Consider the following 288,358-nt stretch of genomic DNA (forward strand, 5'->3'; position numbering starts at 1 on the left):
GTGCAATCTTGGCTCACTGCAACCTCTGTGAATGGGGAGAAACATAATCTGGTTCTAAGAAAGTAAGAATCATAGGACCAAAAAACCTGCAAATGTACCATATTTAATTTCATATTTTAAAACTATTTCCAAAGCACAATCCTAGTGTTTACATCAGAGCATTCATTACAATGAAAATAAAACCAGAAAGCATTAAAATACGAGAAGACAGATTCGTCTCTGAGGATTATCAGGAATTAATTTATAGTAGAAAATGACAAAGCTATTTCTTACAATGCTCAATAAAGAGCAAAAAAGGCATTTAAACAAGAAGTTGAATTCATTTGTGTTTTAAACCCTTGGTTTCATATGCTATAAATATTGACAAAATTTTTCATTATACTTTATCATTAAGTAAAAATCTAATTTAATAAAATGTTCATACATAGTAAATGCTTAAGTAAAATAAATAAGAATGGCTGATAATTTCTCTTGAGAAATTGATAGGAATTTCTGTTTTAGTTTTTAAAATTTCTTTAATTTTGATAAGTAACCTAAGAATATCTAAGCTATTATATAATTTTAAAATAGACTGAAACTTATTTCGTATGTATTCATTTCTTACAGCCAAAAAATATAAATAAGAGTAAAGAAGTAAAGGCTTGCAAAATAATAGTTTTGATAATATTTTAAGCGCCAGTCACTGGAAACAAATTTTAATTAATAAGTTGTTGACAAAAACTCAATCCGTCTTTCTTAAATCCAGGGAATATTAAATTCCTTTGTAATAAAATAATCTACTTTATACTCATAGATATATCCAATGTGCTGATAAAAAGCAAAACTTAGCACATCTATCTATTTTTTCTAGTGGACCAAGACTGTTGGGAGATTTAATAAATAGTCCCTAACACAACCTAAGAGAATTGTTAAGAGTATGCCCAGTTAAGTTACTAAGCGTGTAAGAGGACTTCAAAATTAAGCAAATGATTAAATATCCTTGTAACAACTCCACTCAACTTATAAATTTGTAGTTTTGCCTTATCTCAGTTAAATTTTTAAGACATTTTTACTGTTTTTGTTTTTGAAATTGCTAAAATAATGTCTGATTGTCAGAGCGTTGGAATTTACTGGAAGATTTTGCCTACCTCCCATTTATTGAGTGTGCATTATGTGCCTGGCTCTGTAGTAAGAGCTTTTAATTCATTTCATTTGTTCTTAAGAACAACCACATAAGGTTAAAAAGCTCACAAAAGTTAGAGTTTACTTAAGTATTTAAATCTGGGTCTTTCTGTCTTCAAAATGCTATGCCACACTTCCTTTCAGCTCTGTAAACTGCATAGGCTCACTTATTTTCTCAAATCTGTAAAAGTCTGTAAAATCTGTCTGATGTCTGTAAAACATCATCAACTTTAAATATGTTTTTTTATAGGGAAAAAGAAAAACCAAATAATGTATACTTTCATTTTAAGACACACTGCAATTTTAGAAAAGTTAAACGTGAAAAAGAAAACAACCTCATGGATCTTAAAAGCATCTGTGATTTATTATCTCCATTAGCAGTGAGCAGTATTCACGGTCTTCCAAAAATATAGAAATATAGTATTGGGCATTTAATAACTGAAAATTATTCTATTTAAAATAGCAACATAACAATGAGATGCTTAAAAATTAACATAAAAGGTTTAAAACCTATAACTGAAAACTTTAAAATATTAATAAAGATAATGAAATATGATTTGAATAAATGAAATGATTACCACATTCTTGAGTGGAAACAGTAACCCAAGAATGTTAATTTTTCTGCAAATTAATATATAAACCTGAATTGAATTCCAATGTAATTCATTTTATAATTACATGAAATGATCTATAAATTTATATGAAAGAATAAAACTAAAAAATAGCCAAGGGGTATATTAAAGAGAAAAATAGTGAAATAGGGAATTCCTTTACCAGATACTAAAAATTTTAAGACATCATTATAATCAATAGGTGTGTATTGCTTTAAGAAAAGGCAAAAAAATTAGTCGAAGAGAAGACAGTTTAGAAATAAATTTCCCATAAATGAGAATGTAATATATGACAAGGGTGGTATTTCAACTTGTTGAGAAAAATATTTTAAAAATAATTGATGTTGACACAACTGATTCTCCATCTAGAAGAAAATTAAATTGAACCTATACCTCATATCATATATATATAAAATTACAGATAGAGGCCGGGCGCAGTGGCTCACGCTTGTAATCCCAGCACTTTGGGAGGCTGAGGCGGGCGGATCACGAGGTCAGGAGATCGAGACCACGGTGAAACCCCGTCTCTACTAAAAATACAAAAAATTAGCCGGGCGTGGTGGGGGGCGCCTGTAGTCCCAGCTACTCGGAGAGGCTGAGGCAGGAGAATGGCGTGAACCCGGGAGGCGGAGCTTGCAGTGAGCCGAGATCGCGCCACTGCACTCCAGCCTGGGCGACAGAGCGAGGCTCCGTCTCAAAAAAAAAAAAAAAAAAAAATTACAGATAGATTAAAACTTAAATGTACAAGGCAAAATGCTTAGGAGAATATTTAGAAGACCTAAGGGTTTTTAATCAAGATAAGAAACCCGGACTAGAAAACATAGACATATTTGATTAGAGAAAAATTAAAGTGTTTTAATTGGTAAAGCATCCTGTGATTGAAAGAAATAGAAAACAATTTGCAAAAAATATTTGTACCAAAGAGGATGGATGAAAGGTTAATATCTTTAATAACATTTATAATGCACAAAGCACTCTTACAAATAAGAAAAATAAGAAAATGGGCAATAAATATAGATAATTCAAAGAACAAATCCAAATGGCTAGCAATATATTTTTTAAATACTCAAATTCATTAGTAATCAGAAACTTCAAAACAAAATAACAAGGAACTAATAATTGGTAAAATAAAAAAGAACATAGTACTTGTTGCTAACTGGCAGGGGCAATAGGGAATGAGGTTATGGAAATGGTACTCATGAATGGCTGGTAGAATTATGAATTGTTACAGCCTTTTGCAAAATAATGAGGCAATACTTAGTAAAGAGTACATATCTTTTTCTGACCTGGAGATTTCATTCATTAGAATCTAACACTTCTAAATGAAAACGTAAGTAGGTAAGAATATGTGTACAGTTACTGGCCTTCTTATAAAGAATATATGTACAAAGTCATTTTCTATGGGTACAGACACACAGGAGGAAGGCAGACATATAAATCTTCGCATAACCTCTCTGGCAAGGTGGCCTCTGGGTTTAGAGTAGCTCTCCTGAGAAGAGGTAGCTGTAAGCCATTAGCAGCCAATGCTCACAGGATTTGGGGATGGGTACATTAGGCCAATTCAAATGGGACCTGGGTGGGACACCAACATCTTCCACTACAATCTCTACAGGCAGAGTATGTGACTGTTAAAGAAAGGAATTAGCTTTTTCAGTTGACTTAGAGACTTTTCTGAAAAAAGCAGATCAAAGTTATATAAAATGATCTTTCTTTTTTTTTTTACAAAAGCATGTACACAATTTTTCTTCATATGTCTTTATGTAAATTATCTGAGCATAGAGAAAATATGGTTCAACGCTCAATAGGTCATTTTTTTTCGTTTTTGTTTGTTTTTTATACAGTCTCACTCTGTTGCCCAGGCTGGAGTGCAGTGGCACAATATCAGCTCACTGCAACCTCCACCTGTCGGGTTCAGGCTATCCTCATGTCTCAGTCTCCTGAGTAGCTGGGATTACAGGTGAACACCACCATGCCCATCTAATTTTTGTATTTTTCATAGAAACAGGTTTTTGGTATGTTGGCCAGACTGGTCTTGAACTCCTGACCTCAAGTGATCTGCCTGCTTCAGCCTCCCAAAGTGCTGGGATTATGGGCATGAGCCACTGTGCCCAGCCCCAGTAGCTAGTTTATATGTAAAACCTAGTGCAGGAGAGTAAGAATGAAGGTGATGCAGGTAGAAAAGGGGAGTAGGGAAGAATGTCAGGTCTAGGGCAATTTAAGGAAAAAAAGAAATTGCACCCTACCAAAAAAGACGATTATAATCAAAGAACGACAATAAATGGAGAAATTATTGTATAAGCTTGGTGGTAAAACCTGACATTGGCACCTTCTGTCCACATTGGGCACATAGTTGGCCTTCCATATGAAAGGTTCCACATCTGTGGATTCAACCAACTGTGGATGGGAAATATTTGAAAAAACAAAAATAAAAAATACAATGTAACAATTATTTACATAGCATTTACACTGTCTTAGGTATTATAAGTAATCTTGAGATAATTTAAAGTATACAGGAGGATGTGTGTAGGTTACATGCAAATACTGTGCCATTTTACCTAAGGAACTTGGTATCCAAGGAAGTCCAGGAACTAATGCCCCAAGAATTCCCAGGGATGACTGTATTTTGCTTTCTGTGCATCTGTAGCCCTGAAGAAGGATTTACATCTTGGCAGTTTTTTACCATCTGTGGTGAGATGAATGATGTCCCCCAAAAGATATGTCCAAAGGCCTAACTAAGTCCTACTACCTGTGAATGTGACCTTATTTGGAAACAGGGTCTTTGCAAATGCAATTAAGGATCTTGAGATGACATCATCCTGGATTTAGGGTGGGCCCTAAATCCAATCACTGGTGTCCTTGTAAGAGACAAGAGAGGGATACTTGACACACAGAGAGGGCGGGGGAAGGCCACGTGAATATAAGGGCAGATTATAGTGGTGACAGCTACTACAGGCTGGAGAAGGTAAGGAATGATTAACCCTAGAGCCTCCGTAGGGAGCATAGCCCTGCCAACACTTTGATGACAAACTTCTAGCGTCTAAAACAGAGAGAATAAGTTTCTGTTGTTTTAAGCCACTACTTTTGTGGCAATTGTTATGGCAGCCCTAAAAAACTAATATACCACCCCATTTCATAGACGCCATAGGAGTTGAAGGTAGTAAAAACCTAAGGGCAATAGTTTATTGTTTGAATTCATCATACCACATAGGTGTTTTGCTGCTGCTTGTGAGTGACAAGTCAACAGATGGGTACAAAACTGTATCATTAAGAAGGCATCATGTCTAGCTTGGGGATGTGCAGCTGAACGTTCAGCCCATGAAGAGAGGCTATGCATTTGCTCTAAAGATTACCTGAATATGTATATATCTTTAATGATGCATATGAGAAAATAAACACAAAAATAAAAATGCATATGAGAAAGATAAACTTACTGATGGAAAATGTGGAAGGCATTTCAGAAGCATTTGACTAGTGTACTAGAAATGGAAGGCAATCTATTATATAATCGTCCTCCAGATGTCACATCAATATACTCCAACTACAGTGTGAAAGTGTTCTTTTTCCTAAACTTTTGCCAACAATAGTTATTATCTTTGCCAATTTAGTAACTGAAAATGGACTCTCCTTTTAAAACTAATATTTAAAAAAATCACTGGGGGTAGATAATATGTAGTCTTTCCATTTCCAGTACACTTGGACCCAGAAATCTGAATTATATTTATTTATCCTGAAGATATAATCAGGGATATGGGAAAACAATATATACAATATGTTCACTGCATTGTTGCATATAGTAACACAAAAATTTTGAAAACAACCCAAAGGTTTACTAATACCAATTTATTAACTAAATTATGGCATAATCTTTATAAGTAAAATTTCTTCAGGCATTAAAAATGATATAATATACTCCATTTACCCTGATGTGATTATCACACATTGTATACCTGCATCAAAATATCTTATATACCCAATAAATATATACACCTACTAGGTACCCATAAAAGTTAAAAGAAAAATGATGTAATAACAGAATGTGTAGAATTCTATATGTGTATGATGTTCATGAGATATTAAGTAAAAGGAACAGATTCCAAAACAGAACATACTGTATGATCATCTTTTTGGGAAAATCCATGCAGAAAACAAACTGAAAAGATACATAGAAAATGTAAACAGTGATTATCTCTGAAGATAGCAGGAATACACTTGACTTCAGTGTGTGTGTGTGTGTGTGTGTGTGTGTGTGTGTGTGTGATTCATATTTTCCCAGTTTTCTATTACAATATGTTTAACTTATAAAATTAATAATTAAAAAAAAATCTCGGCCAGGCGTGGTGGCTCACACCTATAATCCCAGCACTTTGGGAGGCTGAGGCAGGCGGATCACCTGAGGTCAGGAGTTCAAGATCAGCCTGACTAACATGGAGAAACTCCGTCTCTACTAAAAATACAAAATTAGCCGGGCATGGTGGCACATACCTGTAATCCCAGCTACTCGGGAGGCGGAGGCAGGAGAATCCTTGAACCCGGGAGGCAGAGGTTGAAGTGAGCTGAGATCGCACCATTGCACTCCAGCCTGTGCAACAAGAGTGAAACTCCATCTCGAAAAAAAAAAAAAAAATTTTCCCTGGCTAGATGATCAACTCGTTGAGGCCAGAGACTGTGAACAAATTTCTGTGTTGTTTTTTTCTCTTCTCACTGCCAAATAGGCTTGATTATCCTATCTGCAAACAGAAAGGGCTCAATTAATACTTCCCAAAATGAAACCACAATACTAGAAACAAAATCAAGATGGCTAAAATAAGATGTTTATTATAAGTATTTTCTCAAAGAGAATTTTTAATAGGAGACTGTCAAGCTGTTTTATTTCCCTCTAAATTCACACTTTATTACAGGTAATATAGTATTCTATGGCTTTTAGTGTGCCAAGACTAATCGTCTCTCCAACAAACGGCTTCACTTACATTTAGGAATAGTTTTCAGGGATTACATTCTCTTTCATGAGTATTACTATATTCTTAGTAAAGCAGCATATAAATCTACTTATAATCCAAAAGTAGGCTAACATTGGGTTTAGGTGCATCTAAATTCAAATTCTGTAGATGATTGGCAAAAATTTCCATTACGGGATACCATAGTTACTAAATGGAAGCACTTAGCTACATGCAAAAAATTATAAAGATATCAGATATTCAAAATTGATTTTTCCTTCAGATTAAGAGATAGCTTTATTTAGACAGCTGAAACGGGGCCTTGTAGGAGATGTTTAGTCTCTTTGACTATTCCCCAAAGATTATCAGGAAGGAATAACCCAACTAATTGTATGTTTTGTCAAGGCCTGCATTGATTTTTGTACATGATAATTTTAAATAACCTGCATAATGTATGTGACTGTAAACAACACTATTTTATTTTAAAGTTATCCAAAGAACTGCTCAACAATATGAACAACAATATGAAAATACATAGTACAATGGCTGACTTATGGTTACTTAAAATTTCTCGTCTACCATGTAAATGCCTAAATAGCTTTGATAATACAAACCAAGTGAGTTCAAGGATACCTATAATAAAAGATATTAATGTGATATAGTTTAAGTATCTTGTGTAAAATACTTCACTTATATAAAGTGCTTCAGTCTAACAGTTGATTTACAATGTCTAACATGTAAAGACTCTCTAATATGGTACAAATGGAAGAATTAAAGGGTAGGATATCTGTAAGACCAAATAAGTATTTGATTAAAAGTTTCCTTTATTTGCTTTAGCTCTCCACTTTTTTCCTTGCTGCTAAAATGCTGTCTTTTGATTAATAAGATGATAATCCTGTTGGACTCCTATGGTTCAATAATGTTTAATGTTACATGTCCTGAGAGTCCCACAAAACTATTGAGCAGCTGTCACTGACTTCATTTTCTTCTGCACACTCTCCCTTTCCTTTTCCACAGCTATCAGGGTTTCCCATTCTCTCTCCTGAGGTACTTCATAATGCAATATTCAGACCTCAATCTTACTTTAAGTCACAAAACACTGCCTGAGGCTTACCTTAGTTGCTATTTTTACTTATCATTTATTTCTGCCAAAAGGAACTCCTCTAAAATTATTTTCATCAAGAATTTTCATTTCATGTTTTATCATCTAAGTTTGAATGCTAATTTTCTTGAACTATAGAGGAAGGTTTTTTTTTCTTTTTTTCTATTTCCAGTGTTTTCTGCTAGGGATTATTATAACTTTAGGAAACACAGAGGCATTTATAAATATATTTTAACGAATTTGTGATATATTCAAAATAAGAGCATTGATGTTTCACAAAGGAATGTAATCAAATTGTATGGCAAAGCTAAAAATGATAGAATTTTAAAAGTGGCTATCATGTAAAGTAGAAACCCCTAATCTATAATATCAATTGGAGAGGTTTGCTGTGTCACCCCTTCTTGGAGGAACTTGAAAAAATGCAGGATAAGGCCAAGGAGAACCAGGACAATACCCAACTCCTATGTGACACACCTTCTTCAGTGACCATTGTAAACACATGTGATAAAGAACCCTTCTTTTAGGTTGGGGTGATGATAAAAATGCCAAGGCATGGCACCAAGAATGCTTTTTTCCATTTATGTGACCAAGTTTTCAGTAAATAATTTATTACAAATAAGCTTTTCCTCCTGCCTTTATTAGATAGCTATTGCTGTATGAGAAAGTACATCCCAAATTTGACTTAAAACAACATTTATTATCTCACAGATTTTGTGGGTCAGGAACCAAGCTGGGAGTAGCTTAGCTGGCTTTTTTGCTTCAGGGTCTCTCGTGTGGCTCCAGTGGCAGGGCTATACTCATCTCAGGGTTCCACTGGGGAAAACCTGCTTCCAAATTCACTCTTGTGGTTGTTGGTACGATTCAGTTCCTTTTGAGCCGTTGGCTAGAGGCCTCCCTCAACCCTTGCCATGTGGGCCTCTCCAGGGGGCAGTTCCCAACCTGACAGCTGGCTTCCATTGAGAGAGAAGGCATCAAGAGATAAACTCATCTTTTTACCACCAAACATCAGAAGTGACATCCCGTCCCTTCTGCTGTATTCTATTCATTAGAAGCTAGTCACTAGGTCCCACCTACACCCAGAGAGTGAACTGCCAGGAAGTGAGATTATTGGGAACCATCTTAGAGGCTGCCTACCACATGCAAAATATGTCCCTCCTACTCCTCAGATCCTCAAAAGTTTCACTTTTGCATTACAACATCAGCTCAAAGTTCAGAATCTCATAATTGGAATCAAGTCAGGGTGATATCATAATTGGAATCACCCCAGGCCTCCTCGGGGGGTAGTTCTTTAAGTACAGTTCCTGGAACACAGTTGCTTTCCATCTGTAGACCCATGAAACTAGAGAAAAGTTATCTGCCTTCTACTCACAGCATAAAATCATGGATAAGGCATAACCATAACCATCACCATAACATTCTGTCCACAAAGCTGGGAAATGGGAGACATAAAGGAGTCACTAAGTCTAGCCCATGCTCAAGGGGAGGAAATTATGCAAGGTCTGAAACTAGGAGGTGGGGATCACTGGGGGCCACCTTAGAGGCTGCCTACCACACTGCCCTTCTCCTATTTGATTCTAATAATAAGAGAAGTAAAACTTTTGATAAATATTTTATGAGACTTCAGGTGGGGCTGATATCTAACATACATGGATGGCATTGCTGCTTGTATTGCTAGTTTTTTCCTTTGACTCAGTAAAAATTCTTTTTGATTACAAGAATATTAGAGGAAATTGTTTAACAATTCTATTTCTCTTTATCGTGGCTATAGATCTGATCATTGATTATTAGGTTGGTTCGTTTCCCAAAAATTTCCAAAATATTTTCCTCAAGTTTAATATAACATTTGTTATAGCTCCATGCTTATTCATGTGGCTGCCTTCTGTATTTCTTCTTCAATTTATCAATACATCTTATATCTGCGTAAAATTCAAACTACATCCCTTGGTGAAACATAATGTCTCTACTTTGAACATGGGAGCTTTTCTACTTTCTTTTTCATACTATTGACTAGAGAAGTAACTTCCCCTTCCTTCATGCTGCTTTCTGAAGTCCTGGTAGAATACTCCTTATTGTCCTTCCTTTTTCTATCAGTCTGTGGTTCTCAAACAACAATTTTGCTCTTCGGGGGACATTTGGCAATGTCTGGAAACATTTTTGGTTGTCACAACAGGAGAGTGCTACTGGCATCTAGTGTGCAGAGGCCAGGGATGCTGCCAAATAAGCTGTAATGCACAGGGCAGCCTCCGTACAACAAAGAATTATGGGGTCCAGAATGTCAATAATGCCAAGGTTGAGAAACCCCAGTGTAAAACAAACCAGTTCTTCCTCCCACTTTAAAAATGAAGACATTACAATGTTGCTTTAGCCTTGGTTACTATATAAATCTACTTTTTTTCCTCCAAAAGCAAACATTTCCCCAAAATAACAAAAATGTGGAGTTGTGATATAAACTAGAAATTGCAGGCAAACCAGGTTCTACTCAATTACCTAACCACTGAAGAATATAGCTTGAGATAAAGGGCATGGAGAAAAGTGAAATTTTACTAAATGTGCAGTTTGAATACTTCTTTTGATTGAGCAATATATAGTGAATGTTTTGTGACACTTTGAGATCTAGTTTTATACTTTAAGCATATGTAATTACTATTAACTAGAAAATATCTAAAATATGTATATCCAAACTAGAGCATGGATTAGGAGTCTTTTTTATTTGTTTGTTCTCAAAATGATGCCAACATAACAAAAATTTAGAACAATGTACAGCAGCCGCTATAGAATCCCTAAGATAACTATAATATTTTAAAATAATGCTTCATATTTTTATTATTTCATGGCATTTCTATTCACGAATCACCTTTTTCCCTAAATAAGTGTATCTATAATTTTATGAGTCGTTTGTCCAAATATGTAGAACAGGCCTTTGGGAGAGAACAAATACACTCACAATTTTTCTTAATTGCCAACAGACTAGTTTATTTGTTTCTTTTGTAATACAAACATGCTATTCTCTTAGTTTTTATCTTCAATAACATATGAAAGATCCAAAATCAAATTGGCTGTCTCTACAGCCACCTGTAGGCCACTAAGCTTTGCAGTCAAACAGTCCAAGGTTAGGTTGCTGGCTGAGCCCATAGCTTCACGTGGAAGGCAGCTTTGTGGCACAAACGGACGACGTGTGCTTCTTAAGAAACACCAGTTGAGGTCTTCCTGGCTATTGTACAATCCACAGCCACACTGTGAAAGCAAATCTGGCCAGTTAGCAACACAGGGAGAATCTGCCTGAACTGACCAAAGGTGTCCATACTTCACGTCAGTGAGAATTTCACCTCCATCATGTTCTAAAGAGCCAACAACAGATTCTAGGGCACTGCAAAATGCTTCAGCAATTAATTGAAGTTCCGTTTGAGTACATTCATCATCTTTGAGAATGCTTTCTGGGTAGTTGTGAGTCTAAAGAGTAATAAAAACATTGAAAACACATACAAAGCAATTAATATAAAATGTTTCAGAAAAATAAGATACTGAATCAAAATCTTCTTCCTAAAGTTACTACTTACTTTCATTTAATTTGGGGTTTGGCACAATACTAATGGGCTTGTATGGGTCAGCCGGCCAGCCTGCAAACACTTAACTAGGTTGGTTATAGTAAAAATGTATTAAAAATGTATATACTACCAGTCATGTTACCAGAATGAGTGAATCAGAATAACCCCACCATCAGCTTATTCTGAATGAGGCTTAGTAGTGCCTCCTTAATACATGAAGGACTAGGCATAATGTATGTATTACAGGTTTTTCTGCACACAGGAGGAAGTTCTTGAAGACTGATGTCCCAAATGGAGTACTTATTTATCTCTGCAAAATGTTTGAGATTTGTTTAAAATGAGAATGCACATATTTTTATTTGGAAATCATGACGTAAATTTTCATATCAATGTTTTAAAAATGAATATTATTCTCTTTAAATTAATGAAAAGGTAATAAGACCTTAAACAGTCTTCTGGTTCCACTATTTAAAAATGTTTATCCTAGAAATTCCATGATAAAAAGAAAAATTAACATATAGCCATGCACCACATACACCAACGCTTCAGTCAATGACAGACCGCATACACAACAGTGGTCCCATAAGATTATAAGGCCATATTTTTACTAACCTTTTCTATGTTTTGATATGTTTAGATACACAAATACCATTGTGTTACAATTACCTACAGTATTCAGTACAGTAATATGCTGTAAGGGTTTGTAGCCTAGGAGCAATAGGCTATACCACATAGCTTAGGAGTGTGGTAGGCTCTACTATGTAGGTTTGTGCAAGTACACCGTATACTGTTTACACAACAATATTGCCTAATGATGCATTTCTCAGAATACATCTTTGTTGTTAAGCAACATGTCTGTATTAGCAAACTAATCACTGAATGATGGGTTAAAAAGTCCATATCTTAACTGCTTAAAAACAGTGACTACTTTCCTACTCTAGACACCTCCTTCCTCCAAAAAACTTTCTCTAGTTTACTCAATTCCATTTCAGAATACATTATTGTCCATTCAGCACCAATAGATTGGCACAAATTTTGTTTTCCATAATGTATATTCTGATAACTTTTCATGAATGTGCTTTATCTTCAAAGAGATTCTAAGTTATTTGGGGAAGGACAGGGCATGTTTACCCAATGAATCAATTGCTAATATCTGGAAAACACCTATACCTTTTCCTATCCATTTTCAAATAAAGTAGGCCAGTACTTATGAAATAATCAGAACAACAGTGCACTAAACTTATCTGAGAGCTGTCAGGAAATGGAGTTTCCTAGACTAATCAAACAATTCTATTTAGTAGAATTAATAAATAACATACATAAATACCAATTTTAAAATTATAATAGAATCTAATATGTGAACTGCTTAAATAAATGAAACTGTTCTCTTGATGCTCTAGAAGATACTGAAGTATTCTGCAGAAACTTGGCCCTTTTGTTTGTGAACATCAATTATTACTGTATTGCAGCAGTTAAGACCTCTAAGAGAACTGCCAATAACAGAATGCTGGCTTCAACATGCAGAACATGTAGACAATACTCGAAGAACGTGATCATTTGCTAAAATATGATTTTTATAATAATCATTGTAATAAGGATATTACCTTGTATTTACCTTGTTATTTCCCTCAAGTGTTTTTGATTATGTATTTTATTTAGACTACTGAAAAATTCAGTGTTAAAGGTTACAAGTTTACCTATATAACAAACCTATACATGCACCCCTGAACCTAAAAGTTAAAACAAACAAACAAACAAACAAAAAGACTATAGGATATTATGATTTTGGCTTATTATCTCAGAAAACAAAAGTTGCTGAGAATTCAGGTAATCCGAAGAGGATTATCTTATGTACCTTGTGTCTGATATATGCAGCCAAATGAGTTTCAGTACAGCCACCTCCCAACAAAGCCCATGGTTCCTTGAGTGTTAACTGCAGGACATGCAGTGCCGTCTGACATGTGAGCTAAGAAAAAACCCAAATCATCAGAATCAGACGTTCACATCATAAACACACACAAAAAATCATACTCTCAAAGCATCACAGTGAATACAAAGAGTGTGATTTTAATTACAAAAGAACAAAACTTGTATTGTGCCAAGGTTGTCATGTGATTAATACATTCTGAATAGTAAGGTTTAGAGATTAAAGGAAGATACTTTAGTCAGAAGTTTGTTTTCATGGAGCCAGATTAGTATTTTCTTTCATATACCCTTAGTTCTTCAAATTGAGACTGACAAATATATGGCCTCAAAATACCTGGGTCAACAAGGTTTGCTGGCACTTCCACTAAAAAAATTATTTCAGTCTAAATAATAAATTTATTTTGAATTGTTTTGGAAATAATACAGTTACATCCCAGCAATAATAAATTAAAAATCACGCAGACCTTTAACATTTACTAAGGATATATCCTTGAGCATACATGAATCTTTAAAACTTGTGACCAATCTGATAGATTATCATTTCCCTTGTATAAAAGTTGCATGTATTATTGCTGGCAGAGAACAGGAAACTCTGCTAAGAAGTGGATGATGGGTATTGACTGGGGAACTCATTTTCCAAGTGAATTATTTATACACATTAGCATCAAAGACTACACAATTCAAGTTAATTTCTTAGAAAAGTTCACGTCAAGGGCCTTTTAGGTTTCTAGTAAATAGTAGAAATAATAAATGGCAACACACGCCAAATTTATTATAATGCCACAGGCATTTACATCAGCTTGTGACTTTGCATCAATCATTTTAATTTTTGCTTTCTATACTACCTAGGGAAGCTACGAAAAAAAAAATCATAATAACTATTGAGTGACTAATTCCTCCCTCAGCCCCTGCATATGGAATTCAAAGTTCATTATCTACCTTCAGCTCATCCCAGGCAGTGTCATTTCTGTTGCAGAGAAGCAAGCTGCAGATTGTTGCTTCATTAGGAATAAGATGAAAAAAATGTTTGGAGCCAAATTTTGCAGTGCACACATCTTTCACACTTCCATAACTATTAGGAGATATTGAGCCTAGGGATCCAATAGGCTGTGTTCCTATTTTTCAAAGATGAGAAAATACAAGATGTATAAGCAAAAGTGGAGCAAACAACCATTTAAAAGTATATTTATTCCTAGCCAACATAAAAGCCCCACAAGCATATAATTTAAAATATAAAATATAGGATAAATAAGATGAATCTTCCTAAATTGCTAGGTTATATTCTGCTATTAAAATGATATACAAATAAAGTAAAGTAGAAGTTATTTTGGTTTACAGATCTCTTTGAAAATCTTTTAGAAGTCATTTTGTACTCTCTTCCCAGAAAAGGGCACATACAATTTTGCATACATTTTCAAGGAATTCAGAAAACCCTCAAAGCCCATTCAGGGTTTAGAGACCCCAAATTAAGAACTTCACTAATTTGGATTAAGGGTGATGTGACAGGCTGTTTTTTTAAAAGGCATTATTATTTTCAATTTAAAATAAATGCTGCTATCCAAATAGCTGCGTAGTTGAATTCCTCCGGGACTCTACATAGTGAATATGTTAAGAATTATTTTTTTGTCTAGCAACTATTTATAAAATAGCTAACGGAATTATGCCAAAATAAAGTGACATGCTTATTTCACTTTGTTATTATTTGATATAGTAAGTATTTTGTCCTCCTACCTGCACATGTAAAATAGTGAAGTTTTATAAACCACAAGTAAAAACATGAATAAAGAAGTTAGGGTGACTTGAATTTTCCAAATCTCCAAATGTAATGGAAGTTATATAAGAAAAGAAACCTACACCAAACTCCTACAAGAAACAATACTAAAGTCTAAAGCTGTAATTCTGAGCCATTCACCCCTTTGAACTAGTTTCCTTTTCTTTCAGACTCACCTTTAAAAGATGGTTTCTTTCAAACTAATGGGGTTTAGTTTGAAAGTCTAAAATGTCGGCCGGGTGTAGTGGCTCATGCCTGTAATCCCAGCACTTTAGGAGGCTGAGGCAGGCATCGCCTGAGGTCAGGAGTTTGAGACCAGCCCGGCCAATGTGGTGAAACCCCGTCTCTACTAAAAATACAAAAACTAGCAGGGCATGGTGGCAGGTGCTTGTAATCGCAGCTGCTTGGGAGGCTGAGGCAGGAGAATCACTTGAATCCGGGGGGCAGAGGTTGCAGTGAGCAGTGAGCTGAGATTGCACCACTGCACTCTAGCCTGGGCAACAGAGCAAGACTCTGTCTCAAAAAAAAAAAAAAAAAAAAAGAATATGAAATGTCTAAAAACATTTCCATCTCAAAAAATTTATAGAATATAATCACTAAACAATTTCACTTATTTGAATATTGTTTACTTCTGAAGTCTTCAAGAATAATGAATACTTTAAAAAAGTGATCTAAGTAAAAAAGCCAAAATCTTATAGTATAATTTCTTTCACATGGTGGGAACAACAGATTCTGCATGAGAAGACCAGCTCTACTGCTAATCAGCCACTGGATGCTGTCACTCATGTCATTTAACTTTTCTGCCTCCCTCACATCAGAGGCAAGTGGGGATAATAATGCATACTTCACAAATAAATCAAACCAAGTCAAATGTTAAAAATACTCCAGTCCAGGCACGGTGGCTCATGCCTGTAATCCCAGTACTTTGGGAGGCTGAGATGGGTGGATCACCTGAGGTCAGGAGTTCAGGACCAGCCTGACCAATATGGTGAAACCCTGTCTCTACTAAAAATACAAAAAATTAGCCAGGCGTGGTGGCGTGTGCCTGTAGTCCCAGCTACTAGGGAGGCTGAGACAGAATTGCTTGAACCCAAGAGGCAGAGGTTGCAGTGAGCCGAGAATGCACCACTGCACTCCAGCCTGGGCGACAGACTGAGACTCCATCTTAAAAAAAACAAAACAAAACAAAAAAGCAACAAACCCCCGTAAGCTGCAATATGCTTCACATGTGGCACGAATCCACAGTAACACCCACTACACAACCTATATCATTAATAAACAGGAATTTTGTTTGAAGGCCTGAAATGAGGTAATGTTAACTTAGATTACCAGGGGAGATAGGTAAGGCCAAAAACATACTTCATCTACCTAAAAGTTTACCTGCGCTATGTACCTGGTACAGTTCTCCCCCTCTTCTCTTTTTTTCTCAAAAGCTCTCTGCTCCCAAGATCCAGGACTAAAGCTATGGCTATTAATATCATGTTTAGGTATATATTATGGGCTAGTGTGGAAACCCAGCCCCCAGTTACAATATGGTTTCTATGGGAAAATGTTTTTTTTTTTTCTTTTTTTGATAGGGAATCTTGCTGTCACCAGGCTGGAGTGCAGTGGCGCAATCTCGGCTCACTGCAACCTCCACCTCCCGGGTTCAAGCAATTCTCCTGCCTCAGCCTCCCAAGTAGCTGGGATTACAAGCGCTGCCACCACGCCCAGCTAATTTTCTTGTATTTTTAGTAGAGATGGGGTTTCACCATGTTGGCCAGGATGGTCTCAATCTCCTGACCTTGTGATCCGCTCACCTCGGCCTCCCAAAGTGCTGGGATTACAGGCGTGAGCCACCGCCCAGCCCTTTTTGTTTTTTTAGATGTGGTCCTGCTTTGTTGCCCAGGCTGGACTTGAACTCCTCGGCTCAAGTAATCCTCCTGCCTCAACTTCCCAAGTAGCTGAGACTACAGGCATGTACCACACCTGGCTAAATTGTCCCATATTTTAAAAATGAATCTGGAAGACCCAGTATTTACAAGCTGGAAATTACCACATTCACGCAAATCTAGTAGATATTTAAGGGTATCAGTCTGACTTACTATACCAACGATGAGTTCCAAGGAATTATTTCCATTATTAAGAAACTCTACTTTGACTGTCATTTGAGTCTTACAAAGGTAGGGCAATAACTCAGAGATGTTATGTATTCAACACTTGGCATACATACGGCTCCTTGTTGATAATTTATACTAAGACTTTCATTAAATGAACTTTAACAATGGTTTAAGTCTAATAACTTAAAAATTGGAAACAATGCAGACTAAATGATCATCTTTCTGATAGACTGTCAAAGCAGTTAAAGGAATACTGAAAGGTGGCTCAAATCAGGAACTCTTCAGCTTGTCATTTTTCTTTGGCTTTAACACGTCTTATATCTGCTTTTCATTTGCTGAGTTTGTAAAATACAGTGAATTTTTTGCCTATTTTAGTTCTGTATATTACCAAATATATTTCAGTCAATTCAACAAACACTTTAGAACACCTACTGTGGGCCAGGCCTGTAATAGGTGCTGAAAGTAAAAGATGATCTTGGTTCTCAAGGTCAGGTGGAAACAGTTTTGATATAGGTAAAACATAGGTGCATGTACATCCCCCTCCCATGAGAAACAACTACTTAAGGAGAAGTACAGAAGTTTGTTGGAATTATGATAAAGTGAAGAAAAAGGGTCATTCTAGTTGCAAAATTACTTTCTAAATATAACATGATTTAAATTTTGTCAATTGAGGCTGGAGAATTTTGTGTAAAGTATGAAAGACCTTAGGATTATGGGGATGTTAGACTTCTCAACAACCTGCAAAATATTTGGGGGTTAGATTATGATACAGTACATTAGGGGGCTGAAAATACATAGAAAATGGCTACAATCACTGCATTTTTAGTATGTGAACAATACAGGATCTTTTCCAGAAACCTTTGCTGCCAGAAATGATACTGACACATGCTGGGTCAATTTTTCAAGATGTTAACAGTGACACAAACCAAAAATATCTCTGCTCAAAAAAGTGTGATTTATTAACTGTAAGGGGCAAAAGCCAAGAGTGATTTTTACCTGTCATTTTAGTCAGGGGTTCCATCAGAGTCACTCCAATTCTGTCGATGGCAATAATACGATGCATATTGAGAAACTGCTTCAAAGATGGATGTATAACTTTTTGGCACAGGACAAGATCTACGTGGTCACTGATTAGCTGCCTTCCTAGGTTAAGCAGCTGGTCCAAGACTGCATTTTCAAGAGAAACCCCATAACTGACCACCACAGTTCCTTCTCCAGTGTCAGAAATGTCTCCGGATAAAGTTGTACAAAAGAGTGCCACCTTGAGGGCAGTTGATTTTTTGATAGGTAATAGCCTCATTAATTGAACTTCTGACATTTCAATGAGTATCCCAGGTAATACAGTGGAATCTGTAACTCTTTGACCTTTTAAAGGTACAATTAAACTCTTTCCTAAAATGATGTGGCCTTCAGCATTTTCTGGAATTGTAAGCAAAAAGGCTCTCAGGATCAAAGCACTGACATGCTCTGTTTCCTTTCTGGTGAGCATACAGGCAGGTTTACTTGTTAATATACTGCGCACCAAACAAAGGAGGATCTGAGTACTACTAAAGTCGACTGGGATTCGACAACCACAGGTCTCAGACTTGAGATAACTAATGCAAAGACTCAAAAGATGTTTATTTAATCTAATGACAGTGGTGGGTGTCAAGCCTAATCTCTGAACATTTTCAATCAGGTTGCAGCAAAGAATGGCTGTGAATAAGCCACAATCACTGAAGCTTGACACATGATTCTGTATGGAGGTGGTCAGGATCTTTAAAACGGGATGTGTGACCAAAAGGTGACTGAGCAGCGCGGAGGACTGTGAGGTTGTGCACACGTAACCTCCGAAGCCATTGTGCAGCTGCTTCAGCCTACCCGAAGGGCCATAGCACGATGTTACAATTCTTTTCCAGACAGAAAGTGTGCTCCGGACTCTCTCAGTTGTCAGTGGTTCACTCTTACACAATGATGGCTTCTTAGCTTCCAAACGAGACATCTTACTTCAGGTGGTAACTAGTGAAGACCGTTTTTATTTTGTAAACCACATTTTTCTATTTATTGCATTATCATGTTTTAACATTAAAAATTATTCTTTAGGAATTAAAGTATGAATATGCAGCATTGTGGCTATAAAATCAAAAAGTTCAAAGTTTATGAAGCTAATCAGCATAGAATGATTTAATGACAAATTAGTAATCCCAAATGTTTATTTTACTTCACTCTTCAATACTCTTTTGTTTGCTTTGAGACTGAAATTTTACAGACTGCTTTGCAGACCTCTGTAAAAAGTATGTTCCAAGATGGACACCTATGAAAGATAGTCCAGCTACAAGAAGCCAGTTCTTTCTAATCCAACTGGTATTTTTCATCTCTTCTTTCGATATGAAGCTCAGATTCAAAGCTGCTTCTTTATCTAATAAATAAAAAAAAAACATTTTAGAGAAATACTTCCCAAGCATTTTGTAGACTGCAGTTTACTAATTTATTCTAATGCTCTGCTGCCTTTTTAGAAAAAGGAACTACTAACTGGCACAAACCTCCAGAAAACGAGAAAGGTAAACCAACTTTGACTTAAAATTCCTTTATTCTTCAATAAATCCCCTCTACAAGAAAAAGTGCTTGTATTTCAGTGATTCTGTAAGGCACAACAACATGGCTAGAAAGCTTACAGCACAGTTATTTGAATATGGCATGCTTCTAGGAGAGAAATGCTACAATATAAAACACAGAATTAGGTCTCTGAGTCTGTTTTTTTTTTTGAGATGGAGTTTCGCTCTTGTTGCCCAGGCTGGAGTGCAATGGCGTGATCTTGGCTCACCACAACCTCAGCCTCCTGGGTTCAAGCAATTCTCCCGCCTCACCCTCCTCAGTGGCAGGGATTACAGGCATGCGCCACCATGCCCAGCTAATTTTGTACTTTTAGTAGAGATGGGGTTTCTCCATGTTTGTCAGGTTGGTCTCGAACTCCTGACCTCAGGTGATCCGCCCACCTCTGCCTCCCAAAGTGCTGGGATTACAGGTGTGAGCCACTGTGCCCGGCAAGTCTCTGAGTCTTAAAAGAAGTCCCAAATATTTTTATTCTCCAACATGAAGATTTAATATTATGTTTTTATCTATAATTGTGGTTTGCTTGGAAACTTTAGGTTTGAACAGAAGCGCATTTACATCAAGTCATGTTTGTAAATAATTATAAAAACAAGATAGCTGTTGGCATGTCTACTGCAGAAACTTACTAATGTATAGTCTATATCTAGCTGAATAAATCTGCACAACACATTGTACCAAAAAACAAACCACGTTTTAAACACCTGGCTAAAGTCAGAGCTAATTTTCTATCATTTTACTTTATCAATCAATGATTTTCAGTTTTGGAAGTCCTAGTCAACTAATCCTCCCCAAAGCACTGGTTAATGACAGTACATGCAAAAACCAAGGGATATGCTGGCTAACAACAATAAAAATAGGATCTGAGTTGCAATTCAATTTCAAAGTCTAAATACTATAAAATGTTATCTATCAAAAGGACGTGTAGAAATACAATTCTAGTTTCCTTAACAAGGTAGTGTCCTTGTTAAAAAAAAAAAAGTGTGCCTTGAGGCATAAATTCCTGACACATTAATAATAATGTGTGAAAAAAATAAAAATGTTAGATCATAGATCTTATCTGTTGAGGCCTGGTGTTTTAAAGGTATATTATTAGTTAGTATGTCCAGGAATATGCTGAGTATGGTAGTGTCCAGGAGAGCATTTAGCATAAATGAAACAAATCTATTTAGCCTAAAGTACTTCCTAAAAGTAGGCTACAGCATAGTATGGTGATCAGACCAAAATCTTGATTTGAAGATGTGCAAAAAGGTGGGCAGAACAAGGGAATGTTATGCAAATGTTATTTTGGTTACTGTTCCCAATTTAGCTAAAGGGCTGTAACCATGGCAACTGGGCCCAAATAAAGTAAGGGCAATGATGGTCAGCTTTCTTCCTGTGGTGATAAAGCCATTGTCAACTTTTGTATGGCATGAGGAGGGAAAGAAAAATCGGTTTATTGATGCCAGAAACAGCCAAGGTACTTAAATATTTCAATGGCTACTTCAGATTCAGCAAAATCTGAGAAATACATTTAAATGAAACCTCATAAACTGACTTCTATATGTTAATTTGCACGTTAAAACTTACACACACACACACACCCCCCCACGATAAAAACTATGATTAAGAAAATCGTTTTTCTAGTTAGAACATTTTCAATACTTAATAGTGACATGTAACTTTTCAAAAACAGAATGCCATGTTGGCACCTCTGTCAGTCTTACAGTAACGAGACCAGTACACACGTCTTTTGGCTAGTATTTCATTAAAATGACAAAGAAATCACTGAAAGTATTAGCGACTCCCAAATCATTTTAAAGATGCCAAAACTTATTGACCTGTGGTCACAGGTCCAGACCTGAACAAAAGAAGGTACAAGAAAGAGAAAAAAAAACCAAACCCCTGGGGCTGGTTTATAGAACATGTTTGGAAGTATCAGTTCAACTCTATTAAAACTCTTTCTTCCTAAACAAGGTGCTCCATAATTCCAAGAGTTACCATCAGATGAATGGTCCTGACTATTCTTAGATGCACATGCTTGGCAGATGGGTTTTTGCTGTTGTTGTTGCAGTGATGGATAACTTAATTAAAATAACAGTAAAACTTGCATGACTTCTTCTAAATTAAGAGGTGCACTATAAGATATGATTTAAAGAAAATATAAACAGGTAAAAGTTTTTCCCAAAAGCAAATGGAGTTCTTTGGCAAAAAGAATGATTATAGGTATGAGGTAGGAAATACACAAGGTAAGCTGGGGTCCTTTTCTGCCAAAAAGTAAGGATTTCATTAAAGACTACCTGGGTCATATCACAAGGACAAAGGAAAAACAACAGGAGTCAACTTGGAGAGGATCCAAAATGGGACAACTTTAGCATTAAAAAAAAATGATGACTGCAACAGATTAAGATAACTGAAATATATGCAAACCCACAGGTTCATACTAACACCGAAAACAAAAACCCTAAGCGGCTTGAGCACTCATTATTATAAAAACCAATAAAGGGAATTACAGAGATAAAACATTTATCTTGCTTTCCTTGTATAAATGCATGTTGGGGTAACTGAATAGTTGACGATGGAAAGTTGTTCCAGCTAATAAATGGAGAAGGAATGATAGAATTTGAGCAGCATCATTTGGCAACCCCTAATGAAATAGTGCATTAGACCCATATACGGTGGTTGGTAAATTAAGCCTATGGACCATATCCAGACTGCTGCCTGTTTTCGTAAATTAAGTTTTATTGGAAAGCAGCCACGCTCATTAATTTGTGTACTATGTATGAGTGCTTTTACACTACAATAGAAAGCTGAAGGGTTGGTATAGACACTATATGATCTACAAAGCCTAAAATATTTACTATTTGATCTTTTATAGAAAAAAAGTTTGCCAATTTCTAGGTTATAGCAATGATAATGAATAGTTGCTAATAATTATTAAGTAAAAGATCACCTGGCCACCATGGTGAAACCCTGTCTCTACTAAAAAAATATAAAAAACTAGCCAGGTGTGGTGGTGGGTGCCTGTAATCCCAGTTACTCGGGAGGTTGAAGCAGGAGAATCACTTCAACCCAGGAGGCAGAGGTTGCAGTGAGCTGACATCACCCAACTGCAGCCTGGGTGACAGAGTGAGACTCCATCTTAAACAAACAAAAAAAAAATCAAAGGGGAACTTTATAATGGAAAGCAACACTGCTAACTTGCCTGTTAGTTTTAGCAACACTGGCTAGACGCAGTGGCTCTTGCCAGTAATCCCATCACTTTGGGAGGCCAAGGCAGGAGGACTGCTTGAGGCCAGAAATTTGAGACCAGCCTGGGCAACACAGCAAGACCCTGGTTCTAAAAATATTTTAGAACTTAGCCAGGTGTGGTGGCGGATGCCTGTAGTCCCAGCTACTTGGGATGCTGAGGCTGGAGGATGGCCTATGCCCAAGAGTTTGAGGCTGCAGTGCACTATGATATGCTACTGCACTGTAGCCTGGGTGACAAATCAAGACCCTTCTCTCTAAAAAAAAAAATCAACAACACCATCAAAAGTGGATCAGACATTATATGTGAAACAACATGATTACCTAGGATCTATTCTACAGTACCATCCATGAAGTTTCTTGTTCAAAAAGTAAATTAAAAAAACAAATGAAAGTAGCCTCTTGATATAATTACGAGATTACAGGAAATAGGGGAGAGAAAGAGGAAACTGTTAAATGACAAGATGAGGAAGCAATCAACCAAACTGAGAATGTGGGAGTTTTTTTAAAAGGCAGATTTAGGAGGGGAATTGAAAAGAGAGATTATCTATCAAATGCAATATGTAGACCTTGTTTGGATCCTGAGTCCAACAAACCACCTGAAAAGATTTCTTTAAGACAAATTCAGAAATATAAACATGGCCTTGGGTATCAAATTGTAGGTAAAGAGTCACTGTTAAGTTTTTCTGGGTGATAATGCAAATGTGTTTGTGTATGTGTGTTTATTCTTACTGTTAAAGACACATACTAAAGAACTACATAGTGGAGCTTAAGATTTGATGTAAAATATTCTAGCAGTTCAAAAAACAGAGGAAAAGATGGATAAAAGAAGACTGGCAAAATGCTGTTAACTATTAAAGCTGGTTGTGGCAAAATGCCCTTAACTATTAAAGCTGGTTGTGGCAAAATGCCATTAGCTATTAAAGCCAGTTGATGGATACTTGAGGGCTCAATATATTATCCTCTCTCTATTTTGAGGCATGTATGTAATTTTCCATAATGAAAATAAGAATAGAAAATAAGAGACAAATAAATGCATTCTTTTGATGTACTTCAACTATTCGGAATTTGTGTTTAACTTACTCTAAATCCGGCTCTAACTTTTGCTTACTAAAAGCCTGTTTAAATATCTGCTTCTGCTTGCTTGACTGGAAACGTTAGCCTCTAAAACTTTTAACTATTGCTGCACTGGCATCTAAAATCTCTTACTACATTCACCTAACATTTTAGAGGAGATTCTTTTCTCAGCTCTATTTTTCCTCCAAGAGTATTTCTTTTTGCATGAGAAGAAACTACTTAATTTTCTTCCTCCAAAGTTTGGCCATACCTGGCCTCCAAACTATTATGACATCTTTTTGTTCTTTACTTCTTGTCATAAGTACAATATGCATATATAATATAATGGTCTTACTACAGTATGGAAGACTATATATATATAAAAATCCAGCACCTAATACATTCTCTAACTCCCTGCTTATATATATTAAAACTCTTCCTATGAATACAAATTTTATATAGAATGTCCTAAAGTTACTCTTTTAAGTTGTTAAGCTTCTATGTTACTACCTGGCTTTTTATATTTAATAATTGTCTAATATATTAAGCTATGCTCTTCCACTTCTGCTTATGAACATTTAAAAGTAAAATCTTGATTTAAAATATTGTTGAAACCAGTAATTATACCATAAGTCAAAATCTCAGACCAAGGCTTATAAATAAGGAAAACCTTATTGAGGTTCTTCTTCCATAAAGAGCAGAACGTTACACTCATCTATCTTATAACAAAAGTTAGAGCATATTATTCACCTCAAGGTTAGAAAGTAAATTACAATAGAAAATGCTTTACAATTACAGGGTCACAGTTCTTTATCTGAAACTCCTTGGGCCAGATGAGTTTCATAATTCAGAATTTCTTAGATTTTATAAATACAATATAGTGTATGTAACATCCATAATCAATATAATCATAATATAGTATAATGCTATATTATAGTAAATCAAATGTGACAAATGCCAATAAAATTTCTGCAGTGAAACTCAATTTTCATATTAAGTGGAATAACAACAGTAACCTCCCCCATTTATCTATGAGGGATATGTTCCAAGACCACCCAGTGGATGCCTGAAAGTACATATAGCACTAAACTCTAGATATACTATGTTTTCTTCTTGTACACACATACCTATGATAAAGTTCAATTTATAAATTAGGCACAATACTCTTGTGCTTTGGGTCCATTGTGAAGTAAAGTAACGGTTACCTGAAGATATGTGCGGAGATACCACCACAGTTGATCTAACCCAGAGTGCTACTAAGTCACTAACGAGCAGGTAGACAGACAAGGGAATGACTCACGTCCTGGGTGGATGAAGTAGATTTCATCATGCTACTCAGAAATGTGCATAATTTAAAATTTATGAATTGTTTATTTCTGGAATTTTCTATTTAATATTTTCAGACTAGGGTTGACTGCAGGTAACTGAAACTGCAGAAAGCCAAACTGCGGATAAAGGGAGACAACTGCACTGCAAATTGCCTCATGTCAGTTAAGATCAAGTTTTGCTGCCAAAGGAGTGAGGATAAAATGTTTTGGTTTTGAGAACTTTTTGAATTTTGGAATTATGGATAAGGGACTATAGACCTAAATTATAAAACTTCATCCACTTTATTTCAGTGACTCCCAAAAGTAACAAATTATGGTCAAGCTAAAATAGTTGATGTTAAGAAATGAATACAATTAGTTTTGTATTGTTAAAGAAAAAAAAGAACACTAATAGAAGAAAATAATCTTGTATAAATTTGGACTTTTGTGATATATAATGGTAAGGAGTCAGGGGCTCCTTTGCACACATTCATGATCCTGGTGATGCTGCTAGCAAAACTGCCCTTTCCCTTTGCATTCAATTGACTGCCAGGCAAGTGTCAAATGTCTCTGCACAACAAACTTTCTAGAAACAACTGCAGAATAGTATTTTGCCAGTGGGTCATAATAAAAACAACAGGTAACTTGCCAATTTAGGCTTTTCCTTGCCAGAGATCTAAAAGATTGAGTTTCCCATTGTTGGAATGTGCCATATGATTAACCAACCAGATTAAATGGAACTTACCTGAAGATCGCAAGCCTGCTACTTCCCCTGGATTTGGCTCTTCTGAAGATTTGAAAGTCCCAGACTATCTTGCTCAGGAATGTCGTCGTTTCTAGGTATTTGGAAAACAGGGCTGCTCTTGATTCTGTACCACCCCAAATGTATGAGCCCAACTAAAGGGACCATAACAACTAAAACTTTGTAGTCTTTCCACAAGTTCCGAAGGCTCATAGTACTTCAGTATCAGTGTACCTAAGAAAAGGTTACAGTTAGAGGAAAAAAAAACTAAAACCCATAACCTCCTTTTAATTACATTTCTAAATCACTACAAGTAGCATGCTGTACTCTAACAAACGCTGACTGTTAAACATTTTAAATTATAATACATTGCAATGTTAATAAACAAAAAGAGACATGTCATTGACCCAAAGGGAGCAGGCAGTCAGCCTTGGGAAACTTACAGAGCAATACTGACTTTTTGGCAACGATTGTAAAGGAGCAACATTATCTGCTGGAAAAGCTATATGAATCTTTGAAAACACACATGCATGGAGTGTTCTTTAAATATATTAATGTTCTCTGAGCCACAATAGAGTAAGAGCCTTTTTTTAAGTTCTATTTTTTAAAAATTATAATTACAGGCTGAGTGTGGTGGCTCACGCCTATAATCCCAGCACTTTGGGAGGCTGAGGCGGGCAGATCACCTGAGGTCAGGAGTTCCAGACCAGCCTAGCCAACACAGTGAAACTTCTACTAAAAGTACAAGTATTAGTCGGATATGGTGGCGCATGCCTGTAATCCTAGCTACTCAGGAGGCTGAGTCAGGAGACTCGCTTGAACCTGGGAGGTGGAGGTTGCAGTGAGCCAAGATCATGCCACTGCACTAGGCAATAGAATGAGACTCCATCTCAAAAAAAAAAAATTACAATTACATTCAGTCACAATTTTAACAGAAGAATCAAATGGTAATCCACAAATATGCAGTAAGAATTTAGGTTCTATATTCTGACAGGATGTAGTGATAGTGTTTCAACTGCGATTACAACAGCTGAACATGGATTCCAATTGCAGTAAAAGACTTCTGGCTTGGACGCTGAGAATCAGAATGAATTTAATGCCATTTCCACATTTATGTGCAAAACTACTGCATTTTAGAGTGTTTGCCCTGAATCACTAGAAAACCCTACCTTAGAGGGTTATTATCAACCTAGTTTAGACAAAGAAACTGGGGCTAGACAGTTGCCTGGAGTTACAAAGCTAGTTAGATTTTAAAATAGTTTTTTTTTTTGTTTTGTTTTGTTTTTTATTTGGAAAGGATGGAAGTAGGGCCCAGAAAGGCGCTATGTTTGATGATCTGTTGGGTTTGGGAACTCGAATCTGGACAACCTCTAAAGACTCCTTATACTCTTCCTTATACTCTTAATAAGGACTGCTCCACCATCTATGAAACATGCTATGAACTTGGCTCAGTTGTATCTCTGAGTTTTAGTACCATGAAATCTCCTAAATTATTTTTGTCTACATGCCATTAGAAAAAGGTCTGAAAATAATTTCTTATTCCCCCTTTTAAGACTAAAACACAATAGTACTGGGTTAAATAGTCTGAGCCGTCTGTGTTCTGTGTATACATATTAAAAATAATAAAAGATGTTATAGCTATGAACATGTTATTCTTAGCATTATAAATCATTTCTCCCTTTTATAAGGACTTTGTTGCAAAATTTTAATTACTAGATAGAGAAAACATGACCTGCTTTGTAAATGAAAGTATTTTATGGCCTTTTCCTTTTCTAACGTACTCTGGTATACTATATACTTTTTGCAAACTTTAGAGAATACACCTTTTATTGACATGCTTATGTTCCATTTTTAGAGGAAATCAATTATAAATAACTGTGTCATAATTAAATTTCATTGTGAAGTCTGAAGGCAAAAGCCTTTGGGGATTTGAGGGTACAATAAAATAACTGGGGGAGGAATTTAGAGTAATGAGGGAAGAATTCTAGTAAGGGCTACTTACTTATAGGAGGGACAGAGGCTGCACCAAAGGTCAGCTGGCCTGTGTTGATTGATATATGGCATTCTTGTTTGCAAACACCTTAACTAAAGGCCTAGAAGATATTGTTATTCATATCCAGTCTCAATACTTAAGGTGACTTTGCCACCTCTGTTACTCTCAACATGAGGTTATCAAGTTACATTACCCTTTTTTTTTTTTTCTGAGACAGTCTCGCTCTGTCGCCCAAGCTGGAGTGCAGTGGCACGATCTCAGCTCACTGCAAGCTCCACCTCCCGGGTTCACGCCATTCTCCTGCCTCGGCCTCCCCAGTAGCTGGGACTACAGGTGCCCGCCACCACGCCCGGCTAATTTTTTGTATTTTTAGTAGAGACTGGGTTTCACCATGTTAGCCAGGATGGTATCGATCTCCTGACCCTGTGATCCGCCCACCTTGCCCTCCCAAAGTGCTGGGATTACAGGTGTGAGCCACTGCGCTCGGCCCTTCAAGTCACATTACTTTTAAGAGCCATCTCTGCCATTCACCATTTACTTCTCCATGATCATTAACATAACTCAACATTTGTCAGCTTTTTTCTGAACTATAAACTCAAGGAAAAAAAAAACCCTAGCTTATAAAAAGAGATTAGGGCCAGATGCAGTGGCTCATATATGTAATCCTAATACTTTGGGAGCCTGAGGTGGGCAGATCACTTGAGCCTAGGCAACGTGACAAAACCTGTTTCTACAAAAAATACAAAAATTAGCTGGGCATGGTGGCGCATGCCTGTAGTTCCAGCTGCGTGGGGTGGGAGGATCCCTTGGACCTTGGGAGGTTAAGGCTGCAGTGAGCTGAGATAACGCCATTGCACTCCAGCACAGGTGACGAAATGCGACCGTTTCAAAAAAACAAACCAAAAGCAAAAAAGAGACTGGATAGGATAAAAGGATGTAATAATAAAATTGAGATTTGTAAGTCAAGAACTAAAATTAGGAACAAATTAAATGACAATCTGTAACACTAATGTTTGGGAAAGTGTTGTACTACTCTCTCCAGCACAGTGGTTAACAGCACGTAATGACATAGTATGAACCCTCCTTGAGAAGAGTGAAAATTATATACGGTTAGCTCCCTGTAATACTTAGCGAATCTTTGGGTCATCTCCCAGTTAAAGATAAAAGAAATGCTTAATGTTATGTATATTGTGCTTAACAGTCTATTATTCTTTCCATTAGGATAACTTAAGGATCGATGAATCTTTTTCTAGATTTAGGTTTAGTTAAACCTGGAAATTAGTATCTATTTTAACTGAAAACTCTATTTGCTAAACATCACTGAGACTCAGTACAGTATTTCCTGGTTAGTAAATGATGTAGACTGATTTAATGATTAATTGCTTTAATGTTTACTGAACATCTACATGTCCCCACTTCCTCAAATTCTCCATATCTCATATATTGATTTGGCTAATGGGGGTGAGAGAGCAAGTAACTATTTTCTGACAGATAATTCTGTTGTCCTTTGAGAGGCTTGGGAAATGATTAGGATCAGTATGAAAGGGCTTTTCACTTTACAAACTATTTTTACAGTTTTCATTTAATTCACATAAAAACAATAATTGACATAAAAACTAAGTATCACACTGTACATTTTCACTGAGCAAGATGGAATTAGCACTTTAAAATGACATTGGCATATCGTGAGACCTCATCTCTATTTTAAAAGAAAAATATATATATTAAATAAAAAGAAAAAAAAAGGCCAGGCATATTGGCTCACACCTGTTACCCCAGCACTCTAGGAGGCTCAGGCAGGGGGACTGCTTGAGCCCATGAGTTCGAGACTGCCTGGGCAATATAGTGAGACTTCATCTCTATTTTAAAAGAAAAAACATTTAAAAACATTTTTAAAAAGTGACAACTGGCATATAATTTAAACTACTTCATTTCTTTCACTTAATAGTGAAAAATTTCCAGTACACTGGATGTATTCTATTGCCTGCATAACCTCTTCTCAGGGCAAGACACATTAGACCTTACTAGACCTTACTAGCAAAGCTCATTGCTAGTTTTACAAAAAAAAAATTACAGTTTTCAAATTTTATATTTGATATGGTAGTTAGCGAGGTAATGTGTTATTTATTTTGTTTATAAACTCTTGCAGAGCTTTTACTTACAATCAAACATATTTTGGGGATACAATTTTAATTTAGCACTTTTTTTCTTCTTAGTTCCTCTGCAGTTTTTTATAAAATGAAAATTAGGGCTGGGCACGGTGGCTCATGCCTGTAATCTCAGCACTTTGGGAGGCCGAGGCAGGTGGATCACCTGAGGTCAGGAGTTCGAGACCAGTCTGGCCAACATGGTGAAACCCTGTCTCTACTAAAAATACAAAAAATCAGACTGGTGTGGTGTCAGGTGCCTGTAATCCCAGCTACTTGGGAGGCTGAGGCAGAAGAATCACTTGAACCTGGGAGGCGGAGGTTGCAGTGAACTGAAATCACGCCACTGCACTCCCACCTAGGCAACAAGAGCTAAACTCCTTCTCAAAAAAAAAAAAAAAAAAAAAAAAAAATTAGCATTACTGTCCTTTTCTAATAAATATAGCATAGTATAATCTTACTTTTTAAAGTTAGCAAATATAGAAACAAGGAAAGAGAGCTAAAATCTTTTGCGTGTAACAAAAATGTGATCATGATACACATGCTGTTTTGTAATCTCTCTTCCAAAGAATATAAATCTCCATTATCATTTTTAAGAGCTATACAGCATTTGATTGTAATGGAGATATCCTAATTTGACCAATCTGTGATTGAAAGAAATTTGAGATTTTTCAATGCTTTATTGAAAAATATGCTATGGCAATAAATATTTGTGTAAATACTCCAGAGTCCATGCTCAAAGCCTCTATGTGCCACTTTTCAGAATTAACAAATTTCTTGAAAATTAACTCATTTTTCAAATGAACTTGACAAGAAAGTTTTTAAAATCTTGATTTTTAGAAAGGTTCATGATACTGAGAAGCAGACAGACTGGGAGATCCAGTTTGTGAAATAAACTTAAGCTATTTACAGTTTGCCTTGAGATGGTCCTTCCCTCAAAACACTTGGCAAGTCATTCCAAGAGGCATGGACTGTCTTGTGGATACCAGAGATTCTGAGTCTAAAACAAAGATTTCTCAAGAATAAGCTCAAAATGATCAGATGTGATGAGGAGTAACTGGCTAATCCCTAAAATAAGTTAGTGTTTGATGTTTATTTATTGAACTTTTCAAGTTTGGAGCAAAGCAACAAGAGAAATGACAAAGATTTTTGCCACTGCCCTTTCTTATCTTTCTTGCCTGAATCTTCTTTAAACATATTTCTAAAAAAAGACTCCTGTAGAAGGATAGAGAAATCGAGAGACATGAAATGAGATTAGTAAATTTTAGATCAAGTAAAATAGAGTTGATATTTATAGTTTCATTCACTAAAATGTCTTTTGTTAAGTTTAGAAAAAGTTTAGAGACAATCAACATGGTTTATGCTTTTTCATATTCTTCTCTCAAAAATATGGTCTGAAATTATTCAAAAGTTTCATATTTTTCGTTTTGTTTTGCTTTCATAGCAACTTTATGAGATCATTTTATAAATGAGGAAACATTAAATGATTGATTCTAAGATTATTGTCAGTTAACCGTGGCAGTCAATTTAGATTGACTAGTCTTGGCTAGTATTCTACTAAGCAATTTTTCAAGTCAAGAATTAGTGCCCCAGCTTGGGCAGTACCGTCAATCAGAATTTCCAGTGTGTGACCACGGATGAGGGGAACATTTGGAGGGCGTGATGCATACTCTTGAGGATCACTGAGGTCAACTAGCTTGGGGCACCATGCCTGGCATGTTCTTTTTTTTTTCTTTTTTTGGGACAGAGTCTCACTCTGTTGCCCAAGCGGGAATGTAGTGGTGCGATCTCAGCTCACCTCCGCATGCGAGATTTAAGGGATTCTCATACCTCAGCCTCCCAAGTAGCTGAGATTACAGGTGCACGCCACCATGCCCGACTAATTTTTGTATTTTTAGTAGAGACGAGGTTTCACCATGTTGCCCAGGCTGGTCTCAACTCCTAGCCTCAAGTGATATGCCCGCCTCAGCCTCCCAAAGTGCTGGGATTACAGGCATGAGCCATGGGCGCCCCGTGACATGTCCTTGTCGGATTTTCATGTCAGGTATATAAAAGGTTAACAGCTGGCATTTCACTTGTCCAAAATTAGAGGGCATCTTACAGTTCTGGAGGTAAGAAAAAGAAAAAAATTAGAGGGCAAAAGAGTCTATATCCTCCAAAAACACATCCGTGACCTACTAACGGTTGAGATTGGCTGGGTTAGTTCAGTTTTCTTTAATTTAGTTCTCAGTATAGAACGACAGCAAGAGATTAATGAACAGAAGAGGGAGAAGCTTGCTATACTTCTACCTCATTATAAATACTGTAAACTTTTAGAGTAGCTTAAAGGCCAAGAAAACACTGACACACACACACACACACACACACACACACACACACACACACACACCACAAGCAAGGTTAAGGGCAAAAAGGCAATCAAGCTTCCTAGAACTTCCCAAACAGCTGATCTAGCCATCAGATTATTCTATCTAGCATAGTATTAGTTAAAGCCATCAAGTTTTTTTAATTGCTTCCTGCAAAATTAGGCCTAAAACAACTTGGATGCAGGGAATGTTACATCAGAGGTTCTCATTTTGCCTATTGGACTTGCTGGGCGCCATCTGCTGGTCTTTTGGACACAGTGTAAAATGGATTCTTTTTGGTCTTAATTGCTGTTCTGATTTGAAAAAATTGTAATTTTTAAAAACTTCCACTGAATGTAATTTAATCACGAGGAGAACATTAGACAGAATATTAAAAACCAATTAACCCAGCTCTTATGATGATGAAACCTTCTGAAGTTTACTGGAATTGTACTATGCCTTTTCTTTCACAATGACAATGTTGGCTTCAGGTATTTGTGAACTCTTCATTTCTGAATTCTCACCATCAACATTAAAAAGTTATTTTTACCCTCAATTTTTAATACAGCAGTTTGAATTGTGGCATTTTTTTCTGTGTACACAATAGAAAAGGCTGCACGTGGTCTTCAACTGTGCCTATGCAATGAACTGACATGGTAAACAGAACAATCGTTTTCCTTTTTCTTTTCCAACTATATCACCTAAAATAACATTCATTTTGCTGGACTTCTCCAGTCTTGTAAAAACACACACCCCCAAAACAATACTGTAACTCTTAATGAACCCATGGATCATAATTGAGTTCTAAAGTTTCCACTCTGCAAATCCTACCGCCTTCCCCACCAAACCATTCCAGATCAGCTTGACCTATACCCAAGAGCTGGGCTGCTAACAGCATAACTGAGTCGGGAGTGGATCTGCAGTCAGAAGGCCGAAACAGGTATGTGTAAGTATCTTATGTCTTTTGCTATTCCTCCCTGCTCATTGCTGTGAATTTAATGTATTTGTAAAAGAAAAAAAAATATACTGAAAGCATCATAAGTCTTATATGGGGGTTTCACTAATTGTAGGCAGTCTCAAGTACTAAGCAAGTGATTAACAACTAATGAGAAGTGAAAACTAGCTTACTAGCAAGCTATGGTTTATCAGAATGGTTGTAGTGGTTTATGGAGTTGTCTGAGAATCCTATCCCTTCACTGTTTTTACACCCTGGCTGCCATTTGATGCTGGTGATTGGTGGAGGAGAAGGGAGTAGGTATCATGCAGATAGCCAGATTGTTCCAGATCAGATACCTAGATGAATGGGCCTTTAGTGCTACAGCAAACACTTTATGTGTTCCTGGTGTGTTCTGAATCCCTGAAGAGCCCATTTCTACCCTTCATCATTTTCAAGATTTTAATTGTATGCTCCACCTTCATTTCTGCAGATAATCTATTGGCCAGAGGACATTATGGCTATTTAGGTATGAACACCTCTAACTTGCTGTCCCCTTATATAAAAACCTATGCACCTTAGCTCTCAACTAAATCTTCTTCCAGCTGGGCACGGTGGCTCATGCCTGTAATTCCAGCACTCAGGGAGGCTGAGGAAGGTGGGTCACTTGAGGTCAGGATTTTGAGACCAGTTTGGCCAAGATGGTGAAACCCCATTTCTACTAAGAATATGAAAAATTAGCTGGATGTGTGGCGTGCATCTGTAATCCCAGTTACTTGGGAAGCTGAGACAGGAGAATCGCTTGAACCCAGGAGGCAGAGGTTACAGTGAGTCGAGATCGCGCCATTGCATTCCAGCCTAGGTGACACAGCAAGACTCCATCTCAATAAATAAATAAATAAATAAATAAATCTCCTTGCCTGCTGTCAGAAGAACTGGTATTCCTACTACCTATGTTTCAGTCCCACTTTCTACTGCGTCTTTGGGGTTCTAACTTCATTATCCCCTCTCTACCTCCAACCTTCCACTCTTAAGGGCCTTTCTCCTTTGCACAACTACGACTATTTTTCTCCACTGAAAAGAGTCAAAAACAAATTCCCTTAGGCAACTGCCCTTTACCAGTCTTCCTTCCCAGTACTACACAATCTCTTTCCTTTCAAATAATGCATCTTTTCCTAGAGTCACTTCCCATTCCACCTTCAAACCCAAGCAATCTGCTTTTGTTTCATTCTCCATGGAAAGTGTTCTGACCATAAAGATCACCAATCCTTCCCCTTACATAATCTCTCTGTAGCCTTTTGATGTGTTCTTGAGACTCTTAAGCACTCAGGACTCTATACTGTTCCTTCTTAGTCTCCTTTAATAGCCTGCTGGTTTCCATCCGCCTATTCATCCTTATCAAAGATCTGTCTTTGGTAGTCTTTGTTTCCTGGGCGGTCTCATTCAATCCCCAAACTTCTATGATCATGCATCCACTCTGGCTCTCACACGTTCATCTCCAGCTTAGACCCACATAATAAACTGCTACTGTTCACCTTTGAACTAACCGTCCCCACAAATAGTCTCATTTCATGTCATATAAAAATAAGTCCTCTTTCCCTCCCAAACTGCTGTTCCACCTGGATTTCCTGTTTCGTTAACAACAAGCATTATCTACTAAGCCATTCAATTCAGAAATCTGGATATACTGGACTCTGCCCTTTTCCTCATGCTCCTCCTCAACTCACTCAGCACACCCTGCCATTTGACATAAGTGTTTCTTTACATAATCCCTCCTCCCTAGGGTCACAGTCCAGACCCTTGTGCCCTCACATGACCTCGTTGCTTGATTCCAGTAGTTCTCAAAGTGTGGTCCTCTCAACAGTGCCATTAGCAACACCTGGGAATTTATTAGAAATGCAAATTATCAAGTTGCCCCTCCTGACCTACTGAGCCAGAAACTCTAGGGTGGGGTCCAGTAATCTGTTTTAATTAATTCTTAGGTAATTCTGAAGCTAAAGTTTGAGACCCACTGTTCCAATCTACCTCCACTAATACATTCTCTACACTTTTAATATAGCCATCTTGCAAAAAAAAAAACAAAAAAAAATCTGGTTGTATTCCTGCTTTGCTCAGAAGTCTTTAGTGACATTTTTGACTAGAGTGAAATCTAAATTTCTTAGTACAGCAGAAAGAAAAATCCAATAGGATCTAGATCCTGCCTACCAGTTTTCAGAAAGTCAAGCACTTTAAATCATTTTTGTAAGAAATGTAGTGATTTTTGTCATGTAGTGATTAAGGGATGAGCTGTGGACTCATACTACCTGGCTTTGAATCTTCACTTACCACTTTACAACTGGCTGTGTGGCCTTGGATGAGTCACTTAATCTCACTGTGCTTCAGTTCCATCGTGTGTACAATGTGAGTAATAACATCCATATCACAAGCTTGTTGTGCAGTTATCACAATACTTGGCACTTAGTCTGGGCTCAGTAATTGTTAGCTATTATTATTTTGATTATGTCAAAAAGAAAAAAGCATTACTGGAATTAACCTGTAGTATAGCAAGAACTGGAGAGGATTAGAATTAATGCCCAAACTAAGGGAAGTGGTCCCCATAAAGGAAGGCCCACTTCTCTGGGCAGTTTCAGTTACTTAGCTAAGAATAAAAATACCCAGTCTCAACAGAGAGGTTCAGAGGTCTTTGGGGTTTGACTAGGGTAGTGAATCTGGTAATTAGATTCTAGGATATTATAGGACAGATAACTGTCAAGCTTCTAAAGTGAGAGCCACGAAAGCTGTGAAGGAAGTCAGAAAACTGATACAGAGCAAAGCAGCAAAGACAGGGTGAATAATTTCATGTTTGTTTCTCTAATAACAGTTACTAGAGCAGCCAAGTGATCAAATGTGAGAATCCTACAATGACTGAAACTTGGTCTACGTTTTCAGACACGTTGTTCGTCACTTAAGAGCAAATGCATTGAGTAATGGTGAGAATCAAATTCTAACCTCCATCACAAATGAGTTATGGTCTTGGACAAATTCTCTCCTGCCTCAATATCATGATCTGAAATAGGGGGCCACATTATGAAGAGAACTATATATATTCATAGCTTCGTACAGTGCCTAGCATGTGGGAAGTGCTCAATACACAGCAGCCATTACTTTTATTGGGAGTATATTATCTTATACAAATCATATATAAAAATAGGCACCCCTGGAGGTTCCTGCTTGATCAAAGCAATTATATATTATCATCGAATATTTTGACTAAAATTAGGTTCTAACTCATAAGGCGAGGAAATATTGTAAAGACAAATCCAAACACGGTCATGTATCCCACGTTCACAACATTTACGGATTAGCAATTTTCACTTCAAATATGTAGGAGATTAATTCTATCCAAATGCTCGCTTAGTGTCTATTAGGTGCTAGCAAGACTATTAGGCTCGGGGGGAACTACCAAGAAGAGTAAGGCATGATTCTTGTCCTCAAGGAGAATACAGGTTTGAGAAGATAGTGGGACAATCTTAATAAAACATAACTCAGTGCTGTATAGGGTCAAAAAACCAATCCAAACCAAACCCCCACAAAAAACTGCATAAAGTCTTTACCAAGTTGACTCATTTTTCAAAATAATAGTTCTCATTTTTTCCTCTATCCTCCTCTGAATTAGTCTCAATCCATTTTTACTTATTCCATCTTTAGTTACAGCAGGGAGTCAAGATCTAGAAAAACTAGTCACTGCCACCCACTATAACAGAAGGTAGCAGCCACTTGTCTTCTCTGCTATATTCCTAGTGCACAGCAGAAAAGTAGAGAATCTTGCTCCCTTTGGTCCACAGAGGATGGCTTATTCTTCTGCTTCAGCTCTTAGTTCAGATGTCACCTACTCAGAGAGCCTTTCTCTGGGCACTCAACCTAAAGTGTTTTCCCTCTCCCTCCCCATTATTCTCTAGCACGTGTTTCCTTCAAAGCCCTACCTTTGTGGTAAATGCTGTGATGTGCCACCCTGATCCCCTCTAAGGAATGAAAGGCTTATTTCCCCAGCTCCTGGAAGTGCTGAGACAGACCTCAGCTGCCAGCCTCCGTCCATGATTGACTTGGCTGAAAAGAGTTGAAGTTAGGCCTTTTCCAGGGAAATAGACATCCAACCTTCAACTTTGAAGGGCCAGCCCAGCACTAGAGTTCCTGTGGGATTGGTGGAGAACATCCTTGAGACTTCACTGCAGCTTAACTTTTTATATTACCCAATCCTGCTTCCTTTCTTCCTTGGTAATCATCCAAAAAGTCTTCTCTAGTAAATGTCCTGCCTCTAAATCTCCTCAGAGTCTGATTCTCAGGAAACCCAACCTAGGACTATCTGGAAACATCTTGTTCAGTATCAATGTACAATCACCCCTCAGAATCTGGGGGATTGGATCCAGGAACCATGATGGATACCCAAATCCAGATGCTCAAGTCCCTGATTTAAAAATTGTGTAGTAGGCCGGACGCCGTGGGTCATGCCTGTAATCCCAGCACTTTGGGAGGCCGAGGCGGGTGGATAACCTGAGGTCAGGAGTTCGAGACCAGCCTGGCCAACATGGCGAAACACCATCTCTACTAAAAAATACAAAAATTAGCCAGGTGCTGTGGCGGGTGCCTGTAATCCCAAACTACTCAGGAGGCTGAGGCAGGGAGAATTGCTTGAACCCGGGAGGCGGAGGTTGCAGAGTGAGCGGAGATCCAGCTTCAGCCTGGGCGACAGAGCGAGACTCTTTGTCAAAAAAAAAAAAAAAAAAAAAAAAAAGTGTAGTTTTGTACACAACTTGCCACCTCCTTCCATGTACCTTAAATAATCTCTAGACTACTTATAATACCTAATACAACATTAAATGCTATGTAAGTAGTTGTTACACTGCAGTGTTTAGGGAATGACAAGAAAAAAGGTCTGCACGTGTTCAGTACAGATGCAACCATATTTTTTCCCCCAGAATGTTTTTATTTATTTTCTTAAATAGAGTCTCTGTCGCCGAACCTAGAGTGCAGTGGTGTGATCTTCGCTCACCGCAACCTCCGCCTCCAGGGCTCAAGCGATTCTCCTGCCTCAGCCTCCCAAGTAGCTGGGATTACAGGCGCGCTGCACCCGGCTCATTTTTTTGTACTTTTAGTAGAGAGCGGGTTTCGCCATGTTGGCCTGGCTGGCCTCAAACTCCTGACTCAAGTGATCCGCCCGCCTCGGGCTCCTAAAGTGCTGGCATTACAGGCGTGAGCCACCAACCCCCACCGCCCCAGAATATTTTCTATCCGCAGTTGGTTGAATTCACACATGCGGAACTCACGGATAGGGAGAGTATTGTTTCTCCCCCATCACTAGAACATGGAGCCAGGACCGTGCAAGTCCATTTTGGTCATTGCTGTATCTACTAACTCGGCAGTGCTGTAGACACGTGTATATCTGTTCATGGATAAGCTGAAGATGTTAATGAATGAATGAAACCGTCATATTGAGAGTCTCTGAAACGGCAACAGGATTTGGGTATGGTCTTATCTGGGAGGAAGATGAGCATGACCTTAGAGGGTCATCCCTACAAGGTCCACATCCCTGCAAGCCCCGCGGCTGTTTTCACGCAGCTGGCAGGGCCATGCTGCACAACGGCTCTAACGCCGTCGGAGGGCGGCCCCCACCTCCCGACAGCCTGGGGTACACCGTGCACCCTCCAGACAGTCAGGGGCACACGGGGCCCCTCCCAGCGAGGGAGGGGACGGGGAGTCACGGGTTCGGCGTAGAAAGCGGCAGCGCAGGCGGGAGCGTGGGGAGGCGCCACTCCTCCAGCTCTCCCCACCGGCGGGAAGACTTCCTCGCCGCCCGCATCCGTGCCGACCGCAACATTTACCATCGGCAGCTATTTCAGAGGTCGGTCTTTCGCCTCCTACAGAGAACCAGCCTCCTCCTTGTCCCCGCCCTCAAATATCCTTCAGGGAGGACACCGGTGACCTTTGGGAGTGGAGAGGGAGGCGCCTACAAGCCCCTTCCCCTCTCTTCGGCCAGAAAGAAAGCGGGCTTTTCCACCTAAAGTCCCAGCGCTCTCACCTGCCCACCAGCCGCCGCGCCGCCCCAGGCCGCCACCGCCAGAGGCCCCAGAGACAGATCTCAAACAGCCGCTGCTGCCGCGGATCCCGGCAACCTTCGCGTCGCGCGGGGGCACGGAGCACGCGCACCTCCGCGGTCGGCGCCGGGCCGCCCCCACTCCGCTTCTCCGGGTTTTCCGTGAAGCTCCAGCCAACTGCGGCCGTCACCGGAAAAAACGGGGAGCGAAGCTTATTCAGCGTATATTCCAGCAAATTGTTGAAACTGAAAATTTAAAGGAACACATAAAATTTAAATAACATATCAAAATGGCACAGCTTCTGCTTTTTGGTGAGCGCTTAACAATGATTTACTGAATGAAATAGGCCACTGCGCTCTGCTCTCTGTCCCGACATGACCAATCACAAAGCGCTTGGATTTGTCGCTCAGCGCCAGTATCCCGCCTCTCTGTGCGGTTGTCTCGAAAATCAGGATTTTTACCCTCCAGTAACTCCCGGGAATCGGGTTTGGAAAACGGACATGCGCCGTGAGAGCTAGTTGCCTTCTACTAAACGAAAGCATCCGCCCTCAGTCCTTCCTGAGGGCTTACAGGGAAGCGCGGGCTTTCACAGCTCGGTACTCTTCACAGATTAGATAATTCATCCGGTATTTCCCCATCCTGCTTCTGGGTTCCAGGACAAACCTTTCACTCTCTTTTAACATTAAAAAAAATAGCGGAAGTTATGTTCAAACATGGCTATTTTCATTAAAATTTATCCGGCACTGTGAAAGCTACCTTTCCGTTTCCATAATCTTTCGCACCGAATATATGTTCCATTCTTGAGCTAGTCATTTTCCAATGTTAAGAAAACATACCACAGAAAAGCGGGTTTTTTTCTCTCGATCAGTTCAACCGCCTAGCACCGTGAGTTACCGTGATTCGTTACTTGCCAATCAGTCATTTGGTTCCCAGCCTTTTAAATAGCCTGCGTCCGGCGCCATTTTTGTTTTGGGCCCAGTTTGAAAGCCGCGATAGTCTGAACAGAGGCCATTTTTCTTTTGGGCAGATTCCACGGGCCATCGAAGTGTTTCGCTGCCATCTTAAATCCTGGCTGTGGCCTCAATCCAGCAGCGAAGCTGCCCGGATCATTTCGTGTTTGGGCGGCGGCTAAGTTCCCAAACGCGCGAGGAGACCCTGGGAAGGAGGAAGTAAGCGCGAAAGTGCTTCCCTTAAGCTTCTGAAGGTTGGCTGCAGTTCCGGCTACCTGTGTAGTCCGAGTTTCCACAGCCAGGTACTACTCCACCAGTGACCCTGGACAGTAACAAAACATATAAAAGCCCGAGCCCAAACCCCGCCACCATCATAGGTAAGCACATGGACCTCTGACAACCTCAGATGTTCCTTCAAGTGAACTGAACTGTTTGCCCATCTCCTCCCTCCTGGTTTTTTGCTTTGATTTTTTGAGACTTTTCCGAATCCTTCTCCCTGTACTTCCACCTTTCTTCATTGTTTTCAAAAAGCCAAAAAGTTGCTAACCATCAGGATGCCATGAGCATGGGCATTACGGTGGAAATATTATTCAGGAAAGTTAACTGTCTTTGGACAAAGGGAATGCAGTAGATGGGCCAGGTATTTGTATCAAATCATGGCTTCCTGCATACAGAAGTACAAATACCTTCCCCTTTCCAGACATTTTTGGAGATGTGACGTAAATACAGATTGCGTTTGTATATACTTCCCATTCATTCATTTATTCAGTGCATTTCTTGAGTACCTAATTTGTGCTAGGCCATAAGGATTCAGGAGTTAGCTTAAAAAATCCATTAACTCATAGAGCCTACATTTTATCACCTTGACATCTACTAGGTTGAGACAAATAACAGTATTTTATGGTTCTTAGCACTGCTAGACTGTATAAACAAGTATTTGCTTTCTCCCTCTGAGCCCTTTTTTTTATTTTTAGTTTTTAATTTTTTTGGCCGGGTGTAGGAATTAATGGTATTGACACTTACTTCTTGGATCCTAGACATAATGATATTTGTACGCCAGTTGGCTAGCGTTACAACTAATATTCCAGTTACTTAGGGCCGTGTTGCTCCAAGTTTGTTCCACCTGCCGGCAGCATCAGCATCCCCTGGGAGCTTGTTAGAATTACACTTAATGCCTCTCACCCCAGAGCTGCTGAATCAGAATCTTCCTCAAGAAGTGCACCGTAAAGTTCAAGGAACATTGATTCAGGGCATGGGCTAAAGATACAGCTCTTTCTTCCTTTCCCCTCCTCTCCCCTCCCTTTCCTTTCCTTTCCTTTCCTTTTTTTTTACAATACCCATTCTCACATTGCTTTGTTCTTCTCTAGCTTATTTTAATTAAAAACGTTTTTTTCTGTTTTCATTTTTTTGAGACTGGGTCCCACTCTCAGGCTGGAGTGCAGTGGTATGATCTCAGCTCGCTGCAGCCTCCACCTGCTGGGTTCAGGTGATTCTCGTGCCTCAGCCTCCTGAGTAGCTGGGACTACAGGTGCGCACCACTGTGCCTGGCTAATTTTTTGTATCTTTAGTAGAGTTGGGTTTTTACCATGTTACCCAGACCTGTCTCAAACTCCTGGACTCAGGCAGTCCTCCCACCTTGGCCTCTCAAAGTGCTGGGATTATAAGTGTGAGCCACAGGGGCTGGCCTAACAATTTTTTTAGAAGTTTAATTATTTGGTAATGAAGCTTTCTGTATACAGTGAAACCAAGAGGTGATAGTCATAAAGCATGTTTGTATTAAAACTTCACCTTTGCTGTTATGTAGTTTATGAATTAATGTTTTGTGAAAGAAACATGGCTTTTTAAAAATGCAAAATGTGTGCATTGACTTTGAAGTGGATTGTTAGTTCTTGACATGTACATGTCTAATCATTTTAAGTTGTATTAAACCTCAAGTCTACTTTTTAGAGATTGAGGACAATAATTCAGGCACATGAAGAAACCTATTTATTAGGTAGCAAAGTAGAGATCTATACCAACCCTATAATGTCATAAAACTCTTTGTCAGGGAGATGGGGAGTACCACTTATATTTTGAGTTGATGTAAGTATGTTTCTAAAGTCTTTTTGTTTCTATTATGTAAAAGCGGTTACTTGTGTTTATTTTAGTATTGACGTTTTGTGCTTGAATAAATCAGAGGTGATTTAAAATTGGATTTGACTGATGTTAATTATAGGATAATATATAGAATATGGCTATTACAATATCGTGGACATAGAAATTCATTTGTGTCACTTTTGATTTATCTTCTAGTTAGAAAAGATTGGACTTTTTTTTTTTTTCTGCATTTAAAAATTATTCTGGACCCAGTACGGTGGCTCACGCCTGTTATTCCAACACTTTGGAAGGCCAAGGCCGGTGGATCACTTGAGATCAGGAGTTTGAGACCAGCCTGGCCAACATGGTGAAACCCTGTCTCTACTAAAAATACAAAAATTAGCTGGGCATGGTGGCGCACACCTGTAATCCCAGCTACTTGGGAGGCTGAGGTGGGAGAGTCGCTTGAACCCACAAGGCAGAGGTTGCAGTGAGCCAAGATAGTGCAATTGCACTTCAGCCTGGGCGACACAGCGAAACTCTGTCTCAAAAAAAACCTAGAAACTAAAAAATAAATAAATAAAAATTATTTTTAATTTATGTAAAATAAAATTATTCTTGGGTATGTAGTTTGCAGAGTTTTAATCAGTGCATTGAGTTTCGTAACTACTATCGAAATCAGCACATGGAACAGTTCCATCAGCTTCTTCCTCTCCAACTTCCCTTCTGCCACCCCTTTGTAGTGCCCCTTACCCCTTCACCTTTGGCAACCAGTGATCTGTTCTCCATCATAACAGTTTTTGCTTTGAAATGATTAGATTTTAAAACTATTTTATTAATGATTATCAGAACTTTTTTTTCTATGTAAAGGTGACTGGAAAACATTAGTTATCAGAGTTCTTGGGTTACAAAGTGGATTGATCGTGTGCTGTTTGCTTGTGCTCTCGTTGTTGTAATGATTCCGCTTAAGAGACTGAGCACCCACTGTGTATCAGGCACTAGGCCGCATAATTACGTATCTGATCTCACGTTATCCTTACAGGAGCCATGAAATAGAAACTGTTGTTATTATCCCATTTCAGAGGTAAGAAAACCAGAGACTTAAAGGAGTTGAGTAGCCTGTCTCAGGTCATACGAAGAGTCAGAATTTGAAGGGATGTGTTTTACAAGAACCTAAGGACACGCACCAGGTGTGGGTGCCTATGTCTGTTTCTGACTAGGTATTAAATAAAAACTAGATTCAGGCCGGACATGGTGGGGTCACACCTGTAATCCCAGCACTTTGAGAGTCTGAGGCTAGTGGAGTGCTTGAGCTCAGGACTTAGAAAACAGCCTGGGCAATACGGCGAAACCTCATCTCTACAAAAAATACAAAAATTAGCTAGGCATGATGGCTTACACCTGTAGTCCCAGCTACTCGGGAGGCTGAGGCAGGAGGATCACTTGAACCTGGGGGAGTTGAGGTTTCAGTGAGCCATGATCACGCCACTGCACTTCAGCCCGGGCAACAGACTGAGACTCTGTCTCTAAACACCAACAACAAGGAAAACCTACTAGATTTTGCCTGTTAGTAAAGCATCTCATGCAGTGGCTGGTGGGGATTTTCTGTGGGCACAGCAGAAATGGGAGGCTCAGATCATGGGTCAACTGACTAGGTTAAGAGTATAGAGTAACTAAAAGGTAGGACTGTTCCATGGAATTATTCTTGGTAGAGTATCAATGTTTGACTTACATTTAGTGACAAAGGATTTTTTTAAAGTTCTAATTTTTTTGTTACTTGCATTATCCTCTTTCCATTGTTGAATCTGACGTGTTTTTTTTTTTTTATAAGTAAACTTTGGCATTCAGAATTACCATCTGAATAATAGCAAAAACTAATTGTTTACACTGAAGTTGCCTTTCAGACTTTATCTGAGTGGTCACCAGTGAGGCCTTCGCTCATTTGTCAGTTTTCCTTGGTCTTTTGTTAAGTTTGTGATTCATTCCTTGATATTGGTTGTTTTGGTGATAAGATTGGTGCATGTGTTGGGAGAGGACAATGGTGAAATGATTTATCATTCTTGAATTATAGCTGTAACTTCAGAAGTTCTAGGGCTTTGCCTTTGCTGTTTTCTGTTTCTGTTCCCATAACTAATGAAAGTTTTTTAAGATGATAGAAGCATAATAATTTCCTAGATAAAATTTGAAATCTGGAGATTAGAAGCCTAAAGTTAATTTCTGGTCTATTTAATGAGAGCATTTGCTTGTGACACAGGCCAGCAACACTAGAAAGAAGACAAATGTGAATTTCAGAGTGCCTTAGATTTTCCCACAGAATAATCTAGAGGGTCATTGACTTTCTTTATTAGAGTTTATCTCTGCTTTGTATTTAAATGACAGGACAACCATGTGATATTGTTTAATCTACTTCCATTCCCTCCCCAAATTAATTTTTTAAGGCTCTTAGGATCTTTCTCACTCCACTAAAAACACACATGTAATCATATTTTTGGTGGGTCATACCCTATCAAAGTCCCCTCTTTGTAAAAGAATGCTTGTTTTCAGGCCTGAGAGGGTGGACTCAAGAATGCACAATAGAAGATGAGGCATCATTTGTAAGTTATAATATACTCTAACTTCTCAGCATACTTACAAAATTATATACTTTCAGATATTTGGAAAATTTATCTTTTTGGGTTGTCCTACACTTCTTAAAAACAGGCAACAAAATAAAAATTCCACTGAATTTAGACTTGAATTGCTGGCTCTGGTAGCAAAGGCTTTTTAACATTTATTCTGTAAACCTGGCCACTGAGCTTGCTGCATCCTCCTGAAAGCAACTTTGAGAGCCTAGGAAAATAATCATTTAAGATGCATTGTTGCTTTTTGTGTGTGTGTGTGCACATTTGCTTTTTAATGATCAGTAAAAAAAATTTAGAAAAGCCTCAGGATGTTCCTTGATTTAAAACTTAATTAAGATAGAAGCTAATAATATCTTTTCCATTTAAATGAATGTTAAAATGCCAGTATTTTAAAGACAAAGAAATTTATGCACCAAAAACATCATCTTTGTGGTATAAACTTCAACCATACCTCTAATCTGTTGCCCATTATTTTCAATATGAAACACTAGGATCTTCTGGGTATGTGTTTATATGAATTACAACTCTCAGCTTTGGCTGTATGATTATATATAACTGAAGTGTTATTTATTTGGTGAAATAGGTCCAGAGTGCTTGACCTCTTTTTTGGAAGGCTTACTATGGAATTTGGAATTTAGGGACAGTAAAGATACGTTGGATAAATAGGTATAAATCTAAAAAAAAAAAAACAAAAACAAAAAACCACAGTCTGATTTAGTAACATCAATGGACCCAAGTCAGCAAACTTTTAATGCATAACTGTGCCACACCCCAAATACTAAAGAGGAGATGAATGGACCCTGTCCCTGGGAATCTTATAGTCAGGGAGAGGACCAGAGTTAGTTATAATTCAGTGGGCTAAGCGTGAGAGTAGAGGTGGTTCAGATGTGTCCCAGAGAAGGAGCAATTCACTTGGTTCATAGAAGGCTCCAAGGAACAGGTGGCATCTGAGTTGGGTCTCAGAGGATAACTCAACTCGATTTAGGAGAGGACATTCCACAGTGCAGCATGCATGGGTGAAGGCAGGGAGAGCTGGAGCTGCATGTTCAAGGACATGTGCCAGGAGTTGGTTATGTGGTGGCATTGATGTGCCACCACAACTTCACAGGCATGAAGTTGCCTGTGCCATAAGATGGAGGTTTGGGCAGGGGCACTGATATTGTTTGGATTTGTGTTCCTGAGCAAATCTCATGTTGAATTGTAACCCCCAGTGTTGGAGGAGGGGCCCGGTTGAAGGTGATTGTATCATGGGGGCAGATTTCCCACTTGCTGTTCTCACGATAGTGAGTTCTCTCGAGCTCTGGTTGTTTAAAAGTGTGTAGTACCTTTCTCTTCGCTCTCTTCCTCCTGCTCCAGTCATGTAGGACGTGCCTGCCTCCTTTTGCCTTCTACCATGATTTAAGTCTCCTGAGGCCTCCCCAGCCGTGCTTCCTGTAGAGCCTGGAGAACTGTGAGCCAATTAAACCTCTTTCCTTTATAAATTACCCAGGTAGTTCTTTATAGCATTGCAAGAACAGACTAATACAAGCACCGACAAAAGGGCTTGTGATGCTGTGGGAAATCCCAGTGAAGAGTTTTGAATAGGGGACTCATGCTCAGACACCTCTAATGTTGGGTTTGGGGATGGGAAAGTGTAAGGATAGAGATTAGAGGTACCTTAAGAGGCTGTAGTTGTGGGAGTGTCCTCAGGATAACCCTTTCTTTGGGGTCTGGACCTCCTGGCATCACCATGTGTTTTAGTCTGCCTGTGCTGCCATAACAAAATACCTTAGACTGAGTAATTTATAAACAATAGGAATTTATTGCTCACAGTTCTGGAGAATGGGACGTTTAAGATCAAGGCACCAGCAGATTCACTGTCTGGTGAAGGCTTTCTTCTTTCTTTCCTTTTTTTTTTTTTTTTTTTTGAGATGGAGTCTCGCTCTTTCACCCAGGCTGGATTGCACTGGCATGATCTTGGCTCACTGCAACCTCCGCCTCCCAGGTTCAAGCAATTCTCCTACCTCAGCCTTCTGAGTAGCTGGGATTACAGGTACACGCCACCACACCCAGCTAATTTTTGTATTTTTAGTAGAGATGGGGTTTCACCATGTTGGTCAGGCTGGTCTCAAACTCCTGACCTCGTGATCCACCCGCCTCGGCCTCCCAAAGTGCTGGGATTACAGACGTGAGCCACTGCGCCCAGCCTGGGCTTGCTTTCTGCTTCAAAGATGATATCTTCTTGCTGTACCCTCACATAAGGTAGGGAGGCTGGGGAGCTTGTTTGAGCCTTTTTTAAAATAAGGGCACTGGTCCCATTCGTGAGGATGGAGCCCTCATTACTTATCACTTTTCAAAGTCCCCACCGTTAATACTATTACATTGGGCATTAGGTTCCAACGTATGAATTTGGGGGGATACTAACATATAGACCATAGCACCAAGTCGTGATTTTTCCTTCTCATGGGAGGCGGATGGGCCCATCCATGACTGTCATCTGTTCCATCCCAGATAACAGGCTGTGTGCATGTAGTAAGGGAAGAGAACATGTGTTTCCCACAGATTCTCTGGCAGTTGGTTCTTCTGTGTTTAGATATCACAACTAATTGGGTTTTGTAAAAGAATAGTGAGGGACATGCCCCTCAGCTCCCAGAGGATATAAAAGTCTCATGGTTGGATGTTGCACAGTGGTTGGCAAGGCCTAAATAACAGAAGGGATAAGAAGACTCTCCTGCCACCCCCTACTGCCTTGCCAGACCTGCAGAGACTTTGTTGGGAGGCAGGGGCACCTTACTCTGGGGACCACCTCTGCCCATTTTTCTGTTGGATTGCTTTTTCTTTTATTTATTTATTTATTTTTTTTTGAGATGGAGTTTTGCTCTTGTTGCCCAGGCTGGAGTGCAATGGTGCGATCTCCGCTCACCTCAACCTCCGCCTTCTGGGTTCAAGCAATTCTCCTGTCTCAGCCTCCCAAGTAGCTGGGATTACAGGCATGTGCCACCACGCCCGGCTAACTTTTTTGTATTTTTAGTAGAGACGGGGTTTCTCCATGTTGGTCCAGCTGGTCTCGAATTCCTGACCTCAGGTGATCCGCCTGCCTCGGCCTCCCAAAGTGTTGGAATTACAGGCATGAGCCACTGTGCCTGGCCTGGATTGCTTTTTCTTGGATACTTACGTTTTGCTGGTTATATGTCTTACAAATGTTTTCTCCCAGTTTATGATGCCTCTCCCCCCATTTCTTTATGGTGTGTTTTAATGAAGAGAAGTTTTAGTTTTTTTTTAAGCTTTTATTTTGAAATAATTATAGATTCACAGGCAGTTATAAAAAAATGTACAGGGAGGTCCTGTAAACGCTTCATTCAGTTTCCCCCAGTGGGAACATATTGGGTAACTGTAGTACAAATATGAAAACTAGAAAATTGACACTGGTTTAATCCCTAGAATTTATTAGAGTTAAGCAGTTATACATGCATTTCTTTGGTTTTGTACAATTTTATTACATGTGTATGTTCATGTAACCAACTTCACGATCAAGATAGAGAAATGTTCCATGGTTCCATTGCCACAGTTTCCCTTCTGCTACCTCTTTGTAGCTACACACTCCTCTCCCATCCATAATCCTCTGGCAACCACTCATCTCTTCCTCACTTCTACGATTTTATTTCAAAAGTATTGTATAAATGGAATCATACAATATACAACCTTTTGAGATTGCTTTTTTTTTTTTTTTCAAGACAGAGTCTTGCTCTGTTGCCCAGGCTAGAGTGCAATGGCACGATCTTGGCTCACTGCAAACTCCGCCTCCTGGGTTCAAGCAGTTCTCCTGCCTCAGCCTCCCCAGTAGCTGGGATTACAGGTGTGCACCAAGATGCCTGGCTAATTTTTTTTATTTTTAGTAGAGATGGGGTTTCACCATGTTGGCCATGCTGGTCTTGAACTCCTGACCTTGTGATCCACCCTCCTCAGGCCTCCCAAAGTGCTGGGATTACAGGTGTGAGCCACCATGCCCAGCCGATGAGATTGCCCTTTTTTTTTCTTTTTTTTTTTTTTTTAAGACTGAGTCTCACTCTGTCACTCAGGCTGGAGTGCAGTGGCATGATCTTGGCTCACTGCAACCTCTGCCTCCCGAGTTCAAGCGATTCTCCCGCCTCAGCCTCCTGAGTAGCTGGGACTACAGGCACATGCCACTAAGCCTGGCTAATTTTTTGAATTTTTAGTAGAAACAGGGTTTCACCATGTTAGCCAGGCTGGTCTTGAACTCCAGACCTCAAATGATCTGCCCGCCTCGGCCTCTGAAAGTGCTGGGATTATAGGCGTGAGCCACTGTGCCTGGTTGAGATTGCTTTTTTTTTTTTTTAAACTCAGCCTATTTCCTTAAAATCCATCCAAGTTGCATGTATCAATAGTTTATTCCCTCTGCCTGAGTAATATGCCAGGGCATAAATGTACTGCAGTTTGTTGAACCATTCACACATTGAAGGATGTCAGGGTTGTTTCCAGTTTGTGGCTGTTAAGAATAAAGTTACTATGATGGCGAGACGCGGTGGCTCATGCCTGTAATCCCAGCACTTTGGGAGGCTGAGGTGGGTGGATCACAAGGTCAGGAGTTCAAGCCCAGCCTGGCCATGATGGTGAAACCCCATTTCTATTAAAAACACAAAAATTAGCCAGGCGTGGTGGCAGGCACCTGTAATCCCAGCTACTCGGGAGGCTGAGGCAAGAGAATCGCTTGAACTCGGAGGGCAAAGGTTGCAGTGAGCCGAGATCGGGCCACTGCACTCCAGCCTGGGCAACAGAGTGCGACTCTGTCTCAAAAAAAAAAAAAAAAAAAAAAGAATAAAGTTACTATGAACATTTTTGAACAAGTTTTTAAGTGAGCCTAAGTTCTCATTTCTCTGGGATAAATTCTGAGGAGTTCAATTTTTGGATTGTAGGTAAGTTCATGTTTAGATGGATAGAAACTTGCAGTCACTTTTCCTGAGTGGCTGTACCACTTTTACAGTCCCACCAGTGGTATATGAGAGATCTATTTTCTCTGCACGCTCACCATCATTTGGTGTTATTATTTTTTATTTGTCTTTCTGGTAGATATGTAGTGATATCTCGTTGTGGTTTTATTTTGCATTTTCCCCTGGCTAATGATGTCGAATATCTTTTCATATGCTTTTTTACCATCTGTATATCCTTCTTGGTGAGATATCTGTTTTTCATTTGCCCATTTTCTGATTGGACTGTTGCTTTTTACTATTGAATTTTGAGACTTCTTTACATATTCTAGATAGAAATCCTTTGTTGGATATAGATTGCAAATATTTTCTCCCAGTTTTAGAAAAGTTTTAATTTCAATATGGTCAAAGCTGTCATTCTTTTTCTTTATGGTTTACATTTTCTCTGTCTAGTTAAAAAACTCCTTTATGATTTTGAGTTCATAAAAATATCTTCTGAGAGGTTTTAGTTTCGCACATTTGAGTTTTTAACCCATCTGTAATTGATTTTTGAGTCCTGTATGAGATAGAGTCCAATTTAATTTTTTCTCAAATAGATATGAGCAGTTGTTTGACCACAGTTTATTGAATGAGTCATCTCTTCATTTCCCACTAATTTCACAGTGCTGCTCCCAGCATGCTTCAGTTTCATAAATGCATGCATTGGTTTCTGGTGTGTGGAGTCTGCCCCTTCTGCCTGTTTGTCTGCCCGTTTGCCAGTACATTAGTTTTTTTACCTTCCATTGTAGTAGTTTTGCTAAGACAAACCCCCTCTTTTTTTTTTGTTTTTATTCCTTTTCTGGAAGTGTCTTGATCTTTTTTTAGTCTTTCTCAGTTTCCCTGCTCAAGTTTGTGGTTGGTGTTGCATTAAATTAGTAGGTCAGTCAGAGGATATCTTGTATATATTTTTTTCATTTTATTCCTAGGTACTTTTTATTTGTGGGATGCTAGTTTAAATGATATTTTAAGTTCTACATTTTCTACTTGTTGCAAAGAAGTTGTTTCTACTGGTTCATCATTAAGCATTTTGTTACATTTTTGTAGATGCTTTTTTTTAGATTAAGAAATTCCTTTGTATTCATAGATTTCTAATGTTATATTTTTATTTTTTTTCTGCTTCTACTGAAATGATTATGTGCCTTTTTTCTTCTTCAGTTTTTGTTTTTGTTTTTTGAGACAGGGTCTCTCTCTGTCACCCAGGCTGGAGTGCAGTGGCATAAACATGGCTCACTGCAGCCTTGAACTCCTGGGCTCAACTGATCCTCCTGCCTCAGTTTCCCATGTAGCTGGGACCAAAGGTGCGGGGCTCCACACCTGGCTGAATTTTTTTTTTTAGAGACAGGGTCTCACTTTGTTGCCTAGGCTGGTCTTGAACTCCTGGGCTCAAGCAGTCCTCCTGCCTCAGCCTCCCAAAGTCCTGGGATTACAGGTGTGAGCCACTGAACCCGGCCTCTACTTCAGTTTTTTAATGTGATGATTTCTCTAGTGTTTAGCCAACCTTGCACTCCTCAGATACCTCACTTGGTTCTGATGTTTGTTTGTTTTTAAGTAGGTTTGCTAGATTAAAATTGCTTCTAGATTATTGCTTCTGTGTTCACTCACAGAATTGACTGATTTTTCATTCTTTTATTGCCTTTGGTTTTGCTATCAGTGCTCCATAAAATGAGTGGTGGGATGATTTCCTTCTTACTCTTTTCTCTGGAAGAATTTGTACACTGGCATTATTTGAACCCTGAACTACTTGTTGATTTCTGGATTCTAGAGGTTTAAAAATGGAATAGACTATAGAGGTCAACCTTTCCAACTCCACTGTTTTTTTGAGGTGGGAAGAATTAAATGCTGAGGCTTAAATCCAAGGGACACTTTGCACTGTACCATGACCCAGTGATTTCATCATTATAGAAACCCTAATCCTGAAGTAGAGGTAATAGTCATTTTATTATGTAAAACAGATGGCTCAAAGCCTTCGCACCCGCAGTCCATGCAGATCCATGTAAGAGTGGCTTGGAAAACATCACATTAGCCTTAGTCTGTTAGTTTTCTAGGCCCATCTGATTAAGATTAAGAATGGAGTTAAGAAAGGGACCCAGGCACTCTGACAGCTCTGGGATCACCTGCGAGAGCAGGCCGACGACTCCGCTGGCCTACTGTTGAGCAGCTTTGTGTAGGAGCTAGCAGCTCACAGGGGCAGTGATATGTTTATTGCCCAGTGTGATGATAATTTTAATTGGGAATATCAAATAAATATTCAATATATGGTATTTCTATGAACATTAATAAAGATTCAGTATATTTTTGGAAAATTTCCCTAAAAACAGAAAAAAAATAAAAAGGTTATATGCATAAGTGACTCAGCTCCAATTATCTGGAACATTTTTTTCACCCAGCAGGCTTTTCTTGAGTACCCTCTAGTGTTAGGCATTGCTCTGAGGGCTGCTCACATATGAGTGTGTACTTCTTCCACCATGGATAAGTATGATTTTACCATATTTGGAACTTAGCAGATTGGCTCAGTTCATTTCAGATTTCAATTCACCATTTAATTCATCCCCAGCACATGCCTAGTGCTGTCATAAACCAAAGAAAAGATGGTTTCTTTATCTGAAATGACTTTAGCAAATATGCAAGCTCAAGGTCTATGCAACTGACTACCCACCCAGATGTGTTATGGGCTTTATCTTGGTAGAATTCATTTGTTTATATTTTGTCTATGAAGGATGCCATATTATGTAGCATAGTGATAAATTAATTCAAACTACATTTTCATTAACTATAGAGTTTCTTTCTTTCTTTGATTAACAGGAGAGGGCCACTACACATGTAGCTTTATTTGAGGTCATACTGTGTTGGGAACTTGGACCTTGGTGTGAGGCAGAGGGAGGAAGGTCACACCTACCCTGACAGCCCAATTAGTCACTGACCTTGGCAATTAATTCTACAGGTGACAGATGTTGCTAGTTTGCCCTCAGTGGACCTGAGGGGACTCTATCTAGCGCTTGGTTAGGCCATCAGCTGTGAGATCCTGGTCTGGTCCCATAAGTTCTCATTAGGGGAATAGATGGCAAGGCTGGGAGTAGAGGGTCTGTAAGATCTATTTTAGCCCTAAAATTCTGACTTTTTGAATTTCCAAACATTGTGGAAACAAGTGAAAAAGTTACATAACTTGAGGCAGAGTGTGTTATGATATTAAAAACACACTAAAATATTCAGAATATAGATTTCATACTTCCCAGGTAGCCTATTTTACATTGTCAGACCATATTATTTTATATAAAAAAATACGTGCTTTTCAGTTCCAGATCCCTAGAGATCATTTTTTTGCTATTGGACTTTGAGGATATTCTGTGAAAAATTCAGAATCTACATCGTATATGTAGCTGTTCTTGTTTTATTGATAAAAGTAAAAAAAAAACCCACAAAAATAAAACCTTATTGTGAGTTGAAAATGTGAAAATGTAACTGTATTAGTAATATTAGCCATCACAGTAACCTCACTGTAATATGACTCATTCATGATCTATCCAAGGCAGATATGATGTGAAAGGCTTGCCTTGGCCTTCCACGTGATCTATCTGTCCTTCAGGAAAAGAAGTACATATGGGAAAACCCGTGTGTAATTAAAAAATAATTGGATCACACATTTTTTTACTTGTGGTGGTTACTTATTGACAAAACTGTCCCCTTTTTCCTGGTTCCATGTCTAGCTGATCCACTTGAGTATTCTTTTTAAGTACCCTCATCTAGGGACTTCCTTAATTCTTAGCAAGATTATTCAAGCCTGATTTAAGGTATTTAAGGTGACTGATTTTATGTTTATTAGGCAAAAATAATGTAATTTTTAAAAATCCATATAAAGTTTTCAGGACAACCTTTATATACATTGTTTTTAAACATGTGCCTGATTTCCCAGGAACTTACTTTTTTTCCACTTACATTTCTGTCTAAATGGGCTTCCTAAGATAAACATCATTAAATATTTTTCTAAGTCATGTGCATTATGTTATTTAGAGAATGGAAATGAATACTTAACATGACTTAGGGTTTGGATAAAGATATTTTTGTCCATTTAAAAAATTAGGATCTCATCACATAGGCAAAAATTAAAAAATTAAAAATTAAAATCAAAGGGTACCAAATTTCTAAAAAAATCACCATTGACTAAGTAATAATAATTATCAATACCCATCGAAGGCCTAGTGGTTTTTTGTTTTGTTTTGTTTTGAGACAGAGTCTCGCTCTGTCGCCCAGGCTGGAGGGCAATGGCGTGATCTCGGCTCACTGCAAGCTCCACCTCCCGGGTTCACGCCATTCTCCTGCCTCAGCCTCCCGAGTAGCTGGGACTGCAGGCGCCCGCCACTACGCCTGGCTAATTTTTTGGGATTTTTAGTAGAGACGGGGTTTCACCGTGTTAGCCAGGATGGTCTCGATCTCCTGACCTCTTGATCCGCCCGCCTCGGCCTCCCAAAGTGCTGGGATTACAGGCGTGAGCCACCGCGCCCGGCCGGCCTAGTGTTTTTATATGTCATTTTATTTAGTCCTTTCAATAATTTTGAGTTAGGTATTATTATTCTTATTTTGGAAATAAAATATTCAGGATACAGAAATAAGTGCCCTTCTTATTTATTTATTTTTTTGAGACAGAGTATCACTCTGTCACCCAGGCTGGAGTGCAGTGGCATAATCTCGGCTCACTGCAACTTCTGCCTCCCGGGTTCAAGCGATTCTCCTGCCTCAGCCTTGCGAGTAGCAGGGATTACAGGCGCCCACCACCGTGCCTGCCTAACTTTTGTACTTTTAGTAGAGACGGGGTTTCACCATGTTGGCCAGGCTGGTCTCAAACTTTGACCCCAAGTGATCCACCTGCGTTGGCCTCCCAAAGTGTTGGGATTACAGGTGTGAATGACCGTGCCTGGCCGTGTTTTTCTTGTTTAAAAAAAGGCTCTCAAACTGCGCTGTCCATAATGGTGGCTACCTACAAGTGTCTATTGAGCACCTGACACATCACCAGTCCAAATTGAGATGTCCTAGAAATATAACCAATTTCAAAGTCTTGGTTAAAACAACAAGCATGTAAACATTTTTATATAGCTCACATGTTGAAATGCTAACATGTTGGCTATATCAGGTTAAATAAAATAGATTGGCCAGGCGCTGTGACTCACAACTGTAATCCCAGCACTTTGGGAGGCCGAGGCGGGTGAATCATGAGGTCAGGAGTTCGAGACCAGCCTGGCCAATATGGTGAAACCCCGTCTCTACTAAAAATACAAAAAATTAGTTGGGCATAGTGATGGGCGCCTGTAATCCCAGCCACTCGGGAGGCTGAGTTAGGGGAATCGCTTGAATCCAGGAGGTGGAAGTTGCAGTGAGCCAACATCGTGCCACTACACTCCAGCCTTGGTGACAGAGTGAGACTCCGTCTCAAAAACATAAAATAAAATAAAATCGGTTATTCAAATTAACTTTATCTGTTTCTGTTTACTTTTTTAAAAATGCAACTACTAGAAAACTTAAAATTACATTTGTGGCTTGCATTATATTTCTATTGGAAGAGCTGCTCTAACAGTTTCAACGGGCAAATAGTTCCATGCTCAAGGCTTGTGAATGATGGTGTCCTCTTCAACCCCTTTCCTCCATCCTTGTGAGCTCTCTTCACCTTGTTCTTCAGTTTGGGGCAGAGTTTAGTACTTAAGAATTGGATCCAGGTAGGGCATGGTGGCTCCCATGTATAATCCCAGCACTTTGGGAGGCTGAGGCTGGTGGATTACTTGAGCTCAGGAGATGAAGACCAGCGTGGGCAAGATGGTGAAGCCCCATCTCTATAAAAAATATAAAAATAGGCTGGGCACAGTAGCTCATGCCTGTAATCCCAGCACTTTGGGAGGCCGAGGTGGGTGGATCACCTGAGGTCAGGAATTCAAGACCAGCCTGACCGATATGATGAAACTCTGTCTCATACATAAATTAGCTGGGTGTGGTGGCATGCACCTGTAATCCCAGCTACTCGGGAAGCTGAGACAGGAGAATCGCTTGAACCCAGGAGACAGAGGTTGCAGTGAGCTGAGATCACGCTATTGTACTCCAGCCTGGGCAACAAGAGCGAAACTGTCTCAAAAAAAAAAATATGTATATATATATATATATGTAAATTAGCTGGGCTTGGTGGCATGAACCTGTCTGTAATCCCAGCTACTCAGGAGGCTGAGGCAGGAGGATCGCTTGAGTCCAGGAAGTGGAGGTTGCTGTGAGCCTAGATTGAGCCACTGCACTTCAGTCTGGTTGACAAAGTGAGACTCTATCTCAGAAAATAAATAAATAAATAAATAAATAAATAAATAACGTAAAAAAATTTTATTAAAAAAAAGAATTGGCTCCAGATCACTAAATTGCTGTCTGTATTTTTGCTTTATTATAGCTGTTGTGGTTGTTATTATTTTTACTGGTCTGCTTTGTTTCTGAAACATTCCATCACCATTAGAGATCTTTTGCTCTGTTTAACCTCTGTGCCCTCACCATATTTATACACACACATTCACTATTTTTCTAATATCATCATAAGCATAATATTGCTTAGGTCAGGATTCAATGTTTGCTATTATAACTACAAATGCTAGTCATAACTGAGCTATGTATTAAGCACTCTTTTTATTTACTGCAGTTTTTGTTTATCATGGAATCAGTCATTGCCTTGTTATTCTTCTGCTGTTTAGCTTTCCATGTACCTGTCCTAATTCAATCTCATATTCTCCACGAGTTGTCTAAAACTCATCCGTGTGTGTGTGTGTGTGTGTGTGTGTGTGTGTAGATCTTCCTAGATGTGCCTCCCCCCTGCGGCCTGCCCTACTCTGCACCTGCGCTTCCCCTGTGGTCTACCCACAGCTCTCATGGAGGCCTCCTTTCACCAGATCCTCAGCTTTCCTCTGCCTTTCTCCTGTCTCACCCTTCCTGTTTCCTCTTTCTTGCTTAATTTCCTCATTTTGGTGAAGCACATCTTTAGTAGCTTCCTGAGAAAAAATACATGAAACAGTTTTATAAGAACTTGCATGTCTAAGAATTTTTTTTCTCCCCTGAAGTTTAAATCCAATTTGAGGTTGGAAACAATTTTCTTCAGAATTTTGAAGATATTTCTCCATTTCTTTGGGCAGTTTGGAACCAATTCTGACTCCTGATCCTTTGTGTTCTCCACCTCCTACTACCCCCCACACACTTAAAAAAATTTTTTTTTTATCCCCAATGCCTAAAATTTCACTGGGATAGATGCTCTAATGTGGGTCAGTCTCCATACTAATTTTCATGTGTTTGACCTCCTATATTGGTCTTTTAATTTTAATTTATTGTCTCTCTTCATTTTTTAAATTTTTGCTGAAGTTTCTGAGAGATTTCATCAGCTTTATCTTTCAACCATTCTATTAAGTTTGTAAAATTCAACTATCGTTGTTTTAGTTTGTTGTCTTCTGATAGTTCTCTTTTTTTGTTGCCGTCATTTTTTGCTTTATGGCTGCAGTATCTGCAGTCTCCCTAATGATAATTTTTAAAAAATGTTTTCTTCTGCCTCCATACTTTGTTTCAGCCAAGTAGGTTTTTTTCTCTGTTTGGTTTTCTTTCGTAATTTAATCTTGCCTTAGGTGGTAGGTGATTCCTGCTTGTTTACTTGTATTTGAGAGTGGGACATTAAAAGATGACTAGAATTTCTGCATATGGGTGTGGGGCTTATGGATGTGGACTTCACTTAAGAGCCATCTGTTTAGGCTGTTTCCTTGGGGAACCCCTATGTCAGTATTTTTAGACACTGTCTTTTAGATTAGTCCAATTCTCTGAATAGGGAGATTTCAGTCTGCAGTCTGGAGAGTGTGGGCAGGGTAGAGAGGCATGCAGGCAGAGGAAGGTCTCTGTTTGTATTCCCTAATTTCTCTTTGTTCAGAAGATTTCACCTTCTACTGTGCCTGGTGTTTTCCAGACTAGAGATCCTCTATCTCACCCTCTTCAGAAAATACTCCAGGTTTCTGCCAGGGTGAGAAAAAGCAGTTGCCTGGCTGAGCACAGTAAAGGGGAATATTTACCTTTTTATTGCCAAATAATATTCTATTGTATGATATATCACATTTTATTTATCTGTTCATTAGTTGATGAACATTTGGGTTGTTTCCATTTTTTGACTATTATTAGTAGTGCTTCTGTGAGCATTCCTGTATAATTTTTTTGTATGGAGTTATTTTTTTTTTCTTGGATATATCCTTAGTAATGGAAATGCTGGGTCATGTGGCAACTCTTTAAATTTTGAAACGCTATCAAACTATTGTGCAAAGTGGCTACATTTTACATTCCTACCATCAATGTATGAGAGTTCCAGTTTATTCACATCCTTGCCAACATCTGTTATTATTTGTCATTTTGATTTTAGCTATTTATCTTAATGGGTATAAAGTAATATCTCACTGTGGTTTTGATTTGCATTTATTTGATGGCTAATGATGTTAAGCATCTTTTCATGTGCTTATTGGTCATTTGTATATCTTCTTTGAAGGAATGTCTATTCAAATTCTTTGCTTATTTTTAAATTGAGTTATTTGTCCTCTTATTGAGTTGAGTTCTTTATATATTCTGGACATGAGTCCTTCATCAGATGTATGATTTGCAGATTTTTTTTCTATTCTGTGTATTATCTTTTTACTTTCTTGGTTTGAAGTATAAAAGTTTTTAATTTTGATAAAATCTAATTTACTAATTGCTTTTGTCACTTCTGTTTTGGTATCATATCTAAGAAACTGTTGCCTAATGAAAGGTCACAAAAATTTATGCCTATGTTTTTTCCTAAGGTTTTTTATAGTTTTAGCTCTTATATTTAGGTCTTTGATCCATTCTGATTTAACTTTTTGTACATGGTGTGATGTAGCAGTCCAACTTTATTATTCGGCGTATGGATACCCAGTTGTCCTAGAACCATTTGTTGAAAAAGCTGTTTTCCCATCAAGTTATCTTAGTACCTTTGTTGAAAATCAATTGAACATAAATTTAAGGATCTATTTCTATCAATTTTATTCCAATTGACCTATATGTCTTTATTTATTTATTTTTTTGAGACAGAGTCTCACTCTCCCCCAGGCTAGAGTGCAGTGGCGCAATCTTGCCACACTGCAGCCTCTGCCTCCTGGTTTCAAATGATTCTCGTGCTTCAGCCTTCCCAGTAGTTGGGATTACAGGTGTGCACCACCACGCCTGGCTAATTTTTTGTATTTTTAGTAGAGACAGGGTTTCACCATGTTGACCAGGTTGTCTCGAACTCCTGGCCTCAAGTGATTTGCTAGCCTTGGCCTCCCAAAGTGCTAGGATTACAGGTGTGAGCCACTGCAGCTGGCCTATATGTCTGTTCTTATGCTAGTGTAGGTTGAACATCCCTCATATGAAAATCCAAAATATGAAATCCTCCAAAGTCTGAAACTTTCTGAATGCCAACATGATGCCACAAGTACAAAATTCCACACCTGACTTCACATGACAGTCTGTAGTCAAAATGCAGTCAAAACTTTGTTTCATGCACAAAATCATAAAAATATATAAAATTCAGGCTATCTGTATAAGGTATATATGAAACATAAGTGAATTTTGTGTTTAGATTTGGATCTCATCCCCAGGATATCTCATCATGTATATGTAAATATTCCAAAATCTGCAAAAATCCTACATCTGAAACACTTCTGGTCTTAAGCATTTCTGATAAGGGATACTCAGCCTGTACCATACTGTTTTGATTGTTGTGATGTAGTAAGCTTTTATTTATTTATTTATTTATTTATTTACTTATTTATTTTTTCAGATGGAGTCTTGCTCTGTCACCCAGGCTGGAGTGCAGTAGCATGATTTTGGCTCACTGCAACCTCTGCCTCTCAGGTTCAAGCGATTCTCCTGCCTCAGCCTCCTGAGCAGCTGGGATTACAGGCACATGCCACCATGCCCAGCTCATTTTTGTATTTTTAGTAGAGACGGGGTTTCACCATGTTGGCTAGGCTGGTCTCGAACTCCTGACCTCGTGATCTGCCTGCCGTGGCCTCCCATAGTGTTGGGATCAACAGGCATGAGCCACTGCGTCCAGCTGTAGTAAGCTTTTAAATTTAGAAGCCTGAGTTCTCCGATTTCATTCTTCTTTTTCAGTATTGTTTTTGTTACTCCAGATCTCTTGCATTTTCACATACATTTTAGGATAAACTTGGTAATTTCTATAAAGAAGTCAGCTGGGATTTTGACAGGGCTTGCGATGAATCTGAGAACAATTTGGGACTATTGCTATATTAACAGCATGAAGTCTTACAATCCGTGAACATGGGTTATCTTTCCACTTAAGTCTTTAATTTCTTTCAATTATATTTTATGACTTTTCGTGTACAAATCTTGTACTTTTGTTATACTTATTCCTAAGTATTCTTTTTCATGTTATTATGAATGGAATTTTTCTTTAAATTTTATTTTAGGACTATTCATTGTTGGTATGTAGAAATACAGTAGATTTAAAAATATTTATCATATATCCTACAACCTTGCTGAACTTATTAATTCTAGTAGTTTTTTGATGATTTGTTAGGGTTTTCTATATATGAGAACATGTTGTTTATGAATAGACAGTTTATCTCTTTCTTCCTAATCTGGATGATTTTTATTTCTTTTTCTTGCCTAATTGCCTTAGTTAGAACCTTTAGTACAATGATGAAAGGAAGTGGCAAGAGCAGATGTTTCTTGTAAAGACATGTCTCTCATCTTAAGGGAGAAAACATTTAGTCTTCATCATTAAGTATGATTTTAGCACTTGGTTTTTCCTAAATGTCTTTTATCAGGTTGAGATAGTCCTTTCTGTTCCTATTGTGTTGGCTTTTTTTTTTTAATTTAAAAAAACATTTTGGGTTTTTTTTTTAATTTGGGGTGATTATGTGCATTTCTTCTGTTATTCTATTAATAGAGTGTATTATATTGATTAATTTTCAGATCTTAAACTATCCTTGCATTCTTGGGATACATCCAACTTGATCATGGTGTATAATCTTTTTTACATGTTGCTATGTTTGATTTTCTAATATTTTATTGAGAATTTTTGTGTCTCTTCATAAGGGACATTGATGTGTGGTTTTCTTGTGATATCTCTCTCTGGTATTGGTATCAGGATGATACTAGCTTCAGAATTATTTGAGAAATTTTTCTTATGCTTCTGTCTTTTTAAAGAGTTTATGAGGGATTGGTTTAAATTATTCTTTACACATTTGGTAGAATATAGCAGAGAAGCTCTCTGAGCCTATGCTTTTCTCTCTCTTTTTTTTTTTTTTCTTTTTGTAGAGATGAGGTCTTGCTGTGTTGCCTAGTTTGGTCTCGAACTCCTGAGCTCAAGTGATCCTCCCACTTTGGCCTCCCAAAGTGCTGGGATTATAGGTGTGAGCCACCATTCCTGGCCAAGGCCTGTCCTTTTCTTTGCAAGCAGTGCTTAAATTACTAATTTAATATAGTATTTTGGTTAAGGGCAATTATAAGTGAACATTCATCTTGTAAATACCCATTGATATTTTGCTATTCAGCCAATCTTTTTCCTGTATAATTTCCAAATAAAAAGAAATTTTAATATACCTAATTATAACTTTTTTTTTTCTTAAAGGTCAGTAGTTACTGTGGAATCAGTAAGCCATGGCATCTAAGAAATTTGCTGTTAAAGTAAGTAATGTTTAATAGCTTTTTTAAAAGTGGCTAATCACTTTCTGATATTACCGAGTTCTGTGTTAATTGAAAATTGAAGTTCCTAACTTTCTACTTTTTAAACTTGGGACTCTGCAAAAATTGTTTTTTCTTCAACTTTTAAGTTCTGGGGCACATGTGCAGGATGTGCAGGTTTGTTACATAGGTAAACATATGCCACAGTGGTTTGTTGCACAGATCATCCCATGACTTAAGTATTAAGCCCAGTGTCCATTAGCTATTCTTCCTGATGTTCTCCCTCCCCCTGCCCCTCCAACAGGTCCCAGTGTGTGCTATTTCCCCCCATGTGTCTATGTGTACCAATTCAGCTCCCACTTATAAGTGAGACTGTGTGGTATTTGGTTTTCTGTTCTTGCATTAGTTTGTTGAGGATAATGCCTTCCAACTCCATCCACGTCCCTGCAAAGGACATGATTTTGTTCCTTTTTATGTCTGCATAGTATTCCATGGTGTATATGTACCACATTTTCTTTATCTGTTTTTTCACTGATGGGCATTTAGGTTGATTCCATTTCTTTGCTATTGTGAATAGTGTTGCAATGAACACACGCATGCATGTTTCTTTATAATAGAATGATTTTTATCTTGGGGGGTATATACCTGGTAATGGGATTGCTGGGTCAAATGGCATTTCTGCCTCTAGATCTTTGGGAAATTGCCACACTGCCTTCCATAATAGCTGAACTAATTTACACTCCCACCAACGGTGTAAAAATCCTTTTTCTCTGCAACCTCACCAGCCCAGCATCTGTTGTTTCCTGAATTTTTAATAATCACCATTTTGACTGGCATGAGATGGTATTGTGTTGTTTTTGATTTGCATTTCTTTAATGATCAGTGTTGTTGAGCTTTTTTTCATATATTTGCTGGCTACATGAATGTCCTTTTTTCAGAAGAGTCTGTTTATGTCCTTTGCCCACTTTTTAATGGGGTCTTTTTTTTCTTGTAAGTTTAAGTTCCTTGTAGACTCTGGATATTAGACCTTTGTCAAATAGATAGCTTGCAAATATTTTCTCCCATTCTTGTAGGTTGTCTTTTCACTCTGATGATAGTTTCTTTCGCTGTGCAGAAGCTCTTTAGTTTAATTTGATCCCATTTGTCAATTTTTGCTTTTGTTGCAGTTGCTTTTGGTGTTTGGGGAACTCTGACAATTTTAAGTAGGCATATTGAAAATTTATATTTTGAGAATGAGATGGGGGAGAAAATGTTCATATGGTTATGAGGCATTCCTTGCTTCGTCTTTTAAAGATGCTTTTTGTTCATCCCTTGGTCTTTACTGTTAAAAATTATCATTCGTATTCCAGGTCCATGGCATGATTTCTCATTATGTCAAAGCAGATAAAAGGTTGAAGCAAAAAAAGTAATCAGCAAATTCTCTACCTGAGTGAATGCCAGGAGAGTTCTCTTGCCTGGTTGCCCTGTTTCATTTTCCTCTTATAAATGTCCCTTCTTTGTTCCTTGATGGCTGGGGTTGAGACCTTCTCAGGTGTGGATACATGGGAGGCTCCTGTGTGAGGGATAGTGGGAGGGGAGAAGAGAACTGATGGTGAGTGCAAGATCTTGGAGATGCTTTCATATATGTTGGTGTTTCTTTAGGGCATTTTCTGTATGCTAGTGTTACCGTAAGTGCAAGTTCAAAACATCAAAATATAAATTACAATAGCTAGTTGGCCAGATTAGATACTATTTAATATTATAGCTGTCTTTTTTTTAACCAAGTCAGTGCTTATTTAGATTTACTAACATATTTATAAATTTCATTGCTTTCAGTTGTTTCTTGTATCCATATATGTTCTTTAGTATTTCTTTCTGTGAAAGCATAGAAGTGATGACTTTCACTATTTGTGTGTCTAAAAATATATTTTGGTCTTACCGTAGAAAGATATTTAGTTTGTTTTAGAATTCTAGATTGAGCATTATTTTCCAACAACACTTTAAAGATACGTTTTAATTGTCTGCTGGCCTCTTTTATTACTACTGAGGTGCTTAAAATCCACCTTAAAACTTAGTGGCTTGAAACACCAACCATTTTATAATCTCTCGATTCTGTAGGTTGCCTAGCATCAATTGAGTAATTTTTCCTTTTGACGTTGGTTGGGGCTGCAGTTCTACTTAGGTGGAACATGAAAGATGGCATACTCAGTGGCAGTTGATGCTGGCTTTGGTTGGAATCTCTGCTGGATCTATTAATTGTTGTCCTTCATTTCTCATCCACGTGCCTGTTCTGTGTGGCTTGGGCATCTATCCTGGTGGCTGAGTTTTGAGGGGTAGCATCTTAAGACTTGCACAATGAAAGAAGTATAATTTGTCAGTCCTCTGAAGGCCTAGATGCAGACATCTCAGATGCCACTTCTGTGGCCTTCTATTGATCGGAGCATTCACAGGGTCAGCCTAGAGTCAGGGGAAGCTGCACTCTTGACTTGAGAAATAGCATTTTCTCACAGGGATTGGGAGAATTGTTGAGGTGAGTCTATGGAGACTACTCACCTCAGAAGTTCACTGTTGGCGTGATCTGATTCCTTTCTTGGTTATCTGTCTTTCTTCTCTGGTTGCTCTTAAGATTTATTTTTGTCTTTGCTCTTCTATAGTTTCACTATGAAATCTCTAGTTATAGTCTTATTTTTATTAATCTGGCTTGGGATGCAATGTATGTCTTCAATTTGAAGACTCAAGTCATCACTTTTGGAAAATTCTTGACCATTTTCTCTGCCTCTCCTAGTTCTCTCTGTTCTCTTCTTATAGAGAACTTTTATTTGAAGTTTGTTGGATAGTCTCATATGACTTTATTATATGCTGGAGGAGTGAGATTAATTTGTCCAAGACTGAGCCCCGGTAGTCTGTCTGCTCAGAAAAGGGCTGGGCTTCTTGCCAAAACTCTGTTGAAACTGGCTATGGCCAAGTAGGGCAGACCATCCTGGTCAACCATGAAGCTTGGACCTGAGGCCCCTAATTATGCCAGAGATGGGTCTGTTCCATACCCATGGAAGTGGCATATTCTGCTACCATATTATCCCATCTTATAGTGACACCTGCAAGGCTTGGAACAAAGCTTCCAGATCATGGCAGGCAGAGGAGTTGCCTCAACTGTGAGTATCAGGCTAGCAGAATAGGGATAGGGACAGGGTTCTAACACATCGTATTGAAGGCTCTGCACATCACTTGGTGGTTCTATTTCTGCCTCTGACAGGCTAGAGGCCAGTGCTTCTCTAATCATGTACCTTACTTAAAAGCTCCATGACTCAAGCATGGGAATCCCTTTTTAAATATCTGACATCAAGTTTTGCCAGATTTCTGTGCTCTGCTCCAGGGTATCATGGGCAGCAGGAGACCTGCATACCTGCTACTGATGTTGTCAGACATGCTTTCTTCCCAGGGAACACTGCTCCTGAAGTCTTGTGTGAGTGCTGTGTGGCCAGTGGCCTGTGTGAGTGCTGTGTGGCCAGTGGCCAATTGCCCTTCCCCGTTTTTCTTTTCCTTATTGCTTTGAGAGTGCTTTTTTCCCCTCTGAAACAGGATCTCACTCAGTTACCCAGGCTGGAGTGCAGTGGTGTGAATATCGCTCACTTCAGCCTTGACCTCCTGGGCTTAAGCAGTCCTCCTGCCTTAGCCTCCTGAGTAGCTGGGACCACAGGCATCCATCACCACTCTCGGCTAATTTTTTTTATTTTTAAATTTTTGTAGAGATGGAGTCTTAGAGCGAAAAAGGAAGATATTACATATAACCACAAAACAAGGTTAGGATGTTTCGAACTAGGGAAATTCCCAAGAACAAGAAACAGCTCTTATAAATTAAAGACATAATATAAATAAAAATATGATAAAGTATGGGGCAAACACCAAGGAACACTGCCCAGAAAGTAGAACAAAAAGATAATAGATTAAAAAATTGAGGAGAAAACCACAAGAAAATTACAGTTTCAGTCTTGATATGAAAAATTGGAATTCTAGAAAGAAAAACGGTTGAGAAAAAATTATGAAAGAAATAATACAATTTACTGGAAGCGGAGGATACAAAGTTCCTGTTTGAAAGAGCTGTGAGTGAATACGCAATAAAGTCAATGAAAAAAGAGTTGTGCTAAGGCATATCATCCTAAAATTTCAGAACACTGGGAATTTAGAGAAGAACTTAAAAAGCAAACAGATTATAGACAGAGGATCAAAAATCAGAACACCCTTCTCAATAGCAATAACTAGGAGACAGTAGAACAATACCTTTAATATTTTAAGAAAAATAGTTTCCAACCAAGAATTCCCTTTACAGCCCAACTTTCAGTCACATGGTGGAATAGAGACATTTATTTTTAGGATGCAGAGTGTAGAAAACACTTCCCTTCTGATGCACACTGTTTTAGAAAGGATGTGGTCTTCCAAAATCGGGGAATAAACAGAGAAAGAATCAGATATGGGATCCAGAAAATAGGGAACCAGACAGATGAGGGCCTAACCAAATTCCTTGATGATTACTGTGTATTTTGCCTAGAAAGTGTAAGGGTGGAAAGGGTGTGATCCTTTCCTCCCCATCATTAAGGGTCACAGCCAGCACCCTTGTAACAAAAGACTAAGTTAACTAAGGAAAGCATAACAAATTTATTATGTGCACACAAGTGCATGGGAGTCATATGAACACTCAAAAGCTGGACCTGATGGCATATGCCTGTAGTCCTAGCCATTTGGGGAGGCTGAGGCAGAAGATTTGCTTGAGCCCAGGAGTTTGAGTTCAGCCTGGGCAACATAGAGAGACCCTGTCTCTAAAAACAACAACAACAAGAAGAAACGAAAACCCAAAGAGCCAGATGGTTGACCCTTAATACCCTCTTCACTGGGGAGAGGGAACTGGGAGATATAGGGCTAACTGATTTTTAGGGGAAATGAATGGACCTGAGAGACAGAAATTAACTTGTAAATGATTCTCCTCAGAATTTGAATGAACCAAGAAGCAGATAATATCTAGTTGAAGTGCCTGTCCACTATGTGGTTGCATTCTTTAGTCTTCTTTTCTGCTATAGATAATTTCAGGGAATATGGAAGGCAATTGTGTTCCTCTTTGGGTATCCAGTTTCTAGATAGATAATAGAGCTTCTGTGGACAGCCTCATCTTGTGCTTTGGGAGAGACAACAGATTGAGGGGAGGAGGGGAGGAGGTCAGAGAGACCTTGCTGCTGCTTTTTTAGTTTAGCATGTCAAAGTGTTATATTTCTGGGTATTGGTTTCTGAACTGCAACCAAAGTAGCCAGTTCTATTGGAAGAAGACAGAGGGTTCCACGAAAGATTTCTCCAACAAAAAATGAAATGAATAAAATACTTCATGTAAATACTTCATGTATTTAAATGCATTGAGAAGAGACTTTTTTAGGCCTGTCAGGTAGCATGGGAATGATTTAGTCATAGGAATATAGAAAACTAAACAAAAGAAAAATGATGCAACCCTCAGCTCTCAGCAAACAAAAGATTGTGCAAGATAGGAAATTAAGCTTAGTATACTACATGGCTCAGCTTTTTGTTCTTCTTGTTATAGAGATGGGGTCTTGCCCTGTTGCTCAGGCTGGAATGCAGTGGCACAGTCATAACTCACTGCGGCCTTTAACTCCCAGGCTCAAGTGATCCTCCTGCATGGTTCAGCTTTGAACAGAGGTTATATTTCATAATATTGTGAACTCCAAGTTTTGGAAGGCCGGGGAAGGAAACGTGGGAGGGCAGGTATAAGGATTAAGTCCTCATTTTCCATGTAAAGTATATAGAACTGAAATAATAAGACATTTGTAGGATAAACATAGTGTTTATAAATATGTTGCAAATTACCAGATCGAAAAGCTAAGTTTCAGTGTGGTTGCCCTTGGTGAGTGAGAGTTGGAGTGAGAGAGGGGGCTGGATGAGGCAGAAGAGGCCATTTTGTTTGTTTGTTTGTTTGAAAGATGGGGTCTCCTTATGCTGCCCAGTCTGATCTTGAACTACCGGGCCCAAACAATCCTCCTGCCTCAGCTTCCTGAATAGCTGGCACTACAGATGTGTACCACTACACCCGGCTTGAGACCTCACTTTGATATGTCATTTTAATATGTGTCTATGCATTAATATAAAAATTAAGCACATAAATAAAATGTAGGCTGCATACAGTGGTTCACATCTGTAATCCCTGCCTTTTGGAAGGCCCAGGCAGGAGGATCACTTGAGGCCAGGACTTAGAGACCAGCAGCCTGAGTAACATAGCGAGACCCCATCTCTAAATTTAAAAAAAAAAAAAAATTAATAAATAAAATTTAAAAGGAATTAATTAACTTAACGCAAATTTTTCACATAGATGCAGCCACTTTTGACTGGGTTGAAAAGTACTTGGTTAGAGCAGGGTTTCAAAGTAACAGAAAAACTGATGAACACCAAGTAGTTTGCCACTTGATCTGGGTTGTTTATTCTAAGACTGCCCTTGGAATGGCATTAATTATTCATGCAAACGACTTATCCTTCTTCAAGCGAAGAAATATCTTCTGACCTTCCTGCATATGAATACTTTTTTTTCTTTTTAACTGCTGTGGTTCTGGCCTTGAATTCTTTTTTTTTTAATCACTATTTTTTAGAGACAGGATCTCGTTGTGTTGCCCAGGCTGAACATGAACTCCTGGGCTCAAGCTGTCCTCCCGACTCGGCCTCCTAAGTAGCTGGGACTACAAGCGGCACTGCCACCGCACAGCTGGCTCTTGAACTCTTTCAAGAGTTGAAGACTCTTCCGAGGCCAGACTTCCAGGAAATGGCAGTAGTGCATGAGATGTGGGAATCCTTGGAAGTACAACTTTCAGGGTCTATAGACTTCTGGGCTACTGCAGCTTGTAGCAGGGAGGTATGTCCTGTACTTCAGTGAGTGGCTCTTATTTTAACAGGAAGAAGTGGTAGCAGCAGGCATGTCTCCCCAAGGCTTCATAGCAATCTTAAACCCAAGCTTTGCACCCACCCCAGCGTTTTAAAGTTTCCAAAATAATAAACTCTTTAGGGTAGGGAAAAGATCTAGACCAGAGATCTGCAAATTACAGCCCACATGCCAGCTGCTTGTTTTTGTAAATAATGTTTTACTGGAATCCAGCCACTCCCACTTGTTTACATATCATCCCTGGCTACTTTTATGCTACAATGAAGTGGAGGGTTGAGTAGTTGAAACAAAGACCTTATTGCCTGCAAAGCCTGAAATGAACAAACTCACATACACTGATTTATGTATAGAATATGTATACCAATATATCTTTTATTTATTTATTTTTTTGAGATTTAGTCTCGCTCTGTTGCTCTGTCGCCCAGGTTGGAGTGCCGCAGCAAGATCTCGGCTCACTGCAACCTCTGCCTCCCAGGTTCAAGTGATTCTCTTGTCTCAGCCTCCGAAGTAGCTGGGATTACAGGCACACGCTACCACGCCCAGCTAATTTTTGTATTTTTAGTAGAGACAAGGCTTTGCCATGTTGGCCAGGCTGGTCTCAAACTCCTGACCTTAAGTGATCCACCTGCCTCTGCCTTCCAAAGTGATGGGATTACAGGTGTGAGCCACTGCGCCAAGCCTACAAATATATCTTTTACAGCACATCTCAATTCCTATTAGCCGCATTTCAAATGCTCAGTAGGCACTGTTGACTAGTATCAGCTGTATTGGCCAACACAGATCTAAATCACTGTATTCTTGGTACTCCTACCTCCTTGTACCTTATCAGAATAAGCCTTCAATGAAGTTACCTTGGGTTAAACTGGCTGCAGGTGTGGGGTAAGTTAGCAAGGCCAAGGTAAAGCCATTTCCTTTGCAAGAAATAGACATGGACACATAATATAATAATCATGAATGTTTATCCATTAAAACTTTAGTAAAATAAAAAAGAAATCCAAATATCAAATTATTGTTAAAAGTGACAAGTGATACACATGGTGTCTACCTCAGGAAAGTTTATGTGTCCACCCCCTGCCTTAGAGGCATTCGAAAAAGTATAGAATGTTGCCAGAATCACTCTCAATAATAATTATATCTTATGATTTTGAATTTAAATTTTGGGTCCCAGCGGAGCAGTGCTGTGAAAGTTTCCTACCTCATTGTGTGTCTCTGTAGATCATTTCCTCTGCTTCCTGCATCTGTTTTCTTGGATTAGTTAGGTATTATACTAAAGTCTAGAATTCTTTTGGCTGCAGAGCTTTCTCTGCTGCTTCCCTTCCCCCCCAACCTACTTTATTGTGGGTGGGAAAATTTTTGTTGAGAGGGCTTGATTAATTAGAAGGGATTCCTGGCTTCCCTAGCGGTGGCAGCCTGGGAAGATTACAGAGCCTGGCTTAGTGACAGGCCAGTCTGTATTTAAGGAAAAACTCGGACCCGCCAGATTTCTCTGGAATGTGCATCTGGCTTTGTCTTCTACAGGGAATGTGTAATGATCCCCTCCTCTTTCTTCCCACCCATTCCAGGAGGCTGAAAGCTTTTACTTTTGCTCTTGATGGAGTTGTCTACTTTTTATTCTGGGAGAGGGGAGGGCTGGAATTTAGGGGTAGGAAGCTTGAGTCATTTTCTAAATCTAAAGTAAAAGATTTAAGGTTTTATTAATATTTAGTAGGAAAGGAGATATTTTATTAAAAAAAAAAGAACTCCCTGCATGTTTACTATCAATGTTTTTCTTTCCAGTCTTTCGGAGCAATTATAGTTTTATGTTCTTCTCTGAATTTCAGTTAACCTTAGTCTTCACATTCCTTAGAACACCACAAAAAGAGAAATAAGTGTAAGAATTGACAATGATTTCCCCTTTATAGTAAAAGTATAGAGCAGCTCTTTAAACTTCCAGAGAAAGAGACAGTTGAATAGTAAATGGGTAATCACTAGGCTTTTGTCTTGCTAGTTTGCCTCAAGGAATCACTTAAATCCTGTGTCCTAGGTTTTTTCTGTCTACTTAAATGGGAACATGGTACTGACTTTGTTATCAGTGCTCATTTGAAAATGGCTGCGTTGATTTTGTGTATCACATTGAAAAGATTTATGCAATTATTTTCATAACAATTGAGTTCTAGGTACTTTTTCTACGCATTTTAAGAAAGAATAAAACTGAAGTGCCTAAACAGAATAAATCACAAACATTTTAAATGGTTATTTTCTTTACTGGAAATAACTTTGGAGTGTGCAACCTTTGTCCCAAAGAATGTTTTTACAGAGATTTGTCTCTGTGAAACTTTTAAAGTGAAAGAAGTACCTCTGTATTTCTTCTCCTGATACTTAAAGTCTGCATCTTCCAATTCCTCCTTAATTTCATGTATTCCTTGTAAGAGCTTTATGTTTTAAAGACATACAGGGTCAATCAGAGTTTGCAGAGTGGTTGATGATATGCCCAAACTAACATAGGATGCTGTTTTCCCATTCAGTATCATTGTTCTATTGCTTTGCTCATGCTGGAAGCTGTATTCAGGTAAGTATGTGCGGATTTCGTGAATGAATTGAAATAAAATTAGCAAAAGTTTTCACACCAGCAGTCACCCAATGAGTTTTATCTCAGGCTTAGAGCTTTTAGGTACCTTCTCACTCTGTAGGGCATCTGCTCTGAGTGTTGATGACTTTGAAACAAAGTTCTTGGACTTGAAATTAATTTTTTTTTGTAAGTGTTCTCTCTGCCTTTCTGGCCAGACACCCAGTTTTCTAGGCTTCATTTCCCAGTCCTTTCCTCATGTGATAGTAGATAAACTAGTCTGTTCTTTTTTTGGATGACTAAAAAATGTGTAAATACAGCTCTGGCTTCTTATCCTCCTTTTTAGTCTCAACTTTCCACTTACCTCCAAGAAGTTTCTGCCTACATTGATCCCTAAAACTTCAAACAAAGAACTGAGTTTATCATAGCTTTCATCTAAGCTGATTTTTGCTTTGAAAGTCTCTGATGCTACCTTCACACACTGTGGGCTTGCCAAACGATATCTTCTTGTCCTTCATTCTTTAGTCACTTACTAAACGCATTCCTGCTCTGCAGAGCATCTTGAATTTACTCCTTCTCTTACAAATTCAAGCCCTTATTGTCCTTGTTTTTATGTCCATGTTAATCTCTGAGAACCTCTGTGCCTCTCTTCTCTTACCATTCCAGTTCATCTAGACAAGTGCCAGGGTAATGTTTTCTTAACATCATATTCGTCATGTTACTTCCTCGCTTAGGTGATCAGGGTAATTCCTTTTGTTTAAACGGATCTAATCTAAACTCTCCAGCGAGACTTAAGGCATTCTGATAATTACCGTCCCCTTCCTTTTTAACTTGGACCCATGTTTGTTTTCATCTTGGAACTGGGTAACATGGCCCACCTATTCCTGTGAAACTAATGCATTTGCATTTCGTGCAGTCATCTGGCTTTTCTGTGGTTTTCTCTCTACTTGCTATGTCTCACCTTTTCTTCCTTGGTCCACACCCATCAGCTTTTTCCAAGCTTGACCAGTGAATGACTCGCTTTTTCTTTGTTACACATCTAAACCTTTCCCATATTGATTTCTCTCTTGCTATGTGTTTCTTTGACTGTTATGTGCAGTTTATGTTATGTTTTGTATATGTTTCCAATTTCTTTTCTTTCCTAAGAACATCATCTTGAGGTGATATACATATGCTTTTATATATATTATGCCTAGCCACATTCCCTGGGAAGGGGGACCTGTCCTATGCTTCTTTCGTATCTGCACAGGCCTTGAATAGTATAAAGCAGGGGTGTCCAATCTTTTGGCTTCCCTGGGCCACACTGGAAGAATAATTGTCTTGGGCCACACATAAAATACACTTATACTAACAATAGCTGATGAGCTTTAAAAAAAAAAAATCGCAGAAGAAATCTCATAATGCTTTAAGAAAGTTTACACATTTGTGTTGGGCTGCATTCAAAGCCATCCTGGGCAGCGAGTTGGACAAGTGTGGTCTAAAGCATTTCTGAAGTGTCCAGTACCCCTCACTTTCCTTGTCCCAAAGATGACAAGTTTCTTTCGTCTTGGCTCGTAGAGAACAGGGAAGTCACTCCAGCTTTGAATTATTTCTTACTGGTCTTTTTTTCAGTTCCAGTCAGGGAATGTTGTAATCTTCAATTTGTGGTATATTTGGTTTTTTTAAAAAAATTCATCTCAACCTATTTCTCCTTTTAGGGGTCCACAGCTCCACTTTGAAAATATTTTTAATAATTCTTTTGAAAATACCCTCTATTAATAATCAAGATGGCAATCCATAGAATTTGCTTCTCTATGCTTCAGAAAAATAAAATGTTTCAGTATAATGGTTTTGATTGTCTGGACATTATATTTTAATTTCTTAGTGTTAGACCTTGATATTTTTAATTTTTCCAACATATGTACAAAGCATGTGCTTTTATTACTTATTCTAATGTAAAAATTAATTCTTACCAGAAAAGTAAACTCAGGATCTCTTACCAAATAGATGAACTCAGTAAGCACCTTGGATTCTCTCTGAGGGCTGTAGGGGGCATCATTGTTCCATGTTTTATAAAGTATCTTCCTGCTGTGATCTAAAGAAGCACAGCAACTAAAGTGCCTTTACAGTCGTTGGCTCCTGCCCACATTACTATGACATCCTAAATGCCTGTTTGTTTGCCTGGTGGTTGTATGTGCACACTTGCATCCCTAGCCTTTTATGAATGTGTATATTTAGATTGCTTCTGTCATAAAGTCCTCCTGACTAGGATGTACCACCACCAAACACTGAGGGAAGACAGTCCCAACAACGAAAACTATCCAAAGTGGCCCCAGGGAAAGCATTCTCAGAGTGACGCAAGACTGCCTGTTCAGTACTTCCTTTCCAGATGCAGGAACCTGGAGATGATGGTCAGAGAGTAAGGATCCTCTTTGTCCTTTGAAAGCTTTGGGACCCCAGTTCGGCCCTGGTCCCAGCAGTAAAGGCTGGAGGGGGTCAATCAGGTCTGGAAAGAAATCCTTGAAGTCATAGTTTTATTACCATAACTGCTCATCCGACTCACCTTTCCTTTTTGTTATTATTACTCTTAGTTTGGGGGATGCTTGGTTGAGAAAGTGAGGGATGGGGTGGGGATTGAGAGTGTCCTTGCAATTTACAGTCCCAGAGAATTCCATGGAAATGACATACCGTTGAAATGGCTAAAATGTACAGCAGCGTAGTCGTCATTAGCCAAATAATGTAACGATGCACAGTGTTTGCTAATTGTCCTTTGAGATACTTCTCTAGTAGTAGGCTCTTGGAATATCCATGATTAAGTAATACAGGAAGCTAGGCCTCTATATGTGTCACTTTGTCTCATGTGAGTGTCATGTGACAAAAACACTGATTTTCAGACTGTTGGAAATAATCAGGTTATTAATAGTTACCCTACACACTCACATACCCACATGCACACACTTGTGCTATATTTTGCGAGTTTAATATGAGGTGAAAAAAGAATGTCATGCTGTTTGTTCCACAGTGGAATAGCATTATATAGATTCTGGTAAGGTATGTACCAGGTCTAGCATCCAGATCCTTACTACCTGAAAAATTCACTATATGTTACTGATTAGTATTGAGATCATGTCTGGTTCTAAATTTTTGTGGTTCTCTAAATCTATTCATTTTACTCTACGTTCTTTGATAGTACTTCTTGAAATTTAGATCATTAAGTCTTTGAGGAAAGGATTCTAGAAAATTAAAATATCAGACTTTTAATCAGGATTCCTGAATTCATGTTGTGGTTTCACTTATGAAAACTGGATGACTTTGGGTGAATTTTATTACCCCTCTGAGCATCTTATTTCTTCAGCTATAAGATAGAAGTAACAGCAGTGTCTGTTTTACAGGGTTTCTTTTGGATATCAAATTAGTAATAAAAGACATAATGCTGTGAAAGTGGGAAAATAACATTTTATGCATGTCTTGGGCTGTCAGTAATTATTTTATTATCTTACAGTGACATGCTGTATAGTATTTAAGGGACTTGGCCTTGACTTATTTGTTCCTGGTCTCATAATTCTTGGGAGTGAGGAGTAGTCTAATTCTTTTCATATGTGAGGGCTCAATTAGCAAATTTTTATTTATCCTCATCATGCAAGGCCCTGGGTTAGGCACTATAGACACAGATGAGGCTGATGATTGCCCATCCCTAACCTCAGGGAGTTTGCAGTGAGAAATTAATGTGTCAAACTAATATCACTAAATAAAGATTAGTGAAACAGAGATACCAGAGCACCCAGCATAGCTGGGTTATGACCAGATGAGCCCAGTAGTTTTTTTCAGACATGTTTCTGAATGGGATGTTGTGGCAAAGCCATAGGGCAGCCAATCTGTTGGTTGCACTATTTATTAATCAGTTTATACTTTGGGCTACAGTGGCAGGTGGTCAGGATTAGAAGTTAGGGTTGTTAGATTTTAGTCCTTGCTATTGATTCCTATCTAGGGACAAGTCAGCTAACCTCTTTTGTTTCCGTTATCTGTATCTGTGTGACAAAGAAGCCCCACTATTCTCACATTTCAATGGGTCAGAAAATCCAGCTGGGCAGTTTTTCTGCTTTATTTGTCTTTGGCTGGAGTCAGTCACTCAGATGCATTTGGTTACTAACCAGGCTACAAAGCTCCGGAAGACTTCACTCGCATGTTTAGTTCTTCTCAATGATACCCTCTCTCTTCAGAAGGTGTCTCATCACTCAGTAATCTGGCTTGAGCTCCCTTACAACATGGCATCTGGCTTCCCCAGAGCACATGAAAGTGGAAGCTGCCAGCTTCCTAAGGGCTACCTCTGGAACTGGCACACTATTATTTCCACTGTATTCTATTGGGCAGCGAATCACAAGGTCAAGAGGAGAGGAAATAGCTCTGCCTCTTGATGGAAGGAGCAGTGTACCTCCAGAGGAGGGAAGGGATTGTTGGTGGCCATCTTTGGAAATTGTTTATTATAGTTTTCTTATTTGTTTATTATAGTTTTCTTATCTATTAAATGAAAGGTTGAATTAGGGAGTTTCTAAGGGCCTGTCAAGCTCTACATGTCCGTAATACTGTACTTTTTTATTTTTTTGAGACAGAGTCTGGCTCTGTCACCCAGGCTGGAGTGCAGTGGCGTGATCTCGGCTCACTGCAAGCTCCGCCTCCCGGGTTCCCGCCATTCTCCTGCCTCAGCCTCCCGAGTAGCTGGGACTACAGGCGCCCGCCACCGTGCCTGGCTAATTTCTTGTATTTTTAGTAGAAACGGTTTCACCGTGTTAGCCAGGATGGTCTCGATCTCCTGACCTCGTGATCCGCCTGCCTCGGCCTCCCAAAGTGGTAGGATTACAGGTGTGAACCACTGCGTCCGGCCTGGTAATACTATACATTTTTATTTAAGGAATTTTTGTGTGCATGGTATAATGGAAATAATTTGGCCTTTGGAGGCAGAAAGGCCTGGGTTTGAACCAGGGCCTTAAGATTGACCAGCACCTTGGGAAGTGACTTGAGTCTTTCTGAGCTTTTGTACACATCTGTTCAATAATAGGGTTAATTAAATAGGATTAATGTTAACTCACTTCTATAATAATTGTCCATCTTAGCACAGAGTCACGTCCCAGAAGGTGTTAGCACCCATCCCTTTTCCCTTTTGTGTTACCTGATATAGGCCTTTTTAAAGCCAACAATAGTTAAAGACATTCATTGAGGTTTTTTTGTTTTGTTTTGTTTCATTCAAATATAAAAATGTTTAGGTGTTTAATTGTGTTTTGCAGATGCTGGCGTATTTTTCTAAGACCAGGAGTTCAAACAAAACTGTTAAGTTTGTTTGTTTATCTGTTTTGGTGTTATAAATTGTCCTTAGAACATTGTTGCTATTAAGAAAGCAGGCTTAAAAATAACTTAATTTGAAAAATGCATTTTGGTCTGTGAACAGCTGAGTTATTTGGCATTCTAGTAACTTTTGTCTGGAAGAAAAAAATAGCTGTGGGGCATGGCCAGCATTCGGTCTGTTATACACAGTAGTGGTACTTAGCTTGTGAACCAGGCCTGATAGGTGAGACTGGGCATGCACTTCTACTCACAGGCTAAATGGCTGAAACCACTGGGGTCAGAAAGCTCAGCAACTAAGGGAGGTAGGGGAAAAGAAAGGCTCTGTTGTCTCTAAAGCACTGGTTCTCAAAGTATATTCCCTGGACCAGCAGCATTAGTATCTCCCACAGTCATTGCAGTGATTTTATTATACTGGTTATTGAGAGGGTTAAATAAAATGATGCATATAAAGTGTTTAGCACAGTACCAAGTAACCATTTAGTAGGTGTTAGGCGTTATTAATAATATTCATCTTCATTGTCATAAGTATTGATAATCATTGTGGTTAATACTTTTCTGCCAGAGTGTGTCTGGAAGCAGCTTATTTTGCAATTCTTCTTAAAGCTGCCAGAGTTCTGTTTTTTGAGACAGGGTCTCGCTCTGTCACCCAGGCTGGAGTGCAGTGGTGTAATCACGGCTCACTGCAACCTTCACCTCCCGGGTTCAAGCAATTCTCCTGCCTCAGCCTCCCAAGTAGCTGGGATTACAGGCGCCTGCCACCATGCCTGGCTAATTTTTAAAAAATGTTTAGTAGAGACAGGGTTTCACCATGTTGGCCCTGCTGGTTGGTCTTTTTTTTTTTTTTTGAAAGGAGTCTTGCTCTGTCGCCCAGGCTAGAGTGTGGTGACATGATCTTGGCTCACTGCAACCTCCACCTCATGGGTTCAGGCGATTCTCCTGCTTCAGCTTCCCAAGTAGCTGGGATTACAGACACACACCACCATGCCTGGCTAATTTTTGTATTTTTAGTAGAGACAGGAGTTCACCACGTTGGCCAGACTGGTCTCAAACTCTTGACCTCAGATGACCCACCTGCCTCAGCATTCCAAAGTGCTGGGATTACAGGCGTGAGCCACGGCGCTCGGCCTCAGGCTGGTCTTGAACTCCTGACCTCAGGTGATCCACCCTCCTTGGCCTCCCAAAGTGCTGGGTTTACAGGCATGAGCCATAATTCCTGGCCAAAGCTGCCTGAGTTCTGATTAGTTCTTTTTAAAAGCTTATGAATGGTGTGCTAGTCTAACAATATTTCAAGTTGTCAAGTAAGAAGGAGCTTCTTACAAAAGCCCGTCGTTCTGAACAAGATATTCTTCAGTACAAAATAATATTGAGAGATCACATAACATAGCTATGCAGATATATTCAAAGGCCTAACTTCGTGGGAGTCATTAATGCCATTTAATGAGGCCCCATACAATATCTGAGCTCTGGAGTTTGCTTTTAAGAGCCATTCTTTTCCTAGACACCCTTTCCTTCTTTGCTTTAGGTATTGATGTCCTCCATTTATGTCTCTGTGGAGTTTTTTCCTTTTTCTTTTTTTTCCCCCCATTTGTGGTCGAATTAGGATCATGGTTAACCCCAGAAGGAAGGCCAAATGGGCCTTGGGGGCCTGGGCTGGGGCTGGAGCCTTTCCACCTCCGCCGGCTGCCTTGTTCACTTCCTTTTTTTCCCTCCCTTACCGCTATGTTGAAGCCAAACTTCCAAAGTGAAAAGCAGTTTATTCCATCTAATCAGGCTGCTGAATCAGAAGTGGCGGGGGCGTTCCCTGGGATGACGCTGCCCTTTGGCCACTGATCTCTCTATCATAGCTTACCTCGGCCTCCCTCTGGCGCCACCATCCAGGACTGGAAGCGTTGGCTTTTCCCCAGGGAGCCGTGGGTTCAGGCCATGGGCAGTGAGAGAGTCTCATCTTCTCCAGCTTCCTGGTCCTCAGACTTGAGTAACTAACACTCCTTATCCCGTCTGTTGCCTTCTTTGGGCAAGCACGTGGAGCTGCTCAAGTAAAGCTGCTCTTCATTGGGAATATTATCTGCCAAGGCTAAGCCAGGATCCCTAGAGAGCATCCAAGTGAGGGCTTTCAGCAGAGTTCCCTGGTAACACTGCATTCTGTGTAGGGCCAGAGCCAGATCCCTGTCTCTGCTCCAGCCTCCAGCTCCGCCACCGTCAGTTTGGTGTATTGAGGTCATGCATAGAATTTAACATTGAGGCCGGGCGCGGTGGCTCACGCTTGGGTGCCTGGGTGACAGAGCGAGACTCCGTCTCAAAAAAAAAAAAAAAAAAAAAGAATTTAACATTGAAAAGCATCCTTGTTAGTCCAGCTCCTTCAGTGATGAGATGAGAATCCCTGGGGAGTGGAAAGTGAGGATCTCAGAAGTTGCCCAAGGGAACTTAGTGTCTTATTTAGAGTCATAATAACTAGCTTAGACTAGCGTAACTGTTAGTCAAGGCTCTTTGGAAGGAAGTAACACCCACGCAAACTACTAGAACTTGAAACGGGCAGTTTATGATAAGGGAGTGTGAGTGTCTCAGCATACTGGCATCAGTGTGCTATTGAGCTGGTGAGGGCCTGGAGGTTGCCCATGGCCCTGCGGCAGCTCCACCGTGGGCCTCTCTTTGAGAAGTGGGATTCTGGTCTTTGCATCTTTCTTGTTATTCTCCCTCTGCTGGCCTCTCTCTGCTCCTTTGTTCATGTTGCAGAAGATAGTGGCTCCTCACCTCCCAAGTGACATATCCTACAAAACTGCTGCACTTTCTGCCCCAATAGCAAACTTCTGGAGGTGAGTTTGGGCAGATGTCCACTTTTGCTTCATCGATTGTGGCACAGGGGCAGTGTTACATGGTAAATACATGGCTGCCCATGCCCACCCTTGAGCATGACAGCTGTCAGAAAAAGGGGCATAGATTCCCCCAGAAGTTACAGGATAGTACTTTACAATTTAGAGACTTTGCTGGAAAGTTTCTTTTTGGCAGTCTCATAGGCAGGCCTTTTTACAGAACATAATAATGAGCACTTACAGTTTGTAGAGAGGCCTCGGGGTCATCCAAGAGGTAGCTGAAATAATCTGACCCTTGAGAAGCTTCTCTTGGTTCCTGGGGATGACGATGGTCATAATTACTGCTTTACTTACAATTTGCAATGTGTTTTATTATCAGTGTGCATTTTGAAGTGTTTTAAGGTTGTTTTCATCCCTCACTCTGGGTGTGTGTGTGTGTGTGTGTATGTTATGATAATTGAACCAAAATATTGTTAAAGTCAAGAAAAGTATCAAAGAGGGTGTCATTCTACTAAAATTTTTGAATGGCAACTCTTTGATGATCTTGTGAGTCGGGAGAGGACCCAGCCTTCAGCAGCATGAATCTGGTCTTAAATCTTAAATTTTGAAGCACTGAATGCATTCCAAAGTGTCCCATAGTCATCTATGAGTGTGCATATTTGCTTTTGACTCAGCATTCCATCTGTACTTCCTCCACAGCAAAAAATGCATTGTAGCTTTAGTATTTTTAATTGTCACTAAGTAGTACTGCTAGCCATTGTGCAAAGTCTACCAACAGCTGATGAAATGATTACTTTCTTAAAGGTTGCTGGATAGAATCAGATGTTGCTGTATCAGTTCCTATGCCGCGTGTGTCTGTTTCACTTCCCATAATGACTGATTCTCCACCTGCCATGACAGTGCATTCTTGATCTGCTGTGCCCTCCTTGGGTTGGTGACTGGAATATTTATTTTTAGGAAAAGTTAAAAGTATCCAGAGAAGGGTGCTTTCTGTAAAATTTACATGAATCAGCCTCTTATTGCAGAGATCATGGGAGATGTGTGTGTGTGCGTATAGATACAAAAACTCAATGGAAAAATGTAAAACTGTTAAAGGGAAGGAATATAATGAACATTGTTTTACCCGGGAAGGAATATAATGAACATTGTTTTACCCATCACTATATTTAACATTGTGGGCACTTTTAAATTAACTAGTATTCAAACTAAATGTGGGTTTAATAAAAGTGACTGGTACCACATAACATTAATGCTTTTGCAGTTAAGCTAGATTTTCCAAATTTCAGCTTTGTTAGTAATTCTCTGCAAAACTAAAAGAGTCTTAGCTCCTTCCTTCAGTCTTCAGTTTAAATTCTAAGAAATATTATTCGAAGTTTAAGAGGTCTTATTAGGGCATTAATGTGGGTTTTCCCATGTCAAGAGCAGACACAGGTTTTGGGTGTCTTAGGTTCTAAAGATACCAGTGTTCTTTAGATTTCTGACCTGTGAAGGGAATTCTATTTTTTTTTTTTTTTTTTTTTTTGAGATGGAGTTTCACTCTTTTTGCCCAAGCTGGAGTGCAGTGGCATGATTTCGGCTCACTGCAACCTCCGCCTCCTGGGTTCAAGCGATTCTCCTGCCTCAGCCTCCTGAGTAGCTGGATTACAGGCATGCACCACCACGCCTGGCTAATTTTTGTATTTTTAGTAGAGATGGGATTTCACCATGTTGGTCAGGCTGGTCTCGAACTCTTGACCTTGTGATCTGCTCACCTTGGCCTCCCAAAGTGCTAGGATTACAGGCATGAGCTAATTTTTTGTGTTTTTAGTAGAAAAGGGGTTTCACCGTGTTAGGCAGGCTGGTCTTGAACTCCTGACCTCAGGTGATCCACTTGCCTCGGCCTCCCAAAGTGCTGGATTACAGGCGTGAGCCACCATGCCTGGCTGAAGGGAATTCTTGTTAGGCTATTGCACAGTCGTCAGATGGACCTGACTGCTTCTCATCTCTAGGATCTTGGTTTCTTCTCTCCAATATGGGGATAATAAGTGTCAGTCTTCATGGGGTTGTTACATAAAAGGTTTCTAACACAATGCCTGGCAACTAGTAAGCATTTACTAAATAAATAAGCCTTAGCTTAATTAGTAATCAAAGATACCAGCTGGGAAACATACCTATTTTAAGATTATATAGGCTCCTTCTCATCCTCTTTGGGCATTTTATTTCAGCTGCTTAAGATGTGAAATCTGTGTGTTGTGGTATTCCTTGTTACAAGCTCCCTTTTTTTTTTTTTTTTTTGAAACGGAGTCTTACTCTATTGCCCATGCTGGAGTGGGAGTGGCACGATCTTGTCTCACTGCAACCTCCGCTTCCCAGGTTCAAGCAATTCTCCTGCCTCAGCCTCCCAAGTAGCTGGGACTACAGGCACACTCCACCACGCCTGGCTAATTTTTTTGTATTTTAGTAGAGACAGGGTTTCACCGTGTTGCCCAGGCTGGTCTCGAACTCCTGAGCTCAGGCAATCCACCCGCCTCAGCCTCCCAAAGTGCTCGGATTACAGGTGTGAGCCACCGCGCCTGGCCAAGCTCTTTTAAAAGCTTTTTTTGTGACAGCAAAAGAAAGGGAGCTAACACTGACTACCTAATAAAGTAGGTGTTTTTCACATTTTCATGTGTTTCCTATTTAGTTCAGTAGGTGTTTTTCCTATTTAGTTCTCACAACACTGTGAAGTACATCTTACTGTTGACATGTCACAGATGTGACAGGCAGTGAGATTGAGTAATTTGCTCAGTTGGGAGGTAGAGAATGTGAAAAGCAGGTTTCAAGCCTGGGGTCTCTGACTCAAAGGCATATGCTTTGATGAAGATTGAAACTCTAGCTACAAGCTTGTGAAGATACTAATTTAGAATCATCTTTGTCCAGTACTAATACAACTACTTATAGTGGTTTGTAATTTTAAACATTTTATTAATATAACTATATTATATTTACTAACCATATTAAAATATGTTCTCTTGGGAGGTAGGCAGCACAGGTAACATTGTTAAAGAAGGGACCTTGGAGCCCCTGATTCTTGTTATTTATTGTCCTTGCCCCTCTGTAAAAAAATCCTTTAGGAAAACAAATGCCTATCAATGACTGTGCTGGTGAAAGGTCAATTTTGGACCCCAGACTCTTTTGTAAAAGCTTAATGAATAAAGACCAACTCTTCCAAGCTCTTCTAGAGGTAGATGCCACTCCCAAGGGAGAGATTCTTGAGCTCCTTTGGCTTACCAAGTGGGGTGGGGTGAGATGGTATGCAAAGAGGGAAGGTGAAAGAAAGAAGGGGGTCAGTCTTGGAAAAAAAGGCATATTACCTCTATTCGGGTAGAAGCAAGGGAAAACTGCCTAAAAGCTGGGATTCCAGGGATGAGCTTGCCAATTCTCCCCCTGCTCAGGCCTCTGCCCAGATTCTGGACTGGCATTGGAGAAGAAGTTAGGGATACCTTGAGAAGTGGTTAGGACAGTGGACTCCACCTAGAGGCAAGTAGTGACTCTGATTCCTTCCCAAATGACAAACCAGCCTTCTAGGAAAGGTGAGGACAGTCTGGGTAAGTCATCTGTGGATGCAAAATGAAAATCCATATTGTATAACTTCTAGAGTCTTAGTATACTTCTTTTTTTGTTTGGTAAATTAAAAACTGAAATACATAAAGAAGAAAAATTTCCATATTCTCATTGCTCAAATTCCATATTTCTTTCTTTTTTTTTCTTTTTTGAAATGGAGTCTCACTCTGTCACCCAAGCTGGAGTACAGTGGCACAATCTCAGCTCACTGCAACCTCCGTCTCCTGGGTTCAAGCGATTCTTCTGCCTCAGCCTCCTGAGTAGCTGGATTACAGGCATGCACCACCACGCCTGGCTAATTTTTGTATTTTTAGTAGATGGGATTTCACCATGTTGGCCAGGCTGGTCTTGAACTCCTGACCTTGTGGTCTGCCTGCCTTGGCCTCCCAAAGTGCTGGGATTACAGGCGTGAGCCACCGTCCCCGGGCTCGAATTCCATATTTCTATTACTGTTAACATGTTACAGTATTATCATCCAGGCTCTTATTTAAAAACAGGCAAACAGGCCAGGTGTGGTGGCTCACGCCGGTAATCCTACCACTTTGGGAGGCTGAGGCAGGCAGATTATGAGGTCAGGAGATTGAGACCATCCTGGCCAATGCAGTGAAACCCCGTCTGTACTAAAAATACAAAAATTAGCTGGGCATGGTGGTGGGTGCCTGTAATCCCAGCCACTCGGGAGGCTGAGGCAGGAGAATCCCTTGAACCAGGGCGTCAGAGGTTGCAGTGAGCCGAGATGGCGCCATTGCACTGCAGCCTGGCGACAGAGCGAGACTCCATCTAAAACAAACAAAGTAGGCAAACAGATGAACAAAACGTGTTTTATAAAAAAATGACCTATTTATTTTTATTATGAGGAATTCAAAGAAGAAAAAATAGTCACTTGGTTGGGTGCGGTGGCTCATGCCTGTAATCCCAGCATTTGGGTGGCTGAGGTGGGCAGAACGCTTGAACCCAGGAGTTTGAGACCAGCCTGGGCAACACGGTGAAATCCTGTCTCTACAAAAAAATACAAAATATTAACCAGGCGTGGTGGCATGCGCCTGTGGTCCCAGCTACTGGGGGATTGGGGCCGAGATGGGAGGATCACCTGAGCCTGGGAGGTTGAGGCTGCAGTGGGTTGTGATCGAGCTACTACACTCTAGCCTAGGTGACAGAGCAGGACCCTGTTTCAAAAAAAAAAAAAAAAAAAAAAAAAAGGGAAAATCAGTCCGAATAACTTGATAGTGTTAAATGAACATCATTCCGGATGTATACTGTGGATTATATCATATATACAGATGGAATGATTACAATTAAAGATAGAAATACTTTTGTTAAATATGGCATATTATAGCTATTGTTTTAACTAAAAACATAAAACGTGATTTTACTTTAATAATAGATAAAAGATGAATTGAAATATAAGGAATTGCTGAACCTCAAATTTCTTTTTCTCATGTAGATTTTCCTGTAAGATTTCTTTGAAATTAAAATAGCTGATGAAATAGATAGGTTGAACTCATTTTTAAAAAATTAAATTTCAGTTTTAGATACTAGTGATTGAGTTCTACATTGTAAGTATTGCATTTCCGGAATTGTTTCATGCTTGAGAACGTGTCCTCTTTGCCTTTATATTTGAATGACACTTTAGCTGGGTGTAGTAGTCTTGGCTCTTACTTTCTTTCTCTCAGAGCTTTGTAACAACATTTTCACCACTATTGTCTGATATTGAATATTGCTGTGGGGAAATGCAAAGCCAACTTAATGTCTCCCTGTTATACAGGTGACTTATTTTTTTGTTTTGGATATCTAGAAGACTTTGTATTTGTCCTTGAAGTATAAAAGCTTAACTATAACATCTCTCAGTGCGGAATATTCTTACAATTGTTTTTTTAAATTTTGATACCTGTACTTGTTTTGGTCTGTTCATTCTTCAGAGAGATTCTTTTTTAAAAAAGGTTTGTATAAATTTAGGGGGTTCAGGTGCAGTTTTGTTACCTGGATATATGGTATAGTGGTGATGTCTAAGTTTTACTATAAAGGAAAAGAAATCACTGTATTGAAAAGATGCCTGCACTTGTTTGTTTATAGCATCACTATTCATAGCAGGAAAGATATGGAGTCATCCTAAGTGTCCAGAGAGATTCTTACGTTGTCTCATATCTTCGGATCCATTGTCTGTTCCATTTCTTAAGTTGTCTTCTTCAGGGATCTGTTCTCCTATTAGATTATTTTTATCTGCCTTTCATTTTTATTAGCTTTTCTCTAATTGCTTTGATTTCCTTGTTTATTTTATTATTTTAAAATTTGAACTTGCCATGATTATGCAGACTTTTTCACTGTCAGTAAATTAGTTTTCAGGGATGTCAGCATCTTGTTTGTCTTGTTTTCCCTTATATATTAATGCTATAGTAATGCTGACTTTGATTCTCAATTTGTTTCCTTATTTTCCCTATGTTGGTTACCTATTTCTGGTCACCAAATTACCCCAGAATTTAGCAGCTTATATTGACTCACAATTTTTATGGCTTAGGAATACAGGCATAGCTTAGCTGAGAGGCCCTTGCTCAGGGTCTCTCACAAGCCTTCAACCAGAATGTCAGCCAGGGCAGCGTTGTTCTCAATGCTCAGTTGTGGGGAGGATCTATTTCTAAGTTCACTCTTGGGCGCTCCCCAGCTGTTGGCTGGAGACATCAGTTTCTCAACAAGTGGTCCTCTCCAAAAGGCAGATCACAACATGCGGCTGGCTTTCCTCAGAGCAAGCAAGAGAGGGTGCCCAAGATGGAAGCCACAGTCTTTTTGAAATCTAATCCCAAAGTGATATCCCATAATCATCTCTGTCACATTCTATTTGCTAGAAGCAAAACACTCAAGAGGAGCAGATTATATAAGGGTGTGAAAACCAGGAGGCAGGGATCAGTGGGGGCCATCTTAGAAGCTGTCTTCCAAGCTCCCTTTTTCATTTTACTTTGTTTGGTCATAAAACTTTGGGTTCTCAATTGATTGATTTTTTCCTGCTTTTCCTACTGCTCTAAGTGCCTTAAGCAATTGGTTTCTCATATTATGTTTCCTTTTGGGTTGGACATGTGCCTTTTTACATTGTGCTTTTGATAGAATCACAATGAAAGCCATGCCATTTAATTTAATCGTGGTCTTATGCGGCTCTTCCATGCATTCTATTTGTTTTGATATCATGTGAGTGACTTTATAGTCTTCCCTCTTTATCTGAGGCCAGTTTGACTTTTCTTCAAGCTAAGTTTGAGGACTGAGTATTTTTGGCTTGATCACTTTCCTGAGCCTGTAAAGAATGGTCCCTGGAGGAAGCAAGCACATTTGAGGTGAGGTGGTTATACACTAGATGCCTGGATCCTGCTCTCTTCTGAGGTTGTACTAGAGGTCCTGTGTCAGGGTTTACTCCTTGTTGGGGACAGTGGGGTAGAGTGAGATCCTCTGCCATGGGAACATCCTCCCTGTTGTTAACTCTGCCTCCCAAATAGCCATTCCCTATACTTCGTAGAAGGAAAGCGTATTTGCAGAAGTGGGTAAATGGGCTAAGAGACCTTTTAGAAGTGTTCTAAAACTAGATTATGGTGACAATTGCACAACTGTATAAATTTACTAAAACTCATCAGACTGGAAACTTAAAACAGGTGAATTTTACAACATAAAATTATAGCTTAATAAACCTGTTTTTAGAAGGCATATCTGTTTAGTGTACATTTTTCCCGAGTTAGAGGCATTAATAAGAATTTTCAGAATGGTGATGATGCACCAGTCCCAGCCATTCACTGTTCATGTTTATTCATTTATTATCTATAGTGATACATTATCTATGTATTATCTATATATCACCACAGATAAAATTAACACCAGAAAGATAAGTTTTTTGTTTGTTTGTTCGTTTTGAGACAGTCTCGCTCTGTTGCCCAGGCTAGAGTAAAGTGGCGTGATCTCAGCTAACTGCAACCCCAGCCCCCTGGGTTCAAACAATTTTTGTGCCTCAGCCTCATGAGTAGGTGGGATTACAGGAGAGTGCCACCATGCCTGACTAGTTCTTTAGTATTTTTAGTAGATGCAGGGTTTCACTATGTTGGCCATGCTGGTTTTGAATGCCTGGCCTCAAGTAATCCACCCACCTAGGCCTCCCAAAGTGCTGGGATTACATGCATGAGCCACCGCGCCTGTCCAAGAAAGATAATTTTGTAATTAGTATGGAATGAGTTAGTTTGTTCTCTTTAGTGTTACTAGCAAACAAAATGATTATCAAGAAAGTTCTGTAGTATTGATTGGGTAATACATAAATGAAGAATTCCTCATGAATGTTGCAAAAATGCAAATTAATTTTAATTACATATTACAATTTAATTTTAAATTTTTCAATGTTTACGTATTAAAATCCTGACTATAAAAAAACTAGTAGCAAAAAGGAAACCATTTTAAAATAATGCTTTCCCAAAAGGAATATATGATAATGATGGAGTTCAGGCCATGAGACCCCAAAGTATGGCACATGTGAAAACAGCAGAAGCATTAGTTCATTTCCCCTCCCCCCACCCTTCTCTTCTAAAGGAGGTCATAAAACCTAGGAAGGAGTTTCTGACCTTCCTCTGAAGCAAATCGTAAGACATTATTTGAGAAGTGCCCTCTCTATACCCAGAGGAAAGGAACATCCTTATCTCTGAATACAAAGGGTCACAGAGAAAAGTCTGAACAAACATACTTTGCTATGTTTCCTCCAGTTTATTACCATTAGATCATACTTTTAAATCTAATCTTACTTATCCACAACTATCCACTTATTCATCAAACCTAGCATAAAAATATACACGTTTACTCATATGTTCAGATCTTCATTTCCTTAGGAAGGCTCCCATGTCAAACTTATATTAAGTAAATTTATGTGCTTTTCTCTCGTTAATTTGTCTTTTGTTTTAGGGGCCTCAGTCATGAACCTAGGATAAGTGAGGGAAAGATATTTTTCCTCCCCTACAATGAGATGCCCTTTTATTTATTCATTCTGATAGCAAAATATAGCATCTAGTAGAGTCAAATCTTGATAGTCTTTAGGTTATAGATAGATACATTGTCACTGAAGGAATTAGTGTATAGTGTCACTGAAGAAGTAGCCTTCACTTCTTCCTTTAGCTAGGAGTTTCATTCACTTATCTAAGAAGTATCTTGAGGGGAGCTCATTGCTCTGGTGATCAATTAGTAGTATGCCAAAAAGAAATATGGCCAGCTTCTCAATGGTCAGCTTTTCAGTAAATAGATGGGTGAAGACTTCTGTCTGCTTGTCACTGTGTGAGGCACACAGTGATACCAAAATTGTGAGGTCGTTGAGGGAAAGGCTGTGTCTGATGAATTCATTTCACATCTCCAGTTTTTAATATAGGTGCTCCATAAATATTTAATGCCTAAGTGAATGAAAGAATAAGTAAGACATAGTCCTCACCCTCAAGAAAAGATATACTTTTATTATCCTCAAGAAAAGTATATGCTAGTTAGACAACTAAGTCATACACATATGAAAAAGACAGCTGGTAACACAGGGCCTCATATAATCCTAAGTATTCAAGTTGTCCATATAGTGCATGAAGAAGATGACAGTGGCTTGGGCTGCTCAGAAAAGCCTGTGGAGTTGGTCGTACCCATGTGGGTACACCTGAATTCCTGAGTAAGAACAGAGAATGCACCCGAGGAGAGTGCACTCAGAAATGAAGGTAGAAATGAAGATGGCTTGAATGGGGGACCTCAAAGAGACAGGGCTCACTGAAGCCAAGGGGAGACCTGGGAAACAGAGTTGGATGGAAAGAGTGGCTGAAGATTGTAGAGGGGCTTTAAAGTCCAACATACGAGATTAGCCTTATATTTTTAGGCATTAGGGAATCAATGGGTTCTTGAGCCAAGAAATGATTAGATTAAAATTTACAAGCTTGTTGGGGTTATTGATTGACCACATGGATAATTGGGCTGTTTTTTGTATCTCTTATGTGCAAGATGCTTATACAGTTGACCCTTGAATAACATGGGGGTTAGGGCTACTGACTCTCTCTATGCAGTTGAAAATCCACATACAACTTTTGGTTGGGCATGGTGGCTCATGCCTGTAAACCCAGCACTTTGGGAGGCTGAGGCTGGCAGATCACATGAGGCCAGGAGTTCAAGACCAGCTGGCCAACATGGTGAAACCCTTTCTCTACTACCCTGTCTCTACTAAAAAAACAAAACATTAGCCGGGCATGGTAGTGCACACCTGTAATCCCAGCTACTCAGAAGACTGAGGCAGGGGAATTGCTTGAACCCAGGAGGTGGAGTTTGCATTGAGCCCGAGATTGCACCACTACACTTCATTCAGTCTGGGTAACAGAGGAGACTCTGTCTAAAAAAAAAAAAAAAAAAAAAAAAAAAAAATTCACTGATAACTTTTGACTCCCCCAAAACTTAACTACTAATAGCCTAGTGTTGACCAGAAGCCTTACTGATAACATAAATAGTCCATTAACATATATTTTTATGTTATATGTACTATATACTGTATGCTTATTATATAGTAAACTAGAGAACATATACTGTATGCTTATTATATAGTAAGCTAGAGAAAAAAGGTTAAGAAAATCATAAGGAAGAGATAATATAGTTACTGTTTGTTAAATGGAAGTAGATCGTCATAAAGGTCTTCATCCTTGTTATCTTCATGTTGAGTCGGTGGAAGAGGAGGAGTGGTTGGTCTTGCTGTCTCAGGGGTGGTGGAGGCAGAAGAAGTGGAGGAGGTAGGATAGGCAGGAGAGGCAGGTACCCTCGGTATAACATTGTTGGAAAAATCTAGGTACAAATGGACCCATGCAGTTCAAACTCATGTTGTTCAAAGGTTAACTGTATATTCAAGAGGGTTTGTTTATTTAGTTCGTAGTTTTCTTTTTGTTTGGCATCTTGACTAAAATAATTATCAACTCCTTGCTTAAATTTTTTTTTTTTTTACTAGATAGGGATTCTAACACAGTCTTGCAAAAAATTGTTTTATTTGAAACATTCAGGCTGAAATTAATTGAGGGCATGTTATATGCAGGACGTCACATAACATGTTGTGAAGGAGTTCAGAGATGAAGACATTACCATGCACAGAGAGTGGTTAGACTATTAGAACGGTAGTGATGAAATGCGGCTGGAGTTGAGAGGAAGAGAAGGAGCTCTTTCCACCTGAAGAATCAAGAACTGAAAGAGATGGAACCGGTGTGCCAGGCTTTTTCCTATATACCTTCCTTAAACCCTCACAACACCCTGGTAAAATTTTTAATTCCTACATACATACAGAGGTGAAATGAGGTTTAGGGGGCTAAGTACGCATGTGAACATGCGTATTTAAATCATAGGTTGGGACAAATTTGCAAATAGAGGAAATATAGACAGGAAAGGCCATCAGTTCATATAAAATAGCTTGTTATTGTTTATATCTTCTCTGAGATAAATGCAGAGTATATAGCCAGGATAGCCCAATGTCCCTGTTTACAAAATTTTAAATTCTAAGATAGTTAATAGCCCTTCAAATATTACTTGAAATCAACTTACACTAAACATTCAACCCTAGCAAAGATTTCTTAGAACATGTAAAAATTGCTCTTTTGAAAGGATTCTAGCCTGAAAGAAAATTCTGTTAGAACAAAGTAATGCCTGAATCTGTACATTCGAACTTGCTCTGTTTTTTTTTTTTTTGAATAATCACATGAGGGTACAGTTAAATGTTGATTGTTCATTTGATCAATTGATTCTGATTCACTTCAGTGTTTTGGGTCTTCACATTTCACTTAGTAAACAGAGGTTTGGATTAGAGCAGCCCGCACGCTTTTCTAACTCTGAATGCCTCTGTTCTCTGTAGAAAACTATTCCTTAAAGCAGTAGCTCTTTTAAGAGTTAAAAACAAAAACAACAACAGCAAAATCAACATCCAGTCTAGTCCTGCTCAGCTCTTACTTATTCACTTTTGGAACTGTGATACTTGTTAGATCTTGTGCAGTAAAACATAACTCCCAGTTTTCCAAGGCCAGCTGTAGATCAGGATTCTAAAGGCCTTAATGGAAAAGGGTGGGTCATGTGTTTGTCAAGAGGCCACTTAGAGAAATCATTTCCATGTAATTTTTAATACAGTTCGTTGGATAGACTTTTTACGACTCAGTATTACAGATGTCATTAATTTGTAATGGAAAATAGTGAGACAATATGACAATTATCTTCAGACTCAGGCATACTTAGGCAGCAGGGTGAGTGATGATTGAACTGTTCTAACAGTTAGGCTGCTGCAAAGTGCCACTGCCGGGATGAAGCTCTCAGCCAAAGCACTGATGTCGCAACCCAGCCATGGACCTGGGTGTCTTGATTAGTCAGCCACTTGATGTGTAACTTGGGCAGCAGAAGGAAACTGAGACCTGTTGGGAATCTGAGGGCCTTGAGGTTTCTTCTCGCACACATGTTTCTTTTCCAGGCATGCTGAGATGCTCGAGAGGGTGATCTTGGGCAAAATGGGAGAGTAGATTTAAGTTGTTTTTCTTCCAGTCATATTTCTTGCATGTTCGCTGAACAGTAGGTATTTTAGACATGAGGGCAGGCATATTGAAGAAATATTTCAGGCATTTTTGTGAGGGAGGAAGTTAGGATACATTGGTGAACGTTAGTGACCAAATGGAATGATGATTTCCTTTTCCTGGCATTTGAATGTTTCATTGTCCTTTGTGAGATACCAGTTTTTTGTGGGCAGAAGTCATGTCTGACTTTGTAAATAGGACCTGTCAGCTGTAGTAGCAGAGAAATCTTATGAATAAGAAAGGCCACTGTCATGCATTGGGAGACCTGGATTCTCCCCAGGTCCCAACAGAGTTCTGCTCATAGTCCTTATTATGGGTTGAAATATCTCTTCCCAAAGATGTATGTTGACATTCTAACCTCTCAGGACCTCAGAATGTGACCTTATTTGGAAACAGAGTCTGTAAAGAGGTAAATGAGGTCACTAGGGTGAACCCTAAACCAATATGACTGGTGTCCCTATAGAAAGGGGACATTTGGACACAGAGACAGCACACACAGAGGACAGATGATGTGAAGACACAAGGAGAATGCCATAAACAAGCCAAGGAACACCTGAGGCTACCAGGAGCTAGGAGAAGAGGCATGGAACAGGTTCTCCCTCATATCCATACTCAGAAGGAACCAACCCTGCTGACACCTTAATTTCAGACTTCTGGCCCCTAGAACTGTGAGAGAGTACATTTCTCTTGGTTTAAGCCAAGAGAATCTGTCTTTTGGTACTTTATATCATAGCCTCAGGAAACAAATACAGCCCTGATTCCTTCAAAGTTGTAAAATATTGAGCAAGCCTCTCAGTCTCCTGGTCTTCTGCTTCCTTATTTGTAAAATAACAGTATTGGGGTAGATGATGTCAGGACCTTCCTGCTCTGACATCTGATGATTAACACTTCAAAGAGTACGTTTCATTTCCAGAGAAGTAATTGTTATATTTCTTAATATAGCTAAAATAAGCAAAGAATATGTTTTTTTCAGTTCCCAATTTTTTTTTATTTTCATTCAAGAGTCATTGGTGATAGATACTTCCCTTGAGCTGAAATATTGGGCAAGGCTGTCCATTTCAAGTTGACACACTGAACAAATGACAGCATGTCTAGTCTGTACATGAGTATAATATATAACCAAAGAACATACCACTTAAAAGCATATAGCTGTTTTCTGCTGGTTTGGGGTTAGCATAGTTTGGATGTCATTTCGTGAACTTTCCTTCCCTAGATTTGTAGAATGATTTCTTTTAGATGTCCACAGGCTTGTTTTAGTTTTCACAAGGGAACCTGCCCATAGAAACAAGCCACTCAGGTATTTGCTAGATGCCTTGCCTCCATAAACAGTAGTGCAACAGCAGCCTGGAATAGTGAAGTGTAGTTCATGCCAAACTTTCACGTAAGTCGAAGAGTTCTGTATGGGGTCAGTCTTCTTACTTGACTTGTCAGTAGGTTATAGTTGGGTCCACTAATGTAGGCAAATCAAGACATTGCACTTGGTGCTGTCCTGGAGGAATGCAGTGAGGAAACCACCACCCCCTCTTCACCAGTTATCTTTCCCTACAAAATGGGCAGCTGAAACCCACAAGATACGTTTTAAATAATACCACCTAAGGCCTTCTCTTTAGATTTCATTTTTCTCTTGCTTTTCCTTTAGTTCCTAAGTTATAGTGGATATTTTTTTTTAATGGGCCTTAAACTTGCCATTTGACTCAAAGTATAGAGAGGAAATCTTTAAAACAAGATGTATGAAATGTTTGATACCATTTGCCCTTCTGTCTGAGGCTTTCTTCCTAATTTCCCCAGAACCCTTTTATACCTTCTTGCTCCATAAAAATATTCCCTCTCTTCAACATGCTAGCACAAGACTAAGGGGTCAGGTTAGGCTTAGGGATAGAATTTAAAAGGGGAGTGGGATTACCCACGGTGACATGTGTCTGGATGGGCCTCAGTGGTTTCTATTTCCTTTGTACTCCTTAGTGAGAAGGAAAGGGAAATGGTTAACATGAGGACAGTTTCACTGAATTCAGCTAAGTTAAGATAGTGGTATTATTCACACGTTTAATGAAGCTTACTTGGTTCTTTAAGAATTACTGTGTTATCTTCTGAAGGTGTTTTAACACACGCAAATGTTTAAATCTGGTCTCTGATTTAAATTTTCTTCTGCACTTAACTCTGCCCCACCCATACATCTTTCATAGGTGAAAACAGGGAAGGGCCAAAAAAGTCCTTAGTGTTAATATCTAATTCTAAGGAGGCCATGATGAATCACCTGTATGGATTATGAATGACACACCTTGGAAAAACACTATCACCATGAAAGGCCTTAAAAAAGAATCCCTATCATGCAAACCTGAAGAACATGTTTCAAAAGGAAATATTTTTAGTATTTAAAGTAGTGGAAATTTCTTTTTTTTTTTTTAGACTAAAACTAACTTTGGATAAGTCCATGTATAAAATTCTTTATGAGTATTTATAATATCATTTTGTTTCTGAATAAAATATAACTATTGAAATATTCCATTTCTGGGTCTGTCCCAGAGTCCTCCTTCATGCCGGTTCTGTCTCCTCAGTGGCTTAGAGCAGTGGTAACAAAGATGTTCAGCTTAATTTGGGCCCGTGTGTCTTCCTGTAACATCTTTCTATAGTGTGAAATGTGGATTAAAAATAAATCATCCCCTCCCACCCCCTGCTTTAGATTAAGATTCACAGTCTCATAGAATCTTCTGACCTCACGTTGGGACTGGTCACTCAGTTAGTTTGTGAATTTTCCTGACTCTACTTCCTGCTCTTTTTTTGGGTAACCTATTGTTTGGCATTTTATTTCTTTGCGCCTTTTCCAGAGGATCCAGAAAGAATGGAGAGACTTGAAACCCAACCCATCTGTGTTGCTGTTAGTTAATAGAGGTTGAAAAGATTTGGTAGGTCTGCAGTTTGAAATTATTGGCCATATAGTGACTCACAATGTTTTTTTTCATCATTGTTTTGTGGTTTATTTGAGAGTCTCTGTCCATTCTCCTTCTCCCTGTGAACATGGCTTCTGGTAGTGAGAGCCAGTTTGCATTCATTCTTTGATGTGAATGCTCTGATTCAGTGGCTCTCAACTCGTTTTCTGCTACAACACAGATGGCTTTCACATGCCTCACACCCTCACAGGGGGGTATCCAGGGTTATGCAAAATTGAAGCAAGCTACTTGTAATTCCACCCCTCTCTTCCCCATTCAGGATAGTCCAGGAGAAAGCAAACAAGAGAGTGGTTTTGTCACGTTGCTGTCAGTAGGCTCCACTTTAAAAAAAAACACAGGTTGTTACACACTTTGGTACTTGCCTCTTGTCTTGCTTTGTCACTTGTAGATGTAATTCTTTAAAATAATTTGTGTTTTAAATACTTAATAAAATGGCTAATCACATAAGGAACACCCTTGTACTTATTTCGCAGTTTAAACATTTCATCACATTTTGCTAAACATAATACCCATCAACTCTTCTTAAAGGAAATGAAGAAATTAATGCCTTTATATTTTCTCCTGTTTCTCCCTCAACTCCCCTGTTTTTTTCTCATATTCTTACTTTGTGCAGCCAAGTAATCATATTCATGATTCTCAGCTCTAACGTTCTTTACCTCAGAGCTTTCGGACCTTGCTCCTTTGTCTTCTCCATGAGTCAGTGTGGAGAAGCGTTAACGTCATCTCAGGATTTCCCCATTTCAACTCAATTTTGCTGTCTGCACAACTAGAGAATGTTCAAGTTCTAGAACCTAACCATCTTTTTAGCAATTATGCTTATCACTTTTCACAAAACATGATGCATCTTTTACATCTGAAGATTTCTTTCTTAATTCCAAAAGTGATTCTCTTATTAAATCTTTAAACTTATGTGTTATATAATAATTTGATACATACTAAATAATATATATCATGTTTATGGAAACTATGAGGCATAATTATTTCAAAAGAATTCAAGAACTGATTGTTCAACGTAATGGTATGTACTGGTATCATTGGGTTAAAAAATTGTAAATATATTTTAATACCTGTGTATGTCTCCTCAACTTAAAAACTCCTCACTTACCCCAGAAGTAACAGTTTTCCTGAATTTGGTATGTTTTATTTCTATACACAGTTTCCTGCCTTTTCTACAAGCAAATGTGCTCATAAACAACATTTGGTATTGATTTTGCACATTTTCAAAGTTAGTATAAATGGTACATGCTGTGCATAGTATTAGGCAGTTTGCTTTTACTACTCATTGTTATGTTGGCTGTGGATACGTGCAGCTTTAGTGAAGGATCTGCTACATAGTTTTCCTTTTTATAACTCTATGCCATTTATTTACCCGTTTCTGCTGAATGTTTAAGTTTTTCCTAATTTTGTGCTATTCCCAACAGTTTGTGATGGACGTTCTTAGGTGTGTGAATAGGGAGAATGTGCACAGAAATACTGGCTGCTGTAGGGGATGTGCCCTGGAGTGGGACTGCAGAACTACAGAACATAACTCAGCCTCAGCCTCAGCCTCACTAGACAGTGTAAATTACTCTCCACAGTAGTTGCGTCAGTTTCCCCTCCTACCAGCCATATGAGAATTTCCTTTTCTTCGTATCTTTGGGAATTGTTGGTATTGCTAGAATTTTTACTTTTTCCAATCTTATGGGTGTGAAGTGATATCTTACTGTTTATTTTTATTTCTTTTGTTGATAGCTGGTTCATATCTTTTACTCATTTTTCTGCAGGACTGTTTGTCGTTATCTTTTGACATAACTGCTATGTATGTAGTGATCTTTTGTCATTTATATTTGTTGTAAATACAAATCTGTGACTTGTCTTTTTACTTTGTTTCCGGTTTCTTTGTTGAAAAAAAGTTTTAAATTCTAATATGGACTGATATATCAGTTTTTTATGGTTTGTACTTTTTAGGTCTGCTTGAAAGTATCTTTCCAACCAAAATGTATCTAATATATTCTTAAAAAATTTTAGGTTTTTGAAAATATTTAGTTCTTTAATTCATCTGGTATAGTTTTTAATTCCCAATAGATAATTAGTTATCTCAGAACAGCTTGTCCTTTCCCCATTGAAGTGTAATGTTCCTCTGTCATACAGTATGATTCTAAATAGACATATATTTTTTATGTACACATTATCATTTGTCTCTTTCTATGCTAATACCAACTGTTTTGATTACTGTAACATTATCATAAGTCTTTTTTTTTTTAAGAGATGGGGTCTTGCTATATTGGCCAGGCTGGTCTCAAACTCCTGGCCTCAAGCAGTCCTCCTGCCTTGGCCTCCCACAGTGCTGTGATTGCAAGTGTGAGCCACTGCACCTGGCGGTGTATCTTTTCATCTAGCAGAACAAATCCTTCTACTTTTTTCTTTTTCAACATTGCCCTGGCTACTCTGTGACCTTTGATCTTCCTTAAACATTTGGGATTTTGATTTAAGTAATATTGAGTTTGTAGATTAATTGGGGAGCATTGCAGTCTTATGATTCTGAGTCTTATCTTTGAACAAGATCCATAGAGGCCTTAAATAAGATTTTTTATTAGGTCTGTTTCCAGGCATTTTTTTGTTGTTGCTACTATAAATTGGATATTTTATTCTATTACATTTTATAATAGATTATCACAGGATTTAGGACAATTATTCATTTTTTAGATTGATGTTGAAACCACCAACCATATTGAACTCCCATATTTTAATAGTTTCTCCAAGATTCTTTTGAATATTTTATGTATACAGTCAACATCTACAGATAAGGTAACTTTTGTCTCTTTCATTAAGTTCTTTTTTTTTTCAGCCCTTTTAAATGCATGAACATTCAATTCTTATATATCCATTTTCTATTTCTTGAATTATTGCATTGCCTAGGACCAATGCAATGTGAATAGAAGATGTAGTGGTTGTGCCTGTCTTGTGCCTGACTTTAATGGAAATAATTTTAAAGTCTTACTACTAAGAGCAATGTTTGTGTCAGGCTTTGATACATAACGTATTTTAGATAAAAAATGTTTCCTACTGGTCTACTTTGCAACTATGTTGTCTTATAAATGAGTGTTAAACTTTACTGAAGTGTTTTTTGTTGTAGTTGCCTTTTTTTATTTTTATTTTTTTTGAGACAGGGTCTTACTGTGTTACCCAGGCTGGTCTCGAACCTTTGGCCTCAACTGATCCTCCTGCTTTGGCCTCCCAAAGTTCTGGGATTACAGAAATGAGCCACCACACCTGGCCTTGAAGACTTTTTAAGAGCGTTTATTGAGATGATCGTATTTTATCCTTTAATATCTCAATATGGCATTTAGTAGATATGTTGATCTTACAATTCCTGGGATAAACTCTGCTTTGCTTTGACAGTATAATTTAGCATTATTGAAACTTTTTATGATTGAGCTTTGTTTTTCTTTTTTTTTGTTGACTTTGTTACTAATCTCGTTAAATGATGGATCACCTCTTTAAAAATATTCTGTAATAGTTTGTAATTATCCATTTTTTGAAGACTTCGTAAAACTCTCTTGTGAAACTGCCTGGGCCTGTGGTTCTAGGGTGGAGGATGAAAATAAAGCTTTTTGATTATTTAAGTTTATTATTATTTATATTATTGTTATAATATCATTGTTTATATTATTGTAAGTTTCTTTAATGCTTATTGGTTTGTATACAATATAATGCTTTTGAATCTGTTATTAATGTTTTTCTAGAAAAAGTTATTTCATCTATGTTTTTAGATATATTGACAGAGAATTGAGTTATAGTTTTCTCTTTTAATTAAATAAAACCCTGTGTTTAAGATTATCTTCCTTTTTATCCAATATTGTTTATTTGTGCTAGAGGTTTGCCTGCTTAGTTTTTCTGGTGAGCCAGAATTTGGTTTTGTTAATATTTGCTGTTTTTCTTATTTTCTGCTTAATTTCTACTTTCTTCCTTTTACCCTCTTGCTTTTTCCCTTCTTCCTACTATCTCCCCCGGCCCTACCCCCACTTTGTCTTTCTATCTCCTCTTCTTTCTTTAGTTTACTCTATTGTAAGCTGAATTGATTTTGATTCCTTCTTCTGTCTTAGGAAGTACATATAATAGAGTTTGTGGAGTGATGGAGAGATGGTGGTCAAGGGGTACAAAGTTTCAGTTAGGAGAAATAAGTTCTTGATCTGTTGTACCGCATGGTGACTATAGTTATTAATAATGTGTATTTCAAGATTGTTAAGACCAAATTTCAAATGTCTCACCACAAAAAAAGACAAGTGAGATGATAGATATGTTAATTAGCTTGTTTAATCATTCCACATTTTTCCCATTTATCAGAACATCACATTGTACTGAATAAATATATACAATTTTTATTCATCAATTAAAAATAATAAAAATACATGTATGACTGTAAAATATATCTAAGTGTCAGTTTAACTGCATGTTACTGGTTTTGAGATATAGTACTCTCAACATTATTAATTTCTAGGTATTTTATGATTGTCATTGTCATTTTCTCCTTACTGTCTGATTTTTTTAAGATTGCATATTAAATTTCTCAAATACCTTTCGAGAATATTTTCTATTGTCAGTTTCTAATTAACTGCCCACGTTATGGCTAGAGGATGTGGTCTGTGTGATAACAATTGTTGGAAATTTGTTGAGACTTCCTTTCTGATCTGGTACATGTTTGGGGTTTTGTAAATGTTTAAAGTATAATTGAAAAGAATTCGTAGTCTACATTTATTAAATGATTCTATTAATCAGATAAGTTAATTTCACTATTTATTAATATTTTTGCTTAAATATTTTGCCTGGTTTTTCAGCTTCTCACTACAGTAATAGATTCGTCACATTTTCCTTATATCTTGTCAGTTTTTGCTTTATGTATGTTAAAGCTGTGCTGCTAAGTATAAACAAGTTCATGATTATTCTATCATCCTCATAGATTTTTCTATGTATATTGTTAGGTATCCATCTTTAGTAATATTGATGGTTTTCCTTTAAGATTCTATTTTGTCTGCTTTTAATATTTTAGTATTAACATTTCTTCACCTGTTTTTCTTTGGTTAAAATTTATAAAACATTTACTTTTCAAGCCCTTTCTGTGCATTCTCTCTGATAAGTGGCAAATAGCTGGGGTTTTTTTTTGTTGTTGTTATTATTTGGTTGATTTTTAATTTTGTTTCATTTTTGCTTAAATTTTTAAAGACATTTGCTTTTTCAGCCCTTTTTGTGCATCTTCTCTGCTAAGTAGCAAATAGCTGGGTTGTTTTTTGTTGTTGTTTGGTTGATTTTTTTTTCTGTACCTATTCACTGGTTCCATTTATTGCAAATATTAATGTATTTGGACTTATTTCTACTACATTATATTTTTTGCTTGCCATTCCTTTTCTTTTTAAATTATTTTATCTTATTTTTGTAATTGATACATAGTGCTTATGCATATGTCTGGGATACATGTGATATTTATTACGTGCATAGAATGTGTAATGATCAAGTCAGGGTATCCATCACCCGAGCATTGATCATTTCTATGTGTTGGCAACATTTCAGGTCTCCTAGCTAGCCCTTTATTTTGTGTCTTCTTTTTCCTATTCCTGTCTTCTGCTTAATTCATCATACACAGTAATTCTCTCCTTTTAGAGTTTGCTCTTAATTCTTTTTACCACATAAAGTTATACTCAACTGCAAGTAGCAGAAAACCCAATTAGAGAGTCACAAACAAATAGGAATTATTTTTCTTGCAGGAAACAAAACCTGGAGGGGGACCTACCATCAGGGACCCAGGTTTTTCTATCTTTTGCTTTATCATCCCATAACTTGGGGGCTTTTCCTCATTCTTATAGCTTTATGGCTGCAGGCTGGCAGCTGCACTTCCTCACATCAATGTACTACGAGGCAGGAGGGAATTGGGAAAGGCCAAATGGACAAAAAAAAAAAAAAAAAAGGCGTGCTCACTGAGGAGTTTTCTTTTTGTCAGAGAAGCAAAGACTTCTGGGAGTAGCACCCAAGGGGCTTTTGTTGTTGGCTAGAACTGTGCCAGGTAGCCTTCTATAGATGGAAGGAAGCTAGGAAGAAATTAAGAATGGGGCTTGGGGTCATGTCATCTACAGTATCTCTCATGGATTTCATTCTAACATTTTTCAGCAAATTCTAAAGTCATTCAGTATTTCTATCCTTTTTCCATATATGACCTAGACTTAGCACATTTTACTTAAACATTGAACAACTTTCACAGTGTTTTCTTAATATAAAATGAATTGGTTATTAATATTTTTTCAATCAGAAGTTAAGTGTATGTATCTATGTGTGTGTTTCTTTTCTTTTTTTTTTAAATCAGTATCTGGGGTCACTATTGTTTCAGGTATCCCATGCGTTTTCTCCCAGTGATAAACATTTCATAGTTCTTTTAATGAGGGACTGTGGGAGTCTACTTAGTTTTTCGATGTCAGAAATTACTTTGCATTGAATCTTGGATGGCAGTTTATTTTACATGAGTATGAAATTTTAGGTCAACAGATATTTTCTATGAATATTTTGAAGGCACTCTTCCATTTTCTGTAGATGAGATATCTGTCATTACATTTTGTGATAACTTTTAAATTTTACAACTTTAAAAAAAATCCCTGATATTTTATGCTTTCACTGTAGTGTCTAGATGTGGATTTATCTTTTTTACTTTGTACTCAAAGGTGTTTTCATCTAAGGAATCATTTCTTCAATTTTGTCATTCTCTAGTATACCCTCTTCAGATATGGTTTTCTACTATTCTCTTTGCTTTCTTTTTTTGGAAACTTTATTTCTGCCCCATTACTTATGTTTATCATGTTTTCGTATCAGTTTCCTATCAGCATTATCTCTTTCTGTATTATAATTTCTTACTCATTTTAATGAAAATGATGCTTTTATTTCTTTAAACTTCTTTAATATACTTATTTAGAAGTCAAATAGACTGTTCCAGAAATTATTTTTCTGCTTATTGACTTTGTTGGTTGGTCACTTTTCTTAATATTAGAATTCTTCATATATTTTGGAATTTTGGTTTGGAGGCTCATTTTGAGTAGGCTGCTGCTGCTTCCTTTAAAAAATTTTTTTTTGGTGTTAATTTTTCCTCTGTTGCCCTTTGTATGCAATCCTTCCACCAATCTTGCTTTTTCTAAAAAATGGCCTCTTCTCACTGAGAACCAGCTTTCTCTTCTCTCTACTCCTTCACCATGGAGTCTAGAGCCAAGTCATAGAGCATATTATCAGTTCCATGACTCACATTTTTTTCATGTTTTAAAATCTTTCAGATTGGGATACATCTATAATTCATGGATATATTGTTTTAATTTGCAATATTTTTTCTTAGTGGTACATAGCAATAATATTCTTCCTTAACAATTATTGGCATCCTAGATTTGATGACATAGGTAATATAATTTCAGATCATCTGTCTTTCAGTGGATTAGATATTGTTAATCTATTAGCTGAGCCAGTGGGCAGCTCTGTTCAGTTCCTGAGGCTGTGTTTGTGTTTTCCTGCCTCCCTGTGTTTACAGCTTCCTATCATGCCAGTGCCCTAGGTCAATCTGTCAGCAGAAGTTTTCCTCTGGGGAGTCCTTCTCCATCCCACCCAGTGTGGCCTCAGGGGTTATCTCTCCCATTACTCTGCAGAATGAAACTTCCCACTGCCCCTGCCAGTTCTGTGCTATCTACCCTGCCTCCTGCTTATTTCAGGTCCATTTCTGTCTCATGAAATGGTTATCTCAGTTTTGAAGTGTCTAACACTATAATATTTTGTGGATGGTTTTAAAGAAATTGCTCATTGCCATAGGGATGCTTCAAAATAAGCACTTACTGTATCATCTTGATGGGAGGTTCTTTGGTGCTTGTAGCAATTTCTTTTTTTTTTTTTTGTGGTGACGGAGTTTACAACTGGTGATTATACCTGACACTCTATTGTAATTGAGTCTATTGTCCTTTATTCTCAAGATTCAGATTTTTAATATCCATATTAAAATTCTTTTTGAAATTTATCTAGTTTTTAAAAATTTCCTGCTTTAGACAAATTTACTTTGTTATCATATCATTCTACCCTGTATAGGGTTAGAACAATAACGATTCTTATTGACCTTTTCTAGGTAGGAAAAATAACATAAAGCATTTGGACAATAAATTATCACTGAGGATGATCACAGCTAAAATATGTATATTTACATATGCTTTGGATGTTAAAATATCTCTACTCCCTACTTTGTATCTTTACAGCAATCATTATTATCTTAACTGTATGTGTGAACAAAGTTTTATTTATTTTAAATTTAGTGATCTTATTAACTTCTTTAATGACAAAAAATGTGGGTCTAATACAAATTTTCAACTTTAATTCTTTATGTTATATATGGCTTGGACTTTTATAGCCTACTCTCTTTAGTTAAATGACAGACACTTGTCTATCTTTGAACTTTACTTACAATAAGAAATACATTTTACATGATTTGAAGAACCCCAACATACATACACAATATGCATATGCACACAACATGCACGCACACATGCACTTACACAAATAATTGAAACCAAAGTATCACAAAATAATATGTAGCTTTGTAACATGTAATATACCTTGTTTTATTCAATTCTAGACAATTCGTTACATTCATTTAAACATATTGGTTGTAAATCAGTAAGCTGATTTCAGGATCCAGTAATGGGTTATTGCTTGAAAAACAGTGTCTGCTGTATGAATGATAATTTTCATGAAAGTCAATGTGCTTCATCTTCCTATTTGTATTCCTGGCACAGGAAATATTTAAATATATTAGTAGTATTACCTACAGACGAGACAAATTTTTTGATGTCCGTGAAAATGCTGAAAGATATGACTATACATGAGAACAAAGTCATTATTTACCCTCCTGTCACAGAGGATAGCATAGTATCCATTTGATTGCAGATAAAAGATATTTTAAAAATTTAGTCCTTTAAAAGTCAAAATGATAAAAGTTAAATATTCTAGGTCTGTTATAATCTATAACCTGGGTTTAACTGGATCGAGAAGAGTAAATCTATATATAGCTAATCATGATAATGACTGCCGTCAAAAATACAAATAAACCCAATAACTGAATTCAAGGAAATGGTACATGTCAAAGTTGGAAAAAGAAAAGCTGTGGTTAAAACATGGTTATTGTACAATTATTAGATGACTTATTTAAGAAACACCTCTTTTGTCAGGAGACCAGAAGATTATGTAGAACCCTGTCCCTTTATTAGACATTGTAGTCTGAGCTCTGGGTTAGATAGAGATGGGGAAGACTTTGAATTTATGATGTTATGTATCAAAATTCTTTTTTTTTTTTTTTTTGGTTTTTTTTTTTTTGAGACTGAGTCTCGCTCTGTTGCCCAGGCTGGAGTGCAATGGCGCAATCTCAGCTCACTGCAACCTCTGAATTGTTCAAGCAGTTCTCCTGCCTCAGCCTCCTGAGGTAATGATTACAGGTGCCTGCCACCACGCCTGGCTAATTTTTTGTATTTTTAGTAGAGACGAGGTTTCACCATGTTTGCCAGGGTAGTTTTGGACTCCTGACCTCAAGTGACGCGCCCACCTCGGCCTCCCAAAGTGCTTGGATTACAGGCGTGAGTCACTGATGTGTTAAAGTTCTATGTGTGGTTCTCTTCATGTGTGGAAAAAGATGGGGCCAGGCATGGTGGCTCATACTATAATTCTAGCACTTTGGGAGGCTGAGGCAGGTGGATCCTTTGAGTCCAGGAATTTAAGACCAGCCTGGGCAACATAGCAAAACCTTGTCTCTACAAAAAAATTAAAAAATTAGCCACGCGTGGTGGTGCACACCTGTAGTCCCAGCTACTCGGAAAGCCAAGGTGGGAGGATTCCTTGAGCCCTGCAGGTCGAGGCTGCATGAGCTATGATTGCACCTCTGCACTCTAGCCTGGATGACAGAGCGAGACCCTGTCTCAAAAAATAAATAAGTAAATAAAAATATGAACATTTATAAGGGTCTACCATTGCATGCTTTTGCCCCTTGTCATGTCTCAGGTACTCATTTCAGGATTCTAATTTGCAACCAGTTTTGTTTTATGGATAACGTTCCTGTTGGAAATGCTTCCAAACTCAGGCTGAATGCAGAGTGTGTTACATAAGCACAGATTAAGGCGATGTCTGCAGGGAGATAGTGCATTAGAGCCCTGTAGAACCAGTGTTTTCGTGTGTTCATTTGGTGTAGGCCTCCTTCCCCACTGCCATGGTGATATTTGATGAAACTAGTTGGTGCCTTAGTTACATGAATTACACCTGAAAATAAATCGTGAAAGTTCCTATATGAAGCACAAGTTTAGCTATATGTACTTACATTGATGATGGCAAAAATAGGTGAAAAATATTGTAGTTATATAATATTACCATATTTAGGAATGCTAATGATGGTGGAGGGAGTAATAATGACATTATGTAATAATGTATGTATAATTAGTGCAGAAAAATTTCTGCTATACTCCAAAAGAAACTAATGCTTTAATTTACATTTGGTTCTTATTTGTTCTCCCCTCTCCCCACAGTCTATCCTTTCAAAAAAAGATGCTAATGAGTAGTAAAGGAACCAGAGCTAAAAAAGGAGCTGTCCTCATCTGTAAATTCACCTTCCCCAAAGAGCTGCAAGTTGACTGTTTGCAGTTGCCAAAAAGCTGGGGCCCAGCAATAAAGTGCTCAGCCCCCACAGCAATCTCCTTCCTTCAGAGGCGGAACTGCTCATGATAAATACTTCTGCCTCCACAGAAGCCTCCTTGTTTTACCTCCTCTCCACTGTTGCCACCCCACTTGGTTCTCGAGGGCAGCAGGCAGGGTTGCCCAAGACTTATTGTGTGGCCACAAAGAGATGGCAGTCATGCCAGATGGCAGGTTTTCCTTGCTTCTACTTACCCAGACAAACAGACTTAAAGCAGTCTGGTGGTGAAACAAGAATTGTTGTGGCCGTGAAGAAAAGTTTGTGTCAAAACGTATTCATTTCTTTTCATTTTCTTCTGAGACGCAGACAACTTTTTAAAAAAATCTAATATTTTGTTATAAGACTTTTAAGAAAATGTACTACTTTTATGTGCAGGTTTTGAATGCCTATGTAAAAATGTAATGGACACATTGCTTACAGTACTCTGATGAGAGCACACCATTTCTCTTTGAATAAACCTAGATGTGATCTTTGGTTTGCATTTAGTTTCAATAAGCCAAGAATTGGCAGATTTTTCATTAGGTGGGGCCAAAATGGCAGCTTATTCATTTTTTCTTAAGCATAGATGCTCAAGGGGGTTAAGTAACTGCACACCACTGGCAAAGATTTGTAATCCTCAGTGCTAGTAAAGGTGAGGCACTTACCCCTTTAAGTGAGGAGAGATGGCTTCCATTTAATTATTGCTCTGTGGCATTTCTGTGTAGGAAGTGGGAGGCACTGCAGATGCTCGGAGGAGTTGGGAGGCCCATGTTTCTGCACTACCTGCTCTCTGTGCCCTCACCTCCCTTCAGCCTGCCCTCTACATAGCAGCAGAGGATCCTGTGAAACACCAGTCAGATCCCATCACTCCTTGGCTCCAATGCTGGGGTATTGATCCAGGTCATCTTATGTAGAGGCAAAGCCCATGCCCTCAGGCCTTCCGATCTCACTCTTCTCTGTGCGTGTGCATGCACACTCACACGTCCACACACCCACTCACTTTCAACCTCACGGGCCTTCTTCGAAGATGCCAGCCTCCTTTTCATAGCCTTTCTGTTGACCACTCCTGCTGCCTACCGTGCTCTTCCCCCAGATATTTGCAGCGTGTACTTCCTCTCTTTGGGCATCATTTTCTCTTTGCGGCTTTTCTTGACCACCCCATTTACTCTGTTAACTGCCCCCTCCCCAAAATTTTCTGTCTTGTTCTCTGCCTTATTCTTTTTCATCGTACTCAAGTCATCATCTAATGGGCTAAATAGTTTACTTTTTTTTTTCTTTTTGGTCTGTCTGTATTCCAATGCAAGCTTCATGAAGACAGGGATTTTTACCTGGTTTATTCACTGCTGTCCTCCATGCCTAAAATAATGTCTGGCACATAATAGGTGCTCAGTAAATATTTAGTGAATTTGCCAGTAGTATGTACTGGTAGCCCTTCACAATGGGCATCTGGCTCTTTAGACCTGATGGCTCGTGTTATCTTTCTTGCTATTTGACCTTGATATTGGTGACTGTGAGTCTGGTTCCTCCTCTAGTTGTAGTGCCTTGTGCTGCCTTAGACACACCTCCAGCATTGATACAACTGTTGGCCACCTCACTATGGCCTACCCTGCCATCTGTCCTCCCACATTCCCTTATATCAGCAGGGTTCACTCTGGGTATGAATGGGACTCTTCTGTATGCCAAGGTTAAGGTAGGACCCAAGGATGTGTATGATGCAGTCCTTCTGAGTCTTCAGGCCTGCTGTCTGCCAGAGGTCTACAGGGTTAAACTAGCCACTGAGTCTCCCTAACAGCTGGCGGGTGACTGACTGGCAGAGTTTAGTATAGGTGCCCTAGAGGTGTGGCTGGGTTGGATGGACCATTGAAGCAACATAGAAAGTGTGAGCCAGACATTGCAAGGCACCCTTGAGAAGTAGCCAAATGTGCTGTTTTCTGTGGACCTGCTCTTTGGACCAGCCTGCTGCCACCTTGCCATGGGAGGATTTGATGTGTGTGCCCTATGCTTTTGCAAGCAGCTTTGCTTTCCTCTGAAAGGCATCATCTCTGTTCACAAATGACATGACTTCGTTTTTTAGCTCAGGGCAACATTTGCTGTTTGCATTTGTTTCCTAGGGCTGTTGTAACAAATAACCACAAACTGGGTGGCTTTAAACAATAGATATTTATTGTCTCATGGGTCTGGATGCTAGAAGTCTGATATCAAGGTGTTGGCAGGGCCATGCTTTCTCTCTGAGGGCTCTAGGGGAGATCCTTCCTTGCCTCTTCTAGTTTTGGTGTTTGTTGGCAATCCTAGGCCTTCTCGGGTTTGTAAATGCATTGCAATCTTTGCCTCTGTCATTACACAGCTCTTCTCTCTGTGTCTCTGTCTTCTTCTCTTAGAAGAACAACAGTCATATTGGATTAAAGATCCACCCTAATGAGCTCATCTTAACCTGATTACAACTGCAAAGACTATTTCCAAATATAGTCACATTCACAGGTATGGGGAGTTAGGACTTATCCTAATATCTTTTGGATATTATAATATCCAGTTCAACCCACAATTAAACCCACAATGCTCTTCGTGAGAAAGAAGCAGCAGCCATGAAGAAAGCCTAGATATTTTTAAGGGTGGAGAGCACTCTTGACCTTTCCTTTGACATCCTTGAGCTTCCCTAAATACTATTGTCCTCACTGACGGGCTTGTCCTAGGAGTAGGGTTTTCGATCTTCAAACCTTGGAATGCAGTTCAGTAAAGTGAGACAAACATACCTTCTGTCTCTGAGGTCCAAGAGCACTGGAAGAATGGACAGATTAATTGTGAACAGAGAATGCCCTGAAAATACAGGAAGAACCACCCTCCTGCAGGTGTAGCTCTGGTCCCTTGTGGGAGCCCCTGGACCTTCGGTGAGGCAGATCTCAAAGGCTACAGCAGGTGATGTAAAGAACCCCTTCCCAGAACCCCTTCCTGGCCCATTATTCTGCCCTTCCAAATGTATTCCGAGGGCTCCTCATTTTGATCATTGCTCAGTGGCATTGTTGTAGAGGAAGTAGGAGGGTACTTGGTGGAGTTTGGGAGGCCCATGCGTTTCTGCACTTGGAGAAATGTTAATGTTGAGCTTATATTCCTCTCCTTGCAGCACAGAAGACCATTACTAGGTCTGTGTGTAGAAGCCCAAGCAGTTAGAGGGGGCCTCTGCGAGGCTTGTGGGATTTTTCTGGCCAGAAGATGGGCCATGGTGGAGGGAGGCCATGTTAAATGGCTGTGATCCACTGCCTATAGGGAAGAGTACGCAATACACACCCAGCAGGGCTTAGGTAGCCGGAACCGTGGCAGCTCCATACCCCCAAAGTGAATTTTAAACTTGACTTATTTATGCCGTTCTCATAGCAACAGGAAAACTATTCTGACCTATAGCCACAGAAGACTCTGTAGAAGAAACTGTAGGAGGAAAAAAAAATAATGCCAGGAAAAAAAAATTTAATGAAGTACCATTCTCTCACTTATTCAGTCAACTGAGAATAACAGTTTGTGCATTTGGCAATCAAATGGGAAATGGCATTTCGTGTTGCAACATGAACCTGCTCACATTAAGTGATTTATTTTTTTGTTTAGACACACTGTACTAAGAACTTTCTTCAAGTAGAAAGCTATTAAAAATGTGAGAACCAGCAGTCCTCACTAACCTGAAGCATTTGGAGACTTAGAGGAATGATAAATGCAAACAGCCCAGAATCCAGAAACTGTCTTGAACATTTAAACTCTAGACTCTGGGAATGAGTGCACATCTTCAGTTAGTCAGATGTAGATAATTTTTCTTTCTGTGAGGTCTCTTTTCACTTATATCTTGTCTGGACAGGGTGGAGCCCCTGCTTAAATTCCATTTCTAGCTTGAAGAAAGACTAAATTATTGTAGACCAAAGCCAGTGCTACTCGGAAAATGGAAAAGACATAGGAGACAGGGCATGTCTTCTTTGGCCCGACTGTGAACTTAGGGCCCCTCCTCTGGTGAGTGCTCCTGGGAGGTTGCACGAGGCTTATGTTCAGCTACTGGGCCAAGCTGAAGGAACGCCTCTCATCTCTCTCATGTTTGTACTGAAGATCCGTGTTTGGTAACCATTTCATAGATCTTTTCTACCACTTGACTCTGGGCTTGTAGTTAATGCAGTGCTCAGCATATTTCTGTGTGATCTTGATAAGAAATCTATAGGCCAAAGACCTTGTGAGCTATTTCTGTCCTCTGTCTCTCTCATCTTCTATTTAATATGTTTGTCTGTATTATATACATATAAATATAACCCAATTGTATTACATTAATTTTTTTTTCAAAAATATATTAAAATTAGGTTTTATTCCCCTTTTCTAACCTGCCCATTTATGAGCTCTTGCACGGTAACATCTTGATTCCCATTTTGGCTGAGAAACTACATAAACTAGTTTGTTGCATGCTGCTCCGTTTTGTATTCATGGTTATGATATTGAAACTTCAGGACCACACACAGATAGCATAGTCTCTGGCCACTTAAGCATGTAAACAGTCTGGCTTCTTATAAAGTGGAAAAATATTTCTTGTGCACTATTTTAACATGATCAGCATGTTGAAACTTGGTGTGCAACTGTGTCAACATTTCTTTGGCTCTGAGGAGCAAACCTGGAGAACCTCATGGTAACATATAAAATGCAAAGCTGGTTTGTTTACTACTGGGATTTAGACAGCAATTAGAGTATGTAGTTGACTTCCAAACTCGGGATACAGAATAAGTGAAGTAATTATTTTTGCATTGCGATTATGCTAGCTAAAATAATGATTCCTTTTCAAATGGCTAAGATTCTTTCAGGGAATCAGAGGAAAATGGGTGGCTGGATTACCATGCAGTTTCTTTATTGAAAAACCCACATTGGACCCAGCTTGACAGTATTTTCTTTTGTTTCATAAATTTACTGAACACCTCAAATGTGTCAAATCCTTTTCTACATGCTGGGCATGTGAATTTAACAAGACAGACAGGCCTTATGTTGTTTGCTCAAACTCTCTGGCTCTCTTGAAGAGAAACAAACAGTAAATAAGTAATCAGGTAAACAAGAAGATGTTTATGATTGCTATGAAATTCAACATGAGATGTTTACCAAGGGCACTGTTGAGACCCTTAGGATGTGTCAATGAACAAAACAAATGCACATTTTCTTCTCTTAGGGGTCTCACATTCTAGTACAGGAAACAGACCATAAGTGGAATAAAGACATAAATTGTAGAGCATGTTGGTAAGCAGTCAGTACTATCCAACAGGAAAAAGCAGAACCAGGTGAAAGGTATCAGGAGGAGTGAGGCAGCAGCGGGTGTGGGAACGGACAGGCTGCAATTTTATTTTTATTTATTTACTTTCCCAACTTTATTGGGATATAATTGACAAATAAAAATTGCATATATTTAAGGTGTACAATGTGATGATTTGATGAACTTACACATCGTGAAATGATTACTGCAATCTGGCTAATTAACACCTTCATCACCTCACATTTTGTGTGTGGTGGGGCGGTGAGAACACTTAAATTCTACTCTCTGGGCAAATCTCAAGTGAAGCTGCAATTTTAAATCAGGTGGCTGGGGAAGGCCTGCTTGAGAAGACTTGAAGAGGTGAGGGAGTTAGCTCAGATGTGTCTCAGGGACAGTGTTCTAAGCCTATGGGAGGCCAGTGCCTTTGACAAGCAAGAAGGCAAGTGCCTTTTAATGAGGATATGCGATTTGAACTAAAACCCAGAAGATGCGAAGAACCCGTCATGTGTAGAGTTAGGTGGGAGTGCCCCAGGCAGAGGAACAACAGGGCCAAAGATGAAGACAGGAGAGGAAGAGGCCACTATGACTGCCCCTTTAAAGTGGGGAGATGAGGTGGGAAAGGTGGGAAGAGATTGCTCAGGTAAGGTTGTATAGTCCACGGCAGGGGTTTGGGTTTTGCTTTGTGTGAAACGAGTTGCGGAAGATGAGACACCCTCTTCTGATTGCCCGTCTCATAGGAGTTCAGAGAGGAGAGGAAGAATGAACCCAGCATAAACTTACCCTGAGGACCAAAAACCTCATGAGGGTTGGGATTTGATCTGCTGGTTTACCACTGCATCCTAGCAGCGCAACAAATACTAGGCCCAGGAAAGCAGTCAGTATTTGAAGTGATAGATACGTGGATGAATGATTTAGTGACATACCTCCTGGGACAGAAGCCTATTATCTTTTATTTTTTGAGATATTTGGAAAATGCAAAGAAAAAAGAAGTCTCAAGAATAATATAACAGCACTTTATGCCAACCACCCAGAATTTACAGCAGTTAACATTTTGGCATGTTTGCTTCCAGCCTTTTTTTATTATTTCTTTGTGAATACGTAAAAAGCATACAAGGAGCAGAGGGATACATTCTTCTTTATATATATATATATATACACATATATGTATATTTGATATATATACACATATGTATATTTGATATATGTATACACATATGTATATTTGATATATGTATACACATATATGTATATTTGATATATATATACACACATTTGTGTGTGTAAGTAAACATTAAACTTGTTTTTAATTACCATTCTTAGTTGCTTTCCCCATGCTAGAGGCAATCATGCCTAATAATTTGTTAGCAGATCCTGTTTCTGGTTTGCATCTGGGGGAAGGGGAGGTAGAGAAGAGAGCTAGCCTTATACGAGAGGACACTTGGTGGGTTGTGGCCCAGTGCTCACCTGGCCGGAGTCAGCCAGTATGTGTGCACACAGCCCTGCCCTTGGAGCATCAGTCTACTTGGCGAGCACCTAGTTTGGGCTTAACACAGTGCTAGGCACAATGCCAATGCGGGCAGAGCCTAAGAGAGCCCAGCCCGGAAAATCCTTCTCTTTATAGCATTCCTGTAGCATGATTTGTCCTGGGTCAGTTTGTCCTTGCCCCTGTGATATCTTCAGCAAATGAGCTGCCCAACAGGGGTGACCCTTCCAGATAACTGAGGCTTATTCCTTTATTATATGAAACGCTTTTGATAGAAATGATCCTGAAGTATCTCACAGATTTACATTTCCCTATCTTCTTAAATGAGATCTGTTAGCCTTTGATGTGGGTTGATCAGGATTGTTCTTTTCAACAACAGTTGCTATATCCATTCATGCTGCCGGGGGCTGCTGGCAACTTGCTCCTACAGTACATGGCCCAGACTGCTTTGCAGAGTATGTTGCTTTAGAAACTCTTCTGCCTGCTTTTGCTAACTTTACTGGTTCTCCTTCTCTGTGGGCTGGCAGCTCTCCCTTCTTGCTGTTGTCAGTGAGCCTGCTTCGAACTCTGCTTCAGTTGCATTTCTCACTCTTTATTTATGAGTTCCATCCGCTGGGGCCTGGGAAAGGAGATAGTCAAATTAAGTAAATTCTGGGTACAGCCAAGGATGACTCCCAGTGAGTGGCTCTCCACTGAGGGTTCCCTGCAGGCCCTGGGGCCTAACTTGGGGTGTCTGTTAGACATCCCAGCCTGACATTTTGATACTGGCTGGCAGACACATTTGGATTTATGGTCTTCCCAAGAGAACCATGCTGAGGTCAGTGCTGCTATGTGAGGCTCTGTAAGCATTGCTTAGTAGCTCTGTGATGGGTTAATCTCCCCCCTCCCACTCCGAGTCAGGGTGTCACTCCCTTTCCCCTGTGATTCTACCCACAATGTCTGACCTAGTGCCAGGGGCACGGAGTCTGTTTTAACTGCCATGGTAGTTGGCATCAGGTTGTAATTCAGCATTAGGGAACTCTGACTGTGAAATTGTTGTTCCCGGGTCTTTCAATTATTTCTGTCATTCAATTATAAAGATAGTGGGGAACATGGAGATAATCTCATTCCGGCTCATAGTTTTGCAGTTGAAGAAACTAAAGCCCTGAATGGAAAATGACTGAGATCACCAAGTTGATAGTCACCAACAGAGCACTGTCCCCACTGTGGAACAGTGGCCACCATGGATGAAATTGCTCTGATTTTGGACTGTAATTTATCTGAACCAGTAAGTTGGACAGCCTTGGCAACACTATAAAGTAGAGGGTTGCTCTCCTGTACCTCACTTACCAAGTGTGGTAGGATATCACCTTGATACAGACCAGATTTCTTCCTGTTAAAGAAAAGTAGTTTGCAGCTGATTCACTATGTGGACGAAGATCCATCCAGAAAGATGTTCACTGCAGCATTGTTTACAGTGGTGAAAAAATGGGGACAGTTGGTCCAGCATTGGGATGATGAATACATTTTTTTTTTTTTTTAAGCCACAGAGTCTCACTTTCTTGCCCAGGCTGGAACGCAGTGGTGAGATCATAGCTCACTACAAACTCCTGGCTCAAGCAGTCCTCCCCCTCAGCTTTCCCAGTATCCAGGACTACAGGTGTGTACCACCTTGCCTAACTACTTTTTAATTTTAAAAACTTTTTTAGAGGCAGGGTCTTGCTCTGCTGCCCAGGCCGGCCTCAAACTTCTGCCTCGGCCTCCCAAATTGCTGGGATTACAGGTGTGAGCCACTGCACCAGCCTGATGAATAAATTTGGCCACAGCATTATAATAGAATATTATGCAGCTATTAACATTCTGTGTACAGAATTTTAAATAACAAGGTCATTGAAAAAGTCACTGGTCATTTTTGAGCCTAATGTTATAATATTAAGTCAAACAGGCAGAATTAAAAGGAAGAATAACAATATAATTTTAAATTTTTAAAATTTCCTTTTCAAAAGAAGAAAATGGTCAGAACATTTACTAGTCACTCTTGATTGGTGAAGGGAAAGAGGCTGTGTGCCATCCATGCACTGGATACTACATCTGTCATGTCTGTGACACTGCCATGTGGTTTTTACCCTTGATTTGTATTCAGACTGAACAAATGATCCCCAAGCCCTTAGGGTGCTAAAGAGTGCATGAGCCATACTCCTTGTGGCCACACACACCTTTCATCCTGGATAATGGGCAGCTGGGGCCACAGGCCCATTGTGCAGTCAGGTATCTTGCTTCCTGCCAGGATCAGCAGGGAGCACAGAGCCCTGCTGGTGGAGCCTGTCCAGGTCTACTAAAGATAGAGCAAGCTGCAGTGAAAGAGAGCCTGGCCATGGCCTTAGGTGCCTTGCAAATTATTATTATTATTATTATTACTATTATTTTTTTTTGAGATGCAGTCTCGCTCTGTCACCAGACTGGACTGCAGTGGCACAATCTCGGCTCACTGCAACCTCCACCTCCGGGGTTCAAGTGATTCTCCTGCCTCAGCCTCCCAAGTAGCTGGGACTACAGGCGCCCACCACCATGCACAGCTAATTTTTTGTATTTTTAGTAGAGACGGGGTTTCACCATGTTGGCCAGGATGGTCTCGATCTCTTGACCTCATGATCCACCCGCCTTGGCCTCCCAAAGTGCTGGGATTATAGGCATGAGCCACCGTGCCCGGCCAGTGCCTGGCAAATTATTAATGGGTCCAGGGTGAATGGACCCAGCATGAATTGGGCACACTGTACCTTTGAAGGACCCTGCCAGCCAAAACCACTGGGAGACAGGGCCACTTCCCGGGTGACTTTATCAGAGAACCTGGCTTTGGTGCCGTGTTCTTGTCCCTCCATTTACCTTTTTGGCAAAATGGAACCAAGTTGTGTCCTTATTCTGTTCTGAGTTGCTGGTGATCCTTTAAAACATAAAAAGTTTGCAATATGTTGTTCTCATAATCTGCTGACACCTATTTACTCTCTGGTGTATCCTACATATTTCCCTGTTCTTAAGATGGGGCTGATGGTGTGTGTTCCCAAAGCTTTCTTCATCATAGTCTCAGATAAAAACACTGCACTGGCAGTCGTTTAGTCAGATCCTCACTCTCCTGCAATCCCTTCTGCATCCTCCCTGCCATGGGGCTCACACTGCCCAGGGGATACTGTCAGGGATGTTGAACTCCATGAGACTGTCTGTTCACCTGACTCCCAGGCAGACAGTAAGGCGATCAGGCTTTTCCTTAAGTTGAGCTGAAAGCTGAAATCTGCCTCCTTGAAACCTACTTCCAGCTGTTTTAATTTTGCCAGCAGAGTATGTCCAGCTCTTCAACAGTAACAGCAAGCACAAATGACTAATTTAAGAAAAGCAGTACAGCAGCTGTACGTGTTCCATCTTCTTTGATGCTCACCACCTTCCTGTGAGGAAAGTACTCTTACTACCCCGGCTTTGCAGATGACGCTTGGAGAACGTAAGGACCCACAGTTAGGTGGCCAGACTGAGAGCAGAGTGCTGAGTCACCACATGGTGCTGACTCACCCTCTTCACGTGACAGCCCTTCCTGTGTATGGAGACCACAGTGGTTTTCTTCTTCTCTAGTAAGTAGTTGAGTTCCTTTGACCATTCCATGTGTAATAATGTTCATTAAGTATGAAACTAAAATTTATTGAAATTTAACATGAAATTGTCGCATAGTAAAAACTCATGCCTATCATAAGAGAAGTAATTTGGTATTTTTTCCTGTCAGATAATAGCATACAAATGTGAGATTATGGGATTAGAAGGCAATTTCTCTGAGTTACTTGAGTCTAGAACAGGGATTGGCAAAATTTTTCTGTAAGTAGCCAAATAATACATCCTTTAGACTTTGTGGGTGATAGAGTCTCTGTTGCATTAACTCATCTCTGCCATTATTGCACAAAAGCAGACATAAACAATATGTAAACAAATGAGCATGGCTGTGTTCTAGTAAAATGTTACTTGCAAAAACAGGCAACAGCTGGGTTTTGACCTTGGCTTATAATTTTCACTTAATAGGGTTTTTCTTGATAATGAGAAAGAATTTACAAGTGGGTGCTAAGTAGGAGAATCCTAGATGTTTTGTTATAATTGTTAATAGCACCCCTTTTTAGTTTCAAAAGTGTCTTGGTCAATAAATTAACATATTGTCATCCTGGTATTATGTCACTTTAAGTATTTTTTTTTTTAAGAGATGGGTCTTGCTCTGTCAACCAGGCTGGAGTTCAGTGGTACAATCATACCTCTTTTGGGCTCAAATGATCTCCTGCCTCAGCCTTCCAAGTAGCTAGGACTACAGGTGTGCCCCACCATCCCTGTCTAATTTTATATATATATTGGTGTGTGTGTATATTTATATAAAATATATATATAGTATTATATATAGCATAATTAGTATTTTTATATATAGTATATATATTGTGTATGTATATTTTATGTGTGTGTATATATATATATACACACTGTATATATATATACACACTATATATATATACACACACTATATATATATACACACTATATATATATACACACTATATATATATATATACACACTATATATATATATATATATATATATATATATACACACACACTATATATATATAGTTGTTGTTGTTATTGCCTAGGCTGGTCTTGAACTCGGGGCTTCAAGCGGTTTTCCCTCTTGCCTTAGCTTCCCAAAATGGTGGAATTTCAGGCGTGAGTCACCACACCCAGCCACTTTAAATTTCTTAATGAGACTAAGGTGAAATAGAAACTTTGGTTTATGTCCTTACCATAGTCAGTCATTTTTTGTTACAACAGAACTTTTCTGCATCAGGTGACTTTTCCATAGATTTCTATCCTGTCCTAGTCCAGGAAGAGGTCCTGGCAGTGAAGGAAAACTCAAGGAGGGAAAACAAAGCTCTCCTAGAGGAGCATCCCTAGCTCACTTTTTGGGAGTAGTGCCTGTGTCCTGGGCACTGTACCAAAGGCTTTATATATGGCCTATCTTAGGAAACATCTGCTAACCCCAGGAGTTAAGTACAATTATTATTTCAGTTTTACTGACGAGGAAACTGAAGCACAGAAGGTTAGGAAATTTGCCTAGGGTCACAGGGCTGGAAATTTGATTTGGATTCAGACCTACACTGTCTGGCTCCAGAACCCAAGCTGGGAGATTGAACAGGTGTGAAATAATTAAATCTAATAAATCAGTCAAATTAAAGCAGGAGAAGATTGGGATGAGGTTAAGAGGTGGCAGACATACCTCTCATCTTATCCGTCTTAGGTACAAACATCATGGAAGTCGGGGATATTAGCTGCACCTTTTCATTACAAAATCCTTAGGCCTGCTGGTTAAGAGAAATCTTAGGGCACTGGAGAGACTTGAGGGCAGAAGATGCCAGGTGGGCAAGGGCATCCTTGGATTTAGGGGATACGGGGCTTGAGGAAGAGTAGGAGGCTGCCTTTTGCATTAGAGCTGCCTCTGGCATTCACAGGGTTTTGTCTGGCTGGGCCCAAGGGCTAGAAGGACCGGAGGAGTCCTAGCTGTGCCTGTCACTGGCCATTGCCCCTCTGCAGCAGAGTAGTCAGTATTCAGCACAGCATCTGCCTGGCACTTAAGATGTGCATCTCTGTGGGACACCTGTGGCTTCTAGAGAGGACAGTGGAGGGAGGGTGGCCCACACTAGTCTCTGGAGTCTTATACTTTAGGCCCCCTACTTCTAGCTCAGTGATTTAAGGAGAACGCCAAGTTGTACATAATTTTCAAAGGGAGGGGAGTTGCCTTCTTTAGATAAACCTATGCCAAAAGGAAATCTTTAAAAGTAATTCCCATCAGCTCTTATTATTTCTGGGTGGTAATTTTTTGTACATTTTCCAAAGCAGTGACCCTAACCACAATGAGGACAGTCATTTGGAGCTTTTGCAAGCTACTCACTCAAAGAAAAGTGCAAAGAAGGGTGCCTCTAGGTTTGGTTACAAAACTCTACCGGGGAGTGGGAGGTGAGAGTGGGAAACCGGTGAATATGCCTCCTGGCCCCAGCTTTTTAAAATGTATCCTTTGAGGTGTATTCTATTTGGTGCATTTTCCCAGATTTTGAATGTTGCCCCAGGACAACTGTCTTAAGTTCATTTTGGCATCAGGACAAATGAGAGGATGTTTCCTGTTTGCCTGACTCTTGCCCCAACTTCTTTCTCTGTTCTGTTAAGCTCTTGGCTAAATTCTTTCCTCTCGTATTCCACATTTTAACTGACATTAGGGCACCAAGTGCAAAAATCTGCAAACAGTTAGCTTTCCTGTTTGAGCATTCTGGTCAGAGTATGCTGAAGTTAAAGTTCCTGTAGCACGGAAAGATCACCCCCTGTACAATGCATTAAGTATTTAATAACTGTACTAATAATTACAAACACTTTTAATGGGCCACATGGGAGCCTTCATGTGGTTAAAAAATGTATTTCTTCTCTGTCAAGTTAACTTGTGTCAAATTGAGAGAAATTCTTCTAAGCAGCTTTGAAAGCTTTGAGCTTCATAAGCCTAGGAGCAAGTAGCATATTGCGAAAGTAGTTTTAATGTAAGAAGAGACAACAGAAATAGGGTGAGTATGAATGTAGTGCTTTGTACATTTCCTTTATAGTTTTGTGTTTTTTAGGTGGAGAAGTGTCCCACCACCCTGTTACATCTGCTGTGTGTCAGGTTAAGCAATTTTTAGTAGGATTGGCAGCAAAACCAACTTTGGAACACAGGACTCTCTGGCTTCAAGATCTCTTCTTTGGGAATGTGGACAATTTGGATTCGGCCATTTTTGAAGTATTTTAGAAAGTCGGACACTCTTGAGGGGCAAAATTGAAGGTCGATGCATCTTTTGTTAAATTCACATTTATTTCTAAGTTGAAGCTTTTTTTTTTTTTTTTTTTTGAGACGGAGTGTCACTCTTGTCACCCAGGCTGGAATGCAGTGGTGCAATCTCGACTCACTGCAGCCTCCACCTCTTGGGTTCAAGCAGTTCTCCTGCCTCAGCCTCCCAAGTTGCTGGGATTACAGGCAGCTGCCACCATGTCCGGCTAATTTTTGTATTTTTAGTAGAGACGGGGTTTCACCATGTTGGCCAGGCTGTTCTTGAACTCCTAACCTCAGATGATCTGCCAACTTCAGCCTCCCAAAGTGCTGGGATTACAGACATGAGCCACCGTGCCAGACCTAGTTGAAGCATTTTTTAAGAAATTATTTTCTGGTGAAACAGGTGTGCCTTTGAAGTGATACAGTTGCTTTCCAAAGCTCAGAAAGACAGCATTAAAACAGGGATAAAGTCCTATAATGTAATTACCAGTTTTACTTTGTTTCGGCTTATTTAAAAGTGTTGGCTCCTTACTCCAAATGAGATCCAGTCAAAACACTTACAATTATAATGTGCATACATTAAGGACTTAAGAAACTTACTTCTCAGGTATTTGGAAGGAAATGATGTCTTCTGGATGAAATTCATGACATAAGCATAGCTCATTTAGTTCACTAGCCTGAATATTCTATCTGAATGGTAACTTTTTTAAATTTAAAAACTTTGCTTTTAGGTGTATTCGTATGGTTGGTATCAGATTATTATTTCTTTCTGAAAGCTGATCTTTTAAGAGAGAGAAAGTCTTTGCACCTGATTTTGCTGTGTGAGAACAGCTCTCTCACATGCTACTTGAGGCTTTGTTGTTGTTGTTGTTTCGAGACTTGGTCTTGCTGTGTTACCTGGATTGGAGTGCACTGGGGTGATCATAGCTCACTGTAGCCTCTGCCTCCGGGGCTCAAGTGATCCTCCCACCTTAGCCTCTCGAGAAGCTGGGAATACAGGCATGTGCCACCACACCTAGCTAATTTTTGTGTTTTTGTAGAGACGGGGTTTCACCATGCTGTCTGGACTGGTTTCTAATTTCTGAGCTCAAGGGATCTGCCTACCTCGGCCTCTCAAAGTGCTGGGACTACAGGTGTGAGCCTCCATGCCTGGCCTCGTGAGGCTATTTTTATCTGCACCTTAGTATCTGGGATAGTGGTGCCTTCCTAGGCATGGGTAGGTACACACATACACAAAATGTCAATGCTAGCAAGTTTTTATTCTTTGAGGAAAGGTTTAGTTTTTTTTAGCTCAGAGAAAGTAAGTTTAGTTTTTCAACTCAGAAAGTAAGTTTAGTTATTGAGCAAAGCTGAAATGATTCTAAGATAATGAGGTTTGTCTTCTACTGAGGCTTATAAACTGAATCTTAGGCTGTTACAGAAAAGAAATTGCTGTATGTTGGCAGCACTGAGGAATGAGCATTCTGCCTTCTAAGATGTGTGCTTGTTTGTAAGTGTCTGTTCTGAGATGTTCGGTAACAAATCAGATTCATTGCTTTATAGCCCTTCTTCATTAAGATGGGTCTAACATGGAAAACCTCAGAAGCTCACCCCATCAAAGACAGCTGTGATAGAAATATCAAGTAATAATAAGTTTGCTGCTGTGATTTTTTTCAGAAGGAATTTGCTGGCATCAGCAAAGAAAATTTCAAAGTGGCTTAGGTTGTCTCCATTGGCTTTTATTCATCTTTCCCTTTAACAGAATGAAAAAATGTCTGGGCTGTTACAGCTTTGTTCTAAAGTGGCCCATAATTTTGTCTGTTTTACATCCCAGTGGATTCCTAAGTCCAAATATGGTATTGCTTCTCAGAGAGGTCTCCTTTTCTTTCCCTTCAATCTATACAATATTTAGTAGATTTGTTTTGAGATCAAGATTATCTTTTAGGTCAACCTGCAACTTAAAACCTGCTAGACTAATGTATTTGAATGAGCATGGGAGGAACGATGTATGAACATTCTGATCACTTTACATTGTCAAACCTTTGCATATAAGAAAGCATTCCTAAGAATTTAAGAAATTGTTCTAAACTGATCATTTCTCTGAACCCCATCTCTTACTGGTTCTTTGTTTCCATAGGTACCATACCAGAAAGACTGTCATCGAACCCTGACAGGGTCAATGTCAATGTCACACTTGTTTTATAACACTGTCAGAAACCAGGGGTACTGCTCTGCCCCTCAGTCTGGCTTGACAAGGTGAAAATTCAGGGACAGGTGAGAGGAGGGACCAAACTGAAGACAAAGGTTGGACATAGGCCAGAACCTGATGCAAGGTGGGGATAAACAGAGTCTTCTAACAGAAGTGATGTGTCAGAATCTTCCCACTTATTAGAAATGAAAAATGCCAACATTTATTAAAAGAAATGAAAATCTGAAGCATTGGTTTTAGGGAGATGGACATATGTTATGAGTTAGAAGGTCAGGCTCTGGAGACAAATGAGCAGCCCAAGTTGCACTCCTAGCTCCTTGCCTGTAGGCCGCTTGCTGACATCTCAGTACGTACATTTCTCATCAGTAAATTGGAACAGGGGCTAATTGTCCTGCTGCATAGGGTTGATGTGAGGAATAAGTGAGGAGAGCATCTTGGGTATTTAGGAAGCCCTCCATCTGTGCTGATGATGGGGCCACTGTCCCTGGAGGTGTGGAGAAGCGACCTGGGCTGGTGCTCAGCAGCTTTGTCAGCTTATCATCCCTGCATTCCCCAGCAAGTCTTCTAACTTCTCTAGGCCTTCATCAGTTTCAGCCTTTGTCAAATAAGGGATTTGCTGTATACCAGTTCCTTCCAGAAGGAAAATTTTATGTTTTTAAGGTGAAATTTTATTTCTCCCAAAAAGCAAACCGAGAATAAATAGTAGTTTACAAATTAAGAGTTCTGTTTATAATACACACTGGGGCCTATTGGGAGTGGAGAGGGGCAGGGGGAGGGATAGCCTCAGGTAGAATAGCTAATGGAGGCTGGGCCTAATACCTAGGTGATGGGTTGATCTATGCAGCAAACCACCATGGCACACGCTTACCTATGTAACAAACCTGCACATCCTGCACATGTACCCCCGAACTTAAAAGTTGAAGGGAAAAAAAAGAATTCTGTTTAGAAAAGTTAATGTTCTGTTAGGAAGATATATTTGCTAACTTCAAGAACACATTGATTAAACGGACACTGTTGCTTTCCTCCTGGAAATTGAGTCTTGCCGCTCTGGATGACCATTCTCCACCCAGCACTAGAGACTAGTCTTTCTTTCCTTCCTTCCTTCCTCCGTTCCTTCCTTCCTCCCTTCCTTCCCTCCCTCCCTCCCTCCCTCCCTCCTTCCTTCCCTCCCTCCCTCCCTCCCTCCCTTCCTTCCTTCCCTCCCTCCCTCCCTCCCTCCCTTCCTTCCTTCCCTCCCTCCCTCCTTCCTTCCTCCCTTCCTGCCTTCCTCCCTTCCTTCCTTCCTTCCCTCCCTCCCTCCCTCCCTGCCTGCCTGCCTGCCTGCCTGCCTGCCTGCCTGCCTGCCTGCCTGCCTCCCTCCCTCCCTCCCTCCCTCCCTCCCTGCCTGCCTGCCTGCCTGCCTGCCTGCCTGCCTGCCTGCCTTCCTTCCTTCCTTCCTTCCTTCCTTCCTTCCTTCCTTCCTTCCTTCCCTCCCTCCCTCCCTTCCTTCCTTCCTTCCTTCCGTTTTCTTTTTTTTTTTTCGAGACAGGGTCTCACTCTATCACCCAGGCTGGTGCAGTGGTGCGATCTCAGCTCACTGTGACCTCCACCTCCAGGGCTCAAGTGATCCTGCCACCTCAGCCTCCTGTGTAGCTGGGACCACGGGTGGGAGCCACCACATCTGGCTAATATTTTTGTATTTTTTGTAGAGACAGGGTTTTGCTATGTAACCCAGGCTAGTCTCGAACTCCTGAGTTCAAGTGATACACCCACCTTGGTCTCCCAAAGTGCTGGGATTACAGGTGTGAGCTACCATGCCCGACCTAGAGGCTTTTCTAAGGAAGGCAGAAAATATTTGCCTAACACAGGTGAGTAATGCTGGCCCTAGAAAGGTAGTCATGAGTTTGATATTCTTTCCTGCCTGGTGTTCTGAAAGTAACATTGTTATAAATTAATTGTAGTAAAATTATTGCATTGGAGATGCTTTATAAAAAATGTGCTTTATTGAGGTGTGATTTACATATAATAAAATGTACCCATGTAAATGTACAGTTGAATGTTTTTCTTTTCACTGTCATAGTCTTTGCAAAAGTTGGATACGCTTTGACAAGTATTTACATCTGTGTAATAATCATTGCCTTATCGACTTTTACAAACAGCTTTATTGAGGCATAATTCATACACCATAAGATTCCTCCATGTAAAGTATATAATTCGGTAGTTTTTAGTATCTTCACAGAGTTGTGCAGCCATTACTGCGATCTAATTTTATACCATTTCATCACCCCCCCAAAAAGAAACCCCATACGCATCAGCAGTCATTCTCCTCATCTCTGTGCCCACTCCTAACCTCGGCAACTGTTGATTTACTTTTTTTTGTTTGTTTTTTCTTTTTTTTTTTTTGAGATGGAGTCTTGCTCTGTCCCCCAGGCTGGAGTGCAGTGGTGCGATCTTGGCTCACTGCAAGCTCCACCTCCCCGGTTCACGCCATTCTCCTGCCTCAGCCTCCCGAGCAGCTGGGATTACAGGCGCCCGCCACCACGCCCAGCTAATTTTTTTGTATTTTTAGTAGAGACGAGGTTTCACCTTGTTAGCCAGGATGGTCTCGATCTCCTGACCTCGTGATCCACCCGCCTCAGGCTCCCAAAGTGCTGGGATTACAGGCGTGAGCCACCGTGACCAGCCTACTTTTTGTCTTTATAAAAAATTCCTTGTTATGGACATATCATATAAATGGAGTTCTACAACGTGGTGTTTTGTGACTGGCTTCTTTCACTTAGCAGAATGTTTTCAAGGTTCAACCATATTGTAGTATGTGTCAGTACTTTATTTCTTTCTATGATTCGATAATATTCCATTGTGTGGATACATCACCTTTTGCTTATCCATTTATCAATTGAGGGACAATTGGAGTGTTTCTACTTTTGGACTGTTATGACTAATGTTGCTATGCATGTTTGTGTAAAATTTTTGTATGTTCTTACATGTTTTCATTTATCTTGGGTATATACCTGGAAATGGAATTGCTAAGTCATATGGTGACTCTGTGTTTAACTTTTTGGGGAACTGCCAAACTGTTTTCAAAGTGACTGTACCATTTTATATTCCTACCAGCCACGTATGATGGTTCCACATCCTGGCCAACACTTGCTATTGTCTGTCTTCTTGTTTACAGCTATCCTAGTGCTGTGAAGTTGTGTCTCAGTTGTGGTTTTAATTTGCATTTCCTTGATGGCTAATGATATTGAGCATCTTTTCATGTGCTTATTGACTATTTGTTTTCTAGAGAAATGTCTATTGAAATCTTGTGCCCATTTTTCTTTTTTCTTTTCTTTATTTTTGAGATAGAGTCTCACCGTTGGCCAGGCTGGAGTACAGTGGTGCATCTCAGCTCACTGCTGCCTCCGCCTCTCGGGTTCAAGCAATTCTCCTGCCTCAGCCTCCCGAGTAGCTGGGACTACAGGTGCCCGCCACCATGCCCGGCTAATTTTTTGTATTTTTAGTAGAGATGGGGTTTCACCGTGTTAGCCAGGATGGTCTTGATCTCCTGACCTTGTGATCCGCCCACCTTAGCCTCCCAAAGTACTGGGATTACAGGCGTGAGCCACCGTGCCCGGCCCTTGTGCCCATTTTTCAATTGGGTTATTTATCTTTTTTATTGTTGAATTGTAAGTGTTCATTATATATTCTGATCAGGTATATGATTTGAAAGCATTTTCTCCCATTCTGTGAGTTATCTCTTTCTTGCTGGTGTGCTTTGAAGCACAAGTGTTTTTAATTTGGTAAGCCCAATTTATCTAGTTTTTTCTTTTTGTCACTTGTTTTTGGTATCACATCTAGGAAATCATTGCCTTACCAAGATTATGAAAGTTTACACTTATGTTTTCTTCTAAGAGTTTTAGAGTTTTCGTTCTTAAATTTAGGTCTGTGATTCATTTTGAGTTAATTTCTGTGTATGGTTTGAGGAATGAGCCCAGCTTTAATTCTTTTGCATGTGGTTATTCAGTTGTCCCAACACCATCTGTATGAACATATGTTTTCTTTTCTTTCCCCTTAAAATTCTTTCTCCCTTTAATTCTTGGAATCACATTATAGACTTTGAAAGAAAAATAATAGTTCCCTCTTCCACTCCTCTCTATCCTCTGTTTCCACTCCCCAGAAGTGATCACTCTATAGACTCTTTTGGCTGTTTCTTCTGGTTTTCACCTTCACGCTTATAAATAGCATGCGTATATGGCAGTTCTGGAGGATTATTTAAAACAGTATATTTAATTTTGACACATTTTTATAGAACTTCCTATTGTGTTTTCATTATTATGATGATATCTTATTATGACAGTATTTACTGCTGAGCCAGGCAGTGTACTCGGATTACCTTTCCTTTCTCTTTAATTCCCACCCCTCTTTTGTTTTCATTTGCTTGCTCTCTTCAGCAGCCTTGCTGATCTGTCTTACTCTCCGGCAGCTCTTTAAAGTGCCTGCCAGTCCACTTCTCTCCATGGCAGATCATCTTTCTCTTCTGTCTTTTCTCATTGTGTGTCTGTTTTTGTTCTGTGAGTCATCCTTCCTGGACTCCTCTCTCTTGTTCCATTCATTCTAGGCTGGTCGCTCTCCATGATTGCTGTCTTCCTGAGGCTTCATATTGCTCTTCTTTTAGGAGCTCCCATCACCTCTCTTCTCTCTACGTGGGTTCCTGTGCCTCCTAGCTTAGTGTGGATTTTTCTGTAGGAGATCCTTTACATATAATCAAGGAACCTGATGCCCAAGCTAGTGAGGTTCCTTAGCTAATATCCTTGAGCTAATTAGTATTTTCTTTTCCGGCTCAAGGCCACTGAAAATGAATTAAATTCAGTTAAAATGCTGAGTCAAAAGCAGCTGTCTTACTCTGAGTGGCAATATTATTCATGAGGATTAAAATGCTAGGAACAAAGTCACCAGGAAACCAAGAAGGCCAGAAGTGGTGCTACATCCCCAAATATGCCCATGGAGGCCCCAGCCCCTTCCTCACCACATCTCTCTTCCTTCAGAGGCTGCTTCTCTTTTACATACAATTCTGAAGTGCTTGGCTATTTGGCTTTCTAAGGCACAACAGATAATCTGAAAATGTTTAAATTTAGGAGCAGAGGGAGTGCAGAGATGGGCACACTGTGAGCCATAAGAAGTGCCAGTTAGCCATAGGCAAGGACTTCATGTCTAAAACACCAAAAGCAATGGCAACAAAAGCCAAAATTGACAAATGGGATCTAATTAAACCAAAGAGCTTCTGCACAGCAAAAGAAACTACCATCAGAGTGAACAGGCAACCTACAGAATGGGAGAAAATTTTTGCAACCTACTCATCTGACAAAGGGCTAATATCCAGAATCTACAATGAACTCAAACAAATTTACAAGAAAAAAACAAAACCCCATCAAAAAGTGAGCAAAGAATATGAACAGACACTTCTCAAAAGAAGACATTTATGCAGCCAAAAAAACACACAAAAAAATGCTCATCATCACTGGCCATCAGAGAAATGCAAATCAAAACCACAATGAGATACCATCTCACACCAGTTAGAATGGCGATCATTAAAAAGCCAGGAAACAACGGGTGCTGGAGAGGATGTGGAGAAATAGGAACACTTTTACACTGTTGGTCGGACTGTAAACTAGTTCAACCATTGTGGAAGTCAGTGTGGTGATTCCTCAGGGATCTAGAACTAGAAATACCATTTGACCCAGCCATCCCATTACTGGGTATATACCCAAAGGATTATAAATCATGCTGCTATAAAGACACATGCACACGTATGTTTATAGTGGCACTATTCACAATAGCAAAGACTTGGAACCAACCTAAATGTCCAACAACGATAGACTGGATTAAGAAAATGTGGCACATATACACCATGGAATACTATGCAGCCATAAAAAATGATGAGTTCATGTCCTTTGTAGGGACATGGATGAAACTGGAAACCATCATTCTCAGGAAACTATCGCAAGGACAAAAAACCAAACACCGTATGTTCTCGCTCATAGGTGGGAACTGAACAATGAGAACACATGGACACAGGAAGGGGAACATCACACACTGGGGCCTGTTGTGGGGTAGGGGGAGGGGGGAGGGATAGCATTAGGAGATATACCCAATGCTAAATGACGAGTTAATGGGTGCAGCACACCAACATGGCACATGTATACATATGTAGCAAACCTGCACGTTGTGCACATGTACCCTAAAACTTAAAGTATAATGATAATAAAATAAGAATAGAAAAATAAGTAAAATTGTAACTAAATTGTAAATTTAAATTTATAACTCAAATTGTAATAAATCTATCATTTTTACCTTTATACAAAGCAAAAAATAAAAATAAATAAAAAATAACTTTCATACACTTAAAAAAAAAAGTGCCAGTTAGCTAAGGGGACAGGTGGGGAAATGATTTTTAAAAAATCAATCCATAATTAGTAGAGATCTGAAGTATGTGTCATTTAATTTGATTACAGAAGGCCCTGCATTAGTCAGGATCACATAGAGACATCACTTTATTATGGCACTCTAAAGTGACTGGCCTCTCTTCCTCCCTCCCTTTCACCCCCCTTCAAGAGATTTGAAGAGATTTGCATGTGCTGTGACATGCAAGCATTAGAGATAATTATTAGTAAGATAAAACTGGAAAGTGTCTGCTTTGATCTTCTGCTCTCAATAGAAAATGCAGGTTGTGTTGCAGTTAATGCAATGACATTATTAGTTTTCTCTTAATGTTGCCTTTTTTGGGGGAATCTTAGCTCTTTTTGTAAAGACTTATTAAAGCCCTCCTAACACTCTCAGTGACAGAAATCAGTGTTTTCAAACCTCTTCCCCTCTCCCTTTTTAAAGCTATGCAACGTTTTCTTAAAGTACAATGATAATGTGGAAAAAATGTACAAACCCGTAGAGTGGAGGTGCTCTGTTGGTGAGAGCTGGCTGACCCTTTTTCCTTCCTGCCAAGCAACCCAGCAGGGAGCAAAGAGAAGCATGTAGGAGGGAAGGAGACTCATGGCTCCTGGTCTCCTGGGCCTGTGGGTACCAGTGACAGTGCATGCAACTAAAACCTGCATTTTGTTGACCTGTTGCATTCTTAGCCAAGTGCCTTACCCTCTTTAAAATGCCCTTCCGTCACTCAGTCCTGGGAAGGGAGGTCATCTCATGTGCTTACGTATCAGCCCAGCTGGCTGCTACTGGTCCTGTTTCTCACAGAGAACCCTCCTTGTTCTTCCTGGCCATTGAATCTTTTCATACACCGATGCCACAAGAGCGCAGCTACAAAAACCGTAGAGACCATCTCTCCTACCCCATGGCACGGCCTGTTGGTGGGAAAGGGAGTCCCGCCACAGGGTTGCTTGGGCCTTCTGTGAATAAGAATTCGGTAGGACAGAGAGCATATCACATCCACCTCACTGGGTGCACAACCCTCTTCCCTACTGTGTTAAGTTCTCTCTGAGCACTGATCATCCTGCAGTTTCTCCTTGCCATTTAGCCTCTAAGTCTCCCGGCCCACTATTCTTCCCTGCCTTTGCTTGACCTGCCTGCATGCATATCTGAACCCTAAGTGCAAACAGAGATCAAATTGTTCCTCTGTAGCAGACCTCTTGGCATGGGATGGGCCGGTGGGTAAGTTTATAGAGCAGGTGGGGACTATCTCTCTGGACAGAAGGATCTCAAGCTGGTTTCCACCTGAAAGGGATGCTGTACCACAAGATACTGCGATAGTCAGAGAGACAGGCTCATAGCTTTCTCCTCCTGGTGGAAGTTTATATGAAATTTGTTTCTAATGATAAAGGGACACATAAGTCAGTTCGCAGGGCGGAGGAGGAGTTGAATTCATCCAAATCACACTTAACTGGTTTTCGTGATAATTACTAAATTGCTTAAATTTTCTTCCTTCTTTCAGTTGACCTCTGTATGTAGACATAGTCAAATGCCTTTGTGTTTATTTCTTCATATGTACAGACATATGATTATACGAAAAAAGATTAATTATGAGATAAATAAAGTAACAGATCCTTCACCTTTGTAAATGTTGCATTAAACACTAATGACTTTCTAAAATGAGACTGTAAGCACCATAGAAGACAGGGACCAGTACTGCTTATTCACACTATCCTCCATGGGGCCTGGCGCGGTGCCTGGCACCAAGCACCCAGTACTGATTTAATGAATGAATGAATAATCTATTGCAGGAGATGATACATCAGAACTGTCTGCTGGAGGAGGTATTAGGTGAGAAGCTCATATTAAGCTTTAAAATTGTGAGCGGACTAAAAAATCTTTTTTTCAGAGTTGTCTCACTATATAAACAAAAAGTCACATTATCACTTAGCTACAACCAAATTCTTATTTGAGTCTATTAAATCCATTTTTTTAAGGATGTGAGACAGTAGGTGAAGTATCATTTTTAAAAAATGAATTGGTAGGAGGAGGCAGTGATGTTTGGCCATTTTGTTGTTGTTGTTCCTGTCTGACATGGACCTGCAAGGGCGGGGCTGGCTGGTCGCACATAAGAGCCTTCCTGGCTGGCTGGGGGACCAGCAGGCTCATGACCCTAAGACTCTGCATCGGGAGGTGCAGAGAATGTGGAAAGGCCTGGTGACGTCAGCAGGCCTGGGCCAGGCCCAGTGCTTTGTGATGGAAGAGAGCTGCAGGCCTCATGGGGTTTGTAAAGTGGACTGGCTGTGTCCGTTTGGAATTGATTACACAGTTACAGGGATGGCTCGCAGAACTCCAGGAAAGGAGGACCCTTGGCAGCGTTCCTCTCGGCTGCTGCCCTTTGGGAATCACCTGGACTCTTCTCAGGCTCTGTTTTAGTTCCACAGTGCCCAGGTTTACACGTAACAGGCATAGCCATGCAGGGAGACACTCTTGACCACCCGCCCTGCCTTAGTTCCACGTTGCCGAGAAACATGAAATGATTGTTCCGTCAGCTATGGCCAGGCCTGGGATGAAGTCAGAAACACACAGGGCTCCCAGGAGCCCACTCAGCAGTGATGAGAAAATAGTCATAAAGAAAAGGTTTAATTGGAAATTCAGTTTGCTATATGCGTAAAAATGTCTTTGATGTTTAAAATAATTAATATTTTTGTGAGTTGCTTTCAAGTTTTTATTTGACCTGTGGGGATACAGGATGGTAGTGGAGCTACAAAAGTATTAGCCGAGTGTTGTATGTACAGAAGTCAGCACAGTGTCAAGGAGGACTGGGCTCTGCTAGTTACCTGCCATTTGATCTTATCTTTTCAAAGCCTCAGTTTACAGGTCTCGAAAATGAGGTAATGATTCATGCTTGCTCACATCTGAAGCTCAGTACGTCCAGAATTATGATCTCCTGCTCAGTCATGTTTGCTTGTTCCTCAGACTTTTCTCCTCGTCATTTCTACTGCCATTGTCTTGGTTCAGGTTATCATCTCCTGTTGCTAAGGTTACGTAGCAGTCACTTAACTAGTATCATTGTCTTCAGCTTCTCCCCTCTGCACCCATCCTCCCCTTTGGAGCCAGTGGTCCTGTATGTGCTTATCCTGTTTGATAGAGAAAAAAGTTCCTAGCACATTATTAAAAATAGAAAGATAGAAATAAAATAAAATCTTTACAATCTGGTCCAGCTTATCTTTTTCTTTTATTTTAAATGTGGTTTCTTTATAATTAGTATTTTCATCATTTTTACATGTATATCATTTAAAATATGAAATAGCAGTACCACAAGGATTTTAAGAAAAAGTAGCAGACCCCTGCCTTCAGTTCTTCCTATTTCCAAATCCTGTACTCCAGAAGACACCTCTTTTTACCTTTTTATATAGTCATTTGATTTGCCAATTTTGGTGTTATATATTGACCTTTCTCTACATGGAAATTTAACACTCATACCTCTCGCTTTCCATCTGCTCACATAGAAGCTTCCCCTCTTTCCCTTCCATAGTTGTATTACAATGTTGAGTTAAATCTGTATTTAATGTTTATATTATTATAATTATATAAGTATTTTTACTGCTTAGCTGAACTATATACCATGAATACATTTTCTCATTGTTATAATGGTTTGTTTTTCCTGGAATTTAGAGTTGCCTCTTTTTTGGCGGAGTAGGGGGTGTTAATAGTTTTCTTTGTTTCTATCACTATTTTCCTCCAGAATTATTCAAATGAATTATAAAGTCCTTCCAAGAAATATTTTCCCACAATCAAACCCATCAGGTAATGGACCAGCACATTTCTTCATGTCTTCCTGGAGACGTCATTCTGCTGCTTTCTGGACCAACTGCATTCAAGGCTCAGCGCACAGATGTCATTTTCTGTTTACCTTCACCTCTCTTCTGTGTTAGATTCTCCTTTTCTCACACCTTCCACTGTCTTGATTTATTCCTTTTTTTGGTGGAACACAATTCTAGTAACTTTCTAAGAAGGAATGTGGATATGGGGTAAGGACTTGGGGGTCTCCTGATAAATGCCTTGCTGCCGGCATTCTTGGAGCTGAGCAGCAGAAGGGCCCCGCTTCTCCATGAAGTCCTCTCCCTGCTCATCACTGGCCTGTCAGCTGATCTTTGTTGTGGCCTGCATTTCCAGTCTCACCTTCCCCCATCATACCCTCCTTCCTTCATGCGCACATCACATTGCACTTTCACGCCTCTGCGTTTGTTCACACTCTTCCCATAGACTTCAGGGTTCTTCCCCAATATTCTACTTGGTAAAAGTATAGTCATCAATCTAGATGTCTATTGAGGTGATAAAATTATAGTTGAGAAAGAGCATGGTTCCCACTCTGGAAATCATGCTCTTTCTCGATTATAATTTAGCTCTTGCTCAACTTTGGTTTAGCAAAGCATGAAAAGTCAGTTTTTAGGCAGGTGTATGAGAATCATTGGGTTTGGGTTTGTCAGCTCTCATGATCCTTTTTGGGATGAGCTAAGATATAATTCATTAACAAATAAAATTTAGTAGTGTTTCTGACATGTGCTGGTGTTTGTCTGAACTGTGTCCTCAAGATTGCCACTCAGATGTTGTCTCCATCAAATTGTTTTTGAACTGCTGTGTTTTTAGTAGGCTTCTGTATTTGTTTCCTATGGATGACATAACAAATTACCACAAACCAAGTGGTTTAAAACAACAGAAATCTATCCTCTCTCTCTCTCTCTCTCTCTCTCTCTAAGAGACAGGGTCTCAGGCTGGGCACGGTGGCTCATAGCTGTAATCCCAGCACTTTGGGAGGCTGAGCTAGGTGGATCACTTGAACTCAGGAATTTGAGACCAGCCTGGGCAATATGGTAAAATCTTGTCTCTACCAAATATACAGAAAATTAGCTGGGTGTTGTGGCATGTGTCTGTGGTCCCATCTACTTGGGAGGCTGAGGTGGGAGGATTGCTTGAGCCTGGGAGGCAGAGGTTGCAGTGAGCCAAGATCACACCACTGCACTCCAGCCTGAGTGACAGAGTGAGACCCCATCCCAAAAAAGAGAGAGACAGAGAGAGACAGGATCTCGTTCTGTTACCCAGATGGGAATGCATTGGCTATTCACAGGTGCAACCAAAGCAAGGTACCCATTGAAATATGTATTGTATGTTTATAATCAAAAGATATATCATCTTCTGGCCGTGATGATCAATACCATCAGTATTTTGCTGGTTCATTTGTTCACTTAACAGATAAACATGTCATAAACTAGGCCCTGTGCTAGGCGCTGGCTCTGTAAAAGCTATGAAGACAAAATACTGCCCCTCAAAGAGCTCACAGTTCTGCCAGAAAAGCCAGTTTGCCCATGAGGGTCCTAACATATTATTTAAATACATCCTTGAATAGCCATAGAAATAAGGAGTTAAAAATACAAAGAGCAACTCTGGCAGGAACGTTAGACACATGTGGAAGGTGCAGAGGGGACTAGTCAGAAGGCATGTTTCATGATTTACCAACTAGAGTGTTTTGAGCAGGCTTTTGGATGCAAAGTGGCTTTATGATACAAAGATTAAACTCTCTACAGAATCCTCTCAGTGTATTCAATATGAGCCCCTTTACTTCTTGCTGTAAAAATTTACTCCATCCTATCCCCAAGAAAGATGCTTTTATAAGATACAAGGGAAATGGAAGGTAGTCTTCCGCCTTTACAGATGTTTTATTGCTTTCATTTGTTTCAGGGTACTTGACTACACTCAAAATTATTTCTCTGGGATATTCTTACAAAGCTCTCTTGGATTCATCTAATAAGGAAGAATAAAATTATCATCTCTGTTAGAGGTTCTAATCTGTGGTTTCTTCACAGTGCAGCATGTTTTGGATAAATTGTGATCGCTAATATAGTACCTAAGTTTGTCAGTGATTTCTTTCCAAAAAAGATTGACACACATTTAAGATTATTCATGAATGTAATTACTCCTTTTCATTTGCATTCCATCCTGCTTTTTCATTTGGGAAAGAAATGTGCAGAGGGACAGCTGGTGCCTCTGTAATTACACATAACCCCCAGCCTGCCTTATCTGTGCACTCCTGGGAGCGGGTCACAAATGTCATCCTCTGTCTTGCGTGTTTCAATTTTTTAAAAAAATGTTGACAGGCCTGATGGTTCCACCTTTCCTAAGTAATTGATCATTATGGCTGTTGTGTAACCATTTGTCAGGTAGGAGTAGTTTGTTTTATTTTTAACTTTTGCAGTTAATTAAAAAGTGGTTTTAAGCTCTTAGAATTTAATTCAAAAGTTTTCTAACTTTTTGCTATTCTCGCAACTTTTCTGAAATTTGAAATTATATCAAAACAAGAAAGCATCAAAGCAATAGGAAAAAACAATGCTTAAATGGACCTTCTGTGGGTCCATTTATCAAACATTAGTTTGATAAACATCATCATTTTTGAAATGTAATTAATTTTCATGGTGAGGCTGAATCATTCAAATGGGATTTGCACCTTTCACAGTCTTTCATCCTCCCGCCCATTTCCCTTTCCTTTATCTGATACTCATGAGTAATAACAAAAGCAACAACTAACACTTATGAAATAGAAAATAATTTTACTTAGGAGTAAAAAGGCTTGTGGAAGTTAAGCTTCACTGGCCTTGCCATATTCTTGGAATTTTCTTTTCTTTTCTCTTTAAAAAAAATTCCTAGGAATGCGTTGTCATTATACCAGACTAGCTCTTTGGAGTAAGCCCCAGACCTGCCTCCTTACGTACCAGGCCAACGGAGGAGGGCCTAGACTTGTCAGCCCCAGCCTGAAGACTCAGAAGAGAAAATCTTTGATACCCATATGAAGATCCACACCCAACCAGAGTGGCTGGCTGGTGTTTGCCCCACTGGTCTTGTTGCCCTGGGCTCGACATATCTGTGTTGTCACATTAGATGTTTTTGTAATTTTGGATTTTTCTTCTAAACATAGATGCAGACATTTCAGATACCCACAAACTATGTAACCAAACGCAGCCCAGCTCAAAGTTGATATTCCCTGAGCTTTCCTTTATGCATGTGACTTAAACACATGACAATATTTGTCTATTATATTTTAATCTGTACAAGGAAAGAAAGGTAGTGATACGTCAGTGAATTGTTCAGATGGATTTCTGTTTCTGTTTGCTTTCCATATTCTCTGTTTTTTATAATAATAAATTTAGGATGATGTTTAAAGACTAAAAAGTAGATTCAGATTTTGCTTACTGCTTTAACTTATTTAAAAGTCCCATTTTTAGGAGGAGTAAGTAGATCGATTTTCCTGTCATGCTAACATGAGACATTTAATTTTTATAATGTAATCTTACGTTCATTAGCCTTATGGCTAATGATAAAACAAGATAAAATAAATGGCATTTTAAAAAGTGATTCTGGGCGCAGTGGCTCACCCCTGTAATCGTAGCACTTTGGGAGGCCGAGGCGGGTGGATCACTTGAGGTCAGGAGTTTGAAATCAGCCTGGCCAACAGGGTGAAACCACATCTCTACTAAAAATACAAAAAGATTAGCCGGGTGTGGTGGCAGGTGCCAGTAATCTCAGCTACTTGGGAGGCTGAGGCAGGATAATTGCTTGAACCCAGGAGGTAGAGGTTGCAGTGGGCCGAGATTGTACCACTGCACTCCAGTCTGGGTGACCGAGTGAGACTCCATCTCAAAAAAAAAAAAAAAAAAAAAGGGATTCTGATTAGTCACATTCTTCTTCTTTTTTTTTTTTTTAATCCTACTTTTGTTAGAATTCCATATCTCTAAGAAAGGAGGAACACCAAAATCATTGAAGGTTCAAGGACCCTCTCCCATAATTGCTATCATAGAAAATGTTCTTTTCAGTTCTAGTCCACCTGAATATAAATCACCTCAAGCCAAAATGAACAGAGTTCTCAGTGCCAGGAGAATTTCATGAGTTTGGGAAGCATTTTGAATCTCTGCCCTCAGTTTGGGAATTGTTTCATTTCTCTGCTGATGAAGAAGTCCAAGACCATATGCAGTCTACAGAGGTTCATCTATGGAGCAAAAATTGGGAGCAGACCAGCAGGATTGGCAGCGTGAAGATTCTAGTTCTCTCTGTCGAAGTCTCAACTGCCAGCACTCAGACACGGAGCATGGTGGTTCCCAAAAGTGTTGGGAATCTGTATTGTGAACAGGCTGACACTCTGCCTACCTACTGTTTAAGGGAATTTAGACTGTTTTGGGAAACAGTCGTGTAAGAAGGCTCGCCTGTGCTGCCTGCCCCAGAGTAAGGCAGTGCAGTCTCAGACATACTGGTTGGAGATTTGAAGCACAGTAATACACTGGCTGGTCCTTTCATTTGTTGGTTATTCTTTGTGTTTCTGGTATGAGTTTGTACTTTTAGATAATCCAGTGAATCTTCGAGCTTTTTCTTTGTGAGGTCTGTTTACACATTTGGAAATACCAGCGAATATAGTTCCATTGGTATTTTGTGGCTTTCAGCTTTTGAGTTCCCTCTGAAGCTACTGCCATGACGTTAACCTTTGATGAAGTTAAGAGCATCAGAGGGTAGAAGAAAATGATTACCAGTGGTTAACGATGTCCTGATTTGTTAGGAGTTTGGGAGAAGTGCATATTTCCATGGAGTCTGCGTGCTCACTTGGTGAGAAGCTCCCTGACCACACGTAAATTGAGAAATAGATTGCAAAATCAGTTTTGATTAAAATGGGAATTTGAGCCTGCCACTGAGAAGCAACTATCTTGCTATAAATTATTTATGGCATGAGCATAGGCTTTAGTATAGAGGCTGTAAGCCTTTTTCCATCTTGCTTTAAAAATTGATTTGATTATAAAAAGAATTAATTTTGCTATTGAAGCAATCTTTAAAAAGGGATTTTAAAGTGACTGTAAGGTAGAAAATAAAAAAAAAAAAATTACCAAGACTCTTCCAAAAAACCAACTTTGTAGCCGGATTCTACAAAAAAGCGTAAATGCTGAACCCTGACTAACGCACTTTATCATATTATATACATGAGATGTTTCTTACAGAGAGTACCTCAGTGGTGTAAGGAGCATATTTTTGTGGAGTCCTCAGCTTTACAAACATATTTAGATTTATTCCTGTGCTAACTAGGTTATATCATATCTCCCAGTTTAGACTGCACATGGATAGTCCACTGAGCAATGTGACATGAAGATGGATGGGCCTAGTAGACAGATATCAGGCCGCTGCCAAGCTTGCAGCACTGACTCTTCTGGGATCATCACATGCCCACTTCTCCCCACCCATCTCAGCTGTTACATCTTGCTGTGGGATCAGACCCTCACCCCACCTCCTACCTGCCATGACTTGACAGGGAAGTTCGTTTGGAAGATTAAAAATGTAGATGGACAGATACAGTTTCATGAGTGATTGGAAACATGGTGTGTTCTCTGCTTTCATTGCATAGGGTCTGAGGTATATCTTGTGGACCAACATTATCTATTATATGTCCTTTATGGTCTTATTTGTCTTTGCCTCCTTGATCTGACATGGGCTGAAAGAATTGGGTTCAGTCTTCTATGACTCTTGTGTTCCTCTTTGCTGTTTTTAAAAATTGTACCTGTTCTATAAATGTTTATTCCTTGTTTCCCATGTGCCAGGAATGGTTCTCAGCTGTGGGGACCCAATTTTGAATAAGACCGACAAAAGTCCTTGGTCTCATGGAGATGACATTTCAGGCAGGGGTTAAACAGACACTGCCCAAAGAAAGAAACAAGATAATTTCAGATACCGAGATGTGTGACAAAGAAAAAAAAGATGGTAACTTGGTGGGTAGTGACTGGAGGTGGTTCCTGCTTAAATAGGATGGTCAGAGAGACTTGAACTTTCAAGTTGAACTCTGAGTGAAAAGAGAGAGGCACCTCCTGGAGTGTGGAGGAAGTGGTTCTAGCGGAGAGAACAGCAGGTACCAAGCCTTTGAGATAGAAGCAAACATGGTGTATCAGAGGAGCAAGTTTTACAGTCTTTTCCCTGCCCATGTATGCTGTTGGATTCTCAGGATAGTTTTCATTTCTTTATAGCTTTTATTCTCCATCACTACACATGCCCTGCTTCATCTCCTTAACTCCAGTGTAAGTTTCTGACATCACATCCCTGACATTGGTTTGCAACTGCCAGCAGGAATTTGCCTTTTTCACTGTGGGCCTCATCTGAGTCATCAGCTATCTCGTCATTGACTGGAGTGGTCTCCATAGTTGTGTGCATGTGCCAAGATGGGGGCAGAGGTTAAATGATCCACAGTGGTATGGGAAAATATAAGAACTTTTATCTATATTTAGTTTATTGAATTCAAAAGAACTAATCGAAAGATTGATGTCACCACCAAGAAATCCTAAGTATGGGAGGGGATGGATATGTTCATTGGCTTGGAATCATTCCACAGTGTATACGTACATCACATGGTGTCCCATAAATATACACAATTATTTGTCAATTAAAAAAAATTAGTATCCGCACCCTCACTAGGTTGGTGCTTCGAAGGGCCCTCTGTCTGGGAAGGTGACATGAAGGAGGGAAGGGTCCCTTCTGATGGGAAGGAACTGACTGTAGTACCCTTTCCTGTTGGCTTACCCTTGATTGGGACATAGGCCAGCCACATGCAGCAGGGTGTTGTCATGTGGACGATTTCATAAAAACACAACCCATCTCTAGTCCTCACTTCACCCTAGGCCCTCTGGTGACACATATTGAAGTGAAAATAACCAGTGTCTTAAATAGGGGTTTGTATTCTTTTAGTGCCCCTCTCCAAGATAGGTGCATATCCCCAAGCTGAAATTTGGACTATGAGATTTTAATTCATACTGAATAGAAGCTGAAGAAAAAAAATGGACTTTTATAAGCCACAGGCAATTTTTTTTTTTTTTTGAGATGGAGTCTCACTCTGTCACCTGGGCTGGAGTGCAGTAGCGTGATCTTGACTCACTGTAACTTCTCCCTCCCGGGTTCAAGCAATTCTTCTGCCTCAGCCCCCCGAGTAACTGAGATTACAGGCATCTGCCACTATGCCCAGCTAATTATTTTTATTTTTAGTAGAGATGGGGTTTCACCATGTTGGCCAAGCTGGTCTCAAACTCCTGACTTTGATTTGCTTGGCTTGGCCTCCCGAAGTGCTGGGATTACAGGTGTGAGCCACCATGCCCCGCCCACAAGCAATATTTTTGTGTCAAGAAGGAGAAACTTCAGTATTTCAAACCTCTTGGGAAAACTGTCATATGAATGAGCCTTGTATTTGTGCAAATAAAACAGAGATCCACTTTGAAATGAAGAGAAGTTTAAGGTAAATCATTCTGGTGGGAAGAAGGTTGTTCAGTGCATGAAAATTTGCAACTCATGTCTTCTTGATGGTCTGATCATCTTATATGGAACATCTCTTTCTTGTTGTTGTTGAGACAGAGTCTTGCTCTGTCGCCCAGGCTGCAGTGCAGTGGCATGATCTTGGCTCACTGCAACCTCCACCTCTCGGGCTCAAGTGATTCTCCTGCATCAGCCTCTCAAGTAGCTGGGATTATAGGCGTGTGCCACCACGCCTTTATGTACAAAAATACATAATTTTTGAATTTTTAGTAGAGATGGGGTTTTACCATGTTGGCCAGGCTGGTCTTAAACTCCTGACTGCAGGTGATCCACCTGCCTCAGCCTCCCAAAGTGCTGGGGTTACAATTGCGAGCCACCATTCTTGGCCTTTTTTTTTCTTTGAGGCAAGGTCTGGCTCTGTCACTCAGGCTGAAGTGCAATGGCATGATTTTAGCTCACTGCCACCTTCACCTCCCGGGCTCAAGCCATCCTCCCACCTCAGCCTCCAGAGTAGCTGGGACTCTAGGCACATGCCACCCCACCTGACTAATTTTTGTATTTTTGGTAGAGACAGGGTTTTGCCATGTTACCCAGGCTGGTCTTGAACTCCTGGCCTCAAGTGGTCCTCCTGCCTCTGCCTTCCAAAGTGCTAGGATTATAGGTATGAGCCACTGCACCTAGCCATCTCTTACTTTCAAAAAAATTTTCACCACTAATTTTGTGTTGTCTGATTTTCACATTGCCTTCCCTTTTTCCTTTGGTTATGGGTTCCCAGATCTTCCTCCAGCCTTTTGCTGGGAGGGAGAGTCTGCATGTGGAGCACAGTTTTGTCTCAGCCAAGGCAGGGGGAAGGTGGTGGGTCACTTCTGCCAGAGCCCCCTTGAACCAACTTTGTGCCTTGTGGGTAGGGGTAAACAGGGCAGAAGCCAAGGTTATGAGAGGATTTGTAAGGCCCTGGGCACCATTAGAACTGCACTGGGACCCGGGAAGGAGTGTTGGCTCTGAGTTGGGGAGTGAGCATGTTTTTCCTGCCTCCTTCCTTTCTTTCTGCAATATACTTATTGAGCACCTTCTGTAGGCTAGGCATGGGTAAGCATTAGGGTGTCAATCATCAATAACTAAATTGCAGACCTTATTGTCTCTTGGAGGAAGCTGGCAGTCAGATCAATCACACAGAGGCAGGAAAAATTGCAATCTTGAATCATTGTTTCAAAAAGAGGTACACGATGCTGCCTGCAAGATAAAGGGTGAGTTGCCCTGGTCTGGAACCTTAGAAGGTTTCTGTAAAGAAGGAGCCTCGAGTCAAGCCTGAGCCTAGGGGAAGGTGGGGTAGAAGAAGGAATGGGGAGCTTCTTCCAGCAGAGCCAAGGTCCTTTCTGCTTTGTCCTGCTCTGTGTTCAGCTCCTGGTGCAGGGCTGGCGTCTGGTGTATGCTCAATAAATTAAAAATGAGTGCATGAACAGAGGCCAGCAGGGCTGGAGCAGAGCACAGGGGACAGTGGGTTGGCATGGTGCTGGAGAAGCTGGCAGGGGCCAGACCTCACAGAGGCTTGTAGGTTATCATGTACTTGTAGGAGACCACATAGGTTACCATGAAAGGAGACCACATAGGTTGTTACGAAAATCAAGATAATTTTTAGAGCAGAAGGGGGAGCTGTTAATAATTACACCTGGATAGAAAGGCATAAAATGCAACTGACTTGGGTGTACCGGGATATGGTCAACCTCTTACCAGCTTCCTAGGATTTTCGTCTTTATTCTGAGAGGAGTGGAAGGCCTCTCCAAAGATTTTCAGCTGGGATGAGGTTTGGGGTGTGGAAGCTGGGCATGGCGTGATCGCTCTGGCAACAGACTGGTAATAGATTGAAAGTGAGTTGTTGCGGGAGAGAGACCATGGAAGACATTGCAGAAGGCCAGGCCGGAGCAGGTGGTGGCTTGGCCTGGAGGCATGGAAGGGGTTAGAAGTGATGATTTGCAAATGGCTGCTGAGGAAGGGAAGTGTTGAGGTCTCAGAACTGGATAAGTCCTAGTGCCACTGGCTGAGTCAAAACAGGAGGAGGGAGCAGGTTTGGAAAGAACATGCAGGTTTTGTTTGTTTTTTTGAGACAGAGTCTTGCTCTGTTGCCCAAGCTGGAGTGTGGTGGTGTGATTTTGGCTCACTGAAACCTCCGCCTCCTGGGTTCAAGCAATTCTCCTGCCTCAGCCTTCCAAGTAGCTGGGATTACAGGTGCGTGCCACCATGCCCAGCTAATTTTTGTATTTTTAGTAGAGATGGGGTTTCACCATGTTGGCCAGGCTGATCTCGAACTCCTGAGCTCAGGTGATCCACCCTCCTTGGCCTCCCAAAGTACTGGGATTACAGGCGTGAGCTACTGCGCTCGGCCCAAGAACATGTAGTTTTGTCTAGGGTAAGAGTCAAGGTATGAACTTAAGAGGTTTCATCCTTAGTTTTATGAATTCCCAAACCAGGAGAGAATAATGTAACTACCTGTGTTGCATGCACATTCATGCTCCATCCTCACCCCTCCACCCAGGTGTTCACTACTCACATATGCCTGAATTTTATTAACTAAAAACAAGTTATTTCCTTCACTAGAGATGAATGTGTTTAAAAAGCAAATATTGAGTAAATTTGCACAGCAGATCAAATGGTTTCAAAGGGGCAAGGATTTTGGAGAATGCTTTGTTTTGAGAAAGCCTGAAGACCCTGAGCTAGAGACACACTGTTTAGAAGGATGAGCCTGGAAACACTAGTGAGGGAGAAAAGTAAGCAGAAATGAGCGCCGGAGACTCCACCAAGGGAGTCTGAAAAGTCAGGGCACTGTGGGTGAACTTGAACCTGAATGTAGAATGGCTTTTACGGTATCTATAATTTGCAGACTTCTTATATACTATTTACATAATAATCCTCCACTTAGAGATCTTTAACACATTCTTGTTTTTTGGAATGTGATGAGTTTTATAGCTAGTATGGACAGGAGAGAGGGTAACTTTAAAATGTGGTGAATAGGGCTGGGCGCTGATGGCTTACACCTGTAATTGCAGCATTTTGGGAGGCTGAGGCAGGAGGATCGCTTGAGCCCAGGAATTTGAGGACAGCCTGGACAACATAGCAAGACCTTGTCTCTTTAAAAAAAAAAAAAAGATTAAATATGGTGAGTTGGTTGCAGTGAGCAGTGCTTCTGTGTCATCAATTAGAAATATTGGAACGGTTTGATCTTTCAGTCGCCTGTTAGTTCATCCAAGGAAAAGGAAAGGCAGAGAGCCTTGTTTCTTTGCATGTGTGACACTCAGAAGCCAGCAGTTCTGCAGGCTGTTTCCTAAGGTCTGGCTCCCTTGGCAAACGTTACCTTGGCTGCAGGTAACTTTATTCTTTGTGAATAATGCCAGCCTGGCCACCGTTGCCCTCTTCTGGTAAGGGGCTAATGCTACAAATGTACTGAGTTTTATAAGGAAGGAAAACTCAAGCTCGATTTTCACTTTGGTCAACTGTGCTATGCCAGCTGGCATAAGTCCCTACAATGAAATGAATGTTTAGTTTAAAATGTTGTAATGTATACTCAGACCATGGAACCATGTGAGGGTCTAACCTTATTTACAGTTTTGGCTTTGAGGACTACCTTGGGTATCCATATCATTTCCCACAGTTGGGCCACTTTCTGTTTGGCAAAAAAGATTTCTTTCAGCCTTTTCTCTGCCTGTGAAACCCTGTCTGGCTGCTTCATTAGCTAACACATGTGTGAATTTGCATCATTGATAATGGCAGCAAATGCAAAGAATATGGTTTTAATCAAATTTTAGTATCTAATATCTCTGAAGCTTAGGGCATAGAACATTAGAGGCCTGGGATAAACAATTCATATTCAATAGGAGCATTTTAGCATTTCTTGGTGAAATATTTACACAATTTATAATTTAGAGATGAGTTTATGTTACATGGTAAAACGAGAATATGTTGAAATAGCGCACTGCGTTGGGAAGGGGCAATGAAAATATGGGGCTACTATGGCAGTTTATGCAGGAACTACTTTAAGGGCAGTCCTTGTTGCCCTACCCAGTGCTTAATTTTTTGTGACCAATCTTTGGTTGGCACCTCCCTTTCCCTCCCCAACTGGGAAGAAGGTAAATACTCCAGTCAACTAAGTGGGCGTTGTGTTTAATGGAACCCATAATGAATGAAGGAAACACTGTTTCGTGAGGCATGTACTTCCTTACTATAACTCTTTTTAAAATTTAGATTCTTAAGTAATCCATTAGGTTGCAGTTTGGCCCAAAGAGTATCACAGATAAAAGCTAGCTACCATACTCGTTTGGATTATTAGGATCTAAAGACATGATGTTGATCTTTTTATGGTGGATCAGTTTGATATTTACAGTTCAATTGATTCATGTAATTTTTCTAGGAATTGAATAGCAACAGGAAATACATCTAATATCATGATCTCCTTATGACATTAATAATACATGAGAAGAATCTTTAAATTTTACCCCTATGCAAATACCCCATGCAAATTACCCAAAATAAAAATGGTTAGGTAACAAGGTCTCTCAAAAGAAGGGACAACATGATCATTTAGATTTTGACAAAAGTAATGAGATAGCCTATTTTTTAAATGTTGTCTGTTCACAATTCCTGAATTTATTTTTTAATTCCTTTCTCCCTGTCTCCATCCCTTCTTTCATTGGTTTAGGCCCTGTTAAAAGCTAACAGTGATATAAGAATGCTTTATAGAGCTGGGGTAGTTTGTCAGCTGGCCAGGTGATGAATCATGGAATAGAATTCTTTCTGTGACCAAATTAAACCCTAATCCCATGAAGAAAGCTGTCATTGACAACTTCTGGCAAGGTAAAGACTAAGAGGACCCTTTCTTTGTTTTTCCAGGCAGCTGGGAGGATGAGCAGCGTCCACACTCTGGCTGAGCGTTTTGTAGTACCTCTTTGACCCAGGGCCATTTGTCCATCTTTTTCTTCCTCCTCTTGGCCTTCGATCCCTGCAAATTCTCCAGGGCTAAGTCAGCTGGCTCCATGCAGAAGCTTTTAGACCAGGGTTTCTCTACTTTGGCACTAATGACGTTATAGACCAGATGATGCCTTGTGGGAGCTGGCCTGTGCAGTATAGGGTGTTTAGCAGTATTCCTGGAGTCTACTCATTAGATGCCAGCTATGACAGTCCTAAATGTTTCCAGATACTGTACACAGGGAGGAGGGGAGCAAAATCAACTCCTGATTAAGAATCTAAAATTACAGTTCTAGATTCTTATTGATAAAGCCCTTCATCTTTTTTTTTTTTTTTTTTTTTTTTTTTTTTGAGACAGAGTCTCGCTGTGTCACCCAGGCTGGAGTGCAGTGGTGCCATCTTGGCTCACTGCAACCTCCGCCTCCTGGGTTCAAGCGATTCTTCTGCCTCAGGCTCCCGAATAGCTGGGACTACATGTGCATGTCACCATGCCCTGCTTATTTTTTGTATTTTTAGTAGATTTGTGGTTTCACCATGTTGGCCAGGCTGGTCTCGAACTCCTGACCTCAAGTGATCCACCTGCCATGGCCTCCCAAAGTGCGGGAATTACAGGTGTGAGCCACCGCACCAGACTGTCTTCTTTGGCTGTGTTATTTTGAGGTAAACTGTATTGTCACATTTCACCAATAGGTGCTGATTCATGGCACACCGTGGATTGTAGCTTGAAGGTTTCTTAATTTAAGGAATTAAGGGTGGGGAATAAGTTTCCTGTTGAGGACTAATGCCCAAGGCAGAGTTAATCAGGAGGCACATACCAAAAATAATTTAGTGTCTTTTTATCTCACCAAATAAAAATACTCAGTTCCCTTGTTTGTTAAATTAGGAACAGGCACCGTAAAACTTTATTTCATAAGAATACTTAATTGTAAAGTTTACACTTGTCACATTAAGGCAGAGGTGATGAAGGAAGGGTACAGGCAGGCAGATGATAGATGAAGGAAAAGTAGAATCTGATTTAGAAAGAAAAAAAGGCATTCAAGGAGGATAGAAAAGAGACTGAAGGAAGAAACATTAGAAGAATTTGAGTATTTTGGAAATATTACCTGCTCCTCAAATAGTTGTAGGATTGTCATGAAAATGTATCACTTTTTACCTATCATATTTTAAAGGGATTAGAAGATTTATCAGTGTTCACAAAGCGTGAGTTGCTCTAATTAGTAAATCTGCAGGGAATCCTGTCTAAATAGCAGAATTGGAGTGGAGGGTGACATTTGCAGGTGCAAAGAAGCTTATTATATTTTGGTTTGTTAAAAAAAAAAAAAAGAAGAAAGTGACCATCACCAGTAAGGTCAGGTGGAATCAAGCAGACACCAGAATCTGCCTCACTATCTCTAATGTGTAAGGAAAAACAAGATAGTTTTCTGCTTCTCTTTTTCATTTTATGAGTGTGAAAGGTATGGAATTTGCTTAAAACAAGGAATAATTATTAAACTGTTCAGAGTATATGTAGTCTCCAAATTTAAATAGTTGAAGATAATCATCTCAGCAGTGGGTCTCAGCCCAGCCAGCGCATTAGAATCGGGTAGGGAGCTTTTAAAATATACTGATAGCCAGGCCCCACCCCGAGAGTCTGATTTGATTTCATTGGCGTAGAATTTGGACATAGTTATTATTTTAAAAGCTCCCCAAGTGATTCTGAGGTGCTGCCAGGGTTGCAAACCACTCTTCTAGGCCAGTGAATCTCAAAATGTGGCCCCTAGACCAGCAGAATCAGCATCACCTGGGAGGCTGTTAGTAACGCACATTCTCAGCCTCACCCCAGGTTTAAGTCTCACCGTGGGGCTGAGCTTTAGCAATTTGTGTTTATTTTTGTTTTCTTTCTTTTCTTTCTTTCTTTCTCTTTCTTTCCTTCCTTCCTTCCTTCCTTCCTTCCTTCCTTCCTTCCTTCCTTCCTTCCGTCCTTCCTTCCTTCCTTCCTTCCCTCTCTCTTTCTTTCTCTCTTTCTTTTTGTTTTTTTAATACCTAGCCGAGCACAAAGCTAATCAATGTGTGTTTTTAACAAGCCCTCCTGGTGAATCTGATGCTCGCCCAAGTTTGAGAAACACTATGTCAGGCAATGGGTAGTGGTGTTTTGAAGACATCGAATCCTGAGAATCAAGGGTGTGTAATAGTGGATGCTGGCAGTATTACTCTGAAGTCAATGCTATGGTCTTCAGAGTTCATTTGGCTCAGGAGGCTCTTCACTTATCCGAGGAGGATGCCTGGGAAATGTAACTTTCCGCTGAGAGCCTTTATAAGGCTTAATTGCTAATGTGTAGGTAGCAGCTGATACAGACTTGTCCCTCCCACTCTTTTCAGCCAAGCTTTCAGCCTCACTCTAAATATTCTTAATTAATGATCTTCGGCTTCTGAAGCCATTTCATCAGTGGTCTCCTGTCCCAGCACGTTTCCCCTTTGAGCATTCCTTGAAGAGGGTGTTATTCTCAGCAGTCAACTAGAAAAGGAAAGTAGAGGTGCCTCTACACAAGTCCTGTGACCAATTAACGACCTCCCTTTATTCCTCTTTGTAGTTCTCTAAAAATGGGTCAGAGGAAGAAAAACTCGGCTCTCACCAGCAGACCTCGCCTGTGTTTGTCTAACATATTCTGTCCTATTTCAATTTCCTGCCTTAGGCATGAATTGGTTGAAGATTCCCTTTGAACTCTTACTCATTCTGTAGAAATTCTCTGTGATGAAAGTAGTCATAGGATTGTTTCCTGAGTTCTGAAGCAGAGCAGAATAGTGAGGGAAATTCAGTGCCAAACTTTAAGGTTGATTCTCAGCAAAACTAAGGGATTATTTTGCATTGAATGAATTTTGAATTTTGTTTTCTGATTTGATAAAGCTGAGTGAGGGTGAAAAGTGAAGGGAAACAAACTTCTTAATCCTTTACTTGTCAGTAACAGTTTTTATTGCTTCATTTTCTATTTACAAGGAAAACACCTTTAAAATAAAACAATTCTATTGGATCAGCACCTTCTTTGGTAAAGTTCAAAAAAATTTCCCAGGTTAGTCCCTATCATTCCCTCACGTGTGGTCCTTAGGAGCCTTCTGGAATTCCCTGCAGGATGGGATTCCCCTTGCATCACTGGGCACTTCCTATTATGAGTTCCCGATGTTGCTTGCCCTTTGTGGTTTTAGTCTCTCACTAAAATAATAGAACCAGGATTTCTGAACCAGGAGTCAGTTTAAGGAAGTGTCTAGGCTGTCCAATGTGGCAGTGACTAGTTTATATGTAGCTGTTTAAGTTAATAAATTAACTGCTCATTAACCAATTTAATTAGAAATAAAATTTAAAATTCATACAAGCCTCATTTCATATATTCAGTAGCCACATGTCGCTTGAGGCTAAGGTATTAGACATTGTGGCTATAGAACATGTGCATCATCACAGAATGTTATTGGACAGCAGTGGTCAGTTTTGTCACCCTTGTTAAATAAGATACTGACACTGAGAATGTGTAATATGGGAGAAACAGAGGCATCAAAAATGACTCCTGCGTTTTTGACCTGAACAACTGGAAGAATGGAGTTACCATTAGTTACCATGTTTGAGGGTAAACATTAATAGTTTGGTTTTGAACCTGTTACGTTGTAGATGTCTATTTGACACCCAAGTGGAGATGCACAGTAGGCAATTGGATATATGCCTCTGGAGGTGAGGGGGAGGTCTAAGCTACAGCAAAAAGACTAGGAGCTCTCAGCATGTAAACTGCCCAGTGTCTGAAACCTTGAGACTGAAGAGAGTGCAGATGGAGGCAAGGAGAGGTCTAAGGACCGAGCCCTGGACTCTCTAGTGTTTAGAGGCCAAAGTGATGGGACAAGCCAGCAAAGGAGACTGAGAAAGTGTGGCCAGTGAGGAGGGAGGAGAACGAGGAAAGCTGACTTCTGGTGTCCCAAGAAATCAAGGAAAGCAGGAAGTGAAAGAACCACTTTGTTAGATGGTGCTGAGAGGTAGAGTAGCATGAGGATCATGAACTGACCATTGGGCTTGGCAACATGCAGATCATTGGTGACCGTGACAGAAGCTGTTTTAGTGGAGTAATGTGAATAAAAGGATGTCATGAGGAACTTCATTTGATTCCTGGCTGAGGTTCACATGTGCTTTGTCAACTGCCTTCACCAGTCATGGCAGCTAAGAATATTGTCAAAGAAGAAAATGAGGTTAGTTTTTCATGATTAGGATTTTCTTCAGGCTCTCCCTTAATAGTCTGTTATGGATTAAATGTATAGCTGTAAAATCCATCTTTCTCTCCTTTTTGAAAAGTGCAGCATCATTTGTGTCTCTCTAGGTTCTCCAGGTAACTCTTATGCTCCTCCTCATCCCGGTGGTCGAGCCAGGCTCTGGTGCCCTGGGATGGATTCCTCTGAGCCCAGACATCTAACTCATTAAAGGATTTAAATGCAGTTATATCTGTTCCTTAATTGTTTGGAGTTTACAGCCCCCTTTCTTTTCATTTCTGGCCTTTCCTTTCTGTTTCTTCCTAAGGCTCTCCCTTCATCCAGCAGGTAGATCTCTTTTTCCCTTTGGATTTTCATCATCTTTATCATCCTAATTCAGAGGTGAATTTTGAAGAATGCTCAGCAAGGCACTGTTTTATCTGTGGCTCTCACCCTGGCTACACATCACATTCACCTCTGGAGAATGTTTGTTTGTTTGTGACAGGGTGTCACTCCAGTTGCCAAGGCCGAGTGCAGTGGCACAATCTTGGCTCACTGCAGCCTCGACTTCCCAGGTTCAGATGATTCTCCCACCTCAGCCTCCTGAGTAGCTGGGACTGCAGGTGCACACCATCATTCCCGGCTAATTTTTTGTATTTTTAGTAGAGATGGGGTTCTGGCATGTTGCCTAGGCTAGACTCGAACTCCTGGACTCAAGCAATCTGTCCACCTTGGCTTTCCAAGGTGCTGGGATTATAGGCGTGAGCCACCATGCTCAGCCTTTATTTTTTCTTTTTAAAGAAAATCATAATTTACACTAAAGGAACTATTGTAATTATGATAAAATGGTGATTTTTTTACTTGTGAGTTTTACAGTTGAAATTTATTCTGGTGAATATATTTCCTGTTGTACTACATGGTGAAACTTCATCAGGTATTTTTTTCTTCCGTTCTATTGTAACCTCAAAAAAAGTTCCTGTATTCTACAGAGAATGCTATGAGTATTCTTCCAGGATACAAGGGGGCCTGTAGCAGGGGCTCTTAAACTTCAGCATGTGCCAGAATCACCTGGAGGGCTTGTTAAAACACCGGATCCTGGGCCCCCTCTCTGTAATTGCTGATTGAGTAGGTCTGAGTAGGATCCAAGACTTTGCACATCAAATCAGCTTCAGGAGATGCTGTGGCTGCTGGTACTCTGAGAACCGGTAGTCTAGGCTCGAGGCTGTAGTGGGTAAATATCCCTAAGTTCGTACATACAGAGAGCTTTCCTGAACTAGCAGAGCCAGGATGGTAAGTGTGGCCAAGGGCACAAACAGGCCTAGCACTTGACTTTGTTGGGGCTCTCCAAGGTTCTGGTAACCCTGAGCCCTGAAATAGTAGAAACTCCTCATTCTGAGGTTGTGTTTTAGTTTGCAGCCACACAAAACACAAACACAATGCTGTTTGTCTCCTGTAAAGGTCACTCTTAGCGCTATCTTTGGCCTGTCAAAGTTGACACCCACTTTAAAAGAGTAAATGTGTAGCCCCCTTGATACACAGTACTCATTCTGTGACACAGTTGTACATTAAAAAACAAAAAACAAAGCAGTATTCATACAATGTTAATACCCCAGAAAAAAATTAAATGACAGCTGGATTGAGCAGAGAGTACCTGTCATAGCTTTATCTGGCAAGTCCTTTGTTATATTAGAAAGTAAATGAGAAGATTCCAGGGAAAAATTACCACTGTGGGGGGATTCCTTAAATTATTTTACCTATAAACAAATAAACTGAATTCCTCTAAGTCATCCAGAATCCCCAAAGTATTTATCAAAGACACTTTGGTTCCACCCACAGAGGTAGGAAAATTATGCTACCTGTCTTTCCTCTTCCTTCCTGCTTCAAGAAATCTCCCTCCAAAACTGGCCACCCTTTAGAACAATCTGCCAACCTAGATGTTGATCACTAGGGGAATATTTACAGGGGTTTTCTTTGACTCATATGTAGTTTGTCATAAATTCCTCTAACTCATAAACTGAAAAGCTTTTCTTTCATGTCAAGATTCTTCACAAATATTAAAGAATACTTTCTAACATGTTAATTCTTAGTTTAAAATCAAAGCCACATTCCAATGCCTCATGATCACACACGTTAGATCAAGTTGTGGACAAAATTTGTGGGTGCTGATATTCCTGTTTTTTCCCATACTCCAGTTTCGGATTATAGAGGCCATAATTGATCCAGAACATGCTCCTGACCAGCAAAAATGTCACTAAATGTGAGTGATGCTTGTGTCCCAGCCACTTTGCACCCTCTCAAGTCAGGGGCCTTACGGATGAGTACATTACAGTTTCTGTCAGATTATCTTTTCATTTCATGTGCTCTCTTGCAGAAATATGTAAGAGGGGAGTTCATAGTTTGACTTGTAATGTGGTGTGATTACAAGCCATCTGCTCTTTTTCGTAGAAGCAGTGTGTGGCCAGAGTAAAACTGTGCAGAAGAATTATGAGGCATTTATTGGCTCTTAATAGGAATAGGTGGAAACCTCTGCCCTACCTATTTGTAAATCTTATGGAACTGACAGTTGAGAATTCATTTAGAAGTCTTTGGAATTTAAGACAAATTCTACCTTTGGAGAAAAAAAAAGAGAAAAGCAGCCAATATTTCTTCCTTGAGCCCTTTGTGTGGCTGGCACGGTGCAGAAGCCTCATGCCCACATTGTCTCATGTCTTCCTCAAAATAAAACCATGATGTAGTTTTCATTGCTATCTCCATTTTACATTGGAGGAACTTAACCTGTGTCTCGGAGCCACTGAGGCTCAGGGCTAGGATTTGAAGTCAGGTCTGTGCTGAACCAAGCCACTGTTTTACTCATTGCCACACATGCCGTGTCTACGCCACTGACCAGTTGACTGAGGGAAGGTACCTGCAGGTTATACTTGAGATAATCATGTCCTGAAAACCATTAGGGAGGGTCTAAAGAAATGAAATCAGTTCTCATCTTTCGAAGGGAGCCCCTGAGAGCCTATTCCCAAATGTATTCTTCATGCAGCGATGGCTTTGAGAGTTTGATTCAGCCTGGAATTCTACCCCAGGGTCCCAGGGGCATATGTTAAATTTAAGCAGCCCTTCATAATAACATGGTTGACCATTGCTTTATTCCAAGCAGTACTTTGCCTCCCATCTCAAATCTTACCCAGGGAGACTGTGAGCCACCCTACAGCACTCTGGGTCAAAACACAAAACTCTTTCTCAATAGGATACCAGAGATGATTTACTGAAGGACATCACAGCCTCTTACTTGATTTTCTCCTCCTTTTAGAAGCTGCTGTCAAAGTCATTTATTCTGCTTTTCCGTCATCTTTCTTTCTCTTTCCTTTGTGTTTTACTCTTTATCTTTGTAGAATCCTTCCCCAACCACAGTAATAAATCTGTTGTGGAAAACAAGTGACTGGGAAGTTACACATCCTTGACCTGTAGTCAGAGGTCCCACAACAGACACTTAAACAGGAGACAGGAGCTCCCTCCCCTCCTGAGTCCTTTTCACCTCAGACAAGTCACACCCTCCCAAGCATCCCTTTAACCCGAAAAACTCAAGCTTAAAGAACTAGTCATCCATTTGCAACCAAGGAAGTTCCCTTTAATGGGTCTGGATTCACATTATCAACCAGGGCTTTGTACTTGCATCTTGTTCTGCCTGATTGACTGGAAAGTGGGGAAATAGCCATTCCGATTCATGAGTGACAGTATTCTGTGCATACCTGGGGCAACCTTAGTTGTAAACCATGAGCTTGATTCTGTAGTGTTTTTTTTCCTGTGTTCAGGGTGCAGGTGAGAGGGAGGTAATCCCTCCTAGAGAGAGAATAAGCCAGCCACTTGATTTTCATCACTGATGTATGTTTTCATTTAACAAACACTCCTCACGACCATCTGTGTGCCAGACCCAGTACTAGACACTGACAACCCGAAGGTAACAGAAGGCAGCTCTTCCACAAAGGCCACCTGGTGGACAGCCCATAGTGGATTGACAGAGGACAGTATGAGGTGCTAGTCTCAGTGTAACTCTTTTATAACCGCCACAGGAGGACAGACACTATGTGTGCAGGTAGAATCCAAGTAAATGGTTGCAAACCAAAATGACCAGGAGATGAGATCTTAAAGGGAAGGCACCTTGAAGGCAATTTAGTTCGGTCCACTCATTTTGTATATAGGGAAACTGACAGTAGAGAAAGGAGGTGGTTCAACCCCTCCTAAACTGGGGCATCATTAGAAGAGATTCATCATCTTTGAACTTCCTGTGCTAGGCCGTTCTCCCATTAGTCATCAAAGGGCTTTCTCCAGGCCTTCTTTTTTTTTTTTTTTTTTTTTTTTTTTGAAACAGAGGCTCACTCTGTCGCCCAGGCTGGAGTGCAGTGGCGCGATCTCGGCTCATTGCAAGCTCTGCCTCCCGGGTTCATGCCATTCTCCTGCCTCAGCCTCCCGAGTAGCTGGGACTACAGGCACCCGCCACCACACCCGGCTAATTTTTTGTATTTTTAGTAGAGACAGGGTTTCACCGTGTTAGCCAGGATGGTCTCCATCTCCTGACCTTGTGATCTGCCTGCCTTGGCCTCCCAGAGTGCTGGAATTACAGGTGTGAGCCACTGCGTCCGGCCTCTCCAGGCCTTCTTTGTGTGTTATGATCTCAAATTCAGGCTGTGTCTAATTCTGTTACTGAGATTACGGAGTGTTCCTTGTACCCGACCTGACAAGTATTGCCAGGTTGGCAAGGCACCGCACCAAACAAAACCCAGTCATGATCACCAGCGATCTCCTAAAAGAGAAAGAGTGCTTTTAAATTTCTCAGTGTTTCCAGAACACCAAGGGGTAATAGTTTCTGCCTTTTGGGTTGTCACAAGAATTAAATGCAATAATGTACAGAAAGGGCTTGACACCATGTCTGGCACACAAATGCTCCATGAATCTTAATATTGTTATTGCCAACTTGTTCACCATTAGTACATTTTTGCAATTGGACTAAATATATAGTATATTCCAACAGAATGACTCTTTATTCTCGCATCTCCTGACCTGTCTGCTAGTTTACTGAGTATGCCATCCAAAAAGTATGCCGGTTCCCTTTCTTAGATGTAAACTACAAGCTTGGATTTCCTGGGCCAGTATTTCGCGTGAGTAACAGGCCAAGGGAATTCAATTGACAACACACTTGCATTGACTTTTCTTCAGCTTTTAACTCTCTGGATAGGGATTCTTAATGTCAGGAGACTTCTCTTCTACCCTCACAGTTCTGCCCCACCTCTCGCAGGGTTTATTGCTGTCATCCTCTGCTACATTCTTTTCTTTCCTCTCTTCACCCTTTTTTCTCCCTAACCACCCCACCCACCTCGTTCTTTCTAGGGTGAGGCTTTCACTGCCTCACTGCACTTGTGTTTCAGCATGGGGCTCTACAGTGGCAGCTCGAGTATCTGAGCTCTCCGTACCTGTATTGGAATGGAATCAGACATGGAATCAGGCTGCCCGGGGAAGGGAGCTGCGGGACCCTGTTGAGAATCCCTGGTGCAGTCACCAGGCACTAAGGCATAGGGTGTTTTAGGGCACACTTGGCTGCCATTGCTTACCTAGAGGGAATAGGGGCCAGCTCCTAAATAAAGGGGAGTGGGTTCCAGGCTAGACAGCCTAAACGTGCTCCCACATGAGGCTGGAAGTGTGTCCTGAGTAGCCTTCCACAGGGGTTAAATTTCCGCAGAGTCATGTCTGGCAATGTGGAGTCTCTGAGGTCTGGATTTGATTCCTCGGTCTGGCCCTCACTGCCTGTGTAATTTTGGACTAGACCTTCCCGAATTCAACTTCCTTATCTACGAAATGCGAATAATCATTGTGCTCCTTCACCAGAGTGGCAAGGATTTAATTGAATGCTATGAGTAAAACTTAGCACAGTGCCTGGATCATAGGTGCTCTGTAAATGGCAATCAATATTTTAAACTGTGATTATTTAAAAGTCACATCACTATAAAATTTTATGCTGTAAGATATATGCAGTTTGTGGTAATATGAAAATATTTAATATGTTTTCTATAACTTTTTTGTAAAATTGATACTCCAGGAAGAAAATTTCTGTGTTTTCTGAGGAGGCCTTTAGGAGAAACTCTTTCTAGCTGTAGTATCAGAAATGATTGAGTTATCCTCAGCATGGATTCCTTCTCATCTTTTTGACTCTGATTGGCGCTGTATTTTTCACATTTTTACCTAGGAATCTCAGAGCCAGATGTTGCGAAGACTTGGGACTATGGTGGGAATTTCGTGCAGGCCTATCATTGGTTTCATCATATGTTTTTACCCTTGTTTGCCTTTACTTATTCTCCCCATTTTTAATCTTTGCCTCGTCACTTGAAGCTGCCTTATACCCTCAATGCCAGGTGGATGTAAAATGCCAATGACGATTTGTGTGGCTTCTCAGCAACAGACTCATGTATGTAAGCTGCCTCTGGAAACCCTGTAGGTGTGGTAGAAACTGCCCACGTGCCTTGGGCCTCACCCTTGTCCTTCCTCTCCCTCACACCCAACCACATCCTCTTACTTCTGTCTTCTGAGTGTCCCTCAAATGTGTCCCTTCCCCTTCACCTTGAGATCACCTTGCTTGGTCTCTTATTTGGGTTCCTGCAGTGGCTTTGAACCTGTCTGCCTGGCTCCGGTGATTTCCCCTTGCCCGCCCATGCTCCACACTCCTACCCAGGAGAGCCCTCCAGCCCACCAGCCTCCTCAGCCTGTCCAGGGCCCCTCTGTGGCCTGAACCTTCCTGCCCTATTGGCCCCATCTGCCAACAATGCCCTGTGTTTCTGCATTGAGACTCTTTTCCGTCTCCAAAGCACATGAGCTAGTCAGGCTCTTTCTATGCATGGGGCGTTGTTCATTTTTCCTTCTGTACTCCTTGCCCTGTTCCTCAGTACTTAACTGCGACACCACCTTGCCTTCCCTCACCTTCCTCAGGCAGAGCTGTCACTCCACTTCCTCTGGTCCTTGAGTATGTGCCGTGGTCACACATGCCACAGTGCCCAGCTGCTGCCCCTCCCTCTCTCAGGGCCTGCCTAGTGCCCCTGTGAAACTCAGCAGGTGTTTCAGATGATCAACGAGTGCATGAGAGAATGTGGTGACCTTTCTACATCTCTTAAGAGTTCTGAGTCTGCTCCAGAGATGGCTTTGTGGGTGAGAAATGTTAATAATTTCACCTTTATTCTTATATTTAATGTAAACACAGAAGACAAGACCTCCCACCTCTGAGGACTTGGAAATAGTGTGAGTTGCACCTCTGGAATTCTTAGGAAAGAGATAGGAAAAATAACCAACACGCTCAGTTGGCAGTGAGTTTCCAATGAAGTAATCCTAAAATTCTTGTATTCCCATTTCACAAAATATGAAAAATGTCTGGTTGTTGTTGGTGATGGCAGAGTTGTCACTACTCCAGAATAGGGAGAGGGGAAGTTGTTCTATGATGTGTCAGTGCACTGGGCTGAATAGGAATGGCTTTGTCCCTGGAAAGGGCTTAGCACTCTCCCTTTGCAGACAAGGCTGTGATTTGCCCAATACTTGGGGCTAACTTGTTCTGTCATTTGTTTTTTTCATTTGTCTTCCTTTCATTAAATATGAAGCATTCACTCAGGGCTGGTACTGTGTTGATTGCTGGGGATACAAGGTTGGCAGAGGTATAGACCTGTCTCCATGGAGCTTATAGCCTAGGATGGGGGCCCTACATGGACCAGTCACTTAATGTAGAAATAAATAATCACGTGAAGAATGGGCTGGTACAGAGCAGGGAAAGAGAAACTGTTCAGAATAGCTTCACAGAGTTGGCCACACTCCTGCTAGGGTTTGAGGATGCATAGGATCTCAACAAGCATGGAAGCTGCGAGGCAAGTTGTAATGTAAGCCAAGGATGAAAAAGTCAGGTGCAGGAGACAAAGACATGGGCCTCATTAGAGGCTTGTGAGTTGCTGCTCTGAGCTGCAGCAGAAGTGGACTGATCCGATTTGTAGGTTAGAGATTTCCCGGATATGCATTGAGGGTTCATCCAGGACACCGATAGAAGTGACTGTAATCTTCCAAGTGGGAGAAGATATGAGCAGCAGAGCAAGAGGGAAGTGTGTTTGAGAACTCTCTAAAAAATTAAAATGGACAAGATGCATGACTGATTCTGGAGGATTAGGGAAAGGGAGGAGTTGGGGGTGACACCCCCGTTGTTGGCTGAATCCTCTGGGTGGAGGGGATAGAAGCCAGACCAGACCCTGGCTGGGGGAATCACAGCCCGGCGCATGCAATGTGAAGCTATTCCTAGCAGCCTGATGGTTGCTCAAGAGGTGGCTTGGCCTCTGCAGCGCGACCAGTTGTGGGCTGAGAAAGAAGTGATGGTTACCATGTTGCTCCTCTCAGAAGAAAGCTGGAGAGTTGATCTTCTGAGACTAGAAATAACCTCCTGCTTAGGAGGAGGAGGAAGGGAGGCTGTGCTGCTGGCAGTGTAAGAAGCTTTCTTTTCTTTTCTTTTCACTTCTGTTTTCTCATGAGAGACAAGACGCAAAGCTTTGAGAGCAGGGAACTTTGGAAAGGCAGAATACCTCCGCCTAGTGTAGGAGGGAGTTCAGAGAGCTCAGAACTGCAGGCTGCAGAGGGAGAGCCCCCTGCGGGGGAGGGGACTGCCTGCCAAATAGTGGAGGCTTCCAGAAACCCCAGGAAAGTCTGATCATCACTGTAAGATTTGACAATTTATTTTTCTAAAAAGAGACATTCTACTCAATCTGTTTATTTTCAAACTTAGACTAGGTTATTTGTAATCAAAGTCACAAAATGGTGAGAAAAATACCAAATCGGATCTTACTATTAGGTTAATTCTTCAGAAAGCTGCTGTTACAGTATCAATTCAAGTTGCTTAAGCTTAAGATTCCCCTCCCCCCACCCCTTTTTTTGTTAAAGAATTAGTTTTTTGGTGGTAGGAGGGTTACAAGAAAAAAAAAACAATTAGTTTTGCTAATGAAAAGGTAGCAGTGAACTTGGTTTCGATTAAAAAATCAGGAAAGAGCACCTGTAGGAACCTGCAATAAAATGTGTTGAGACATATTTTACCACTTTGGAAGAGCTTTTATTCCAGAATCCTTGGAACTTCAATGGGCCTGTGATTGAATTCAGAGGCCAGTGAACTTGCATGGGAAAAAGTTATGTCTTTATTGTGATCAAGTTCTAGTAAATTTAGTTTTCCTTTTTATTATGAATGTAGGATTCAAAATAAAAATATGAATAATATTAGCAGTATTTGTCACCATTAGAAATTATAGCTCTTTTCATATTACATTAAGGTTGTTGCAGATAATGAAGATATCATTTACGCTTGTCACTACTTCAGATTTGTAGTAGTACCAGATCCATCACTATGTGACAAGACCCAATGCCTTAATAAACAAGGGCATACATTCCTATGTCTCAAATTTTTCTCTCGTGAAGATAACTGTACTTCATTGTAATTGGTTTTCTTGTTAATCCTATGTGTTGTGTTTCATGCATTTAAAAATATTATTCTGAGCAAGTTTCATCAGCTTCACAGTTGGCTAAATAAGTCCATGGCACAGGAAAGGTTAATATTCCGTGGCTAAGATCCTGTAGTTGTGGCATGCGACCTCCACCTGGTGGCAGCATACTCCTTAAAGGTTAAATTCTGTAACCAACAGTTGAGAAGAACTTTTAACAGTATACTTGAGTGGTTTTCAAACATTTTTTATTACAACCCACAATAAGAAATAGGCTTTCCATCATAACTGAGTACACACTTACTTACATTTCACAGAACAATTCTTGATCTTACCATATGACACATTGATATTTTGTATTGCATTCTAATATTGTCTTCAGTTCTCTTTCATTAAAATAAAATGTTGGTTGCAACACACTAAACTGTAACACACTAAAGTGCACTCTTTTACATCATAGGAAACCATCTTTCAACATGCTTCACAGTTTATTACCCAGTAAACTTCATTTTGGTCTCCCACACATTTTCAGGGATGTAATACCTACATTTTAAATAACTGCCAACAAGTATGAGTGCATTTTACATAGAGTTTAAAAATTGTTTATTATTGATGTATAATTTAAATATAGTGAAAGGAACTGATTGCAGTGTATACATAACATACCCCATCAAGATACAGAATATTCTTATCACATACAAAGTTCCTTTGTGACAATTCTCACCCAGTTTTTTCCTCCCCTGGGAAATTACTGTTTTGATTCCATTCATCACACGTTGATTTTGCTGTTTTAGCATTATATATAGATGGAACCATACAGTATGTGTTATTTTGTTCTGGCTTCTTTTGCTCAGCCTAATGTTTTTGAGATGAATACATGTTGAGTCTATCTGTAGTGTGATGAGCAGTGTTCCATTGCATGAATATGGCACAATTTGTTCTCTTGTTGTAGACTTTTGGGTTGTCTTCACTTTGGGTTATTATAAATAAAACTTCCATGAATATTTGCATACAAGTCTTTGTGTGCACATGTACTTCATCTCTCTTGGGTAAATACCTGGGAAGGAATCATTGGCTCAGTTGATAAGTAAATGTACGTTTAACTACAGGAAACTGACAAACCCATTTGCCAGAGTGGTTAGACCATCTTACATTTCCACTGGGAAAGTATGAGAGTTTGGGTTGCTCCATATCCTTACCAACACTTCATGTTATGTCAGTCTTTTTAATTGTAGTCATTCTGGTGGGTATTGTAGTTGTATCTCTTGGCGGTTTTAATTTTAATTTGCCTGATGACTAATGATATTGAACACTTTTTTCATTTTCTTATTAGCCATTCATTTATCCTATTTGTGAAGTGTCTGTTCAAACTCAGGTTTTTTGTTTGTTTGTTTTATTTAATATCAGTTTGTAGGAGTCCTTTACATATTTTGGGTACCAGTCCTTTTTGCCAGATACATGTATTTTTGAATACATAAATACATTTCTCCCAGTCTGTAACATACCTATTTATTTTATTAATGGTGCTTTTTTGGTTAACAGAAATTTTTAATTTTGAAAATTTAACAATTTTACAACTATTTTTCTCAATATTTGGTGCTTTCTGGATCCTAAGAAATCTTTTCCTATTCCAAAGATTAGGAAGATAGTTTTGGCTTTTTTGCCTAGGGGTGTGATCCATCTCAAATTAAATTTTGTGTATAGCGTGAGGTAGGTGTCAAGTTTCACTTTATATTTACATCTGATGGTCTTAACCATTTGTTGAAACTACTTTCCTTTCGCTGTTGATATATAGGACAGAATTTTAAAAAAACCAAAACTGTCCAGCCAAGGAAGTGAAAAAACTGAACCTCTGAGTCTCATAAACCAAACCTCTGGGTCTCTCAGACCATCCCCAACCTTGGTGTCCCACTCCTTACCAAATTAGTTTGTTCACAGTTATCTTGTGATTCTCAGAAATTACTTCACTCATATTTGAGGATTTATAAGGCAACAACTTTTCACAGGGTCTCTAACTGTGCTATCCAGTATGGAACCACTAGCTACATGTAGCTATTTAAATTTAATTTAAATTTGATTAAAAATTTAGCTTATCAGTTACAATAGCCACATTTTGAGTGCTCAGCAGCCACATATGGCCACATATGGCTATCTTATTGAACAGCATATATATAGAATATTTCCATTTTTTTCTAAAGTGCTGGACAGCGCTAGCCTATAGAATAAGAACAGTCAGGCTTTGTACAGTTTTGTAACATACTTTAATGAATTTTGTTTTGTTAACTAGCATTCAGTATCTATCTTTATCTTTTTGCTTATTTCTCATTCTTCCATGTTCCTATTTCAATTCCAAAGTGTACCGTCCTAGCCAATCCTTTTGTCCGTCTAAAAATGCAGTATCTTATATCTGTTATTTGCTACTTAGAAGAAAGAATTCCCCTGGCTGTGCATGGAATCATTCTTTTGTGGAGCCTACCTTGTACTGACCTATTTAACTTCTCTTGATGCTTCACGTCTTCCAACTGCTGCCGGGATGCCTGGACATCCCCTTTCAAGGTGCAGCCCAGAGACAGATATTTTGTCTTTCCTGTCTTGATTAACATTGCATCTCTCCTTAGCATTTCTACTGTAAATGTAAAACTTAGGAAATCTATTAGTAGATTATGACCTGTAACCATGTTCTTTATTAAAAGTTCTGTCTAGTAGTGAACTTTGTTGCCATTTCATCATGAGCAACCACATAGGAATTTGTGAGATTTTCTCTCATTGTTTGCTGGGCATGAGCCGCACAGACACTGACTCTGCCATTAATGTCTTTCAGTGTGGGAATTTTGCTGTCCTCGTGGATCTTCATATCTTGCCACAAGGTTCAAACAAAGATACAAGCTGGTTTTCTGAACAGAAGAAAGAGGTACGACAAAACTTTCTGCTATTTAATTGCAAGTAGCTGCTGCTGCTACAAGAAATATTAACTCTTTCCAGCTTTCATTTCTATTAGTGGGAAAAAAATGTTGAGTATTTAATCCTTGAAAAACAATTGTATTCCCAATGACAGACACATATGCACCCACTTTTTTTCCTTTAGAAACTGATACATTCATAAACTTCATATGATACTCTATTATTTAAACCAGACATTTTATACCTCTTTGTTTTGGGGGAATGATTTCTATATATTAAAAAAGAGAAGAAGAAGTTAAAATGACTATTTCAGTAATCAGGGATTTTAACCTGACTGGTTGTGAAGGATGGCCTGAGCACCTGAAGCAGGTGTGGCAGTTAACACAAGGCTGAACCTTCACACCCATCTTAAAGCCTCAGCTTTTATTTTCTATCATCTTTGTATTATCATAAGCCTTTGACAAGTGAGGAAATACTTGACTGTGTTCCTTCTCACAATGGTCAGTCAGGAAAGCCAGTAGCCGGGGGCTTAGCAGAGCATGATGTTGGACTTCGCTGAGCCTCAGCCTCCTCATCTGAAAGTGAAGAGGTTTGCCTAGATGCCAAATTCACTCCTGGTTCTAAGTTTCAACAATCGCACCCAAGTGCTGCTTCTGGTGGAGGCTTACGAGCTGCATTGAGCTCTCACCATTACTTTGCCTCCTTCTCCAATCCCTGCTCACCAGGGAGCAGGAGTAACCAGCTTGTGGCTTTTACATACCTTTAAAAGTATCATTATCCACGGTGTTCATTTATCACAGTTGCTCTTTAGACTGAGAAATAAAAATAAGATTTGTTAAAATATAGTATATGGAGAAGAAACTATTGACAGTGGTGAAAAAAAAAGCCACCCTTTTGTGTGATAATTGCTTTTAATCAGCTTTTGGAGATCACTAGAAAAAAGATCCCCACCCCCAAAAAAAGATTTTATAGGATAATACATTTTCATTCAAAGGATAATATTATCAAGACTTTGCTGTCATTATTTTGCAAAGAATACCTGGTGATCTAAAGCTGAGAAAAGGAAGGCACAAGGTTCTGTGTGGTGGGATTTATCATTCAGGTAAATAACTGTGGACTCTCCTCTTCAGGACTTCTAAATATTTAGCAAGTCAATCAACATCTCCTGCTGCTACTTACCTTCATATAATTCCACTCCTAGCTTACTAACGCATGTTGCTGTGATTCAAAACTGTTCACTCGTTTCCCCAAAGTGACCAATAGTCACCCAAGGGAACCTCACCCCAAAATCTTCTGACTTGACTTAAATTAACAGTGTTATAGAATCCACCATTCCAGCCCCGTTGTCCATTCCCTTTCAGCTTTGCCACCTTAGACCTTTATCGGCCTTAGACCTTTCTTGTTAATATTGAGTCAGTTTTGCCCAAGATTCAGTTAATTTGGAATGCTTTAAAATAAAGCCCTGGGTGTGTGAATCACCTCGTAGCCAAAGCGTGAGGCCAGGTTTTTGTTTTTTTAGGAGCCACATGCAGCTGTGTGGATGCTCATAGTACCTACTTGAGGGCAGCAGGGCATGACTTAGCAAAGCTGTGCAGTGCATGACAGGACCTGCAGAGCAGTGCCGCGCTGGCAGCTGCAAGGGGCAGGTCTCTCTAGCAAGCTGAGCTTGCCTCTAAAAACCAAATGGTCGGTTTGCTGCTGCTTCTTTAATTTGCCCTTTTAAAATGTATATTGGCCAGGTGCAGTGACACACACCTGTAATCCCAGCACTTTGGGAGCCCAAGGCGGGCGGATTGCCTGAGCCTAGGAGTTCAAGACCAGCCTGGGCAACACGGTGAAACCCCATCTCTATAAAAAATATAAAAATTAGCCAGATGTGGTGGCTTGTATCTGGAGTCCCAGCTACTCTGGAGGCTGAGGTGGGGGGATCACTTGAGCCCAGGAGGTTAAGGCTGCAGTGAGAGCTGTGATCATGCCACTGAACTGCAGCATGGGTGGCAGAGTGAGACCCTCTCTCAAAAAAAAAAAAAAAAAAACAATTCACTGATGTTGGAATTCCTCTGGGATCATCTGTGTGTGTAAGAAAGGAGAAAAGCTAGTTGAAGAAAGGCTATGACCTTAACTTAGGTTCAATGTCCCCAGGCTTTCATCTTCTTTATCCTTAGATCCTCTCATGATTGGGATTTCATGAGCAACCAATTTGATTCCATCTTAACAGTCATTTCATACAGTGAAAGCCTAAGAATATCCAATTCCTTTTTAGAAAAAAGAACTAATTACATGTATTAACATATGTTTATTTTGAGTGCAGTACGAGTAGTCTTTGTACCCAAACAGTTGAACCGAAACTGTTCCTTGTGTCAACTCGAAGAAGCGAGCACAGCCCGTTAGCCTAGAGATGCCGTCTGCATCTCTCTCTTGAGCACTGATTTTAACTTGTTCTTCTTGTCTGCCCCTCAAAGGTAGCTGAGAAGTTTTCTATTCTTGCATTGTTGTGGTTCTGAAGAGAAAGCTTCACTAAGTGTGGTGTGGTCAGTTACTGGTGTCTATCACACTGCACTTGGTCTACCTTCCATTCGTCAAACTGACTCACGGAAGGAAAGCCCCACAGCTAGAGGGAGAAAGTTTGTGTGTATGAGCCTTTGCTTTATTTTTGTCATGCTATTTTTAGTTTTAGCCTTATAGGGCATTTATGGCCAAATTTTAGCAATCCTTGTTTCCATGTATGTCTTTCACATATTTTCTAGCCCAGTCATAGTTGAACTCTGCATGTGAAGCAAAATTCTTTAATTGTTTTAAAAAAAAAAACCTATGAGGCGGCAAGGCTGCCTTTTTGTTGTGTGAACAATGCCGAAACACTCAACTGTAAAGGGATATCTCTGTATTCCATGAGGCACTGGATCTTTAGGCTGCAACATGAAAAGCAGGAGAGAGGAAACCAGTGTTTGTATTTTATCTAGAAACTCACACTCATGAGTTAAATCAAGGGTTTTCTATATTGTTTGAGGGGTAAAAGTGTTTGTAATAAAGGAAAAGTTTTACTATCATTGCTCTTTAGAACAGCTAAACATTTTGTTATTTTAATTTGTGAAGATTCTAAGAGATCAACCTGAGATGACATTGCAGGAAACCAGCAAAACAGGTTTGAGGTGACCTGGGCGACTCTGAGTTTGCTGCAGTCTTTGGGAATTAAACAGGAATCATCAGTCCTTATACATCAGTTCTTAATCTAAATTAAAAAATTTAGATTCGTGTGTGATTTTACTCTCTTTTTCTACATTAGGTTACAATTTCCTGTTAGTGCAGGAAACAACTGCAAAGAGTATCTTCCCATTGTGTGTTTGGGCTTAAATTTTTGTTTACCTTTATTATAAATAACACCAAAACAATAAAACAATTGACCTATCCAGAAACTTACTAGTGATAAGGAATACTGAAATTGAATTAAAACCATGTGTTTCTGTCGCCTAATAAATGTTAATCTACTTTAGAGAAATTACATTATTTTCACTGTTAATACATGAGTGTAGTACGTTTTTACAAAAACAAAGAGGCATATACAGTATCATCAACAAGAGCGTAGAAGAAAATAGGATTAGTGATTTCCAGTTCTCTGCTTAGCTCACTGCTCAACAGTTTCCTTCTTGAGTAGATTTGTAAACCCAAGACCAGAAACTAATGAATGATGGTGTTTAGATTTTAAAAAATTTTTAGACCAAGTTTGAAAAATGGGATAGTTTATATAAAAATTACTGTTTCTGACTCCTTTTGTACAAAGCTCTAGCAACACTGTGCCTATAAACATGAAACAGTCCCCTGAAACCATGGGGGGCTGCTTGCTGTTGACTGGGCTGTGGTGTGGGTTCCCCATGCCGTTGCACCAGCAGTGAATGAATATGCCCTTACTCCTGGCCCCGTCCCTGTCTACAGTCCCCTGGCTGGCCACACTGGGTGTTTCCCTGGGGCCCTTGATGCCAGCCAGTGTTGGCTCTTCTTGACTTATTTCTTCTATTTGTCACAGTACGACTGATTGATACTTATATGAAAGCATTCTTGGCTGGGCGCGGTGGCTCACACTTGTAATCCCAGCACTTTGGGAGGCCGAGGCGGGCGGATCACGAGGTCAGGAGATCGAGACCACGGTGAAACCCCGTCTCTACTAAAAATACAAAAAATTAGCCGGGCGTGGTGGCAAGTGCCTGTAGTCCCAGCTACTCGGAGAGGCTGAGGCAGGAGAATGGCGTGAACCCAGGAGGCGGAGTTTGCAGTGAGCCGAGATTGCGCCACTGCACTCCAGCCTGGGCGACAGAGTGAGACTCCGTCTCAAAAAAAAAAAAAAAAAAAAGAAAGCATTCTTTACCACACTTACTACCTCCTCGCCCTGATGTTTACATTGAAATGTTTTTATCTTTCTTTTAGAAATATGAAACTCAGGCAGAAAGAAATGAAATGACTTTCCCAGATCCCACAGTGAGCCAACATCATGGTTTCCAGCAAACTTCAGTAGCAAATTTAAATTTGCGGTGTTATTCATGAGCACACATGATATTCCTTTCAACATTCATAGCTAAATTAAAAAGCAAAATGAAATGAAATGTTCATTGTTGACTTAATATATATCATGTTAACTTTTTTGCATTAAATTCGAAGGTTATATCTAATTTTTTATTTGCTTTAGGAAGTCTGTTTACTGTTAAAAGAAACCATTGATTCAAGAGTTCAGGAGTACTTGGAAGTTCGCAAACAGCACAGGCCATCAAATGCAGAATTCACAAGATCCAATCCCTTGTCCTTAAAAGGTAGGCACAGAGCACTTTGATTTTGGACAAAAAATAAATAGAATTTCTGCTCTGTAGAGATGGCAATTATGTTTGACTCTAACTGTCATGTTAGTATAGTGATACATTTTTAAAATATGTCCTAATGAAGATACTTTGTTTGGGTAAAGAAAATTAACCAAAGAGCCCTCAGGACTTTTAATGGTAGGCAAAATGTATAAAAATAGCAAATAAAACATTCCTAAGAAAACTGTAAATTCTTTAAAGGATTGTTTTTTATTTTTAAGGTTTTTTTATTTTTAGTAGACATGTAATAATTGTACATATTTATAGGATACAGAGTGATATTTTGATACATGTATACAACATGTAATTTTCAAATTAGAGTAATTAGCATATCTATCACCTGAACATTTATCATTTCTTTGTGTTGTGAGCATTTAAAATCCTCACTTCTGTTTTTTTTCAAAAATATACAATAAATTAATGTTAACCATATTTACCCTATAGTGCTATAGAACACTAGAACTTACTCTGGTGGTAATCTTATATCCATTAGCTAACCTCTTCCTATCCTTCCCTTCTCCATCCTTCCTAGTATTCTAATACTTACAACTCTCTCTAATTGTATGAGCTCAACTTTTTTTTATAAATAGCTTCTACATATGAGTGAGAACATGTGATATTTTATTTTCTTACTTTCTGATTACATCATCAAATTTTAATATGTCTGTATGTCTCTATTTTTCTTTTTCTTTTTTTTTTTGGTTACAGTAGTAAGTTCTTAAGTGGTGATTTGTGAGATTTTGGTGCACCCATCACCCAAGCAGTATACACTAAACCTGATTTGTAGTCTTTTATCCCTCACTCCCTTCCCCCCCTTTCTCTCTGAGTCCCCAAAGTCTATTGTGCCATTCTTATGCTTTTGCATCCTCATAGTTTAGCTCCCACTTACAAGTTTGGCTTTCCATTCCTGAGTTACTTCACTTAGAATAATAGTCTCAAGTCCCATCCAGGTTGCTGAGAATGCCATTAATTCATTCCTTTTTATGGCTGAGTAGTATTCCATCGTGTATGTGTGCCGGACTTACTTCACTTAATTTCCTTTGGGCTCATCCATGTTGCTATTGAAACAGGAAAAGATAACTTATCCCCGAAACAGGGCATGGGATGGGGATGTGTCATCGGTGCCCTGCGGCTCAACCCTTAGGGGAACATACAGACGAGCAGTTCATAGGAAGCGTGGGCTCCAACCCTGCAGCAGCGTCTAGGGTTGAGTGTTTACAGCTCCACAAGCCCCAGTGGGCGTGTGTTACAATGTGCTTTTTCAGTTTAGCCGTCTGCAGGCAGGTTGTGTTAATCGACTCAGTTAGGCCCTCTGCCTTATCTGAAGGACGGAGGGCTTTCTGTATCCCGGGTTCTTGCCTTGGTGTACCGGAAATATTGGATCACACGTGGGCTTGGAGAATGGGTGCAAGGTTTTACTGAGTGGAGGTGGCTCTCCACGAGGTGAATGGAGAGGCCAGAAGGGGGATCTAGTGGGAAGATGATCTTCCTTTGGAGTTGGGCCTCCCAGCTGCCGGACTCTCCAACTGCCCCCGGCAGAATTTCACGTTATCCCGCTGTCGCTGGCCTTCCGGAATCTACTGGTGCCCGTCGGAACAACTTCTTCCGTTCCTCTGCCCCTCTTGATGTCCAGCCGCCTGCCTGTGTGTGTGCCCGCTAGGGTCTCAGGGGGTTTTATAGGCACAAGATGGGGAGCGTGGCAGGCCAGGGTGGTCTTGGAAAATGCAACATTTGGGCGTGAAAACAGGAATGCCTGTCCTCACCTAGGTCTGTGGGCACAGGCCCAAGGGTGGAGCCCTCACCAGGGACCCTGCCCTTCTCTACCCAGCACTTCCTTGCCCCCCTCCCATATCACCGTGAATGAGATTTTATTTTATTTTATTTTATTTTTGTATATATTGCTGAATAGTATTCCATTGTGTATACATACAGCACATTTTCTTTATCCATTCATCTGGTGATGAACATTTAGATTGATTCTGTTATCTTAGCTATTGTGAGTAGCACTGCAATAAGCAAAGGGGTACAGATCTCTTCAGTATACTGATTTTCTTCTTTTGTTAAAATACCTAGTAGGGAGATTGGTGGGTCATACGGTAATTCTATTTGTAGGTTTTTGAGGAACCTCCAAATTGTTCTCCATAATGGTTGTACTAGTTTAAATTCCCATGAACCATGTATATGAGTTCCTTTTTCTTCACATCCTTGCCAGCACTTGTTAGTTTTTGTCTTTTTGATAATAGCCATCCTAACTGCAGTGAGATATCTCATTGTGGTTTTGATTTGCATTTCCCTGATGATTAATAATGTTAAGCAATGTTTCATATACTTGTTGGCCATGTGTATGTCTTCCTTTGAGAAATATTCAAATCCTTTGCACATTTTAAAATCAGATTCACTTATTTGCTATTGAGTTATTTGAGTTCTTTGTATATTATGGACATTAGTCCCTTGTCAGATTAATAGTTTGCAAATACTGTCTCCCATTCTACAGGCTGTCTCTTCACTCTGTTGATTGTTTCCTTTGCTGTATAGAAGATTTTTAGTTTGATATAGTCCCATTTTTCTTTTTTTGTTTTTATTGCTTGTGCATTTGAAGTCTTACTCATAAAATCCTTGCCTAGACCAATGTCTTGAAGAGTTTCCCCTGGGTTTTCTTCCAGCAGTTTTTTAGTTTTGGGTCTTACATTCAAGTCTTTAATTCATTTTGAGTTGATTTTTGTATCCAGTGAGAGATAGGGGCCCAGTTTCATTCTTCTGCATATGGATATGCGGTTTTCCCCGCAGCATTTGTTAAAGAAAGTGTCCTTTCCCCTAATATGGTTCTTGGCACCTTTGTTAAAAATCAGTTGGCTCTAATAAGTGAACTTATTTCTGGATTCTCTATTCTGTTCCATTGGTCTATGTGTCTGTTTTTATAACCATACCATGCTGTTGTGGTTACTATAGCTTTGTAGTATATTTTGAAATCAGGTAGTATGATGCTTCCAGCTTTGTTCTTTTGCTCACAGTTGCTTTGGCTATTTGGGTCTTTTGTGGTTCCATACAAATTTTAGTGTTATTTTTTCTATTTCTGTGAAGAATGTCATTGGTATTTTGGTAGGGATTGGTTAATAAATGCTTAGACTCTTACTAAACTGTCAGTTTCTAAAAGGTATGAGCATTGTGGACCCAGCTCAACCACAGGATTGATTTTCACAGATGACAGAGGTTCATTTTGTTCTAGGCCGTGTAGATCTAGACACCTGCAGGGACAAGAGGGACACACCATGGTATACCACCGTCTTATATTGTTTATTAACAGCATCACTAAAAACAGAAATTGATTCATGTTTTTACTTTGTCATCAGTGCCAAAAACATCTCTCTATACATTTATCTAACTGCCTGTTTTCAGCGGATCCTACAGTCTTTTAAGCCTGTTTCAAAACCAAGTTCAAAAACCACTAACCAAAAAGCCATGCCTATTTCCTCCTCAGTCTTCAGTTCTATGTGTCATGTTCCCTGAAAATAGAGTTGTTGTTTCTGTGTAGGTAGTTTGGATGAATGTGGATTGTTTATGCTTTTGTGTAAATTGGATATCTTCTCTCATTTGCATGAGTTCCTTACCTTTTTTTCCATTTCCAGATCCGTATAATGGAATATGCCTCAACATGGGTATATATACTTAATATATAACCCTGGATAAGCTGAAGTCTCTAGGCTGGTGACTTTGCTCATTGCTATAATAATATTAATATTTTTTATGCTTTGAGATTTCTTTATAAACAATTTGCATAAATGACTTGGAGGCTGTTTTTCCAATTATATGATATAAAGGAGTATAAAAATTACAAACTTGGTCAAAGAACAGCATAGTACAGACATTGCCAATAGCCTCATTGTTTTTAAGAGTTACTGAAAATTTATTTCAGTAGATTCAGTAAAAATTAGTGATATAAGACTTTTTAAAGACTTGACTGTCAATTCCCATCAATTCTACCTCACTAATATTTTTTCCTCTTAACCTTGCCAATATTGGGTATTACCAATGTTTTTAATTTTTGCCAGACTGACAGGCCAAAAATCAAAAAACGAGATATTGTTCTTTTCGATTTTTATTTAACTGTGTGTTTTTATGTGTTTACTGACAGAACTGCATATTTATAGTTTAGGTTTGTGGTTTTTGCCTTTTCCCTCTTAATTTTTTTTTTCCTTTTGTCACTCCCTTGGTCAAGGCCCGTCTTGATCAGCTCTTAAATTAATGCCACAGCCTGTGATTTTCCTCTTAATTCGTCCACACCTCTGCTGCCAGAGTGGCCTTTTGAAGGCAAAAATGTGATAGCTCCCAGCTTAAAACCCTTTGTGGTCAGGAACCTTAGTTGCCTGACATTCTTTATTTTACTTTTTCTCTGCTTGAGACTAGCCAGAGTGGGTCTGGCTCTTAAGCAGAGAAGAAGTTGATTAAAGATATTAGATAGCTCACAGGATATCGAGGAGTGCCAGAGAGCCCTGTTGTGAAGCTACACAAAACAGCCTCAGCCATGAGTTGGGGACAGCTTTGAGACATGCTCCCTGTGATGCTTAGGACCACGTATCAAAAGCTTTGCTGAGCATCATCCTCTGCCCTATCCTGCAGAGACTGACTGCCCAGCCTGTGGCCACAGCCTTATGCTGTTTTTTCCCTTTTGAGTCCATCACAAGGCAAAACTAGATTTCATGGCTGTCTCCTAGTTACAAGTGAGTCAGGGGAGGCAAAATGTTTGGCTTTTACCTTGGGAAAGTGACATTTATAAAATGTGGAAAGTCATCAAAACATAGGATGATGGTCAACAATTTTGAGTGGGTGGACACAAGTTACAAATATCCACTTACAATTTTCCTCTTGGCTTCCTTCTTCCATGAGCTTCTAATCAGTAACAACAAGCTATTGCCTAACAGCCTGACGTTCCCAACTACAAAGGAAATGTGCTCACCAAATACCCTCCAAAAGACATGACCCATAGTCTCAAGTCCCAGCTCCAAGTCCAGGATTCCTAAGTGATGTTTACTCCCCTTCTAGTTCATTCCCAGCCCATATTTGTTAACTTTTCAACTAAATAATGAAGTGAACTACTGCCAACAAACCTTAAATAAAATAGTAGGGAAACAGCCAAAAAAGTAACTGATGTATAAATAAATACATGATGCAGCAAAGAAGACAATGAGGTAGGTAGATGCTACCATTCTAATTTCTGTAACCGTGAAATAAGTAGTTGATGTTTGTATCTTCCCTCCCCTATTTATTTTGTATTCCCTGTGTTCTTCGCCTGTAACTCATCTGATTAGCATTCTTTACCTTCATTCCCCCAGGATTTGAGCTGCCAGTGGTCCTGCCTTGATAACATTGCCATTGTTTTCGTTAACTTTTAGCACCAGGTATGTTTCACCAGGTAGAACTGATTACATTTTTTTTTTTTTTTGTCTATATACCTCTCTCCCCCAATTCATCTCATCATGAGCCAGCATTTCAACTCCCCTTTGGCCTTCTGTATAGTGCCATAAAGAGCCTGAAACAGTCACATGGTACTTTGAACTTTCAGCCCAATTCATTGTTATCATCTGTGTTATAATCATCCTTTGAGTACTAAGGAAGCAGAGTCGTGGGGATGGAAAGTAAACCTTTGCTGAGGTGGTCACCTCCCTTTTCCAGTCCTTCGTTCCAGGAACCATGTATCTGGCCAAGGTAGCACATATTGTTCTGCTGGTCGGAGCCTGTATTGCATCCCTTAGGACCTTACTCCAGTTCTACAAGGTCCAGCCTCGTAATTTGCATCACAACTGAATTTTCAATAGACCTTTCCATCTTTGAGTAAGGCCAGCTGCAGTTGAGCTGTGCTTGATTGTTTGTAAGACCATTGAATTTTACAAGCCCACTGTCTTATTTTGTTTCCTGTAAAATGAGCTGCTTTGTCAGAATCGCAGTGGTGGTGATGGCAAATGAGGCCTTCCTGAAGTCTATGGATGATGTGGCTGGCAGAAACATGGCAGGCATACAGGGCACATCCGAATCCAGAAGAAAGCTCCATTTTAGTGAAGATAAGGCATTGGCTCCTCTGAGATGAAAGATGTCAAATGTCATCTACCCACCATCACGGGCCTATCTCCCTATGAAATGAGAGTTGGTGGGAAGGCTCAGATTAATTGCTGTTGCTGGCAAATTGTTCATTTGGCAGAGCTCAGTCTTGGTTAGGTTAAGTCTGTGTTGAGCCCTAGCAGAACATTCATCCATGCCTCCATGGCCACATTGCTTATGAGCCCTTTGAGCAGGTACTTTGGCAGCTAGGGAAAGAGGCCAGCCAGCATCCATGGAGTAGATCACCTTGTCTAACTCATTATAAGAACCTCTCCTGAATGGGGCTTGCTGTGGTGTGAAGTATCCCCCAAAATTCACACATTGGAAATGGTCCCCAATGCAATAGTGTTGGAAGGTAGGGAAAGTATTTGCATTATGAAGGCAGAGCCTTCATAAATAGTTTAATGTTGTTTTAAAAGGGCTTGATGGAGGGAGTTTGTCCCTTTTTGCCCTTCCTCCTTCTGCTGTGTGAGGATACAGCATTCCTTCCCTCTGGAGGACTCAGTGTTCAAGGCACCATCTTGGAAACAGAGATCAGACTCTCACCAGACCTGCTGGTGCCTTGATCTTGGACTTCCCATCCTCCACAACTGTGAGAATGTAAATTTCTATTCTTTATTCTAGTTTGTGGTATTTTGTTTTAGCAACACAATAGACTAAGACAGGGCTCTTTGGAGAACTTTCACAAAATATATAAATATTCTCACACTTTATATAACTTTTCCCCAAATGTTTATGTCACCAGTTCTTGATGACCCTCTAATTATTAACCACTGCCAGTGAGTCAGTATATATTTGTTTCTCAGGCCATCTCTCCTTATAGGTCACATAGACCCAAAATACACCACTCAACGGTCTGCTCACTGGACAGATTTTTCTTTTCCACCCTGAGTGAGGTTATATCATCACATTCATTCACTTCTGGCTAGTACCATCCCATTGGGCAGTGCCACTGATTAGGCACAAATTTTTATCTATTCATAACTGGTGAGTGAAGCTGTTGCCTTTTCAGGTCTCTCATATTGGTCAGAGAAACACACAGACATACTCATTTATGTTTGTGCTTATTTCTTATTAGTAAGGGGTACAAGGTGTAAAAAGCTTGACTTTCCTTTTAGATGAACTTTTTCCTGTGCACCAGGCCATTGTACATTCAGAAACTGTATTTTGAAAGGCTTTATCTATCACCATCTGACATGCCTGTGTCTTAGCATGACAGCTAGAATACACGCCACCTTGTGCTGTGTAAGTCCTATCATAATGCCTTTGGTGTAGCAAACCAGAACAATGCCCTGCAAGATAGTGAGATAATGAAGGTCCCTGTAGAGTCAGTAGTGTCACTGAAGCAGAATGTCAACAGAGCAATGAGGCAAAACAGTGAAGCTGCGTGACTTTCTCTGCCAGTAGAGACCTGCTTCTGTGTTTGCTGTTCACTGAGATAGAAAAAAACAGATTTTGCCACCTCTGTAGTACTAATGCTAGGTGCTATAGTGCTCCAGCTGAGAGATCGCCTCTGGAAGAATCCCTGGCTAAATAAACTTATATTAACCTTCCATCACCCTGTAAGACTCATCTGCGTTCTGCTTTACCAAAGAGGAAAGTGAGATAAGACTATATGAAAGATGCTCATGGATGTTTCAGGTTTCTCATGGCGGCAGATGTCTTTGATCTCCTAGGGATTAATACTGATTTTAGTTTACAATTTTGGTGGGATGGGAGAAGTTCCAGAAACTTTCACCTAGCCCATAATTACCATAATAGTTCTCACTCACTGAAACATGAATTCCAAATGTGGATTCTGTCAGTTGCAGAATAAACCTATCCCAAGGATACACTCAGCAACTGGGAAGACAACTGCAGATTTTTACGGACATGCTGTGCCCTTCGTGAGATGAATTTAAGCCACATTTCTATATGTCATGGTCTGATGGATCACAGCAGTAATCAGAAACCCAAGAATTATCTCAGAGCCAATGCCTAATCCTCCTCAAAAGTTCGGATATTTCTCTTTTTCCCTTGTGCAAATACCCTAGTAATCTCTGTTGATCCCATGTGGAAGATTTAAAGGATGCACTTGTAATGTTATTGAAGGGTCCTTACTTGAGGACTGCCTGGCTCTCCTTTTGAGGAGAAAATAAGTCCATGTACTGACCCAAATCTGGAGACTGGCCAGGTGGCTATGGCTCTCCTTTAAGGTGGCTCAAGTCAGGTCCCTGTACACCAGATCTAGATTTTTTTTTTTTTTTTTTGAGACTGATTTTCACTCTCGTCGCCCAGGCTAGAGTGCAATGGCGCGATCTCAGCTCACTGCAACCTCTGCCTCCCAGGTTCAAGCGATTCTCCTGCCTCAGCCTCCCAAGTAGCCGGGATTACAGGTGCGTGCCACCACACCCAGCTAATTTTTATATTTTTAGTAGAGATGGGGTTTCACCATGTTGGCCAGGCTGGCGATCCACCCCCCTCGGCCTCCCAAAGTGCCGGGATTACAGGCATGAGCCACTGCGCCCGGCCCAGATCTAGATTTCTTTTTCCTGTTATACAGTGTATTGGTTTGCTAGGGCTGCCATAACATACCACAGGCCGAGTGGCTTAACTAACAGAAATTTATTTGTTCTCAAAGTCTAAAGACTAGAAGTGTAAGATCAAGGTTAGTTTCTTCTGAGGCCTCTCTCCTTTGCTCGTTGGTGGCTGTCTCCTCCCTTGTCTTTACGTGAGTTTTCCTCTATAAATGCCTATGTCTCTTCTTATTTACAAGTCTAAGATTCAAGTATTGGCAAGTTAGCCTCTTCTGAGGCTTCTCTCCTTGGCTTGTCGATGGCCGTCTTCTCCCTTTGTCTTCACATAATTTTCCGCTATAAATGTCTTTGTCTCTTCTTATGAGGATGCCAGTTACATTGGATTAGGCCCCACCCTGATGACCTCATTTTAATTTAATTACCTCTTTAAAGACCTAATCTCCAAATATAGTCACATCCTGAGGTACTGGGAGTTAGGACTTCAACATAGGAATTTGCGGGGAGAGGTGCACAGCTTACCCCATAACATACAGTTTAGGTAGAGTCTAAGTATGTTCTCCATCTTATTTGGAGGTATGGACATAATCAATTAACCGGTAAGCCAGAGACACCTCTGGGGTGCACCACTCTGAAAGGGTTCCGATCAAGGTCACCACTGGATCATGGCCCTCCAGTAGACCAAGTGACTTGTCCAGCCATGTGCTTAAATTGACTACAAATTTCTACTCATCCAGTTACCAATTGCCCCACCTTTACTCTTGAGCTTTGGTGCTATGCAGACATCATATCTGTTCTGGCTGTTAACTCTCTCAGCAGCTAACTCTTACTCCCTGGGGACATCCCTCACCCACAAGGTGGCTATCCACTCAGCAGTGGCCTTGGTAGCATGTCTTTCTCATGCTGAGCCACATACCATTTTGCAGATAGTTCTAGGGAATGCAGGGGGATCACCTGGCACAGGCTGGTATTGTCACACAGATCGGCATGCAGACAGATCATGTACTCTGGGCATCATGTACCAAGGTGTGCTCCTATGTATCACACACATGCACTTTTTTTTTTTTTTTGAGGCGGAGTCTTGCTTCATTGTCCAGGCTGGAGTGCAGTGGTACGATCTCAGCTCGTTGTAACTTCCGCCTCCCAGGTTCAAGCAATTCTCCTGCCTCAGCCTCCCAAGTAGCTGGGATTACAGGCGCCTGCCACCACGCCCGGCTAATTTTTGTATTTTTAGTAGAGACAGGTTTTCACCATGTTGGTCAGGCTGGTCTGGAACTCCTGACCTCAAGTGACCCACCCACCTTGGCCTTCCAAAGGGCTGGGATTACAGGCGTGAGCCACCACGCCCAGCCACATGCACACTTTTTTTTTTTTTGAGACAGAGTCTTGATCTGTTGCCCAGGCCAGAGTGCAGTGGAATGATCATGGCTCACGGCAGCCTCAACCACCTGGGTTCAAGTGATTCTCCCACCTCAGCCTCCCAAATAGCTGGGACCACAGGTGCATATCACCATACCTGGCTATTTTTTAAAAAAATTTTGTAGAGATGGGGTCTCACTATGTTGCCCAGGCTGGTCTAGAACTCCTGGGCTTCAGTGATCCTCCTGCCTCAGCCTCCCAAAGTGCTGGGATTACAGGCGTGAGCCTCCATGCCTGGCCTGCATCACCCTTTTTTATTGCGCAAGCATAAAAGTAACCTTGTGGAGTTGGGGGTGGCAAACATTTGAGTCCCAGGTTCAGGCACGGAGCAGTCTGGCTGCTTAGGAGTATGCTGGACAAGCCAGCTGCCCAGGACCTGGAGGCTTTTGCAGTCTTCCAGCTAGACCTGCAGTCGGCTGAGTTCAGGAGGATCCTCTCTCCCCAGGGACTAGGAGTCATTATTCCCAAATGGTCTTGGCTAGCAAACCCAGAGAGTGCCCATGGTCATTGATCAGCTTGTCACTCTCCCCTAACTCCATCCCCAGAGTGTGGTGCTATCTCACCCTGGGCTTCTGCACACACTGCTTCTGCTCCCCTGTGTGTGCCCTCCTCATCCTCCAGCCTGTGCTCAGGTATCACTTCCTCCAAGGAGGCTTATCAGATTCTGTGTAGCTTCTCTCTCAAGAGCACTTCCCTTCCTCTCTCCCTGCTCACCCTCTGGTGTAGCAGCACTCATTGTTCCAGTTGCTTCCCTGCCTCACAGATAGACTTCAGTTTCATTGAGGACAGGAGTCTTGTCCTGTTCAGCACCCACTGCAGAGCCTGTCAGAGCACAAGTGTTGGGAGAAATAAAATGAATTGTTACTACTCCCAGGTCCCATTTTCTTTGCCAAGACTTTACAGCATGTTTCCATTGCAGCATCTCTTGCCCCTTGCACAAAACGCAGAGATGAAAGTGGCCTGTGAATTACAAATTATTGAATAGCTTTTCTCATCCGGTTTTCAGAAAGTCAAAACCACAACTTACCCCAGTGTAAGATTGGGCTGCAACATCTTCTGACTCCAGGGACAGGAAATACCTTCCCTTCAGCCCCACCCCACCCCAGGTCTTCGTTAGTATTACTACCCTGCCCAGGTACCTCTTACCGAACGTCCACGCCTCGGATGCTGGCTCTGGGTTAGATCTTCCACCTACCCATGGCAGATCCCTGAGACAGTCCTTTCTAGCCAGCCTTCTTAGCCCTTGTTTTAACCATTCTGAAGCATTAGAACCCTTTCTCTACAGATGAGAGCCAGATTTGTAGTTCAAGTAACTTGCCCAAAGATCAGATAGTAGCTAGGAAGTGTCAGAGGCCACATGAAAAGTCCACTGTCTGATACCGGGTTGGTCCTCATTGCTTTGGTATCCCTATTAAGGAGAGTATTGTATGTTTATGTGGGTTTTTTTAAATACAATTTTCCTCTAATCATAAAACACATCTGTCTTTAAATTAACTAGGAGCAGTATTCTGCTTGAATTACCATGTGGGTATCTTGGTTTAAAGTTTATATTCTCTATTCTCTGATCATGAGATGGAAAGGGAGAAATAGACCCCCAAACAGAGCTCATCTTCCAGCTGTAAGCACTTGCCTCAATGCATTTTGTCTAAATAGGGTTCAGGACATTTTTCTGTTTGTGGAACAGTAACAGTAATTTTTTTTTTACTGCCTATTATTCTATTCTGTATAACCTTTTCTTGTAGTTAACATCTAAGAAACCCAGTCCTTTGGAAAATGCCATAAAATAAATTAAATTTTCCTGGGTACTGTGGTTTCTGTCTGCAGTGGCCTGCTTTTTGGCATTTCTTCTAAGCTGAATGGTCCTCTAAAATCTTAGCTTACAACTGCAGCCAAAGTACTAGCCCTCTGCTCACCCTTCTGTGGCATCCGAGGTATCTTTGGTGAACATTCAAGGCCGAATTACCAAGATGTTCTCTCTCTTCATCAACACTCACCTCCCAAGCAGCATTCTGTGGTGGGGCATATTACCACCATGTTGGGGAATCAGTGTGTGTTCACACGACAAGAGGCGAAAAAGAAAAAGACAAGAATTGCCAAAACAAGCAAGTTTTTCCTATTCTTTCCTCTGTCTGAGAAATGTTCCTCAACTTTCCCCAACACCCGATGCATGATACCTGCCAAAAAAAGCTTTCTCCTTGCTCTTCAGACACAGGCTCATTGTGAACCATTCTCCCCGGCGTCCCCGCGAGTGCAAATTTGTGTATGTGGTGTTTTGTTTTGTATTTATTTTCCCAGCCCTTTGAAAACAGGGCCTTTTCCTATTTAAAATAAATTTCAGAAGTGGAATACTTTTTCCCTTTTGAGAGCCCAGCCCTTCCTCCATACAAACCTTCATGCATTTTCAGAGGACAATGAAAACTTGCTCTAAAACACTATCCATAGACTTCCCTTCAGTCTGTGTTTTTCTCACGCATTAACAACAAAATAACAAGTACTGTACATCCAACCACTGTGATCCCTGAATAAACATAGGCCCTCGACAAGTAATTCTATTTTTAAGAGTCATTTTTTATGTGAGTCAGTTATTACAATGGGCAGTTAGAATGTGCTCCTATTGTGCACACCCATGCACTATAGGAATGGAACCGCACCGCAGCCACACAGCAAGCTAGGTAGTTCTCTGACTTCCACAGCAGACATGGAGGAGGACTAAGAGGGGAAGAAATAGTCACTCATGTGGTTTTAGAAACAGTAAAACTGCACAGCACATTTTCAGTTATCTGCTGTTCTATTAAATATTTTTACTATTTAAACATTGTATTTTTTCTATTCACAGACCTTTACAAATAGAAGTGCATTTCCCTAGATCTCTCATAAAGCACTGTGGAAACGTGTTTTCTTTTTACACATGTTTAAATAGCTTTGGTTATTATTTACATTTCTTCCCATAATGTACTCAATCAAAACATTTTATAGGCTTTTATCCACACATGTAAAGCTTAAAAGGGCAATAAGGAGAAAGCAAATGCCTATAAGTTGTCTGGTGAATGTGCTACAATTTCAACAAAGATTATTTTTTCAGGAATGGGTAGTTTGTAAAACTTGAAGTTTTATACTTTTTACCAAAAGTGTGCTAAGGCACCAATGACAACACAAAATGCTTTGCTTTCTCAAAAACTGGGGAAACTTCTCTAACCACTTATGACAGTAAAGGGAAAGTAAACAAAATTTCTAAACTTTCAAGGATAACATTTCCACTTGTTATCATCACCTGTTATGGACATTGCCAGAGTTGCAATGACTGATACTTTGTCTACTTTTAAATTTTACAAGAAATTAAAATTCAAAAAAACGTGATGTACAAGTCTTCCAGAAAGGTTAGAATTCTTTTGACCAGAGGTTGTCAAACTTCAATTTGAACCATTACAAGACCTTTCCCAAGTAAGTATAAACCTTACTAGAATGATCCTGTTGGCCTGCTGTGAACATACTGCTTCTTTCTCTCCCACCTCACCCATCTGAACCCACTACCCCACACATCAGAAAGACAGTTTTTCCATCATAAGACAAAGTCCATATTGCCTTTGTTCTGCTTCAAATGACAATGCCAGTTCTGATGGAGCTTTTATGGTGACACAGCTCCAGTATTACTTTTGCATCTGCTTGGCCTTGTTCACATTTACAACCAGACTTTCGGCATATCTGGGAACTGGAAGGCTCACAACAGCTCTACCAAATACCCCGGGACTCTTAGATTCTAGAAAGATCTCTGTTATCAAATGCTACTTTGCAAGACTTTTTTTCTGAGATGGAGTTTCACTCTTGTTGCCCAGGCTGGAGTGACACAATCTCAGCTCACTGCAACCACCACCTCCCGGGTTCAGGTGATTCTTCTGCCTCAGCCTTTCAAGTAGCTGGGATTACAGGCATGTGCCACCACGCCCAGCTAATTTGTGTTTTTAGTAGAGACAGGGTTTCTCCATGTTAGCCAGGCTGGTCTCGAACTCCTGACCTCAGGTGATCCACCCGCCTTGGCCTCCAAAAGTGCTGGGATTACAGACATGAGCCACCGTGCCCGACTGCAAGACTTTTTTTTAATGAGTTGTCCCAGTTAGCTCAGAGCCCTGCCCTCTCATTAGCTCCATGAAGACTGATGACTTATTACTACATATTCCAAAGACAGGTCCCCACTGGGGTCAGGTAGAACTGGTTGGCACTCCTGCCCCACTAGGAGTAGGAGGAAAAGTAATAGGAAGGAAAATCACTTGCCCTTAAATTGATGTGGGGTGAGATTAAAAACCTTTCTTTTGGTGATCTGTTCGGTCACAGTATTTCTAACGATGACAACTGGATGGGAGGCCTGTAGTTCCATTTTACCCAGCAGAGGAGAACAGTCCTGACCCAGTGAAAGTCATTTATTCCAGCATGTTGGGAACATAGTACCTGGGGCACTAGTTTTATATTGTCTGAAAAGTTTAGCTGCCACATAGCATTGGGTATATATGTATTGGGGTGAGGGCTGGGACATACAGGGAGACAGTGAGACCCCTACAAGGCTGTGTACTTTCCTTTGACACATTCCAGGTGAAGTCTTAGAAGGCAGCAACTTCTCCCATGTTTGACAGATACTAATAATAAGGAAAGCTCTCCCTACCCTCCATCCCCAATATAACAGCGGCCGTTTCTCATAGGAGTAGCATACATATTTTTAATATGTAGGATGACAAGGTATAGTGGGAACTATTTACCTTAACATTTACTGTTTGCGTCTCAAGAATTTTAGGTCCATTACACCTTAGCAATAAAAAGCCTTCTCTTATCTAGGAAGTACTTACAGCATTCACCAGCTTGTCTGTTCCTTCCAATTTTTTTTTTTTTTCCTTTAGCCAGGACCTCCCATCATAATGCCCGGATTTTCAAATTTCTAGTAATTGAGTTTCACATTCCTAATATTAACACCCATAAGGAAGCTTGAAAGAGAAAATGGATACTAGTTATCTTACAGACTAAATATCAGTAAGAGCCCTTTCATTTTGAAGTGTTTGATGGATGAGTGAAGAGGCCTTGTTTAGGATAGTACACTGGTCTAACGCATTGGGACTGTGATTTGCTACCTGAATATCTTGGAAATTTGGGGGATTCTAACCCAAGTGATGATTAAAAACGAGAGAGCTTTCATTTTCAAATTCCCTAACATGACACCCTAATTATTCTAATTATTTAGAATAAAAGTGGATAACCTAAAATTGTGAAGTTTTATGATTACTAAATATTTTAGTTAACCACTTCAGTTGTTCATAATCAAAATAATTTTATATTCATTATAATAACTTCTATAAACTGGGCAGGGGGATTGACTCCCTTTGGTACAATAGACATTTATACTGTCTGTAAGTGAATTTGCCACAGATTCAGAGTGAGGTGCTTATCTGTGAAGCATTAAGAATCCCTGGGCTGTTCCCGGGGAGTTGAGTAGAGGCATGGTGAATAACTGTTCAGGTACACCTAATTGTATAGCTTGTTTATATTTGTTGTTGTACCACAATGCCCTTATTACTTAGAGCATAAACTCCAATCAGATTCATATTTATTTTAATTATTTGATCATGAACCACATAACCTAATGGGAAACTTGGCCTGATCTATTTTGTGAAATGTCTTGAGAAAATTATCCATGCCTACATTAAGCAAAAACAAAACTAACTCCACATGATCTCACGCATAAAAAATGAATGCCTGGAAAAGATGCTAGTTTTAAGTTTTAGGCCAAGATTGAACTTCAATTCTGGGTCATAGATTAATGTATATGTCCAAGTAAATGTGTATATTTGTGTGTTTGTGTGTGTGTATTTAATGAATGAATAGATAAGTATATACCCACAAATGTAAGTTGTTGCTAAAGAAAATAAAAGTTACAAGGCCTGAAAGGGGACACCAAAAAATATGATTTCCTTACAAATATTTTCAGGAATTTTACTTAATTGCAACCAGAAGTCTGACCTGGAAGTGTAGTGTTTTGACCCCCCTAGCTGTCTGGTTTCCTATTTGTGGTGTTTTTTTTTCTCCCCCAACTGTGAGAAAATATATTTTACATGGTTTTAACCCTGTGTATTCTTAGAAACACTGAAGTAGAAAGTATTCCTCTGTGGGGAAGAAATTCTCATTATTTACAAGAATGATTTGCAAAAGCTCCACTTAAATAGAAAATGTTTTTTAAAAACTTAACAGATCCTTATTAGATATATTTGAAAATAAAACAGCTTCTTGGTTGCCCTTCAAGGTAGTGTGAACTTCTAGAAGACTGAGATTTTTGTATTGTTGAAGTTTACCCTTATTTTAGTAAAATACTAGTGTTTTCATAACAACAGTGTACAGAGTTTACAAATAATGCCCTTAAGATGAGGCTTTTTCATGCTTCCTCCCTTCATTTTTAGCTTATTCAATCTTTTTTTCCTCTAGCTTTTTATAAAAGTGAAAATTAGGCTGAGTAAACTTAGGAAGGCTGTAGTAATATATAGTATTCTGATGAACTAAAAGATAACAATAAGGCCTGGCATGATGGCTCACCCCTTTAATCCCAACACTTTGAAGACCAAGGCAGGAGGATTGCTTGAGACCAGGAGTTCAAGATCTACCTGGGCAACATAACAAGGTTCTGTCTCTACAAAAAAAAATAAAAATAAATTAGTCGGGTGTAGCAGCATGTACCTCTAGTCCCAGCTGCTCGGGAGGCTGAGGCAGGAGAATGGCTTGAGCCCAGGAATTCGAGTCTGCTGTGATCTATGATCATGCCAGTGTACTCCAGCCGGGGCAACAGAGAAAGACCCTGTCTCTTTAATGATAATACGAAATGAATGAATGACAACAATGAAACTTAATTAGGATGACTGTAGGGCCAGGAAGCCTACTGTTGGAAAATTATAGAATTCACCATCAAATACTCATAGACTGATTTGCTGAATCAGTCAAATGATGAGAAACCTTGTTTCTGTATTCCATTGTAGCCTCTTGTTGTTTACCAGTGTGGTGGAATAATTATATGTCTCATTTTTAAAATCTCAGACACTGTCACTTACAGGAAAGCCTCATTCTTCCTAACTATTTAGTTGAGAGATTTAAAAATGAGGAACACAGTTGTCAACAATCCATTTAGCTGAAGAATACTTCTCATTTTTTATAACAGCTTTATTAGATATAATTCATATACAATTCACCTATTTAAAGTATACTGTTCAGTGGTTTTTATGTATTCAGAGTTGTGTAACCATCACCATAATCAATTTGAGAACATTTTCATCACTCCAAAAGAAGCCCTTTACTCATTAGCAGTTACTCTTCATTTTCCCCAATACCCCAGCCACAGACAACCAACCACCAGCTTACTTTCTGTCTCTATGGATTTGCCTATTCTGGACATTTCATACAAATAGAATCATACACTGTATGGTTCTCTATAACTGGCTTCTTTCACTCAACATAATGTTTTCAAGGTTCGTTCATTTTATAACACATATCAGTAGTACTTTATTTCATTTTATTACAAATAATGTTCCATGGTATGGATCTACCACATTTTGTCCATTCATCAATTGATGGACATTTGGGTTGTTAACCACATTTGGCTATGATGAATAATGCTACTATGGGTATTCATGTACAGGTTTTTGAGTGGACATATGTTTTCATTTCTCATGAATATATACCTACGAATGCAATTTCTGGGTCATTCTGTACCTGTATGTTTAACATATTGATGAACTTCCAGACTGTTTTCCAAGTAGCGGCAGCATTTTCTGTTCCTGCCAGCAGTGTATGAGGCTTCCATTTTCTCCACATCCTTAGCTACACCTGTTTGTCTTTTTGACTATAGCTCTCCTGTGTGTATGAAGTGTTATCTCATTGTGGTTTTGATTCCATTTCCCTGATGACTAATGATGTTACCATCTATTCAAGTACTTACTGGCCACTTGTATATCTTCTGTGGATACACGTTAGTTCAGGATTTGAACCCATTTTTAATTGAGTTATTAGTCTTTTTATTGAGTTATGGGAGTTCTTTTAAACATTCTAGATATAAGTCCCTTATCAGCTATATGATTTATAACATTTTTCTTCTCTTCTGTGGATTTTTCTTTTCATTTTCTTGATGGTGGCCTTTTTGTACACAAAAGTTTTTAATTTTAATGATGTCCAATTCATCTATTTTGTTGTTGTTATGCCTTTGATATCATATCTAAGAAACCATTGCCCATCCAAGGTAATAAAAATGTACATCTATTTTTTAAGGAGTTTTATAGTTTTAGCTCTTACATTCAGGTCTTTGATCCATTTTGAGTTAATTTCATATATGACATGAGTTAGGGGTCCAACTTTATTCTTTTGCATGTGGATATCCAGTTGTCCAAGTACCTTTTGTTGAAAAGACTATTCTATCCTCATTTAATTTTCTTGGCACCTTTGTTGAAAATCAGTTGACAATAAATGTGAATGTTTATTTCTGGACTCTCAATTCTGTCTTGTCTTGTCTTGTCTTGTCTTGTCTTGTCTTTTCTTTTCTTTTCTTTTCTTTTCTTTTCTTTTCTTTTCTTTTCTTTTCTTTTTTGAGACAGAGTCTCTCTCTGTCGCCCAGGCTGGAGTGCAGTGGTGTGATCTCGGCTCACTGCAACCTCTGCCTCCCAGGTTCAAGCGATTCTCCCACCTCAGCCTCCTAAGTAGCTGGGATTACAGGCATCTGCCACTCGCCACCATGCCCAGCTAATTTTTGTGTTTTTAGTGGAGATGGAGTTTCACCATGTTGGCCAAGCTGGTCTCGAACTCCTGACCTCATGTGATCCACCTGCCTCGACCTCCCGAAGTGTTGGGATTACAGGCGTGAGCCACCGTGCCCAGCCTCAATTCTGTTTCTAAATGTGTTTCTATATGCCAATACTGCACTGTGTTGATTACTGTAGCTTTGTAGTAAATTTGAAATTGTCTTCTCATTCTTTTAATGGAACTATTTTTTTTTTTCTTCCCAGCAGGGTCAAAGCTGGCATTTACTGGTTAGGATCAAGAATCTGTTTTAACCTAGCCAGTGCAAACATGATTTTAAATTGTTATAAATATCTGAATTTTAATGAATTAATAAAGTACCATTGATTTTGCCAGTGGTCTTCTCCAGAGATTTAATTAAATCTTTCACAAATTTCTTGACTCTAATTGTTCATTTTAACCAAATCAATGAAGAGAAAAGTTATCCTCATTGTAGTCAAGGTCTTCATAGGCAGAAAAACTGCAGTGAGTTACCAGTATTTGCAAGGTGTGGCTGAGGGCACTCATGGGTCTTTAATTCTCATTCAGAATCCTTTCCCTCAGGTTCTAAAGTTGAGGCGAGGTTAAAATCTAATCTAACCTCCTTTGCTCACCCTTCCAGGCTTGTCCCCCATCTCTCTCTATTATTCTATGCATTCTGAACTCTAGTCCTCAGTCTACCTTACCAGGGTTGCCAGGAGCCAACAGGACTTGTCTGTGTTTTTGCACAGATATGAATGCAGTGCCCTCTGCTTCTCAGTCCCAGCAGAATGCTCCTGATGCTTTAATCCTCTGCTTGAATGTTTCCCATCCTTGAGGATGTCCCTCCTCCCAATTTGGTTTGTTACTCCTCTTTGTTTAGTTAGACTTACCCTTTTTTTTTTTTTTTTTTTTTTTTTACATTGCAGTTGCCTATGCATACCTTTGTTGCAGTAGCGTTTACAATGTAACCATCCTACCTTTAACTCTTCTGTCTCTTCTTCTGTCCTCAGTTGAGTCCCTCAGGAGCAGAGCATTTTTCTTGGCACCTCTAGGACCTCACGTAGTATATATATGTGGTAGGTGTGCAAGTGGCATGAGTTGGATGGTTCTGGTTTGATTATTACTATTTGAGGGGCACCTGGTTTTTGACAGAATGAAAAAAGCATAACCATTTCCTATTCATACTGGTCCTAGAACTCCTCTACTGAAATCATTTTCAAGATGAAGAAAGAGTGAAATCCCTTCTTAGTGGAATGCCTCACACATACAGACATATATACTCCAGTTTGCTGCCAAACTGCTAACTCAGTAATAGCTCACCGTGAATGTGATATTTAATAGAAATGATTGACGTATAATTCCGGATAAAGGTGTGCAGCCCAGACTTGTTTAACAATGTTGGCCTTAATGCCATTTCTAAGGAATCTCTTTTTTTTCTGAGCCCCAAAAAAGTCTTTTTCCAGAAAAGCTGTTTTGAGGAGAGAGCTGAGAAACAGTGAGACTTGCTCTAGTGCATGAGGAAGGGGTTTGAATGATGCAAATAAGCAGAGTAGCAGTGTGTCCAGAAGTAGGTGGTAGATAGCAGCAGCAGCAGCTTGGGGAAGACCATGGGGCAAGATGGAGGGACAGGGAGCTGATGGCAGGAGGTGTGGGCAGGGCTGGTGTTGAGAAAACCCTGAAAAGTAGTGATATTTGGCTTCATACAGAACCTTAGAGGTGAGAGTTGGTGGGAGACATCTGTCACTGAGAAAAGATGAAAACAAACCTAGCAAACCAGTGAAATGCACAAGTCCAGGAAGAAAAGAGAGAGACAGAACGTGCCTGAGTTTAAACAAGATGTAGTGTATTATTACCCTTGATTGTGTGGATATTGCTTTACAACTCAGAGCTTTCTCCAGGATCCTCTTTCAGAGACTCCAAAGCACTGTAAAGTATCAAGTATTTGCAAATGCCAGGTGGAAAAGTCTCACACCATGTGGAATTTCTGGTAAAACAAAGGGAGAGGCCAGGTGCGGTGGCTCACGCCTGTAATCCTAACACTTGGTGAGGCCAAGGCAGGAAGATTATTTGAAAGCAGGAGTTCAAGACCAGCCTGGGCAACATAGTGATACCCCCATCTCTACAAAAAAATTTTTTTTTAATTAGCTGAGTGCGATGGTGTCCACCTGGAGTCCTAGTTGCTTGGGAGGCTGAGGCAGGAGGATCGCTTGAGCCCAGAAGTTTGATGCTGCAGTGAGCTATGATCAGGCCACTGCCCACCATCAAAGGCCCCTGTAACTGGAAACATCTTCACCTTAAGTGGGATGACTGAGAGCTGAGTAATGCCTTGAAAATATTTGCATTTGTAACAACGGAAGGACAGTGATGAAAAGTGGTTCTGTGGGGTGGATCTCCAGGAAGCTGGGAAATGTGGCATAATAAAATATTATGAGCTGTGAGGCCCCAGGGAATGGTGAATTCTCAGTGTGCAACAAAAGGAAAAATATATAAATAAAAGGAAAGTGAAGTTTTCATGGAATGACAGGGCTGTCTTTACTCCTGTCAGTGAGTGGGGACCAGGATCTTGGAGAGGTGGCAGAGTACAGGCAGGATGCAGCTTTAGACCTTCCCAGACATCTGATCTGACACTTCTCCATAGGCCATTAGAGCATCAGTCTGTTGGTTTCCTACTCTTATTTTAAATTCCCTCTGTTCCTGGTATTTCCTTGATATTTCCATTTTGTTTGGGTTACATATTTAAACCGTTTTTTTAAAACCTGCATTCTATGTTTTTAGCAGAAAGGTTTCCTTTATCTCAGTCTTTCAGATTTCCCCAATTCAGCTTTTAGAGATGAGCCCTGTTTACTACAAGGTGATATTTTTATAGAATGGTGCACTTTCCTTTTTTTTTTTTTTTTTTTTTTTGAGACGGAGTCTTGCTCTGTCACCCAGGCTGGGGTGCAGTGGCGCCATCTCGGCTCACTGCAAGCTCCACCTCCCGGGTTCACGCCATTCTCCTGCCTCAGCCTCTCCGAGAATGGTGCACTTTCTATTCCATGCTTAACAGGTTGGTAATGTGGCTTGAGTCTGCAAAATGTGCATATATGTATCTATAACGATGTATCTATAAATCTGTATTTTCAACTTGGGCCACTAGTTTAAAAATCTCAAGGTGAAGTTATTGTTCTTATTTTACAATAATATGATAATTTAAGCTCAAGGAAGATAAGAGCTTTACAATCACCTATTAGATCACTTTGTTTAGATTTCCTTTAAATTGTTATCTACTTAGAAAAATTATTCTAAAGATTATAGTTATAGTTCACAACATAATAAAAGATACTTTTGCCTTCCTTATAAAATGTTATTTTCAGGGTTAGGAAATTACCTAAAAAAGCAAGCTTTAATCATGATTTATGTTCTGAGACTTTGGAAGAGGGTCTATATTAATATAAATATTTAGAAGAAAAAAATGTATCATCTTTAAAGGCCTTGAATATTTTCATGGTGGTGTTTCTTTTTTACAAATAAATCTTTAAAAGAATACTTTCATTTTTTAAAACATCAGAAATTTCAAATACATACAAAAATAGGATCATATAATGAACCCCCACTTACCTGTTGCCAGCATCCCAGTTTTAAACAGCATATAGCCAGTGTTATTTCATTTATATGCTCATCTATTCCCTCCTCCCCCAACTATTTTAAAGTAGATTCTGGATGTCATTTAATTTTATATGTAAATGATTGGATATACAGAGCTCTAAAAGAGAAGTGATTTTTAAAATGTTAAAAGCGCCATTAAAGACAAAAAAGTAATGTCATCAACGATCTAGTCCATCTTCAGATTTATCTGAATGTCTCTTCAGTTCCTTTGTAGTTGAATTGTTCTATTCAGGGTCAGAACAAGGTTGGTGTACACATTCATTGCACGCGGTTGATTCTCTTTGTCATAGAAGAACACCTCCTTTAACCTATAGGAACCCCCGTCCCCAATTTTTTTTTCTATCTGTTTATTTAAGAAAGCGGGTCAAATGTCCTCTGGAATTTCTCACATTTGGATTTGGCTGGCTGCATCTGGATGGTGGCATTAACCTGCCTCTTCCAGCCCCTTGTATTTTCTGTGGATTGGTGGTTTGAGCCACAGACCTGATGAGGCTGGGGTCCCTTGTGTGAGAATACTTTGTGGTAGGTGGGGTGTGTTTTCTGTTGCATCTCATCTGGCAGCACATGATTTCTGGTTGTATCCCTTCTAATTTCATGCTAACAATGTATATACAATGAAAATGGAGCTTTTTATGATTTTAAAATTAATCAGTATTTTAGATTTGTTCATTAGGTATTTATATTACTAGTAAATACTGTTTAAGCAAAACAAAATTTAAAAGACTCCTTTACGTCGGCTTCTGAAACTTTGCTTAATTCAGGCAATTAAGATAAAAATATCAAGGTAATGTTTTGGAATAAAACCTGGGTGTTAGCATACATAGTTCCTTTTTATATCTGAGTCTATGTAAGATCTAATTTAGCACCTTAATTAAGATGGTAAGTTATTGCATACCTATCATCATAAGGCTTACATATCAGCCCAATATACATCTTATGTGAACTCTTAAGGACTTGTATAATAGAAGATAAAAATAAAAAGCACATACATGGTGGGGTTTTTTTTCCCTATAAAAACACAAATCAGCAGGTAGTTAAAACAAAAAGAAAGAAAGAAGAGAAAACAAAGAAGGCATGAGACCTGTTCATTTAAATTCCCTGGAGGAGTGATAATAATTGAGCTAATATGCATTGGCTTCTCATAAATTGCTTCAGTAGTTTAGGCCTTGAGTGGCTTAGAAATTAGCTCTCTCCCCTTGCCTCTTCACTGTTGCTATAGAATCCAGCTAAAGGCCTGTTTGTTTGTGTTTAAAGAACTAGGATAATCTCTTATATTCACTGACAGAACTTACATTTTGTTCTTGTCTTCTAAGAACTCTGCAAAGCACTACCATTACTCTAATAAGACTCTCACTACTAATTTCATGATAACATATCAGTAAATCAACAAAATAAGATTTAGAGCAGTAACTTCCAGACCTGTCTGAGCATCAGAATTCCCTGGAGCTCTTTAAAAAGAATGTAGTTCTCTGGCTCTCACCCCAGGTTCTCTGGACCTGGGGATCCAGGAATCTGTGTGGTTGGAAAAGACCTCAGCCTTGGAGATTCAAATTCCCCAAGTGATTTAGATATGGGCAGTGGACTCATGATTGGGAATTGGAAAGACCCTAGACTAGTAGATAGATGCTTATTTGAGCTTGATAGTGGATTATTTAATAACTGGAAGAAGAAGTAGAAGAGATGATAAGTTTTAGGAATATTTAGTGTTTTCATCCATGACTTGAGTGAATGTATCAAAAATGGGTAAAAGACCTAGCACCTTGTAAAATGGGGTAGAAATTCCAAATGACTGTGACAAAATTAAGAGGAATGTTTGTTACAGACAAATGCTGAATAGAAAACAGACGCCGGGCGCGGTGGCTCACGCTTGTAATCCCAGCACTTTGGGAGGCTGAGGCGGGCAGATCATGAGGTCAGGAGATCGAGACCACGGTGAAACCCCGTCTCTACTAAAAATACAAAAAAATTAGCCGGGCGTGGTGGCGGGCACCTGTAGTCCCAGCTACTCGGAGAGGCTGAGGCAGGAGAATGGCGTGAACCCGGGAGGCGGAGCTTGCAGTGAGCCGAGATCGCGCCACTGCACTCCAGCCTGGGTGACAGAGCGAGACTCCATCTCAAAAAAAAAAAAAAAAAAAAAAAAGAAAACAGACTACATAAAAAGGAAAAGCAGCAAGCAAGCAAGCATGGAACTGGGAAACAAAAACAGAAGTGTGACATGAAAGAAGAAACACACGATGATCTTTCTTTAGTTTAATGTTTTCCCCTGAAGCTCCTGTGTTATTTTCTGCTTCTCATCTTTGCAAAGTTCCCAGAACAGATGTTTGTGTTTTGTGTCCTCTTTCATACTCTCATTTATTCTTCCACCCTGAAGCTACCTCCAAAATGCTACCAATCACCTCTCAATTGCCAGCTAAGTATTTTGTTCTATTTCTGCTGTCACTAATGCTCTCTGGCATTTGATCTTTCAACTCTCTTTTCCAAGACTTCACTATGGTGGCTGGCCTTCTTCTGATCTAACTACTCCGTGTGGGCCCCTCTTTCTCTGCTGACTTTTGAGCAGTGGTCCTGCCCTTGCCCTTTGATCTCTCACTTGACATGCTCTGCCATGGACTTTTCTTCCTTTTGGCCAGAGTTGCTTCAGTAGATCTGCAGCCATGACTTTTCCACTGTACTCCACCTTTTCCGTTTCCTTTTCCTTTCCCCTTTCCTTTCCTTTCCTTTTTTTGTTTCCTTCCTTCCTTCCTTCCTTCCTTCCTCCTTCCTCCTCCCTCCCTCCCTTCCTTCCTTCCTTCCTTTTTTTGAGACTCACTCTGTCACCCAGGCTGGATGGAGCACAGTGGCGTGATCTTGGCTCATTGCAACCTCCGTCACCTGGGTTCAAGCAATTCTCCTGCCTCAGCCTGAGTAGCTGGGACTACAGTCACAGGCCACCACACCCAGCTAATTTTTATATTTTTAGTAGAGACAGGGTTTCACCATATTGGTCAGGCTGGTCTCAAACTCCCAACATCAGGTGATCCACCTGCCTCGGCCTCCCAAAATGCTGGAATTACAGGCATGAGCCACTGTGCCCAGCCACTGCACACCTTATTTCTATTGGCTTTCCAAACAGCTTCACCCAGAAATCTCATTGATCCTCATCTCTAAAGTTTGGTTTATCTTACCAAGTCTACCTACCCTCTCTATTCCTTAGGAAGCTACCACTCATGTAGTCAACAAATTTAAAAAAAATTGTCATTGTCATCACTCTTCTCTGAACACGTTTCATTGACAACCAAGCCTGTCTCTGATTTTTATCTCTAAAGCGTCCCTAGAATGTATCTCTCTCTTGTTAGTCCTATTGCTACTGATGATCCTTGCCTTCTCCCACTTGACTTTGTTAAAAGAAAAACTTTGACAAAATAAATATAACAGTTTATTTGAGCAAATAACAATTCATGAATCAGGCAACACTCAAATCCACAAGAGATTCTGAGAGCTCCGTTCCAGCAGTATGGGCAGTGGGCTTTCATAGGCTGAATGTGGAGGCAAAGTAAAGAAATTACTTGATTGGTTGTAGCTAGACATTTGCCTTATTTGGATATGGTTCAATAGGAAGTCCCTAGTTAATATAACGAATTTGCTAGTTGGTTATCTGCGATTGGCTGAAATTCTATTCAAAATTCAAAATTAATCAGTCACAAGGAATGCCTCTAAGTTAAGTTTTGGTTTGCTTATTTATGTAAGGGTTCCTGGTACAGAAACAACCCCAGACTAATGGTTTCTTGCTTATTTTGGCTTAACAGCTTGTTAATGATAGGTATGCAGTAATTTATGATAAAGAGGGAAAAAAAGATGAAGAGAAATATTAGGAATAGAAGTATTAGTAATGAAAAAAAGACATAATTAGATCAGGAATAAAGTATTAGTAATGAAAAAAGACATAATTAAATTAGGTGGAAATTAAAATAATAAAAGACTCTTAAGAACAACTTCATGTCAATAAATTTGAAAACTAAGGTGAAATAGAAAAATTCATAGAAAAATATAAATTGTTAATCTGAGCTAAGAATAAATATAAACCCTGAATAGATTATTAAAGAATTTAAACCACTGGTTAAGAAAGCACCAGGTCTGTAGATGTTTTACCAGGATAGCTTGCCCCAAAATTTAAGAATTAGGTAACTCCAGTTTTATGTACTTGAATAAACATTAACATCTCCAATTCATTTTATGAGGTTACTATAACTTGACACTAAAATGTAGTATCAGAAAAGAAAAGAAAAAAACAGGACAATAAAAGAGAAGAAAATTACAGGTCAATCTCACTCAAATATAAAAGTAGAAGTCCTAAACTAAATATTAGCAAGCTAAATTTGGCAATATAGAAAACAAAATCATGATATCATACAAAGTTGTCTCAGCATTAAAAGTCAATTTGTAATATTTACAACATTAATAAATTAAAAAGGGCAATGCATATAACAATTATACAAGGTACAGGAAAAGCAACCACTATTTATAATAAAAATTCTTAGAAAATTAGAAATATGTCTACAAAAAGTCTACAACAAATGTTCTCAGTGATAAGTGAAACATTAACAGTGTTAGCTTTATAATAAGGAGCACCAGAAGATGCCTACCAGCAGCAATATTCAACACTCTACTGGAGGAGTTCCAGCCCAAAGAATAAAACAGGAAAAAAATATACAGGTGAAAAAATTGGAGATGAAGAAAAGTCCCTTTTTTGGTACATGGTATGATTGTATATTCAGAAAAGTCTAAAATAAATATACATACAAATTACTCAAATTAAAACAAAGCTATAGCAAGCAAAACAGAATAGCACTGGCGTAAAAATGGACCCTAGACCAACAGAACAAAATAGAGAGCCCAGAAATAAACTCATGTGTATATGGCCAAATATTTGACAAGGGCACCAAAAATGCAAAATAGGGAAAGAATAGTCTCTTCAATAAATGGTTCTGGGTAAACTGGATATCCAAATGCAAAAGAATGGACTTGGATCTTTATCTTATACCATACACAAAAATTAAAATATATTAAAGTCTTAAATGTGAGACCTGAAACCATAAAACTTCTAGTAGAAGACATTGGGAAATGGCTCCTTGACATTGGTCCTGACAATGATTTTTTTGGATATGACCCCAAAAGACAGGTAACAAAAGCAACTATATCAAACTAAAAACTTCTGTGCAGCAAAGGAAACAATCAACAAAATGAAAAGGTAACCTATAGAATGGAATAAATATTTGCAAGCCCATATATCTAATAAGGCATTAATATCCAAAATATATAAGGAACTCATACAACTCAATAGCAAAGAAAAAAAAGGAAAAGGAAGAAAGAAAACAACTAAATTAAAAACCCCAATTAAAAATGGGAGAAGGACCTAAATAGATATTTTCCCAAAGAAAACATATAATTGTAAACAGGTATATGGAAAGGTGCTTAACGTTATTTACCATCAGGAAATGCACATTATGACCACAGTGAGATGTCATCTCACACCTGTTAGAATGGCTGTTATAAAAAGAGATAAGTATTGGTGAAGGTGTGGAGAAAAGAGAACCCTTGTATACTTTTGATGGGAGTGTAAATTAGTACAGCCATTATGGAAAACAGTATGGAGATTCTTCAGAAAAGTAGAAACAGAACTACCATATGATCCAGCAGTCTCACTTCTGGGTATATATACAAAGGAAATGAAATTAGCATCTTTAAAAATGTGCTGTATATGTACAATGGAACATTATTCAGCCATAAAAAAGAAGGAAATCCTACTATTTGTGTTAACACTGGTGAACCTGGAGTGCATTATGCTACATGGAGTAAGCCAGACATAGACAAATACTGTGTGAGCCCACTTGTATGTAGAATCTAAAAAAGCCTAATTCGTAAAAGTAGAGAGTAGAATGATGGTTGCCAGAGGCAGGGGTGGGGACAGAGTCTGGCTAGGGGAAGGGGTCAATGAGGGAAGGAAGGGGAGATTTGGTCAAAGGACACAAACTATCAGTTATAAGGTGAATAAGTTCTGGGGAATCTAATGTACACTGTGGTGACTATAGTTAATAATCATTGTATACTTGAAATTTGGTAAGAGAGATCTTTAAATGTTCTCACTGCAAGAAAAAGAGAGATAACTATATGAGGTGATAGTTGTGTTAATTAGCCTGATTGTGGTAATCATTTCACAATAGATATATACATCAAATCATCATGTTCTGCACCTTAAATGTATACAACTTTTATTTATCAATTATACCCCAATAAAGGTGGGGAAAAAAGATTTAATAGGCATTTCAGCTGACAACATATAGAAGTCAGTTACAACAGCAGGCAGTTTAAAAATGTAGTTTTTAGGAGATAACATTTACATGACAACACTAAAAAAGCTTTATTGGAAGGTATTAAATAAGTTATTAAAAATAATTAGATTTACCATGTCAAATGTATGGGAAGTCTCATTATCATAAAGATGTTTATTTTCTCCAAATTAATCTGTAAATTCAAGGTCTTTCTAATCCAACCCTGAAAGGGCTTTTCATGCAACTGGACAAGCTAATAAAAGGATAAGAGGCCAAGAATAACTTCAAGTACTCCTGATGAAGAAGAAAAATAATGTTGGGAGTCAGGAGAGGAAATTGCCCTACTAGATTAAGATTTATTATCAATAAAGCTCAGGTAATTAACATAGTGTTAACTGACTGATGATAAGCCAGTGGAATAAAGTGAGTCAGAAAGAGAGGTCTGTGTATGACAGAACTGGCAACCAGGGATCAGTGGGGATCTTCTGTTGAATACTCAATTGATTATTCATTTGGGAAAGAATAAAAATGGATTTCTAAATGGTATCATACACAAAGTCAATGTTCATAGTACTGAGGTTTTTAAAAATCACGTTATAAAACAACATTCTTCATATGATTTCATTTTTGTAGAAAGAAATAAGAGTATATGTGATTATATATTTTGAGAAAAGACCTAGAAGATATCAAAAATCGAAGTGACAGAGGGTGTCTGGGTGGTCGGATTGTTGATTCATTTCTCTTTACACCTTTTTTTGTCTAGATTTTAAAAAATACATTGAGTCTATGTTACTTTTAATTAGGAAAAAAATTTTTTTACTTTGAATTTTTTTTAACTATTGTTGTCTATTCTTTTAGATTAAATTTAGCATTATTTTTTGCAGCTTCCAAACTGCCTCCTCCCCTTACACACATAAAAAATAACAGTTTCATTGTGATATTTGACTGGAATTGTCTGGTGCATAATAGGCACTCGGTACATATTTGTTAAACAAATAAATTTGGGAACAATTCACATCTTTCTGATGGTTAGCCCTTCCAGTTGAGAACATGGTATATTAATCTTTTTAAGACCTTTTCCTAATTAATTATGAAAGCTTTGTAATTTTTTAATGCAGATCCCACACATTTATACAATTAATGATTTCTAAAATTATATCATCTTTTCATTTTCCCCCATATTGAGTCAAACCCTTGAGTATCATTTTATTTTATTTTATCTTATTTATTTTTTTTTAAATTTTATTTTTAGAGACAGAGTCTTGCTCTGTCGCCCAGGCTGGAGTGCAGTGGCGCGATCTCGGCTCACTGCAACCTCTGCCTCCTGGGTTCTAGCAATTCTCCTGCCTCAGCCTCCTGAGTAGCTGGGATTACAGGCACATGCTGCCACACCCGGCTAATTTTTTGTATTTTAGTAGAGATGGGGTTTCACTGTGTTGCTCAGGCTGGTCTCAAACTCTTGAGCTCAGGCAATCCACTTGCCTCAGCCTCTCAAAGTGCTAGAATTACAGGCATGAGCCACCGCGCCCGGCTGAGTATCTTTAATGTCAGACCTAGGAGTCAGAAAGATGACTTTAACGTAGAAAAACATGCCCTGTTTAGTAAGGTTAAGGACCTGGGTTTATTTAGCTTAGAATAAATGACTAAATTGAAACTGAATACCTATCTTCAAGCATTTGGTAGTGGCCAGCTTTCCTTTAGCTCTGCCGAAGACACACAAAAAAGAAATTCAACTGAAGTGTGAGGAATTTAGATTAAAGATTGCAAACTGACAATATAAAGCTACACTGGCTCTCAGAGACATATTATTTGGACCACACAATATATTTTAAAAGTTTGAATTGTTTGCAAAGTTAAAATTTGAAGAGATTTCACATAAAAACTTGGATTTTCAGCTTTTCTGGTACCCCTATGCCCCAGTTTCCGATGGTTTTGAAAATCACTGCTGTCCCCTTTAAACAAGCCCTGAGCTCTCTCCAGTTTTCCAGTCAGAACCCAGCCCTTTTCCTGTTACCTGTCTTACCCCTTAGGCATTAAGTTTGCAACCTCAGTTCACATAAAGGACAGATAAAGTGGCACACAGGTAGGTATAGCATCTTCTCACTCAGCATTTTGGTGTTGTTTTTAAAAGATGGTTTTAATGTGGTCCTGGCTGACAAACAGGAAATGAACTAGGAGACTTCCCAAGGTTGTTTCTTGTCCTTTCGGTCCATGATCCTGTTAGAATAGTCCAGTGGTTCGTGAACTCTTTTTCTCATTGCACATGATCTAGAATCTCAGAGTTGAAATGGATTCCCTGCAAGACAGGGAGGCCACAGAGGATATGCTTCATCTGGTGTTCCTCTGTAGGCACAGGAAATTTGAAATCTATTGCAGAGGGGCCTGCTTGAACAGCTAATAGTTCAAACAACCAGCTACCTCATTTAGAGGGCTTATTAAAAATCTGTTTCTTTTATGTATAGTTATTTAAAGATGAGTGAAGCGTTTTAAAAAGAACTTTGAGTTTTATAAGTACATAGTATTATATTATTCTTATCATTATGCATGGCCTGGCAGAGTTATGATTGTGGGAACCATAGTTTTGAATATCATTTCATCTATGCTTGCGTGTTATCCAAACACGGTTTTCATATTTAATGTTAAGGGCCTTTTTTTAAATAAACAAAAAAGTGGGAAAGCAATATGGGGAAGAAATCCGAAGTGATAATTTCTCAATTTGTTTTATTCTAATTTTTGTCTGCTCTGAAAAGGCTTATTCCATGTTAACAATCTCTGATGGATCCCATAGAAAATGAAATTCGTAGCACATGTGTCCTCTGGCATTACCTACAAAGTCAAAACGGTGACAGGTAGAAAATGTGTGTTTTTTTCTAAATAAATTTGGCTCCAAAGAATTATTTTATAAATAATGATTTTGTTCACAGTTTTTTTTTTTTTCATGAAACATTTCATGCTCCATTTGTTTTGGCATCAAATAGTCATAGCTTTATTGTGACTCAGAGTCTAGTACTGTCCTTATTTAGGGACATGAAATGTTATCTCAAGGGAACCTTTTTGGAATCTCTAAATGTCTTGGATAATAAGTGAAATTTTTAGCCTGGGATCAAATATTCCACTTACCCACCCAAATTGTTTCCCAGTTGTGGTCTTAGACTAGGATCCTGTATGTATATTCCTAAACTTGGGACAGGACTCTTGGTTTTCAGTTCCCACAGAACAACCCCTTTCTCCAACCCCATCCATCACCAGCAATAGAGGAGGTCACACTTGGACCCATAACATGTTTCCAAAGGCCCCATCAAGGCTTTTTCACAGGCCCCATCTCATACTTAGTCTCCCTTCGTGTTTGAAGTGACAGCATCAAACTCATGATTTCCCTACCCTTTCTACCCTAGGCCTTTTGATAAGGACAAGGTGCAACTTTCTGAGTGACACAGTTTGGGATGTAATGAGTTACAACTTCATTTTTCCTTAATGAAATAGCTTGAAAGCACACATATTCTTCATCTTTTTTTTTTTTTTTTTTTTTTTTTTTTTTTTTTTTGAGATGGAGTCTCACTCTGTTGCCTAGGCTGGAGTGCAGTGCTGTGATCTCAGCTCACTGCAAGCTCTGCCTCCCAGGTTCAAACGATTCTCCTGCCTCAGCCTCCCAAGTAGCTGGGACTACAGGCACGTGCCACCACGCCTGGCTAATTTTTTGATTTTAGTGGAGACAGGGTTTCACCGTGTGAGCCAGGATGGTCTCGATCTCCTGACCTCGTGATCTGCCCACCTTGGCCTCCCAAAGTGCTGGGATTACAGGCGTGAGCCACTGTGCCTAGCCTCTTCATCTTTTAAATATGTTATATGTTCCTAGTCTAGTCTAATACCCAAGATACTGTCAGTACTCAGTTGGTATCCGCCTCTTTCTTCCTATCCTCTTATTAAATCACAACCAAGCTTGAGAACTGACTCATGACTTCAGACTGGAAACAGTCACATGTCTGAACTGGCGTGCAATGCAGAGCTGCTTCCGGGTTAGCACACAGTAATCTGATTGTGACAAAGTGCCCTTTCTTAAAGCAAATATCAGACCACTATCCAACCTACATAAGTAAGCTTATCTTCACCAAAATTTTAACTATCTACAAATCCATAATTTGATTTCTTTGAAATTATCATTAGGACCAAATTTTCAAGTCATCTGTATGCCAGTCTTTGAATTGTCATTATAGCTTTAGTTTGAACCTGTAATTTCCTATAGCAGTTAAAGGAGAAGTCAAAATTAATAAATGGCTGGCATTTTAAAAGAGCATACAGGTTGAAATTTTGTGTTTAGGCAACTGAGGTTAAAAAAAAATAGCTTAGCTGGGTGCAGTGGCTCACACCTGTAATCTCAGCATTTTGGGAGGTCCAAGCAGCAGGATCGCTTGAGCCCAGGAGTTCAATACTAACCTTGGCAACATAGGGGGACCATGTCTCTAAAAATAATTTTAAAACTTAGATGAGTGTGGTAGCATGCACCTGTGGTCCCAGCTACTCAGGAGGTTGAAGTGAGAGAATCACCTGAGCCCAGGAGGTTGAGGCTGCAGTGAATTGTGATTGTGCCACTGCACTCCAGCCTGGCAAGACCCTGTCAAAAAAAAAAAATTCAAATGTAGAGTGGGGTTGTTCTATAACACAACTAGCCTGATCTCTTTAAAAGTTCAGAGTTCTTTTTTTAAAAGGTAAAGGGAGATTATTTTAGATTAAAAGAGATATAAGCAAATATATCTCTTAAAATCCATGATCTTTGGTTGGATCCGATTCAAGGGAAAATCAGATCAGTGATACACATTTTGGGACAATGGAGAAATTTGAATATAGGCTGGTTATTTGATCGGTAATGTCATACTCAGTTGTAATAATAGTGTCGTGGTGATGAAGGAGAATTTCCTTATAGTTTGAGAGCTATCCTCACATGTTTAGGAGTAAGGTTTCATGATGTCTACTTTGAAGCAGTTTAGAAAATATGTGTATGAAATACGGCAAAATATTAACTGTTACTGAATCTAGATGGTGGGTTTTGGGACGTTCATGACATTATTTTTCTACTTTTCTGAATGTTTGAAATGTTTCAGATTGTGTGAGTGATGATAATAATGAAGGAGTCATCTCAGGGAGAGAAGTACTGAGGGGCATCATAGGTCTTCCTGAGCCCGCCTTGTAGTTTGGGAGAAGGCTTTGCTGGAAGAGAGCCACACAGGTGGTGGGTGGGGTCCACAATGAAGTGGAATTCACCTGCCCGGAGGTTCTGATGGCTCACCAAGCCACACAGAGGCATTTTCCCAGGCTCGTCCATGAATGGTCTCGTAATAGCTGTGGGAGAGGGCTTCCCACTGTTATGCAGCAGACCACAGACTCCCGTTGGCAGCTGTGGGGAAGCTCAAGTCGCCTTGGCTATGAATCTCCTGGAAAACAAGTGAGGCTGGATAGTTTTACAGTAAAATCTCTCATTGAATATTTGCTCTCAGTGTCTTGGAACTGTGAACTGTAACAACCCAAATAAATGACCACTCCCTTAAAACCATTTCTCATTGGAGCACGGTACTACTTGAAACTAATCTACTGCCTTGCTAAGCCAAGATGGAATTTGTTCAACTCATATTTGAGTTTTTTTGTCGTAATTTTTGCCTTTTTGTTTATGAAGACTGCAAATTTCTAGTAGAGCCATTTTGGAGCAGCTTATTTTAGACAGAATATGAAATAAAATAGTAGCAGGACTCTGGTTTGTCCTTTCTTTCTCTCATATGCATTACTGACCACCTCTCCATTTTTTTTTAGAGACCTAATAGTTTTTGATGAACAACTTAGGTAAGCCAGAAGAAAGTTAGTGTGATAACAAGTAATCATTTGAGGCTTCATTGCCGCTTTAGAGGTTGTTTGTAGAAGGATAAGGAGAAGTGCAACAGCTTTTTACGACATACAGAGAGCAAATGGTGGCACAAGAACTGGAGACTTTTTGGGCTGCTTGGAGGCCAGGGGAGAAGATGGGATCTTGCTGATACTAGATGATTGTGTTACATTAAGCAATTCAGAAATATCAATTGTTTCTGGAAATGCACATACCCGCAGACACCTGGTGGTAAGATGTTTCTATTGCAAAGCTTTTTCTTCCTCTAATCCAAGTCCCTTCTTGTGTCTAAAGACAGTCTTCTCAGATTTAGGAACACCACAATCGCCAGCAAGAAAACAGGCATACTGAAATGTGATTTACAAGTGCCTCATAATATTAATACCATCATCCAGTAGTTTTCAAATGAAAAGATGATCACTTTATGATTTCCATTTGCTCTGCTGACTCGGGTTTTCTGCATTTAAAGCACCAGCATAGCGAGCTGGGAGCTGGTGCCCCAAGTAGGAAAAGCAAAAGGCCTCTTGGATCCTTTGCCAAATTGCTGTTTAGCTTTAAAGGGTAGTGGAGCTTTGCTTTAGCCCTGGGTTAGTACAAAATTTCAGTGGCCTCCTGAACTCTGTGAAGTCGATTTCATTAAAAGCAAAGATAAGAGTGTATCTTTATCATTGCCTGTTATCTATGAATAAATGAAATACATCTTTCTAAGCATTTCAGTGCAGTATGTTTCAAGCAGCAATAATTTGTTTATAGATCAAATTTAGTTTGCCATAAGAACTGACATAGTACCTTTTGTGTTTAATCTCTCCTTAAGTTTCTCTTTAAACAAAGTTTCATATGACCAGTGGAATTTGGATTAAGCAGGTGCAAATCTTTTTTACATGTTTAACTTGCTGTTTCTCTTGTAGGTGCCATTTGGGCAGGTTTTCCATTGAAACCACTAATAACAAGATGCTATTTAGAAATGATTCCTTTTAACTTAATTCTGTCCTAGGGTGGGAGATGTAGGGGTCAAAGTTTCAATAAACTCATTTCTCCTACTAATTTCAGTAACAAATCACTTGAAATCTGCCTTATACTGCTTTCTTTTTCTAAAGGGGAAGGTGTCATATTGAGACTTGATTGTTCAGCAGTCCAAATAGGATTTAGTTCTCACTCAAGTAGTATCTTCAGATACCAGGCTTCCTGGACTCAAAACTGTAGCTTTCATGATCAACTTCAGATTTTGCCCCTTCCTGATAATAACATGTTTTTTTTTAAGATGGGGTCTTGCTTTGTTGCCCAGCCTGGAGTACAGTGGTGATCATAGCTCACTGCAGCCTTGAAGTCCTGAGCTCAAGCAATCCTCCTGCCTCAGCCACCTGAGCAGCTGGGACTACAGGCATGTACCACCATGCCCAGCTAATGTTTTTTTGTATTTTTTTTAAGGAGATGGGGTCTCAGTATGTTTCCCAACCTGGTCTCGAGCTCCTGGCCTCAAGCAGTCCTCCCACTTTGGCCCCTCAAAGTACTGAGATTACAGGCATGAGCACCACACTGGGCCTGATAATAACATTTTATTGCTAAAGATTTTGCATAGGAAGAAGATTTTTGAAATTTTGAACATGCCTCCTGAATCTTAATCACTTAGAGCTATAGATCAGCAAAGGTAGAATAACTTAGATATTATACTTATTTTTCTCAGTTCTTTGGAAGACTTGCATTATAAATTAATACTTGAAAAGTACTTTTAAATTTTGCTATATGTGTTTGTGAGTCGCAAATTGTTAAGGATTCCACTTCTTCCCTCAGCAGTTGGACAAATAAACAGATGTAGAAATGGCTTCCATTCTCTCAGTGACCTAAGAAATAACATATTTGTTTTAAAGCACTCAGAGTAATGTCAGTGGCGTGTATATTTTGTTTGACATTTTAAGCAGAAGAAAGCCACATGACTGAAATGCAATCTATTTTCAAGTGTGTTAGGAAAAAATATATTTTATCTCAGCAAATCCGGAGATTATCCTTTCATAGATGTCACTGTTCTTGCACAATCTGCATGACTAAAGCAATTGTTCTGTCAGAGCCATCACTCGTTTAGACAGCATCAAGTCTGCGGTCACTCATGTCCTGGGTCTTTCTACAGGAGTGTCGGAAGGATACTGAATATGAAAGTGGGAACTTCTTTAATTGTATTCTTTGTATAAGTTATTTCAGACCAACCATAGTCATGGACTTTGGAGAATCTGATGGTCCTAGAGATTACTTCCTGCAATTCTTGGCCGCTCCAGTTTGACAGAGGGGGACCCTCACCCCGCTCTGATAGAGTTTTTGCTTCTGATTCTTCTACCAAATAACTTGACTGCTGATTGTGATAACCAGGAACAGTTTTGCTATGATTTCAGGAAAATCATCAACAAAGTAGTTTATATCCAGAGGGAAGCCAGAAGAGAAGAGAAAGGGAGAGAGGAAGGAATTAAGCTGGCACTTTCTGTGAATCATCTGAAAATCTGTTGCCACCCTATAAAATGAATGATAGTGTCTCCATTTTCATAGATGGCATTTACTTTTCTGGATCAGGCTTCTTTCGTGTAACATTATGTTTGTGAGGTGTATTTCTGTTATTACCTGTAACTGTAGCTCATTCATTTTTAGAGGCACTATAGTATTTCAGTGTGTGACTATATCCCCATTAAAAAATTGGCTGTTGATGGATATTTGCATTGGTTCCAGGTTGAGACTATTGTGAAGAGTGCCATTGTGAACACTGTATGTTCATGCCTAAGTTCAGCTTTAGATACTCAAGCATTTTTTTCAAAGTGGCTGTACCAATTTGTACTCCTGCCAGCAGCGTGTGAGAATTCCAGTTGTCCTACATTCTTGCCAACACTTTATGCTCTGTCTCTTTCACTGAGGCCACTCTGGGGAGTTGGAGAAGTTATTTTTTTTACTCATGTCATATTTCTTGTCATCTCATTCTATATAAAGATTTTGACATACTTGAATTAATTTATTTACAGGCAAAATACATCCATGTTCAAATAGGTATGAACTGCTTCCTTTTATGAGCTAATAAGCAGTGAGTATGAGAAGGTGGCTAAGATCTATTCACAAGCTCCAACTGAATTATCCCATCTGAAAGTACGTTAGACCTCATTTATTTTGTTTTACAGTTGAAGTAACTGAGGCACTTCAGGGACTAGGGACTATGCCAGGCATCATAGTCAGGCCTCCTGGAAGAGGCAAGATAGCAATGTTCACCCTTGCCTCTCAAGAGAAGCCCTCTATTAATGCCTTTATTCTTTCATTTACTAATTATTATTATTTTAGATAGAGTCTCGCTCTGTCACCCAGGCTGGAGTGCAGTGATCTTAGCTCACTACAACCTCTACTTCCCAGGTTCAAACGATTCTTCTGCCTCAGCCTCCTGAGTAGCTGGGATTACAGGTGCCCACCACCTCGCCCGGCTAGTTTTTGTATTTTTAATAGAGACAGGGTTTCACCATGTTGGCCAGGCTGGTCTCGAACTCCTGACCTCAAGTGATCCACCTGCCTTGGCCTCCCGAAGTGTTGGGATTGCAGGCGTGAGTCACTACACCCGGCTTCATTTGCTAAATAACTATTGAATGTGTCTTATATGGCAGGCACTGGGCTGAACCCCAGAGATTTAGTGGCAAACAAACTTTTAACTTAGTGATGTTCCCTTTCACTTTACAGGTTATGGCTTTCAAATCACAGCCTATTTCCTCAAGAGAGGGATACGCCTTCGCTGCATCAGGAGCACACAGAATGATGGTAAGAAGCCAATTTCTTGGTTTGTCAGACATTTCACACAATCTGCTTGCCCTAGATAGAGAAGGGATGAAAATTAAGGAATGGAGGGTCCCACTTGCTTCATTGCCTTGATGTCTTGAGTGTGTCCGAAAGTTTGTGATTTCTTTCCTCCCACCTTGTACTGTGTTTACTGCCTCTCTGAGAACAGGGAGCTGGGCCTCATCATGCTTTCCTTTCCTGATGCATCTCAGCACTTTCTTTGAGTTTTCAGAGTGACTCAACACAGTGGAACTATGAATCACTTCAGTATTGTCTGTGCACACCAAGGCCCTGGCATATGGAGCAGGTGTGTACACAAGAAAGCTCTTTCCCAGCCCAGAGCTCTCAGAGCTTTCCCTAGGTGTGCGATGAGGCCACTTTCCCCCATCACTTCCCCAAGTCTAGATGTCCACTAAGGATATGATTTCAAACTTGTCCAGCCAGCAACAGTAAAGTCAGAAGCTAATGATCATTCTCCAGGTTGATCTTAGCACTGGAAAGAAAATTTAGGTCACCTTCTGTGGACAATTTCAGTATATATATAAGATATGATATAGGAACTTTAGAGGCCGGGCGCGGTGGCTCATGCCTGTAATCCCAGCACTTTGGGAGGCCGAGGCGGGTGGATCACGAGGTCAGGAGATCGAGACCATCCTGGCTAACAAGGTGAAACCCCGTCTCTACTAAAAATACAAAAATTAGCCGGGCGTGGTGGCGGGCCCCTGTAGTCCCAGCTACTCAGGAGGCTGAGGCAAGAGAATGGCATGAACCCAGGAGGCGGAGCTTGCAGTGAGCCGAGATTGCGCCACTGCACTCCAGCCTGGGCGACAGAGCGAGACTCCGTCTCAAAAAAAAAAAAAAAAAAAAAAAAAAAAAAGATATAGGAACTTTAAAAAATTAACGTATAGAGGCTTGCTGTGGAATCTTCATGATTATCTGCATTTTCTTAACTGTAAACTCTGCTTGAATATATTATTCTCTTTTTTGCTATTACTTGTTTGTTTTTGAGACAAGGTCTCACTCTGTCACTCAGGCTGGAGTACAGTGGTACAATCATGGCTCACTGCAGCCTTAGCCTCCTAGGCTCAAATGATCCTTCCACCTCAGCCTCCTAAGTAGCTGGGACCACAGGTGTGTGCCACCATGCCTGGCTTTTTTTTTTTCTTTTTTAATTTTTGGTAGAGAAGGGGTCTCACTATGTTGCAGCTGGTCTCAAACTCCTGGGGTCAAGCTGTACTCCCGCCTTGGCCTCCCAAGGTGCTGGGATTACAGGCATGTGCCAACACGCGCAGCCTTAGATATATTGCTTTCTTAACAGGCCCTTCCACTTTGTTCAACTCTCTAGTAAAATAAGTCAGCTAACCTTGTACTTGTACCCTTTATGGTAAGGACTATCATTGCCTAAATATTTAATTAAATATTAAAATAGTACAACTCTCAATAATGACCTAAACAGAGCAAAAGGGTGCAGAAGTTGCTTTCTGTTAATACCTGGCAGCACCAAAATGTTTAAAATCTGCCATTCTAACATTGTTACTTTTCAGAGGAAGAAATGCACATATGGAGGAATTATTTGATAGAACTGATAATTTTGAATTCCAGTTCTGATCCACTAATGAACTGTTGTATTTCAATTTTATGATTTTTTTGGGGGGGAAGGTGGACAAATAATGAGTTCTGTGGCTCAGTTTCTCTCCCATAAAATGATAAAAAGGCTATATACCATTTATCTCAATAAGATCTTTTAAGAACTAATGAATAAATATTAATTGCTTTGCTAATTTTGTTCTTCTGGCTTTTCAAAGTCCATCTCTAGTCACCTAGGCAGATATCATATGCCCACATGGGGTCAAAGTTGAAAAACACCTGAAATGGGGGCTTTCCTCATGAGGAAGACTAATTGGGAGTGAGACCAGAACTAACAGGTTAATCCGTAATCATGGAGGGCTTTGAATATTGAGCACTGGGGAGCCATGGTAGGTTTTTGAGCAGGATGAGTGGAGCTCTTTTTTAAGAACTGTTAACCTGCTATTCTGAATAGGATAACTTGGAATAGGGAGAGTGACTGCCAAGGAGACAGCAGTGGTTGACGGGATAAGGAGAGAGCTGTTACTGGAACAACAACTCGTTGGGCCTCTTGGGATCATTTAAGCTAGTCTAGTAGTGTAAGGTATTAACATGTTTAAATTCTGTGTCCATGTAATTGACACCTTCTTGCTTGGCTTCCAAGCGGTGCATCAAATTGAGATACCTTATTACCTCAGTCATTGCCATCATGTGCAGTGTACCTAAAAGGCTTTAGTCACCTGATTCATGATGTCTATCTTTAAAAACAAATTGGTCTCTGGTAAGAGGGAAGCTTTCTTTGTTAGAAAAATGACTTAATTTCTATCACAAATATCAGACATGTGTATCATAAAAATGTTCAAGCAGTACAACCCACCTGGAACATACACTGTTGGCATCAGCTCAGCATCACTCCAGACATCACGCCTGGGTAGCTGGAGGCTGGCGAAGAAATGGATGGATGGACAGACAGATGAGAGAAGGAAAAATCCAGATGTCATTACCATCTTGCCTTCCTTTCATTGAATGCCGAGGAGTCCAGTTCAGTGATTCATTCAGTCTTTCCCAATGGGAAGTCAGTGGTTTTGTTTTAAGAAGCAGCAATAATAGATGAGTATGAGTATGGTGTAATTTTACCATCTTTATTGTATATTTAACCATTTTCTTAATAGTTGGATCATTAATTCCTAAGAGAAGCTGCTGTTTTCCCAGCCTACTTCAGATTAGTAGTTTGCCCTCCAGGGTCGGGGACCTCTCTAAGACTAGCTAACCAAGGAGATGATAAGTAAGTAACTAGGAAATACATTGATAGGTCACATTTTTAGATTTTATCTAATATTCTTCCTCTTCCTCTAAAGTCTTACATGCTCATTTTGAAAACATTGATCCTATTTTCCAAATAGGAGTTCTAATCAGAAAACAGCTGACTGACCCAGAGGGGAGGCTGCAGAGGTTCTGCCTGGGGGTTTCCTGCAATGTAATGGTCCCGGGGCGCAGGTGGACCAATTTGCAGCCTTGTCAGCTCTCCTTAGAGCTTTGCGCTCACCCTGCCCTATTGACGGCAAACACTGAAAGGATGGGAGGAGAGAAGAGACGTGTGTTTTATATGGATGTGCATATTGCAGTAACTTAAAATGAACAAAAATCTGGAACAACCTTTCTGTGTTTATAGTTTTTTGACACCTTTAAACTTGTTTTTCTTCATTTTATACAGAACTCTGTGTATTCCCTGACAGATTTGTGGTTTGTGTCAGTCAGCTTGCATTCAGTCGTGATCTTTTAGCAAATCAGAATGAAGATTTGGTGAGTATGAAAAAATTCTATAAACAAATAAGTCTGCTTAAATGCTGAGTTACTGTAAAAAATAGAAAAAAAGAATTGTCTGCTGTTGTCATTCAGCTGATGAGCACCCAACACATGTTTTAAGGGAACAAAAAGCCCTACCTGTTTTACATGGTAATATCAACTAATTCATGCATTGTTCGTCTTTTCCTGAAGACCATTTTAATCAGCAGTACCTTTTCCATATCAATTGTAAATGAGAAAGCAACACATCACAAAAGCTGTGATGGTGCTTATGATAGTGTTTAAATGAAATAAAGAAAAGTCTTTAAGCGAAATGAGCAAAATCCACATGTTTCCACTGAAGGCTTTCATTGGGGTCAGTGGCTTTTAAATTTTATTCCATGGTGAATCACTGACATTTTCATGAGAACCAGTACTTTTCCCCAGTGTATTATTTCATAGCTGATAGGGTTCATTTTCTCTCTCTCTCTCTCTCTCTCTCTCTCTCTGTCTCTCTCTGTCTGTCTCCTTCTCTGTCTCCTTTTTCTCATGCTAAGTCTTGAGCTCCAGCAGGGCCTGTTTCTGTTTTATTGGAGTTGTCTCTTCAGACAAATAGATAAAACTGACTCAGAATTGCAGCTGACTGCTTTGTCTTTTAAGCTGAACATGTTCACTGGAGAATCTCCTTGTTGCATGTGTGTGTGTTTGCTGCAATCACAGTCCAGTCTGCCTGACTTCTACACAGACTTTTTTCATATTTTTGGATTTATGACTTGAATCTTTAACAAACAGGGACATATGACTTGAATCTTTAACAAACAGAAAAAAAAAATCCAACAGACATTAACTGGGCCATGAAGTATGACATGATTATTATGCTTCTAAAATAATTTATGGGAATATTAGATTACCCTTGATGTTTATTATTTTTTAATCCATATGAAATCTGAAATTTGGCCCACATCATCTAAAACCAGCTTCTTATCTCATCTTAAATAAATACATAAGAAGAGTGTTTCAGAGGCTACAAGGGTGAATAGAGACCCAGGAAAAGTAAAGAGCAGAGAACTTATATTTAAATTTAGATGTCTGCGTTTGGTGCATAGGAACCCTTCGCAACAGCCAGTGTGGTTCATATTTCCTCTTCCTCATCCATCAGTCAAACTCTTAAGAATACACATTAAATGAATGAGGCAAATTTGGTGAAAAGTATTAAGTTTGTCCTTTGAAATATTTCCAGGATGTTGAGTTATCTTCGTAAACTAATAAATACTAAAGTGGCAATGCCATTGGCCTACATCTAAAATATAATATAGCTTAACTGATTCAGAGCAAGGAAGAAATTGATCTACGGTTTAAGAAAACAACAATTAACTGTTCCAGAAAGTATTATTACTTTCAAATGAAATACAGGAGAAATTAGATCTTCTATCTGATATGTAATATTAATACTTAGTATCTTAAATTATTAAGGAGGGATTAAAACATCTCAATACAAATGAAATATTATCCCCCTTAGGGGCCTTGGTATTTATACAGATGTAAGTTTTCTATACCAGCTGTCATACAAATCCTATAATCTGGAGGACTTCCTAAACATTGAGAATTTTCATTCTGAAAATCTCACCAGTCTAAGCCTTTTACATGAGTGAGTTCAGTTTCTTTATCTTTAAAATGTTCTGATAACCAGCGATAACATGACCAGAGTTAACCACATTAACTTATGAGGAAAATGCCATTTCCATCATGAGGCTTGTTCCTTGTTTTGAGTGATTGTCTTTAGCTGTGGTCAGTTTCTGTCTCTTCAGTTGCTCATTTACTCCACCTCTGTCTCTTCACATATGCATTTTCCCAGCCACATATGTCAGCTAAAGCCTGGCACTACTCAACAGCTTCATCTCTGGGCTCAAGCTCTATGCGTCCCTCTGCCTAGCCTGCTCACCTCTGCCACCTCCCCTCCTCACAGGCCTCCAGCCCACCACTTCCTCAGGCCTGTTGTTACTAGAAGCAATAAACGACCCAGGTCAAGTAAAGGTCCCTCTCCCACAAATGGCCCATCAAGCCAACTACACCATCCTTCCACCAGAAGTGTCTTGTAGTTTAATTCTCATTGATATTTGACCTCTACAGAGTCTGCATGTCTCAGCTATTTAAGGATCAATAAACAGCCCTTCCCTTCCAGAACTGCCTTCTGCCTGAGAGGAGGCATTCTTATCACTTGTTCTATACTTCAAATGCCCACAGCCAGTGATGTCAGGCTCCTGTGAGTATTCCCTGGACTTCCTTCAAGCTTTGAATTCTTATATCACTTTACATGGATATTCACCAAAGGGCAGGATCCATCTCATTTTCTCTGGATAGCGATTCTCAAGAACATCTGACTGGGCAAGGCTGGGAAAATTGGTACCTGTATATATTGGAGAGATTTCTTTGGCAATAAACTTCAGTTGTTTTTGTATAACTATTGACTTAACTCACTCTTCTGCAGCCACAGAAGTGACGGGGGAGTGAACTAGTACTTGAGCAATAGCCTGGGTGCCTTACTCGTGCTGTAGCCTTGAGAGCACACATTCCCTTTCCTTTTTTTTTTTTTTGGATTCTCAATGTCTAAGTGACAATTTGTTAGGAAATCTGGGAGCGTCTATTCAAAACTCCTCTGTCAAGGGATTCTTTCAACCTGTAGACAAGGAAGCCAGCTGCACTTAGCTCCCCAGTTCTTAAAGGTGGTTGCACAAAAGAACTGCTGTTCCAGATCAGACAGTACAAAGGGAGTAATCCCCCTCCTTTACAGAGCAGAGCGAATGCAGCCACGCTGCCCCTAAGCACCACAGCGCCAGGGAGGTCTGTCCCTGCTGTCACTGTTGGCGTTTCTCTTGTCCACTCTTTGGTGCAGGGAGATCCTCTGTGTTGCAATAGCTCCACGCAGAGTGCCCATGTGCTAGGGATGTGGGAATTGTGATGTGTGCTTTGGGAAGAAAGGGCATTATTATGAAATGAGTCACTGTATTTTTCTTACTAGAGTTTCTCATAAGAAATCTAAAAACTCTTGTAGCCTCAGTTTTTGACCTATTGCTAGATATAGGACTGGGGAGTCTTTCTGAGAGTTTTTACCTTTATTTGGTTTGTTTTTTCCTCACCTTTTTTTCCTTGGAAATATGAAGAACATAAAGTGAATTTTGATTGCACTCAGCTACATTCCATTCCAACAATATTTTCTTATTTACAAACCCAAAAGCCTATGTAGAAACTGTTTTCTTTCTCAGATGTAACATCCTGGAGCCTTTGGGAAATTTAAAATTATTTATTATTTCTTTGTTAAAGTTGTGTAAATAACCATAGAACTCTGTATATATCTGGGACATTTCTGGGTCAGGACAAAGCTACTATTTCATTGTGTGTTAGTTACAGCCACTCCTTCTAGTCTCTGGAGATCAGCCTTCCCATCTGTTTTTACCATCACATTTTAACATAATTTGCTAAGTCCCAGCTCTATACTGGGAACTCTGGTAGGCACCAGGGAAACAAAGAAAAATAAGAAAGTGCGTTGGCCCTCAAGGAGCTTACAGTTTGGCACATCAAGGCTGCTGAAGGATATCCTGGTGACCTAAAAATGTCATTCAAATAGGGCCTCCATTTTTCCTAAATATTTTTCCACTCTGCACCTGTATCTTTAAGGGTTCCATTGGATCTCTTCTGCCGTTCCTCCGAAGGAAAGTCCAAAATCCCCCAGCCCTACTTTTTTTACTTTTAAACCGAAGCTCTCAAAGTCTGTGATCCTTTTGGAAATTAAAAAATGATTTGTAGTGCTAGTACTGCCTACAAGGGGACATATACATTAAGATATTTGAGTTCTCTGCCTTATACTCTTTATTTGAGTTGTGGTTCAAGTTGTGAAAATAGCTGTTAAGACTCTGCAGATGTAGGCCAGCCATACAAGGCTAGGTCCTCACTGTAGCATCATCTAAGTAGAAGGATTACTGGGACATCCTGACAAGAAACAATATTGAAGCACTAACTCAGCTACTTCTCTTAAGGCACACTACTGTTTAGTGGTAAAGAAATCTTCTAGTTTTTGAATACAAAATTGAAGTGAAAATGAGTTTAGACTCATTTTCACTTCAAATAAACTATTGAAGGCTGAGTTATTTTTAGCTTGGCTGTTATAGTCCTCAGCTGTGCATAATCCAGCCCTTTGTGGACCATAGCCCTCCTCTCATTCAAGGGGGAGGGTATCAAATTATCTCAAAAATCTTTTCTCACATGGGATTTCTATTGGAGGAAGCAAATAAAACTGTAGCTAAATAAAAACTACAAAATAATTTTGCACAAAGAAGAAATTTTCTTGCAGATTAAAAAATTATGATTAGAAAAACTTCCAGGGTAGTTATATTTGATCTTAAGAAAGATGTAAATAGAAATTATAAGCTAACATTAGAGGCCTTATATTTTTAGAACAGAAGAAATAAGCTAATTAACATTTGACTGTGCACTGATGTTTGTTCCCTCATGACAGAATCCTTTAACTTTCCTAAGAGAGCTTTTGCGTAAATATAAATCAGATCATTCAAGAAAAGAATTCTCTATTTTTGTGTTTAAAAATGAAATAAGTAGTGGATGACTTTTCTAGGTTTTTCATTATCTATCATAGAGTTAAAAATTTTTATTTTTCTTATTTCTAAACAACTCTAGTGGTGAATTGCATGGAAGATATTAACAAGAGATTCCTGTAGCACTAGGGAAAGTTCCTTGAGTAGAGAGAGGCTGTTTTCATATTTCACATTTTCCACAATGTTATGAACTTAGATTTTACCTAATAACTGATGACCAATATTGTACATATTCATTGTACAAAAAAGCTTTTAATCCAAATATATATAAAGAAAATAAAAATTAGCCACAACTCTGAACGCAAAGTCTCTGCTAATGATCTGGATGGTATCTCTTCATACATCATACTTAATAAACTGAGGTCCGTGTGTATGTGTTTTAACTAGGACCCTATTTGTCAGTTATGTGTTTCTGTCCATTGTTTTTACTGATGATTTTGTATTTGACAAACTCTGCTACGTGAAGACTTCTTATCTGGTAAGGAAAGTAACTCTCAGTGAGTTTATTGTTTTCCTTTCACTTGTATGTCAGTGCTATATGGTAGGATACATTGTTTATCCTCAGAATTGTGTTTTCTGTAATGATCTCTGCTTTCGATGATATTGGTGTTATGTTTTTCAAATTAGATAAATACTTATATTTTCTTCTGATACTTTTATGGAATATATTTTAGTTTATGATATGAGGTCCTTTTTATTCTGTGTAGTGACCAATATTATGCTAATTATAGTCTTTAGGTTTAAGGGACAGCCGAGCTGTGTCTGCTTCTGCCACACCGTCAGTGCACACATGACAATGAGGCATCTGTAGGGAGCAGACTCTCTTTTGCCCCTTAGCGGCTGGATTTCGCTGATGACACTAAGATATCTGGGTTCTCTGCCTTATGCTTAATTTCAGTTGTGGCCAAAATAGCCATCAAGGTTCTGCTGACCTGCATCAGCCACACAAGGCTAGTCCTCACCAGCATCATCTAAGTAGAAAGATTAGTGGGACATACTGCCAAGAGACAATATTTAAGCACTAAATAGAACACTTCTCTTAAGTCACACTACTGTTTAGTGTGAAAGAATTCTCATGGCGCTTGCCCCCTCCCAAGGCTGACTGCCCTGTCCCTTTCCAATCAGTTAAGGCCAAGGCTAAGGGTCAGAACATGTTCAACAGATAGTTAAGGAATAGATGAGGGCCACACCCTCAGCAAGTGGCCTACAATGGGCTGTTTTCCTTGGATAGCCACCATCCCCACCCACCCTTATAGGGACTGGCAGAGAGATGACCCTCTGAAAATGCTGGTAGTGGGGATGAAGATATCCTCTGTTGGTTAGTTTTTCTAGACTAAGATGGAGAAAATAAGAAAAAAAATTTCTTGGGTGAGATCATTTGTTAAAAGATTGTCTTTTGCTTGCATATTACAGTAACCTGAGTTCTCTTTTGTTAATAATGAAATTATTTTTGTTCTCTTTTCTTAATAATGAAATCTTCCCAAATGTTTAGCCAGCAGTATTTGTGAAAAAGATGATTTGTGCCTCCTCCCACCACTGCCATCCCTGCAAGGGAATCTGCCCTTTGCTGAAGTAGAATAGGATAGGTTAAACAAATGAGGATTGTTAGATAGGATAAGTTGGAATAGGATGTATCTCAGTCCCCAATCCTTTGTGGTTTTTTTCTCATAGTGTATCTTTGCATGTGCAGAGGCCCGTGATCTCCACTGATGACCCCTTTACATGATAGATTTGATTAGGAAAAACATGGTGGGGAATAGAACAACTGGAAAAGGGATTTGAGTTAAAATTTAAAGACCTGGCTTTGACCACTGCCTCTCCCCTTACTCACTGATGACCTTAGACAAGTCATCTGGCTTCACAAGAGCACTAGTCACCTAACTTGTTAAGCAAAGGTAAACATGATACTTTCTGTACAGCGTTCTCAAGTTCTCCTAAAGAGCAAGTGAAATAATTAATATTAAAATGTCATAGAAGGCCAGGCGAGGTGGCTCACTCCTGTAATCCCAGCACTTTGGGAGGCCGAGGCAGGCGGATCACGAGGTCAGGAGATCGAGACCATCCTGGCTAACACAGTGAAACACCATCTCTACTAAAAATACAGGAAAAAAAAAATTAGCCAGGTGTGGTGGCAGATGCCTGTAGTCCCAGCTACTCAGGAGGCTGAGGTGGGAGAATGGTGTGAACCCAGGAGGCAGAGCTTGCAGTGAGCCGAGATGGCGCCACTGCACTCCAGCCTGGGCGACAGAGCAAGACTCTGTCTCAAAAAAAAAAAAAAAAAAAAAAGTCATAGAAAGTCTAAGGCACTTATACAGTATTAATTTTTATCAACATCATTTCCTTTCTTCTCTGAAGAAGTCTTCATTTAAATGCAATTAACACCACATTAACAGACTGCTGTACAATCTTCTCCTTCCTGCTTGAAAGGAGAAAAATACCTGACACTATCCTTCTGCTTATATTATTTTTTCCCAAGAAACTCAACTCCCTAATTATTTTTTCCACTTGCCAGCTCAACTTTATTTTGCAGCTATAAAAACTGAAGTACCAAAGAGTTAAGTGATAAACCCCCATTTAGCCAGCCAGTCAGTGGTGGAGAAAGAGACACACTAAAGGCAAAAACTTGTGACCTTCAGTGGGAGTTCTGTTAACCAACATCCAGAGGAGGAGGAGGAGGAGCAGCGACCACCCAGCTAAACACCTTCGATTTCCAGTAGCTGCCAGCAGACTCACATTGAGATACGGCTTTGGAGGAAAAACCCAGTCACCTCTCTAAAGTACGTAGGAATCAAGAGACAGCAGACTTCTCAGGCTTGAATTCCTAAAAGCCCAACTTCATCAGAACACCCACAGTGATAGCACAGAGAGTTCATTAGTAAGCAGATGATTTAGAATTCAGTACTCATTTTCCCAAGGATACAGTGTCATAACTGGGGATGAGGTTCCCAGACTAGTTCACAAAAGCTGTTACTATCATGAGCTCTGAGTCTTGGAAAGAGGAGGCCTTAGTATCTATGTCCCAGGGAAATGGCAAGAGCTATTCCTTCCACATCCCTGGGCAGAAGGCCAGCTCAGAGCAGAATTTTGAAATGAGACAATCATCTGTCGTGTGTTCTCTCTAGCTCTTAGGCCCTTTTCCCATCCGGTGCCCAGGGCTCCTGTGGGCTCTCTTCTGGTTAGCCCTACTCCCTGCGCAGCTGGACTTCGTGTTTACCCACCTCTCTCCACCACGTCCCTGTTCAGGCCCACGTGCTCAGTCAGGTGAGATGTTAGGAAAGACATTATCCTTCTTTCATCATCCCGAAAGAGAGCAGGTCTACCTTCCTGCAGGTGTTGGCGCTTTTCAACCACAGGCCTTTGTCAGAGAAGGCATTTTTTTTAACAAGAAAACCTCCTAAAGTGGCCCAACTCTGCCTGGGGTAATTCCTATTATGTTTTCTCTATTTTTTACAGATGTTTCCCTTCTACTTTTAAACTGGGGTTACTAGCCTATGATTCATGAATTCCTTAAAATTAAAAAAAAATGTGTATTTTTATGTTTTTTTCTGGTCAAAGTTAAGTAGCTTCTATCCAATTCTCAGAACAGATGATAAGCCTCACAATGTCAAGTGTTGGCCCAAAACCATAAATTCTTCAAAATGTCCAAGTTTGTCACACTTGTTTGGCACCAGAGACTTGAGCATAGAGGCTAAGGTTGGTCAGGATATATTTTTAGGTTCTTGAGGGTAGGTAAATGTAAACTGGAAAATCCCTGTGAAAGGTATACTTCCTGCAAAATAACTTCCTTGATTATTTTCACCGATTTCATGTTTAGGGTGATACTGTTTGCAGCCACTTATGGGTGCTCCCCCAAATCTACACAGAGCTTCATTGGCATCAATTCAGAAGAAAAGAAAACTTTTAAAAAAATGATTTTAAAGAGAAAATGAGAGTATTCACTACTAACCCAAGTGGCAGCATTATCAGCAGCTCTGGCTCACTTCCCCTTAGAGACCCGCCCTTTTCATGGGAAGGCAGAGAAGTGAAGTCCTCAGAGGACGGACTCAGGGCCAGACACGTGTGGAATGAAGGCTTGCCCCTCACTGTGGGAACTGGGCAGATGGCTTGGCCACCCAGAGCATCAGTTTCCTCAAGTCTGAAATGGGGAAGGTCATGTCTGCCTCGTGCATGTCTCACGCGGACTCACATACCAGGTGCTAGCCCCTGTGCCAAGTGTTTTGCCTTTGGTCTCAGAGCAAATGTCCATCATCATTGTCATCTTTAGAGAAAAACAACTTCAGTCCCAGTGGAATTCATGCAATGCCACTTTTCATTTCACCTCCTGTTTGCTTCAGTTCCCTTGAGTCAATACGTACATACTTGTGTGTTTCCATCTTTTCTTTTAGTTATTCATTGCGACTCTATCCCACCTGTTTTGCCCTTTTTACTTCGTTATTATCAAAAAATTTTAAAAGTATTATTAGTGAAATTTAGGAAAGAGAGACTTCTCCCTCATTTTAAAGACAGGTGGCTTCTGCACGGCCATGTTGCTTCATGGTCTGGGATTGTGGTCATTGTCATTCATGCTCTGTTTGGGCTGCTTTTCTGTAACTAACTGAGGATTTCGTATGTGTCACATTTCACGTTGCCAATGCTCCTGAAAATCATGAGGTGTCCAGTAAAGTATGGTTGTAACGTTTCTGTCTCATTATAAATTAAAAGGTTCCAGTGTCATACTTTATTATATGTCCCCCAAATAAGCTGATAATATATTACACTTTTAATCTGCTTTTATTGTTGGCAAAAGGTTTTAATTATTTGCAGAGGGCTGTCGCATACAATAACCTATTCAGTGCAACAAACCTGAGAAGAGGTTGTATCAGTCTTGAACCTTTTCATTTTCAAGAGACAGCAAGGCCAACTCAAAGCAGCTTAGCAAAAAAAAAAAAAGGAAAGTTTTTGTCTCATGCCCCTGAAAAGTCCAGACTTTAGGTACAGCTTGATCAGAGACACAAAGAATATCATTAAGACTCCATTTCTCACCATCTTTGGCTCCAGATTCCACTGTGTTGGCTTCACTCTCAGCTTATGTGTGGTGGTTGGTCCCAGCAGCCTCAGGTCCGTATCCTTCCAGCAGGAGGAGGTGAGGCCTCTTGCCAGGACAGCTGTGGCTGACGCATATCTTTGAGGCTTGTGAATTCAGTAGTTTCATTGGTCTGAGCCATAGGCCCATTTCTGGAGTCAGGTAGGGAAACAAGATCTCTTGAAATGCATGGACATGGCTGGGGTTTGAAGATGTGATTTTCCCAAACAAAATCTGAGCATTGCTTCCAGGAACTGAATGAGTATCCACTATAGAGGCATTATTATCATCTCTCTTTTTATAGATGAAGAAACTGGTGCTCAGAGAATATGTCAGTTGTCCAAATATCGCAGTCAGGTAGTGACCAAGAGGGGACTGGAGCCAAAGTCCTCTTCTCTTTCTGTAAGTCCATATCTAACCATGATGGCAAATGATACTGTGGCCATTGGGCAAAGTGAAGAGAGTACTACTGCACAGGGAGCAGGCCTCCTAGACTCATTTCTGCCCCTGACTACATGCATGGCCTCAGTCTTCGTGGGTCTCATTCTTCTCATCCATCACATAGTGACAATACCTGCCCTGATGAATACTCTTTGGGGCTCAGATGAGATGTTGGGAAAAGGACTTTGAGAATCACATGAGTTCTTCATGAATACAAGGCATTCTTGCCTTCTCTCCAGCCCCATATGGTTTGTGAAGGCATCACATTTGAAAATGTGTTCAACACTCTCCAGTTTCCAAAGTTGCTTCATACACCTCACTGCATTTAAATTTCCCAAACAATCCTGTAAGGTAGATGAGAAACCAACCATCAAGGGGTTGAGAAGCTGGCCCTGGGACAAGCCAACAATGCACATGAGACCTTAGACTCCACTCCCTTTCACCTGTGTGCTGGGACTCGTGTGCCAGGAGCCTCAGCCTGATTCGATCAACTCTGGGTGTTATCATTCTCAGCAGATGTGATTAGGAGGAATCGAGAAGCAGTAACATTTTGAATATGCCCTAAGACTATGTTTTATAATATTCTACTGTGAATTGCCTACTTTCAAAATATTCTGGTTGGGTTATTATTATTACTATTGAGATGGAGTTTCACTCTATTTGCCTATGCTGGAGTGCAGTGGCGTGATCTCGGCTCACCGCAACCTCCGTCTCCCAGGTTCAAGCGATTCTCCTGCCTCCTGAGTAGCTGGGATTACAGGCATGCGCCACCACGCCTGGCTAATTTTCGTGTTTTTAGTAGCGACAGGATTTCACCATGTTAGTCAGGCTGGTCTCGAACTCCTGACCTTAGGTGATCCACCCGCATCGGCCTCCCAAAGTGCTGGGATTACAGGCATGAGCCACCATGCCCAGCCATTAATTATTTTCATTTGGGGTTGAATGTAACAGAATCAGAAGAAACTCATGTACATAACCATGAGAAAACAGATCCAGCTCTCAAAAGATGAAGACAGAACTCATGAAGTCCTACCTTGAGAACAATTTTAATGACATTGAATAGCTTTTTTTCATCCCTTTATTGCCTTCACATGACATTTTACAATCCTAAAAACGAGTTTGGTGGGATAGCTTCTGCCATGTGCTTCCAGTACGGCTGTGAAGGGTACTAGGAGGATCATATGGGGTGGGCCATGTGGTCAGGATGAGCTGGGATTGGCTGGTGCACCCCAAGGACTCTTGGAGTGACCAGTAACCTAATGCCGTGGCCCCAAAGATCTGCCGCCATAAACTCCAACCTCAGCTAATATTAATGTCTTAGAGCCTTCAGCCAGTTGCTGGAGAGCTGGCTGCAAGTCATTCCCAACACAGGCCATGTTTGTCAGATGGGTAGGGGCGTTACCATCCCATGCTGTGTGTCCATGTCATGCCAGGTTCTAGCCAGCAGCATCTGACCCTGGGATGTGGTATTAATATCTGCCTCACCAAGCTGTACTGAGGGTGACAGTGGTGGGTGCCGCCGTTTCTCTGTTCTCCCTTACTGCAAAATTCTTCCAAAGTGGTGTTGTGTAGACCTGTGCTGGCCAGTACTTGTAGCCACTGGCCACATTTGACTATGGAGTATTTAAAATATGGCAAGTCAGAAATAATGTAATCTAAGCATAAAATGCACATCAGACTTTGCAGACTTAGTATATAAAAACATCTGAATATTTTTTACATTGATTATGTATTATGATTATATTTTATATGATGTTAAATATATATTATTGAAATGTAATTTCACCTTTAAAAGTGTCCTTTTACTTTCGTAATGGGTCTGTAGAAAATTTCAGGTTGCTCATACAGTTCACATTCTGTTTCTCCTGGAGACTTCGGTCTCTAGTCTGCCTCCATACTGGAGAAGTGCCAATGCAGCCACTTGCACTTCTCCCTTGACCCCATCTCAGGTAGGCTTGGATCCCAGCACTTCACCAAAAGCAGCTTATGTCAAAGTCACCTTCCTTCCAGTGATCAGTTTTCATTCATAACCAGTCAGCAGTGGTCCATACAGTTGTCACTTTCATTGGCATTTCATTCTTCACTTCCATGTTACTCTCTCTTGCCTCCAGGAGCAATATGCTATCTTGATTTTTCTCCTCCTCACTGATGCTTCCCTCATAGTCTCTTTTCCTGAATCTTCCTCATCTTCTCAACTTCTTTTACTCATCCAAAGTCATTTCCCAGTAGAGCTCATCCTGACTGACTCTGAGGACTTTGTGTCTGCAGCTCAGACCTCCCTCTGCCGAAAACCTGTGTCTTACCTGCCTGCTCGGCACCTCCATTTAGATATCCAGGAGGACTCTTAACACCATCTTAGTCCATTTGTGTTGCTATAACACAATACCCAAGACTGGTAACTTATAAAGAACAGAAATTTATTTCTTATTGTTCTCAAGGCTGGGAAGTCTAAGATCAAATCACCAGCAGGTTGGGGTCTGGTGAGGGTCTAGTCTCTGCCTCCAAGATGATGTCTTATTGCTGTATGCTCCAGAAAGGAGGAGCAGTGTCCCCACAAGGTGGAAGGACAATAGGTCCAACTCCTTCCTTCAGGCCCTTTTATAAAGACACCTAATCCCATTCATGAGGGTGGAGCCCTCATGGCCTAATTACATCTTCAAGGCCCCACCTCTTAATACCATCACATTGGCAGCACTTGAATTTTGGAGGGGACACAGTCATACCATAGCAATGCCTAAAACTGATTTCTTGGTCTTATTCCCCAAGCCTGACCCTAAATTTACTATACTTTCTGTATTGGTAAAGGCCAACTTCCTTCATCCAGTTATTTAAACCAACAATTGTGGAGTCACCAATGACTTCTCTTTCTCCCACTCTATATCCAGTCCATCAGCACATTGTGTTGGGTCTCCCATCAAATTATATTTCCAGTCTAACCACTGCTCCCCAAGGAGCAGGCTCTTCTTCATCAATCATTGCCAAGGCCTCGTCTTCCTCCTTGTAATCTTGTCCCTCTACAATGCCCAAGGTATTCCTTTTAAAATGTCAAGTCCCTTTTCTTCTAGGAAGCTTCCATGGGTATATCATCCTCCTCACAATAAAATATGCCATCCTTACAAAAGTCACACAAGATCTGCCTTTTCACCACCGGTACACACACACACCCCTCTTTCCTGCTTCCCGACCTCTTCCCCTGGTTTACTCTCCAGTTTCTGCACCTTCCAAGCATACTCTGTCCTCAGACCCTTGGTGTTCACTCTTCCCCCTGCCCAAAATGCTCTTCCCCATCTGCTCCTGTGGCTTGTCCTTCACTCAGGTCTCAGTGTAAAGCCCACCTTGTTACCTACCACAGCCTTCCCTGACCACCATATCTAGCATAGCACCCCATGGCCCTTTAGATGTTTATTTCTCCTCATAACATCATCACCACTTGACATATGTTTATTTGTTTGTTTGTTGTCTTCTCCATTGAGATAGGGGCTCCATGAAAGCAAGGTCCTTTCCCTCAAGGGCCTCAAGCATTGCCAGGTACAGAGCTCAATATTGCCTGATTGGATTATTCTGTGGGATTCTGCTCAGTTATCAATTCTGTGTGCCTTTAGGGCAGAAGTTCATTAATTCTGCTGGGTATCAGAATCACTGAGGGGCTTGCCCAAAATATACATGCCCTGACCCCACTTCCTAGAGATCCGAATTCTGAGGTGGAACCTAGACCATTTTTTAACACACTCCTCACATGATTTTGATGCATGGGATAAACGGACCACACTTTGCAAAAGGCTGTCTCACTGTACCAGTTTGTGTTTGTTTATCTGTTGCTCTGCCTCTGCCTTGCTGAGTGTTGTTTTATGTATATCAGCAGTTTTTGAGTCACCTGGGAACCTAAATATAGATGCCCTCGCCCCATCCCACATCTTGTGAATCAGAACTTCCAGGGATGGATCTTGGGAATCTCCATTTTCAAAAGGCTCCCTCTGTGCCTCTGATGCAGCCAGTCTTCCCACTGGCCTGCGGGAGCTCCTCCTGTGCTTTACAGACTTCGTGAGGAGGTTGGAAGCTCAAGAGCAGGTGTTTTCTCTGCCATTTTAGGCCAACTTCTCTCCCTATCTCCCATTAATCCAACAGTGTTCTGTTCAAAACCAGTTTTTAGTAAGTCACTGTGGGGTGACTCCTTGGTTTATCCACAGTTTCAATGTGCCTTTGGGACTTAAACATTGCCCAGTATTTATTTTTTTTTTTCTTGCTTGCTTTCTTGCTTGCTTGCTTGCTTGCTTTTTTTCTTTTCTTTTCTTTCTTTCTTTCTTTTTTTCCTTCTTTCTTTTTATTTTTTTCAAAGCCTTACTCTGTCACCTAGGTTGGAACGCAGTGGCACAATCATGGCTTACTGCAGCCTTGACTTCCTGGGCTCAAGTGATCCTCCCACCTCAGCCTGCTGAGTAGCTGGGACTATAAGTGCACACCACCACGCCAGGCTAATTTTTTGTAGAGATGAGGTCTCACTATGTTGCCTAGGCTGGTCTCGAACTCCTGAGCTCAAGCTATCCTCCTACCTTGGCCTCTCAAAGTGCTGGGATTACAAGCATGAACCACTGCGCCTGGCCCAGTATTTCTAACTGCATCTCAAATCAGCCTGTTCTCTGATTAGAGGCAAGAAGGATATCTTAGGCACCTAGCTCATCCTGGTGGGGACTCTCTTTGCAGTCCTTTCTATCCTGGAATTTAAAATGTGTTTCCCAGGTCAGCCCATACAGGAATAGGGTAATATCACCCATCGTCATACTCAAACATTCATCTGTTCAGCCTTCCCCTTGGGTCTGTACTGGGACATGTGTGTTGACTGTCTTCATCCTTGGGGTACTGGTCTCCAGAGTACCCTCAAAGATGGAGAAAAGTCCTGATCCCTTGCCCTGTGACCTGCCTAGGCTGCTTAGGTTGCTGAGGGAGGGTATCTCCCTAGAGGCCAGGGCTTTGCCCTATTTCTGTTTGGTTTTGCCCTAGAACTGTGTACTGACATTCTTTATAGAGAGAAACTTTTGAATCAAAAATCTTCAAAGTATAACCAAAAAGTAAAACAAAATAGGAGGTAGGGTGGGGATGAGGCAGATGGCTGGAAATGGAGTATACCAAGGAATGATGTTTGTAGGATTTTATTCCTTGGCCCAAGAGTAAGAGCTACCTTCCAGGTTGTAAGGAATCATTTATGAAGGCCCTGGAAGATCCTGTGGGTTAATCTAATTTTTTAATACCTGAGTCTCCGTGGACTCAGAATGTCCCGTTCTGGGCTTTGGATGGCCAGCTCTTCGGTAGCCTCTTTGAATATGTTGGGTTTATCTTCATTCTTTGCAAGAGATGATGGGATCATTATTCATGGCAGAATCTGAAAAGTAGTAGGGTCTTCCCGTAAGCCCAGAAGGCACTTGCAACCCCCTTAGCACACATTATATATCTGCACCTTGGCGTTGTGCCTCCGGATAAGCCTCAGATTGCATTTTGATGCCAGATGTGAGAAGCCATTAGTAATCAGGACAACTCCCTTTAGGAAATCCTGTTCCCAGGTGATAGCTGCTTCCTAAGGAATACTTGTTTGGGGGCTTGGGGGGTTGGTGGGGCGGGGGAGGGGAGCGGCACCGGAGGCTCTGATTTAGCGACAAAGGGGAGTGAATTGACCCTAGCAATGTTAGAGTAAGAGATTTCTAATGAGACCTGACAGCTCAGGGCCTAAAGAGGGAGTCTAATCTTTTTTTTCCTGCCCACCCAGTCTTCATACAAATGTAAATATGCCTCCTTCAACAAATTGCCAAATGTGGTTTTAATTTGTAAGCAGGAGACCCCGCCTTGCCTTTCTCTTTCTTTTTTTCTTTTTCTTTTCTTTTCTTTTTTTCTTTTTTTTTTTTTTTTGAAAACTAAGTCACAGATTTTACACTTTTTGAACAGGACATTTCCTCCTGTTACTCTGTCACCTTTTCTGTTGTCCTTTTTCTTCCAAGGACATTTTCCCTCATTGTTGTCAGAGGAATTTGGGATGAGAGCCGACTGCTCTGCTTCTTAAAGGAGTTTTTGAAGTTCCCATAGGAAATGCATAGTGCTCTTTAAACTGAATTTTTAAAATAAATAAATAAAGGCAGTGATTGAATTTAACACGAGATTTGAAAGAGTGTCACTATCGCAGCATCATACTTTATGTGGCATATGCAGTATTCATTGTTGTTATTTATGACCCTGTCTGCCTTCCATTGTGGATTTCTTCCAGCCTTGGGGAATTTACATCATTCCTAATAGCAAAAGGCTTTCTGGTTCCCACAGAGTTGTTCAAAGCCTGACTCATGCTCCTTATGTTAATTGTTCAGCTCTGAAAATACAGCACTTACAGGGTGTGGCTGTGAGGGGAGAATCTACTGTACTTATAGGGCATGTTTAGAAGTGTTTCACACATAAATCTCGATTCCTCTCTCTCTCTCTCTCTCTCTCTCTCTCATTTGAATTTTAAGCTGTCACTCATTTTGGCCAACTAGTAAGTCTTAGAAAACAAAAAAAAGGGAGTATAATCCAATAAAATCCAATAAAACCTAGAATATTCTGTTCACTAGCTTAAAACTCACTTGGGTTATAACCAGATATGACTTCGAGTGACACTGGCCCAGGTCTGAGATGGATAGGCACAACTGAAGAGCGTGAAGAGCCCATCCTCAGTGGTGCAGTGGTGCAGGGCAGTGATTAGGCAAAGCACATCCGCTCGGCCTGTAGGATAACCAGGCACGGTACTTATGGCTGCCACCCACCAGGTACTCTGGGAATGTCACTGCTAATTCCAGTGTAGGTCTAAAGCAAGGACCTACTGACAACTTACTAAAGCTGTTTCTGGTGGTAGCAACGTTTTATTGGAATTTGATGGAGAAGAATACTTAGTTTCTCAGAAAATGTGAGGAGTTAACACCTTGTGTGAATTATCTACTTGATAACCAAAAGGAGAAGAGATTCCAAAAGCATGAAATGGGTTAATGTTGGCAAGGTAGGTAGGCTTTTACATTTTATAATTACTTCCTTATGATGCTTCCATGGGAACACAAAAGGCTAGATAGGCAGATAATCTATGAATTATATAAAACCAGTGTGGTGGTTAGTATAAGGAAAAAAGTCCCGAACTTTTTAGTAGCCAAGAATCACAAACTCCAGTTTTCAAAATACCAATATTAAAAGATTTGACTGTTGCTATGGTCTTGGGTGTGACAAAATTTTTTTATTTATTTTATTTTATTTTATTTTTTTTTTTGAGACAGAGTCTCGCTCTGTTGCCCAGGCTGGAGTGCAGTGGTGCCATCTCGGCTCACTGCAAGCTCCGCCTCCTGGGTTCACGCCATTCTCCTGCCTCAGCCTCCCGAGTAGCTGGAACTACAGGCGTCCGCCAACACATCCGGCTAATTTTTTTTTGTATTTTTAGTAGAGACGGGGTTTCACCATGTTAGCCAGGATGGTCTCAATCTCTTGACCTCGTGATCCGGCCACTTTGGCCTCCCAAAGTGCTGGGATTACAGGCGTGAGCCACTGCGCCTGGCCACAAAATATTCTTTATTTTTGCAGATAGAGAAAATATGGGGAATTCTTAGGATGATAAGGGTGTAGACCACTGCGTCACCAGGTCTTGCTAGAAGAACAGAGCTCACAGGCACGTTGCCCCACACAGTAGGATTCTGGGGCTTTCGTCACAGCCTGAGCCTCACAGATACCAGATACTGGCCAAGAGTTCCCAGATGGTTTGGAATCAACATTCTTTGCCTTACAGTTTTGTATGTTTATGACGCATATTAATGTATGAAATGTGGACTGGGAGTCCAAAAGAAGTTACAATTAGCCATAAAGTCCTAGGTAAAAAAGGTTAAAATAGCTTACCACTGAGCAGTTTCATTCAGTCTTTACAAAAATAAATGTGTTCATTGGGGCATTCAAAGTGTAACTGTTTTCTCTCATGTTCAGCTAATAGATTTCTGGTTGAACCTTTGTTATCTTTTGGAGTAGACAGAAAGAGTTCTCCATGGAGTGTCTGATTACTTTGCTGAGTGTGCAGAGAGTTCACTTCCTCCCAGTGCAAAGCTCCGGAGAAATGCTCTGAAAGAAATGTAGGTGCAATGTGTTTCCTTTTTCTCATTTTTGCCTGTCTCTATGTATGGATAGATAACATGAAGTCCAGAATTAAACAGAGTGCCTGGAACTGAAGCACAAACTCTCCTCTATCACGTACTTACTCTCCCCTCCCTCGTGACTCTCTTGCTTTCTGGACAATAGGGATAGAATCCTTGCTTCACAGGTGTGTTGCAAGGAGTAATTAATGACACGTTCTTTGAAGATGAAAAGCACCTGTTGGTGGTGTGTTTCATACCACTTTCGGAGGGACTACAGACCGATCTAAAAAAATACATTCCTTTCCTAAGATCCTTGTTCCGACTTTAATATAATTACGATAATCCTCAGGCTCCTGGTGTCAACAGTAAGAACATGAATATTACATGTATTTGTTTTCACACTGAAGCCAGCCAAAATAAATATTTCAGCTTTCAATGTTTTGGTGGTTGAGGAAATTTCTTGCCATTCACAAACCTGTAAATATATGCTGAAGTTAAGATCTTCAGTCTCTAATTCTCCCTGTACAGCTTCTATCCTGCCCCTCAAAGTTTACTTTATCATCAGAGTGAAGTTACATTGTCTGTTGTGCATGCTGTAAGGAGCAAGGGGCTTATATACAGCTATATCAACACTCTTTTGTCTTCCACGATTGTATTTTATTGCCTTTCTTGCTATCTGAAATTTCTTCCAGGACATTTCAAATTATATTAACTAAGTCCTACTCCCATTTGTTGATCAAGTTTGATCAACAAACCTGATACCAGCTAAATGGTGGTTGTATTTGGGTAACATCTTGAAATAGCCTGAGAGAAATTCCAAAAGATTTTTCTTTACTCACAAGTAGAAATTATGTGTATGTGTACATTTGTGTATACAGAGCCCGAGTCTACTCCTGGAAAAAAAAAATCAGTATATAGGCAGTACTGACCCTTAACATTGGAAATGAATACCTTTTTGCCTTAGTTAAAATGTGAACAAACACCATCATAAATCCATTTTTAACCCAATGATTGATAAGCAGTATCATGTGTAATGGAAAACGTCAAGGTTTTTGCTTGATTCAGTCTGCATTTAAACAGACACTTGTGGTGGGGAGTGTTTCCAGATTTGCTGGGGAAGCGAGAAGACAGGTAGTGCCTGCCTCCTTTTACAGGTGTAGGAAATGTGGTAGAGGGAATCTGGAGGAAACAGTGCCATGAGAGCTTTACAAACCATAAAATCATTTTTGTTTGTTTCAGTGTGAAAAGAACTGAAACAAAAAGCAGTGTCATGAGCAAATCACAGACCAGAAGAGACACTGTGGAAACATCTAGTGACTCAGTGATTGCAGAGATAGCAAGGAGGAGGAATGATGGTCAGGCTTCCTCCAGTCCCCCATCAGAATCCACGGGACAAGCAGAGGATTACATGAAGGCAGCTGAGAGCCACTGGGGGCTTCCTGTTCAAAAGCTGGAAAAAGTTAATCAGACCCAGCCAGAAGACACTAGTGGCCAGCAAAAACCTCATCCTGGGGAGCGGTTAAAGACAGGGCTTCTAAGCAGGAGCCCTGTCTGTAGCTGTGAGTCAGCATCACCAGGTCCAAAACAAAGTCCACGAGTGGCCAGAACCCAACAGAAACGCAGGAACTGCAGCTCTGCGGAAGACTTCGACCACCACAGGAGAGTTTCTCTTGGAAGCGATGGATTAGTCCCTAGAGAGATAATAGTGGAAAAAAGCAAAGCTGTCAGGCTTTTGCCAGCTTCAGAGTTGTCAGATCCAGGGTTACTTTTGAAACAAGATTTGGCAAAAACCACGTCTAAGGAAGAGTTGCATGTTTTGGAAAGTCTCTCCTCCAGACATCTTATGAAAAATAACCCAGGGCAGGCACAGCAAACTGGCTCAGCCACAAACACTGAAAGGTTATCTGCAATTCAGAACAGCCCAACCAAGAAAAGAAAGAAATATGAAAGAGGCCATTAACACTGAAGAGGATTGCACCGTTGGAGTTGAGGACATAGTGGCCAAACCTGTGACAAGGGAGCTGTGAATATAGATGCCGGGATTTTAAAGGAATTAATTAGAATGACTAATTTAAATAAGAAGTGTGTTATCTGTGTTATGGCTATGGTTTGTTTTCAAAGCATTTCAAACCAGGAGGCTATATGCTTGTTCTAACAGCGTTGCTTCTTTATCATTGTATTTTATGACTGTCTTCAGAGTAATTAGTGATGACAAAGAGCCATCCACCTTGTCAGGGAGGAGACTGTGCAAGGACTGCATGAAGAAACTGATCATGAGCCCCTTCCTGGCACATCACTGTGCAGACCACACAATGGACCACGCAAAGACAGTGCTGCCGTGCTGCCATTCAGCTCCAGGGGTACAATCCATCCCCCTGCTCCTCAGCCTGAGTAGGAGGGCAGTGAAGGAACAGGCTAGTGGTTCTTAGTATGTGGTCCTGGGACCAGCTTCGTTGTCTGGAAATGTGCTAGAAATGTGGTTATTGGGCCCTGCCCCGTGCTGAGTAACTGCCTTTGGGTGATTCTGAAACGTGCTCGAGTTTGAGAACCACTGGACTAATAGAACACTCCCCGGTGCTTCCTTCAGCCTGGCTGCCATGGCCTCCAGCTCACCAGTTGGGGCCAGATGTGCACATGCATCCCCTCGGACTCCCTCAAACTTGTAAAACACTTGGGTTTGGTGTATGGGTCACTCTCTTCCTGGGTTCTACGGTATGGCAGCCATGGCACCCACGAAGGTGTTACTTACCCTTATAATTGTTGAAGTTGATGGACAATTTTGCCCAACCTTAGGAGGAGACATCAGAGAGGCTCGTTGTTGCCTGTAGCTCAAGCACGTCCGTCCCTGCTCTTGCACCCACCTCCAGGATTTTGGTTTGGGACAGACTATAACCTAACGGGAACTCAGTTGACCAGGTTCCAGTTTCCCAGTTGGAAGGCTTCACAGGCAGTTCAAATTTCAAGACAGGAGCCTTCCCTTTACAATGTCACCCACTGTCTCCAGTGGGCTTGCTGAAATGTCACATAGTGAATTATAGCAATGACTTATTTTGGATGGACACCCGCTAAAAATTTCCAATAACCGAATTTCATTCTAAAACAGGAAAGAAACAATATTCAAAGTCCATTCATTCAATACATCTTTTTTTTTCTGTTCAACGGGGGGTGGTCCTTTGAAATAGCACCTCCCCTAAGTAATAAGGAAAACCAGGTATATTCCCTAAAGTGTTGAAGTTAGCAGAAAAATCACCCAGAAAAGCCCAAAACAATGAAAAGAGTACAGAAACAGGCATAGTGTAGGTTCATGCTTGAGATGGAGTAGTGGTTTATTCCATCCCATTCTATCCTTTCCCATATCTCCTGTCCCCACTTGTTAAGACCAGTAAGACTCATGAAGCAGCAGCTATATTTCATGGCACCATTTTGGGTCATGAAATTCCATGTTGGTCACCAAGCCCGACTGTGGTGGTAGATACTGTTACTTTGATGTTCCAAACCCTGCCTAGAAACCTGTTCCTGTCCCATGATCCCAGCCTCACCACCCCCACTTGAAACAGCCCTGCCTACTAGTGTCCTGTCCTCTTCCCTCTTGGCTTTTTTCCTGCTCCCAGCGGAACCCAGTCAAGGGATTCTATAGGAGAAGAGGGAGCCCAACAATACTAACTTCAGTGGAGCTGACTCTGCTTATACAATAGGGGTGGGCTGTACAGAGTGGAAACCCCCGAGTACCTGGTAGAATGTGCATTTCCATGGCCCACTGTAGGCCCCTCTCTTAGAGCAAACAGTATTTTAGGTGTGCTCTTTATTGAACACAGGACCACAGTGTGTCATTGAATCTTCTTAAACAGAAGCAATTAGAACGATTTATATATAGGGAGGGCACAAGTAATGAATAACCCAGGGGATAGACCAAGAAGCAGCTCTCTGGAAAAGAGTCTGGAATTAAAAAGACAGCTGTACTAGAACAATAGCCACTGCCTGCTCCAGAACTAGGGGGGAGATATTTGAGCTGGAGCCACCAGAGAAAATTTCTATCGAGAAGTTTTTATTTGTTTTTCTGTTGGTTTTTTGTTGTTTTTGTTTTCTTCTAATCTTTCTCCGAAGTATCACTCTGGTATTGAGAAATTTTTATCTCATTAGCTAACCTGGGCTTGGTGGTTAAAGCTAATACTTGTATTTAGAATGATTCTCTGTCAAGAAAAGTCTTGGCTTTAGAGTTTGTTATAGTTGGGGATATAACAATTACTATGATCTAAGAGAAAAAATAGCACCTTTGGTTGTAGATAGATGTGGTTTTCCTCACAGCCCTCACATCCCTTCATGTAAAAGGGATTTTAACAGGATTTACGGAGGGAATTGCTCTCAGTTCCCACACTGTGACATGTGTTTGAGGAATTTTGCCTTTAAGCAGTTTTCTTGCACATGGCTGAAACACCCCTGGCTCTCTTGTTATTTGAGTGGTTGCATGATTCTTTGGATATTTGGAAGTACAAAGGGGTAAATGGATGCCAGGGGTTTTTTGTTGTTGTTGCTTATTAGGTAGGATATGAAGAGTTCTCACTACTGTTGGGAATGGTATGTGTTTTGACTTTGTTTGTTTTTTTTTTTTTTTGAGACAGAGTCTTGCCCTGTCGCCCAGGCTGGAGTGCAGTGGCGCGATCTTGGCTCACAGCAAGCTCCGCCTCCCAGGTTCACGTCATTCTCCTGCCTCAGCCTCCCAAGTAGCTGGGACTACAGACGCCCGCCACCACGCCTGGCTAATTTTTTTTTTTTTTTTTTTTTTTTTTTTAGCAGAAATGGGTTTTCACCTGGTTTGCCAGGGTGGTCTCGATCTCCTGACCTCGTGATCCACCCGCCTCGGCCTCCCAAAGTGCTGGGATTACAGGTGAGACCCACTGCACCCGGCCTGTTTTGACATTCTTAATGATCTTAATAATTTGGCATCTGAAAGTCTGAAACGGTGTCAGTATTCTTAGTCAAGAAGAACAAGTTCTTCAACCACTTACGTAGTACCCCAAATTATATACAAGTCCCTGTGACTCCAATGCTTGGAGAAGTCATTGATCTGATTTGATTAATGTTATAACTTTGAATTTCCTAACTTTCTCGGTAGCATGGATTCTAAGTCACTTCCATGTGCTTTCAGATGGCATCTTAATAGATTGGTGTTGAGGTCATTTTAATGTCCATAAACAAGAAAGGTCTGGGAACAATCTGTATGATTTTTCTTTCACATTTTCTTATCTTTGCCACTGGAGGTTAACTGTCGTCCAAATATGCATATGAATTGTGAAATGCAAAGAAGCAAACATTTGGGGGTAGGGGAGTAAGTGCTGTAGTTCTTTTGTTCACTTATTTTAATACTGTAGAAGTGTATTTCATTTTATAAAAAGCAAGAATCATAAAAACCCTCTGTATTTTGATTTATGGAGAATATAGCTTATCTCTGAAGTATCTCAAGATATATCTTGGGGACCACAATGGAATCACAGTGTAATTGTTTGCCGTTGGTGTCATGTTTGGATTTTAGCATGGTTTGTTATGCATGTCAGTGGCCTTTGATTTCAGAAAGAGCTTGGTGAGGGCAGAACACGTAAGGGAAGGAAACCTCTGCTCAAGAGGATGGCCTGGGATCACAGTGTCGCCATTCCCAATTTCCTTGAATTCCTTCTTGGCAGACCCTACTGTAATATTTCCACAAAACTGTAATGAGTGGCCCTCCTTTGGAGGTAACAGATGCCTTTCCTAAGAACTCAAAATTCTCTTTTCAGCGTGCTGTGACTTGAATATGGAAATCATTTTAATTTCTTCTTTTCTCTTATGAGGAAATTTCCATGCTTGGTTTGTCAAGACAAGAGAGTTCATTCCTTATTATTGAAACATTGATGAATTGAAACACGTTGAAGCAAGTAAAAAATCAAAATTAGGTTGGTTTATCTTAAATAGTTAAAAGCCTTCCTTAGTGCAAAATAAATTAAGCGTTGTAAAATGAAGTTAATTCGGGTAATTACTCAGTACAGAAATCTAACCGTATATATCATTGGTATTACAATTTAAGGGTATAATTAAATTCTCAGAAATCTGCAGGACTCTCTCTAATTTGCTTTCTATATTTATTTAACAAGACAGGGAACAAATATGTGTCAATGTGCAGCTTAACAGAGGGGACTTGAATGGATAAAATTATCTTTAATTATCTAGAGCTACCCAGTACTGGGCTTGAATTTAATCATAGTCAAATGTTTCCTTTGGCAGCATAATATTACCATACACCATATTACCTTATAATTGCCATTACAGTTCCTTATCAAAAATGTTAATTCTTTGCTTGAGCAAAAATCAGTAAAACCATATGTTTGACCCTAAAGTATTTGATCAGGGAACAGAAGGTGTAAATTGGACAGATCCCCCGAATAACTTTCTTCAATCAAGTTGAAAAACCAAACAGCCATGTAAGTCACCAGGAGAGCTCTTTTTCCCTTATCTTCTCATTTGTTTTGTTTTAAACTGTTTAAATAGTTCAAATGGTTGTGCATGCCTAGGGGATGAAACTTATGTAGTAGAAATGTACTGTTTTATGAATAAAGGGTAAAATTGTTTTAAAAAATTAGTATGTATCAGTTCGAGACCATCTGGCCAACCTAGTGAAACCTTGTCTCTACTAAAAATACAAAAAAAAATTAGCAGGGCGTGGTGGCGGGCACGTGTAGTCCCAGCTACTCGGGAGGCTGAGGCAGGAGAATGGTGTGAACCCAGGAGGCGGAGCTTGCAGTGAGCCGAGATGGTGCCACTGCACTCCAGCCTGGGGAACAGAGCCAGACTCTGTCTCAAAAAAAAAAAAAGTATCACTTCTGTTCTTCAAAAACAAGTGAATTAACCCCGAGAAGTACATATTCTCAATGCCCTTTTCTGGACAGCTATTTTAAATTATGCTCTATTTGTAAGAAGTGTTTGTGTTTTCTTTGTTGAAATAATTCTGCAGTTTTGAATACTATGTAAAATAATCAAAAGAGCTTTCCATTTAACCAGTGGCCTTAAAGATTTAGGTATTAAAAACCCAGCATGAAGCATTTTGGATTAAATTGACCCCTCAGATTTTGGGGTGCTCCTTACAATGTGGGCTTGTTCCCAATTCTGCTCCCAGCTATGAGCTAAGATAGACCTCTTTGGCAGGATTAAACTATGGCACTTTGACTCCTTTGCAAGGATCTTGACATTCCCCAAGTGGATTCATTTCCATTTTCCAAGTGAATCTAATCTTTACGCAGAACTGATGAAGTCCTGGGCTGACTGTCTACACTGCCTTTTATTTCAGTACTGCAGGCTTCTCTGGTTTTGTACGTGACTTTTCAGAAGCAGTTTAGTCAGGTTGGAATAATACATTTGAATAGCTGTGCGTGCAATGCTGAGAACCCCTGCAGTCGATGAGGCGTAGCTCATTTCTTCCTAGTGTTTTGGTCATGGTGGCCAGCCATCTGGCCTAACCCACAGGAAAGACACCCTGCCCTGGACATGGGGGCTGGGCCTGGGATCTGGGGACTGCCTAACAGCATGGGGCTGCAAGCTGCAATCGCTGGGTCCAGGCTGCCGCTTTGCCACTAGTTGGTTTTATATGTTTTGGTACAAGTCATGTAACCTCCCAGGCCTCAGTTTCTTCATCTGTCAAATAAAATTATCTCTAATATTTTAAGTGCCAAACACAGCTTTTAGTGCATCAGGATAAACATTCCCCTCCCATGTGTTAATGTCTACATCTGTTTGAAAATGGTTCTCTACACTGGCCACCTACTGGGGTCACCTGGATAGCTTCTAGTTCAATCAGCATCCCTGAGGTTTGGCCTGGGCGTTGGTATTTTTAAAGCTCGTCAAATAATGATTCTCAGGAGACACCATAGTTAAGAACTATTGTTTAAAAATGTGGTGTGTGCGTGTAAATAGCGGATGTTAAAAGAGACCAGGTCCGCTGAGTATTCTTTAGAAGAGGGGCTTTCTGCAAATCAGAAGTGGACCTACTTTCAAGTAAATGAGTAGGAATGGCTTTGGGGACAAGGTGTCAGTCAACAGTCATACATTTTAATCTTACAGAGAGGTGTGTTTTGTTTTCTTCTGAAGGCCCCTCTGCATTGGTTCTGCTGCGTTAGAACCTACACATCCCAACACATCCATCATCCTTGCCAACATTGAGAAATTGTTACCCTCATTCAGAAGATGGGTCTTTAAAGCACCTAAATAATTGTCTGAAATTTTTACATAAACCTCTGGGGTTTGCCTTTGATCATGATCATTAATATCATTAATAGGCTCTCTAAAAGTTCGTGTGAATCTCAAGTTAGCATTTGGCAGGGCAGTGGAAGAATGAACGCTTTTAAAATAGTTTGGCTCAGAAAGTGCATCTGAAATAACCCTGTGGGAAAATCAGGAGAATTTCTCATCCTCCAAAGGATTACCTAGGATGAGATATTGACCTTGTATTTTAAGTTCAGTTGCATTTCTTAAAACCTCATTCATTACCCAGCCTGATTTATTTTAGGAGTGAAGTAGGCTGTGGGAGGGGGCTATGTAATGATATATGGTTTTTATGTTTGCTTTTTGTTTTCTGCACAGTTCCCAAAAGGTTTTTATCATAACGTGTATCTATATTTCTTTAAAAAAAACCCAGCTTCTTCACAAGATTTACTATGGCTTTTCTCTTAGAAATTAATGCTGAAGAATTCTCTCCTCTTCAGGCTCTAAGGCGATCAAACCCCAGAAGGCTGAGTGTGTGCGGGGTGAGCAGAGCGCTGACCTCTGCCAGGGGAGAGGTCAGTTCAGCACACAAGACTCAAAAGGGAGGAAGAAAAAGCAACTCCTCAGCAGGGAGTTTGACTTGCTTTAGGGCAGAAGAGCTTTTATAAATGAGTTCCCAGTCTCCCACGCCCTCTCGCCTGCACTTCTGTTACCAGTCCTGTTCTGCGCTTAGACACACACACACATGCACACTCACACCTCATTTCCACTCGTTGCTTCACATCCCTCTCTCCACCTGCCCCAGGAACAGTGGAGAGACTGACAGACCCTGCTCCAGAGGATGCAGGTGATGGATTGACTGGGAATTTTTCTAGGCCCAGCAGCTCCCAAGGCCTTTTCAGTTCATCCTTCACACGCTTGACTGGTGAGAAGAACGCAGAAGGCTTTTTCCCAAACCCACGGCGGGTGCCTGGGAAGATGAATACCAGCGCATCCATTCCTGTTGTCAGAGGGAGAGGTGGAATGGTAAATCAGGGCAGCCTCCAGCCAGGAGGTGGGAGACTGGGCTGGGTATTTGGGATGTGTCCCAGTAGGAGGAGCCTAGAGGGACCTTCCTGTCACAGCACCAGAGAAGGACCTTGTGAAGCAGCAACATTGCTCTATTCATATATTCTTAAAATGCTGCCCCAGTGAGCCTTGTCCCAGTGCCCTTCTGCTCAGCACATGGGCCATCTGCCTGTGGCAGAGCCTGGGGCATCTAGAAAAGAATATTCTCAGGTGACTCTCCTGTGAAAATGCCCCATCAATCTGAAGGCACTTGTAGGCAGCAGAGCTTTCTATGCCAGAGGTGTCGGGGATCTGGGTTGCTATTGGGGTTCTTATTTTGATGCCAATAAGCATCTTCACCGGAAAGAACCTTCTAGATTTCACTAAAATCTTTACACAGGCTCAAAGACAAGGAGTCTCTGCATCCATCTGTGAATTTTCTATAGCAAATTGTCCCCGTTTTCCCCTGAAGATAGCATTTCCTGGTACCAGTTTATCAAATCTCATGCTCTTCTGGGCCCCAGTTGTAGAAACAACTTTGGCTCTTGTTTTGCATGTCTGTCAAGTCCAATTCCAGGTCCTAATAATGTTTTAGAAAAGCTCACTGAACTTAAGAGAAACCTTAATTTTCTGCTACCAGCAATGCATGTCTGCCTAGGCCGCCTGCCTTGCCCTCCATGCAAGGGCACTCCTAGCAGAGAGATGGTGGGAGAGAAAGTTTGGCTTCACATTTAGCCCCTTCTCAGTGCCAAAGAAATGGCCACTGTGCAGTGACGACACCCAAGGAGGGAACTTCCTTGTAGGGAAAGCCTCTGAGGAAGCCAGGGGTGGGAATACAAAGTATTTCTGAAATGCCCAACCCACTGAAAACCTCCAGAAAATGGAAGTCAAACATTATCTCGTTTCATAAGGAGAGAAAACTCTCAAGACTTGAGTGTCGTGGAGTCCTCCAAGGCCAGGTATCTGAGCTTACCTCATTTGGCACACATTTTATAAAATAGGGGTGTGGAGGGATATAGAGGAAAAAAACTGTGTTCTATTCTCATTATTCGCAGGCTGTAGACAGCTGTCGACACTCACAGACCACACACTGTTTAGACTTCAATTAGGCACCAAGTTTTGTACAGTCCTATAGTTCATTCTTGTCTTGAATGAGCTTTTCTTTCTCCTACACTGGAAGCCGGCTCTGAATTGATCAGGGAAAAAGCTAACAACGATTAGTATAGTCACAACCAAATACGACACCTACAAGTGACATATCTGGTACGATCCTTTTTAGAAGAAGCCTATGTAGTTTTCTATCCCTGTGTAACAAATTACCATAAATTGAGAGACTTAAGACAACATAAGTTTATTATCTCACAGTTTTTGACACTTAGCTGGGTCCTCTGCTCAGGGTCTCATAGGCTGAAATCAGTGCGTCAGCCAGGCTGCATCCTCATCTGGTTGCTCAACCCGGGAAAGGTCCACTTCCAAGCTCCCTTGTAGGCAGAATTCAGTTCCTTACATTTGTAGGACTAAGATCCGCATTGTCCCGCTGGCTGTTGGCAGGGGACTTCCTAGAAGCCATTTGGCGGGTCCTTGCCACGTGACCTCGTCCATTTCATTAATGGAGAAACCTTGGCATTGAATCACTTTCATGCTTTGAATCTCTTTGACTTCTCTTTCTGTGACCAGCCAGAGAAAAACTCTCTGCTTTTAAAAAGCTCCTGTAATTAGGTCAGCCCTACCTGGATAATCTATATTTGAAGGCTAACAGATTTGAGACTTTAATGACATCTGCAAAATCCCTTCACAGCAGTACCAGGATTAGTGTTTGATTGAATAACCAGGGGCCAGGGACCTTTGGGAGCCATCATGGAGTCCTGCCTACGACCAGATCCAACAGCACTTAGCTCTTCTCTGACAGGCCCAGTTTAATGGTGTTAATGGTGAGAAAGTAGACTGTCAGCTGGAATCTAGCTGAATTCCTTAATCTTTTAATGGTTGCTTACAGCAAATACTGAAAGCAGTGTTCTTTCCTTTACCTGTAGCCCTTTTCATGAATACTACAGTGGCACACATTTATTGTCACCATGACAGATGAGGAAACTGAGGCACAAAGAATTTTGGAAACTCCCAAGTTAGTAAATGGCAGTGCCTAGAATCTGGGTCTGGCAAACCTCAAAGCCCAGAAACTGTGTTGTTAGAACACACAGGTGGAAAATTTCAAACCAGGAGCTCGAAGGAAGAGCTGCAGTTGGAATCAAAGAAGTCTCACTCCAGAATGCATGCTCTTGACCACTAAGCACACAGCCTGGCTTTGCACACCAAGAAGGTGAAAGTAACAGTCTAATGAAGGAAGGGTCAGGCCCACGTGGAGGCTGAACGCTCTGCAGGAGATGTTCAGGACCTCTTTTGTAACTGCACTGCAGCCAACACTGTCCGACTGAGAGCTCACAGGAAGCACGGAAATGATGGGGCGTGGAGACGGAGAAAGCCAGAGATTGTGGTCCCTCCCGGCCGCTTCCCACTCTCTTTACTAGAGGCACTTTTTTCCTTAGTTTGTTGCAAACCTGTAGGACATGTCGTGTTTGCGCTCTTCCTTTCTGCTTTATGCCTTGAATTCTTTAAAAATTCTTCTAAAGTAACATCACTGCAAAGCCAGAGAGAGCCCCTGAGGGCACCTGATTGTTCATGTCCTGAACTTGGAGGATTTTTGTTTCTGTCTTGGGGATGGGGTTTTTCCAAGTCACTCAGTGTGGGTGCCTAGGTGCAGAGGAAACTTCTACATAGAATGTACTTCTGGCCTACCCTGACACGACAAACAGGTTAAGGATGACTTGTGGGAGATTTTGCTAATCCATCAGTGCTGGGTGGGGCAGAGTGTGGAGGCGTAGCCTTTTGGGGATGTCAGGTGGAGGAAGCAGAGCTGCCCACAGGCAGTTCCAGGAACTCACAGGTGTGTCTGAACTGGCCCAACCGCACACTGGACGTGGCGAACTTCATCACATTCAAGCGATCTGGATTTTAGTCCTGTTAAATGCTCAGGTGTTTTTGTGGTGATAACCTGGAAGGAAGCTGCCAGGGAGAGTGAGAGTGGTTAGGGAACATGGGATGAGGCCTAATGATAATTGCAATCACCTGACACTGGTGAGGACCCTGGCGCCTGCATCTCAGACCCGGTGAGCAGCAGTGCTGTTCTGAAAACGCCTGTAAAATGTGCGTGTGTGCATATGCGTGCACACACACAGGGAGCAATGGGACCTAGTGAGGCTGTTGATTTCCTTTCTGAACCTCTTTTCCTGCAACTCATTTTAATTCTATGAAGCAAAAACTAAAAGGGAAATCGGAAACTTCCCAAGAACAAAGGAACAGCCTACAAAGGAGCAGGGCTTAATCTGCCTTTGATGCAGAAAACACCTATTGCTCCCGGATTTATACAGATGTCACTTTTTAGGCAGAACCAGTTCAGATTGGCGACACTGTCTTAGCAGTCGCTTCCTGTGACCTCCCTTGAGACTTTGCATCCATTTTTGTGAAGTGTTGATCTCCCAAGGCTTTACCTTTTAAAATCACACTAAGGGCAGGATCCCGGCATAAACCTCGCAGATTCCCAGAAGAGGCAGAAAACACAGCAGCTCAGGAAGCGGGAGCCCCAAGTTCTAGCTCTGGCTATTGCTAACTCTCTATAACTTCAGACAAGTCCTTGAACCTCTCTGGGCTTCAGTTTCCTCTTCTGGGAAAGTAGTGGGGGTTGGATCCTTTGATGGGTAAGGTCCTTGATTGCATTAACATCCCGTGATAAAGGTATTTCACATGTAACATCTATGATAAAGGTATTTCAACGGCATATATCTCAGCAAGGGTGAACTAAAACAGCTTTTCACTCTTCAGGTGCAGAACAGAGGGGCCAACCTGTTTGGTTGCCTGAGTAGTGATTAGGAAGCCAGCTGCAAACTTGTATTTCCCTCCAGGATCACCGATGAGCACCACCAGCCCTGCCAGGAGAGCTTCTCTTTAAAACAAAGCTGTTACTTTCATGTTGCTGGCATCTGCGTTTGCTTTCTGGATAACTCAACCCTTGGGTGCCCTGGTGTGGATATTTGCAGTGCGGGTGGGTTGGAGAAGGCAGCAGGCAGACCTCAATTCAAGGTTCTTATTGGATTTAAGAGCCTTTATTCTCCCGGTTAATTTTCCTGACTTGCATATCACAGGTTAATACTGGACCCAGGCATAATGATACGTAATTTGAGACTTGTAAAAGCTGTCTTGGACTTGAAAGAAACACACTCTAAGCCAGGAAGGTTGTGCCCAGCATGCAAGAGCAAGTAATACAGGTAGACTATATGTCCAAAGCAAGAGAGCCGCACCCTTTTGACATGATCTCAGAGGGTGCCAGGCAGGGTTTAGGCTCCTCAGCTGCCAGGCAGTGATACCATGGCAGCCCTGCAAGCATCACTCCCCCCAGCCTGCTCTTAGTTTTATTTTAACAGCCATTGGAAGGCAATGGTTCGCAAATGGCAATTCGTTATTTTTAATAGACCCCGAAATACCTCGTGGATTTGAAGTGATGCAACAAGATTGCCCTAATAGTTTCTAAACTTTGTTTTTAAGACTTCTAGGGCCAGAACCGTAGAGAACTGCCTCAGGGCACCCTTTTAGCTCAAATAACCAAGCTGTTTGTTGGCATTGCTGGAGACTGACATACCCTGAGCTGGGATGTTTAGCTGCTTGTGGGGTGGAAAAAAAAAAGTTAAGAAAAATAATTGTTGTTTTTGCAAACTATTTAAAAACAGAACCTCAGGAAGCAGATTTCTGTTCCAATGCTTGGATGAATCAGAGCTTACAAAGTATAAATACACATTAGCAGGAGGAGGCTTCCCATAACCCATGTGCTTGTGTGTCTTCCCAGACCAGGAACCTCTGAACTCCTGTTTCTCATTCCCAGTAGAGGCAAGAAAGAGACCCATAGTCGAAACGGAAATGGTGGAGCATTGCTGAGCCCAAGTTTCAAAGCCCGATAGGCCTGTAGAACTTTTTTTTTTCCTTTAAAGGCAACTGGTTTTTTGCTGCACATTTGCTCACTTTGGAGCAGACAGGTGTAAGCCATTTGGAAAGGTGGGAAACCCACGCTCTGGCCCATTTTGCTCCTTGCTACCTAAGAAATATTACAGAATATGTTCATTTTGACTCACTGACCCCTCAGATCAGCTAATAGGCATGAAGCACTTAGACCACAACTTGCTCAAGGGGCAGTGTAATTATTCTACTTAAAAATGATGTCAGGTGGCAATTTAGCAACAAACTGGCTTCCAGGCCATTTAATTCAGTTTAACAAGGAAGAAAAACATTATAATTAGTTAAGAGCTGGTACTGTAGCACTTTAGCAGAGTTGCTCCCAATTTTTAGAGTGCATGAGTGGGGGAGGAAGAGCGAGCTTGTCAAAAATTCAAATTCCCAGGCTTCACTTCTGGTGCATCTGGTCTAATAGGGTCATGGACCAGGCCTGGAAATCTGCATCTTAAAATTGTAAACCCTCTTGCAAATCATCATTGAGTCTCCTTTGGCTTTTAGTCAATTAAGATACATCCTCCCCCTCCACTTTCTATTCAAATTCTACATCATGAAAGTACAGAATCTCGGGACAGAGCTTCCCATCCTAAAAAACACCAGCCTTAAGTGTTCTTTCCTGGAGTTTCATGGGATATTCTAATGCTAGACTTCTAGTTAGCCAAGTTTCTGGACTGAAAATCTTTTCTTCCAGGGCCCCTTTAAAGAGAGCCCAGGGCGTTCCTGGGGAATGAATGGTAAAGGCACTGAGTCCGTTCCTCTCTACTTTCCTAACCCCAGGATAACCAGAGCACCATTGCCTGCTTCCTTCTTCCTGAAGGAAGGGGAAAATCCACCCTTCACAATTAAAGTCCTGGCACTGAGCCATGTCCAGAGGAGGCTGATCTATGCCCTCCCAATACCACGGGTGTCCCAGACAAAAGGTGAGTTAATACAACACCCATGAATCCCAAGATCCTTTCCCTCCTGGAATAAAGAATTGCAGAGGCTCATTCAACTTTTTTTTTTTTTCTTGGCATGAAAGCATCTGGCAGCTACCCAAGGAATTCTGGGGTCCTGCAGAATCCAAGTTTACAAACCACCAGAACAAGGTTTTGCTTCAGGATGCTGTTTGACTCCACTGCTGCAAAATGACTGTCTCCCGGCTAGTAGGATCTAGACTTCTCCCTCCCCTTGACCCCACCTTGCGGAAACCCAGCTGTCTACTGGCAGGCATTGGTGACAAAGCGGAGCTACGCCAGGGCAGAGTAGATGTCATGGAAACCTCGACTCTTCGCTATCCAGGTCCTTCAGGCTACCTCCCCAATAAGCCACAACAGTGTTGGCCACTCTTAGGGTTGTCACAATCCCGAATCCTTCGATGGCCTCTGCTCATGCACAAGGAGCCCAGGACACGTAAAGCTCATCTTTCATTCTTAATCAAGATGTTCCTTAGCACAACTCCAAGCCTAGAAGAAAAAATAAGTTTCCCCAAGAACGAAGAAAAACATCCCTATCAGCTTTTCCTCCATTCAAAGTCTGCTGTGCCAGTTGTATGCAAACCGGACGTGGGTGGACAGGCCTGAATGTTGAAGTGCTGGGGGATGGCTCTGAGAAGGGTGAGCTTTGGCTTTCCTAGCCAGAAGCAGGGAACTCCTGGTGACTCTGCACGGCTGCTGGAAGCTGTCCATGTGCTTGTTACCACAGCTCATTCCTTCCACAGAGGTGCCAGAGGCAAATCTTCTCCCACACCCCACCCACGCGATGCGGGGGCAGGGCCTCCACCAGCCACAAGTGAGAGAACCAGAGTTCTCCTGCCCGTGACAGGTGGGGACAGCCCAACTCTGGAACCTCACAGAAGACCAGAACACCAGCACTCCAAGGCTTGCATGGTGAGGCCAGAACACTCATTCCCTGGGAACAAGGTGATGAGTGATGAGCCCGAACACCAGAAGCTTGCAACTACCACCTCCTGTGCCGTGTGGAAACCACCCCGTGGGTAAATGTGCACAAGAGTCATTTCAGACCACACCCTTACAACAGGCCATTAATATGAATCTAAGTAGCCAGGGAAAAAAAAGGCAGACATTAAATCTCCCTGCTCATTTCCCAACACCAATTCCAAACCCTTTAAAACCCTTTCAGTGCGGTGGCCAGTTCCCCTGATTGCTCACAAACAATTCACCTCGACACTACAGGCCATTAATCCAGTGGTGTTTATTCAAGCAGTATTCACACTTGCTGTTGAATAACAAGGGCATCAAGGCTCCCCTAGATGGGGCTCCCGCAGTTCCAGCTTCACAGCAGCCCCAGGTCTTTGAGAACTCCAGATGAGTTTTGTGGTTGAAAAGCCTTTCAGTTCTTCCTCCGCGCCTCTGTCAGGCAGAGCCTATTATACCCCGATTACCAGAACAGACTCAGCGGGGTGGCAGAAGCACACGGCAAAGCCGGTAGAACTACGTAAGCTCAGAAGAGGCCACACTGTTCCATGTTTTCATACAAAAAAATTTAATAAATATTACTTTTCAAAATTTATTGCCAAGAACAACACATCAAAGATGCATTTTTATGTTCATATAACACTAATAGGACACTACAAAGTATCTTCACGGTCTCAATGGTGAACCAACAAGATTACTCTGTTTTATAAGCCTTTTTGATCTTGAACTTCGTAATAGCACTTTGATTTCCTCACTTAAGGCAGGCAGTGTACTCTATGGCAAATCTAAACAGTGATCTTACTGGACATTTTATGGTTCAAGTATTCAACTAGCTTATTAGAATACTCCCTAAATGCAGTAGATTAAAAAAAATCAAATCTACAAGTGGTTCAGTATTATGTACGAATGGTGAAAAGAAATCAGAATTTACAAAGTAAGATTGGTGTGCTTCCAACTTCACACAATTAATTTGATATTTTTAATCATATTCAACCACTCACATTTTGGCTATGTTAAGTCATAGCTCAACTTGTTCCCTTACTGCTCTGCAGCAGATCACCTGCCTGTCTCTTTTCAAGTCTAAAGCAGAAAAACAAAAAACAACAACAACAAAAAAAACCTGTTCTAAACTAATCCTCAAACTGCCTCAGTCAGTCCTTAAAATGTGTTTTAAGTGATGCTATAGAAGGTGTTTTAAACATCTGACGTCGTACAAAAAAATTCCATCGGTATTCCGGGCACAGAAGCCCATCCTATTTTAAAATAAACTATTTTCAAACACCTTAATTTTGGCTTATAGGCAACAAGTAATGAGAAGAGTTCAAAAAAATAAAGCCATACGCTTACAATGCTATCAAAAACCTTCAATTCTAAACACATACATATAAATAAAAAGGAATGATGTTTTAAGGCTCTTGATTATTAAGTTAATAAATCAAATATACACAGTGATTAATAAAAAAGAATTATTTACATAACTATACAAAGTTCTACTTTTGACACATTTTTTTCTTTAAATTCTTCATTTTACCAGCAACTGCTGACATCAAAGTCTCCCCTCCCCCAACAACAAAAATACAATTAAAAAAAATAAATAATAAAGTCATTTGTGATCGTTGCTGTGGTTCTGAGCTGCAAAGGCACTTTCAAATACAGAACTACTTGTACGTCATCATAAAACCAATATACAAAAACAACTCAAGAGTCAATAAATATAAATAAAACTATGATCTAAGACTGCATCACCATTAGGACATCTGGCAGAAGTGGGAGCTCAAAGACCAGGGGGCTGGGCAGGCTCCCGGGAGCCCGATCCAAGACGTGTCGGCTGCAGGGGGACACACAACCAGGGTACTGTTGACTAGCTTTTTGCATAGCTGTGAGATGCGGCACTCGATTTCCCAGCCAACCACAGAAACTACCATTGCCAGTGTAAGCCAGCTTGTCAAAACTTAAATTAACACAGGGATTCTAAGTCAACAAACAGCCTCAGACTCGAGTATGACATGACAGTTTGAAGAACTACAAGCCCTCAGACTCTACCTCGCGGCGGCAGTGCCCGCGGTCTGCTATACGATGTACTCCATTCGGTTTAAGCTCTGGGCACTTTCCAAGTCTCTGTTGTCCTGTTTGTTTGTCCAGTTTGGGTGTTTTGTCGGCGTGCTGTTGGGGGGCTTCTCTTCTCTGTCTACCAGCGTGTACGCCGGCTGCTTGGCAAACCGGGCTTTCTGCTGGTGTTTGTCCATGTCGTCCTCTTCTACTTCAGAATTGTGTGTCCTTATTTTAGACATTTTGGAGTTCTTGTTCTCGTAATCCTTGATGGGGACTGTGTTGGCCCCATGTTTCTCAATGGGGTTTTTGATCTGGTTGAGCTGCTCCCGCACGTTGTTGGTGGTGTTGTCCTCAGAGGCTGAGTGTGTGTGGCTGCCCGGCTTCCGCCGCTTCCGCAGGCACCAGTAGAAGGCCGTCACCAAGCAACAGATCCAAGCCACAGTTAAGACAGAGCTCAGCAAGGGAACAAGGAAATCTGTAAGGCAGGCACAAAACCAATTAACTCTCCAAGAAAGAAAGAAAAAAGCATCATCGCAGGAACAAAAGAATACCAACAGTGGTTCTCCTGCCCTTTGTCCCTAAGAGGGGGGCCACAGGGACAAGTCCCTTTTCATCATTGCATATGGTCACTTCACAACTTGATAAGCAAATGCTGGGATCAGGCCCCTATAGACCTTGATACTCATCCCTGGAGAGACTGGGTGGAGCGGCAGCTCCTACAGGCTCTTTGACTTCACATGGGGAGAGCAGTGTCTTGTTAAGTCTGGCTACTGAGGCAGCTCAGTATAGGAGTTGGTTTTCAGAACTAGAAATCTGATTCAAATTAGCACAGACAGCTCAAACGTGCCATGGCTCCATGCCCAATCTCTCCCTTGGCTGAAACGGTGCTCGAGATCCTCAGGAGGGAAGCCTGGACATCCTGCAGGGCCATCGAGCCTCACGGAGCTCAGCAGTGGCTGGGCTGTCCCAGGACACCAAAATGCCAAGTCAGGCTTTGTACAGCTTCAAACTCAAGGACAAAGGACAAGCAGTGTCCTAGGGCTTTGTCATGGATCTAGCACAATACCTGTTCTGCGGGGAACATTGCAGTGTGTTGGGAAGGAAAATATGCAGCAGACCTCTGTTCCCATGGGCCATGTGACCTTAGTAAAAAAGTAGGCTGCCCTCAGTTCTCAGTTAAATTGGAAGCTCCTGCGAGGGTAGGGCACTGCCAGGTAATCCCCTGACCTGATGGCTTTATTGAATAGTGTAATGAGATCGTCTGTCATCACACAAACTAGTCCCACTTGACACCTACCTGTTCTGTTCTTCAGAGGCCGCCTCTGAACTCTTACTTCTGCAACAGCAGCAATCAGCGAGCTGTTTCCATCACGTTTACTAACAAGATCGATTATTTTGTCAGTGATTTCCTTGATCGGGTTCCCATCATCCCGTATATCTTCAGCAGACTGGAAAAAGAATTGTCAGACTTGAGAGTCAGGGGAATATTCAAAGCAGCCTTTCTTCAAAATTACACAGACAATCTGTGTCTGCCAAGCTTTTTGTCAGTGAATTTGCTCCATTCAGACACCGGTTAACCGAAGTTTGTTAACTGCCTTGCAGTTGAATAATGAGGTGTGAATGGGTCTTATACTTACAATGGCCACATGTATTTCATTGTTCGCTGAAGGGGAAGGCTCACAAGCGATGTAGATTGAATATTCAGCGGAAACATTCTTCAAAATATTCAGATTCCTCAATTCACTGCAAATGTGCTCCGTAGTAAGACCCTAAAACGATTTTTAAAAACCCACACACGTGTAAGATTGAGAGGAAGAACAAAAGGCTGAGATGTTCTCTTTGAGGCTGGGCTAAGTTCAAGCTTACTTTACTATAAAACAGGAGTATAGGCCAGGGAGAAGTAGATCCTAACTCATGACATTCCTCCTTTAAAGCAAGCAAGCAGACATCCACCATTCAAAAAAAAAAAAAAGTTTGTTACATACTGGTGACATCATCTCCTTGTTAAAGGTAAATGTGATGTTCGCACAGTTATCCTGGTAATAGGAGTCAGAGGTGCACTTCGTCTTCACCGGCTGGAGACTGGAAGACCGACACTCGCCCACACCAGTGCAGGGGTGGACGAAGCACTGGTCGTCCAGGATGGGGATGCAGCTCTGCCCGCTGGGGCACTCGCTGTGCCCTTTGTGGAGCAGGCAAGGTCGAGGGCCACACCAGACCTGGAGAAAAACAGAAGCTGGCAGCTTAGCAGGCATGGAATCATCCCTGATTCCAGAACACAGGTGAACTGCGGCAGCCATCATGTCCTACCTTTGAGCAGGCGATCCGTCCATTCAGGCACTGGCAGGTATTACAGTCATCATCCCATTTGGCCCCATCTGGTATCACACTCCCCATGGTGATGCAAGGTCTCCCTGAAACTGACAGGTGGAGACTGGTGAGCAGTTTATTTTTCTGTGAACCGGATCAGGGTTCAATTCTTTGGTCCCTGTTATGAAATGGTTACACCTGTGCCCTTTGTCATGTTAAGATCATTCTTCCCACAGTAACAGCATGTGTACTTCCTGCCTTTGCTGGCTCTGCACTTGGCCACAAGACCTGCTCTGGCCAATGTAACACTGGCAGATGTGATGTGAGCAGAGCCTTTGACCAGCCTCTTGCACGCCTACCCATTGGCGATGAAAGGAATATGCCCCAGACACAGCCACTGGTCGAACTGAACCCAACCCACAGCACAATCCTTCTGCCCATGCTGCAGATCATGAGCAATAAAAATAATGCTTGCTGCAAGCCACAGCAGTTTAGGATGGTTTGGTACACAGTTTTGTGGCAATAGCTGACCAAAAACAACAGCTACCTGTTTTGGGGAAGACTCTTCACGTTTCCCTTCCCTTGCAGCCCCACTGTGTGTTCCCTCCCTGAGCACAGTGGCTTATTTGTGAAAAGTCAAATGGTGACTGCAAACCTCGCTCACCCCAGAAGACCCATGGGCAGCTGGAGCCTGGCACACATACCTTCCTGACACTTGGCACCACTATGCCCTGGAGGGCAGACACACCGGTAGCCATTGATCTCATCCACACAGGTCGCTCCAAAGGCACAAGGTGAAGACTGGCATTCATTGATGTCTAGGAGAAATGGAGTTCAAGTTTAGGGACTGAGGGGGTGTGGCAATGTTTTGAGATTTTTATTGACATAACATACAAGAAAAGCATATTCTCATAAGCTTGATGAATTTTCACTCAGGTAAGCAGCATATTCTCATAAGCTTGATGAATTTTCACTCAGGTAAGCAGCATCCAAAAGAAGAAACAGACCTATTGCAAAAACCTCCAATCACTGGCTCCCAAAGACTACCACCATCCTGAGTTCTAACAGTGGAGAACCATTGTGGGAGGCAGCAATTTTTAATTTGACCCCTTTGACAGTGCAATTTACAGCAAGCCTGGCAAAGTTTCCTGGAAGGGGTCAGACAGTAAACATTTTAGGCTTTGTGGGGTATATAGTCTCTGTCACAACTATCCAACTCTTGTGGTATCATGAAAGTAGCCATAGACAATACATAAATGAATGTGTGGCTGTGTGCCAAGAAAACTGTATTTATAAAAACAGATAGTGGGCTGGATATGGCCCCTAGGCCACAGTTTGCCAACTGTTTAGAAACATGAAACAGATACAGCCTGCCCCCATCTAGTGCTGAAGATTAGTTAATCCCAGACTTGGATTTCAAGCACCAGTAAAATTTCAAACAATTTGGGTACAAGAATCAAACCATAACTACTCTAAGCACCTTTTTTGTTCTGTAAGAGAAAGGGCTTGTCAAAAAGTAGAGAAAAGGCTCAAAATAACATGCTTTAAGCCTCTTGAAAAACTGCGTTGCCTGCCCCTATTTTCCTGTTTTAGTCATTTCTCCAGGGCCTGATCAGACCCAGCACAGACAAGCCTCTGGAAGCCACAGTCATCCTCTCTTCCGTTTGTATTAGCTTTATCCTATACCAGTGTAGCTGTGGTTAACGTCTGCTTGCCCATAATTTCATGTTAGTCATGAGGAAATGCACACACTTTCTTCAGGACCCCAGTGTAGATTAATCATCAGATTCTGTGGCTGGCACTCTCTCCCCAAGAACAAGGAGGGCTACACCACCCAGGGAACCACCAGCAGGTACCTGGGAGCATCCAGCCTGGGATATCTTAATCCCAGCTGGAGGAGAGAGATCCTTTGCTCTATGAGAGCTACTTTAAAGGGAATGGTGGCTTTGTTTTTAAAGATGAAAGTCTCGGGGTGAGGCATGGAATGAAGCGGTAAAGCCATTGGGAAAACCAGACGGAGACAGTCCTTACTTATTCTGCAGTCGGGCCCAGCAAAACCCGGGGCACATTCGCACCGGTACCAGTTGTCTCCATCCACACAGGTGCCGCTGTTGTAACTAAGAAAGCAAAGACCGCCTTGGTTACCAACCTCCCAGTCCATTACTCTGGCTGCCAATCACTCACGTGTCACCACACCAGTTACAGTGGCTCTCACCCCATGGCCATTGCCTGGGGAATTTTAAAAGAATACTGATGCCTGGGTCCCACCCCCAGAAAGTCTAATTTCATAGCTCTTGGTTGCAGCCCAGGCAGCGGGATTTTTAAAAGCTCCCAGGTGATTCTGGCATGCAGCCAAGGTTGAAAAATCACTGCTCTAAATGAGGACACAACCTGGCTAATTAAAGTGTGGTCCATGGGGCAGCAGGATCGCTTCACCTGGGAGCTTGTTAGAAAAGCTGTGTGAAGCCCCACCCTAGACCTCCTGACTCAGAACTTGCATTTTAAACACAATCCCTGGGTGATTCACACACACACACACACACACACACACGATATAGTGGATGAGTGCTGGCTTAAAAGGATGTCACACTTACCAGGGATGAGGGCTGCAGTCATTGGTATCTGCAAAGAAAAGACAACTTAATAGTGAGGCCTTCAACAGGGAAGGCGGTCTTAGCCCTAAGTAAAACCACCACTTATTTCCCTAATACCCACATGATAAAGTCGTAGTTCACACCAGCGAAATACCTTTGCTAAATTGGAACCAGGCCCGCACCACACTTAGTTTCATTTGCTGTGGGACACATGTACACAGGAAGAGGCCCTGGTAGGGGATAGGGGTGGGGGTGAGAATGGAAGGAGACAGGCTGCTGGTCAGACCCAGAGCTGGGAACTGAGACGCCATCTGTCTCCACTTATCTCATTGGCGACTTTCTCATGCCCAGGTCAGGGCTGTATCCCATCAAGTCATTAATACAGACCCAGGTGATACAAAAGCAGACATCAAACAGCTCTGCTTCTGGTTTCCATTGCAAGTCCCCAAGGGTGTCAGGATCTGCTCCGACAGCCCTGGGAGAGTTCAAGGAGGAGGACACTCACTCTGAGCACAGATGGGCCCCTCCCAGCCTTCCTTGCAGACGCACGTAAAGGACTCGCCGTTGACCACACATGTGCCCCCATTATGGCAGGGGTTGGGCAGGCAGCTACTGTTTCGGGCTGTAAAAGAAGAGCAGACAAGACCACCCTCCCTGAGTACCCAGAAACAGTCTGGAGGGGCAAGAACCAGGCCCAGAGAAATATCATAAGCTCCAGGGGCCAACCAGCAGACACGCCCAGGGGGCCATGCCCACTGCAGATCCCACGTGGGGCAGAAAGTTACCTATGTTACAGGTGGTTCCTTCCCAGCCACCAGGACAAATGCACTTAAAAGCATCCCCCTCATCATAGCAGGTGCCACCGTTGTTGCACGTGGCCTCGTCACACTGACTGTCACCTGGAGGGAAATATTTCAGTGTGAATCCAGTGGCCCCCTCCTGAAGACAGGAGGGAAGGGTCCCAGAGATAGCATCCAAGGCCAACTACCACTTACGTGAGTGGCAGGTCTTCCCTTTCCACCCGTTTTTACAGTCACAGTAGAAGTCGTTGACCAGGTCACGACACGTGCCCCCGTTGTGGCAGGGGTTCTGGCTGCAGTCATTAATATCTAGAATCAAAGAGGAGACAATCGGCTGACGACGAGATCCAGGACCACTCACAACAGGTGAGAGCCAAGCCTTTCCTACTGCCACATCCAACACCCTATTCTGAGAACAGCCACAGTCGTAGTACTTTAACGCAGTCAGGCTTTTCCAGGAATGAAGGAGCTCCCAACCGGTACTCATAAATGCAAATGAGACACAAGTGACACTGTCCCACTGCAGAAATCACTGCGGTCTTGCTTCCAGAGATTTCCAGTATAAAGAAAGTTTTCCCACGTTGAAGTGGGATCCCTCCAACATGACCCATACATCCCAGAGCTCCCCAAAGAGTGGCAGACTCACTGGTTTCACAGTAGGCCCCCTCCCAGCCGTCACTACAGATGCACTTGTAGGAGTTGACACCATCGATGCAAGTGCCACCGTTTCTACAAGGGTTGCTCTCACAGTCATTAATATCTATGAAACAAAGTAAAGCAAAAAAAAGAACTGAAGGACTTGTGAAGCCATAGACAAGCACTGTTCGGCAGTTTTCATGGCTCCCTCCTGACACAATGCACCTGGCACCTCCACCTGCTACCCTCCATCAGGGCTGCTTCTCAAATTAGACAGGCGGCTTATCAAGCAGAAGCTTCCAGAGAGTGCCTTACCCACTTAATGCCCTCACACGTACTTGGTGAAAGTGGGGAAAGAAACTCCTACAGAAAAGAGGAATCACCCAACCTAGCAACATTCCAGAATGTTCCAACATAGATATGGAGGCTCCGAGGCAGAGTGGTCTGGTAAATTGAACACGACCTCAGTCTTAGATCCCAGATGTAAGGATAAGCCTCGACCAGTCTCCCCAGCCTTACTATTTCTGATTAAAACAATTTCAACACTGCTGGGCCCGGTGGCTCACACCTGTAATCCCAGCACTTTGGGAGGCCAAGTTGACGGGGGTGGATCATCTGAGGTTGGGAGTTCGAGACCAGCCTGACCAACATGGGGAAACCCCATCTCTACTAAAAATACAAAATTAGCTGGGTGTGGTGCGCATGCCCGTAATCCCAGCTACTCAGGAAGGCTGAGGCAGGCAGGAGAATGGCTTGAACCTGGGAGGCCGAGGTTGCGGTGAGCCAAGATTGTGCCACTGCTCTCTAGCCTGGCCAACAAGAGTGAAATTCGGTCTCAAAAAAAGGAAGAAAAAAAAAAAACTTTCAACACCAATGATCCCAGGGTGGGCCAGGGGCAGGGGCAGGCTGGGGAGCACTGGTCCATTCCCGGATGAGGGAGTCTTACTTTCATGGCAGTATGTTCCCGTGAAGCCTTTGTTACAGTCACAGGTGAATTTGCCTCCCGACTGACTCTTGCACTTCCCGTGAGGACCACAGACGTTGGAGGAAATATACCGCACCCCTTCAGGTGTGTCGTTGGAAGCCATGGCCACTGTGCAGCTGTCAATCACTAGAAGATAGGCTTGGGATCAGATCACAGCCATGCACCCACAGATGCGGCGTTCCTAAGCCAAGGGCCTGGGCCAAGCCCACTTTCCTGGAGACAGGGACCCTCTGGCTAATGAGACACACCCCAGGGAAGCCAAGATACTGGCAACGTGCCACATCACACTATGACAGGCAAAGTTGAGACTCCAGGCAAACAGAGTTTTAAAGCATTTTCTCCCTCCACAACCAGGAAAACCCACATGCTTGTGGATCCCCTTCATCCTACCTTTGACATCTACCCAATTTGGTAAACACTTCCTAAGAAAAGAGACCTGCTTTATTTTCTTCCTTTTTGATCTTAAGCAAGGCTCGAGGACAATCTTATAGAAGCTTTAAATGTTGTGCTGCCTAATATAGCAGCCACCGGCCACATGTGGCTATTTACATTTAAATGAACTGAAATGAAATAAAATCAGTTTCTAGTTGCACTAGTCACAGTCTACATGGCCTGGGGCTCCCATACCTGACCGTGCAGATACAGAACATTCCCCCCTGTCTGCCGTTGCAGGAAGTTCTGTTAAAAGTGTTGTTCTCAGGCATTTGCCTCAGCGTTGCACATCAGCCCACCCCAGAACAGGAATGCTAAATGGATTTCACATTCTCTCCCCTGGGCTACTTGTAGACGCGGCTCTGCCACTGGCAGGCCTGAATAGATCGTTTCCACGTGTTGCAGCTCGCTACACAGGCGGGATCATTTCACTACGGAGGTCCTCCTCACCAATACATAACTTCTCAAGTGTAGCAAAGGGCAGTTGTACTAAGTGGGGACTAAAGGAGCAAGTCTGGAGACAGCCAGGTCCCGGGAGAAGGGAGGTACCTTCACAGGGGGTCGTGCGGCAGTGGTCTTTCAGGTGTGAGCAGTTCTTGCCCTCATAGTCCTCAGGGCACTTGCAGAAATAGTCGCTGGCACGGTTGTAGCACTGGGCACCGTTCTGGCAGGGATTAGGCTCACAATAATCGATGTCCAGCTGCAAATATCAGGAACAGCGAAAAGTGGGAGGGATCAGGGTAAAACAAAGGTGTCACGATAACTTCTCTGGGGCAGCAGGCACTGGAATCTGACAGTTCCTTCGGTTTCTATTAGGAAACACCCTGTAAGATACATCTCTATGCTCTAGGGACTGCCAACGTCCAGTATTTGAAACAATGGGGCAGAGTGGGAGAGGGAGCACAAGAGGGGGTGGAGGGAACCAAACAGAATACAAAGACGAAGACACTAAGAAGACAATAATTCATCAGTATCTCCTTCCACCAGCATTTGTCTAGCAGAGACTCTCTCATCAATAGGATGTTAATAGATGTCAGGAAATTCCAGACACAAGAGCTGAGGGAGGAGTAAAGGGAAGCGGAGGAGGCAGCAGCTCTGCTGTAAAAACTTGGCCGTCTGAGGTTTTGCCACCACTCACCTGACAGAGGTTTCCAGAGAAACCAGTGGGACACAGACACTGGAATCTGTTGATTTCATTCTGACAGTGACCCCCATTCAAACAGGGGTTGCTGGCACATTCATCGATGTCTCTCTCACAATGATCGCCTGCATAGCCAGGTGGACAGATACAGCGATAACCATTAACCAAATCCTAGAAGAGGAGAAGGGGAGAGAGAGACACATGCTTTTTTTCTATGTATTCCACAAACACAGGGCTTCAGCGGTTTAGCACGACTGTTGCGGTTTAGCTGGTTCACTGAAATAGCCAAATGCGAAACCTCTGAAAGTGGTTAGAGAAATTTCTACGTGGATGCCTTCAAAATGACTCCCACGAGGCTGGGGTAACAGAAGCCCTAGTGAAACTTCTGAGAGACTCTTTTTTCACCCAAATTTTTAATCTCACAGGGACAGAGCTCCTGGTGTCACACAAATCTAAAGATTTGTTGTCAATTGTCAAAGTTTTGATTTAAGCAAAGATTTACATACCCGACAGGAGGCGTCATTCTGACACTGGCCAAGGCAGTCATTAATATCTAAAAAATAAATAAGTCATCATTTTAAAGAGGCAATTTACAGTGAAATTGGGCTTAATTGAAAAGCCTTCTCGGCTCAGGATAGATAAGTTTCAAATCAGATTTCCTGTGTGCTTCCCGTGAGATAAGGTTATTAGGCTGGGTGGGGACCCTCCCTAATTCTTCCAGAATGAGGGAGTAAAACTTCACATCATTGTTTCAGCCACATTATCAGAATATGGCTGGTTTTAGCAGCTAATGAACCTGATAAAGTGTATGTTTTCACTGCTGCCCTGACCACTCCCTCTCAAAAAAACATTCCCACTCTAAGGTTTTCCTTCTACTGCTCAAGTCCTAGGACTGGAGCCCCAGTACGGACCAGCAAGTCGGCTACCCAAGTTTCATGAAAATCAAAATGGAAACAAAGTCACTCACTTATGTCACAATTCTGACCCATCCAGCCGGGAAGACAGTCGCAGTAGTAGCTGGCAATGAGATTCTTACAGGATTTGGCGTTTACACAAGGTTTGGCCTCACATTCATTTGCATCTGAAAGGAGATGGGGATGAGCATGAGAAATGAAGTTCGACCCCCATCTCCCCCAACCTTGAAAAAAAAAAGAACAGGCCAGAGTTTGTCTGAGACATGAGACATTTTAATAAGCTAGCTAAATAAAAGATCCTAGAGGTTCTCTCTATTTTAAGCATCTGATCCCTCTCCCTAGCTATTATCCAATAAGAACCCTAATTGATAACTTTCCAGCTGCTAGTTAGCCAGCCCCCAACAAAACAGCAGAAAGCCACCAGGCATTTCTGTGCAAAACCCAGCGCAGCCTAGTTGCTGGGATTTAAATGTGGCAAAAAGAATGCAGACAGCTCATTCCTCATGAGATCATCCCCGTTTGGAACCCAGCTGAACACTCCTCGGACAGACGATTGACATGGTTCAAGGAATCCCACGACTTTCCCACAGGGCCTAAAAGAGCTAGTCCATTTGCATTCAAGTTATTTCTCCCAGGCCTGCTAGACTCTCGATAATAAATTCCTTCTTAGCATGATGGAGTGTGAACTCACACTGCCGGCCACACGCTCGTCCTCTGTAATGGCTTTGACAATCAAAGCCAACCTTGGTATAAAAATTACAGTCTCGGGGATGTTCTTACCTAACTGGCACGTTTTGCCAGTCCACTGTGGGGGGCACACACACTTAAATCCGTTAACCAGGTCCTGGCAGGTGCCCCCGTGGGAACAGTTATTAGGAGAACAGTCATCAATGTCTGGTCAACAAGAAGAGGAGGGGGTTGACAATTTAATTCAATCCATCTGACAATTAGATCCTTTAACATCACCTCTTACATGAGGGGCTGTCATTGAAGAGCCAGACACCTGCTACAAGGAAAGCTACAGCCGGACAAGTGGGACGGTGACGATAAGGCCGAAGCCTTGATTTTAGCTTTAAATCCCCCACTGCCCCAGTTCATGTAATCCCCAACCTAAGCAGTGGGGGAGAAAGACAGCTGGATACTGACAGAGCATCTGCCCAGGAGGAACACAGGACATCTCTATCTGCCTAATTTTTAAAGAAAAGTTTCATCACAGCTCACAAGTAGCTAGAAGTAAGGAAAAATAGTTCTTTACAGGTGGAAAACCTTATTCCTCTTATTTGCTTACAGAGTTTGCCCAAAATAGCACACCTAGAGGCTGCACTCTCCACTTCTGCTCTGACCAGAGATAGCTCCTAACAATTTAGGAAGTATTCACTTTTGTGTCTTTATGACAACCCTCGGAGATGGGAATTGCTACTGTGCCATTTAAAGAGGGCCCGGGGAGCTTCTGTGGCCTGCCGGAGTTCCGCAAGTGACGGGTGCGGGCCCAGGACCAGCACAGGTAATCTGACCCCAGAAATCCACATCAATAACCACACCTGGGGTGCTGATGACAGTGGTTCTCAGACCTGGCTGCACTGCAGAATTCCAGAAGTTTATCAAAGACCATAGACTCCCCGATTCTGGAGGGAATCTGGGGGACCCAGAGATTTACACTGTAAAGCAGCCCAGGTGATTCTGATATACAGCCCTGTCTCACAGCCAAAGGAACTCTGCAGGGCAGGTTCTTCTTTGGGGGCCCCCTGGCCCTATGACAGAATCCAGTAGTAAGTGACAACCTCCCCTGAAGGCAGCCTCTCCATGGCTGCAAGAAGAATAACCACAATTGGAAGGTGGCCAGCTCCAGGAAGCAGATGCAAAGGAACAAGCGATTCCACGAGGACGTTCCTTCCAAGAACAGATACATGCGCTACCTTAGTGGGGCAGGATGGGGGTGCTGGGAGACCTCCAAACACACAAGCCACCAGACTGCTTACCAGACTTAGGCCTGCACCCACCCCTCTCCCACTGAGACATTCACACTGGACAAGCCTAGGTACCTCTCCCCAGCGTGGTATCTTGGCACAAGGATCCTTAGGATGGACACAGGCTGAAAATTGGACTTACTTGTAGAGCATGTGGGGCCGGTCCAGCCTGGGGAACACTCACACTCAAAGCCCAGGGAGGTCTCCTTACAGCTGCCTCTGTTGTGACAGGGATCAGAGAGGCAGGCGTGCTCAGCTGCAAAAACCAGGATGGCAGTCAGCGAGGGATGCCTGTGCACCGCTACCTCCCCATGCCCCCCTCCAACCGAATCCCACACCACAGCCACTAGTGCAAGCATATTTCAAAAACCAAAAGCGAGCGTGTGATAGAACCCTGCTGTGTCTACGAAAGAAAGGAAGTCATCTTTCTCGCTGAGCTGTCTCTAAGCACATTCCAAGACATCTCAGAGCTGGGGTCATTTCATCTCCCGCTGAATCCTATATGAATCAGCATCACCCAAAAAACTTTAGAGGCTTGAAAGTTACAAAGCCTCATAGAATGGTTGGGATAAGGCCTATCTTTGGAGGCTATTTTCACTTTTTTTTCCTTAAACAAGTCCTTAAGTATATTTTTTAAAAGCTGAGTACAGAAAAATTAGACAAAGCGCTCTCATTCAGCTTGGACCACTTACCAATTTCACAGTTGGGTCCTGAATACCCCTCAGGGCAGGAACACTGATATTTGTCAGGGCCTGTGTTGCTACAAGTTCCCCCGTTGAGACACGGCTGGTGGGTCCCACAGTAATTGAGATCTGCCAAAAAGATCCTGGAGTCACTAAGAGACGCCTGTGAAGATGGCGAACCCACCACGTTTCTAGCCCCAATCGTCTTTTAAAAAGAAAACCCAGAAAACCCACACAACATTCAAGGAGAATTCAGAATAAAAGCCCCTGCCAATAAAATTAAAAACCAAATTACTGCCATCCCACCCTGGTTCTCATCCCTAAGGGCCATACCTTTGTCACAGAGCTGGCCGCCCCAGTTGGTCTCACAGAGGCACTGCCAGGGCTCATTACAGATGCCGTGGACGCATCCCGGGTGCGGGATACACTTATCACAGTACAGGCCTTGCCAGCCGTACTGGCACCTGGAGACACACAGCACACCTCCAGATTAGCCTTTTGAATGTTAAGAGAGACCTGTACAATTCGAACAGAAGACTGCGAAGTCCAGGCTTTTTCTGTTTTGTTTCTGCGGACAGGATGGTAGACTCCCAAGGCTCATCAGGGGCTCCGTATAAACAAACATTTTCACAGTTGAGCTGAGGTCCCCTCCCAGCCGACTCCTGACAAAAGGAGGGCTGTTTGGGAAGAGGCCAGCATGGGGATGCCCTTCACAAAGCCACTCACTCTTCTCAGGCTCACACGAGTGAGCCAAAGGTGAAGGCATGGAATAAAGCAACCCGTGCACCTAGTTGCGACAGACCGTAGAGGAAAGCACTCTCCCAGTGACAAGAGAGCTATGCCAAAGTCTCTGCAGGCGCTGCACTTGCCACTCTGCTCTTTGTCTGCACAGAAAGTCACGACCCCAGCGCACAGAAATGCAACAAGCCACCAAGAGCAGCAGGAAACCGCCTCACGATGACGCTTTATTTAAAAAAAACAAGGAGAGAAAGGGGCACCCTCCCTTGGCCAAGGCCAGAGTAGGCTCTCTAAACCCACTTCTATAGGGAAGGAGAAGGAAATGACAACACTTGGAACCAACTCCATAATTTGTGTCCCATTACTGTGTGCTAATTTATAGTGATTTCTTGCTTTGCCAAGAAAAGAAAAAAAAAAGCAGTCTGCTTAATTTATCTAGTATTGGGAGAGTTGAGGTTCTTTTACATAAGCACCTTGATTAATCGTACTCTTTTGGGGCCAAATAGTGCCTTTGATCCCCAAACAAAAACAAAAACAACTTTCACCTGGGGTGGGAGGCGGGCAGCGTCTCAAACCACTCTCCCTTCAATTTTCAAGCCCTCTGAAACTTTAATTGCCTTCTCAAGAGCCAAGCTTTAACAAGGGTGGGGGAAGGCAGGGAGAAAGATCAACGAGCCTCGCGGTGGAGGGTGGAGGGTGGGGTGCGGGTGGGATGGGCAACATGTTTCCAGAACGGGACCTGGGAAAAGCCACGATCAGTGCCAACCCCCTAAGCTGCTCAGCTGTAACTCTGGAAAACAACCCCCGCCCCCTCCAGCTCCCCAGAAGGAAAGGCTTTCGGTTTCCCAAGAGCGGGAGGCGGGCTAGCAAATCCTTGTCATGGGAAAATTATAGGGATCTAGCTAATAGCTAATCACCCACGGCTGAGAGTCAACTTAACCCCTGAGAATACTGACTAACCACTTCCTAACTTCTAAAACCAAGCTCTGCACACCCACATGCAAAGAAATCACTAGAACGTGTGGTTTAAAGTTAGACACTGGATTCTGGTTTATGTAAAATGGAATGTCAACGTGACAAGTGACTAAAGGAGTAAGATAAGAACAAAATTACAATCTAAATAATTTCTCAAAAGCGGACACCCACGTTAGTGGGAGGTAGGGGGGTAGCCATTCTGTCAAGGCTGATATTCTTAGCCTGAAAGATAGTAAGAGGGAACTGATTATGAAATGGCAATATTCTCACCGTCTTCCCTTATCCTCTTCCAAATTCAGGATCACTAGGCCTCTTCAAGTTGCCTCATAAAGGCAAGGAGAGGCAGCTGAGGACCCAACCTCACCTAATTAAAGAGACCTCAATCCCCAAGCATAAAAAAGCAACCACAAGAGGTCATGGATGACTTCAAAAGAAAACAAATAAAAATACTGACCCTAAAAGAGGCACCAACCAAGTTATCCCAGTTTAATAATATATGATTAAGATTCTCATGAGAAATTGAAGTGACTTTCCTCAGATGATGATTCATAATTAAGTTTGGTATTATTGGCAGGCTTGCAATAAGCAAGCATGTATACCAGGGAAAGGCACTCAGTCTACTTGGGAACAACAAAAACCAGTAAATTTTCTCATGTGGGGGTGAAAACAAAAATAACCTGTGTAATACATAATCCAAAAGACAACTTACAGGTAACTTGCCATTCAACTATTTCTGCAGCAGGACACAACCTGAACTTCCTCAGCGTGAAGGTTCTGTTTTGACTTTCTTTCAAGGTAGGGAGAGAAAACTGGGCTGGGAGACTATGCAAATGATGTGTGGGAAAGTCGCACCTTAAGTAAATAAGGCCATCAGTGCGTGTCTGGGCAGGGAGAGGGAGGTGGGACTTCGAAAGAGAAAGGGCTAAATTCTGGAAACAAAGCCTGTTGTTCTGGCTGGGAGGGCCCTCCCCTGTATAGCTGTATGTGTGTTCTGATGACAGCAGCACAAATCACAGTCCACCTCTGCTGATATCCATCTGAGCAGGGAGCAGGCTTGGAATCACTAATAGCACTGCCACTGGGACTTTCTCCAGAACACCCTTAATTAGAAAGAGTTAAGGTAGGTGGATTCCTGCTCCACATCTGACAGCAATGCTGTTAAATACTACAGTCCACCGCCACCAATGGGAGACAGCAGGAGAAGCCCCTCAGCCTTCCAGGGAATAAACTATCTTTCTGAAGAGTAGAAGAGACAATTCAGGACAACCAGTTCGTAATTTAGTTCCATGTTCCCCCTTGCATGGGAGGGGAACAGACGGAGTGGTGGAATCATAAAGGTAAAGGCCACAGATAGTTCTCTTTAAAGGAGCAGCCTCAAAATTTATTAAGCAGCAAAGTCATGTGGCAAGCTTGTCAAATGCAGACTCCTGCCAAACCAAGGACTAGGATTCTATGGATGTGGGTGGAGCCCACGAACCTGCATTTTAACAGCTCCCTTGTTAATTCTGGAAGTTACACTTTGAGTACTGAGGTTTGGGGGCAGTGATTGCTGATGGTCCCATCAGCAGCATCGCTTGGGAGCTTGTTAGAAATGCAGAAACCTGGGCTCAGCCCAAACCTATAGACTCAGGACGTGCGTTTTAATAAGAGCCCCAAATAACATTAGTTTGGGACATACTGGTTTAGCCTGTGTTTCATAAGTTCCCTTTACTCATGTCAGAGTAGCTTTGGGGGCAAAAGTGACAGGCTCAAAGGATCCATTTTAGTGTTACTCCTTAAAATTTGGGAGGAGGGAGAGTAAAGCATAAGACTGCCAAAAACACCATAGACACCAACAATATTTCCCGAAATAAGCCTTTTCCAAATTGGCATAATATAAATTTCAAGAGGTTCCAAAACCCGCCATCGTGAAGTGGTCAGGGCAGGCCTCCCTTTGGCTTCTGCATTGTTCCTGGACCATAAAGGAACAGACTTCAAAGGACTGCAGCAAAAGTCTACATTCATCAGGCTCAACTGACAAGATTCCAGGGCAGCCATTAACCTCTCAGCACCAACCCAGCTCCCGCCTGCAAAGGGGCCAGGAGATTGGACTAATCCCATTCTAAAGAATGCTGAACTTTCGCCTATTGATGGGAAAAGTGGGGGAGGGGGCTGGGAGAAGAAAGCCTCGGTGGAAGAGGAGAGAGACGCAAAGAAACAAGCCCACATCCCTCCATCTAGCCCATCAGCACAGTAAGGGAAGATTATAAAAATGTGTTATCAATTTACAGAACAGTTAATACATGAAGTCACTGGCTATGCCCAAAGAGTTTCTTTTTATTCCAAGAGAGAAGTGGTATGTGCATTCCACCAGACAGCTGGTATAATTTAATAAGCTTCGGATGTGTCTATCTGAATTTTTTTTTAAAAAAAGCTTTCTTGTTCTTCAAGGAAAACAGAGGCATAGTCACAATAAAGTCAGTTCCTCTCTTACATAAAGGAAAATTAAAAGAAATCTCACAAAAGACCAGTTTATTTACCTGCAGTCACCCGGGAGTTTGCAAGACCCATGCTTGGGACTGCAGCCTTGTCGGCAAATAGCTGTAAAAAACAGAGAAGGGCGTGTCAGCACACTGCCTGTTCCTCGCATCGCCACGGTCATGAGAATGGCCCATTGCATTAAAGTCTGCAAATTCCACGATTTTAATAGATCTCATATCAGTTCCCTTGTAAGGAGAGGAAGATGGGAGGGGCGCAAATAACAAAACCAGCTTTAAACTTCAAGGCCTTGTTAGCAGATTCTAAAAACATGATATTATTTGGGGACAAAATGCAGACAAGTTGATGAGGGAAGGGGGACCTTCGTCCGGCCTCTGTAAACCGCAGCTACCCTGGCTCCTTGAGCAGAGTTTGGTCAGTTTCCATTCTGCCCACACCTTTTTCATTAGAAGAAAAAAAGGTATAGATAATCCTTCCCCATCCCACCAGGACAAATTCAGATGAGCCCCAGCCTTTAAAAAAACAAAACAAAACAAAAAAACCCATACCAAATGCCTGGTTTGAAAATTCCATGGGACTAACAGAGCCAACCAGGCTGGATTCATTGGGCAGGCTAATCTGGTGGCCAGATCTGGTGAGCCTTTTGTAAAGTGCCCTTGCAGAGCAATTCTCTACTTCATTTAAAAAAAAGAAAAAAGTAACTTTTTTAAAAATGTCAGTTTATAAGACCAGGCACAGTGGCTCATGCCTATAAACCCAACACTTTGGGAGGTTGAGGCAGAAGGATAGCTTGAGGCCAGGAGTTCGAGACCAGCCTCAACAACATAGCAAGACTATCTATACAAAATAAAAAAGCTGGGTGTGGTGGCATGTGCCTATAGTCCCAGCTACTTGGGAGGCTGAGGCAGGAGGATCACTTGAGCCCAGGGGTTCAAGGCTCCAATGAGCCATGATTTGCCATCATGGGTGACAAAGTGAGCACCTTATTTAAAAAAAAAAACACCGAACAAAAAATCCACACTAAGTGTTAGGTCGTTTAATTTTTAAAACACCCTAAAATATGTTAATCGATTCCCCTTTTCATTTGAATTTCAGAAATGCCATCCTTTTTAAACTCTTGTCTCCAATTATTAAAGAAAGCAGTAGTACTACCAGGGAGACCTGCAAATTCCTTCCCCCAAGCCCCACCCCTCTGTCATGGCTGAAAAACTCACTTTGAAATTGAGTTTATCAAAAGAATTTACCTAATTATCATGTAAAATAAGCAGAGCACATTATTGCTCATGAGGAGATATTATACAATTAACAGAATTACCCATCAAGTTGCTATGAATTGGAATCACTGAATTCTATAAAGGGACTGGGACAGTAGACAGCACGGAGTCTAAAAGTGCGCTCAGTTCTACACCAGTAGGAAAGCCTGAGCTAACCACATACCTCTCCCCGTCAATGCTGTGCCCCCAAAGATGCCCAGTGAAAACTTGCTGCAAGGCTACCCCGAATGCAGGGGCTATCATTTCCTATAGGATTGCCTGTTCAGACATCAACTGGGCTAACCTAGTCCTGTCTGGATCTATTTTCGGTCAAGTTCCTTAGAAGCAGAGTCTGAGAAGGGGATCTGGACGTAGGTAGAAGGAATTGAGGGAAGCAGATGGGGTAGGGGAAAGAGCTGAGCAAGAACATGGTCTCAACTGGAGTCTGATTTCAGCCTAATCCCAGGGTGGCTCTAGAGTGCAAATTGTACTACTGTTTTACGGCAAAGGAAGCTGGGCTTTGTAGCCCCTGTCTGTCAATCACTGACTGTGAGCTGGAGGAATGGGGCATGCACGGGTTTGGCCAAGGACGAGTCTCCTGAGAAGGAGCAGCTGTGAGCTGTTGGCAGCCAACACAGCACCTGGGGGATGGGGATGCCAGTAAAGGGGATCTGGATGGGACACCGACAGCATCTTCTACACTCACCATCTTCATGCTGCAGGCCCAGAATAACAGTCAAAATCCCACCCCACCTGAGATAGCCACATGCCACCTGCCTGCTGGTGGGGTGATAAATGGACACTAAAAGCAACAGGCACTCGTGCACATGCACACACACGTGCACACACACACACACATACCTCTGTTACATTCGGGGCCCATCCAGCCTTCCATGCAAGTTTTGTTGCCATTCTGGTCACAGGCGTAGTGTCCAAAGAAGTCATCTCTGGGGCGGCAGAACTTATTGCAGCCAAAGCCATAGTAGTAGTCATCACAGGTCACGCGGATCTGATACTCAAAGTGGGCAACGCCCGTGTTCTGCTTCAGCGTCTGCCACTGCCGGCTGGGGTTGATCATGCCCGAATGAGACGCCTTTTCAATGATACTGTCAGGTTCTAGAGACAAAGTGATGAACCGCGTTAACATTCACATTGGAGCCTTCTTCCCTGACCATTTTGGCTTTTTAACATAAAAACATATGCACGTGCTACGAAATTCTATCCATTGTACAAAAAGGCAAAGAAATGAAGAGTTTATGCCCCTACCCAGAGACAACCTGTTACCACTTATTTACCTTCTTTAATGGGTACACAGTATTTCATTGTCTGGAAACACCGATAAATAATTTACCTAGTCCCTGACATGTGTGCATGTGAGTCGTCTGGGCTTCTTACTATTAAACAAAGCCACAGTGAGCATTCCTTGAATGTATCTGCCTGTGTATGGTTCCCACAATGAGATACTCTAGCAATGGAAGTGCTGAATCAGGGTCTGTGCACAACCAATCAACCTCTGTCCACAGTCTCAAACTACCCAGTCTGTCCTCCCACCACCCAGGAAGCTGTGTTTCCCAGTAACACTGCCAAAGTTGTACATTATCAAACCTTCTAATCTATGCCGGATAGGTAAAGAGGTATCTCATTTAATTAGCATTTAATTAAGTGATGGTGAGAGCCCTTTCTGGTAGTTACAAAACCATTTATATTTGTTCCTGTGAACAGCAACAGCTTCTCTCCTCTGCCAACTTTTCTATCACATTGCCATACTGACTTGCAAGTGCTCTTTACATATGAGAGAAAGTAGCTCCCTATGGAATGTTGCTCTTGACGAAATTTCATTATTCCAGATAAAGGTCAGCAATCATTTCTGGTTTTAGAGTTTTATGTCTTGCTCAGAAAAGCTTTTTGTCCATTTCAAAACTCTTAACTGCAAGCCAAGGAGAGGATTGAGTTACATTTTTTTTTTACAATTGTTAACATGGCAACCTTTAAAGCCAGCTCTTAAATACCAACACCTTGAACTTGATGCATTCCACCTCTCTCCTCTGCCCAGAAGGCAGATGGGAGAATAATTCACCAAAGTTTAGACACAGGTAAATTGAGGGGAGGGTTTTTTTTTTGAGCCAAGTCATGCTCCTGAAAAAAAAGCTTACTGAGGAAAATAAACACCTCGAGCTCAAGCAGCTCTCAGGAGTATGTAGTCCCTGCCCCGAGGCCACTTATGATCTAGTTTGAGAAGAGACAGGTACAAAAATAGCTCAAACATCAGGTGCCAGCCGTTCAGGGGAGGGATCTGAAAAGGCAGCAAGGCACTAAGTCAGCACCCCAACCTGGTTTTGTGTTTGTTTTCTTAAACCTGCCAGCACCAACTCTTCATCACCTTGTCAAATTCAAGGCCATCTTGGAGAGACAGTTAGAACCGACTTGCAATGTCTTGGTGATTCTTACCCACCCACATGGCTGTTTTTCTAGGCCTCAGGCCTGTGCTGTTTTACAAAGTGATGCAAGCCCTGTAGGTGACCACGAGAGAAGGGACTCCTGGGTGGCTTCATCCACACACCACTTCCACCAGGGCCCCAGCGTTCACCCTCTGGGGCTCTCAAACTGCTGCGTGGGCAAGACAAGCCTTGAACATGCTCACATACCTGCAGCCTGACACCCCGGCACGCACTGAACCACTTGCAGGTAACACTTCACTCATTATTGCAAATAAACGGAGGCCAAGGAATGACAAAAATGTCTCTCCATTAACTATGTTTGCTCTGCTGGTTCAGTTAAAAAGCACAGTGGGCTATTACCACGTGCTTACAAGATCTTCATAAAAGGGATCGGTTAAACACGCTAGCCATGGCTCAAAGGCATCCAGCTTCTGAGGCTGGTATCAACAACAAACAGTTCAGACAAGAGTCCAGGGCAATCCTAGGTGTGCAGGACTGATATGTACTTTTCAGTCACGCAGGAAGCGTTCCACTTATTTCCAGGAAGTGTCGTGCAGAGGATCACTTCAGAATCCTCAGTGGAGCTATGGAGCTGCATACACAATTTCACACCTGCTCGGGGGTGGGGGGTCGAGCGTGTCTGGGTTCAAATACATCTGCTGCCTGCTTCCTGATCATGCTTCCCTTCAGCTTGAGGCACTGGAAAGGTATCTGTGGCAGTTCGCTTGGCAGTCCAGCCTTGTGATTGGAAAAGGACGTCACCATGCCTCCCTGCAATCCCCAGTGCCACGAAGATGAATCACGAAGAACCCATGACCACCTCACAGGCCAAGGAGGAGGTGATGAAGGGCGAGTCTAAGCGTAACCTGGGACCACACCAACCCGAAAACCTGGAAGGGGGCCTCAGCCAAGAAAGCTGAGCTACAGGGAAAACCTGGTCTGAAGTGTTCCTATTTATGCTTACATGTCTATTATGCATTACAGTAAACTGAAACCATTTGCTCCAGGGGAGAAAGAAATTTGGAACTCTGTATACCACAGTCCCAAAATGTAATAAAAGACTTTGGAGGACCGATGACAGAAGGACCAGCCTTAAATACTTTCAAATACATAAACAGCACCTAGGCTATATTTGGGCCCGAGTCTGCCTGTGAGGGCTCACTGCAGAGCTGATAGAAGGAATTCTCTGCCCTAAAACTCAGGGCTCTGCCTTTGATTTACATCTGAAGCCAGAATGTTTACAACTCGCTTGGGTCCCACAGGGCAGCCAACTCCATTTGGGCTTCTGAACATCCTCAGCTTCTGCCCTGTGGAGTGCGGTCCAGACGGAGTGGCTGAGGGTGAAGAAAGGAACAAAACACTCCAGGTAGCAGAAACAGCATGTGCAAAGGTCCTGAGGCCAGAGAGCATGCGACGTAGTTGAGGACAGAAAGGCAACTGCTAGGGTATGGCCAGGCCACAGACACGATGGACAACATGGTGTGTAAGACAAGGCTGGCAGGGAGACGAAGCTGGGCTGCACAGAGCCTTGTGGACCACATGAAGATCTGTCCCAAGAGCAACAGAAGGCCACCAAGTGGTTGGTTTTTCATAAGGGTGACAAGCAAATGTCATGGCTCGGAAAAGACCAGGAAGGCAGAAGAATGGAGAAAGCACTAGAGGTGAGTCACAGCAGATAAAGGTGGACCAGACGGAGGCTACTCTAAGTTCATTCATAAGCAGATGGTGACTTGGACCAGGGCGGTGGCAGAAGGCAGGCGGATTCAAGTGAAGAGCTGGAGAGAGTTTTCAGAACTTGGAGGTGGACTAGGTATGGATGCTAACGGAGAGGGGGTACACAGATCGCCTTCCATATTTCTGGCTTATGGCAATGATTGTTCAAATATCGGTGCCAGACACCCAGAAGAGGCCCTGGGGAAGGAACTGCTTTTGGCAAGAGAAGATCCTGAGTTTGGTTTTGACTGTGCTGAATTCAAGATTCCTTGGAAGCGTCATAAAAGAGGCCAAATAGGCAAGTGGAGAAACCATTTCCACCAAACCCATCCCCCTCTTCAGGGTTCACCAAGTGAATTTTGATAACCTGCAATGGGCACCCTTGAGGTTTAAAAGAACTTTATTCCTACCCCAGTCTTTCTTGTCCTCTTCCAGGGATTTGGTTACCCCCCCAGGAGATGAAACATCCTAGAACCCCAAAATCGGGCTACCTGGAAATGCAGACAATTGTGGGTAGCTCTGGACAAGCCCTGGGTTCCCAAGGGACATGACTCCCTGACCTGCGAGGTGACAGGAGGCCCAGGAAAGGTTCTGCGAATGCTGCAGTGTGGCGGGGAGGTGTCTCACATGTCCCTAACAAGTATACTGACCCGGCTCTTATCACAGGCCAGGATCAACCTCAAGCTGTTCACTCTACCGGGTGGATTGTTTTAATAGCTAAAAGGGAGGGGAAAGCACACCATGCTGACACCATAATATTACAGAAGAGCCTATGTCTCCTCCCCCCCAACCCCTTCTGCCTAACGCTTAGTTACCATTGTAAGCAGGTCACAGTGACATAATGTTCACAGTCCTCAATGTTTGTGGCAGGGAGGGGAGAACAAACAGGTGTCTGTGACCCTGACTGGCATCAGCCATAGCCAAGGCTGACAGAGCTTCCCTGCCACCCCCACACGCACCCCCTACGGCATTACGGGGTAGCCCTCTGGGGAGGAAGAACTCGAACCTTGGACTTTCATGAGCTCCCCTCCAGGGAGGATGACATCCAAAAAGCTGGACTTAAGATCCCCAAGCTAGAAGAGTGACCCAAATGGCCTGGGACTCTCTGGCACATCGGGGCTCAGCAATGATTCTGTGGCTCCAAGTGGCCCAATAAGCCAGCCACAGGTGGAAGCTGCCCACGTAGCAGGCACCCAGCCCTCACTGCACCCACGGTGGGCATTCACCATTTTCTGTCAGCAAAAACGCAAGGCAAGGAAAGAGGAAAAGATGTTATTCACAGTGAAAGCAAACAAAAAAAAATGGTAAGATAGAAAAGCAAAAAGTACAAGGCATTCAGAGAACAGACAGCCAAGACAAGAAGCTGGATCCACTCTTCCTCATGCACAGACCAAGAGATTTCAGTGCACATCAAGTTTTCCAGCGACCGCAACCCAAACTCTGCTGGCAGAAAGGGAACTTGAAGTTTCGGCTCGTGAGTGAAAACATTGTAAAGTTACAATTAAAGAGCAAGACTACTTTGTCAGCCAGACTGTGTCATTTCAATCACATCCTCCATGGCTTATCCACCAAAACCGACCCCTCAGAGTCCTGAAAGGCAACCTGCACTGAAAACAGAGCCATCTTTCAGAAAAGGACAAGGCAGGTAATGGCTGTGAAGCTCTGGAATTCCGCTTCAATGAAAGGTTTGTGGAGCAGTGTGGGAAACCCAGACAGGCTAGAAGCTCACCTGCCCACCAAGTGAAATTCAAGGTCGGTCTCTAGAGCCCAGCACCACCTTTATGGCTTTATCTTTCTGATGAGAGATTAAACACTCAAAGTTTAAATGGACTTTTAAAAAGTCACTACTTTGATCCTTTAGCAGCCTACAAGGTTTTAAAGTTGTAAAACCATTAAGATCTCTATCCCGAAGATAATCGAGGTTTCGTAATCAGGGAATGAGTTAACTGGGAGTCTGTTCTGGCCACTTAATAGTCCAAGCAAAAATTCTAGAAAAGTTAAGGAATACATTCCACTGACAGGTTCACCCTGGGGTACAGGGGAGAACAGAAGGCAAGGGGTGGCAGAAATCCTAAGTACTAAGGAGACAGATCCAGCTCCAACTGGTTGGCCAAGCCCCACACTTCCACGTGTGTTTAGAGAAAAGTCCACAGAAGCGATACTTACGCACGGTGTCATTACTGGAATCCCACGCCTCCACAAGCAATGTATAGGACCTCTGAAAGACATACAAACAATTTAGCAATTCAGAAACAGGGTCGACTCTCCAAAATCTCGTACATTCTTGGCCTCCCAGAATACCCCACCACACAAAACCATAATGCCAAAATAAAAATTCTGTTGGTTGTTGCATTGAGTTCCTGGATGTTTAAATCCAAACCAACTCCCCTTCCTTTGTCAGCACTCTTCCCAGGTTGACAAATGACTCCTTTCACCTGGCAGGGACGCACTGGGGTCAATATGCATGCAGGCAGCTCAAAGTTGAGATCAGGAAATGCCACCTCACCATATGATATGAGAGTATTTAGCATATAGTTTCCCAAAACTTTCCAGACCCCGACCCTAGTGCATGAGGAAACACACACACACACACACACACACACACACACACACACACACACAGAATGTATTCTAAGCTAACCTAACCAGGTATTTGTACCGAGGGGGTATTGCTAAGGTTACACTTTGGGCCCTGGTGAGGCAGTCTCTAGGGAGGCCCCCTTTTCCTTTTTAGAACCCCTTTGAAAGCTCTGTGTGAGACCATCCTGGCTCCCACAAGTATCGGGTAACTCTAGGAAACAGGAGGGGGTAGATGCAAAGCGACTCTGCAAGACAAAGAAGTCAACCTCACTTGGGCGGTGGAGTTGGGGGCAGATCCCAGGGAAGAAAGTACAAAGGGAGAAACAACCACACACCCATGGGTTATATTTATTGATGAACTTATCTGTTAATAAGATCTAACATTCCAAGAATAATCAGAGTCTACTAACTAAACAAATTCCCTGGATACTGGCAAGATGCCAGCTGTTAAACTGAAGGCACCTTTTATCTTCCAAGCTTATCTCAGAATTCCACCTCTCCACCCCCAGCCAAACCTAAGCTATTAGCAAATTCCCTCCTTTTCTAAAATTTTCCTTTGTAATTTACAGTAAGGTCAGTCTCACAAAACACCAGCGTTTAAATGAAGCTTCTGCTATCTTGGCACTGAAGAAATGTACTCAAGGCAGGTGGGGTAGACAAGGAACATGAACTGGGTTATGAATCCCTGCTTTGCTGTGTCGGAAACCAAGCCATAGGAAACAGAAGCGTGTATAGATTAAATAATACCGTGCTGTGCCACCAGAAGCACACTGCTGCCAAGAGAAGAGAAGGCACCTATAAGATAAAGGAAAAAGAGAAAAAGGGAGGGTAAAAGGGAGTTTCATTCATAACTCAAGGCCAGCTTAGTGCTCGCACAGTGACACAGCAGGTCATCTCTGAATATAAAAATATCTTGTGATAGACCCTGCCTTGGAATTCAGCCGAAATATGTTTCATACTCAAAGCAGAGTAGGATTCCATTTCGTTCACTGATAACTGTGGGAAAATGCTCAGAAAAGCAAGCAAAACCGGGCAAGCCGGGGCACATACCCAGCCCTCTCTCCTGTTAGTGGCCACAGGTCCAAATTCATTGCTGTTGTTACTATTTTATTAGCGAAAGTTATACCTTATTTACAGCCTCTTTAAGTTTCTTAGGACTTCCTGCAAATTATAGGACTCTTCCCTAAGAGCAGCAAGAAATTATATTCCTCTACTGATTTGAGGTAAGAGCACAGTCAAAATGAGGCCAGATGTGTGGCTGATTCTGTATAATTAAGCCCTTCATTTGCTGGTAACGTTGAGGCCCACGTCCTCCACTTTAACAATATTGTTGTAATTAATCCTCTGATTAAATGCATTGATACCAGGAGTTTTGACAGACTTGCACAAGCGCTAAACACATAATACCCACAAACCCCACTGCAAGGGAAGGTGCCGGGACTGAGCTAGCATGGCAGTACTAACTCGGTTTAATACTCAAAGAGGAAGGCATCCTTAGGTCTTACACAAGAACTTGGAAGACCAAGCAGTCTACCAGGCTCATCCTTGCCAGAACTGGGAAAACCTCAGAAGTTGCTGACCAACATCACCCCACCTGGAGAGAAAAGAATTGCACACAGCCCTATGCGCCTGGCTCTGTGATTTTCCATGAAGTGCCCTTCTCAGAGGCAGAGACAGGGTGAGGGCAGGGAGCTACAGTGACGGCAACAAATCCTGGACTTTTTTTCCTGTCTGTTTCAGGGAGGGGATTAGGGTCTCCTGGCGCAGGAGGAATCCAGAGAAAAAGGATTCCCTCCAAGGCTCCTATTAGGAGGCAATCAACCTCCCACTCCATCCCCACACTATAGATCAGCAATCAAGATAATTTAACAATGATTATTAGTTGCTAGAGAACTTTAATTTTTCCCAGGCCCACGCTTGACCTCTGTACATCCCTGAACATACACCCAGGCACTGAGATCCCAGACCACGAGGATGTGCCTCATGAGAACCATGAGGTGTGCCTCATGCCATCAAAGCAGGGACCAGGCCACAGAGCAGCAAATCCACTATGCCGAAGTCACATACAAGCAGCCACTGCAACTCTGACCCCCAGTAGAGGCTGAGTCCTCCATCCCAGGAGAGCTTGGAAAGGCAAGTGTTCAAACTTAAGTTTATACAGCAAAACAACAACAAAAGCAAATACCTGGGTTTTTCTTGGTTTCAGACTACAGAACCAAGACTGCCGAAGAGTCACCTGGCTTTCATCTTTTTTCCTTATGTTTTCCAGAACAATACTGTGGAGGCCACACAGGAGGGAGGGGTAGCAAACAGATCTTCAGTCCGGATTTGCAAAGTGAGTCACTTCAGCCCCTTCCCAGCTCCAAGCCCAAGGAAATCTGGAAACCTGGCAGCTGGTTCCCATTCTGGTGTGGCATCAAAGAGGAACGGTCAGCCTTCGGAATTGCTTTTTGGAAGATTTCTGTGGAATTCTACCTAGAGGAGAGCCCTGACATCAAAGCCCCAAAGGCATCCAAGGGCCACCAGGCTCCCAGCAAGGCTGGGGCCCCTGCACCTCCTCCCGCCCTCCACACTTAGGCTGCTGTGCCAAGGTTGTGTTCTCTGCCCTGTCCCACTCCACAGCGGTTACCTTGGCACTGGGCAGAGCGGTAAGCACTTAATTGCCACATTAAGAAGGGGGGATGTAAGAAACAAAGGTAATTGTGTTGGCAGCCGGGAGCTTCCTTTTCCTGGCAACAGTGACAGCCAAACCAAGCCCTGAGAAGCGGCTGCCTCCCCTCCTGCCAAGCTGACGGACACAAATAAACTGCCATCCAAACGGCACGCGTGCGGCGTCCAAAACCCCAGGCTGCTGCGACGGGCAGGCCCGCCGGCGGCACGCACATCCTGGGAATGCCCGACGTGCCAACGCGGCCATTGTGCACAGTCAGTCGGCTCCCGGGGTTCGTCAGGGGCCCTGAGCTCTGCTGACTCAACTGTTGCTTCCTGTCGCTCGTCCTGTATTAGCATTATTTTTGGAGAGGCCCCATTATTCTCCATAATCCTCATTTCAGTCAATTCGGCCAACTCTATTGTCCTGCCTGTGTCTGGGTGGCCAGAGTATAATATATTCCAGTCACAAAACATATTAAGCAGAAAAGGTTGCAGGGAGTCCATGTGTGGGCACACGCACACGTACTCATGCACACGATGCCAGTGGGTTTTGGGAAAGTGAGATAAGAAAGGACAACTATCCTATAGCATCTAGGCTAAGACTTCAGGCACAGAAAGCAATCAAGTCTGTAGGGCTTGACATGTCAATAGAGTCCGATTTGGTTACAAAGGGTGATTTTCTCATCAAAGCCCACCTCAAAGGCTCACCAAGGGGCCCCAAAGCTCATATCCAGATTTGTGACTCTCAATGAGACATCCCCACCCCCTTTCCCATCATTACCCTTACCTGTTTGAAAAGCATCCCACTGATAATTAAATGCACCAGTTACAAAAGGGTGGCGAGGTTAATAGATAGAATACCGAGAAGCCAGCCAAGCACAACGGTCTGGTTCACACAGAGCAAGCCTGAACAAGAAGCCTTTCTATTTATTTACCAAAAGTGCATAAAAACTGGGTTGAGCTGGTGGAGGACTCTGCATATTTGACTAGTTGTGTACTCCTTTAACTACTGGGAGCCACCTTGCGGAATTTCTTCCCAGCACACGCACTGCACCAATGGTAGATGTCACTGACACCATTAAAAAAAAAAAAAAAAAAAAAAACAGCAGCCACAGGGCTGCTGTGGTCCATGCGGTAATCAGAAATCAGCAAAGAAGTCACAACACAGCCACCCAGTGCCATGCACCAAAGTAAAGGTGAGATTTTTCTGAACCCAGGACCCTACTCCATTTCCACCACCGTTCTAGAATCACCACTTTCCATTCATCCCAATATATCTTCCAACAGTTGGAAGAAAATATTAAGTTTTGAGATATATATATATAGATATAGATATATCTATCTATCTATCTATCTATCTATCTATCTATATCTATATATTTAAAAGCTGAAGCCAAGAGTCACTTCTCTCAGCAGCCTAGATCCTAAGCTTGAAGGATGGGGGTAGGTGGAAGAGCAACATGCCTTCCAGAAGTTTACCATGGAAGAATTTGCAGCCATATTTGCATTTATGGATTACAACGCTAATTGTATGCACATCCAGAGATCATGCATTCTTACATTGTCACTAACCTTGAAAGCCGGACATTGGGACCAACTTCTGGCCCTTCTACAATGGGGCCAGTGGGTGATATGAATCCAGCCAAGGCCTCACATTCCTGTTTTCAGATCAGGAACTGTGAAGGCTCCTTGTTACCTTGACTCTGTTTTTTTTTTTAAGTAACTTTTTTCTCCATGCTAAACTTCCCACATACCTTCTTTCTAAAAGGTGTCCAAAAGGCACCACTATTTGGTGTGAAGATTTTGAGCAGTATTTAGATTGCTGATTTTCTGGGAGATTGCATGCCTGTAAGTTGCTGCTGACTCTCCTTTTTACCCACTCAACTCCCCCAAGAGCCTCCACACCACAAGTTTCACCATTTTCTAAAAATGTCTTAAGTCCCTGTAGAATTATGGGTGTGGAACTGGTGGGTTGCAAATTCCTATAAGTACTGGAGTTTGAATAAGTTGCTAAGAAACAAGACAACAAGGAGAAAGAAAACACAGAAGGTTACACCTGCAAGAGAAAAAAATATATATTAGAAACCAAGTACCTGGAATAAAGATTCCATTTTTGGAGCAGCTATTCTGCAGATACTTGGCACAGCTCTTTCAAAGCAAGCACAGATTCACTTTCCCCCAAGCCCAGTGTTGCAACACAGACACATCACTTCATCCCTTTGGTTTGAGGTAGACTTCTTAGGGCAAAAGGTGTTTTGTCCGCATGCAGGAAGTCCCTTGCTCTGAGCACATACATACACATGTGCTCTTTCTTTGTATACATGCTGACCACACGGGCGGGATGCGAATCCTGGCTGCAGAAAGGAGGCGGGTCAAATCAGAACCCCATCCTTGAGCCCTCCATGTGCCCACACCATATCTACAGAAGCTCATGGACTGGAAAAGACAGCAAAGGCATAAAAGTTAGGGCCTGTCAATTACATTGTGATTAGCATCGTGGCAATTGGTCATTCAGGCCTGAAGTATGAAGGGGGCCAAAGCTGGCATCCCTCATACAGAAGAATCATGTTTCATTGGATTCGCCAAAAAAAAAGAAAAAAAAAAATTAAGTTGATCTCAGCAAGTCTTTTAATAGGATCAATGGGATTTAAATGCGAGGCTAATAAGCCAGATACCCCAATTGCTTCCCCTAACGTTTCTCTAGATTCATTTCACTCTGGGGCCACCAATGCAGCAATACAGCTAACTGGGGTTCTGAAGTTCCCAAAAAGCTTTTGGAGATGAGTAGTGGTAATTACACTAATGCATTTTTAATAAGCAGGCACTACTGGGATTTAGCACTAATTTTGGGAGGTACAAATTAACCGTTTCAGTGATTTATAAGTGGTCATTCCTAAATTATTTCCTATTAAGCCCAATTACTTCCCACAATAATGTTCTTATCACTTGGTACCCCAATTTGAGAATCATTAATCCAGATAGTTGCTGCAAGTTAAGCCCCTTGGAGCAGCAACAGTATGAGAATTAGAAGCCAGTGGTGAAAAACTACCCCAAGACCAGAGCCCGGGCAGTGGACACCATGTGGGACATACTCAGATATGATATATGGCAGGAAGGGCCACTTCTACAAAGCCGTTCACATGCACACCAGAACGTGGACTGTATTTCATATCTGACCAAATCGTTTCCTCCTCGTCCTCTCTAGAACATGAACAGTTGCTTGGATGGGGTCATAATTCCAAACAAAAGGCATGAACTACATGACCTTCTACACTGACCTACCCCTGCACCCTTTGCTGACACTCAGCGTCAGCAAATTTGGGAGGACTCATGCAAATGGTAATTGTGCCTGCTAGGGGTTGGGAGCCCAAGGTGGTTCGGAGTTTCGTTTTGTTTTTAACCATATGTCCTTTTCTTGCTATCTCTTGAATTCTTCACTAAGTTCATTTATTTCCTATTCAAGGAAATCAGTTTTAAAAGACATAGTTAATTGCCAAACTAAATGAAGCTGTGCTCTCTAGTTAAATACTTGCTCAGCTACTTAAGTGTTTCAGTTACGTTTATACTCAGCCTGGAATCATTCTTGAAAGTTACGGACTGTGCCGTTTCTCCAACCACATACAGAAAAACAAATACACCTAAACTCCAATTTCTCTTGAGAAGTAAAGCTTATGTTTCACAGCAGGCCTTTTTGGGGCATCAGGGCGGAGACTTGTTTATGAGTGATACATGTGTTTGTCCCAACTTCAAAAGAACCACATTCTCAGTGTTGCCCCATCAGTCTTCCCCCATTTGAGAAAAGCCGAGAGTCTATTTCATGGTTGGTGACCCGTGGGGCCTGAAACCACAGAAGAGCACCAGCAAATGCAAATCAATCGCCTCTCCTGCCCTCCCACACTATTTCCGCTCCTTTTCCATTGAGGACTCTCTGACCAAGTGTCAAAAGCAGACAGACGCACTTTTCTAGGTCACTTTTCCTTGGCCAGCCTAGGGAGCAAGCCTCCTTGTTTTCATGCTAGCCATCCCTCTGACCCTACTCTCCAAAATGAGCCTCAGCCAGGCTGCTGCTTTTCCACATCACTAATAAGATTCCTTTTATGGTCTTGTGAAAAGCGAGGGGCTCCAGACAGATCCTCCAGCAGGAGGGTGGAACCACCTGCAGGCCCCTTCCCCCTAAACTCCAAACACACGTTCAAGGGCAGTTTGAGTATTCACAGTCAGCTTGGGCCAGCCAGATTTAAACGTAGCCAGGCTCTTTAGCTTAAAGTTCTCCCTAATAGGGGATTAACAAACAAGATAAATACTCTTGGTAAAAATGAAATCCCACAACAGAAGCAGCCCTTGGACCTCAAGAGAGCTTCACAGACAGTGTTGGTTTTAATTTTTCTTTTTATAAACCCCTTTTCATGGCAGTTTTTGATAACTGTCTTATCTCACCCACAGCAGAGGGCACTTTATAATGCCAGCTTCTGTAATCGTGGATTTTAAGAGCCACCCCAAGCTTCATACACAGACACAGCCAGATACTCTCCCCTCTCGTCTCCTCCCAGAATCACAGCCTAAGCCGGCGGACAGGAGGCAGCAGAGTGCACCCCATTAGAGCACGTGGTGGAAAGCAATGCTCTGGGGCACCGAGCTCCCCCTCTCACCACCCACCCTCCCAGCACAGGCTAGGCCAAGCCCCAGTCTTGGCAATGAGTCATGCCTCCTGGACAGCGGGAGCCAGGCAGCGGGCACACCCCCAACATTTCCCTTTCCTCCCCTTCTGCAATCGCACCCATCTTCCTTCCACCCATTTTGGGATGTCGCAAGGGCCTCGCTGCAGGATCTGCCAGCTGGGCCCGGGCCTCGAGCTCCTTTGGGGGCGGAATGGGGCGGGGGGATGAGGGTCTATCACTTGCACCCGCAGGCACTACCTCCAGAAGACCACCCCTTCCAAGCCTTGGCACGGCCCCCGAAGGCTTGCGGGGGCCGTGCACCCGCCCTTCCCGGGGAAGTCTGCAAACACAGCTGTTCCAGAGCCCGGGAACCGCTGGAAGTGAGGCCACAAGAACTACACCACTCGGGGGCGGGGGCAGGAAGGGTCCGGCAGCGGGCGGGGGTTCCCGGGTCTACACCTTCTGTGAGGGCCCCAGGAACCTCCTCCTAAGGCGGCCGCCCCCGGCCCTTGAACTGAGCCTGGAGAGCGCCCCCGCACACACTAAAATCTCCCGGGGAGCAGCGGGAAACGGACTCCCCCACGCCCTCCAGGAAGGACACACCCGCCCTCCCGGCCGTTCACGGGAAAGGGGAGGTTGCCAATTTGGACGGCGTTCGCAGGCCAGAACTGCGCCGAGTCGCCTTCCACGGCGCACCAGGTTTAATTAGTTAAGCAAAGAGATCAGCTACAACGATCTCTTGGCTTGGGGCCGGGAGGGTTACTCTGGGAACTTCAAATTGCAAGTTTACACCGGCCTTCCTAGGAGCCTGGTCCCATAACCCCTTTGGGATCCCCATTTTTGTGCACTAAGCAAACAGCAGCAGGAATGGGACCCACCTCGACTACCCCAGCCGAGAACTAACTATAGTGTCCCGGCTCCCTCACCCGCCACCCCTAGAGATTTCCCCAGTTAGCGCCGAGTTTCAAGCCAAAGCCCTTTAAATCCCTCTCGCAAGGGATAGCAGGGCTTGGCCAGGCGCGGGTGTGAGTCTCCGCCCGGCCTCCTTCCCGAGTAGTCACTCACCGGCCAGGCGAAACTGAAAGGCAGCACGATGCGGTTGCGGTCGTTGCCGCGGCTGGCCTTGAGGTTGAAGGTGTTGCCCCCGATGACAGGCGTGGACCCTGAGCCGAAGCTGCAGGGCCCCCCGGCCGTGACGCGGGACTGATACTCCTTGAGGCACACTTTGAAGTATGTGTCACACTCGTCGCGGGTGCACTTGCGGTCTCCCGGGTTCCGGGCGCCGCCGCAGCAATTCCCGTTCTGCAGCTCCCCGTTCACGTTCTGCATGGACAGGATCTCCAACTCGAACTGACCCGAGGCCCCACATACCTGCCGGCGAGGTAAGGAGGAAGGTCAGCGCGGGAGAAAGCTGTTTTCTTCGAGTATAGAGGTGGCGACTCCCTCCCACTCCCCGCCCCGTGAAAATAATTTTGCAAAAATACGTTCAAGGACTCGATTCCGGGGCAAAAAAAAAAAAAAAAAAAAAAAAAATGCACGAGTGCGGAAGAAATCCGACGACTTCCCGGGGGGCAAGAGCGGAGCGAACGCGCCCCTGCCCGGCCTGGAGGAGTCACCCTCAGGAGGCCGGGGCTCCCGTGAGGGAGTTGGCGCGCTCAGCCCAGGTGCAGCCGCTCGGGCGCAGGGGCGAGGAGTCGGGCGCTCGAAGGCTGCCGAGCCTGCTCGCGGGGCTCAACCGCCCAGGGCGCCGCGAGGGGAGGGAGAGGACGGCTGGGAGGGAGGCCCGGAGAGGGGCTCCTACCTTGGCTCGCAGGGCACAGAGCAGGGCAAGCAGGAGGCTTAGGGGGCGCCCGGGCCGGCCGCGCGTCCGTGGGGAACGCATCGCTGCGCCGCGCGCCGCGGGCACTCGGGACGCCGCCGCTGCTGTTCGCGCTGGTGCTGCCGCCGGTGCTGCCGTCGCCGCTGCCCCTGCCCCTGCGGCCGCCGCGTCCCGGCTCTAATATACTCCGCCGATTGGAGCATGCACGACTGGAAAACAACACCACTTTTCAAAAGCCCTTTCAAGAGCGGCCCGTTCCAGAAGGCAAAGAGCCCGGCCTCCTTTTATTATTCTGATCGCTTCTTTGAGACGCTCCCCCTCCTCTTCCACCTCCCGGCTTTCTTTCCTTCTCTCGCGCTCCCCTTCTTTTATTATTACGATTATGCGCAGCCTTTTATTCCCTTTCAGATCAGCTGCATGGAAAAAGGAGGGAGGGAGGGGAGAAAAAAAAACGCAGCCTAGCTCGCGGGCCGGCCGCAGGTAACACAATGACGCGTGCCCGCCCGGCTCTCGGAGAGGGACCCGGAGAGCCCGTCTGGCAGCAGCGGCCGGGGCTGGCCACCTCTACCCAGCACGCCGGGCAAGGCGCATGCGCGCTTATTAATATTCATGAGAGGGCGTGCTCACCCAGGGCACGCCCCTCCCCTTCACGTTGCTGGGGAGGGGGTAGTGCGGGGAGGAACTTGGAAGGGGTTGGGGGCTGCGGGATGTTCAGGGCGGCGTAGAAGTACCGGGGCCCCACAACAACCCCCGCCCTCGGGAGCTTCGGGACGGGAGGGAAGGGAGAGTGCGGGGAGGTACCTGGAAGGGATCGTTGCTCAGGGACGCCTGGAGGCCCCCCAGCGGGGACCGCCCCCTCGGGCGCCCCGGGCTGGGCGCCTTTGCCCGCGCGTCGGGGCCCCAGGTGTAGGCGCCGCGGCGCTGACTGAGCGGTCGAAGCGGGGCAGCTTCCGCCTTCCGAACCGCCTGCGTCAGCTGCGGCTTTCGCCCCGGGAGGAGGGCCTGCCTGCCCGCCGGGAGTTCGGCCCGCTTCCCGCGAGCGAGCCGCCCAGAGCGCTCTGCTGGCGGCAGAGGCGGCGGCGAGGCTGGCGCGCTTGCCGCCGTCTGCTCGCTCCGCGGAGGCGACCTGGGCAGACGCTGCTGGGAACTTTGGAAAACTTTCCTGGAGACAGGCTTGCCGCAGATTCGAGGGGAAGCCTCGGCCGCCTCCCACCCCCTCCCAAATCCGAGTCTGCGGAGCCTGGGAGGGCTCCCAGCTTCCTTTCCAAACCGCGCCGGGGCAGAGGCGCGGGGAAACCGGGGGTAGAAGGCGGCGGGCACGCCGGGGCCCTGTTCAGGCTTTGGGAAGGGCCGGCGGAGATGCTGGTGGGCTTGGACGCCCTCCCCGGCCCGCCGCCCCGGCCGCAGTGCCGGGATTGCACCTGTAGGCGGCCTCCGAGCAGCTCTGTGGGTGGCAAGAGATGGGCCTGGGAGGGACCGTGTCCCCACCACCGCCAGTCGCGGAACTTGCCTTCTCTGGGGTGGCAGTGGAAACCGATACTGTTTTCCACCTTGAGGCAAGCCTCGCAATTAACAGCTACACTCCCGGTCATAATCAAGGTCGAAGAAAGCTCGTTGCCTGGCCGTAGCCTCTGCCAACCCCTCTCCCAACGGGCTTGCTGTTGCATTTGAGGGGACCTTTATATGGAAACATCGACTTCCTTTGAAGGGTGGACAAAGTTTTGGCCCTAATAGTGGGTATGTCCTGCAGAAAAGCGTGACTACTCAGCGGCCGGTTTGGGGCTTGAGTTCTCCTGGGTGTGGGGCGTGATGGGCTGGCAATAGGTCAAGGGAAAATAGTTTCCAACATGCTGAGTTATGAGCATAAAATGGTGGGTATTTGTGGTTATCTACTTATTGCATTTGATGGGAGGCTCAGTATGAACAATATTTTCAGTGCCAGATCTCATCATTCTGAGGAATAAACTAGAGCAGCTAACTGACGTCTTTACATGGGTTCAAAGCTACCAAGGATGGTTAGGAGTCTTGGCATTTTAGCGGCCCAAGAAATGCTCCTAAGAAAAGTGCTTACTTAGTGGTAATGTGTCCCATCTTGAGCACTGGCGAGAGAATCTGTGTTTTGGAAGGGAGGTTTCTAAGAACAGAGCAAGTTTACAACTGGTCATGTTAGCAGCTGGGGTAGGCAGAGACAACCTGGGTGTTTCAATGTGCCCCAGCCTCCCTTTCCCCAATTATCCTAAATCAAGGCATCCAGTTATCAACTGTAATCCCATCTACACTTTTCTCACTGAGGTTTCCATCAACACCAGTCTCCCCACTTATCTGTCCTGTTCTAATTTCTACTCCCAGGTATCCCTGAGTTTGGGTGCTAAATAATGGTTTAAAAGTAAAATTGGCCGGGCGCTGTGGGTCATGCCTGTAATCCCAGCACTTTGGGAGGCCGAGGCGGGTGGATCACGAGGTCAAGAGATTGAGACCATCCTGGTCAACATGGTGAAGCCCCGTCTCTATACAAATAGAAAAATTAGCTGGGCGTGGTGGCGCATACCTGTAGTCCCAGCTACTCGGGAGGCTGAGAGAGGAGAATCGCTTCAACCTGGGAGGCAGAGGTTGCAGTGAGCTGAGATCATGCCACTGTACTCCAGCCTGGCGACAGAGTGAGACTCCATCTAAAAAAAAAAAGCAGTGCTGAAAAAGGCTGGTGTGATCTTAAAGTGCACACTCCTTGGAGTTCCCTGTGTCTGACCCTGTTTTAATTCTGTGCCTTGTGCCCCACAGAGCTCTCAAGAAAGAGGCTGCGGAGCCAGACCTTTAGTTAAAGTGTTTAGATCTCCACCTGGCTTCACCTAGAAGGGCTACCTGAGATTGCAGGTGCCACCAGTTGCAATTTGGGCCACATGCAAGCTGGTGTCACCTCCAGTCCACCAGTGAATTTAGCCCATTTGACTGATAGGAAAGAAAATATAGATTCTGAGAGGTGAAAACTACCTGATTAAACCTAACAAGAATGTCAAATCACTGATAAACACAAAATTTTCATGTCACATAGCACAGAGTCCCACACCCTTCCTGAGCCTGGGAACCCACTTTTAGAGAAGGCAGTTGTGGGCTAGAGGGAATTCTTTTGAAAATTTTCAGTTGAGGCTCTTCCAAATAATTGGGACTCCCCCAAAAAGCCAGTCACGTTTACCACAACAGACACTGAGTGGAAGCTCTATCCTCCACTTCCTTGAAGCCAGTTGTCAGGCCCCCTCCTTAGAGAATGAGGAACTGCTGCTGAGAGAACTGAAATACAGAGGTTCCCCCTTGGCCGAGCCTTGTCCTGCTTTGGGGTATAGCCTCCAAGTGTAAATGAATATTCCAGAAGAACATTCCTGTGGAAAATGCCATCTTTAGCTATCATACCTACACCTGAGAGAAGGGGAGAGGCTTGTAGTCAGTTACTATCTGACCTGTCTCGTGTGCTCAAAACATCATCCTTGGATGTCTTTTCCTTTAATTCTAAAAAGATGATGGATGCCTCATTTTTTCTTTTCCCAGAAAACTTGCCCCGCCTTTATCTAGTCAACAACATATAGCAGTTCTGAACCTGCAAAGGCTTTATAAGAGACATTCAAGCTATATTAGCTGTATTTAAATACATCTAATCAACTGTAATCAACACTGCGGTTAAAATAAGCTAATCAATATTTATTGAGAACTGCTATTATAAGCAGTAACATCGATGATCTAAAAAATATTACGTTAAGTGAAATTAGCCAGACACAAAAGACTACATCCTGTATGAATTTATTTATACGAAGTTCCAGAACAGGAAAAACTGGTGAAAAAAGATCACAAGAGTGATTTTGAGGGTGGGTGGGTGGGAGTAGAGATTCACTGGGATGGGCTTGAGGCTCTTCTGGGGGCATTGTGGAGTAATGTTTCATATTTTTGATAGGTGTTTGGGCTACACAGGTGTATGCATTCGTCAAAATTTATTAAATAGTACATTTAAGATTGTTGTATTTCATTAGGTGTTCAAAAGAGAAAAAAAGAATTGTGAACAGATATTCACCTCCAGTTATATGAGTGCTGAAGCATTTAGCGGGGAAGTGGAATGATATCTGCAACTTACACTGAAATGCATACAAAATTAGAGGGATCAGAGAGGATGGCTGGATGGGTGGATACACGCTGAAGCAAAATAGTAAAGTCTTTTTTTTTTTTTTTTTGAGACAGAGTCTCACTCTGTTGTCCAGGCCTGGAGTGCAGTGGCACAATCTTGGTTCACTGCAATCTCCGCCTCCCGGGTTCAGGTGATTCTCCTGTTTCAGCCTCCCGAGCAGCTGGGATTAGGCGCATGCCATCATACGCGGCTAATTTTTGTATCTTTTAGTAGAGATGGGGTTTCACCATGTTGGCCATGGCTGCTCTTAAACTCCTGACCTCAAGTGATCCTCCTGCCTTGGTCCCCCAAAGTGCTGGGATTACAGGCATGAGCCACTGCGCCCAGCCAGTAAAGTCTTAATGGTAGAATTTAGGTGTTACAGTGGTGTTCACTGCAAAATTCTTCGACATTTTTCTATGTTTGAAAATTTTCCTTCTTAAATCTTGGGGAAGATAGTTATTGATTTGCCAGGTATTTTGTAGGTGCCAAGAATATGGTGGGCAACACCACAATACTGGTCTTCAGCACTACTGAGTGGAGAGTGTGTTTCAAAGGAATGGTGATAGTGTAGATTTTAAGAGTGAATGAGGCCGAGTGCGGTGGCTCACGCCTGTAATCCCAGCACTTTGGAAGGCCAAGGCGGGCGGATCACCTGAGGTCAGGAGTTTGAGACCAGCCTCAACATGGAGAAACCCCGTCTCTACTAAAAATACAAAATTAGCTGGGCGTGGTGGTGCATGCCTGTAATCCCAGCTACTCGGGAGGCTGAGGCAGGAGAATTGCTTGAACCTGGGAGGCGGAGGTTGCAGTGAGCCGAGATCGCACCATTGCACTGCAGCCTGGGCAACAAGAGCGAAACTCCATCTCAGAAAGAAAAAAAAAAAAGTGAATGAAAGGAAAGTAGTTCTTTCTTCCCATTCTTCATTCCAGTTAGGTTCAAATTGTAGAGAAGGCACATGTAAAATATCCGTTAAGATCTTCCTTATTCCTTATTTGAACCTGCAGAGACATTAACACAAGTTCACAAATCCTATTCCACAGATATGATATCTTTCTGCCCCTTTCCAGCAGAGCCCAGTGAAGCTCACATGTCCCGCCAGGTTACTGCCTCCCATGAACCTGTCCAGCCAGCCCCCTAAGGAAGCACAACATCATTCTCCCACATCACAAGATATTCTACATGGAAAAAAACAAAAAACAAAACAAACAAACCACCACCAACCTATACATAACAGACACTGAAAATCAGGGTATAGTTGTAGCAACCACAACCAGGCCACAAGTTTGCTCATTCAAGCATAAATTGAGTAGATCCAGCTATTTTTTTTTTCCCAAAGCTTCATCATATGTACACAAGAGATCTGGATTAATTTTTTGAAACCAGAACTGTGAATGTTTTGTATTATCAATAGTGATTTTGTATGAGCGTGTGTTAAACATTGTCTTGGTTTTATTTTTTTTTTTTTTTTTTTTTTTTTTGGCAGCCAAGAGATCTTTATTGGAGAGGTAGAGGTCAGGTCGCGCGGGGGAGAGAGAGGAGAGAGAGCTGCTGGTGTGCTGGGTTTTATATCCCTTGGGCCTATGTGGGGCGGGCCCAAGGGAAGGCGGGAGATGCTTCTTTCTGATTGGCCCTCCTTTGGCGGGTTCAGACAGCGCCCGGTCAAGGAGGGGAGAAGAACCCGGAACCGGCGCCATTAAGGTACCCCTGTTACCTAACATTCCTCCCTTTTTTGTTTCTTAAGAAGTGGGGAAATGGGCGTTGTAGTTCGTCTGAGTACTTCCTGCTGAGTGGGGGCGTCGTGGGGGAGGGGTATGGGAGGACTGTGGGGTTGTGTACGGGGCACAGCAGGAGTATAAGGCCAAGCAGTAGGGCGCTGTATGTGAACACCTCCTCAGTTGTGAAGTCCATGAATGTTCCTTGTAGCCAGCCAAGGGGCAGGGAGGGGTCTGTGATGAGCCAGCAGTCTTTGCGGAGATCATCTAGGAACTGGTGGAACCGAGACATGGCGCTCGGAGTCTGTCTCTGGAGTCAGCCGCTTCTTCGCTGGTTGCTAGGAGTTGATAATGTCTAAAGAGAAGCGAGATGAGGCCAGTGGTGGACGAAGAGCTCGGCGAACAGGAAAATGGGTGAAGGCTGGCTGGAGGTCTAGACTGAGCCTGGGAAGGGGATCGGGGTCCCACCTAAAGGTGGGGATCCCGATCCGAGTCACGGCACCAAAATGAAGGGTGACAGGCTAGTCAGAGACGACACCGATGGCAGCCAAGAGATCTTTATTGGAGAGATAGAAGTCAGGTCGCGCGGGGGAGAGAGAGGAGAGAAAAGAAGAGAGAGGAGAGAGGAGAGAAAAGAAGAGAGAGGAGAGAGGAGAGAAAAGAAGAGAGAGAGAGAGAGCTGCTGGTGTGCTGGGTTTTGATATCAAAACATTGTCTTGGTTTTATCTTGAGCCCAGGTAGTTATGATTTTGCCCTCCCTGCCCCAATCCTGTTTCATAGTCATTATGTGGAAAACCATCAGGATGAATAGAATTATGTGTCCACATGCCCTTTACCAAACCAATCACAGAAAGTCGCCAAAATCTTACATGCAAAATCTCGGAACTACGGGACTAATATTTACATTTTACTCCTTAGTTAAAATCAAATGTTCTTTGTGAAGCTAGAGTGTGGGAGAAGTCCTACGTACAAAATGTACTTTTTTCTTAGAGTTCAGTCTTTTCAGGAAAAAAAATAAATCTGGGTGTAAGTTGCTGTTAAATTGGCATTCTCAAAACAACTGTAAATGATTCACATATCCTCCTTTTTTGTGGCACTGATATAGTGAGTCGTCCGTTCTTGTGAGTGGCACTTGAATGACTTAACCTATAGATATTCTGGGATGGAATTTTTTTTTAACCAAATTGGTCCATTTGTACAGTCGACTGATTTAAATGCAACTAACAATTTTCTATAATTGCAAAGTACGACTGAGCTCTTACAAGCCTTTTCATCTCCTGAAAGGTTCTGGAAATTACACTTCCAGAAGCAAGTAGTATTAGGAAACTACCACAATACAGTTTTCTCTGTGAGTACCTTTCATCTCACTTGCACTCAGCTTTTCCAAACGCATGCCTCCAGATCTCAAATAAATAAATAAATAAGGTAAAGTAGTTGCTGGAACTTGAGAAAAGAGAGCTAAATGTATTTAGTTATCTGAGAAAATTTCAAATTTTTACATACATAAATGTGAGAGTCAAAGAAAGGTGATTGCACCTGCCAATGGCATGAAAATAACAGAGCTTTGAATTACATATTTCATGTTCGGGTTAATGGTCCCAAATAAATTACAGGACTATGTCTGTATTTGACACTTTTGTTCTCAAGCCAGTGGTTTCTGTACTGATGGCTTCCTCTAAATGAGAAGTTATTAAGAACATCAAAAGTGGATCATTGCAATGCTTATGTTTGATTTCCCACTGGGAAGATAAATAGTTGTTTTTATTATTGCTTTATGCTAAGAGCACTTAAGGATGACTAAATAAAGAAATAATAGCTTCAGCACAGAAATATTGGTACAAGTAACAACTATACATTTCTAGATCCTTAGATATTAGTCATAACATAGGTTTACTGACACATAGATTTTCATAAGCATCATTCAGAAATTATTTCAGAGCAATATCAGAGGTTCTTTTTGCTTTTGGAAGTAAGGCTAAGACATAGAAAACTTAGAATGACTATAAAGAAGAAAGTTTAATTTCCAAAAGATGGTTATTTCCTCCACTGAAGTGATAATATTTCTTAAAAGCCAGATAAAAACTAGAGAAGTCAATTATTCTATTTCAGGATAGTTTGGCAGAAATTCATGTGAAGAGAAGTTGGGGTTGGGAGGGTGGGTTTCAACAGACCACACAGGTAGTGTAATGCGGCTACTAGGAAGGGCAGGGCTCACAGTCTGAGGAATGTAGGGGTTGGCAGTCAAGGAAAAATCATAGCCCCAGCATATTCCGCATTAGCCTTAACACATCTAGAGGGGTCTGTCCAGCTCTGGGCTGGAGATTTTTTGGAATTGTGGTAAAATATACATAAAAATCATGTGAACCAATTTTTAATTCTGTTGTATTCAGTAAATTCACATTTTTGTGCAACAATTTACAGAACGTTTTCATCTTGCAAAACTGAAACTCTGTACCCATTAAATAACAACACCCATTTACCTTCCTCACCCACCCCCAGCCCCTGGCAATCACCATTCTACTTTCTGTCTCTATGAATTTGACTACCCTAGGTACCTCTTAAGTGGAATCATATGGTATTTGTCCATTTATGCCTGGCTTATTTCACTTAGCACAATGTCATCAAGGTTCATCCATGTTGTAGCATATGTCAGAATTCCTTGTTGAGGCTGAATAACATTCCAGTGTATTTTTAGACCACATTTTGCTTATTCATTCAACCATTGATGGACACCGGAGTTGCTTCTACCTTTTGGCTATTGTGAATAATGCTATTCTGACCATGGGTATGGGTGTATAAGTATCCATTCAAGACCCTGCTTTCAATTTTGGGGGTATGTACTAGGCACCTTTTTTTTTTTTTTTTTGAGACGGAATCTCATTCTGTCACCCAGGCTGGAGTGCAATGGCACAATTTCAGCTCACTGCAACCTCTGCCTCTCTGGGTTCAGCGATTCTCCTGCCTCAGCCTCCCAAGTGGCTGGGATTACAGGCACATGTCACTGTGCCCAGCTAATTTTTGTATTTTTAGTAGAAACAGAGTTTCACCATATTGGCCAGGCTGGTCTCGAACTCCTGGCCTTGTGATTCGCCTGCCTCAGCCTCCCAAAGTGCTGGGATTACAGGCGTGAGCCACTGTGCCCTGCCTAGGCACCATTTTTTAAGAGAATATTGACCAACTGTGCCACTCCCAGAAAAGGGTGGTAAAATGTCTAAAAATACAGACATTTAAGCAGAGCAAATGAAGGTTTGAGAGGGTGTAACCAGAGAAGAGGAGAAAGGAAGCATAGCAGCTCTCTGCAGTGTGGGGAAGGCTGACTTGAGAGCGGATATGAAATGCTGCAGATGGCAGAATAGGCTTAATGGGTGAGGTTACAAGGAAATTGATTTTCACTCAGCAACAAACTTTGTTTTCTTAAGAGCCATTCCTTAATGGAAGAGGCTCCCTTGGAGATAGTGAGTCCCTGCCATCTATGGATATCAAACAGGCTGCTGTGGACCATTGTCAGTGGCAGGAGAGAGGGAGGTTCCCTGTCCTGGATGGGAGGTTGAACTGAGTGATTTCCTAGGATCTGCTCTTTATGAGGCCACAGCAAAATAGATGGATAGGGTGGAAACTGAGGTCTATAAACATAAAGAGCATCTAGGCGCCAGCTTTTAAACAAATGTGAAGTTGATGCCACTGATTGAGGATGATCACAACCTGGAGTACAGAGGTGACCATTTTGCACAGATTTATCTGCTTTTTGAACTCACTCTTCTGGGATCCATCGCACACATATTGCCTGCAACAAGTGAGTCAATTCTAAATGTCACATCACTGGTCATCATAGCCTTGGTCTTATTATACTTTCATCTTTGCGATTATGAATGCACTCTGAGGACAGCAGCATTGGCATCACCTGGGAGCTTGACAGAAATTCACGATATCAGACCCCTGTCCCACACCTTTTGACTCAGTATCTACAATTTCAGAAGATCCTCAGGTGATTTGTGTGCACGTTAAGGTCTAAGAGGCCTTAATCTAACCCACAGCAACAGAAATATTCCAGAGTTAGTAGAAGTTATCAAATGATCTTTTCACTAAATGATTGCAATACTCTATCATTGGGTAAAAGTATTGGCTAATCAAATCCACCTTTGATTATCCCATTATGAGCTCAGTGTCGTAATGGAAGTTACAGTTATTTATTTAAGTATATATAGACCAGATAGTTTTTTAATAATTTTCAGCAACTTTCAGGTAAAATATATAAGCCAATAGAAAAATATAAGTGAATAAATATCAGGACCAAGGAAAAGATCAAGATCAGTGACAGGCAGGTCAAGGACGGCTACTTCAGTTGAGAATTGGATGCTAAGCTCCTTGACAGCCAAAGTAACGAAGGAACACAGCTAAAAGATTGACATTCTCCATGCGGAATCAACAAGATAGTCCTTCAGATGAAGCAAAGCGTTTTCTGGCATTTTGTTAAGAAAGATATTCACATATGTGTGAGCATATAATTATAAATATTTGGGTGACCTTGGGTCTTACCCATTATGGAATGCAGAGGAAATGCAACTGCTTCTTAGAATGGTGCACCCTGAACTGAGGGCATGGCGACAAAGCACAGCTCAGAGGAAGCAGTTTGGAGGTGAAGTGGGGGTGGATTGAAGACTCTATCATTGCCATGGAGCGAGCTGGACTAATGAGCCGGAGGATGAAAGGTTATGGGGAGGAGAAGTAAGTAGTCCCAGATGAGATCATCTTTGACCGGTCAGCTTCCATCCGACCTACCAGCTGACTGCAGACACATGAGCAAGCCCAGCTAAGATCAGCTTACTGGCCCAGATCAGCAGAACTTTCCAGTCAACTCATAGACTTGTGAGAAATAACAACTGACACTTTTCATTCAAGTTTGGAGCTGGTTTGTTATGAAGCACTATCATGGCATTAGATAACTACTATAGCCTTCATGGGTGAAAATTTTAAAGAAAACAGAACCACAAATGTCAGTTTGCAAGTATTCAATGAATGATAATTGCTACTAGTAAACTTCTGTGAGCCAAGCATAGCCGAGACTGGCCAACTTTAACTCAATAAACTCCACTTGAGAAAGCAAGCTGAAATGTGAGTTAAAGTGGCCTTATTGCAGGAATAATCTTGAGTCTGCTCCAACTTATCTTAAAAAATAAGTTATTTGTAGGCTACCCTGAAACAATCCTGATAAAGACTCATAACCAGCTTCTACTTAACCTAATCATTGGATTAACCAATGTTCACGATTCCTTCTTTAATAAATACTGACTGTTCCCCACAGTGTGGAGAACTCTTGCAGTAAATAGACTGAGTTCTCGTGTTCCTATGCAGTTCTGTTTCAAA

At 41.3% G+C, this 288,358-nt stretch overlaps 3 protein-coding genes across 4 annotated transcripts; 1 reads left to right on the forward strand and 2 right to left on the reverse strand.

The window, feature by feature from the left end:
* Positions 1-10,615: 10,615 nt before the first annotated feature.
* On the reverse strand, positions 10,616-40,033 carry MKKS (McKusick-Kaufman syndrome). Of its 2 annotated transcripts, XM_003252714.4 has the most exons (6): positions 39,546-40,033; positions 26,075-26,305; positions 18,146-19,547; positions 14,219-14,394; positions 13,209-13,319; positions 10,755-11,258 (listed from the first exon to the last, which is right to left on the reverse strand). In XM_003252714.4, the coding sequence occupies exons 3-6, from the start codon at positions 19,128-19,130 to the stop codon at positions 10,818-10,820; spliced, it is 1,713 nt and encodes a 570-aa protein (XP_003252762.2). In that variant the 5' UTR covers positions 19,131-19,547; positions 26,075-26,305; positions 39,546-40,033; the 3' UTR covers positions 10,755-10,817. The 2 variants fall into 2 exon arrangements, with proteins under 2 accessions (XP_030677847.1, XP_003252762.2); XM_030821987.1 differs by lacking the exon at positions 13,209-13,319 and having other exon boundaries at positions 10,616-11,258.
* A 737-nt stretch (positions 40,034-40,770) lies between these two features.
* Positions 40,771-229,558, forward strand: SLX4IP (SLX4 interacting protein). The gene is made up of 8 exons (XM_003252722.2): positions 40,771-40,888; positions 61,805-61,860; positions 160,154-160,243; positions 164,912-165,032; positions 203,396-203,473; positions 206,772-206,860; positions 224,966-225,066; positions 226,309-229,558. Exons 2-8 carry the CDS (start codon positions 61,834-61,836, stop codon positions 227,027-227,029), a joined length of 1,227 nt encoding a protein of 408 aa, XP_003252770.2. The 5' UTR covers positions 40,771-40,888; positions 61,805-61,833; the 3' UTR covers positions 227,030-229,558.
* Positions 229,559-241,575: 12,017 nt separating this feature from the next.
* Positions 241,576-277,700, reverse strand: JAG1 (jagged canonical Notch ligand 1). Its single transcript, XM_030821988.1, has 26 exons — positions 277,114-277,700; positions 276,378-276,683; positions 267,589-267,640; positions 262,133-262,387; positions 260,060-260,120; positions 256,161-256,291; positions 255,837-255,956; positions 255,287-255,400; positions 253,958-254,071; positions 253,231-253,344; positions 252,770-252,816; positions 252,261-252,434; positions 251,672-251,822; positions 250,652-250,816; positions 249,716-249,829; positions 249,265-249,378; positions 249,055-249,168; positions 248,775-248,891; positions 248,270-248,297; positions 247,707-247,792; positions 246,380-246,493; positions 245,676-245,785; positions 245,351-245,584; positions 245,003-245,134; positions 244,663-244,813; positions 241,576-243,840 (listed from the first exon to the last, which is right to left on the reverse strand). The coding sequence occupies exons 1-26, from the start codon at positions 277,192-277,194 to the stop codon at positions 243,383-243,385; spliced, it is 3,657 nt and encodes a 1,218-aa protein (XP_030677848.1). The 5' UTR covers positions 277,195-277,700; the 3' UTR covers positions 241,576-243,382.
* Positions 277,701-288,358: the final 10,658 nt, after the last annotated feature.

The sequence above is a fragment of the Nomascus leucogenys genome, chromosome 11 (assembly GCF_006542625.1).
Source record: "Nomascus leucogenys isolate Asia chromosome 11, Asia_NLE_v1, whole genome shotgun sequence".
NCBI classification, from domain to species: Eukaryota; Metazoa; Chordata; class Mammalia; order Primates; family Hylobatidae; genus Nomascus; species Nomascus leucogenys.

What these genes read in the sequence shown, in the direction of transcription:
- MKKS (XM_003252714.4), bottom strand. Translation starts at nt 19,130, where the DNA reads ATGTCTCGTTTGGAAGCTAAGAAGCCATCATTGTGTAAGAGTGAACCA. An exon ending in ACCCCTGACTAAAATGACAG is followed by an intron (nt 14,395 to 18,145) that starts GTAAAAATCACT and finishes TTTGAAAAATAG; the next exon opens with GAACACAGCCTATTGGATCC. An exon ending in CTGCCTGGGATGAGCTGAAG is followed by an intron (nt 13,320 to 14,218) that starts GTAGATAATGAA and finishes GTTTTTTCTTAG; the next exon opens with CTCACATGTCAGACGGCACT.
- SLX4IP (XM_003252722.2), top strand. Translation starts at nt 61,834, where the DNA reads ATGGCATCTAAGAAATTTGCTGTTAAA. An exon ending in CTAAGAAATTTGCTGTTAAA is followed by an intron (nt 61,861 to 160,153) that starts GTAAGTAATGTT and finishes AATGTCTTTCAG; the next exon opens with TGTGGGAATTTTGCTGTCCT. An exon ending in CAATCCCTTGTCCTTAAAAG is followed by an intron (nt 165,033 to 203,395) that starts GTAGGCACAGAG and finishes TTCACTTTACAG; the next exon opens with GTTATGGCTTTCAAATCACA.
- JAG1 (XM_030821988.1), bottom strand. Translation starts at nt 277,194, where the DNA reads ATGCGTTCCCCACGGACGCGCGGCCGGCCCGGGCGCCCCCTAAGCCTC. An exon ending in TGGCAAAACGTGCCAGTTAG is followed by an intron (nt 253,345 to 253,957) that starts GTAAGAACATCC and finishes ATCTCCTTTCAG; the next exon opens with ATGCAAATGAATGTGAGGCC. An exon ending in GCCTCTGAAGAACAGAACAG is followed by an intron (nt 243,841 to 244,662) that starts GTAGGTGTCAAG and finishes CCTGCCTTACAG; the next exon opens with ATTTCCTTGTTCCCTTGCTG.